General features: G+C 43.2%; 3 protein-coding genes across 12 annotated transcripts; 2 read left to right on the top strand and 1 right to left on the bottom strand.

The window, feature by feature from the left end:
* The first annotated feature begins 24,806 nt into the window (after nt 1-24,806).
* Nucleotides 24,807-90,015, top strand: FHL1 (four and a half LIM domains 1). 3 transcript variants are annotated; one of them, XM_048863941.2, is made up of 6 exons: nt 24,807-24,900; nt 81,940-82,121; nt 83,641-83,818; nt 85,398-85,567; nt 86,206-86,392; nt 88,971-90,015. In XM_048863941.2, the coding sequence occupies exons 2-6, from the start codon at nt 81,966-81,968 to the stop codon at nt 89,123-89,125; spliced, it is 846 nt and encodes a 281-aa protein (XP_048719898.1). In that variant the 5' UTR covers nt 24,807-24,900; nt 81,940-81,965; the 3' UTR covers nt 89,126-90,015. The 3 variants fall into 3 exon arrangements, with proteins under 3 accessions (XP_048719898.1, XP_074988673.1, XP_048719897.1); XM_075132572.1 differs by lacking the exon at nt 24,807-24,900 and adding an exon at nt 66,109-66,199; XM_048863940.2 differs by lacking the exon at nt 24,807-24,900 and adding an exon at nt 66,289-66,401.
* A 2,233-nt stretch (nt 90,016-92,248) lies between these two features.
* MAP7D3 (MAP7 domain containing 3) lies at nt 92,249-255,865 on the bottom strand. Of its 8 annotated transcripts, none has more exons than XM_048863928.2 (21): nt 255,844-255,865; nt 136,119-136,220; nt 135,193-135,273; nt 132,946-133,109; nt 128,542-128,656; nt 126,000-126,029; nt 120,531-120,632; nt 116,119-116,217; nt 115,583-115,681; nt 114,327-114,452; nt 112,181-112,326; nt 111,316-111,446; nt 110,874-111,124; nt 103,119-103,254; nt 100,817-100,976; nt 99,389-99,493; nt 99,038-99,091; nt 98,585-98,672; nt 97,832-98,060; nt 96,053-96,348; nt 92,249-93,716 (listed from the first exon to the last, which is right to left on the bottom strand). In XM_048863928.2, the coding sequence occupies exons 1-21, from the start codon at nt 255,845-255,847 to the stop codon at nt 93,709-93,711; spliced, it is 2,526 nt and encodes an 841-aa protein (XP_048719885.2). In that variant the 5' UTR covers nt 255,848-255,865; the 3' UTR covers nt 92,249-93,708. The 8 variants fall into 8 exon arrangements, with proteins under 8 accessions (XP_048719885.2, XP_048719889.2, XP_048719887.2 ...); XM_048863932.2 differs by having other exon boundaries at nt 112,181-112,302; XM_048863930.2 differs by having other exon boundaries at nt 126,009-126,029.
* Nucleotides 155,962-243,147, top strand: LOC125642480 (uncharacterized). Its single transcript, XM_075132571.1, has 10 exons — nt 155,962-156,222; nt 202,786-203,243; nt 206,541-206,644; nt 226,659-226,730; nt 227,632-228,225; nt 231,638-231,732; nt 232,562-232,626; nt 234,184-234,229; nt 235,647-235,672; nt 238,071-243,147. The coding sequence occupies exons 3-10, from the start codon at nt 206,554-206,556 to the stop codon at nt 238,144-238,146; spliced, it is 1,065 nt and encodes a 354-aa protein (XP_074988672.1). The 5' UTR covers nt 155,962-156,222; nt 202,786-203,243; nt 206,541-206,553; the 3' UTR covers nt 238,147-243,147.
* Nucleotides 255,866-259,126: the final 3,261 nt, after the last annotated feature.

Raw genomic sequence — 259,126 nt, 5'->3', positions numbered from 1 at the left:
GCTCACAATATCTGGTGGCATTATATAAGGGACTGGCTTGTTAAGAGTTTTATAATGCGCATAAAATAACTATGTGTCAGAGTATAACAAGTACAGAGTAGGACAGTTACAAGGAAATAACCATATGCATCCTCCCACTGATCTGCTATGGTTGTTAATAATGCTTTCATAATAGAAAACAAGATACTCTGGCTTTCAAAGTGTGCAGTCACATTTTGAGAATTCAAATGTTTAAGTGTAAACCATAAGGAAATAAATTTTAATCCAGGACTCTGACTCACTGTAAAGATTGGTGTTGCTTGCCTTAGAAAGTAGACATGAAAAGAGCATATAAAATAATGAATGGTCTAGAGAAGATAGATCAGGAACTCCTGTTCTACTTGTCTCATAATGCAAACAAGAGGAAACTTGTAATGAAATGTAAATGGTCACAAATTCAAAACCGATAAAAGAATTTTTAACACAATGAAGAATTACCTGTGGAACTCACTGCCACAGGATGTCATTGAGGCCAAAAATGTAACAAGATTCAAAAAGGGATTGATCATTTATACTGATAGCAAGAATATTGAGTTATGATAACACATTCAGGAAGAGATCTTAAATCTCTTAGATCATTTTAGAGTTTAGGAGGAGATGTAAAGGTGGAGGCAGATTATTCCATATCTGTCTGCTGCAGGGTTCTTGCACCTTTCTCTGAAGCATCTGGTGCCGACCGGTGCTGGAGGCTAGACTGACCACAGTGCTGATTCAGTCTGGCAGAAAATATCATATTGCCCGTATATAAATCCACGGTATGCTTACATCTTGAATACTGTGTACAGATGTGGTCAGCCCATCTCAAAAAAGATATAGTGGAATTGGAAAAGGTATAGAAAAGGGCAACAAAAACAATCTGATTTGATGGCTGGAGATACGGGCAGCCCAGTATTCAAGAGAGTTACCAGGAACAGACAAGGAGACACAAAGAGAGAAACAGGAGTAAGCAGTGCATGGTAGTAACCACTGGGTCAGAATTGTGGCTGTGAGACTGCAATCTTCCAGGGCGACATAGATCACGTTGCTTTGCACTTGTGGTTTATGGCACCAGAGTGCTCTGGTAGAATAAAGGCCCCATTCAGGAGCTGAGAGTTAAGAGAGGAGTAACCACCATCAGAGTGTATTGTTCCAGCTACCACTCCAATACCTTGTTCAGGTATTGAATTCAGTTCAGACTATCCCCTGGTTCTGTGGTTAGTGCACTCTCCTGACAGGTGAAAGACCCTTGTTCAAAATCCCATCCGCCCCTCAGGTAGAGGGGGTGGAGCTGAACCTCGGTTTCCCACCTCCCAAGTACTTCAACCGCTGGGTTCAAAGGGATCCTCCCACACCTGCCTCCCGAGCTGGGCTGTGAGGATATTTGTAAGTACTATGGGAGGCAGGAGCTGCAGAGAAGATTCCTGAATGATATATAGAGAAAGCCAAGCAGGAAGGGGTAAGTGACCCTCAGTTGTACCAACTGGAAACAGTAATAAAGGAACTGCCATAAGAACGGCCAGACGGGTCAGACCAAAGCTCCATCTAGCCCAGTATCCTGTCTTCCGACAGTGGCCAATGCCAGGTGCCCCTGAGGGAATGAACAGAACAGGTAATCATCAAGTGATCCATTCCTTGTCATCCATTCCCAGCTTCTCGTAAACAGAGGCTAGGGACACCATCCCTGCCCATCCTGGCTAATAGCCATTGATGGACCTATCCTTCATGAATTTATCTAGTTCTTTTTTGAACCCTGTTATAGTCTTGGCCTTCACAACATCCTCTGGCAAAGAGTTCCACAGGTTCACTGTGTATTGTGTGAAGAAATACTTATCCTTTTGTTTGTTTTAAACCTGCCACCTATTAACTTCATTTGGTGAAGGAGTAAATAACACTTCCTTATTTACTTTCTCCACACTGGTCATGATTTTATAGACCTCCATCATATCCCCCCTTAGTCACCTCTTTTCCAAGCTGAAAAGTCCTAGTCTACTTAATCATCTTGCACTTCTTGCCATTTCTCTGTCTGGCATCCTTCCTGGGTGCACTAGATGGTGCTCTTGCAGCAGAGACCAACTGCACAGACCTCAATCATCTCCTCCGGCTCCTGGTAGTGTCCTGCATGAGAAGGAAGCTGTGGGGGTGAGAGGTCTTATTTCTAACAGCACGGACGAAAATGTATGTCCCTGCTTTTGTCCCCGAAGCTCAATTCCATTGGCATCCCTGTCACAATGATTATGGCAGCAGCATTCACAAGGCCTTATTCCCTGCCCAGCTAAGGTATTTATTACTTTTACATCAATTAGCAGGTGCTCGTTGCTCCTGGCCTTTACGTTTACGGGAAGTGCTATGCACCACCCCCTGACTGCCACGCCATCTGCCTGTACAGTTTGCCTCTGTGGAGAAGCCTGCATTGAAATCTGCTATATTGTGAGTGAGACATTTCCACGGTGACTGACTTCTTTGCTTTTTGGGGCTGTGGTTACATTGAGTCTTTGGGCATTTTTCTACAGATAACTAAGGAACAGAGGCCAAGGCCTAAGTGCAGCCTGGATCTGGTTATTTCTGAGCTGGGTGCCTGTGTGAGGGGGAGAGTAAGTTTATGGAGGCTGATTTATTTCTCAGCATTCTGCCCTTGTTTGGTGAATCGCACCTTTCCCGTCCCTCATCCTGCTGCTTTTCTCATTGGGACTGGCTTTTTCTTGTAGACAATAGTTTTAAAAAGAAAGAAACCAGCAGTTTGTGAATGGGCAAGGCAAGCTGATGGTGTCACCAATTTTGGCCACTTACAGTGGGATTTTCAGCAGCACTCAGTATTCGCCAAACTCTGCTCCCATTGGCGCTGCTGACCAACACTCAGTGCTGTTGAATTTCCCACCCTTAGTAACAAGTTTCTGTGCCTCAGGCCCCTTCCTAAGCTCTTCCACTCTTCCCTTTGTGGCATCATTCAGGCTTGAAACAATCGCAGCACTTAGGAAGCAACTTCTCTGCTTTAACCCACATTTCCTCTGTCCCCCCAGAAAAGAGCGAAGATTTCAAAGCACTTAACACTCACTAGCAATCTTGCCTTGCAGCATCCCAAACAAACGGCCCTTGTGAGAAGGAGGGGGTTGGTACAAATGATAAACTATTTAAAAATATTCAGCCTTAATACTGTAAGGTATCAGGTCGCAGATTCTTTTGCTCAGCGGTCCACAGTGTGGCCAAAGAAATCATCCTGCACCTCCCATCCACTTGTGACTGCAAAGGATTATGGGATTTGAGGCATGGGATGAGTCTTTGCTGGCTGTTTTTAGAGCATAAGATCATAAGAGCTGCCATACGAGGTCAGACCAATGGTCCATCTAGCCCAGTATCCTGTCTTTGGCGGTGGCCAGTACCAGAGCTTCAGGGAGAGTGTACGGAACTGGGAAATTTTGAAGAGCGACTCCCCTGTTTTCCCCTTCTGACTTCTGGCACTCAGAGGTTTAGGATTGCCCCGAGCATGGGGTTGCATCCCTGACCATCTTGGCTAAGCCACTGAAGGAGAGATCCTCCTAGTTCTTTTCTGAACTCGGTTATACTTTTGGCCTTCACAACATCCCATCGCAATAAGTTCCACAGGTTAACTGTGCATCGTGGAAAAAGGTACTCCTTTTGTTTATATTAAATCTGAAGCCTATTAATTTCATTGGGTGACCACTGGTATTTGTATTGTGAGAACAGGTGCCAAACACTTCTCTATTCACTTTTTCCACGCTATTCATGATTTTACAGACCTTTTTCATATCCCCCCTCAGTTGTCTCTTTTCTAAGATGAAAAGCCCTCATCTTTTTAGTCTCTCCTCCTATGGAAGCCGTCCATACCCTTGATCATCTTTGTTGCTCTTCTGAGAAACTTTTCCAGTTTCACGATCTCCTTTTTGAGATGGAGCGACCAGAACCAGGCACAGTATTCAAGGTGAGAGCGTACCATGGATTTATATAGTGACATTATATTTTCTGTTTTACATTCTATCCTTTTCCTAATAGCGCCTGCTATTGTTAACTCTTTGACTATCTTGGGTGCTTTCAGAGAACTATCCATGGTGACTCCAAGATCCCTTTTTTGAGTGGTAACAGCTAATTTAGAACACATCATTATATATGTGTACTTGAGATTATTTTTTCCAATGTGAAATACATTGCACTTATCAATGTTGAATTTCATCTGCCATTTTGTTGCCCATTACCTAGTTTTGTGAGCTCCCCTCTTCACAGTTAGATTTGGATTTACTATCTTGAATAATTTTGCATCATCTGCAAACTTTTCCACTTCACTTGTCACTCCCTTTTCCAGAATATTATTGAGTATGTTGTACAGCATTGCTCCCAGTACAGATCCCTGGGGGACCCCACTGTTTACCTCTCTCCATTGAGAAAACTGACCATTTATTCCTACCATTTGTTTCCTATTTTTAACCAATTACTGATCCATGAGAGGACCTTCTCTGTTATCCCATGACTGCTTAGTTTATTTAAGAGCCTTTGGTGAAGGACCTTGTTCAAGGCTTTCTGAAAATCCAAGTACCCTATATTGACAGGAATCACCCTTATCCATGTGCTTGTTGGTACCCTCAAAGAACTCTAATAGATTGGTGAGCTATGACTTCCCTTTACAAAAGCCATGTAGACTCTTCCCCAACAAATGGTGTTTATCTGTGTGTCTGATGAGTCTGTTCTTTACCATAGTTTCTATCGACAACAATTTGTCTGGTACTGAAGTCAGGCTTACTGGCCGGTAATTGGCATGATCACCTCTGGAGCCCTTTTTAAAAATTTGCGTTGTATTAGCTACTCTCCAGTCATGTGGTATAGAGGCTGAGTTTAGCAATAGGAGTTCCGTAATTTCATACCTGAGTTCCTTCGGGATTCTTGGGTGAATACCATCTGGTCCTGGCGCCTTATTACTGTTTAATTTATCCATTTGTTCTAAAATCTCCTCTATTAACACCTCAGTGTGGGACAGTGCTTTAGATTTGTCACCCAGAAAGAATAGTGCAGGTGTGAGTATCACCCTCACATCCTCTGCTGTGGAGACTGATGCAAAGAATTCATTTAGCTTCTCTGCAACGGCCTTATGTTCCCTGAGTGTCCTTTACCACCTTGGTTGTCTAGTGGCCCCCCTGCTTGTTGGGCAGGCTTCCTGCTTCAGATGTACTTAAAACATTTCTTACTGTGGGATTTTGCCTCTTTAGCAAGTTGCTTCTCAGATTCTTTCTGGACCTGCCTTATTATACATTTACCCTTAACCAGCCAGAGGTTGTGCTCCTTCCTCTTATCCTCATGAGGATCTGACTTCCAAATTTTAAAAGATGCCTTTTCCCCTCTACCGGCCTCCATTATTCTGCTGTTCAGCCACTGCTTATTGTCCCCTCATTGTCTTTTCTGATTTACATTTCACCTGAGTATCTCTTATGGTGTTTCTAATAGTCCCCAGGCTAACCCTGGTGACAGCTCCTTTTAATCTCCACCTAACGAGTGTCCTCGTTTTTGTGCAATTCCCCTTTTTAAAGTTAAATCTCACCGTGGTGGGGTTTTGGGGGTTTTTTGGTATTATCTCTCCTGTAAGGCTGTTAAATTGAATTCATTATGGTCACTGTTACTAAGCATTTCAGCTACAGTCGGACCAGACCCTGTGCTTCACTTAAGACTAAATCAAGCCTGGCCTCTCCCCTCTCGTGGTTGGAGGGGCTGTGGTGGTTCCGTTTTAAGGTTGCTTCCCCTCTCTCCCCTCAGCTCTTGAGCAAATCAGTGTTTGTCATAGAGGTGGGGAATATTTTGGAGGAAACATCTTGAGAGTGTCTCTCTAACACAGCAGTTAGGGTGCTGAGGGTATCTGTATATATAACCTGCAGGAATGTCTAGCTTCATCTATCTGTAACTAGGAAATAATTGGACCATGAGATGATGGGAGAAAAATGAAGAGAGACTGAATTCTCACAAAGTGTTGTAATGAAATCTGTCAAGCGAGTGAGATAGTGCAGACAAGCTGGGAATATTTGTGTATTCTGTGTGTCCAGTGCTGACATAGCAACAATGCATAGTAACAGGCCTGCATTAGGTTAGACCCAGAAACACCACATTTCCCAGATGTGCAGACTGGCCATTACTTGACAGGATTCCTTCAGCATCCTCTGTGAGCCCTGAACAGCACTGTGGCCACTAGCAAAGCACCTTTCAGCTGAGGATCTCAAAGTGCTTGACAAACATTAAGTAAGTAAAAAATGCATTAAGCTTCCATGCATATCAGGTAGATAAGGACAGACGGCCTGGAGACCAGGGGACTTGCTCAAGGTCATTGAGCAACTTGGTGGCAACATTAGGAATGTTCTGGACTCCCCATCTCCTGTTCTAAGCCGTAAGTGACTCTGCAAGAAAAATTTTCCCATTGACCGTCAACCCTTCTCCATTACAGTGCCCCAATTCTGGTTTGCTTATGGCAAAAAATAAGCAATGCAGCGCTGCTGTGAATTTCTGACCTCTGGAAAGTCCCTCCCGTCCAGAGAAGCCTGATGAGAAATGAGGTAGACTCTCAGCAACCTGGCTGCTTTGGAGAGGTGAAATCCCACAAGTAAGCCTAAACCATGGGATCCTTCAGTGGATTGAGAGAAAACTAGCTGAAGCCCGGGAGACAGAATCAGAGCTTGTCCCTGTTTAAACAGCGCCAGAATAGGATCAAATTTGTTCCCTGGTTCTTTCCAGATCTTGCTCCGAATACCTTCTAATCTAAGAGTTTGGGGAAGTGATTTCACCGTGGGGTAAGTTCTGCCATGGAAATCAGTGGAGGTTCAGGAATGTAACTGAGGACCATGGTACATAATATCTCACATAGTTGACAGGCGTTCATCCTCATGAACGGGGACAATTCAATACTTAAATTTGTCCTGGAGTTTCAGTAAATCTTGGGCATTCAGGGCATGATCCTGTGATATGCTAAATTTCTGCAATTCCCATTAACGTCTCTGGAAGAATCTCTAAGGATGAGGCCCTTTAGAAAGTACAGTCTTTTTAATGCATCATCAGATATTTAGACATTTACACAGGGAATTTTGTGTTTCTTAATCACCCTTTTGTAAGAAATTCCACTAGCCTCTTCTGTTACAAGAGAGGTAGGAAGATACAGCCGACAATCTGGAGTGCCATATATGGTTGTAATCCCCTAACTCTGGGTGTTTCATAGAATAGTATGGTCATTGGTCACATCCACTTTTAAGGTTGTGTGTGAATATTTCTTCCCTTTATGTCTGCATAAGCACTCGGGAATGTAGAACTCTGAATATTAAAATGTATAAATTAAAGTTGTCGTCTTTGTGCATCATGTCAGCTTTATTAATGGCTGTGACTAGGTTCTTTATTCTTTGCTATTACTGTGTATTACATCCAGCTGGAATGGCAGAGCAGTGCTTAGGATGAAAGCTCAGTGTTATGAAGAAGAAACAACCAACCTGCTCTGACTGCTGAATTGGGTAGCACAGAAATGGGGCTCAGTCTTAGACAGTAGAAGACAGTAATAATTGTGGAATTCCCCCGACCAGTACTGTATGAGGCTGACTTTTTGACAGCTCTTAGGTGCATGCCTTGGAGGCCTCTTGAACTGAGTCCTCGCCTCTTGTTGCGTCAGTGCACATCAACCCTGCCATGCAGCACCCCGTGCTGTTCCAGTCTGGGGCCCCTAGCACAGCTCAGTCATGGCCTATCCCACCTGCTGTCCCAGCGAGCCCCAGCCCAGTTCTGCATGTGCATCTCCTTTGCAGCATCCCTGCTTTTCCCATTTTGGGGACACCAGCTGTCCCAAGGCACCTCATGTCTGCCTAGGAGAACTTCTTGCTGCTCCATTTATGGGCCTCCCAACATAGCTCTACAAATGCACTTCCCTCCTAGCCTGCAGGCCCCTCATTCTGTTCAGCATGTTGGGGTGTTTTAATGCAATATGATCATGGATGGCTAGATCAGTTTTTTTTTTTTGTTATAACTTCTAGTTAATACTGGATGAGCTAGAACAGATGAGGGGCATTTCAAATGCAATGTATTGTGTGGGAGAGAGGGTTTCCACCCAGACAATTGCAGGGAGATCATTGACATTTTCAGGACATTTTGTGCAAATCTTCCTATACTTTGTAGGTCCCTCTGCAATCTGCAGTAAGAGAATTGAAAAAACAGCTGGCATGGGCCACTGGAAATCTGTGCAGAAGGTTGCCAGATGTAATGGAAATTTTCCTCTCCTCCCCAGATATTATGGACACTTCTGGAAAACCTGCAAGAATTTTTGTGTGTAAACAAATACCCATGGAAACTCAAATAGAATCATAGAATAGATAAGTTGTGTAGTTAAATTATTTGTATCTTTGAGCAGCTTAACATAACTGTTTCATCACACATATTTGCAGTGGTCTCTGCTGTGAGAGGTGTAGCCAGAATTTCTCCATGACAGAAGTGTGGCTGCTCAGGAGATTTGTGCAGACCGTATGACGAAGAAGCTATGAACTTGCAAGGTGCACACAGATGAAACATTTTAAGTCCGGTGAGACTAGATCAGCGTTTGCAGCACCCCATGAAATGTCCGAGGCTGAACTGCTCACTATGGAAGAGGAATTAATTCCCTGACGACCTTGCTGCTGGGTTGAATCACAGTCCTGCTGTATCACACAGAGTCGTTCACAAACTGGGTTTTTCCAGAATTCGTGCTGGGTGGATCCCACAAAGATGCAGTCAGGAAGCCTTCAGGAAGCCCCGGGCCCTTTAAATTACCTCCTAAGCCCTGCTGCAGGAGCCCTGGGGTAGCGGCGGCAGGGCTCCGGCGGTGATTTAAAGGGCCAGGGGCTCCCAGCTGCGGCTACCACAGCGGAGCCACAGGCCCTTTAAATCTCCACCTGAGCCCTGGGGTAGCGGCAGCAGCCGGGAGCCCCTAGGACTCCCTTCCACTGCGGTAGTGGCAGACAGAGCCCTGGGCCCTTTAAATTGCCCTTGAGGCCCAGGGCTCCCAGCTGCCTCTGCAGGTGGTACCACTGGGGGTGATTTAAAGGGCCCGGGGCTCCTAGCCACCGCTACCACAGCCAGAGCCCCGGGACCTTTAAATCTTGATTTAAAGGGCCCAGGTATTTAAATCTTTAAATCTTGATTTAAAGGGCCCAGGTATTTCTTCCAGTTGAGGCCACGCCCCCTGCTCAGGACTGTGTTGTTCCGGTAAGTCCTTTAAGTTACTTTCTCCTCAACCAGTGGTCAGTCAGTCTTTGGTTGTAGCCTCCCACCCTGCTGCCCTCCCTCTCTGCCTCTAGGCTCCCTTCTCCTGGGAGCTGGGGGGTGGAATGGAGACCAGCCCCAGTGGTCAGCTCTGGTAGTCCAGCTGGCTTGTGTGTGGCTGTGAGAGGGGTTAAGGCTGGCAGAGTCCTCAGCGACCTGCACACCTGCTCCCTTATTTGCAAAAGCGGGGGGCAGGGGCAGAGAAGGGGACCATTTGAGGAGACAAGCACAGCCAAAGTGCAATTCTCATCTCAACAGAGAGGCCTCTGCTACATGCTCTCCACTTCAGCATAGCCTATGTTACACTAGCGGGTGCTCCCACCAGGGCTGTGCCCACTGGCAGTGTAATGGTGGGAGAAGTTAAGAAAACGCGTAGGTCCCGCTTCAAGCCCTACTCTTGCAGTTAGGCAGAATCATCTTATTAGACTCACAGAATCTTTAGGACTGTCCCTCGAGAGGTCTTCTAGTCCAGTCCCCTGCATTCATGTCAGGACTAAGTATTATCTAGACCAGTGGTTCTCAAACTTTTGTACTGGTGACCCCTTTCACACAGCAGGCCTCTGAGTGTGACCCTCCTAATAAATTAAAAATATTTTTTTATATATTTAACACCATTATAAATGCTGGAGGCAAAGCAGGGTTGGGGTGGAGGCTGACTGCTCGCAATCCCCCATGTAATAACCTCACAACCCCCTGAGGGGTCCCGACCCCCAGTTTGAGAACCCCTGATCTAGACCATTCCTGACAGGTGTTTGTCAAACCTGTTCTTAAAAAATCTCCAAGGATGGAGATTCCACAACCTCCCTAGGCAATTTATTCCAGTGCTTAACCATTCTGACAGTTAGGAAGCTTTTCCTAGTGTCCAACCTAAACCGCCCTAGCTGCAATTTAAGCCCATTGCTTCTTGTCCTATCCTCAGAGGTTAATGAGAACAATGTACCTCCCTCCTCCTTGTAACAACCCTGTATGTACTTGAAAACTGTTGTCATCTCTCAGTCTTCTCTTCTCCAGACTAAACAAACTCAATTTTTTCAGTCTTCCCTCATAGGTCATGTTTTCTAGACCTTTAATCATTTTTGTTTCTCTCCTCTGGACTTTCTCTAGTTTGTCCACATCCTTTCTGAAATGTGGTGCCCAGAACTGTACACAATACTCCATTTGAGGCCTAATCAGCACGGAGTAGAGCAGAAGAATTACTTCTTGTGTCTTGCTTACAACACTCCTGCTAATACATCCCAGAATGGTGTTTGCTTTTTTTTGCAACAGTGTTACACTATTGACTCATATTTAGCTTGTGATACACTATGACCCCCAGATCTCCTTCTGCAGTACTCCTTCCTAATTATTCCCAAAATAAGCCTGGTTTAAACCAATGTAAGAATGTCCACTTCGCTTTTTTCTCCAGTTTCATAGAATCATAGAATATCAGGGTTGGAAGGGACCTCAGGAGGTCATCTAGTCCAACCCCTTGCTCAAAGCAGGACCAATCCCCAATTAAATCATCCCAGCCAGGGCTTTGTCAAGCCTGACCTTAAAAACTTCTAAGGAAGGAGTTTAACTAAATCAATTTAAAACTTCATGCCTTAACTTAAAATAGAGCAACTTTCACATGTAGACAAGCTCATACACAAGGTCCTGTATCATGGTAAAAATCCTGTCGGTGAAAGAGGGTTGAACTCCGAGTACCTTCAGAGCCCATTATTACAGCATCAGGAATGCTTTAGCCAGGAAATGGCATTCATAATTTCTGTTGTGCCAAACCATCTGTAGTTTTCCCATGGCTATTTATTTTTTGTATGTGAAATAAAGCCTGTAAAAAGCACAGACAGATTTAGTTTCCGCATAACTATGAAACTAAAATGAATCACACTGTTTAAAGAGACGTGATCAAGTTGATTTGTTTGGAACTAATGTGTGGGTTTTTTAAAAATCCAGTTTCTGATTACGGGCTTCTGTAAATAATTTTTGTTATGTGATTTGGATTATTTACAGGAGGTGCAGTCAGAGCTTTGATTTTTTTTTAAATCCAATCATTCTTTTTTGTAAAATTATATTTTTAATAAGGGCTTTTTGAGCAAGGGAGATGTTGACTCTGTGGGAAAGTGAAAGGACAAGCCACAAAGTGCTGTCAAATGCAAGAAGTAAACAACAAAAAATAAGAATTTTCCCTCACATCTTTTAGCTGTAATCATCTTAGGGGTTACATTGGATACACACAGAAATGTGATTTTTCAAGATGATGATGATGCCCCTTTAGAACCTAGCAATCGCTGATTGTGTCTCTCTTCTCCCAGGTCACCCATAACAATCATGCAGTGATGAAAAGAACCTGAGAAGAGTTACAAAATGTTTTGAATTGTGTAGCTGCTGCAGCCAATGTGACACCATGTCAGTGGAGCCTTTTTCCTCAATGCATGTGTCTCTTAAACTAGCATTCAGAGCCAACCTTGCCACTCAGAGATTAGTGATCTCAGTTAATGCAGGCAGTTACCTTATGTTTGGGTTAGGGCAATTCTGAGGCAGATAGTGTGGACCATGAGGAGTGACAAAAGAGTTGTCCTCATTATTATCATTCTAACGTCAAAGTCTTTGGGGCTGTTACCATAGTTTAGCAAAAGGGAGTATGGTGTAGCGGATAAGACGCTGGCCTGGGAGTCAGGAGGCCTGAGCTGTTTCCTGATTCTGCTACTGATCATAGAATCATAGAATATCAGGGTTGGAAGGGACCTCAGGAGGTCATCTAGTCCAACCCCCTGCTCAAAGCAGGACCAATCCCCAATTAAATCATCCCAGCCAAGGCTTTGTCAAGCCTGACCTTAAAAACTTCTAAGGATCTCCTGTGTGACCCTGAACAAGTCCCTTCACGTAGCTGATTGCGATTAATAGTAAAATGTTGTTTTAAGAAGTTTGAATACTTAGTAAAGTGATTGATTTTGAAATCAGACCTGCTGCTTAGGTACTGTCCTGCTCCTTGCAGGATGAGGGCCTAAGAGCTTCCTACAGTGATGAACATCTGCTTGTGTGAGTTGGGTGTTGCCATCTAGGCTATAAATCTAACACTTTTCCCTACTTGTTGCTATCCATCTGGATGTATAGATTGTTATGTGGTCTCCATTACCATGGTATCTGAGCACCTTGTTTTATTTATCCTCCCAATACATCTGTGAGCTGCATTGTACAGCTGGGAAACTGGGGCACAGCAAAAGTAAATGACTTACCTGTGATAACCCAGGCAGTCCATGGCAGAGTCCAAGCACCCTAACCACTGGATCAGCCTGCTGCTCATTTCAGTTTTCATCCCAGTTGTATTTGTTTTTCCACCATCCTCAGCTTTTTAATTGATTTGACTTTAACTGAAGACTAAACAAAAATACATTTGTCATCTTTTGGAACCTTCTCTGTTCCAATATTTATTATACATAAGTTAGCCCCAGGTGGTACTTTACAGCAATGTTGTCCAAAAACAAAATCTAAAGCAAAAGTTAACAAAATAGTCTGTTTAAATTTAGTTTGATGCCTGGAAGCCCTCTTTTCAAAACTTGATAATGAAGTTTGAGTGGAAATATTGATAGTAATTTATAGGCATGGTGTTAGGGTAAAATCATACCGTTAGGCTAAAAAGCAATGTATGAATAGATTTTTAAATCCCTTATCTGTGTTAACAGTAAAACCGTAGACTAATAAAACTAGTTTTAAAAATCTCATTACCTTATCATCATTAGTACTTTTTTTACTTTAATTCTTTCAGACAGGTGTCCATCCAATAATATATCTTTGCAGACGAGGTTCAAGAAGTGATTGGGTAATCATGGTTCATTATGATTGTCTCATGCTTTGTCTATTTTGCATATTCAAATATTTTATGGAACTTTTTAATTATTCAGATGACTGAGATGTTTGCTGAAACCAAGGGCCCAGTCCTGCAAATACTTAAGCATGGGTCTGATCCAGCGCTTATTGAAGTCAATAGAAAGACTCCCACTGACTTCAACAGACAATGGATCAGGTCCTAGGTGCACAACTTTATTCGTAGGGGTAGTCCTGTGTGTGTAAAAACTGCTCACACGCTTAAGAGTTTGCAGGATCAGGTCCTAAATTAAAGACGTTAATTACACTGGCTGCTCCCCCCCAGTTTAGTTTGTGGGGTTGCTCAAAGCATCACAGGATTGTATAAGTTGTCTTGTTCCAGCAAGCAGTTCAGTTTGGTATACTTGGATACATTTTGTCGCCCTTTAATCATTTGGTGTTAACCCTTTGGCTCCTGTGGGTATCTCCTATCTTAATCTCTCCTTCTAAGCTAGGGGTTCTCAAACTTCATTGCACCACAACCCCATTCTGACAGAAAAATTACTATACGACCCCAGGAGAGGGGACTGAAGCCTGAGCCTGCCCAATCCCTGCCACCCTGGGTTGAGGGGCCAAAGCCCCACTGCCCCGGGTTGGGGGGCAAAGCCAAAGCCCAAGGCCTTCCGCTGCAGGCAGGGGGCCTGTAATCTGAGCCCCACTGCCTGAAGCTGAAGCCCTCAGGCTTCGGCCCCAGACAGTGGGGTTTGGGCTTTGGCTTCAGCCCCTGGCCCCAGCAAGTCTATGGCAGCCCTGGCAACCCCATTAAAATGGGGTCCCGACCCACAGTTTGAGAACTGCTGTTCTAAGCAGTAACTTGTGATAGAAATGCTGGGATTCTAATGACCATATAAGAGAAACCAAAAAGTCAAACCTTTGCAGAAAATCTGTAGAGTTTGAATAAGCCCCTGGAGGCTTGGGAGATGAATAGCTGGGGAGACTGCCAAAAGTCCCTGCAGATTTATATTAACTTGGAGAGCATGGGTAGAAACCTGGGTTTGTGTTGCCCTTTCAAAATGTAGGATAGCTGAAGCAAGAAAGGTACCAGCTGACTAACTCTTTGTTGGGATCTGATGCATCATCATCTTTATAAGTGGAAGACATTTTAGTAATTTTCCATGCCCAGGGAGAGCAGTTTGTACTTGGAGAAACATTTATGGCATATGCCAAAAGGTGACACACACAGGATACTGCTCCTTCCATTAATCTAAAATCTGAGCAATCCCTGCCTGTTGCTTTTTAGGTGTGAACTAGATCCTCTCTTGCTATACAGATGTCCATAATGATGTGATCAGATTAATACCTCAATGTATTATTAACTAACCCCTTTAATCCTTTTAGCTGGTGACTTCCCAAGTGCTCAGAAAACATTTGCCCTGAGTCTGAGGTTTCTCTTCAGTGGATTGTGTAGGTAATGTTACACTACATTTGTATTTTGACATAATGTGGTAGGAAGCTGATTTATTTTATGGGCAGACCATACCTTTACTTTCCATGTATCTTTTTATTTTGCCCAGTAAATACAGGGGAAGTTCATCCTGTGCTAATTATACACTTTAGGCAGAATCCTTTCTTGGCTCCCCACTTTTCACCAGATGTTCCAAAGCAGAGCACTGCAATGAAGTTTCATATTAATTACTAATGTCCCATGCCTGCAATGATCTCTATGTGGACAGATGCCTGGGGCTCTGTGAGGGTTCAGGAGTTCACATGCATGGAGCTTATTGCAGGATTAGGACCTAAGACTGCACCACTGTTCTAGAATATATTAGAGAACTTTCACAGGTGAGGTCTTCCCTGACCTCTTACCCAGGGGTTTTCAGAACGCAAAGCAGTGCCAACTTAACTGTTTCTCTCCAGGTGGTGTCAGGAATAAATCAATGGGAACACAGCACTTCTGTCTGATAAATGATTGATACGAGCAAGTGTGCTCTTATCTAAAACTACTATTTATTAGATATTAAGCACACGCACACACATACGCAATAGGTTTAGGACATCCCAGATATATTTACCCACAGTCTGAGATGGTTTCCAGTGACCACCAGCTGGGCTTCCAGCCGGGTGCTCTTTCTGTCCTGCTGATGGGGAGTTTAGATGTCAATTCCTTGCCCGAAGAAAAGCTCCCTCTGACTGCTTCGAGGTATTTACTTTCACCTAATCTTTTATAGCTAACTCTGACAAAGCACATAACCTATAGTGACTCCTAATGGGTCAACATAATAACCTCCGCCGGGTCACCAATTTTCCTAATTTCAACAAACTACTCATTTTCTCAAAACATTTCTAGTATTTCCAGCTATAACAACAATATGTCAGGGACACCTAAAACCAAGGTTGCTATTCACTCACTCTTTCATAACTTTCTTCCCCATCCTCCCATTCTGATTAACAAACTGCAAGTATGCAACCATCTGACCTTGTCTCACAAAGGCCTAAGATTATTCCTAGCTATGTTATGTTTGGTTTTCAGCTGGCAGTGGCTAAACATACAAAATGGCTGACTGCAGTACTGTCAAGTTCTGAGGTACATGCAAGAATGTCAAGTTCTGAGGTAATAGACCCACAGTGATTAAAATGATCGGGGAGGGGGAACCTTTGGTGATGTGAAACCCTTATTTTTATAATTGTTGTTTGCTCGCTTAAGGTTAAATCCTACTTTCATTTGCAGCCTGTTACACCCTACTGAAGAGAACAGAATTGAATGGAATGTGGGCAAGAGATGATTTTGGCTCTGTCTAATTCACAAACGTAATCTGTGGTGCATCATGCACGCATTATTGCAAACTAGTAAGGTTCTGCCAGTATCATGGTAACTTCTATTAGAAACTTAAATGTGACAAGATTCCTTAGCTGACTATATGTGTGTCGGGAGTGGAACCTTGCTTCTCTTACCTATGCTAAAATTCAGGGTCCAAAGCAGCTCACATTGAAATCCATGTGTGTTTAGCCATTGACTTAAATGAGAGCAGGATATGGCTCTCTGGTCTCTGCTTTGTACTATCCCCAGGAAAGATGTTACAGATTGCCTTTGTTTTACAGGGCTCTATATGTCATTAAATCATAGAGAGGTCATCTGGGTATTTCTCAGGGTGAATCTATATCTCTAAAATAGGCTGAATAGTCATGACTGAACATTGTCTTGGTAATGACATCATATAATCTTTATGATAGTAGTTCTCTGCACTTAGGCAATTTAACCCCTCTCATTTGAGGATCAAAACATCCCAGTAATACATGATTTACAAACTGTGATGCACTAGCTTAGAACAAATTGGAAACCGGTGTACTTATGTGTTTAAGCTCCATGGAAAAAGTGTAACATCACTGATGCTTTAACCACATTGTCATAAAAACAAACAACCCCACCCTTGGTCCCTGTGAGAAATGACTCTGAAATTTTCCTTTCAGCTTTTCCAGCAAATTGCCTGCTTGGTAAATGTTGCTAATAACCTGAAAGCTTATTAGTTTGTCTCCTAGGAGTTTTGTATATGTATTTCCATGGCAGTGTAACTTAGTCCGCAAATGTCATGTTGGCTACCCTCCGCTTTCTGCAATAACGAAAATGGCAGGGTACTTCAGTGGTTCACAAGTTTTATTCTGATTTTCCCTTGAGCCTGGTAGGTGTTTGATACCGACCTTGCCAAAGGGAAGGTAGCACTGTGTTCTTGTCCTGTGCAGGTTTGGTATTATAGGTAGGGCGACCAGACAGCAAGTGTGAAAAATCGAGTCACTTTTGGGGGAGGGGTATGGGAGGGAGTTAAGTGCCTATATAATAAGACAAAGTCGCTAATATTGGGATGGTCCCGATAATATCAGGACGTCTGGTCACACTAGTTATAGGAGGTCTGAGAAATAAGGGTGAAATTCCTGAAGAAGTGCAAAGACAAAGGGAAGTTCAGGCTGTTTCTCTGAGATCTCAGGAGACCAACCTTCAAATGTGTTTGTCTCCTACTTCCAGCCTTTCTGGAATGAGGACCAATGATAGCATGTGGATTCTTGTTTTCACTGATGGCAAATAAATATGATAATGCTCTACTTCGTATTAAAATACTTAAATCAAGAGACTTCCCTATCAGTGATGTTAGAATTCTTATGGGCTGTGCTACCTTGTAGCATGACAGCATCAAGCCAAGCAGAATTGGCCTGGGCCAGTACTTGGAGCGGGAGACTTCTATGAAATCCCTACATGCTACAAGAGGGTGCTTTGGTGATTCAGCACGTGGTGCTCTGAGTTAGCACTGAACCAGTGCATTAGTATGGTATTAGGAGGTGCTGTGTTCCAGACTAATTTCAAATAGGGTCCTGTCTTCTTAGTCCATGGTATTTTTTCCCTAAGAATAGGAGCGTTAGCCTTGGTGCCCAACTTGTGTAATTGACTCCCCTTGAGTGTTAACTAAAAAAGCCATTCCTCACTAAAATATTGTGTAGTATGGCTGTGTACCACTGAAACAGCTCCTGTGTTTCACCCAAGAAGTGGCTGCAATTCAATGACAGAAAAACATCCCTGTGTATAATATGTACAGACTTGCAAAGCACAGTGGGGTCCTTTTGAAATGAAAGAGGTCATATACATCGAAGATCATTCTCATGTTAAATCAGACACCCTTGTGATGACTTCTTGTCATTTCCGATAGGTGCTCCTCTGATGCTAAGAACTGTAGAAACTTAGATCCAGATCTTGCGACCACTTACATGCAGGTGTAACCCTAATTATATGAGTAATCCTACTGAAGTCAATGGAACTACCCATGTGAGTAAAGTTGCATGTGACCGTAAATGTTTACAGGAATAGGGGCTGTGATGAGTCCTCCCAGAGCCTGAGTGTGATGAGTCATCAGAGGCAATTACCTGTAGGTCTCGTCATAGGCCCCACTCCATTCAACCGGGGTTCAGTCAATCCACAGGTGAGGACCCACCCAGTGGATCCCAAGGCAGGTATATAGGCTCCTAAGCGGAGCAGAGTCTCTCCAATCTGCTCAGTGTCACTACTTGCCTGAGAGCATTCCCGTTGCCTGCTAGTTCTGACAGACTGCTCTAGACTGTGCCTGTTTCCTCACTAGCCAGCCCCTGCCCCAACCTGCATCTGCCCCGGCAGTTCTGACAGGGCCTTAATGAAGTATAGGAGTACTTGTGGCACCTTAGAGACTAACCAATTTATTTGAGCATAAGCTTTCGTGAGCTACAGCTCACTTCATCGGATGCATACTGTGGAAACTGCAGAAGATCTTTTTAGTGATCACTTTAGATAAGCTATTACCAGCAGGAGAGTGGGGTGGGGGGAAAGAAAACCTTTTGTAGTGGTAAACACCCATTTTTTCATGGTTTGTGTGTATAAAAAGATCTTCTGTACTTTCCACAGTATGCATTCGATGAAGTGAGCTGTAGCTCACGAAAGCTTATGCTCAAATAAATTGGTTAGTCTCTAAGGTGCCACTCCTTTTCTTTTTGCGAATACAGACTAACACGGCTGTTACTCTGAAACCTGTCATTAATGAAGTATGTATGCATGGGGCTGGGCTATATTTCCCCCCCTATTCTTTGTGATTTTTCACACCTCAGCTTTAAAATCCCTTTACCGGAATGGATAAAATATTCTCCCTGACAGTGTCGCAAACCTCATTAATGAGCCTCTGGGTGACACATGCTGTTACTTGGGGTTCTGTGTAGCACTTTGTAGAAAAGCAACCCTCTTTGCCATCTTTCCAAGCTCCAGGATTTCCAAATAAAGTGTTCTCCTGCAGTTAGCTTCTCAATGACTCAAACAATTGAATCGGCGTCAAGTCACCGTGCCCATAGCTCATTCTTGTTTGGCTAACAAGTCAAGGATTCATTTGTCTCCATTTTTATTATGTTTGCCAAAAATCAGTAAACACAACGAATGATTATTTTTCGGCAAGCAAGCGCCATAGCACCAGAGTGACTCAGAGCTGTCTTAGTACATCTGAAATTTACTGTGCAATTTTTACTATTTATTCCTGTCGAGTATAATTCACTTACAGAGGTTTCTCTGGCATCCTAGTGTGTGTGAAACTGTAATAGGAAAATATTTCCTATTTAAAATTAAAAGATAATTCACCTACATGCCTTTTCTTTATTTTAGCTGTTTGCTGACCCTCGCTAAATCAATTCATGTCTTTGCAAGAAGCAAATTAAGATCACAGTAATAGATGAATTTATAGTATGAGTATTTAAATATTTCTTCTTGTCAGATCTATTAGCTATTTCAACTTACAGATTTAGGGTCAGATCCTGCAGACCTTCACTTACAATCACGAATTGTCCAACTCAGACTAGTGAGTGGGGCTACTTGCAGTTGTACTATGCACCTAGGTGGTTCCAGGACTGGATTCGTAGACCTTGCAATTGCTTCAGTGTGGGTGGGCCCTCATGCCAGAGATGCTGTCCAATTAAATCAATGGGAGTGGATGTGAGCATCAGGGTCCACCCATGTGCATCTGATTTCAGGATTGGGGCCTTAAACATAAACCTGTGAAGAGCAATGAATAAATCAAAAGTAACATTTCAATCGGATGTAATCACCGGTAAGCTGTGATATTAACATCTAGTGTGTTATGTAGATCCACTAAATAGCTATCTGTTATCCCAGTACTCTAGTAAATATGATTCTAAGTTAAACAGCTGTGAGTGCAGGAAACAGTTCTGCTCTGATTACGGATTTAAAGACAGGATTTTTCTCCCCTAAAGCTACAAATCTGATGTATAATACTCTGAATAAAGCAAAGAGCCCATCAACAGGCTAGCTATGCGCCTCACATTCACAGAGGTAACTCTACATATGTTGCAAGCATATTGAAGATATCTGCTGAGCAGACACATTGTGTTATGAATAGAATCGTCTACAGCTTAGCATTTACAATTTAAGATTACCATCCAGAGATTATGGAGGCAAGGGAGCAGGGAAGGATATAATGAACTGAGACACGTTGTTCTGTTTTATATAGGTTTTTATGCCACACTCATTTCCAGTCGTGCATTGAGCAAAATGATTAATATCTGTTTCTTATTATTTGTTCTCTCATACTTTCCCCAGAATGAGAAGAGTGTGAAGTGGAATGTCTTGTTTTTGTGGGTGTTTTTTTTTTTAATGTACATGCGGCAATGTATTTATGATAGGGAAGACAAAGTCAAAGCAATCTGCCTTGAACTTGGAGTGGAAGGTTGTGAGGTTTGTGATGGTCCTTCATTTCTCGGGGAGTTCATTCCATAATCTTGGACTGGCCCTCGAGAAAGTTTTGTTTCCCACACAGACAAGCTTTACCCTTACAGTGGAGAATTCCATGGTGCCAGAGGACGGGAATTGTTCACCAGAATTTTCATACCAGAGATCATTCAGATAGCTTTGGCCCAGGTCATTGAGCAACTTGAAGATAAGGACCAAGACCTGAACTTGATTGGATATTCTATGGGAAGCCAGCATAAAGAGAGGAGGACAGGTTTGATGTGCTCATGGTAGCCTGTGTTGCTGAGGAGATGTACTGCAGGGTTCTATTCTAGTTGGAGTTTCCTAAGTGATGTAGGCTTCATGCCCAGGTATATCGCATTGCTGTAGTCCACCTGAGAAGTGACAAAGGCGTCAATAAATTAGGCCAGGTCACTATCTGCCAGCATGGAATGGTGTCTCCTAGCCAACTGGAGTTGGTAGAAAGTATTACTACTGAATGCTGCTATGTGAGAGCTTAGTGTCAGTAAAGAATCCAGGAGCACTCCTAAACTGTGGACTAAATTGCCCAACTGTGCGTGCATCCTCAACCAAAGGGGACTGCAACATGGCTGCAAGACTCTTCAAAATGCTTTCCTTTGTCCACCAGCAACACTTCTGTCTGGCTGGGGTTCAACTATCTGAAGCTGAACCCGAGCTTCATCCACAAGCTGATCTCATCCAAGCACTGGGACATCTTGGTGGTATTGATCTAGTCATACGTGGTGAAGGATAAGTAGAGTTCTGTGTCATCGGCATATTGCTGGCTCTGGAGTCCGTGGTGTCTGAACTGTTCAGCTAACGGCTGTACATAGATGTTGGAAAGGGTGCGAGAGAGAATTGAGTCTTGTCGGATTCCATAAGTGAGGGGTCTGGTTGTGGACGTATAGTTTCTCAGCAATACTCACTGGGTGCGTCCTCTCAGCTTCCCACATGTTAACACTGGATCTAGACAAGCCCACAGTCAGGATTCTATGTTATCAGTAGAGCAGGTTCAAATATCTTCAATGAAGTTTTGATTAAATGTGTTGGTTTTGACAAGATTTAGAGCAAGCCTACCAGTGAGTGACTCCATAGCACAGTGATTAGGGCACTGCCCTAGGATGTGGAAGACCCAGGTTCAAGTTTCTGCCTGATCTAGAGTGATTTGGGATGGGAAAAACTCTGCTCTGATTCAAACATGAACTTGCATCAGGCTAGTACCCTAGCCATGAGGCTGGGCTCTTGTCTGACATGACCTGAACCCGGAAAACCTCCCTGAATCGAAAAACTCAGGGTTCAGTCTGAAAACAGATATTCTGTCACAATTTCATTTTTGTGAAAATGTTGGAAAGGTTTTTGTTTTCGTTCCACATTGGAATGCAAAACAAATTTTGAAACCTTGAAAATTGCTGCTGAACGGGATTGTCTTGCTGATGCTGCTGGTTACTGAGTAATTTTCATGTACAGCATCTCGTTTAGATAATCTTTTGGTGTAAGTATGAAAAAGCTAAGTCAGTAGGGGAGTTTCCTGTACGTAAGCCCTGCAAGAGTTCCAGACTGGGTCTTAGTCTGCTTATTGACCTCTCCAGCTGGGACATGCCTTCTCCAAGGGGATCGCATCTCTTTCCAAATCCATTAACCAAAGGATAACAAAGCATGGCCTCCCGTTTCAATGAAGGGTCTGGCCCCGCACGCCTTCTGCACCCAAAATGTTCAGTGACTTCGAAAGGAATTCTGGGTGCACTAGGAATGCAGTATCACCTCCGAAATAAGAAAAGGAGGACTTGTGGCACCTTAGAGACTAACCAATTTATTTGAGCATGAGCTTTCGTGAGCTACAACTCACCTCACCTCCGAAATGTTTCATAGCTTTGTGACTCAAGCAGGGCTGGACTCCGGGAAACAAGGCGTGAACCTCAGCTCAGTTTGTGCAGATGTCCATGGGGCAGGATTATAAACTGGCTGCTTGGGAGACACAGTGATTGCTGTATTGGATCAGACCAGGGGTCAGTATTGTCCACTGATGATGGCCGGTGCCACCTGTTCAGAGGAAGAAATGCTGTTGGCAGTGGAGGCAGTAATGGGATAAACCACCCATGGAGAAAGAACAGAAGACCACAAAAACAGCCACACTGGGTCAGACCAATGGTCCATCCAGCCCAGTGTCCTGTCTTCCGACAGTGGCCAATACCAGGTGCTTCAGAGGGAATAAACAGAAGAGATATAACCCTGGATGTTCCTGTTGTCCATTTAGATGTCGAATCCTCCTTTAAAATCCACCAAGGGTCTTGGCTGCAGTGATATATTGTGACAGTGAGTTCCACAGGTTAATTGTCCATTGTGTGAAAAAGCAATTCCTTGTAGTAGTTTTGAGTGTGTCAGCTGCTAGTTTAATTTAATTTTCCCCTTCTTCTTGAATTGTCAGGAAACGTTCCCCATCTACCAGAGAGATAATGGAGGGTATCTGTGCAAAGGCAGCCTTGGTTATAAGACTGGCATCATGCCCCAGGCAAGGGGAGTTTTCTGTTCATCATCTTGTTTTATTTTGACCTCTCATCAGCCAGTAATCCTTGAGAAAAGCCCATTGCTGACTACATATGTCTTTCATTCCTGCTGAGTTATTCCACTGTCTTACAAGTTAAAATACACATTTTTGACCCTACAGAAGGTTAAATTTCAACTAATCTATGGTATGAAAAACGTTGGTATTTCAAACACTCGTATTTTATGTGTGTGTGGCAAATGCTTTTCTCAGCAATGATAATTTGGGCCTTGAACCATCAATCATCACAACTAATGCATGTTCTCTAACATGCTAGGAGGAACTCTGTTAAATCTTGACTGTGTGGGTTAGTAGACTATGCAAAAGTCCCCTGCTTTTTTGGAGAATAATAGTAAAATGAAAAGGGCTTGGAAAATGGAAATGCTACTCTGAGGAGTGTGTTTTGACAATATGGCAATGTTTCAGTTTCCTTTTACTAGATGAACAAACATCCCTCCAGGGACACGTAGGCCCTGATCCTTCAATGGTCCCCTGAGTCCCAGCCCTAGCAACAGGCCCCTCTGCCATCCTTTTGATTGTCAGAAGGCCCATGACTCTGTGGCACTGAAAAAGCTTTTTCAAAAGACAAATGAAACACTAAGTTCCCTGCACCCTGCCACCCAGCAAAATGAGATCCACAAAGGAAAGCTTTCACAAAAGTGAATGTGACAAATGTATTTTTGTAGCCCAACTTGGGTGAAAGTAGAAAACAAGCAGAATAAATAGCAAAAAGCAAATGTCGATGTTTTCTGATTTAATGATCAAAGGTGGTGTCAGTAACATGGGTAAGGAGATTTGTTTAAACAGACACAATCTTTTTTAACCTGATACTGTTCCTTTTAATGAGCTAAGTATACCATTTGAAATAATATCTCTTCTTCTCAGAGTTTTGTTTATGCTGTGCTCTCTTGAGTCTGGATTTGTTCATTCCCTACAGGCTTCTTATTTAAACAACACATATTTCTCTGTACTGGAAACTCTGAATACAAATCCAAGGATGAAACATAATGCAACTGAACCATCAGTAAAAGCTTTAGTGTATGTTTGGATGGGCAGCGGAGGCTGATGGCTGAGTCAGGTGAATTCCCCTCAGAGAGGGAATATGCTGTTTGTTTGCACTGCATCTTCTTGCAAAACGGGGCTAGGAAAATAAGAACTTGGGAATAGCAGAAAATTAATGTATTCCAGTTCTAGTGGGACCGACGGGTTTGACTCCTACTGTAACTGAATTAGCTAAATGGTCCCCAGCGTTACGGACAATGTGCCTGGGCTACGTTGCTGAATAACCAACCTAGAATCACGCAGCCTGGGCACAGATGGCGAGACGGTGTCTGTTAAATACATGGAAGCTGTTTAATGATATTTAATGCCTGTTGCAGCATCCCTGGGTACAGTCTAAAACACCAGCACGGCCCGTGCCTATTCTGTGGCAAGCAGGTACCCAGCAGCGCCCAGAGAGCGGGAAGGGCTTCAAGGCTGGCTAACGCCCCTGATCTGGCAGGGTGAGGGGTCGGCCAGGCCCGACTGCCCCTTTACTTGTCTTGGGGTAGCATCTAGGCCCCCTAGGCAAGGAGCAGGGCCCCGCTGTGTCAGGTGCTGTACAGACGAAGACCTAGCTTGCTTTCCTGGTGCCACTGCTCCTGGACGCTGCTCTGGCTACCCCCAGTTTAAGCCTGGGAGGAGGCCCCTGCTCCGCGCACCCAGCAGCCTGGGCCCTCTCTCTAGGGGGTGCCCTCCTTGCTCCCGGGGCCCTGCCCCCCCCCCTTGCAGCCTGGGCTCCCCTCCGCGGCCAGGGGCAGCCTGCTCAGAGCAGCCCCCTCCTTAGCCCGGAGAGTCACCGGGATGCCCCGCGCCCATTGCAAGCCCCGGGGCCCCCTGCACGCGCGCGCGGCCCCCGCCCGCCCCCTGCACGCGCGCGCGCGCGCGCCCCACCCCGCGGCTCTCCCCGGGCGCCCGGCTCCCGGCTCGCGCTCACTCCAGCCGCGCCCTCCTGCAGCCGCGCCGCTCCCGAGCCCCGCCGCCGGCCCGCAAGAAGGTGCGCGAGTCTCTCGCTCTCTAGCATCGCTGCGGGGCTGCGGGAGCTGGGCAGGGGGCTGCCCGCAGCATCCCTGCTGGGCAGAACGGGTCCTGGGGGCTGGGCGAGGGCGCCCTGGTTGCGAGCGGGGGGCTCGCTGGGGGGCTCGCTGGGGAGGGGGGAGTTTCTCTGCCCGGGCTGGCTTGTGTCAAGCGCACCGGGCGAGCAACTCCGCTCCAGCGGGAATCGCCGGGGAGAGCGGCGCCGCGAGTCTTTGTGCCGGCTGGGTTTCGGCAGCCGAGCGTCCAGGCGTTTGCTTCTCTTCTGCCTCCTCTTTGTCTACTAGCTCGGGGCAGCCTCTTGCCAGGCGGCGGCTTTGCGAGCCAAGATCACGGGTTTTCGGGTGTCGGTGGAGCCTGTTCTTTATTTGACAGTAAATTGCGGGTTTAGCAAGTATTTCACCTGCTGCTGTGCAGCAATGCTTTGCATCTAGGGCTGGCTTCCTTCGTTCCTGTAGGAAAGCGGCAAAAGGGTGGTTGACTTGCCTGAAACGTCTGATAATAGGTGTGTGGGGGGAACCCCAAACCCACTGTTTTTTCAGGGATCATATGATTATTAGGTTTCAGGGTAGCAGCCGTGTTAGTCTGTATTCTCAAAAAGAACAGGAGGACTTGTGGCACCTTAGAGACTAACCAATTTATTTGAGCATAAGCTGTAGCTCACGAAAGCTCATGCTCAAATAAATTGGTTAGTCTCTAAGGTGCCACAAGTCCTCCTTTTCTTTTTATGATTATTAGGTTTCAGAGTAGCAGCCGTGTTAGTCTGTATCCACAAAAAGAAAAGGAGGACTTGTGGCATCTTAGAGACTAACACATTTATTTGAGATACAGCCCACTTCATCGGATGCATAGAATGGAACATAGAGTTAGAAGATATATATATATATATATATATACACACATCTACCTTTTCATGTTCTCTGTATGTATATACATATCTTCTTACTCTGTGTTCCATTCTATGCACCCGATGAAGTGAGCTGTAGCCCACGAAAGCTTATTCTCAAATAAATGTGTTAGTCTCTAAGGTGCCACAAGTCCTCCTCTTCTTTTTATGATTATTAGGTTTTTTTAAATACGGGGTAATGCAGCCCAGTGAAACCTGGAAGTAAGCTGTGAAAACTAGACCTGGTTATATATGACTATATAATTGCAATGCTAATGCAGGTAATAATTTTAAAAAGTCAGTCAATGTCTGTTGTACCCCCCTTCCTGCTCCCCACATTATGGCATTAGATACTTACACAGTCCTGCTAATTCGAAACATGTTCATGGCTTTGATCCTGCAAACACACTTGAGAATAACTTTACACCTAGGCAGTGTAGTCCTAGTTGTATTGGTCCCCGGATATTAGAGAGACAAGGTTTGTCATCTTGACTTCAAAGGGATTACTCACATGAGTAAAATTATTCACAGATGTATTTGCAGGATTGGGACCTCTATTTCCAGTCTTTAGTAAGCAGGCAAAAGGTGTGTTAATGAATATGATTTCTGTCTTGTTCACATTTTATGGCTGCAGCATCATGTTTTGCTTAGGAGTGCAAGTATGAGTTTGTTTGCCATCTAGAAATTGATCTTGCGGTCATGTGAATATATAACCAACTTAATTTTAATTAATTAAACTGTAGACTGTAACAAGAATATTCACAAATCAGACTAAAACGGTTTGTTCGCCGATCTATTTTTTTATCTTCATTCTGAAAAGTCCTTACGAAGAGATGGATCTGTACTCTACAGCAGAGGAAATTGATTAAATTGTTAAACCGTGATATGTGCAAACCACCTCAGAGTAAATAGATGATACATGTAACCAAATATGGCTTCGGAATTTATAACTTCTACCTTGTTTTTTTAAAGAAGTGAGACAACAGCCTTTTCCCCCCAAGTGCTGCATTCTTGAATGCAGCCCAATTTCTAATTTCTGCTCAAGAACTTTGGTCAATAAAAATTCAATCTTGTGTGATAACTGCTAGAAAAATGCAGGAAGGCATTTCTACACTAACATCATACATGCAAAAATAAAAAGCCAGAGGAACCAAAGAATGACTTGCTCAGTTCTTAGCATGAATCTGTGTAGGCTTATGTGCCAACTCTGGGCTTGACGGTGCAGTCCATTTCTTAGCCACACTACCAATGTCTTCCCTGGGAGATTTGGCTGAACAAGGACTATTGGATTGGGCTCTTTACGTGTTTCTTAACAGAAGTGCTACTTTTGCAGTGAATTATGGCAATCTTCCATATATGCTGGTGCAAATCTGCCTCTGTGTGTAAATATTGGCAATTGTCCAAAAAAGGGATGATGTGTGAGGTTTTCAAGCTCTTGAAAATAAACACACGAAAGCTTATGCTCAAATAAATGTGTTAGTCTCTAAGGTGCCACAAGTACTCCTTTTCTTTTTGCGAATACAGACTAACACGGCTGCTACTCTAAAACACTAAAATCTGTCACTTCTTTTGGAAACTGTGTCTTAATTAAACCATACCCACCTATATTATCCAGCTGTATGGCATGAACAAGCTCAGTAGACATGTCATTAGGGGTAGCACTGAACAGCTGGATACTATAGTAATAGACCTGCCTGGGACTAATGCTGATCTGAATTTTAGGACAGTACTTTATAAATTGTCATGTATCTGTTTTGAGGTAGTGCTGACCCTCCAAGCCACATCGCACTAGGGACTGTACAAAGCTATAACAAATGTACACTTTTTAAAAACTCCCTCTCTCACCAAGAAACTAATGTTTCAGGCTCCGAATGCTTACATTACAAGGGGCTTATTCCATTTTAGGGTGTACAGCTCCCATCACTGTTTCTGTGTTACATGTGAATTGCCGAGAAACTTGTGTCCTATAGAAAGGACTTCAGGGTTCTGAAGGCTGTGGACACCCTTCCCCTGAAGTAACTCAGAAACAATCATTACAGGTACTGCTAATGTGCTGTGTTTGTATTGTGCCGACTGACTTGGGGTGCTGATCTGGGACTGTGGATTCTAGACTGTACTGTGATACAGATCTCTAATGCTGCAGGCTGGATATGGTATTGGAGCCTAGATTATACCCTCCCATCAGCAATAACTTAGGCTACTGATGCACTTTTAGGCTGGGATTTTCAAAGGTGTTTCCATGGGATTTAGGCACTTCATTCCCCTTAAATTCCTTTGAAAATTCCAGCCTTAATCACTTGGGTTATATTCCTTTGCTGAAGTTTTAATATTCTGGGTGGTAAATTATTCTCTCAGCACTTTCCACTAGAGCCCTGCAACAGAACTAGGATTCCACGGGTCCCACAGGACCCACTGCCATAATAGCAGAAGAGGATAAAATGTACTTTATTGCGGTTGGGATTGAGTGGGGAAAAAACCAACAGACTGGCAATTTGCAAGAAAACACTAAATCTCTTGTCAGTTTGTCATAAATAGAATTGCAGCAACGTAAATCAAGTTTTTCTTTTTTTTTAAATAAAGTTTTTAATACTTAAATTTAAGCGAGGAATACAAAGAGATTTGATGTCTATTGTAGCAGGACTTAAAGTATTTTTTACATGGTTTAAGCAAGATTTGTTTTATTCTTTTAGTGGTAAAAATTGTGTCTGAATTTTGTAAATGTGTGCATATAAACCAACTTTTTTTAAAAAATAGCATAGGGGAATCTGTCTCTCTTGTGGGATTTGTGGGATCTAAGGTTTTTACAGGTGGAAGTGAGATAAAAACGCAAGGAACAATGCAGGCGCAGGTGGGAGTGGGTATTGTGGAGTGGAATTAAAAAAATAGTCCTGCAAACGGCTCTACTTTCCACTCTCATAGTGATGGACACACACTGAGCTTCCAACACAGGTGCATATTACCATGCACATTTTATATGTGGGGAAACTGAGGCATAGACCACATAGTGAGTCCATTTCAGAGCTGGCATTAAATGAGACCATGTTGCCTCTTACAGCAAGTTGAGCCTAACTGAACTGACTAGACAGTATGTAGCTGGAATCAGGGTGGATCCACGGCTCTGGACCCTATGTGCCACAGGAGTTCTAGGGAACAGCATTTGTATCATGCCAGGATATTGAAAAGTTACCATGTGGCATCCTGCTGAGGTGCAAACATTGCAGCATCGTCCCCTGTCCTTGTTTAAGGTGACCTGTAGTTAGTGCGTTGGCGTCTTTGAAAACATACCTCTGATCCCCCCGTACTCCTAGCCCATAGTGTTCTCTAGAGCTACTGTACTTGTGTATAGCACTTAAAAGCAGTGATGTTTTGTGTAACTATGCTGTATTTATGTAACTTTTGGATACATGGCAGCATTTTTGTTTGCAAAGGTAATGGAAGTACTTTTGTTATTGTAAACCTTACCAAATTAGGGCTTGTGATTTTGCAAAAGGAGACATTTTACGCTTTACAAACAAAACCGTTGAGTTCATGTTATTGATGTGTTACGTCTAGTTATAAAAGAAGGGGCTGGAGAAACCACAACAGAAATGCCCAAGTTCAGTCGCTCCCGTTCTGATTTTGGCAGAGTGACTGTGGGAGGAAGAAACACCGCATGTTTCATTTAGATTACTTTGATTTGGAAAGGAATTTTAACCAGATGTCTCTTGAGATACCAGGATTCTGAAGGATTAAATGTTCAGATAAAATGCATGTTTCCATTTTCACCGCATACTTCTGGAGGGCGGTGCCATATTTTAGCCTTGATCCAGCTGTCCCTGCTTCCCCAGCATTTCATCTGAAGCCAGTAGATACTTTGCACAAATAAGGGCTGTTACACCTCTACCCACATATATACCGAAATCACGTCATTTCTGGACCAATAAAAGCATGATATGATTTCACCTGGAGTCAGATCTCTCAAAAGTCGCCTTGCAATTGGGGGTGTGATTTTGTGGGAGGAAAGATTTCCTAGTGGTTAGAGTGCTGCTCTAGGGCTTGGGAGACCTGAGTACAAGTTCCTGTTCCACCAAAGACTTTCTGAGAGACTTTGGGCAAGGCATGTATCTTCTTGGGCCCTCAGCCCCCGATAATAGCACTTCCCTACCTCACAGGGTAGTGGTGAGCATAAATTAAAGATTGTGAGGTGTTCAGGTGCTGTGGGGATAAGGGCCAGATAAGTACCTAAGATAGGTAGGTTCTGCAAAGCTTTGAATGCCCCCAACTGCTGTTGCCTTTGAAGAAACATAGAGGTGCCCGGCAGGTTTGGACTGCAGATTCCCTAAGGCCCTGAGCCTGCAAAGACTTATGCATGTACTTAACTTTACACCCAGTGTGTTGTCTCATTAAGCAGGTGCTTAAGACTTGCATGATTGGGGCCTAAACTTGCCAGGCTAGTGAGAATAAGCTGTTCACCAGAGAACTTTGGGGGGAAAGACCCTCTAGATTCTCACTTGGCAAAGCTCACCAACTTCCTGGCACTCACCCATAAGGTTCAGTGTGAAAAGCAAACCTGGAAGCTGCCAATGTTTATGGACTAATGTTTGGCGAGTAAGATACTTTTTTGAGGACAGCCAAGTGTTTACTTTCCTTTACCTTGGAAGTTTATCCCATGAGCTAATTGAAGTTACAGGACTTTTCCTATTGATAGAAATTCATTTTCACATCCAGGGCCCTGTTCTGCAACCCCTGCATGTGGAGAGCTCCTGTTGAATTTAACTATTTGAGGGATCAGGCCCTAGTTGGGAAGTGAATGACACAATTGTGCTTTCCAATTATTTTCTCCTCCCATGGGCTATTTTGAAGCACTGAATGATTTTGCTACATTGCACTTTCCCATAATGTAAATCAATCCATCTATATTCCTTAAAGAGAAATCAAGCCCACCCCAACTGCTTCACATTAAAATCAACTTCCTGACCCAGTCTCCTTCGTCCTCCACATACACCCCCAGTTGTGTATATGCTGCTTTGTTATTGTAGGGTTGCTGATTGTTTTGAGGCAGTGGGCATTGATTAAAAAAACAATACAGCAAGACGTTAAATGACCCCAGAACAACGCAAACATAAAGAATGAAGGGCCCAGTCCTGGGCACTGCAAATGCCATTGCAGTCAATTTCTTCAAAAGGAGTTGCGGGGGCTCAGTACCACTTTGGGGGTGTGCAGCCCCTTGCTGATTTAGCGCTTTAATGGCCTTTTGCAGATCCATAAGATAAAGCTATGAGAAATATTGGCCCTAACTAGCTGGATTGCTAAGATGGTGAAAAAGGGTTTACATGAGAAGAGAGGCTGTGTGCAAAGCTCCTCATCTGCAGCTTGTTTTTGCTTCCCACTTAGTGAATGTTTTTCCCCTTCTGCAGACTCCACTTGTCTAGCTCATTGGCCTTTGAAGCTATATCTGACCCAGTGTTTAATTTGTAATGAAAGAAGTGCCAGGGCTCAAGCAGGTTTTTTTTTTACTTTCTAACTGATGTGGCAAGCCCAGAGGTGCTGGGCTATGGACTGCCAAGCGCCAGAGGTGCCAGGGCTATGAGCTGCCTTGAGGTGCTGGGGCTCAGCCCTGGCAAAAATTGAATGGATCTGACTGCAGCCCTCCCCTTGCAGTGGAAAGCATGCTGCAAACGCAAAACAAGCCATTGGCTTGGAAGTGGGGAAGCAGACATGCAAGTAACATTCATGGGAGGTTGTGAAAGGCAGCAGTAAATAAGGGCTGGTGACAAGGTTTGATAGAAACAAGGTATGGAATATAGTAGGGATTTGAAACAAAGCGTGAGGTGGAAACAATGGAATCATAGAAGATCAGGGTTGGAAGAGACCTCAGGAGGTCACCTAGTCCAATCCGCTGCTCAAAGCAAGACCAATACCAACTAAATCATCCCAGCCAGGGCTTTGTCAAGCCAGGCCTTAAAAACCTCTAAGGATGGAGATTCCACCACCTCCCTAGGTAACCCATTCCAGTGCTTCACCACCCTCCTAGTGAAGTAGTGTTTCCTAATATCCAACCTAGACCTCCACCACTGCAACTTGAGACCATTACTCCTTGTTCTGTCATCTGCCACCACTGAGAACAGCCTAGCTCCATCCTCTTTGGAACCCCCTTCAGGTAGTTGAAGGCTGCTATCAAATCCCCCCTCACTCTTCTCTTCGGCAGACTAAATAACCCTGGTTCCCTCAGCCTCTCCTCGTAAGTCATGTGCCCCAGCCCCCTAATCATCCGAAATCAAAAGGTGGGAAAAAGGAATCAAGGAGCAGGGAAAACCAACAAACAAGAAAGACAGACTGTGAGAGTGAACAAAGGCTACAAGTGAAACTGGTAGTAGGAGCCATGTTTAATCACAGCATGTGTGGCTAACACAGCTTCAGCATGAGACGATCATGGTGTAAGGGCACAGCTTTGCTACTACTTGGCAGTGCCTTTATCAGCTGGTTATGGCTGACTCTACACGTGGTACATCCACAGGTGGCTAGGCAATGACGAGCTGGTTAGAAATGGTGCCGAACTGGTAGTGAAGGCTTTAACCTGACTGTCTTGAGCTGATTGGGGTCCTAGAGATGCAACCTCCCTAAAGAATCTCTAGCACAGCTTTATAGCATAACTCTCCCCTGGGGGGAGGGGAGGGGAGAGATGGAAAGAGTATAATTGTCCATGCTGGTGAGGGAAAGCGTGCCAGACAAAATGAAGGGTAAAAGAAAATCCTTGGCGTTCAACAGGACTAGAGAAAGAGGGTTAGATGGAGCATTTGCCTTTTAAGATGACCAGTCACTTTTCTAAAGCATCATCTCCACTCATGTTTAGGGAAGTCCCTCCACCCCCACCGTCTGAGTACCAGTTCAGCCCTCCGGGTTAGAAGACATGGTGGCAAAAACACCTGAGTCCTGTCTACACTACGCCCCCAACAGTGGAGCTGCATTAGGGATCGTGCACTGGGGAGCTGGGGGAGAGGACTTCCTAAAAATGCTAGCAGTTGCAGTCCTAGGGACCTAGGCTCATCTCTGGCTCTTGTCACAGAGTTGGGAGTGCTCTGCTAGTCTGGTCGAGTGTCTGTCCCCATTGCAAAGCCGCATAGGGTATGTTTGCATTGCAGCTGGGAGAGGTGATTCCCAGCACGGGCACACTGACTCAGGCTAGCTCTGCGCAAGCTAGTGTGCTAAAAATTACAGTGTGGTTATTGCTACTCAGGCTAGCTGCTCGAGTCCAAACCCCTTCTCCCCCGCAACTGCAGTGTAGACATGCCCATATATTTTGGTATTGTAAGCACCCGTAGCCCTGCTCATGCTGCCCTCTAAAAAATAGAAGGCGTGGAAATTTCAGCCCCTCGGTTCAAAGCCTGTCTTGGGTGTATCGTTTCTTATGGGAAACTTTATCAGCTGGCAAGTGCTCAAAGGACGGATGTTTCAAGCTTCTTGTTGAAGTAGGTCACAAATGATCGTTTGAAGCACCGAAGAAAAAGACCCAAGCAATATCAGAGATGCGTGAGTGTGCATTGCTGGGTGTGTTCAGAGACAATAGAGCCAATTCTGCAATACCAGGGCAGGGGGTGTGGATGTGGTGGGGATGGGGAGAAGAGATGGGACTGTTTGTTTAGTTTCTTATCAGTGATATTTATGTTGCCACCTTCCTTAGACACGTCCTGTCAGCGCTTAACAGTTCTCACCAGAAGTTTGGTTTGTTTCACTTCTAAAAATATCTTCAAAGACTTTGTTTTGCATTGCTGCTGCACTATTAAAGCAAAAAGCCACAGCTAGATGCATTCTCTTGGGGTCAGGGCTACCCATTGATTCCAAAGGGAGTGTGCTAGACAGAGTGGATTTGATTTAAATCACTAGTCAGGAAGACTCAATTTAATCATGGTTTTCTACATAAAAATGCATTCTTGTTGGTTGTTATAACCTTAATACATATTCTTCACAACTCAGAGATGGATGTAGGTTTCATTTTTAGAAGGTACACACTATACATTTTTAAACAGTGATTTATTTTGAAAACTCTTCAGATTAGTTTTACAGCTATATCAGAAAATGAATGATTGTTTGGTTATTTCATTTACCGAAGGTAATTGAAGCAGATATTTATGAAGTCATTGGGAGGTGAACTGTCTCCAATTCAACAGGTTAATCATTAGTATTTGGAGGATTTTCTTACCATGCTGTATTAGGAGAACATCACCAGACAGACATTTACATTGTTTTATTTAACTAAAACAACAACGTTAAGTATTCTGGATTTTTTTTCTTCCACAGCAAACATATAATATTTTAACAAAAAAGCAAATGTCCCTCGCTTCTCACATTTATCTCCAGACTTCTTCTCCTTGTTCAGATCTATTCCGCTCCCAACAATCTTCTATTCATTGAACTTTTTGAAACTTTGCACTTTTAGAGAGAGGTAAGGGAGTGACTCTGTGTACACAAATTTGCAGAGGGACAATAGGGTTGAGGTTTGTTATTTCTCAACTCTATCTATTATTTATTTATTTTAGAGTACTTGTGGCACCTTAGAGACTAACCAATTTATTTGAGCATAAGCTTTCATGAGCTACAGCTCACTTCATCAGATGCATACTGTGGAAATTATAGAAGATCTTTTTATACACACAAAGCATGAAAAAATGGGTGTTTACCACTACAAAAGGTTTTCTCTTCCCCCACCCCACTCTCCTGCTGGTAATAGCTTATCTAAAGTGATCACTCTCCTTACAATGTGTATGATAATCAAGTTGGGCCACATTGTAAGGAGAGTGATCACTTTAGATAAGCTATTACCAGCAGAAGAGGTGGGGTGGGGGGAGAGAAAACCTTTTGTAGTGGTAAACACCCATTTTGGTGTGTATAAAAAGATCTTCTATACTTTCCACAGTATGCATCCGATGAAGTGAGCTGTAGCATTTATCTGCTGATGGGCAAACAGCCTGTCCTGATGAATTCAAATCCAGTTCAGAAAATCAAAATGTGAGCTCAAATTTAGTGTGGGATTAAAAAACAATCAGATATTGATGCATACCTCTCAGCCTGCCGGGCCCAATGCAGAACACAACATGTGACAAAGATCAAAAACAAGGCTCACCAAAATATTCATGCAGGAAACTTATCATGCTGTGTGCTTCATCCCTTTTTAGGGTGTATAGATCTCTCTTGTCCATGAGTCTTTATTTCTAATGTAAATGGTTTCAACAGTAGAAGCAAGGAGACAGCAAACTGGCATGGAACCTAAGGAAATTTACATAAGAATGGCCATCCTGGGTCAGAGCAAAGGTCCATCTAGCCCAGTATCCTGTCTTCCGATAGTGAATAATGCCAGGTGCCCCAGAGGGAATGGACAGAACAGGTGATCCATTCCCTGTTGCTGATTCCCAGCTTCTGGCAAACAGAGGCTGGGGACCCCATCCCTGCCCATCCTGGCCAATAGCCATTGATGGACCTATCCTCCATGAATTTATCTAGTTCCTTTTTGAACCCTCTTATAGTCTTGGCCTTCACAACATCCTCTGGCAAGGAGTTCCACAGGTTGACTGTGCGTTGTGTGAAGAACTTTGGGACAAAGCAGAGAGGCACTTGAGAGGCATGTGCTGGTGTTTAATGGCACATTTGCACAATAAATACTTTACAAACAGGTTAATTGTGGACAGGGTTAGGGTTAGGGTTAGGGTTAGGGTTAATGAAAAAAACGAATGTAAAAGTTCTGTCTGTGCTGAAATGTTCCCGTGGTCTAGCTGGGGGTGGGGAGGGAGGGAGGAAGAGAGGGAGGGGAGCATTCAGCACAGAAATCTAGATACACTCCATTTTCATGGGAGCTTTGTTGTTTTCCTTAAATAAGAGAAGTGGCTTGGTTGATGCATGGATTTGTTTGCATCACACTGGAGTTTAAATAGCAGAGAATGCTAGCCAGTTGCTGTTAAGTGTTTGTTTTGCAGCACAGTTGTCTGGGCAGAAGCTAGAAACCACTCAACAGACCCCCAACGCCTACCTCAAAAACAGTGTGCTGGCGGTGCCTTGCTGCCCTCCAGAAGGGAGATGTAGCTAGCAGGGCAGTGAAACCCATCCCTGTCCGCCCCGTCCCTCCCCTGCATGGTGCTTGCTGATTGGCTACCAAGCTGGGATCTGGCTTTGGAATCTTCCCCAGTACTCTGATTTGGGAATGATCAATCTTTGGGTGCTTCCAGCAGTCTCAGGCCAACCCCCCACTTCCTACCAGGGGTAGCCATAGAAAGCACCAACACTTAGGGTAGCTTATCCATGGATGAAGGGAGATTGGAGTAGGAGGGAAGAATTAATGAGTTTCCTTTAAAGAAAAGCCCAAAGTTGTGGGAACCATTCAAACTTGGCAGGATTATCAGCAGTCACTATTTGTTTAACTTGGGACTGGCTGTCCCTGTCAACTAGTACACTGTCAGCCGCTTTCTTTATGTTTTTTACATGAAAAATCAGATAAAATTTGATAAGGACAAATGCAAAGTACTCCACTTAGGAAGGAGCAATCAGTGGCACACATACAAAATGGGAAATGACTGTCTAGGAAGGAGTACTACAGAAAGGGATCTGGGGGTCAGAGTAAATCACAAGCTAAATATGAATCAACACTGCAGTGTAACACTGTTGCAAAAAAAGCAAAACATCATTCTGGAGTGTTGTAAGCAAGACACTAGAAATAATTCTTCTTCTCTGCTCTGCACTGATTAGTCCTCAAGTGGAGTATTGTGTCCAGTTCTGGATGCCACATTTCAGGAAGGATGTGGACAAACTGGAGAAAGTCCAGAGGAGAGCAACAAAAATGATTGAAGGTCTAGAAAAGAGGCCCTATGAGGGAAGTTTGAAAAAATTGGGTTTGTTTAGTCTGGAGAAGAGAAGACTGGGGGGGGGGGGGGGGGACGACGACACATGATAACAGTTTTCAAGTACCTAAAAGATTTTTACAAGGAGGAGGGAAAGAAATGTTCGTGTTATCTTCTGAGGATAAGATAAGAAGCCATAGGACAAGGGCTTAAATTGCAGCAAGGGCGGATTAGGTTGAACGTTAGGAAAAACGTCCTGTCAGGGTGGTTAAGCGCTGGAATAAATTGCCTAGGGAGGTTGTGGAATCTCCATCATTGGAGATTTTTAAGAGCAGGTTAGACAAACACCTGCCAGAGATCGTCTAGATCAGGGTTGGGCAAACTTTTTGGCCTGAGGGCCAAATCAGAGTTGCGAAACTGTGTGGAGGGCCGGGTGGGGAAGGCTGTGCCTCCCCAAACACCCTGGGTCCCGCCCCCTATCTGCCCCCTCCCACTTCCCATCCCCTGACTGCCCCCCTCAGAACCTCCGACCCATCCAACCCCCCCTGCTCCTTGTCCCCTGACCGCCCTCTCCCGGGACCCCCCACCCCTAACTCCCCCTGGGACCCCACATCCTATCCAACCCCCCCTGCTCCTTGTCCCCTGACTGCCTTGAATCCTATCCACACCCCAGCCCCCTGACAGGCCCCCTGGGACTCCCCGACCCATCCATCCCTCCCCCACTCCTCCCCTGACTGCCCCCTTCCAGGGCCCCCATCCCTAACTGCCCCCCCAGGACCCCACTCCCATCCAACCCTCCCTGCTCCCTGTCTCCTGACCGTGCCGCCCTGAACCTCCACCCCGTGCAACTGACCCCTGACTGCCCCCCAGGACCTCCTGCCCTCCCCCCCATCCCCTTACTCTTACCAGGCTGCTCAGAGCAGCAGGACTGGCTTATTGGAAAGCCTGGGAGGTGGGCGGGCGCAAGCCACGCTACCCGTGCTGCGGCATAGCTGCGGGAGAGGGGGGACAGCGGGGGAGGGGCCAGGGGCTAGCCTCCCCAGCCAGGCGCTCAGGAGCCGGGCAGGACAGTCTGGCCATAGTTTGCCCACCCCTGGTCTAGATAATACTTCATCCTGCCATGAGTGCAGGGGACTGGACTAGGTGACCTCTTGAGGTCCCTTCCAGTCCTACAATTCTGTGATTCTGTAACCATTAGTGCAAAGACTAAGCATGACTCACTTTTGGGCCTGACCTGGCAGCCTTAGCACTCATTATCTTTCCAGCCTTTTGGCAGCTTGCTATGACTTCTCTTTTGTACCTTCTTTTCTGCATCTTCCTGTTTAAATCTGTTTCATTTTGATCTCTGTTTCTGTCTCTCTCTCCTTTGTGCAGTACTTCAGCTCACTGCTTGTGTTTGCCCTCTCTGTAGCTAGCGTTTTATATGGCATCCTGAAGGTACCTAGAGTGCCTTGCAAACACAACACTGATATATGATTATACACAGCTATCACTTCTTCCCTCACTGAAGTGCAGCCACCTCTGGAGTGGAACACAGTTGCTATGTAGTAGTGTATCCATTTAGGACAGGAAGTGAAGAATATTCCTTGTCTAGCTGGTAGGCGGAATACTGATTGCCTGAGTTGGAATTTGCCAGGTCATCAGTGTAATATCACCCTCAACTCATGAAAAGTGTTAGGATCTTTAATAATCCCAAAGTGATCTCTTGAGGACAGGAACTGTATCTTGCTTTTGTACAGTGCCTAGAACACAGGGCTCTGGCCTCTAGGTGCTATCATCAAACAAATAACTAAAATTGTTTCTATTTACTATATGATCCCTGAGCCAGTGTTGGGGCATTAGTTCAGTACTGACTCAGAAGAAAGAATGATAGCTACTGGTTCACCAATACCACTTATACATCCCTTAGTTGTCTCCTATTCAAGCACTGCCTGGATCCAGACTTGTTGACGGTAGCTTATGAGATATAAATCAATAGCATAAGCTGTTTGTTGTGTTTGAGTCCTAGATCAGATTATTTATGTATATACATGGGCCAACTACCTTCTGTGTGTTTAGAGAGACAAGGTGGTTGAGGTAATATCTTTTATTGCACCAACTTCTGTGTTCGGAAGGATTTAACATTTCCTTTTGGCTGTCGGACACAAAGGTTACCCTGTAATCTTGTTCAGATAAAGGGAATGCAATGTAATTAATTGAATTGAATATAGGTTATTTGCTACTGTATATACGAGATTATGGCAGGGTTATGTTGCCCCCCCCTGCCCCCCAATGGTCCTTTTGAGGTGAAACTACACGGCAACTTTATTAACAGGAAGAACGGCCTGTTGTTTATAATATCAAGAAACATCAGCAGATGTAGCTCTGTCAGTTCAGGTATCTTATGTGTTCTGTTTTTACTCTTTGCTTTTTGCTGGAGCTGTGGACGGGGCCCCGAGTTCATGGTTCTGCATGTGTGTAGCAGAGCCCGCTAGTCAGTAGTCTGTCTTGATTTGTAGGTTTGTATTTAATAATTTAACTTGGAGCAAGTCATCCTGGAAAAGCTCAGCTCAGCTTAATGGTCACCACTGAAGGTTGTCATATAGTGTTTCATCACCTACAGGCAGATACCTCCTCTAATTCCACCAGTCAGTACTGGTAGGGTCCAGTGAAATATTTTATTTGCAGAGATCTAGTCTTTTACTCCTAGTGTATTGAGACCTCTGCGCAATCATCATCTCCTGTTTCAAGTCTGCTGATTTGTTCCGAATTGCGGAATATCAGTACAGTTCCTTTGTTTGCTAGATTTTCCACCCCCTTCATATCTATATTTTAAACAAGTACATAAACATATAAATAATTGTAACAATCTTGGACGTTTCCTAGGAGGTTTTATATATCAAAGCTGACACTGTGAAATAATTCAACTCTCCTTACTCAGATCATGCCAAGCTCATAGGTGGCCAAACAGATCACAGAGAGCTAAACCAGCACCATCACATTCCTGTGTCCACCTTCGCTCACATCCAAGGCCCTGGGTCCTTGGGAGAAGGTTGGACCTAACTTCTGTGGCATTTGGAGCAGCAGAATGGAAATCCTGCGGCAGCTTCATTTACTTTAAAAAAAAAAAAAAAAGGAAAAAGTTGCAGTGAAAATGAACAGCTGTCAGTGCAGCAGCCCCTTGTGCTAGTTATTTGGGTGTTTTTGAATCTCCCACACATTTTCAGTGCTCAGTGTCTGCAGATCTTTGTACTGACAATGCATGATTGTGTTGTGTAGATGTTGCCAAGGGTGAAGCGATAGGTTTGGCAGCTCAGTAGCACACAGTTAGAGTTTTTGGGACTTGGGGAGGCATGAGAAGCAGTTTGCGGTTGTTCCCATTAGCTGTATATTCCTGCTGAAGTTAAGTGTTGACATTTCTATTGTAATCTTTAGGTTTTAGAGTTAACACCATGTTGAGATGAATGAGGCCGTTCATGGTTCTTATTGATAATGATTCTGATTCAGGAAAACATCACTGCATTGGTTTACCTTTGCTTCTGGTTTCAAGGTTACTGAACAACTATTGTCTATTGCTTTGCCTAGTATTGTGGGAGGCTCTTGAGCCTGCTTCTCCTTACCTTTGCACCAGTTTAAATAATGAGTAACTCCATAGCGGTCACTGGGGTTACACCAATATAAAACCAGTGTAGGTGGCAGGTCTGGAAATTAGAATTCAGGTCTCTTGACTTTTAGGTCTGGCCCCAATTCAGCCAAGTATTTAAGCACATCAGTGGCACTTAAGCACATGCCTAAGTGCTTTGCTGAATAAGTGTTTTTTTGAATACCTTACCCCGGGGCCGGAGGTAAAGGAAACAACACCTTTTCTTCAATTTCAAAAGAAAAGAATGGTCTCTCAGTTTAAAAATGCACATTGGAGTGATTCATTTGGCAGGATCTTTTAGAACTTTAGACTTCCAGATAGAGCTGGTCAGAAAATATTTTTCTGTCCTGCAAATATTTTGATGGGAAAAAAATAATTTTTATTAGAAATTCTCTATAAAACTTTTCAGGTTTTGGTTTGAAAACTGAATGCTTTTGTGGATCCTGAAAGCCTAAAAGCTCGGGCAAGTTGGGTAAAATGATTTGGTTTTACTGAAGATGTTTATCTGACCAGCCAAAGATTTTTAGTTTGCCGAAAACTGATTTATTTATTTTTTGTGGTGGAAAAACCTGATTTTTTTTTTTAATTGAAAATGGACATTTCCCACAGAAATTTCCTTTTGATGGAAAAGCCATTTTTGTTGAAAAAATATTTTGAATTAGAAATTCATCCCGTTCTACTTCTGGGACAGGGCAAAATGGACACATTTCTTTTGACTCTTTTTTGAATGCCACGCGTTGGAGACTATAATATGCTAAATACACTGGAGTAAGTCAATTGATTCCCCTCCCCCACTCCCCAGTGGTGTTACTGCTGATGTATTTTTGGAGAAGTCATGCAACTGATCTGTGCCATAATTTCTCCACCTGTAAAATGGGTATGATATTTATTTCCTACTTTGTGGGGCATTAGGGTCTGTAAAGAGTTTTGAGATCCCTGAGTAAAAAGTGCTTTATAGTGCTTATTAAAATATCATGAAACTTACTAGAGGAGGATTCTATCCCTTCCAGTTCTGTTTATCTGGGATGAGGCAGCGTAGCAGTATGGATTTCATGGCGTATATGAACTAAAGCCATGTCTTGCACCTGCTTTTCGGCTGCTGCATATCACAGATGGTGTTGTGCCACATCCTTGAACTCATGGTTGCCTTAGATCTGCAATACCAATATGTTCCATCGCCATAGAAATTACTGTAAACACGGTCTTAGGCTGTGCAATTTATTAGGCTAGGTCAGTGCTATAATGTGGTGAAACGTTCTGTGTATTTTTCTACCCGTTAAGACAAACAACTAATATATCTATTACAAACCGGGAGTCATTTGTTTTGGTAACCGGGTTGATTGAAACCTGAAATAGGCGATGAACTCATCTCTCTAACAATTACAGTGTGCTTGAGACAGTGCGGCCAGACAACAAGAAAGCCGGTCCCTTGCCAGCAGTAACGCACTACGATAACCAGACATTCGGAGAGCTATGCAGGCCATGGTGCTACCTCACTTTGGCGTAGCAGTTAGAACTGCAGAACAGAGCAAGAGTTGTTGCCCAGTGCCTGCCCCAAGGAGTTAGCATTATCAGTGGCAAATGGGAATAGTTGTGGTTCCGCAAGTGACTTTGCTTGGCTCAGAATTTTTTCAGTATTGAGAGAAACCAGAGATTCACAGGATGAAGACCCTCTTAGTTCACAGTCTGACTCATGGAAATGCAAAAGTGGTGAATTGCACTCGGCCGAGTATTGTTCCCCCTAGTCCGGTGCCTGGGGACAGCCCCCAGCCTGGCCCTGCCACTGTTGCCGGTGCGGCTCCTGCTTGGTCAGGGCCAGTGCTGCCCCCCAGCAGCTTCACTCGAAACAAGCAATTATCCAAGCAAAGGCTGGGAGGGAAGGAGGGAGGTGCCCTGCTTCCACTGGCTGGACAAAGCCCAGCTAAAATGGGTTTGAGCTGATGTTAGGTGCGTGTCTTGTAACGGTCAACTAGCTTTTTTCCCTTCTCCCTTCCCTGCCAGCTTTCTATCTTCCCCTCTCTCCACATACCTGTGCCAGACTGCCTTGCCTTTGCTGCCCCTTTCCATCCTTCCCACCCCCTGGTGTTTATACAGTTCATTATGGGGGGAGCGGGACAGCCGGCTGCATGGAGCCCATGTTCATGAGAGTGTCTGAAGGCTGTGTGTGTGTGGTGGTGGGGGACGGGGAAGGGATGAGGAGTGCTTCCACATGGTCTCCCATCCCCCTGGCATTGTCAGCTCCTGCTAGTCACTCCCACACCCCTTGGTGGGTGGGACACAGAGGGGAATATTTGGTTCAAAGCTAGCATTAGCCCGTGATTCTTGCTTTCTCCCCAGGTGACCTCTCAAGTCTGAGGCTTGGTCTACACTACACACTTTTGCCGGTGTAAATCCACACCCTTGAACAACCTAGTTATAGTGTATAGCGACAGCGCTGTGTCGGCAGGAGGGCATCTCCCCTCGACATTGCTTCTGCCTCTCGGGGAGGTGGAGGACCTGTGCTCACGGGAGAAGCTCTCCCGTTGGCGGAGAGAGCGGCTTCACTAAGCACTACCGCTGCCCTGCTGCAGCACTGTGAGTGCAGACCAGCCCCTCTCTCTGAACTCTGACCCCCATCCCCAGTCCCGCTAGAGCATAGCGCCTACCCCTGAGACGCACCCGCCGGCAGACTCCGCCTCGCTAGGTGTGGATTTCAGGCAGAAGTATGTTTGCAGGCTTACTCGAACAGTAAACTTATCCGAACTGGCACATGCCGGTAGAAACAGGACCAGGCCAATGAGCAGCAGGGGAAAATGGGAATTTAAATAGCTATAGATGGTTAGCACACATCTTCGTCGGGAGCAGCACAACAGCAGGGCGTGGGGAGGGGAAGGCATCTGCCCTTCATCGAACCATCCAGCATCTACAGTGAAGGACCGAGGAGCCATTTTAAAAATGCCCTTAACTGGGTGCATGTGCAGACGGAATCCTTCCTGCACTGTCAGAGATCACTTACAGGATGGATGAGGTTCTGCCATCCCTGTCAGGCCTGGGCCTGGCCAGTGTCTCGCCTCAAATTCTGACCTAGAGCTGCGGTTTCCAAAGTCACGATCATCCTGCTCACTGGAATACGTTGTCCTAGGAGGTAGTCATTGCCTTCGCATGTTGCTTGCACAATAAGCAATGCACAAAATATGAACAGATTTAAAAGTCTTCTTCAGGCATAGCTGAGCCCCTTGGCAGCCACCTAGAGCAAGGAAGCAGCATGAAGCGAGCAAAAGGTTGCAGGGCAGGGCATTGATGAGGGCAGATACCAGTTCACAAGGGATAGCTCCTGTGAATAGAAAAGGAGGACTTGTGGCACCTTAGAGACTAACAAATTTATTTGAGCCTAAGCTTTCCTGAGCTACAGCTCACTTCATCGCATGCATTCAGTGAATAGACCTGCAGGGAACACTAGGTGTCACTAACAGCTACAGTAGTGAGGGGAAGGAGAAAACTCTGCTTGAGTTCACTTGTGCTGAGAAACCCAGAGCCCTGCCTTCTGCTCTGCCTACCAGAGCCAGTTCTGCAGGAAACTGTCCCAGTTCTGCAGGAAAGCTGCTTTCATTGGGGTGCCACTTGCTCAGCCTGAGCTCAAGAAGAGCAAAGCGGACAGACTTAGAGGGTCCCTCTGCGGGGAAGGGAGTGAGGTGCTGCTCATCCCTCCCCGTTGGGCTGATGTGGGGAGAAAGATGTAAGGGGCTCAGGTTTTCTCAGAGGTGATGTTGGGGAGGGGGAGAAAGAGAAGCTGCTGGAGGAGTGGTCCGTGCCTTTGTTGCCCTCCCCACTGGGTTTTGGCACCCCACTCCCATGTGTGCTGCTATTGTGTGCTCTGTTGTAAAGAGCACTGCAATGCATCACAATACATGACTTCACTGGCAGTTGTCCCAGTGAATTAGACCACAGGACATTTGTCAGAGGGCTCATTAATGCATTCCACCGAACTCCTGGAAACAGAGTTACCCAGTGATATAAAACACGCAGCAATGATCATTGGTGCAACTGTGGACAAAATCTGGACACTTAAAACAGACGTCAAGGAATGTACACTCTGTCTATAAATAAAATGAATTATTTGGATAAACTGCCTACCTCCTGCAAACTCTCTCAGCAATACCAGGGGGGCAAAGATGGTTTCTATAGAAAGTGTGTCATTTCTGTTGTGCTTTTGGAAGTGCCGGTCTTTTATTACAGTTCATAAACATAATGCTCATACCTTGGAATTCCTCCAGCTGGCTGTCTTCTACGATGAACCATTTGGCAAAATGAGCAACATAATCCAGTACAATAACCCACTGGTTAACGAACTCCATGATGGAGTTCTGTACCCAAAGACCTAAACAGTGATTGTCCAATGCACAGTAAAAGTTATGTGAAATGAACATAAGCTTGAAGTCTGTCAATATCGTGTATTATAAAACATGTTTAGGTTAGCAAATTATTTTCATGCAAGGATTATAATTAATGATATGATCGTCAACAAAAATGTTTGCTAGCCTGTGCGTATCACCCTTTTATATCTGATGAGCTGGGATGAAGTTTTGGAAGATATTTTCTTTAAAAGGCATAATAAAATAACAGCTCGTTCTGTGTCTTTTCATGAGTTCCTGAAGCATCCTGGTGAATAACACACATTGGGGATTGTCTGAAATCTCACTCTTCTTTCCTGTTGTTCTGTGGATGCCTTCCAGAGCTAGATCTTCTGAGCTCTCCTTCAGTAGGGTTGGAGTGTCTTTTTTATTGTTTTAAGTTAGGTTATTTATTTCACGTCTGTTTTAACTTTTTGCCTGTTTCCTTTGGCTCTTGCCTGGAGGTAGCAGGGCTGTTTTGTCACACCCAGCTGACTCTTAACAGATTGATTTGGACAGTAGTTTGAGAGCTTGCTGCAGTTGTGTTTAATGAGTTTGTGTTGTTTCCCTAATGTCCCTCTCCGGTCTGTGCCTGCTCTTTGTCCCTGAATTTACTACCCTGCTGCTCTCCATTCCAGTGACTTTTTTGTCATGTTACCATTTTAGGCCTGTCCCAGCCCTGCAGAACGGGTTTAACGCAGTCTCATTGACCTGAGTGGGATCACTCACATGCATAAAGTCAAGTATGTTCTCCAGTGCTTTGGTAGCTCAGGGATCATGTGTAAGTAATTGCTACCATTCCTGCCTGGCCTTTTCTCCAGAAGCCTCTCCACACCCTGTGGTTGTCCTGTGTCTTGTCTCTGCGTGGTTTGTGAAAGCGCCGGGGGGATTGCTGGCAGTGAGTAATGAGAATAATGTGTGTGAATGAGATGCTCTGTCCAAAACATATGTTGACTGGTGACAGCAGAGGCTGCTTAAGACAATCTGCTTCCATAGGCCTAACCTCGGTGGGCCGCCCCCTCCTATCCAGGAGGCAGGGACAGCTGGGGTGTGGGGTAGGATTTGCGGAAGAAAGAGGAGCAGAAAGACAAGAGCAAGGGGCAGATGGCGGGCAGGGGGTGCCACTTCTGTGGTCGCCAGCCACCCCAGGGGACCCTTGTCCTCAGGCTTGTCCAGGGAGAGGCCGTTGGTCGCTAGGTTGTGGGCTGGGACTCCCACTGGGCCAGGACCTCCAGAGTGCGCCCTGCACATATGAACAGTTCCGTCATGTAGGCGCTGGGTTTGTAACATTTTTGGTGGGGCCTAGGGGTCAGAGGCTGAAAGGAGCCCCTAAAGTATGATCCCCACTGACTGGCTCAAGCTGTGGCGCTAAACCTGGCTACAGCCCTGGTCTGGGTGGATAAGTGACCCCCCCTGCCTCTCAGCATCTGGTATAAAGATGGATAGGACCCAAGTGACTCTTTTAAATCAGCACCCATATTTCAATGGAACACCTCAGGTAGACAAGAGAGACGCCCTGTGGCTTCCTTCTCTCCTCCCCCGGGCCAGTTCCCTCTTTGGGGTGACGGAGGGGCAAATACAGCAGTGTGATCCTCCATTAACAGGCTTCCCTGGAAGGACTCCCCTGAGCAGCATGTGCTTGGACTTGCAGCATGGGGCTCCCTCTGCTCCCCTAGCTGGGCTTTGCCCTCCTCATCCCAAGCAAACCCCTCTGGGTGTCAATCTTAGAGGCTGGGTGGGAGATCCCTAATATGAGGCTAGGAGAAGGGGGCATACTGTATATGGTTGGAACAGTGGGGGGATTATATAGAGGACTGGAAATTGGACACCAGGTGGGGATGGGGAGAGACCAGGACACAAGGGACGGATGGGGTAGGGTTCAAGACACGTGGGGGGGACAAATAGGGTGGGAGGACTAAGACATGGGGGGGCTAGGAAAACAGGGGGAAGATGGGACAGGACACTAGAGAGGGAAGCTGTGGCACTGAGGGAGGCAGGACCCCAGGGCAGATAGGGTAGCAAGCAGGACACGGTCGGGTAGGAGGACTGGGGAAGAGACAGACCTGGGGCAGATGAGGTGGGAGATAGATGGGGGGTAGGACCACATGTGGCAGACGGGCTAGGACATAGGAGGGAAATGGGGGTAGGAACCCAGGGGGCAGGGTCAGCTGGGGTGGGGTAGGATTTGGGGAAGAAAGAGGAGCAGGAAGACTAGGGCAAGGGGCAGATGGCGGGCAGGGGGTGCCACTTCCGTGGTCGCCAGCCATCCCAGGGGACCCTTGTCCTCACACTTGTCCAGGGAGAGGCCACTAGTGGCTAGGCTGTGGGCTCCCACTGGGCCGGGACCTCCAGCTGCATGGTCCATGCTGAGGCCTCTGCAGGAGTGTTAATGCACACGAGAGTATGCACTGTGCACACCTGAAGGAACGGCTAATGCACGCGGGGTACACATGGACAATTAGTGCGCGCCGTGGCAGGCTACCACGGGGTACATCACACTCCACGAATCGTACCAACCGAGACAGCTGCCTGGCTTGCATATGCCTAGAGCGGCCTCTGGATGACTGGCTAGTTCGCTATTTTAGCTCTTCTGAATGGAGGAGTCCATGGCCCTTGAGAGCTCAGAGCTGAGCACTGGCTTCGCTATTTGAAGGAGACAATCCTGTTATGTGCTTCTCCTCTGGAAACTGAGCCCCACACACAGGGTGAAGACAGAAGAACTGGGTCCCTGGGATGGATGGTAGGTGTGCTTCACCCAGTGCACATAAAAGGTCAGATTTTTCTTCACTGTTTGCCCAAGTGTTATTCTCCTCTGACTTGACGGAAGAGATTTGCATTTTGGGGGCTGGGAGGGGAGGGCTGGAGCCAAGGGAGTTGCAAACTTTGCTTCATCTCCTTCCAAGAAAATGCTGACAGTCTCACTACGGCTGTAGGAACATCAGTGGGTTTCCTGGGCCTCGCAGTTTTAATGTGGTGGGCAGGGATGTCGCCCGTAGTTTTTGGGTGGCAGCTGGAGGGGTTTTTAATAGAAAGATGAAGAATGAAATGTTCTGAAAAAAATGCTCTAAAATAAAATTTGAGCTAAAATTATTACTCGGGGTCAGAGTGTAGCAAAGGCACGTTTCAGCACCTGGAGTCAAACGTGTGAAACGTTGGTTTGTTGTGTTAACATTTTCAGCTACAAAGAAGGGAAAATAATTCTCTCATTTTGTAATCCAGATTAGGGTAATGCTTTAATCTTATGGGGCAAATTAAATATAGCAACGTGAAAAACTCTGGCCCTCTATGGAGCCGTTGCCATCTATGCCATGGTTTATCTAACACAGATCTAGGTACAATTTCCAAAACCGCTTAACTGCTGCAGCAATTTAAATCCTCATTTCAAAAGTGATTAAGTGTTTAGGAGCCTAAATCTTACTGAAAGATGGGCTCCTAAGAATGTAAGTCTGTTTCGAAAATGGCTCCTAAATCACTTGGACACTTTTGAAAGTGTAACCCCTTTTTTCTACTAAAAGTTCAGATGCATTTTTAACACCATTATTGGAAATTTAAACTTCAGCTTTTCCCTCACTTGACATTGTCCTGTACCCTTGGGCAAACCATACACAAGATGTCTCATTAGATCGCTTCAGAAAGCATGAATCAAGCCAAGATATTTTCCTGACCTTACATGTACATTTAGCTTCACTTACCTAACTTTATTATTTTGCTTCTGCATTTGCTTTTACCACATGTAAGGAAAGGGCAAATATGTTTTTACATGCTAGAGAAATAGTAACACAAATACACATGCCAACTGGATAGGGTGACCAGATAGCAAGTGTAAAAAATTGGGACGGGGTGGGAGGTAATAGGGACAGGTATAAGACAAAGCCCCAAATATGGGGACTGTCCCTATAAAATTGAGACATCTGCTTACCATACAACTGGGTAAAGTGTGGGACACAACCTTTGGGAAGGTTACAGTAGCAAGGGTCTGAATGTAAAAGAACAACTATAGGTCTGGGGCTCTTCATCATTAGCTAACAATTGCCAAGTGTCACACAATTGTGAAGATTGTGTTTCTGATTCAAGTTTACATGTCCTATTCATCTAAGCACTCATGTGCATATGTTATATGTTTAGATGTTTGTTTTTTAACTAATAAGCACAGGGGTCTAAAAGCAGGTGAGCATACACTTAAACTACCATAAAAGGGAAAAGTTGTCGAGGGTATCTGAACTGGTGTGAGATGATAGGAAGCCATGATCATCACTAGGAAAAAAAGGTATGTAGCTGGACTATGAGACCTTTCTAAAGGTCTCAGCCCCTGGCAAGCAGCCCGGCTGTGCAGCCCATGGCTACTGCAAGCATGCTTCATAAAATATGAAGTGATTTATGGCAGGCTTTTGCGATAATATGGTCTCCTCTGTGATTGTGCATGAAAACTTTTCAAAGCAGCCGTACTTATTGTCCTGCAACCAGAAGACAAACAAAAGCTGGTTATTTTTAAAAATCTGTTCCTCTTCTGAACTATCTGAGCCAGGAAATGAGTCTGCATCACGGTGCATTTGGCTTTTAACCCACAAGATGTCTTGCCATCTCTGCCTTTGTCCAAGTGATAATCCATAAGGGGAATAATAGGCAATTACCCTCCAGCAGTTGGAGGATTGGGAACTCTTACAGGAACTCCACCCCCTACTCCCATCCAGGATAGAGAAATTAAATACAAATGATGCTTTCTGAATTGCTCGCTGTTTGTTCTGCACCCTCTCCCCCTTGAAGTGAGGCTGTATTTCCCTTCAAGCTCTTCTTGAACCCCTGTGGGGCCTCCCATTTTGGCTCATTCTCAATCCCTGTTGGGCCAGTTGTTCTCCTGGTAAATGGGTCTGGACCTGGCTCCCTTCAGAGCCTCTCCTCGCCATCACTGAGTCTGCTGGATGGATCAGTAAGGAGTGTGGAAAGGCCCTTCGTCCTCCTGTACTCGCTCCAGAACTCTGCATAGGTGCCAACTTTTACTTTTCCCTGGCGGGGGGGCTTCATCCCTGCTCTTCCCAAGGCCCTGCCCGTACTCTGCTTCTTCCCGCTCCCACTCCACCCCTTCCCCGAGGCCCCCGGCTGCCCACCGCTCACGGCTCTCCACCCTCCCCCAGCCCTGGAGCACCCACGGTGTTGGCACCTCTGATCCCAGCTGCCATTGGACTGGCCTGAGAGACCCGGGCTGCAGACCCAGCCTGGCAACGTGTGGTGCTCCTGCTAACCCCACAGAGCTGTGACAAGGCACTGGCAACTTAGTTTGTTAGGTAATTTTCTGCGGGTATTAATAGAGTGATCGGGAAATAAAAAAAATTCTGTTAAGGAAAGGAGAATTTACCGGCAGCATTGCCTCCCCGGCGTACATCCCCCCCATGGAGCCAGCCAATGCTATCAGTAGCGTTTTTCCGAGGCTGTTCTCATAGGTGGACCACATCTTGTAAGGGAGTGCGTGACTCATAGGCCACCTCTCTGCCCTCTCAGGACAACACGGACCAGCTCTTCCCCGGTGGCAGTCCAGTAACACCCCCATGGCACCTACAGTACTTGCTGACGTGGTGGAGTGATGCCAAAGAAATATTCACGTACATTTAGCTTCCTTAATGGCAACTTGGAAGGAGCCAACAGCAGGTGATCAGTACTCTGTGACGCCAGGCCACAGCTTGAGGAGCACTGGCTCAGACAATACCAGCCAAAAGGAAGTGTCTCCAGGCTGTATGAATGATTTATTGATTTGTATTCCTGTAACGCCTAGGAGCCCGCTCATAGGCCAGGCCCTCATTGTCCTAGGCACTGTACAAACCCAGAACAAGAAGATGGGCCCTGCCTCAAGGAGCATACGATATCAGTATACGATGAGACAAGAGATGCATACAGACAGATGAAGGAAACAATATTGGTCAGCATAATAGACAGTGGTCTCAGTACACCAGTGGCCTACCTGTTGTCAAGTTTTTTTGAAGGCATCATGGCTTATTTTTCCTGGTACAGGAATCGTTGCACAGTTCTGTTGTAGAAAATCACGTTTTGTTGACTGGAGATAAGCTTTTGTGGCTCACTCACATACAGCTGTTAAATAATACAGTTGTTATCACTTCCAAGTCGGTAACAAAAGAGTGAATTATCTCAGCTAAACCACTTAACAAGCGCCTTTGATTAGCATTAAAGTGCGAGTGTAGCCTGGAGAATTATTTCAGTTAGTAATGAAGAGTTATTCATGAAAATGAAATACACGCCACAGTAGGATGCTGTAACGCGGGTAGAAATAAACTCTGGTATTTCTGTTTAATTACTCTGGACAGCAACAAGTCAGGTGGGAACTGATATTTGATCTTGTTTTGTGTGTACTAGTTACCATCATAACACCATGGAAATTAAGCCCCTGCGCTGGCTGTGTGACAAAGGGATTAGTGCCCTTCTTCAAGTTGTTACTAAATATTAGCCTGTCCTTTATAGTGAAAAAAGGAGACCGCCTAGTTCATTTCAAAACAGACTTCTCTAAAGTTAGAATTAAAAGCAGCCATACCCATCCAGGGAGTGACCTTTGTGTCTAATCCACCCGACTGGGTCCCACGAAGGTGGACTTTGCAGTTATGTTTTTCCTTGTAAAGAATGCAGGACATACATGCTGACAATTATTTAGGGCAACCAAAAATACACTGTCAATCCTGCAGGCTGATCCCTTTTGACTGTCAGAGCAAAGATAGGCCCAGGGATACGTATGGTGAGGCTTTGGGGCTGGTTATTTTTAATGTGGACACATAACTTTCAGTCATCTCTGCCACCTAACAACTGAAAATATAGTTATCAGAGTGCGAGCTGCCTTCGTCTTGCTGCTTGTTCCATTGGGCCAGTTCCAGGCTGGCCGTACTCAAGTGCTGCTCCACTAAAGACTGGAGTGGGGCCTACTTATGCCAGGTCTGAATAACAATGATTTATTTTTTGTATGGTGGTAGCAGCCCTGATCATAGACCAGCCACAGTGTGCTAGACACTAGATAAACACAGAACATAAAGATGGTCCCTGCCTATTGATTATTCACATAAGCCATCAGGATTCGGCCCCTTACGTGATAAAATAATTTTGTAAATTGTAACTGTACGGTGATAGGTATAATGAAGTACAAAGGGGTGTGTCTGGGGGGGGATGTGCCAAAAGCAGGGGGAGGCAGATGCTGTACTTAACAGATGCACCAGGCATATGATACGGTGTTGAAATCAATGTAGATATATGAGACAAGAATGATGGAGAATTCTGTCGTGAGATTGTGGTGCCTTTTCCAGCTTGGGGCTCTAAGGTCAGTGCTATGACTCAGAGCAGTGCAATAGATCTGTGACATGCATCAGATAAATGCTACCAGCAAAACAGCATACAAGTGCTCTTGCTCAGTTTATATTACAATTACAGAGAACAAACTGCATGAAAAGAACACTGTTTAGGTTGCAATGTCAAGCCCTCAAAAATGAGCAAATGCCAGAATTAAGGTTACCTGTGCAATCCTAATTCCGACCTCTTGTGTATATGCATGTTCACAGTCATCTTTAATTACATGAGCACATGCTGTCTTTTCCACAGGACTCCACCCTCATTCAGGATGGATGGTGCTCAGGGTATGAATCAGGGTTGTATGGTTAATGAGGCTGCTATCTCTAGGTGCCCTGCTAATCCCAGTCTCCCCCACAAACCACCTTGGCTCCTCATCCCAGGCCCAGTCCACAGCCCCCCTCGGTGTCTTACCCCATTGTCATCTGCCGCCCCTAGGTTGAGATCTTCATCCCTCTAAGCTCCAGTGTGGCTGCCTCCTCCTTCTATTCCTCCTTGCCTGGGTGCCAGCAGGGGGCACTGTGCTTAGGACAGATGGCATCTTTAGCAAATGTAACTGAAAAGCTCTAACAACCTTTTATTGAGCATGTGTTTGTTGAAATTTTTAGAGGCTCATAAATTGGCGAGATTTGGGCGTTTCTTCACAGGGACAGCAAGAGGCATATCCTGGACACTGTGGAATCTGCTGCCAAATTTCAAGCCTCTGCTCCAAAGCCTGGGGACACTAGAGCTTCTCAGTGAAATGGTTGGAAAACAATTTAACATTGGGAAAAACAGTGTATTTTCCACTATCCTCAATCTGAGAAATGACTAGACTGTGTTTGCTGACATTTTCCAAAAATTACTCAGCCTGATGGAGACACCCTTGGAAAATTACAGCTCAAACTGTTAAAATCTGGCAAAATTATATAAGCAACTCAAAATAGGGTTTTATAAATAGAAATGCCAGGCAACCTTAACTATAGGTAGTGCAGCCTGCTGCACCTGCAATAACCGACCCTCTGCTGAACTCTGTTGGTCCCAGACTGATAAAACCATCACGGATTTTAGAAACCTAGAAGTGGTTGTGTCCTTCACTTTGTAGAGGCCAAGGATTGAATGGGCATGGAGACTTCTCATCCCTAGAGCAGGTCTCTCCATGTCAGAGGTGAAGCAGAGTGGGGGAAACTTGGATGGTTCGCAATTCTTCTATGGAGAGAGTAAGTGCGTCTTCAGAGCTCAGTTTAACCAGAAACCCCCTAAGCCAAAGTTTTATCCTACTCATGCAGGAAATATATGGGCATAACCAACATCAGCAATTTGACTGCTGCGACCTTCATATGGTCACACAATGGCTGGCTGGTGTAGTACAGGAGCAGCATTGTGTACTGACACATGGGTTTGTGAGGTTAGGAGAAGATGCTAATTCCTGAATCTTGTTGCACTGGTGTCTGTTTCCAAGGAAATGGACTTGCCCAGCTTTCTGTTTGAATATAAATTCATATCCAAACTTCTTCCTTCATTGACCCTTTCAGTGAATTGTATAAATCCACCCAAGGGAAAGCCTTATACAGCTTGCAAACATGCTGGGAGGCATTCTAGATTATTTCAGTAACAGTTTCACTAATAACATGTGTGGTAGGAGCACACGAGTGGTCACTGAGTGTTCTGTGGCTACACATCAAACCTGCTTCTCCTGTAGGAGATTCCCCTAGGGGTTGTCCTGCCAGGATCTGTGTGTTACTGGATTGACAGGGAGTCATTCCACTTTTGCTCAACCCAGAAGTTTTAATTTCCAAAGGTAAGTGGAGCTGGTGGCCGGGTCCCGGGGGGACATGTAACTGATTAGTCCCTCAGCCCATAGCTGGGCTTAATGAGCCTTCCACTTGTTACTGCAGCTAAAACTCAATCAAGGATCCTTGTAATCTACCGCATTAGCTCTGCTAGGTGAGTCAGACTGGAGCCTTGTCCTGGTCAAGCCGCAGGGAGCTCTGGTGCGCTTGCCTCTGCAGGAAGATATCTTATGTAACCCTTCTGCCTGTCAGAGTTGGCAGCAACAAGGGCCGGGTTCAGTATCTAGGGGTTCCATTCCAATAACAAAATGCAAAACTGGCTCGAGCCCCCACCCAGTGACCTGGGACAAATATATACCACCCCCGCTGGGCGCCTCCAAGAGGCAGTACTTCCCCTCTCGCAAGCACATAGTCCGAGAGTAGCAAAAAGACTTTTAATAACAGAGAGAAACAATGTGGCATTATGTTGGGGAAACACCACCAACGGGATTTGTAACACAACCCATGAGCAAAACCCACCCCAAGCAAATTGGGGCATGTCCTTTCCCTTTGGTTCGAAGTCCCAAAAGTCCAATGACCCAAAAGTCTCTGTCCTTAGTCACGGCGGCCCCAGAGTTCAAAAGTTTATCTCAGAGTTTTACCTCCCAACCTGAGTGGAGATTGAGGGGGGGTGTAAGGGGCACCTTACACGGTCCAACATTGATGGCCCCACCTCTCCATGGGGCTCCGCTCCGCTCGCCGTCCCGCAAACTGCTCTGCTCCACCAGCCGCTCTGCTCGCCGTCCCGCAAACTGCTCTACCATACAGCTTCAGGCTCCCCCACTACTTAACACAACACTCAGTGATTTCAGCTCTTGGCAATTCCAGCTCTTTTGTGATTTCAGATTGTAGTAGGGGAACCTCAGTGCTGGTGCACCATTAGCCCAAAGTGAATTCAGTAGCCTGTAACTAGACTCCTAATGGAGTCAAAATTAGCTCTGATATTCCACAGTGGAGAGAGGAGGAAGTGCAATTAGCATGTAAGGCCCTCACATAGCTAGCTTTCAACTACCTGAAAGGGGGTTCCAAAGAGGATGGCTCTAGACTGTTCTCAATGGTAGCAGATGACAGAACGAGGAGTAATGGTCTCAAGTTGCAGTGGGGGAGGTTTAGATTGGATATTAGGAAAAACTTTTTCACTAAGAGGGTGGTGAAACACTGGAATGCGTTACCTACGGAGGTGGTAGAATCTCCTTCCTTAGAAGTTTTTAAGGTCAGGCTTGACAAAGCCCTGGCTGGGATGATTGAACTGGGATTTGGTCCTGCTTCGAGCAGGGGGTTGGACTAGATGACCTTCTGGGGTCCCTTCCAACCCTTATATTCTATGATTCTATGATTCACCAGGGACCCCATACCACCAAGTATTAAAACCTGTTCCCAGCCCCCCCCCCTCTATTCACAGAGTTTTGGAACCCATGACCCTTGCCTAGCGAGTGCTACTTAGTTGATGGCAAGTCCCTCCATCATAACAAAAGGCCAAGTGCAGTTCCACTGTCCTTGATTCCCATAATCAGTGTAATGACAATTTATTCTTCCTGCCCCAATAACAGAGACACTGGGGATCCCACAGCAGCCAAAGTGACTATTTGGGCAGCTATGGCCTCTTTCTAGGCGGGGTGGGTGTGCCTATGCAAATGAGATCAGCCCCTGAAGTTCTTTTCCACAACTTGCCACACCTCACCACCAGATGTCAGGGTGGAGCTCATCCTGACTCTGCTTACACTTACAATGAAGAGCATGGCCTGCAGGCACCCAGCTGTGCTGTGGTCAGATCTAAGCAGAGTGGAGTTGGTTTAGTCACGGAATGGGATAGTTCTTAGGGACACAGTGCGGGTGATACAGAAATTGGCTCTCTTCTCTCTGAGTCGTTACAAAGCTGCTGAATTTTTTTGGGTGAGATATAAAGTTCCAGTCCTGAGTATTGTGGTAGTCAAATATCCCCTGGCACTTCTCTCAAGCAGAAAGTGTTACATCCAATGTCTTGGTCAAACAGAAACTTAGGTACAGTAATTGTATCATTGGGGATCCCAAGTTGCTAAATGACTGTCGTTCAGATTTGCTCAGGTTACTAGTGAAAACATGACTTTTGGAACCCTGTGATCTGAAAGTCAAGCTGGGTTTTCTCTGCCTGGCCCATCATCCCCAGTAACAGACCTTCTGCAGGCCAGCCTCTGCCCTCAGCTGCTTTGAACGAATCCAGAGCGTATTACTGTTTGCTGCAGGGTTTGTTGGTGCCCTTGGGTGGCATGCAGACACCCTGCCTGTCTGGGCTGCTGGAAGGCAATGTGTGTCAGGGGAGGCACAACTTCTCCTGCGGCTCCCCAAAGCTCAGTTGGAGCATGCAACTACAGCCCTGGCAAGGGTTCAGCCTGCTGTCCCCTGTGAGCCCAGCCAGCTCCATGGTGTAGTGCAGAAGGAGGTGGAGTTGTAGTCCTGCCCTATAGGGCTGTAGCCACTGTGGAACAGGAAGCCTGAGAAAGGAGGACTCCTTTTACCCTGCCCTCCAATCCCTCGGTCGGTGCCGGGGCACATTCTGGGCTCTGGTTGTCATTGGAGCAGGCTATCCTGGGCCTGCATGTTGTCCGGCGTGTCTGGCAGCGCGCAGTGTTACCCATGCCCACGATTTGATTGCACTCTGTGATGGCGTGCCAGGAGTCGAGAGCTGACCCAGCACTCTGCTCCTTAGGGGACCAGCTATCTCCCTGGAGTGGACTTCACTGGGAGATGGGTGCTCAATGGCTTAATTAGTCTGGAGGCTGCTGAGCTAATGAGAATGATCTGCCCATCAGCAGGACACAGGTAAAGGCAAGGAAAGAAGTGCAAGAGAAGAAGGCTGGCAGGGGATACAGGATTAGGAGAACTTTCTCCTTCCTCCCTGGAGAGTGGGCTATGGGGGAAGTTTATGTCCACTTGTATGTTGTTGTACAAGGCTGTCCTGATGGAGGGGACCTAATAAATAACATGCTGGTGATTATCAACATGGAAGGTGTCCAGCCTGTTTGTGGTCATCCAAAGGCAGAGAGTGGAGCCCTGTCACACGCTCTCATGTCACGCCATGTTTTCTTAAAAGCCCTGTCTCCTGAAGGCATTGGATTAGGCAAGAATCGTGGCTTTCTTCTGAAAAAAGTAAGTTTCCAGGCCTCACGGTTGCAGAGAAAAGTTTGAAACGGGGGCCTGCGTTGAAGCTAGAGGCTCAGAAGCCGGAAGGCAAATGGAAAGAACACCACATTTATTTATTTATTTTAAAATCTCGTTATTTTTTTAGGGTGGTGGTTTTTGGTGATTTTCAATGCTTGGGATTGGCAGTGCTGTGTCTGCTGTACCCGAGCCCTGCAGGTCAACCCTCCTCATGCACCATCCTGCAGACTTACATCCCGAAGTTGAAAGGCTGCCCAGAGGCACAGCTATTCCTGAATCTGTTCCGGACACAGTATCTAGGCCAGCACTTCGCAGAGTTCCATTCTCGTGCTCCAGAACTGTGCACTGAGGCGCATTAACTAACGATGCACTTTAAGCAATAAAAATAAACTATTTTAAAGCGTGTATCATATAGAGCTGAGAATATTTTCAGCAGACTCGTCCTAACCACACAGACCATGAGCTGTACCAAGTGGCTCTGCTGCAAGATGAACACTACTATTTGTTCTTTTTCAGTCTTTATAAAGAAGCCATTGGAAAGACAGAGTGGACTGGAAATCGAGAGAACTTGACTCTCTTGGTTCCACTGCTGACTTGGGGCCTGATGCAAAGAATTACATCAATAGGTGTTGGATCCAGTCTTGCAGTTTGACTCTGGGTAGGTCACTTAAATCAGAGGCTTGCCTCTTGTTGCCTCAGTGTCCAGCTCTGAACAATAAGGGTGAAAATATGGCCCTTCATCATGGGAGCATGTTCACAATTCAAGCAGTTCAGTTCGAGATCCTTGAGTGGAAGGAAACAATGACAAAAATATCAAGATGATCAACTAAAAGGAAAATCTTAATGCTCTTTCTGGGCTTTGTCTTATGTAGGCCTAGAGCAGTGGGGTGGGTTGTGTGTGGTCACAGGGATGGACAGTCCACCTGCTACCATGAGGAGAATTCTTAGGGGAGAAAAGTAACTGTAATACAAATTAACAGGTGTCAAATACACTGTCTTACATGAGTGTTCTCAGTAACTAGAAATCTCTTGATTTAGGGTGGGTTTGCAGGGTAGTGCTTCCCTCTGCCCCACACATAGAATCATACAATAGAATCTTAGAATATCAGGGTTGGAAGGGACCTCAGGGGGTCATCTAGTCTAACCCCCTGCTCAAGGCAGGACTGATCCCCAATTAAATCATCCCAGCCAGGGCTTTGTCAAGCCTGACCTTAAAAACTTCTAAGGAAGGAGATTCCACCATCTCCCTAGGTAATGCATTCCAGTGTTTCACCACCCTCCTAGTGAAAAAGTTTTTCCTAATATCCAACTTAAATCTCCCCCACTGCAACTTGAGACCATTACTCCTTGTTCTGTCATCTGCTACCACTGAGAACAGTCTAGAGCCATCCTCTTTGGAACCCCCTTTCAGGTAGTTGAAAGCAGCTATCAAATCCCCCCTCATTCTTCTCTTCCGCAGACTAAACATCCCCAGTTCCCTCAGCCTCTCCTCATAAGTCATGTGTTCTAGTCCCCTAATCATTTTTGTTGCCCTCCGCTGGACTCTTTCCAATTTTTCCACATCCTTCTTGTAGTGTGGGGCCCAAAACAGGACACAGTACTCCAGATGAGGCCTCGCCAGTGTCGAATAGAGGGGAACGATCACATCCCTCGATCTGCTGGCAATGCCCCTACTTATACATCCCAAAATGCCATTGGCCTTCTTGGCAACAAGGGCACACTTTTGACTCATATCCAGCTTCTCGTCCACTGTCACCCCTAGGTCCTTTTCTGCAGAACTGCTGCCCAGCCATTCGGTCCCTAGTCTGTAGCGGCGCATTGGATTCTTCCGTCCTAAGTGCAGGACTCTGCACTTGTCCTTGTTGAACCTCATCAGATTTCTTTTGGCCCAATCCTCCAATTTGTCTAGGTCCCTCTGTATCCTATCCCTCCCCTCCAGCGTATCTACCTCTCCTCCCAGTTTAGTGTCATCTGCAAACTTGCTGAGGGTGCAATCCACACCATCCTCCAGATCATTTATGAAGATATTGAACAAAACCGGCCCCAGGACCGACCCTTGGGGCACTCCACTTGATACTGGCTGCCAACTAGACATGGAGCCATTGATCACTACCCGTTGAGCCCAACAATCTAGCCAGCTTTCTATCCACCTTATAGTCCATTCATCCAGCCCATACTTCTTTACTTGCTGGCAAGAATACTGTGGGAGACCATGTCAAAAGCTTTGTTAAAGTCAAGGAACAACACATCCACTGCTTTCCCTTCATCTACATGCTCTGCTTTATTTGGCAGGAAGCTTTCCTGGCTTTGGTTCTCTTATCCAAGCCCGAAATAGAAAAGAGGGATTGAACAAAAACTTGGATGCACAAAGCAGCATCTGATTTATAGCCCCCACTCAAATCTCCATGTCAGTTGGCTATCAGCAACCAGTCAAAGGTTTGCAATGTCCACAACAGGTGGAATGAAAGTGTGCTTGGAAGGGGTTTGGGAGCAGAGCAGGTGGTGGCATGGAAGTAAAATGGGACTATCTCCGCTGGCTGGGGGCAGAGTCCTGACAATATTCCCGTGGAGTAAAACAGATGGATAGGCGCTTACACGTCCCCCTCTTCCATCTCTGCTATTTTTCCACTTTTCACCCTCTTTACTTCCAGTGTCCCGCTGGCCCATTCCATCCTTAATTCTAGTCACTTCCCATCCCTGTTCGGCTTCCCTCCCTTTTCCTTTGTTCTTATGTTTTTATTCTCCCTCGCCCCAGGGCTTCAAGTGGTCTGAAAAAAGTAGAAAGGAGGTCTACCATAATCTGGAAGTAGCAGATTGTTGGTGAAACAGTTCTTAAAGTGCATCCCTCAGCAGTCTGGCTCAACTTTTACTTACTTATTTATTTTGCTGGCTCCTTGCAGCCCCTCCCACACTATCCCCTTTAAGCACTGAGTCTCCCACATTCATATCTAGGTTCTTAGATGGCATCTGACCATATAGTGTCTTCGCGCCGTATATACATTAATGAACTTATTCCCAGTCTTCCTGTACCTCCCGCATATCTGGTTCTAAAAGCATCCCATGTATCTGTCTTGGGTGCCTTCTGACTCTCTTCACACAGTCGGCCACACTCTGGATCTAGTGCTCGGGGTGGGATTGGAGGTCAGGGAAGTGTCATGGGCTGATCATTGCCTTCTGCGATGGGAGGTGGAGCACACCTGTCCTGCAGATGTGAAGGAGCTGTAGTGTAGGGAGGCCCTCCCTAGCTGGCTGGAGCCTGAGGAATTCCAGATGGCTCAGAGGAAGAATGTAGTCTAACCCACAGACTGCTATTTGTGGTTTACTACAGCTGTACAAACATCTGTACAGCGACTGGCTTTGCTCCCATGTGTCACCATGGCTTATGTATGGCTTTCTACAGATGAACGCAGATGGCTGGGGTGCCCTGGGGTGGATAGCTAGGATTGAATCGGATTGAGTGCAGCATTTATAAGTTTTATAGTGCACTGTGGCTGTGGAGGAGGCAAAGAAATGCAGTTTTGCCTTTGCTGTATCATCCACAAGGTCTCCTGCAGCAGGACTTGGCCTGGGTGGTTTTGGCCTGGTGAGTCTGCACTGCCTCTGGTCTGTTACGGAGTCCAGTCCTCATTCTCGGGAAGAGTTTTCATGATGCTTTGTGGCTAACACCACTCAGAGCTGGATTGATCTGGCTTCTTCCATGGAGACACTACCATTGTGTGTCCACGACAGGACAAGCCTAGTTCTTGTGCTTGAGCCTCTGTCAGTCTGTTCACTGAGGCTCCAGAAGTGCTAGGGGTGTTTTGTGCCACACCCTTTGGAGTTGGGTACATGTTCTCCTGGCTGGGGAAGGCCAGCGGGGAGGTGCTGGCTTTTCTTTTGGTGGGTTTGCTCATGGCTTCCTCCTGGGATTGGGCTGTGTGCCCACTGGCTGTGGAGTACCTCTTGTACGACTCCGGTTAAGGAACCACCACTTGACACTGTCTGTTTTACCCATTACTGAGCTGCCTCACTCATGTCGTTTTTGGGGAAGGTCATTGAGAAGGTGGTGGTAGGTCACCACTGACAGTTTCCGAGTCATCCTGGTTATGTGGGTTCAGACTGCGGTTGGGGGTAGGCACCGCATTGGCTGCTGGGGTTGATGATCTCCTAGCACTGGATAAGAACAGGGAAGGCGTCACTGCTGATTCTGTGGGATTGGTCAGCCTCCTTTGAATCTGCTGACCATGAGGTTTTGTTGGGATGCTTGCAGTTCCTGGTAGGGCTGGGTAAATTACTCTTGAGTGGTTCTGTTCAGCCCTTTCTGGGAGTGACCAAAAGGAAGTTTGGGGCAATTTTTCCTCCACTCTGGAAGTCCGTGCAGGGCACAGCAGAGCTTGGTTTTGTCCCTTCTCCCCCTGCTCAAGGCCATAGGGAGAGTCAGTCAGGACCCCTGGCTAGCAGTGAGCTCAACATACTGATGGAAGTCAGTGTTTCCATCACATCGAAACTGGCTGGGGCCGTGGAAGGAATCACCCAGCATTTGATGGCCTTGCAGAATGGGCGAGGGTGGGCTGGCTGTGAGAACTGTGCTGCTCCCGTCACCTTTTGGGTGGAGTTCAAGGGGCCTATCTTATACATCCTAGACTGGTTTGGGGCCCAGTGACTGGAGGTACCCCACTGATGCAGCTGAGATTAGCAGAGATGCCCTAGCTGGAGCTTCTTCCATTCAAGTGAGGGGAAGCTGCTGGCAGAGCGATTCCCATGAGGGCTCCATGACCCTGAAAACCCTTCCCTCTTCTGGAACCCGGTCCCTTCACCTTCCAGGCATGCTGCAACGTTCATCTTTCACTGCAGCTGTAAAAGGGATGTGAGGGGAGGACTGAAAACTGAAGGGATGTTTCCCATGAGATCTTTGGCTGAAAGGTGTGTTTTCTCTTGTGGGCGAGAATAAATTGGCCTTTGTGGCATTGGCAATTTGAATAAAAACACTGCATCGAAACATTTTTTGTTTCAATTCTGTGAGTACATTTTGGGAGCCACCAAGCCCTGTGCAAACTCTCTCTTAAATGTTCACTGCCTGGAATGACAACCCTCAGGCACCTTTACTGCACCTGCCCTCTGCTGTCACAGATGATTCCAAATCAGGGGGCAGAATTCCAAAACCTAGCTGGAGGGAAGTGAAACGATTATGGGGCAGTATGCGATGGGAGGAGGCTGAATTTGTCCAGGAGTCCAAGTCATCGGTGTATCCTTCTTTGTTTATCAATCACTTCACAGTACTGTGTATAGCGCAGTCAACATACATGGAGCTTTAAAGTAAAATGTTACTTGAAATGTAGGCATGATGTCCTGCCACCTCTCTATATTTATTGCTGCTCAGTTGTCTCTCATGATGGTGACTAATAGTTCATCAATGCCTGGCTATCTCCTATTTAAGTGACTGTTTCTGTCTTGTCGAGTGACAGATGGACATGTGAGAAGCCTGAAGCTGCTCGGGCCTTTTCTGGCAGGATGATTCAGGTCAAGAAAATACTCTGGAAAACACAATGTTGAATCACTCTTTATTCAGGTACATGACACGATCCCTTCATCATGCTGCCTGCTCAACAGCCACCGTGCTGATAAAATGTTCACTTTGGGGGACTGTCTCTTTGTGTAACTCCTGTATTAGCTGAAAAAATAAAGAAATCGAGGACTAAACTACCAATGTTAAAAATGGTAGCGCAGCTCAAATCCTCATCCTCAGTCCTCATCCTGGCCAGCAGACTAGTGCCTAATGCAACAGGTTTCAACACTTCCTGAATTCAGCAAGACAGGATCAATACACAGAAGTAGAAAGAAGTGCCTGGGGCTGGAGGTGAACTCAGAACTCCTGTACCGTGAATTCCGGCTCCTGATTGCTTTGGGACGTAAAAACCTGCGTCCACTGCCCTTCGAAATTCTGCTGGTACTTGATTCTCCTGGCAGAATTGATAGGGAACTCAGGTTGGGCTGGCTGCTCCACTTTCAGTGTAAACTGCGGTGTCTCCCTGGAGCTTAGCACAATGTGGCCTTCTGGGCTCGGTGACGATCTACATAACAACAACAGTACTGCTGTTACTACCAGACAGTGCCCGAATAGCAGTACATGAGGTGGGAAGGGGTCTCGGTGATCACTGGGGCGAAACACTGCTCTGGAGTGAAGTGTGAAGTTGCCTAAGGCCATAGAATCATAGAGTTGGAAGAGACCTCAGGGATCATCTGCTCTAACCCCCTGCTAAGACGCAGGATTGACTGTGTCTAAACCACCCAAGACAGGGGGCTCTCCAGCCTCCTTTTGGAAACCTCCAGTAAAGGAGCTTCCACAATCTCCTGAGGCGTCTGTTCCATTGTCCTGCTGTTCTTACAGTTTGGAAGTTTTTCCTGAGATTTAATCTGTATCTGCTATGCTGTCATTTGAACCCTTGTCCTGCCCTCTGTGGTAAGAGAGAACAACTTTTCTCCATCTTTTTTTATGGCAGCCTTTCAAGTATTTGAAAATCGCAATCATTTTCCCCCTCAACCTCCTCTTTTCCAGCTAACCATATCCAGTTCCTTCAGCCGTTGCTCGTATGGCTTGCAGTCCATCCCTTTGATCATCTTTGTCAGTCGCCTCTGGCCCGTGTCTCCACATCCTTTCTATACGTTGGTGACCAAAATGAGACACAGCACTCCAGGTTAGGCCTGACCAGCACCGAATAGAGCACTACTGTCACCTCCCTGCGATTTGCATGCTCTGCCTCTGTGCAGGCAACCTAAAATTGCATTTGCTTTTTTTTGCAACAGCATCGCATTGCTGACCCATGTTGAGTGATCCCACACAACAGCTCCTTCTCAGCAGTGCTGCTGCCGAGCCAGTTCTCCCCCACTCTGTATTTGGTTTTTCTTCCCTCAGTGTAGCACCTGACATTTGTCTTTGTTGAATTTCATTTTGTTGTCTATTGCCCAGTTATGCTAGGACTACCAACCAGGAAACCAGCTGGGCCACCACCTCTGGAGTGAGGGAGCTGTGCTCCAGACCATGTTATCCTATATTGTGCCACAGAAGAGGCGGCATATCCGGGGAGGGGGTCATGTGGGGTCACATATCCACCCCCCCCCCCAAGATTTGGTGCTTGGCTTGTATTGAGCATGCTCCCCACCCCCGGATCGGTAGGCATGGGTCGTCTCTGTGCCACATGGTGATAACTTGAAATTTATGGGCTTACTATTATACACTGTGTTGAAAACTACACTCCTGGGATGAAGAAAAGGAGTACTTGTGGCACCTTAGAGACTAACCAATTTATTTGAGCATGAGCTTTCGTGAGCTCACGAAAGCTCATGCTCAAATAAATTGGTTAGTCTCTAAGGTGCCACAAGTACTCCTTTTCTTTTTGCGAATACAGACTAACACGGCTGTTACTCTGACTCCTGGGATGAAATCCTATGGCCTGCTGAAGTGAATGGCAAAACTCCTATCGACTTCAGTGGGGCCAGGATTCCACCCATTCTGTTCTCCGAACCTCTGCCTGTCCCTTTCTCCCTATTTGTCCTCTTCTCCCTCTCCATTGTGTGTGTCTGGGTGCAAAATACACTCTCACACCCTCACAGTCTCTCTAGTATACCTACAGAACGCTTACATGTGTACGTAATGCTTGTCCCTTCCCATTCATGAATCTCTTCACTCCCATTGAAATGCAGCCATCTCTGGGGTGGAACGTGATAGCTGTTTAAACATTGCACAAGAATGTTACACAGCTCTTTAGGCCAGGAAATGAAGAATACCAAATCTGTTTGAAATTACAGAGGATATTTTAGGGAGGCTGTAATTACTCAAGCTGGAATGTGGCGAGAACCACCAGCACTCACATACCCTAGGGGGAGTGGTATGCCAGAGAGTTACTGAAACAGTAACAAGAATGGTTATCCATGTGAACACCACAGACCTTGCCAAAACGATCCGCTATGTATACTGTTTATATAAAAGGAGACTGGCTCAGTTAAAAATGCCAGTTCTGATTCCTGCGGCCTTGTGAACCACGATAACAGTTTGTTAGAGTTTGATATGTTGCGTGGGAGAATTTTCTTAGCCAGAGCATTTTAGTTTCTTCTGAACAATCTGCTGGATCAACAATAAGTGGATTGGCTGTTTTTGCCATTCTGGAAATTAATGTTTTCAAAAATGGTCGTTTCAAGGCATCTTACACAACTTTTAGATGTAAATGACAGTTGTGAAGGAGGCTGGTTATGATACTGTATCTTTGCAGTGTGGAAGCTCCCGGGCAGAGGAGAGCTGACTGGTGTGACTATTATATGCATTGTTGTGGTACTTGGCCAACCTTCCTGTAGTTAAAATAGGTGACTTTCCAGATGTTTGCAGCACACCTAACATCAATACCGACACTGATCCTTAGAACTTTCTATTCCAATTGCTGTGCAAAGTGCAGGGGCCACAGAGATGGGCCTTGTTGAAAAGAATTGCAACATTAGCTCCCTGATACTCACAACTTCCTCTGAGTAGGTGAGAGCGGAAAGTTGAGCTCGAGAGGTTAACAGACTTTCCCACGGCCCCGCAGTCAGTCAGTGTCGTAAACAGGATTAGAATTCAGGAGTTCCTGGCTTCCAGCCCTGAGCTCAGACCACCGATGACCCTGTCTGTCTGCCATGCCTGGAAACAAACAGCTGTTCCTGTGGTGTTAGGGAAGCTGCTAACATACCTTCCTGCCACTTCACACTGTAAACTAGTGGATAATACTTGAGAAACGGGGCTTATTATAAAGACAGTAGAAGGCCAGCCTCAGCTGTGATTGTGAAAACTAATTGCATTAAGTTATGCAGGATTTTAAATACCAGAAGTAAATCCTCAGTGCATGTGAATTCCCCCTATTTATGCCCTACTCACTGTTAAGGGGCCTTGGGTTCTGGCATGCCGAACTGTGGTTTTCCCCTTGACCTAGCAGAGCTGATGGGGGTCTAAGAATGGCATTTTTAACTCATTCCGTTTTTTTAGCTGGACCCTAAATATTTTGCAGTCAGCCCTTTTTTTTTTAAATAAAGAACAGCTCAGAATTAGTATAACTGAGACAGCACTGTCCCAAACCATCTGGGTCTATACATGAGGTTAACATGTTGTAACAGTTGTAAGCTAGTTTTCAAGCCAAGGCCAAACTGTACTTTAGCAGAGAGGTCAAGTTCCTATGGTGCTTCTCTGCCTTTAAAACTAATTTGGATGCTGAACTAGTTGTGCAGGTATTTATATGTTGTTTATGGTACTTTCACCAGATCCTATTCTTCTCCCTTGGATCACCTAAAATGGTAAGAATTTTTGACTGGGATTAATCTGTGATCTCTGGGGAGGGGACAACTGCGGGTGGGTCTTTCTGTATTAATAGCCTCCCCTTAAATGTATGTTATCAAACGAGACACATTCTTATCAGCCGAGAAACTCTGAACTGAGTTGTCTAAGGGCCTGCCTGTGAATTTGTTCCCGTAATAATGGCTTACCACAGACATTCAGGTAAAATGGAAATATCATAGACTATTTAATAAGTGCCAGTCTTGTGTTTAAAATACCTTTATATTGTGCAACTTGCTTTGATAGCAGGATATTGTATCATAGAAGCGATTCTTTATTTAGTACATTCTTAGTGGTTTGAACGATTGGCAAGCTGTAATTAATGATAACCATTTGGGATTGTAACAATAGAAGTTATTACACTGTGTAGCCAAAGATATTGTTGATTAAGCTCTTTTGAAATGGTTTTAAATAGTAAATGCTTTGTTATACAGTGCAGTGGGAAGCCTGTGGTTCGACTGTGATTTTAGTAAAGCTATCAAATGATCCTCAGATTTGGGACGGGAGGGTGGGGAATGGCTTGTGGATATTTACTATGGAATGTGCTGGCTTTGTCATTATCATTGGTAGTAGGGGAAATGTACAGTAGCGGAGAAAGGAGGGAGGTAGAAAATATAACCATAGATGGGTTGCTACACTTCAGGGGAAGGATTGTGGTTACTATGCATTTCTTCTCTGTGTTCGTGGTAGCCTCCTTGATCAAACAGAGAGACCGTCTGCATTAGCAAGAAAGAGTAGGGTTCTCTCTCCCATGTACATTGATGGGAGTTAAGCAAGCATGTTTAGTGTGTACCCCTTAGCATACACCTATTTCATGGCTTATGGTCTGATGTGAGGAGGTCACTGAAAATGCCCTACATAAACCGACTGTTTGGGATTTTGATGGATGTTAGACATTTTAATAATTCGGTCAATTTCCTCAAGTTAACTGATTTTTTTTTAACAGTCCAATGCCTTGTTACCTCCACAGCCTAAAGATGACAACTGCTTTTACCGTTCTGACTCTCATCGCAAGTTGCTCTGCTCTGAGAATATGTTGTATTCTCAGTTTGTAGCCCAGGTCCTGCTGACACCAATCTGAACTGCACACATGGAACAAGTGGAGTTCACAGCCCTTGAGGGTTAATTTGATGAGAATAAAAGATCCTTATTAGAGGGGAAAGGTATGGAATGTAGCCCTGTCCATGCCCAGATTCTCAGGTGTCTTTTGTGTAATATGTGTACAATATTCCTACAGAACGGAGTATTGGTCCTTCTAATCTTTTTTCATTACAGTAAAAATTAATGTAGGTGGTGTCACTTGAAGCACCTCTGAGTTAATAGAGCCACACATTTCATTTAGATCTTAGCAAGACGTTCATATTTTGTTAACTAGCAATTTATTATTAAAACACACCCTCAATAGTGAATACGGCTCCAAGAATGCCAAGTGTTACCATACGGTAGGTTCTTCTTACTGGTCTTGTGGACAAGAGACACTGGTGTGGGACTCAAGAGATCTGGCTTCAGTTTTCTGCTCTGCCACAGATTCCCTGCGTGACTGTGAGCAAGCAGCTTAGACCCTAATCCTGTAAGTGCTTGTGCATCTCAGGAGCCCCATTAACTTCAGTGGGGCTTCTCACATGTCGAGAGTTAAGAGTTTGCAGGATTATGGCCTCAAATCACTCTGCCTCAGATCCCCATCTGTAAACCTGGGTTACTAGCACTTCCCTACCCCAGAGATGTTTCAGAGTAACAGCCGTGTTAGTCTGTATTCGCAAAAAGAAAAGGAGTACTTGTGGCACCTTAGAGACTAACCAATTTATTTGAGCATAAGCTTTCGTGAGCTACAGCTCACTTCATCGGATGCATACTGTGGAAAGTGTAGAAGATCTTTTTATACACACAAAGCATGAAAAAATACCTCCCCCCACCCCACTCTCCTGCTGGTAATAGCTTTTCTAAAGTGATCAGTCTCCTTACAATGTGTATGATAATCAAGTTGGGCCATTTCTAGCACAAATCCCCCCCACCCACCCCCCAGAAGTTCTTGTTAAACCCTGGATTTGTGCTGGAAATGGCCCACCTTGATTATCATACACATTGTAAGGAGAGTGGTCACTTTAAATAAGCTGTTACCAGCAGGAGAGTGGGTTTGTGTGTGTGTGTGTGGGGTGTGTGAGAAAACCTGGATTTGTGTTGGAAATGGCCCAACTTGATTATCATACACATCGTAAGGAGAGTGATCACTTTAGATAAGCTATTACCAGCAGGAGAGTGGGGTGGGGGGAGGTATCTTGTCATGCTTTGTGTGTATAAAAAGATCTTCTACACTTTCCACAGGATGCATCCGATGAAGTGAGCTGTAGCTCACGAAAGCTTATGCTCAAATAAATTGGTTAGTCTCTAAGGTGCCACAATTACTCCTTTTCTTTCTACCCCAGAGAGGTGCTGTGAGGGTCCATTGTTATACCTGTGAGGTGCTCAGATGCTGTGGTGATGGGGCTGCATAGATACTGCAAAATGCGTCAGGAACTTGCAGTAGCCCATGTCTTAATAAAAGCACCTCTCATATATCAACATAGTAGCTTGTAGATTGTGCTGGGTGAGAGCACACACACTAAAGCTTTGCAATGGAAGAACGTTGCTCTTGGCTAATCTCCTTGCACAAATGAACCTTAACCTTTTCTCTCTCTTTCCGGTTTGCCAGGGGTACGCACCACCAGCCTGCAATCCTCTTTTACAAAAGGTGCTATTAACTTCATGCCTCATGACTGACGAAGGGAAGGGTCCTTCTTTTTAAGTGTAGTCATTTGGCACCTTTGCAGTTTAGAGCAGACCAGATGGCATTGCATGAAGGGATTCAGAGTACAGTGACTGAGATCCCACACCTGGGGCCAGATCCTCAGCTGCCATACCTCAGCCTCGCTCCATTGCGGCCACTGAAGCTGCACTTATTTACACTAGCATCGGAAGAAAACACCCTCCTCTACCTGAGAATACTGTTTGCAGTGTTGTTATAGCTGTGTTGGCCCCAGGATATTAGAGACACACGGCAGGTGAGGTAATAGCCTTTGTTGGACCAACTGCTGTTGGTGGAAGCTTTTGAGTTTCACAGAGCTCTTCTTCAGCCTCCTTTGAGAGCCTCAAGTTATAACAGGAGTTCAAGATATCCAGTGACACCTGTAATCCCCTTTTTGTTACGCTTCCAAGAGCTCAGTCTTCACTGGGAGCAGCAGCGCCGATTTTCCTAAAGCAGCTCCAGAAACAAGCTCCCTCTCGAGCTAGGGATTCAGTTCCCAGCAGCTCTGGTCGTGCTCCCTGGTGAGCTTGGCTACTGTTCCAACGAGCTCTGTGAAGCTTGAAAGCTTGTCTCTTCCATCAACAGAAGCTGGCAGTAAAAGAACTGAGACTATGTCTGTAATGTATCAACGTACTAATAGAAGGTTAGTAGGTTAAGGTCTCGTCTTCCTTCCTAAGTGGCAAACAGGTTAATAAAGTTTAAGCACAGTTTCCCTATTCACTTTTACAGTCCAGCCTTTGAGTTCCTGTATAAAGCTTTATCGCATTTGTACATGCTCCCTGGAGACATTAACACACAGCCTATGCGAAGTGCTCTGCTTATCGGTTATGCTTAAGTTTCATTTGTTAAATATGTTCTGCAAATCATTGCTATGATGTGTTGCTTTATATAGCCTCACTGAATTCCAGGTAATCAAGCTGGAGGCCACAAAAGTCAGGAAAACGAGTTTTCTTACGTTTGGGGGGAGAGGGAGGGCTTCCCAGATGTGTTTAGAAATTAATGTTCACAGAGAGAAGTTCATAGAATCATAGAATATATAAGGGTTGGAAGGGACCCCAGAAGGTCATCTAGTCCAACCCCCTGCTCGAAGCAGGACCAATTCCCAGTTAAATCATCAATTCCCAGTTAAATCATCAAGTTGATTATTCAGTCCTGGATATTGTGTATTGCTCGCAGATAGAGCTGGATCAAGCGTGTCATTCTAAGCAGTGTTTATTTGCATGAATGAAATTGTCCTTGCATCCAATTTCAAGCGACGTTGTAAGTAGTGCTTTTTGGCTTTGTGTCCTTTGGAGAGAACATACTAAGAAATATAGAGTTGTTTACCAGATTGTAGAATTATTACTGACCATAAAGCCAAACAGAAAGCTCACCCTGGAAGTTGAGGCATGCTTAGCACAGTGCCTAAGCCCTTGTCTACACTAGGACTTTAGGTCGAATTTAGCAGCGTTAAATCGATGTAAAGCTGCACCCGTCCACACGATGAAGCCCTTTATTTCGACTTAAAGGGCTCTTAAAATCGATTTCCTTACTCCACCCCTGACAAGTGGATTAGCGCTTAAATCGGCCTTGCTGGATCGAATTTGGGGTACTGTGGACACAATTCGATGGTATTGGCCTCTGGGAGCTATCCCAGAGTGCTCCATTGTGACTGCTCTGGACAGCACTCTCAACTCAGATGCACGATTGTTTGCCATTGCTCTGATGCAGGGAGGGGCGACTGACGACACGGCTTACAGGGTTGGCTTACAGGGAGCTAAAATCAACAAAGGGGGTGGCTTTACATCAAGGAGTATTTCAGGCAGGACTTCACGGAGGGTTCCGATAAGAAATGGTGCACATAAGTTATTGTTCTTATTGGAACAAGGAGGTTAGCCTGGCCTCTGATTGATACATGGCTAGATTTACCTTGCTGCACCTTCTCTGTGAGTGACTGCAGTGTGACCTAGAGGAATGAATCCCCTAGACAGGGGGCGGGGGGCGGAGTTTTCAAATGAGTACAAAACAAATCTGGTCTATTTCTTGTTTTGATACACTCCATCTATCTTTTACATCTTTGGCTGGCAGCAGACGGTGCAGAAGGACTGCATGCCATCCACATCTCATGGCTGCTCAGCAGAAGATGGTACAATAACTGCTAGCCATCCTCATCTCTTGCCTGCCTGGCAGAAGATGATGCAATAGGACTGCTAGCAATCCATATCACCTGCCTGCTCACCATAAGATGGTTCAATAGGACTGACTGCAGGAATAAAGAGAATGACCTGGTCAAGTCACTCCAAATTTAGTCCCTGCGCCCATGTCTGCCCAGGCGCTCCTGATCGACCTCACACAGGCGACCAGGAGCACCTCGGACGTGACGATGACGGCTACCAGTCCTATTGCACCGTCTGCTGCCACAAGGCAATGGGTTGCTGCTGCTGTGTAGCAATGCAGTACCACGTCTGCCAGCACCCAGGAGACATACGGTGACAGTGAGCTGAGCGGGCTCCATGCTTGCTGTGGTATGGCGTCTGCACTGGTAACTCAAGAAAAAAGGCGCGAAACGATTGTCTGCCCTTGCTTTCACGGAGGGAGGGAGGGAGGGAAGGAGGGGCCTGACGATATGTACCCAGAACCACCCGCGACAATGTTTTAGCCCCATCAGGCATTGGGATCTCAACCCAGAAGTCCAATGGGCAGCGGAGACTGCGGGAACTGTGGGATAGCTACCCACAGTGCAACGCTCCGGAAGTCGACTCTAGCCTCGGTACTGTGGAAGCGCTCCGCCGAGTTAATGCACTTAATGCACTTAGAGCATTTTCTGTGAGGACACACACACTCGAATATATAAAACCGATTTCTAAAAAACCGACTTCTATAAATTCGACCTTATTTCGTAGTGTAGACATACCCTAAGACATTCTAGAGGGTGAAAAGGATTGGTGTGTGTGAAATGAGGGATGGCTTTGGAAAAGGAGCAGAAGCTCTTTTTGCATAATCAGCTAATTGACACCTTTTTGGTCAGAGAGATTTACAGCTGAATTGTAACTTGTTTTCACATAAGTTTGCTGACATGGGATAAGGTCATTGGTGTGGCCTGCTGCCCTGCAGCGGTAGCCCAGCTCACCAGGGAGTGAGGTCAAGGCATTGCATTGCCATAGCTGCTGGGAACTCAATCCCTTGTTTAAGATGGAGTTTGTTTCTGGAGCTGCTTTAGGAAAATCGGTGCTGCTGCTCCCAGTGAAGTCTGAGCTCTTGGAAGAGTAACAAAAAGAGGATTACAAGTGTCATGGGATATCTTGGACTCTTGTTATTACTTGAGGCTCTCAAGGGAGTTTGAGGAGTTGGCACGTAATGCAGTAAATCCTCCTCTGGCAGTTCACACGCCCAACACCTACACTTAGCTTATCCCGCACCTCATGGAGATCAGCCCAGGCGGGAAAGTCATTCCAGTCTGGTTGTTGCTTGTGCCTGTTTCTTCAGAGTTTCCCAATCAGTATTTTCTTCCCTCAGTGACTGGTTTATATGTAAAGCTGAAGGAAAATATGGATCACAGTATATTCTGATGATGCATGTGTGATACTTTTGAAGTTAAACAATGCTGCTCAAACTCCCTTCATCTAGACACCATGGTCAGGGAAAAATTAGCTTGTAGAACAGTTACATCCAAAGAAGACACGTTCAGGGTTATTTCAAGCTCGAACACATGCACCACACTGTCTTGCTCTTGAAGGACGTGCTGCACCTGTAACATTACTGTATCCCTTGGTTAGTGCTTGCTTTGACGTGTGGAGAGCTGCTTTGCATTGCTGTAGAATGCAGGTTGCCCTGGCATTGGTCCATACTGTACACTGGAGAGCTGCTGAGCAACTTGTGTAATGCAACTGTGTAAAGCTGCACGCTGAAATAAAGCCAGGTGAAGGAAGACAGAGCCCAGGAGAGAGGGGGAATCCTGATATTTCCATATATCCATGTTGGGTTTGCGATCGATGACATGGGATTACTTTCCAGACAACAGGGCCATGTCAGGGTTGAAGTACCTGGAAGTTTGGGCAAGTTCAGTGTTAGGGATTGTAATAGGGGCAAGTGACCAAGGGGCTGCAAATCTCTCTTCTCCAGAATAATGAACTGCTGCGGCTGCTGCCGAGTCTCCAGTTGAGTAAGGGGCGGGGTAGAGGTGGGGTGTCAGGTCGTCCATGCTGTGGCACTGTGCCTCCTCCCTGAGCCCACCAGCTCTGTGACAGCCTTGGAGCTATGCTGTTGGGGACTCCCTTGGCCCACGCTGGCCCCTAGGGAGCTGGGGACTCCATGGAAAAGGTCATACGGCCTCGGGATTGGCCCAGTTCCACACAGAGAGGGGGGATGGCTGGCTCCATGGCAGCACCCCCTCTCCTGCTGAACCCTGCCGTCGCCTTCCCTTCGCAGGAATAGCAGGTGGACAGTGTATTTTCCCTTCTGGGCCCCTCTAGCTGTCACTCCATCCCCTTGGAGTGTACTTGGCCTCCACGGCAAGGTCTGTGAGGGGTTTGGGAGGGGAAGGGATGGCTCTGCAGAAGTGGCTGGGCTTCTGTGTGTGCATGCGTGTGTGTGCACAGGGGATGTGCTCCATATGCAGACTGGGAATGCTCCAGGCCATAATCAGTCCCTCTATTTACAAAAAATTGAACCCTCTGGTAGCTAGAATCTGGCAGGAGTTGTGTGCTGGCTCCTTTGCTTTTGGTGCTGTGTTTATCTTTTGCAGACACTCAAGCCGGGACGGTAGCGTTGTTGTCTGTTGTTTGCACGTGATGCATTCAGGTGCAGCGACGCGGTTGCAAGGAAGGGCCATAGGTTTGTAGTGATGTCGTCTTGCTCAAGGGGATCATAAAACTAAGATGAAGAAATGTTCCAATGCTGCCTGCTCTGGACTGTGCTTAATTCAATTTCTTTCAAATAAATCCTGTTCGGCTGACAAAGCTGTACATATTTGGCCATTGTCCACATGGTTCCCATATTTCTCATCAGTTTGCATGTTTCAGAAATGATACACATGTGGCTCTTGGCTCAGTTCCAGGATGTGCATGGGCTCGAAGCTGCATTGTCAACAAGAAAGCGTTGTCCCTCTGACCTTGGCAAGGCAGTGTTTCCAGACAGGAAAACTGGCCTGGGTCCCAAAAGAAATCTGTTCGCCCAGCTGCTTGGGCTTTATTTTATTAAAATGGAAAGAGAACAGAGACAGTGGACGCTGTCTTCTAGTCTCTGCCACTGACTCACTGTGCCACGCCCATCTCTCACTGGGCGCCTGCTCACCTCCCCTCTCGAACACAGGAGGGGCTGTCTGATGGGAATACGCGGAGCGCACGCCTGGGTCATGTGTGTTCTAGATTGGTCAGTGGGGTTGCACAGGTGTGACTGGGAGCAGCATGTTACCCAAAGCTGGAGGAGCCCAGAAACCAAACAGGAGACAAAAAGGAGGTTTCTTCCTCTTGAAAACCGAGGCAGCACCAGTGGGTGCAAGTCCCCACTCCTTTCCCCTTCCATGTTAATAACATCAGAAGAAACTGAATCCAGCGTGACCCGATGGTCACCTACACAAACGTCCGGCTCATGGCAAGTCACTGAGCCCAAGCAGGGAGCATCAGGTGAGGATGGAAGGAAACAGCAGGAAGGAAACAGCAGGTTCACCTCCACAGAGCCCCTCCGGAGCTTGGCAGCCAACGAGCGTTCCTTTCAACTCTGCTTTGTCTCCTTTGGTGAGGAAAGTAATTTTTGCTGCCAACTGGTTCGTAGTTAATGAGACACAACAGAGTGGGGAGCGGTAGCTCAGTGGTTTGAGCATTGGCCTGCTAAACCCAGGGTTGTGAGTTCAATCCTTGTAGGGAGCCATTTAGGGATCTGGGGCAAAAATTGGGGATTGGTCCTGCTTTGAGCAGGGGGTTGGACTAGATGGCCTCCTGAGGTCCCTTCCAACCCTGATCTTCTATGATTCTATGAAATCAACCTGCTGGTGTTAACTTGATGTTGATGGCTAGGGCCTGCTCCTGCTCCCACTGAAACCAAAGGCAATGCCCCCATTGACCTCAGTAGACCAGGATTCAGGCCCTTAGCTTGTAATTTCTGATAGTGCTGTTAGTGGAAACTTACCAGTCGCTTGGGACTGGCGAGTGGCTAAAGAGAAAGGAGCAGAAAACAAGTCCTCTAGCTGTCGAAGCACTGTCGTCTGCTGCCATCAGAGCACTTCAGAAATAAATAGCCAGGGTCAAAGGGACTCCTGCTGCCTGATTGCCATGGAAACTCCACCGCCTTGAAGGCTTGCACCAATCTGAGAAGTTTGCCTACCTCTTCTGCACCTACCTAGCCCTGTGGGCCCAGTCTGTGACCCAGAATAGGAGCAAAGAAGCCATAAGGGAAGCCGAGTCTGTCCCAGTTCCTGCACATGGCATTGAATTTCGTGAGACAAAGGGTTAAGGCAGGCTGTGCAACCAAAAACATCAATCAAAAGCCCAATCGCTGTTTTTCAAAGGGTAACTCAGGCTAGGAAGGTCTGATGCTTCACTGCGGTAATAGAAGGCTGCAGAGCTCACCACAGTAATAGCAGCCAATGCATTTGCCTGGCACTGTTGCCATTTCTTTGAATTTATGCACATTATGTAACCCTATCCCACTGGAATTGGTTCAGTAGATGAGCTGTGGCAGAATTGGCACTGGGAGCGCGAATGTAAACTTCTAGTATCGGGTGCCTTTTTCTTCAAAGAGGTAATTTCAGAGAATGGTAAATTAGCAGGATCAAAGCTTGAATCTCTTAAGGGTTACTAGGGTGCCCATCACCATCGTATGTAAGGGCTTCCTGGGCAAAGTAGAGCTGCATAGTGGGGTCCCTAAGGGTCTGTCTACACTGCATATGGGAGCCAGCCTCCCAGCCCAGGTTCAGGGACGTGTGCTAGCAGAGGTCATGCTAGTGTGCTGTAGATGTTGCCTTGACATTGTGGCTTGGGCTGAGCTCGGGCTGTCAAGCCCCCCACCCAGACCTGAGAGCCCAAGCTCCACCCCAGCCGTAGCATCTGCTGAGTGATTTTTAGTGTGCGAGGGTGAGTCCTGCTAGCACCAGTCTGAGGACCCGGCCTGGGAGGCTTGCTCCTAGCTGCGGTGTAGACATTCTCTAATGGACTTCATGGAGTCTCTCTTCCCTGGTAAGAACTTAGGAACACCCAGGCTGGATCAGACCTGGGGGCCATCTAATCCAGTCTCCTGTCTCCAGCAGGGCCCAAGTGCTCAGAGGAAGGTGCCAGACACTCTGCCTCCCAGGTTAGGGCTCAGTTTAGGTCTTTAATTTAGGCTCTGACCAGGGCATATTTACAAGGAGGTGCCACTTGGAATATACATCCATCATTTCCCTTTTCCCTCTGCTGTCTTTCTGAGGGATGGTGGGAGAGCTTTCTCAAAGAAGGGGATTTCGCCACATGCCCTAAACCTGCTCAGATTCTGAATCAGTCCAACTTCCTCTGTCCTCCCACCACCAAGAACACTGTGTCTGGCCCGCACGTGTCTCCTGGGACCTTTGAAAGAGGCACTGTCCCCGTGGGCATGGATAGCGCTGCAATGACGGATGTCCTGCCTGTGATGCCTGAGAAAGTGCTTTGACCTGACAAACCCAAGCAGGATGGGAACCACCACCAGAGGGGTTGCAGCACAAGTGTAATATGCTCCTGGTGGCTTTTCCCATGGAGGAGGCAAGCAGCCACATTTTACACTAGCTGGAGCCTGGGCGTTGCATCCACATTCAGCTCCCAGGTGGCGTGAGCCCTGGACGTGATGAACATGTGCCCCGCAGTGGCCAGGTTCTTGCCTGGCAGGAAGGGGCAGTTTCCAAGGAAGCTGGAGATGGAAGACCATTTGTGCACCGTATACACTACCTCGCCTTCACGGTTTAGGGTTCAGTCCTGCAGATGCTGAGCACCGTAGCCCTGATCCAGCAGAGCCCTTGCCTTAACCTCGGGTGTAGCATGTGCCAGAACGCTTTGCTGAATCGGGGCCAGAGTGAGCAGCACGCTGCAGGATCAAGTCCCCAGCCAAGAACTGAGCAGGCCCCACAAGGGCAATGAGTGGCAGCTGCCTTTGTTGGAAGTGGGGGAGAAAATGATGCAGCGTCCCAGCTCGTTCCTTGAAGTGTTCCCTCTTGCAGCTAGATCACAGGGGGCTTGTTTGGGTTTCATTTGAGCCACGTGCTCTTCACCCAGAGGCTGGGCTCTGGCAGGCATCACGACATCCTTGTGATGTTCGGTGGCAACTGTGGAAGGGCAAGATAGAGCTGGGTGTAGCTGGCACATTGTTGGCAGTGGAGCCCAGGCAGCTGGCTGTCTGTGTGGACTGGTGGATAGTAGCGTGGGAATAAGACAGTCCCTTGAGACTCAGCAGAAGGCGCCTTTCTTTGGGGGAAAGGCACAGAAACCCATTGCCCTTTGCTGGGCTGTGTTGCAGAGGGATGATGCTCCCTCTTCTGCCCCAGTGAGGGTGTTGATCTCTATACTATATAGAGGTCCGAACTGAGGTCAGGGCCCCATTGTCCTAGGTACCGTATAAACAAATAGCAAGTCCCTACCCCAAAGAGCTTCCGGTCTATACAGACAAATGACGGGAAGGGACACAGGCACAGAGAGGTGAAGTGACTTGCTTGATATCACACAGCAAATCATTGTCAGAGCCAGGCACAGAACACAGGTCTCCTGAGCACCAGCCCGGTGCCCTGTCCATTGGTCCATGCCAGAAGTACCACGACTGTGTGGAACTCTGCAGCAAGCTCAAGCAGTGTGAGCAGCCCATGCCTCCATCCATTGCCCAGAGAAGGGCGTTGCGTAGTACCGCTAGGGCTGGCCCCAGGCCGTGCATGTTCGCAAGCATCCCTGTTCCATGGGGGAGCGAGGCTGCCGCAGTGGCTGTACCTGGGAGTGGCAGGTTAGAGACAGGTGTTTTGCGGAGAGGTTCTTTGCCCCCGTGGCTGCTGCTCTTTGAGAAGAGGCGGGCTGCTGGACTTTGGAAGGTTTGTTTCTCTGACAGAGGCGCTGACAGCTGTTCTTCACTAGCTGTCATCACCCACAAGGGGCACAGCTCTGGTTGGCCGGTGATGGCTAGAACGTCCCTTGTGCACTCGCTCAGGTACTGGTGCGGCCCCCACTTCCATACTGTGTAAGCACTTCACAACCTCTGGTCTGTTTGTCCTGTGAGGTGGGGCAGTGCTATGCGTCCCTTGGTACAGATGGGGAACCAAAGCACTGCGAGACGGGAACTTCCCCGAGGGCAAGCAGGGAAGCTGTGGTTGAGCTGGGCATTGCACCAGAGTCCCAGGCTAGTGACCTAGCCCCTGGGCCACCCTTACCCCCAAAGGGCTTCTGGAGCCCCATCCCGAGTAATGTGGCTGAACTCTGCGGCGGGGGGGTTAGTGCCAAGGGCTTGGGTGCAGTGTTTTTTTCTCTCTCTCTGCGTATTTCCCCCCTGTGACATGCTCTTCATGGCCCCTGGAAAGCCAGCATGTGGGGAGCTGAAGAGGCAGAGAGAACAGACTTCAGTCAACAGCAAAAACAGGAAGCAAGTACCATTTACCATGTTGAATCTAATTCTGTTTCCCTGCTGTCCCCTGCTTTAGGGCTATCAAGAGCCAATAATTGAATTTCCTCTTGGCGTTTTCTGTTGACAGGACTCAGCCTCATCTCTCTGTCCAGCTATTGCCAAGAAGGAAAATTCTTGTTTACTTTCATTACAGTAAACTGAAAAAATGAGCTGAGTGTAACTGAGGGAAGCAGTCCGTCAGGATAAATTAGCAAAGACTGTTTTACATCCCCACGGCCAGAAGACCAATTGTTTTGGGAGGAATTTTCACATACACCCCTGCTGACCCTGGACACATGACTACAGGGAATTGTGTCTCAGTGCAGATGCTTATATGCCATGGTGACAGGAACCTTCCCTGGCTCCTATCTGTGGATAAGTATAGGGAACGGGAACAGAAGTTGTCCTTGGGGTACCGAGCAGGGACCCTGCCAGGCAGGGTTGGATGTCCATGGTGGGTGATCCCTGACTTCCAGCCAAGGTGTAGCTCAGCTGGCAAACGTTACTTCCGGTGGAAAAGTCTACAGAGTTATGAGAGCATCACATCTGCCTCCTGAAAGGCTGGGGCCAGGTTCAAAATGTAAGCTAGCAGCCAGATTTCTATTGCTGAACCCCTGAAAAGACAGAGAGGAAGCAGTCACATGTTAGCAGAGCCATGTTGGCAGGAAGTTTCCTTTAGTTTAGGGCAATTTCTCTCTCATTTTTTTCTTCATGTTAAACCTAAGACCAATGCAGGGTGCAGTTGGAAACATACTCAGGTACCCAGCACAGAAGTCCCTGACAGCACAGATGCAGGCCGTAATCATATGAAAGCGTCAAATTCTCTGTTTTGCTTGGATTTTGATTAGCTAGAGGGAGGTCCCTCTATGTCACCTTCCATCCAAGGGTGCTTTGCAACCAGGAATTAATTCAGCCGGTAAGGTGATTAAGTCTAATTACCCCATCTTGAGATGAAACTATACTTGCTCATGTGAAAAAAAAAAAAATCTACTCGCCCTCCTTTTATCATGATGATAAGGGAAAAACTGATGTTGGACTCATCAAAGAATTGCTTTCCCTGAGAAATGGCGTGCGGAGACTTTTGCCAGTCTGTATTAGTCTCATTTTACAGATGGACAAACTGAGGTGTAGCGACACAAAGGTTTCCATTTGTGTCTGGACTCAGGCCTGGCTGCTGTCCCCATTTGTGGGCCCAAGTTTTGTGCTCTTGTATTATTGATGCAAGTGCAAATATTGATGCTGTCTCTGCATTGCAATTACAGGATTTCCAGCCTCTGTACATGCACCCCTTGCTCAAGTCCTCATTGAAATAATGACAGAGCCAGGAGTTAACTCAGCTCTCCTCACGCCCGCTCCTGTGTCTTAATACCAGGCCATCCTACCTCTCACACATCCCATCCAACTCTTGGAGAGTGATCTAAAATGTAAGAGGGGACTGATCAAAGTGCTCACTTTTCATTGTTAAATTGTGAAGAACTCCTTTAATTCTTAAATTACCAGATACAATCTGTAGGACTCAATATGTGTAAATTCAGGTTACCGTGACTGACGTACTCTTGTGTGCAAGGACTGCTGGGCAGGCAAAGCTGGCGCTGACCTTTCTTTTATTGGCTTAAACTTAGTCCAGCCCCTGCCCCTCTCCCCCAGCTCAAATATAAATCTGAAGTTTAAACACAGTTTGGGGATTCTGCTGCCACTGACAAAAATTCAGATTTTGGAGCAGATGCAAACACTGGCAGATTAGCCACAGGGTGGTGCACAGGGGCCCCAGCCAGCTGGGGTGGGGGGAGGCCTGGTTTCTGCTGCCGGGCCGGTGCGGGCCGGGGAAGCCCCCAAGCCCCCTGACCCCGTCCCTGGCAGAAGCCAGGGGATAGGGGAAGCCCCCACAGAGCACCCCCCTGACCCCGGTGCCCTGCAAATGTGCGGGGGTTGCAGGGGCAGCCCCAGCACCCGGACCCCTGCTGTGGCCTAGGACTGGAGGAGCTCTCACTCCCTGCTGCAACCTGGGGCTGTGATGCAGGGACAGAGCGTTTCCAGTCGTGGGGGCTGCAGTGGGTGGGCGGAGTGTAGAAAGGCGCAAAGGGGTTGTGGGGTGGGCAGAATGGGGGAGAACCCTGCATAGAACAGGGACCAGGCCCCGGTGAAGGGGCAGAAAAGGGTGGAGCTGTGGGTGGGGGCCACAGGTGGCAGGGGCGGAACGGGAGGGGGGGGGGAACCGCAGGTGGAAGGAGCCCCCACTTGCTCTGGCCCAGTGCCCCAGGAAATCTTAATCCGCCCCATGTGCAAGCCCATCATTAACAATACGGGGGGGGGGGTCAGTAGCTCCTTGACACAGTAGGGCACACTGGCCTGCTTGTGAGGGTATCACACATCTCATAGGCATGGTATGAGATGCCCTCTGGTGGCAACAGAGGGTAAGTGTGCCAATGTGCCCTCAAGAACACTGTAACTGGGATAGGACTAAAGATTGCCTGAGGTGAGGTGAGGGGCGTATGTGTGAAAGAGACAGATGTTCCTGGGGCTCAAGACCTTACCATGACCGCATAAAGACACGGGCACACCCCTACACAATTTTAAAACCTGCCACCGCCAGGGAGGCCGCTGATGTCATGGCTGTGGCCCAAAGGGCCAGGCAAGGGAAAAGCAGTGAAGAGCTAGCGGCACCTCGGAGTATGCAACGGCCTGCATCTGTGAAGGGGGCGCGGGCAGCCTTGGCAGCAATCACTGCTGTTAGAAACCCTGTTTAGAACAGAACCAACATTTTCTTTTCCACACGACGTCTGTGGCTGCCTGTGTGCGCTGTGTTGCTGCTGGCTGGGCGGCGCTCGGAAGCGTTTGCTCGTGATGATGGGTGCGTAAGAAATATTTGGGTGTGGTTTAAGTAACTGTTGAGTATAAGGCACTAGGCGCCGTGCAATCCTGACGGCCCATTGCCTGTCAAACGCTGAGGAGGGCAGTTGTGGGAAGAGGCTGTGAGCCAGGCACGAGGACCTGCCATGCTTGCCATGAGCCAGCTGCTTGGCGATGCCCAACCATGAACCACTGCTGATGGACGACGCTCCCAAGGTATGGGTAGACCTGGCTCTTTTGTGCTGTCTAGGTCAGCGTTCACTCAGGGCAGCTGGCCCCCGACCTGTACAGCTCTGCCCCACCTGCCCTTGAAGAGCTTTGCCTGTGGTGCAATTGCTGTCATTTCACACTTAGCCCTGCTGGCATGCGTGCCCCCGGCACCGCACGCCCTGCTCTCACACGATGGGTGGTCGCGTAGCGGTGGGCAGCCACAGGCCAGCGCTATGGCAGAGCGCGTCTTGGAACGGCTCTTTGAGTACAGTTCACCCTCCTGTCCCCCTGCAGGGCCCAGCAGTTACACCGTGGGCACCATGTCGGAGCGCTTTGATTGTCACTACTGCCGCGACCCGCTGCACGGGAAGAAGTACGTGCAGAAGGAGGGCCGCCACTGCTGCGTGAAGTGCTTTGAAAAATTCTGTGCCAACACCTGCATCGAGTGCAAGAAGCCCATTGGCGCCGACTCCAAGGTACAGTGGGCTGCTGCCCACAGGATCCCTATGGCAGTACGGTCTCAAAGTAGTGGCCAGTGGCTTCCCACTGGATTGTGGTATGAGGCGGTCACTGTCCTGGGGACAGCTGGTAGGCAGTTTGATTGCCCCCCCTTTGACTTCTTTTCACTCTTTCTGACCTGTTAAAATAAAGTGGGGGAGGGCGGTTGGCAGCCCAGGCTTGGAAGGGGGTCAGTGCTAATGGCAGGAGGAACGGGGCTGGCAGTGCAGACATCGCGGTGTGGCACAGGAATGCCGTCAGAGGATTAGTACCAGAGTGATGGAAAGCACTTGGAGAACAATACCTGGGAGGCTGTTTCCAGCGCAAGGGGTGATTTGAAATGACGGGACCAGCCTGGGAGTGGGCAAAGGGCACAGCATGGGGAGGAGGGAGGCGAGTTGGTGGAGCAGGCTTGTTACATCCTTTTGGACAGAGTGGGGAAGAGAGGCTAGGTACAAGGCATGTAACGTGAGTGGACCTGGAGAAAGAGGCTCAGGCTTCTGGAGGGACAGCGTAGGTGGCGATAGATGACCAAGGGCTAGAAGATCTGTTAACATCAGGCTGAAAGTCCATTCCCCACACACAGCTTTCAGCTGTAGTTTCCTGAAACTTTTATTTGAAAAGCTGTTATGGGCCATGTGTTCAGCTTGTGTCAATCAGCTCTGGCTTTCTGCTGCCATTTGGGGAAGCTTTCTGGGAACTCCAAGGTTCTAGTAAGATGGGCATGGGCTAAATGTAACTGTTTCTTCGGCAAGTGTGTGCGGTGAAAAAGGGCAAAACGGCACAGCAGACACTTTCCCCATATTTAGCCCCGGCAAAATGTCACCATTTGCCCAACAACAACTGTTTCTGGGGTTTGCACAGAATAACCTTGTGTTAGCAAGGAAGCTGAGCTGCCCACATTTCTTTTTAAGGCAGTGCCAGTAAATCAAATGCTTTTTTGTGATTTAGGCCTTGTTTAGAATTTTACTGGGAGTGGAAGTCCAGCTCCCCTCCGACTGCATTCTGACTGCAGGGAGCCTGGCGATGGCAAAGGCCCGAGGAACCCAAGACCACGCACTCTCAAAGGGGTGTATATTGCGCTGGGTTTGAAACACCTTCCCTCACTGGAACCTAGCTTCAAAGTGTGCCAGGCCCAACTCAGTGCTTCAGAGAGAAATAGATTAAGTACCGTGCAGTCTACCCCCTGTGGACCTTTCAAATGAGATCTTAAAAACCAAGTGCCTATATATTATGATTGCCATTAAAGAATCCAATATTATCCTGGTGTCCATGACCAATATTTCCCGTTCTTCCACTGGTGTGCTGTTTGGTCCTCCACCCAAGCTGGCTGCACTGAGTCCTGCTAGACACGTGCGTGTGCTGGTAGATAACGCGGGGACGTATTTGGAGTGAAAAGGTGCTACAGTATTGTGAAATCTTGTCCTTCGGGCTTTCGGAGATGCGGGGGGTTTATGGCACTGTACAACGATGCATTTTTGTTCCTGTCGTTCCTAGGAGCTGCATTTCAAAAACCGTTACTGGCACGATAACTGCTTCCGCTGTTTTAAGTGCTACGCGTCTCTGGTTAACGAGCCCTTCATGCTGAAGGAAAACAACAAAGTTTGGTGCAGCAGCTGCAGTGCCACGGAGGGTGCAAACAAATGCAAAGGCTGCTTCAAAGCTATTGTTGCAGGTACCCAGCTCGGTGCATAGTCCAAACCTAGGGTAAACGGATGTCCTGATCCTCGTAGGGACAGTCCTGATCCTCGTAGGGACAGTCCTGATCGTTGGGACTTGGTCTTATACGGGCACCTATTACCCCCACCTCCTATCCCAATTTTGACACTTGTTAGCTGGTTCCCTTAGCTAACTCTGACTGCTGACTTGGGGTCCTAGCCAGCACAAACTGCCAGGGTCTTGCCAAACCATGGTAGGCTGCAGCTAATGGCCGTGCACCAGGCTGACCTGCTCAGGAAGATGGACCTGCTCCTGAAAACACCTAGAACCCCACCGTGGCCGTGTAGCCAGGTGGAGGGAACGGGGGAGCGATAAAAAAAAGTGCCACCGGGTGAGTAAAAGCGCCCCAGCGGGTGGTGCCTTTTTTTCGGATCGCTCCCCCTGTCCCCCCAGCTATGCCACTGCCCCACAGTCAGGAGCTAGGCAAGACAGTGCTCAAGGGGCAGGGTGACTGGCACTTGCCTAGCTAGTTCCAGCTTTACACGGTCTCATTAAAAATAAGCCCTTGCCTTTTTCTGTCTGTGATTTAGCCTTGTGCTTATACTGTACCCTCGCACTTGGTTTTTGACCCTGGTCCCTGAAAAACAAAAACGGCTCCCTGGAGGAGAGCACTAGAGCCAGGATTTTGGCACGTGCTCAGCTTCCATTTAGGCAGCAGAACCAGAATCCACAGTTTCAAGAGCTCAGCCTGGTCGATGCCGAACTTTGCTGGCCATGTGTGTCTCAATCCGCATTGTGGCGGCCCGCCCCCGCCGCTTCCTGCACCTCCCATTGGCTGGGAACGGCAAACTGCGGCCACTGGGAGCCGTGCCTGCAGACAGTCAATGTAAACAAAATGTCCTGCGGCCCGCCAGCGGATTACCCTGATGGGCCACGTGACGAAAGTTGCCAACCCCTGCTTTAGAGCATGGTTTTGCATCCCTGCCCATCCTGGCTAATAGCCACTGATGGATCTATCCTCCATGAGTTTATCTAGTTCTTTTTTTGAACCCTGTTATAGTCTTGGCTTTCACATCCTCTGGCATTGTGTGAAGAAATATTTCCCTTTGTTTGTTTTAAACCTGCTGCCTACTAATTTCATTTGGTGACCCCTAGTTCTTGTGTTATGAGTAAATACCACTTCCTTATTTACTTCCTCCACACCAGTCATGATTTTATAGACCTTTACTGTATTGCCCCTTAGTCATCTCTTGTCCAAGCTGAAAAATCCCAGTCTTATTAATCTCCCCTCATATGCAAGCTGTTCCATGCCCCTAATAATTTTTGTTCTCCTTTGGTGAACCTTTTCCAATTCCAATGTATCTTTTTTGAGATGGGGCAACCACATCTGCAGGCAGTATTCAAGATGTGGGCGTACCATGGATAAGAATAGAGGCAATATGATATTTTCTGTCTTATCTATTCCTTTCTTAATGATTCCCAACATTCTGTTAGCTGCGTGAGTGTTCATGCAGCAATGGCCCTGAAAGCATTAATAGTGACCCATATGGGCTGCACAAATTCCTATACCAGCAACCTGTTGCTTTCTGTTGCAGGAGACCAAAATGTTGAATACAAGAAGTCATTCTGGCACAAGGAATGCTTCACCTGCAGCCAGTGCAAGCAAGTGATAGGAACAGGCAACTTCTTCCCCAAAGGAGAGGATATCTACTGTGTCTCTTGCCATGAACATAAGTTTGCCAAGCTGTGTGTTAAGTGCAAGAAGGTAAGTCACCATGCAGTTCTTGGGTTGGGAAGGGGCCCTTTGCCTATGGGAGCATTGAGTTGAGCAGAGGAGCAGGAGAACAAGCTGGACTAATCTTAACCTTTTTTTTAAATTGAGAAAATCATCAGATTGAGCAAAGATTTCACAGTAGTTGTCATAGTTTTTCCAGACACCAGTATTTAACCAAAGGAATTTGGGCTTAGTCTCTTTACCCCTTCATCAAAAGGAAAGCTTCCCTGCATAACGAATAAAGTAAAGCAAACAACATCCTCACTTCCACTGCTAAAAAGCTGACAGCTGTTGCTTGCTGATAATACTGGAATCATTAGTGCAAAACTGGTACTGTAAACAACCAGTGCTGTACAATATCTGTAACACTAACGGCTGAGAAATTTTCCTGAAAGTTCCTGGCCCATCAGAGTTCAGCACAGAGAAACTCAGCCAGCTTTGTGCTGGTGTCTTTTAGGCAAAAACCTCTCAAAAGAAGGGAAATCCTTCTGTCGCTGTTTGAAGACGGGAACCCAAACCCACCGTAGCAAGCTCCTTCACCCCAGTTCTGAAACCCAGTTGTCTTACCTGTAAGGATTTGCAGTGATGGTTACAGCATAACGCTTTCCTTATGTTCATTTCTGCCCTAGGCCATCACTTCTGGAGGACTCACTTACCAGGAGCAGCCTTGGCATTCAGAGTGCTTCATCTGTACTGGCTGCTCAAAGCAGATTGGTGGGAAACACTTCACTGCTGTGGAGGATCAGTTCTACTGTGTTGAGTGCTACAAGACAAAAGTTGCCAAGAAGTGTGCTGGCTGCAAGAACCCCATTACAGGTAAGTTGGTCAATTAGTGCATACTGAGACTCAGCAAAGGCAGCGTTGTTTTATCCAGCCCTTCCTCCCTCTTACGGATTTGTCCAAGCACTTTCTCACCCCTTCACTCTGACCACCTCCAGAGCAGTCTCCTGAAGAATAGGCTTAAAATAGACAGAAGGAGGTGGCCTTCATTTGGGCTAAAAGAGGTGTAATACATTATAGTAAGAAACCAGAAGGCAGGTACGTGGATACAGTTTGGTTTCTTGGTGATGTTCTACATCACACACATTGTAACACCTGTTTTAAGTAACAACTAGTGACCTACACCTGCAGAACTGGAACATGATGCTAGTTTGCTTCCTTCTGCGTAATTGGATATAGGAATGAAGTGGAAAGCAGGGGATGATTTCCATTAACTCCAAAAACCCTCACAGAAACATTGTATAGACATGATTCTAAAACCCATTCATGATTCTAAGACATGAATGGCTTTTGGAGCATTCTTACAGCAGGCATAGGATTTGCTAGTTCATAGATCTAAAAAAATCCATAGAAAGGAATAGAACTTAGTAGAAAATAACTATTTCCCTAAAGCCACCACCTTATCCTCCAAATCCCTCTTCATCTCCCCTCTCCCACAGGGCATGTACAAAACCGCAGCCTGAGAATGGCAACCCAGGGAGCAAGCCATGTACATTTTTAGCCAGGCAGTAGCTATGATCCCATCCTGTTATGGTTTTACCATCTCCCTCACTGCACCTGCTTGTTTGCCTTATCCACTTGCAAACTCTGGGGCAGGGAATGTCTTGAATACATTGTACAGCACCTAGCATGATGGAGGCCTTAAGACTTGTTCATAAGCAGGACATACGTCAGAGTATTAGAACTGTGTAAATTAAGCTGCAATTCTATTGTCTGAGCTCCCAGCAGCCTCAATTAGCAGGATAATTGAAGCCTGAGTTTGGGAAGGTGCGTTAAATACTAAGTCAGCTGAGGGGGATCACAGTTAAGGTCTCCAAATTCCTTAAGTTTAAATTAAGCAAGGGTCAGTATGTATGCACATTACTCCTGGGGGAATTCTGCATCACTGTGCACGTCATTGCACTTGCACAGATTTCTTTGCTTCCCCGCAGAAAAATGACTTCTGACAGGGAAATCGCAAGAGCAGTCATGTGCCCACTCACTGGCAGTAAAGGGAGGTTGGGTTGAGCACCCAGAGCAGCCGGTAGAAATGTAAATTACCAGCGGGGGCAGGGCTGGGCAGTCATGCATGCAAGACAGACACTCTGTCCCTCTTGCTTGCTAGCGTGGCATGCTTGGTGTGGAAGGGCAGGGCTTTGTGGTGTTTCTGAAGACATAGGTGTGGGGCAGGCTCTGTTCCCTCAGGCAGAGCAGAGTGTAGCAGCCTGCCTGTTTAGTGAATTCCCCCAGACATATAAAACAGTTGTAAAAATGTTAAGGCTCCTTTACATTGCCAGAGTGGTGTAAAGGAGCCTTATTGTAAAAGGACAGTGTGGCCTTATAAATGCTTATTGGTGCTTCAGTGATTAGAACTGGTCTAAATTTTTGGACTGAAAAAATTTCCTATGAAAATGTTCTCCATGAACTATTTGCTACTGACCTTTTTGGAGATGGTCAGTAGCCATTATAAATTGTGAGTTTAAGACCCCAGCCATCACTTGCTTTTCAGTTGCCTATAATATAACACTGAGCATATGGCTACATATATTTGTTGACTAATAACTAGAAGTAGAGGGTCAATGCTAGCTACATTACTATTAGACAAAGGGGGGCTGGTGATTTCCTCCAGTGCTCCCCACTCCCATTCTCCATCCATTATATTATAGTTTAAATAAATTACCAAAATAATTGAAACCAGCTTGATTATATTACATTTTGACAAAAAATATGCAGAATTTAAAAATACTGTGTGTAGAATTTTTATTTTTTTTGTGAAGAATTCCTGCAGGAGTAGCACACGTATTAAAAGCTGTTTTACAGGGAGATTGGAAAGAGCTGGAGGAAGGCTGGGTTTAGAGGGCAGGACCCACAGAAGAAAAGGCTTTTCACTGCAGGATTGGCAAAACTGTGGACAGGAGACAGGACTAAGCCACTTGAAGCAAGATCAGAATCAGACCCTAAGTGCATTCCTACGAGGCTCTAAGTGGTCTGGGAAACCCCTCTGGGAGAAAATGATTTTTTTTTTTTTAGTTTTGAAACAAACCAGGTTTAAAAATGGAAGTTGTCAAGACAATGTGGGCAGAGAGGTGCTGCTGAAACTTAAAGGGGCCTGATTGCACCAAAAGAGCTGCATTCCAACTGCTGGGGTTTTCACCAGTCCTTTACCAGCAGAGTTTGAAATGGTTTGCTGTGGTAGACAAGACAGAGCAGAGCAGGGCATCTGGGACCAAGATCAGCTCTTGATAGGTCTGGTGGATTTTATACAGGTGCGGGAACATTGTTCTTTCTAGGAAAGCAACCAACTACTCTATCCTTTCTATAAGTCAATAGACATTAACAAAGAACAAGTTACTTTCTGTTGAAAGGAATGTTATTAATTACCGTCTGTGATAACTCCTTCTATCTTTCTAAATAGGATTTGGAAAAGGATCCACTGTGGTCAGCCATGAAGGCCAATCCTGGCATGATTATTGTTTCAAGTGTACCAAGTGTTCCCGTCCTTTGGCTAACAGGCGCTTTGTCTATCATAATGAGAAAATTTACTGCGCTGACTGTCCCCATAGACTGTAAGGAGCAGCCTCTGCCTTTGCTGTAAAATGGATTGGAGCCTTGCTCTTGTATCTGAGCTGCTTCAGAAGGGCCTATTAAAGGAGCTTGCACATTAAAGCCTATCTTCTTCCATTTTACAGAATGGTTCAGACCTCCTGCCCCAGCATATTTCAGCTTGTTTGATTTTAGATTTTAAGGTTCTGCAGTAACAAAACTTACTCAACTGCAAAACTAACTTTGCTTTCATGACAATTAACACAAAAGCTTGAGGTGCCAGAATTTTAGGTCCTTAAATATCACCTCTTCTGCATGATGATTAGTACAAAGTAAAACAAACACTGATTTTGTAACTTAAGTTGAAGTTTTGACACTTAATGAAGTGGTTTTTGACAAGGAACATACAAATCTTTGCACCCACTGAAACCCCCCAAAAAAACCCATTGGTAAGAAGATGCAAAGACCACACCCAGGATCATAGATATGGTGCTTCGCAATTATACATTCATGAGTACTTTATATGCAGACATGCAGTTAGTAGCAACTAAACATTAATGCCTTTGCTTATACTACCATATAAAGCAAGTTACAGCAAGTATATGTTATGGCTTTGTTTATGTTTTGCTACTGTGGTTTAGCTAGGGAGAATGCTAAAAGAGATTTATGGCAATTTTAACTTAAGGTTTAATCCTGATTTTAAATTGGCTTGTCAGAGGGTTTTGCTTACCAGCTTTTTTACTTTAATTATGCTGTCTACACCTGGTTTACTAATTCACCACCTTCATGAAGTTATTCTTTGACGCATAACATACAAAGAATGTATATGCATTTTTAAAACATTGTAGGATAGCTCTCCTACCATGACAACACGTTATTTTAAGATCTAATAAAAATTGGATTAATGCTTGTTTGGATTCATGAAGTCTGGACGATTGTGTCTCTTCACTAGTTTCTGTAGGAAACAAATATCAAGATGTGTCAAAGTAACTAAGACCCTCCCCCTTTACACTGCACAACTGTACTTGTTTTGAGGACCCCTCCTTCCCCCATTGCAGTTAACACTGAGTGCCAACCCCTACACTGCCAAGAGCATATTTAAATGTGCCTGTGGCCAACATACTGTAGAGTTACGGGAAAATTAACCTAAAATTGGTGTCTGTTCCTCTGAAATCCCTCTTCCAGATGTAATCTATTTTAAAATAAAACAGCGCAGCCTGAGCAACATTAAGCCATCTCAACTCCCTGAGTCCCCCTTGTGATTCAGGGCAGGGACAGGGGGATAGAAGGAGGTCATACAACACACACAAGGTTTTGAGGATGACCGCTATAGTGGGGACATGGGAGGCAGCTGAGCAGTACCTCAGACACACAGGGATGGGGTATGATGATTCCCTGCTCTGCTAGAGTCCAAAAGGATACTTTGTTATTCTCTATGCTCTTCTACAGGACATTACTCAAAGCTCAAACCATTGTCTTTATTGAACAAAATGAAAGACCTATGGCCCTGAAATACTCAATTTCTTGAAACTTTTTTCAATTTCACAGCAGCGATAATGCTGACTGAACTTTGTCTTTCATAGAGTAGACCTCAGAATTTAACAGTCTAATAAAAAGAAAATATAAGCTGTGTTGTACTACAAAGTGATTCTAAACAATATTGAAGATTGTTTTTTGTGACAGGGTTTATATTTGGAGAAAGGAAAGAGTGTCAAGTTTAACAGTAACAAGGTACTAACTTATCTTCTCCAAATCCTGTCCTTTGGCACTTCATTAAAAGGAAATAATTTATCCTCTTGGTAATTAAACTGGTGTTAATTTGTAACATGCCACTAATGATCAATGGACCTCAAAAACAATGAGGTGTCCTTGTTACATCTTAGAGACTAACATTTATTTGGGCATAAGCTTTCGTGGGCTAGAACCCACTTCATCACTAGTAATAGTTTAGGGCAAGTTTCAGAGGAACAGCCGTGTTAGTCTGTATTCGCAAAAAGAAAAGGAGTACTTGTGGCACCTTAGAGACTAACCAATTTATTTGAGCATGAGCTTTCGTGAGCTACAGCTCACTTCATCAGATGTATACCGTGGAAACTGCAGCAGACTTTATATACACACAGAGAATATGAAACAATACCTCCTCCCACCCCACTGTCCTGCTGGTAATAGCCTATCTAAAGTGATCAACAGGTGGGCCATTTCCAGCACAAATCCAGGTTTTCTCACCCTCCACCCCCCCACACAAATTCACTCTCCTGCTGGGCAAGGGAGTTGCTGATAATCACTTACCTATGAGACTTCTAGTCTGTCAATGTTGGTTTCTACTTAAAATGGCAGAAAAACTTAATTGCAGGACTATCCCTTTGTATATTTTAATTCTACATTGCGTAAGAATAGCTCCAGCCACCAATACTGGAAGTCACAAGAACCACGAAATATTCAGTTCCAATAACTGCTTTTCCCTATTAATTCGTGTGAAAAAACATGCTTGAGCCAAGTGCATTAACAGGAAGCATGTGAAAGTATAATTAGCATTAGGGCCTCACATCTTCCAACCCTCTTACAAACTAAAAATTCTTATAGACTGTTGAAGAAACTACAATGCTGATTGAAACCGTCCCTTTTGCAAGTTCTTTGCTTCTTCCTTCTGGCAGTGGTTCCCAAACTTTACCTGGCAACCCCTTCACCTCCACCCACCCCCGGAGACAGGGCCAGGAGCAGGGGATCAAGGCTGGGACCACAGCTACAGGAGGGACCGGGAGCAGAGCTGAGGCCAGGCCCAGGGGTGGAGCTGGGTGGTGCTCCCTCCCTGGCCCCTGTGCGGGCTGGCCTAGGCCCTAGCCTTACCCCGCCTCACACACACTTTCGGGACACCAACTATAACTAATATACTAAAAAGGTATCAGGATTAGAAGTGTATTTTAGATCAGGGAGCATAACAAGATGAAGACACTAAGACTACCATGATACAAGTAAGTCGAACCATTCGAATTTTATTTGAATAGCAAAAATTAGTTTATGGAGTCTGTACTGTGTATTCGAGTGGTTGTTCTGGTCAACATTTGACTGCATCTCCAGGCAAAGCAGCTGGGGAAACGTTTTGAGAGCTCTAGTAACCTAATGTTCAGAACTGCAAAAACCAACCCACTGTTCAACTGCAAAGTTTATTTAACAGCGCACACATATTTACAAACAGCTGTAACAGAGCATTCAACAAATAACATCTGCACAGAAAAAAATATCAGCATCTTGTTTGTTAGAATGATTGTCTCTGCCAGAAACAGCTATTATACAAAAATACATTTTTTTCTTTTTTACCTAAGGCACTGCTCTAAGTCTAAAACAGTTCTACTATAATTGGAATAGCAACGGATTGAGAAAGGAGGAAGAATGAGGGTTTCCTGTTTTAACTGTGGTGTCGAGAAAGGAACACATTTAGTTCCAGCAAGAACATTTGCATTTTAACACTGAAAACACAGCTGCCATTCAGATGATTAATTGGTACTGAAGTGTCAGCTAAGATTTAGGCAGGGTTTGAGAAAGCAATTCTTTAAAGAAATCATTATCCTGTATCTCTTACAAAGGCATAAGAACGGGACTGCACTTACACTTTTTGTAGCAGCCATTTGCAAAAAATAGTTAATCTCTTCATGCTGTAAAAAGCAAGTAACTAATGCAGCCTTTAGGAAAGGGAATACATATGCTATTTGCAGTCATTGTTATAAAGCTAGCACAGGAACATGTAGAATAATTAACATGAACAAAAAACAGGACTTGAATAGCCTAATACTGTTATGTACACAACATAATACTTACATGAGTGTAGATAAATATGTAATTCAAATGAAAACATTTTAAAAAGCATGACAAATGTTAAACTGCACTATAACAAACACGTTTAGGTACTCAACATTTCCGCAGTATATTAGTGCATATATACTCGTGTATATTGTAAAATTTTAGGACGTTCCAGTAACATTAAAATGTATTAATGATTGTACAATTCTGTATTTTGAAGCTACTAATATTTTCATATTAGAAATAATCCAAAACAGTTTAACCCAGTGTTGGATCAAAGAGATAACTGACCAATTTAGCTTTTCTTAAATATCCTATTAGTATCACCAACTGTACAGAGATGTTACGTGGAAAATAAAACAAATGGGATTTGGTTTTTATATGCACAGAATGCATAATTTTTATTTTAAATTTGCAAACTGCCACTTCAGAAACATGCAAAAATATTTGTCAGTGGCCAGCTGGTAAATTTCCAATGGCACACTGGGATGGTACATCACACTAATATGAAAATAAAAGGACCTGGAGACAGGTTAGTGGAGATTTTGTAAAAGGAGAACAAGTGATATTTAACAAGGAAAGCCTGTCGAACAGTCCACTAAACAAATGGAAAAGGAACAACAGCAAGGAAGTCTCCCTGAAAGTTTTCAAGGTGCAAATTTAGAAGTTTATTATCCCTTCCCTGCTGGTCTTTTTTGCAAGCTTGAAGACAGGTAAAGGTTAACAAGCAGCTTTTCAAAACAAGGCCTTCGGTACTTGATAAAACACTGGATTACTGAAGTGCAATCAGGTTATTTCCAGGACTCTAGTGTTCACAGTTCTGTCCAAAGAGCAAAGAAGAGGTGGTTAGTGTTCTCATGCTGTGCAGTATGGACTGTATACAAGACACCAAGTACATCTGCTATCTGTGTCAGGGGCCATGTCTAACATAACCAGCAGCAGATCTGCAGCTTACCTATTTCATTAACTGTCAGAACAGTGGTTTCTGTCTTGGGATAACAGCTGGTTAGTCCACACTGGCACATGCATAATCAAATATAACAAATGCAGTAATTTTTTCCTGATATAAGTGTGTAAATATATTAGTTTGTAAAATTATGTACATACCTGCTACATACACTACCTCAAAACATATCTAGCTGAACAAGGCCCAAAGCCCAGCCTAGAGACTATGGTTTCTCTAATTAAATACATTAGTCTTCTGCTTAACTGCATTAGTTATTAGCAGGCTCAAAATACTGTCATTCTATTTAGATTAACTTTCAAAATGCAGTAAGAATCTGGGGTGAACATTTCAAACCTCACTGGTGTTTATGGAAGGAGGTGTGAAAGCACCCAAACCTGAAGTTCTCCAAGTACCCACAGAAGCAATACAGCACTGGTACTGTGTACCTAGCTACTGTATCTGAACTCCAATCTGGAGGGACCACAGCAGGAGCAAGCCCTTCGCTCCATTTCCATGGCCCAGTCACAATCTTTGGCCTCTCACCTAAGTGGTAACAAGGGTGCATACTGCAATGGAATATATGTGACAAGTACATGAAACACACAAACATGGACATCTATCCTCTGGGAACTGGACAGAGAAGACAGCTGTCAGGAGTTTGGAAATGTTAAATGCTCTAATTTTGGTGTGTCATGTCTGAAGAGATGACTCGGGTGGTGTAACCATTCCATTTCCACTAAATAGCTTTTCCATTTAGGACACCTATCCACATGAGTCCTTGTCAAGTGGATGGAGATCTCTTGTTATGAGCATGTTTTTGAACTGGTGTGGTGGAGATCCTAACTTCCAATGAAAAGAAAAAAAAAAAAAAAAAGTCCAGTCCTATACCAGCTAGTTTCACTCAAATCTCTGACCCACCACCCTAATGATCAGTCATGGACATGGATAACTACAAATGATTTGATAAGACAACAACTTTTGGAGGATTCCCACTATTAGACTGCTAATTCTTCTCTCCTCCACACTTCACACTCAGGCCTATCAGCTTGAGGTCTGTAGACTCGTTTGCTTTTTATAAACCTGTTTGTGCAATTCAGATTTTATTTCCATAACCTCAGAAGTTTTGCTTGGGATGCAACACAGGTTTGATATACTGTTTTCTGCATTACAGATCTCTAACAAACAGCTTTTAAAAATTAATGCATTCTGTACTGAGTTTACCAGAAAGAAATCACAGTTCCTTTCCAGCAAAGTGTAACACAGTTAACACTTCCTCCCTACTGCTTATTGTCTAGTGTTTAGAGGGGAGGACTGGTAGTCAGGACTCTTGGGTTCTTTTCCCACCTCTATCACTAATTCACAGTGTGGCCACGGGCAAGTCTCAACTTCTGTCGACTCATCTGTAAAATCAGCACATCTACCTCAGAGGTGTATGAGGCTATTCCTAAATGAAATGCATCAAGTGCACAATATTAATTAAATAATCATTTGCTCTAGAAACAAACACCTGTTATTCATTTTATCCCCATATTAATGGAACATCTTTCATTCAGCACTAGCACCAAGAGTATGCCTGTTGTCATGTCTAGTCAAGCTCACACAACATGAAGAATTAATATTACTTTACAGTAAAAAAAAACAGGTGTTGCAGAACAATCTTCCTGTTGACAAGTGCTGAGTAACTAAAAGCCCTACAGACTTTGAAGTGGTAATTTTAAGACTCAAAACATCTCAGCCCCAGCAAAGTACAAGAATATACTTAAGTGGAAGGGCTTAAGTCAGAGAGGTCTAGCTCATGAAGGGTTTTAATAGTAACCAGCAGCACTTCAAAAATTAACATTTTTAAAAAATCACAGTAACCATGTAAGAGATTTAAGAACAACAAAAAATAAAAAAAATTTTAAAAAGTTTTAGTCCTAGGGAGAGGTACAGAAGCTTCATTGTGATTGAGCTGTTCTTTTGGAAGAGCTCTCAGCGGGTGTGTTATCTAGCTGTAATAGTTAAGTCCCTTCAAAAGTCATCAACTAGTTACTCCTCTGACAAAAGGAAAATAATAAGCACAACAGTAAGAGCCTGTTGCTAGTTTAGAGAATACAAGAGATTCCCAAAAAAAAAAGAAAAAAAGAAAGCACAAATATACAGTAAATATTTAACAAAGCTACCTTAATTTAGTGGGAGCAGGCGGTAGAAGGGAAGTCAGCATACATTACCTGATGCAGTCTCTATAGGTTTGGTCAAGGAATTCACCATGCCATTGTCCTCAAATGCTAATTTCGGACTAGAGGGAACTGTAGCAGCATCATTCAAGTTTTCATTACAGTTATCAGCAGTGATGCTGTCTGAACTCAGTTTGGTTGACTTGGAATGTACTCCAAGATCAATAATTTCTTCAAAAGTCCATGCATTAGATTTTCCATTGAGATTCTGTATAAGTCCAATCGTATGATCAGTTTCATTAACGTGCAATATTTCTGAATTCTGGATAACCATTTCTTTTGCTGAAGGACTGGAGAAAGAACAAAACACATTTGTTAAGAGTGCTGGACACCTGACCCTTATTTACCAACAGAAAAGGGGGTCAGCCAATTAGAAACCCCTATATTCTCCTCAATGAATATTTTTCAGGATAAACTGCCCTGCCTGCCATGTGATTGTTATAGGAGTCAGATCAGAAGGAACAACTGCAGCAACATCCAGTCAGTCACTTCTGCACCAATAACCATCAGATAAGAGCACAACTCCACAGAACTGGTATAAAAAAAAGTCACAGGATCCATGTCCCTGCTTTAATAGTCTGTGTTTCTGCTTTGTTTTCAGATTCATTTTTGATAAACACATGCATTTACTGATTCACAAACTACTCTGTAAAAGTGTTATATTCAAACCATCAGTTTCAATTAATTTTTGAAGAAGTCATGAAACATTTACACTTTATATTCCGTCACTAGACACATGTGGCAAGAACAGAAAATTTTTAATTTAATATCAGAGTATTTTCAGTGCAAATTCTAAAGCATCATTAGGATTTGGACAAGCAAACAGAATTGCCCATGAATCTAGAGATTTTTCCAAGGACTGGATGGAAATTCTCTCTCTGAAAATGAGAAATGTATTATTAAAAACTAATACTAAAATTCCCACCAAGTGAGGTTTTTAACATTGTTTTAGCTAAGTTGAAGGTGTCTCAGAGAATCCTGTAGATACTCTCCCTTCTCTCTACTCTCTTGTTTGGAGATTTAGTAACAAACTGTCATCCAGCCCCAGGGAAAACTGTTCAGGTTGTTGCCTTTGTTTACAAGTAAGTTAGACATGTTTCTGTTTGTTTGGCAACATCTCAATCCACTTACCACCACCACCACTGTTATTGACATGGCACTATCAAAAACAAGCAGCTTATGCATTAAATAGCAAACTGACAGTTTGATCATGTAATACACTTGAGGCAGTGGGCACTGCTTCATAATAGAAAGTTTTAAACTATATTTTTCTTGATCAAGATACCGATGCTTTAGTAAGTTCTGAAGCAAACTAACAAAATCTCTGGATTTAGTTTCTGCACATTAAATCAATTGATCAGATGTGGACCTGTTCAATTTCACACCAGATTTACACTGAGGTATATCTCCACTGACTTCACTACTGTTACTCCAGACTCACATTAGATTGAGAGGAATCACGATCAGCTCCAAAATACAACAATGTATAATTATACAAGAAGGAATAATAATTTATATTTTATTTTATAATTTAATGTTACATTGTTTTATATATTTAAAGTGGCAAATATTTTAAAAATACTAACTTGAAGTTTTACCTAGAGTAAATCAGGTGTTTCCTGACAACTACAACAAAACTCGACAGTCTCAAACTAAATTTTTGGCAACCTATGATCAGTACTAAACAAACTATATGAAGTGTATTTAAAGATTTCTTGCGTAAATTACAATCAGATGCAACCTTTACATTAGGACACCATCACACAGGCTCACCTATAACCCTTTAGCTGCGTAACATGCAAAGACCTTTCATTAGTCTCCTTCTGATAAATGTCTTGCTCATCTCCATTCATAAGTACTTCATCAGCCTCCATTTTTGACATATCTTGCATTGAAGATTCCATAGAAGTCAAACCACATGCAAACTCAGAACTACATTGTGTCTGCACCTTGATTTCTTGAGACAGATCAACACCATTTATCTTTTCTGAAAGACAGAGAGCTGCAATATATTAGGGTTGCGATTCCAAATTAACAACACACCAATAAATGCCTAACTGGTCTCTCCCCTAGCTGGAATGTTCTGAACATACAGTCTCATAAAACGAACATCTCTAATGGGAAATTGGCTATAATGATATTGAATAATACATGTATTTTTACAGTGCCAAAACAAATCTAAAACATTATTATTGTACAGTCATTCTCAAATCATACATTTTTAGTTAACAATTTTGCCTGTCTTCCACACTATGGAATAAATAATCTATTCTCATTTTTATACAGACCGCTTCCACGGCAATTGTGGAAATGGTGTACTTAAATTATCATACATCAGCATGAAAATTAACTTACAGTAAATATTGTCAATTGCTGAAAATCGAGTAAGGCCTTTCAGAGGATAAGTGAAGAAACAAAATTATTCGTTTATTAGGGAGTCCAGATCCCATTGAGACAATGACTACCCCACTTTAGAATATAAGCGATTTTAACCATTTTGGTCCTCATTTACCAAACACTGTTTACCTGGTTGATATGTTTTTTCAAGGCCCAACTCTCCCTCCTCTTCTGCATCCTCTTCCTCTTCCCCCTCATTAGCAGACTTCTCTTCATTCTGTAACAGAAATCTGTATTACTGCTAACTTAAACTGTTCTAAGTAACACAACAACACACAATATTGCGAACCATCCACATATTATCACACAGGCCATGATTCAATACATTTTAAAGGATGTACATCCAGCTTTCATGCTGCAGAGACCCTCAGGAGTATTTAAGAATCGCCTTGAGTATACTGAGAGTTACTATCGGTCATTGCACAGGATCCTTGTGCTATGACTGGAAGCCATTTCATTTCAGTCGAACAGAACATAAAGATGCTTGTTATTCTTCTGAAAGTGAAGCATTTAATGGAAAGATTCTGAAAGTAAAACATGAGAACTCCTTGAATCTATACAATGTCACAAACAAACAAGTACCTTGGCTTCATTCTGATCTGACTTCCGAGTTCTTTTCATTATTTCTTCAATTCTCTGTTAAAGCAAACAGTGAATTTGTCACAACATGGAAAAGGCTGAACTTTGATCATTTGGCTTCTTTTATCAACTTTTGTATTTAAAGGATTTAAAAATTCTTTACTCTATTTACCATTATAAATTTTCATTTTTTAGAACAGAAACCAAAATATACCTTTAAAAATGCAATCTGATTTATTCACATACATATGCAGATGGTTTGTTTAACTTTATTCACCAAATTGCTTTAACGTAAGAGTCTCAACACTCTCTTTTAAATGCTCACTTAAAGGCTTGAAAGTAAGAACTATGCACCTTTTTCCTTTCAAGTCTCTCCTGCATATTTTGCTGCATAATTCTCTCTCGCTCCTGCCGTTGTCTTTCAGCTTCTTCTTGGGCTTTTGCTTCAGCTTCCTCTCTCTAAAATTAAGGCAGAGAATATGGGATGCAATACATAATTCAATTTTAAGGTGTCAAAAGAGCTATTTTATCATTAGTTATTTTGTAGATGTGAGAAATGGTTCATACCACCACTTAAGCATCCGGTGTGCAGTACATGTAAATACCTATTATCCTAATCCTGAAAATCTGAATTACAGATTTGCCACCTGATTCTGAAATTCACAGAAAAAATATTTAGTTAAATGATTATCCCAGTTCTTTAGATGTCCCCAGAGCTATCTGAATAGTTAAACCTGTACTTTAGAATGAAGGTCCATTTAAGGAAAATACTTTAGAAACCATGAGGAAAGCAGTTGAATTGCAAATATAGCAACATTAATTTACAACCTTTGCAGTCAGATATTTGTATTTAAGATAACTGGCACTGAATATCTTAGTGCTCCCACTATAACGGAATCTGTTGTTCACTATGATTGCAAGCCTTGATGGGGAGATAAGAGCATTCTTAACACTAGCTTATTTTTATAACAATTGTACAGAACAGTAAAGTATGATAGAGACTGAGAATGAAAAGTTTATACGACAGTTATAGAGACAATATATACCAGAGATACAAATGGCTGTTAGAAATTCATCATACATTGAACAAGGTTCATATAGCCTGAAAAATATAATTTCATTCATTCATTCGGAAGGATTCCTTTTCCAGGTTATACAGACATTAATTAGCCATGAAAGGCTATATCTAGGGATTAGTAGTATTTTCATTCATAGTAAGTGGGGGGCCATGGATCAGCATTCATGTCACACTGTGCGCCAGCACCCAGCCCGGGCAAGCTAATGATCCAACCAGTGGACCAAATTCGGTGATGAATCCTGGTCATGTGCCACCTGAGGCACATTGCACATATGCTAAGAAGTATTTTAATATCTGCTGTAACATTACCTTTTATAGAGAAGTTAGATCGCACAAGGTGCCCCAGACTCCTCTCTGATCTTTTAAAACGGGAAGCTCTGTAAGTGGCCCCAATAAAGATTATGAAGAAGCGCTATTATACTTTGGCTTTTACAGAGTTCCTTGCATTTACCTACCAAGCAGCTTTCGGCCACCAGTGCACTGAACATAACTAAAATGGTTATGAAATATCTGCTTCTTTCCCAGACCCAAAAGCCACACAATTTAGGAAGATTTCAATAGTTTTATCTATGGTATCCTATGTCCCTTTATGATTGGTCATTTTCCAACATGAACTGATCCAGGATCTAAAAAGGATGACTTAACAGCTTTTCCAAGGAACAGAGTCATGTTCTACATCTAGCAAGTAAACCTGTTAAACCTACTAGCTTTTCCTGCTCCTCCTGTTCTTTGCGAACTCTCTCTTCAGCTTGTCTTTGCTGTTCTTCATCATCAAGTCTTTTTTCTTCCTCCAGTCTCTGGAGCGCCTCCTCTCTTTGTACTTTATCTTCAATCATTTTCTTTACCATTTCTTCTTCTCTGCTCCTAGTATTTCCAAGAAATGGATTACAGACTGGATATTATTTAAAGTGGGAGAAAGAAAGTTTAAAGCCTGTGAAAGATGCCAAAGGGTAGGTCTACACTACAGCTGGGAGCATGCTATTCATAGCAGCGTGGACGTTGCCACAGGGCTAGTCACACAAGCTTGGACCCAGGCGGGCTTGCTCTTGGGCAGCTAGCAGAGCCAGAACATCCATGCTGCTATTTTTAGCACACTACTTTTGAGTGGAGCTAGAGCATGTCTGTCTACCTGGGTTGGGAGGCACGCTCCCAGCTGCAGTGTACACATACCCAAACTCACAGTTCTGAAGACCAAAGTCAGCTATAGTTGATTACACTTATTACCAACCACCAAGGAGTTGCCAGCAAAAAAGTTGCCAATAAGCTGAAGGCAGGTTTGTGGGGCTGCAGCTAGGGAAGGAAATACTGGGACGCATCTTGCCAACCTGGTTGTGAGCAGAGCAGCAGCCAGGAGGGGGGTGGCAGCCCAAAAGCCAGGGCTTTACATGGGGAGGGGAAGCTGTGGGCAGGGCAGCAGCGGGAGAGGTACCATGAAGCTCCATGGACCCCCAACACCGCTGCTCCCCATGGAAAGCCCTGGCATCCAGGCCACAGCCCCCTCCCAGCAAACAGAACTGGGACTCCAGCAGAGGTTACCCTGTTGGATGGAGATACAGAGGCCCCAGCCTCTTATCTCCTGTGTGGTCCAGGGTTGCACATAGGTTTGTGGGACCGTAGCCAAGGAAGGAAGAGCTGGGACGGGCTGAGGTCCAGCTGCAGGCAGGTTTTCAGGGCTACAGGCAGGGAAGGCATGTCCCAGTGCTTCCTTGCTGGCAGCCAGGGCCTTTCTTCCAAAAAAAGTTTTCAGTAAGTGGCATGCTGTTGCCAATATCTGAATCTCATTAACGTTAAAGTCAACAGGACAGGATTGGTTCCCGGCAAAATGTTGCTATTAACCAGAAGTTGTTAATATCAGGGTTGTTATTAAGGGCATCCACTGTGTCTAGCCATAGAACAGATAAACAAAGCAGCAAACAGTAAAAGTTTACGAACACCGCCATTCCATCAGTGTCTCTTTCAACTGGGAGTTGGAGGAACAGAAAGGATCTGTGTACAGAAAGGTAATTCATCCTTCCTGGACAGTTAATTCTTTGGACACTACCGATAACAGATAATACTTGTAGTCCAGCTCTCTGTACTGAGGCAGGACGACATGACCTATCTAATAGTCCTACAATTCTATGATACTGTCAAGAAGGGTGCCAGTTGTTCTGGTGATATGGACACTTGTCCACTGAGAACTGGACTAATAAGAGAAATGTATTGCATGTACGCTACCTGCCATCCATCACGTGGCATCTCTGTCATCATCAACCCAGGATGAATTTAAACTTGGAACCTAGAAGTCAACAGGTCTCCCAAGTTTGCCAAAGTAGAGTTTAAGAGGAATACATCAGACCACAAGAGTTACGAACTGACCGGTCAACCACACCCTCATTTGAAAGCGGAAGTACACAATCAAGCAGCAGAGACCCAAAAAAGCAAATACAGTACAGGACAGTACTGTGTTAAAGGTAAACTACTAAAAAATAAAGGGAAAGTTTAAAAAAGGTTTGACAAGTTAAGGAAACTAGCTGTGCTTGTTTCATTTAAATTAAGCTGATTAAAAGCAGCATTTTTCTTCTGAAGAGTGAAGTTTCAAAGCTGTATTAAGTCAATATTCAGCTATAAACTTTTGAAAGAACAACCATAACGTTTTGTTCAGAGTTACGAACAACCTCCATTCCTGAGGTGTTTGTAACGGAGGTTCTCCCGTAGTTTGAAGAGGATTTTAATATCTTATAAAGAAAATTAAATGTAACTGGAATAAGAAGCATATCCTATAATTTAAGTAGCAGAATCACTGGAGACTTGAAAGAAAGGGAAGCAGTCTGCCTAGAAAGTGACATCCCAATTTCACACAGACTTCTGACATTCACAAGGATATGTATTTCCAGCAAACTCTGCCATATGTACCTGCCTCTCTGCAGATTCTCGCATGTGTAGCTAAAATACATGTCAGTCAGGTTTACATGCCAATCAAATTTGCACCACAGAAAATATTGTTTTCCAGTATTTACAAGTTACCTTTCCTCCTCTTCTCTCTGAACTCTTTCCTGGTCTTCACGCTCTCTTTGCTCCCGGGCAAGACGTCGTTTCTCTGCTAAGATTTTAGCAGCTTCTTCGGCTGTTGTGGTTCCTGGAATAGTTTTGCTACTAAATTCTGTAATTTGAAAGAAGGTGCTGTTATATAGTATCATCCACTTCAAAACATGTCTTCACCACTGTGATCTGAGAGGCAAGTAACACCGCTTTGTCCAACTGCCCTACCATTATTAACGTAAGTACTCAACCAGTTATTCAAAGCACCCTGTATTCAACACATAGGGAGACCGGAAGAAAGTCCTAAACAGTTGAAAGAAAGCAACAATAGGATCCCAGTACCTTATTTACGCTGGAGACATACTACACTAACTCATTCCAGCAATACACCTTTGGTTGTTTTCAGATGTTACTACTGAAAGTGCATTGTGGTATTCCAATAATTTGAAGACCACTCAGGTTTAAATGCAAACAAGAACAAACTTTATTCCTGGGGTCTTACTGGCACCCCGCTAGGTTTCTCTTCCTCATGATCCCCACTGCGGTGTCTTCTCTTTCGCCTCCTGGTTTCTTAAGGGAGCCACACCTCATAAGCAACCATTCCCAAATACTACATGCATCTCTGCTACAAATAATGCTGTAATAATCATAACAATGAAAACAGAATATTTCCAAAAACAAATAATTGTGTAACCTGCAAAGACTGTTCTATTAGCGCTTTTTAAAAAATCTGGAGAAATATTATTGTACGAGCAATAAGCTTGTTAGTCTTCCTTATAATAAACAGGACAAACATATTCTGGACCAAAAGAGGAAGCATCAATTTTAAAAATCCATTTTACAAAATTTAGCAATATTTTTAGAACAACAACTATGCCTTTGTTTTATCAGTAAAATTCAGCTAGAGGAAAACAAACTACGATCTTAAATCATATCCACATAGTGACATTGCTACATTCTCATTTTACATGCAGATCACAACATCTCTAACTGCCCTTTTTATATAATATCCAAACATAATATATTACAAGGGCACAACCAAACTCTCTTTTATACATGCCCCCCACACACCCACACTGCCCTGGGGTCTGAGTACAAGAAACATGTTCATAAAAATATTCTGAAAAGCCACTTGACTAATTTATACTGTAAACAAACCCCTTGTTTTTATGAAGTATCCCCATCTTCTTGAAGTTTAACTGGTTTTAATGTAACTGATGCCTGATCTTTAGAACATTTAGGGCCTGATTTTCTGTTGCTGTAAATCAGCGTAGTTCCACTGAAAGCAATATGCCTATGCCAATTAATACTAGCTGAGATTCTTCCCTTAAAAAAAAAAAAATAACATCCTTACAGATGGGTAGATAACTGCTGGTGTAACACTGATAAATCCTACAAGTCCAAATGATTAATATTTGGAAAATTCTTCAAATGAAAAAAAAATTTGACATTTCAATAAGCAGCAAAATCAACGCACTGACAAAAGTATTTTGCTTCTAGCCTGAAAAAAAAATTACTTCAATATAATGTGCTAATTTATGTGAAATTCAGACACTATTTATAAGTTTAAGACAGCACAGTGGGAGAGATTTCTCAAGAGTTGGGTATGGACTGTGAAGTCATTGTCCACTAACTGTAGAGTGAAAGCATCAACTGCACGTATACAGTTGTGGAGTCAAGACAAAGTTTTGTGCACACAAATTGTGCTTGCAAAACTGAGGGAGTGTAAGTGTGTACACAGGATTTCAATTTCCTAACTAGCACTGCTGGAGAGTTTTTTTCTATGTATTTAAGATTTATACAATCTCCGGGGCCTCTCCAGGGCTTTTACCATCTTTGACTTAAGAAATGCAATCATACTAGTACAAGCAAGAATAAAACTGTATCATCGCCAAACCCAGAAACAAGCCAGTCCAAAGAATACTGAAATACCCAACCTCCCCAAGCAACACCAAACCACACAGACCATCCCTCTGCACATACCTACCTCCCAAATTGCACAGGAGAGCAGTCAGGACAGGTGCAAAGACTGGTTCTGGTACCAATCATCTACCTCCTCAAATAAAAGCTTTGTATGCATAGCAGGAAGATTGACTCCATTAAAAACAATACTAAGGGAAAGTCTTTTCCTTCAAACATTCTTAAGCTATTTGTTGTATGAAAATTTGGGAAAGAAAAAACTTAAGTTGATAATACACAGAGCACAGCATGTATGTGCAAAGAGTTAGCTTACTAAACCTCAGAGAAGCTATTGCTTGCATCAGACATTGACCTGGGGAGGCAAACATACAGAGGGAGGGGGTTGTTCACTTCTGGTCATGAAGTCTGGCTGCTACTGTGGGCTAATGTATAGGACACTGGACTGGGAGTCAAGACAGGTGCTGATCGCAGCTCTATCACTAGCTTGCTGTGTGACATCAGGCAAGTCATTTCAACTCTGTGCCTGTTCCCCTGCCACCCTTGATCTGCCTCAGCTGTAGAATTTATAAGCTGTCTGGGGAAGGTACTGTCTCTTACTACAAGTCTGTACAGCAACGAGCACAACTGGCCCTGATCTAGGCACTACTATAATATAAACAATAGCAGAAGCTATTGCTAAGCCAACAGGATTCTTACACCTGCTCTGTTTATACACATAGCCAAAGCCAAGTCAATAAAACAGTGATGCCATCAATAATCAATCACTAAACTTGGGCAAACTTATCGCAAAACTGAGCCTGACTATATATTCCCATGAAGAATGCAGGCCCTCAGTGTAAAATCTCTACCTGAGGCAATACCATTTTAAGATTACAAGCTGTACGCCACCACATAAAATACAGTCTGAGTATGCAATATAAAAAAAGGAAGAAAACCAGTCACAGTAATGTTTGAAACAACAGATTACTGGGACAGGTCAGGATGGGGGAAGAAATAGGAAGAAGATGGGAAGCCAGCAGGGTGGGAGAGGCAATTTGCGGAAGATGCATATTTTCCCTCTTGAAGGTGGATCATAGTTTTCCATAAGGATTTCAGCACAGACTAACTCTGTGCACTCAAGATTAGGAGCACAAATTTCTGGACATGTAGTAGTGAGTGTACAAGCTTTGGAATATCCAAAGTCTCAGATATGCATGTACCAACATCATTTGGTGCACAAGTAAAGTATGCAGACATGTGGGTACCTGAATTGTATGTGGTCAGTTTTGGGTCACAAATTTAAGTCTTCCATGATCTTTGTCTTACTCAATTCCTCCATCTGCGCTACTTGGAGCTCCTTGCATCTGTAGAGCAAAAGAGGTCATCTTCCAACTCAGGAAAGTGCTTCTTCAGAGGGCCTGTATAATCCTCCTCTATCTTTGCATCAGTGGAGATGGAAGATGATGCACTTTTTATGCTCCTATATCACATAATCCATCTACCCAAAGCCAGAATTTCAGACAGATTTAGTCGTTACAGAACAGGCCCCCCAGTACGAACACATGCATTAGCGATGTTCTCCCATTGTAGCTTTGTGCGCTACAGTGATATTCCTGATGATTTTTCATTTCTCAGTATTGTCTCATTCCTTTTCTGTACTTTTTAAAACAAGCTGCTCATGATTTAAAAGTAACCCAACAGGACTGCTGTTCAGTTGTTGGTGTTTGGTGTCACGCACTGTCAGCTTGTGGATTATGAGACGCACTCCTTGAAAGGAAAGCAGAAATTGTGACACTTCCAGCCCCATTATGTGTGTAGAATTCCTTCAACCAACTCCTTCTCTGAGCACTGTCAGCACTACTTGATGTGTCTGGGTTAAGGGGGTGGAAGGAGTGTGTTAAGTAGGCCTGTGGAACTGTTGCCTTTTGAAGAATTGATGATGGTTTACCCTCCTCCCTAGGTCTAGTGAAGCTACAGTTTCCTGTATGATGGATTGAAGAATGTTCCACATTACAGGTATCTAAGGAGGAGCCTGCCATCTCCTCACTGCAATGTGGTTTTTTACTTAGCCACTAAGATAATGTATACCTGTGTTGAAACAGTGTGATGTGTGGCATTAGACAGAAAGTTATCACCCATACCTCAGTGTGGGCTATTTGTTTTATCCTTATACCCTCTGACTCCTCAACAACCCAGACATATAATTATCACATTCAAGTTTATTACCCATCATAACACACAAGTTGACAACTCATATGAATGAGCACATATGTTTTTAAGTTGAAACAAGCCTTTTAACTCATGAAGAGAAGCTGTGTAAGACTGCTCAAAGTCACTGAAAAATAAGATGTGTTTTATTGCATAATAGCATATTTTAACTACCTACCAATGTAGACACAAAAGGAAAACAAGACAAGATGTGTTGACAGGCAATCAAGTCCATCATAGGGGGAAAAGCGACATGGAGATCCAAGTGTGACCAACTGGGAGATACCTGCATTATTGTAATGACTATTATATGTTTCCCTGTTCACTTTTGGATGGCTGTCTACTTGAACTCCAAAGCTTAAGCCCAACTGGAGCTGGGAGTTGGCTGAGGCAGGAAACAAAACAAGGACTAAGAACTAAGACAGCCCCTCAGGTACACACCTTCAAGCCAAGTTAAGTGTTCAATGGAGGCTTTTACTGGGAGATGCCACTTCCAGGTGCCATCAAAGTTAACAGGACTTGTTTTGCCAAGGCGATCATAAAGATCAAAAGTTTTAAAAGGTTCCACTGGCAGAAAGGGAGAGAGAAAGTGATCAGCAGGCCACGGGGCTGACACAAACTGGGAGAGAGATAGGAGCTAAAGGGTAGGAAGTCTCACCTTAAGCAGGACCTAAACATCTGAGCCAGGAGCAGCTAAAAGGCTAGATACGGTCCATTTGGTGAGGTCTCCTTTTTTGTTATTTTTATTGCATGTCTCTGAATGTTCTGTTGTACAGTTATGTTAAACAATACTGTTTGAGAAGCTTGTGTGGTCCCTGTGTAACTGCTAGTCACAGCTGCTGGAGAGAAGTCAATACCAGCGTCTAAACCTCAGTTGGACCCGCTGAAGTAGTCACAACTGGTAACTAAGGGGCTGTAATCCAGGTCCTAGTCTAAAAGCGGGTGAATTGCAGAACTCTACCCCAGCGGAGATAAAGGCTTGAGGTCTGACATTTGTGAGAGGTACACTCAGTGAGACCCCCCTCAAGAAGGGACAATGGTGCAGCTAGCCCAGACACCATGACACTAAGTACACTTAAAGCTACCCTGAAATTAAGACTGAGCCCAGGACTTGATAGAAACTCAGCTGTCGCGGGACGACTCAGTGGTAAAAGCCAGTGTCTTTGGGTGGAAGCCTCAGGAGCTGGTTGGGGTATGGTACGGTGCCAAAGCAGTGAGGTAGCCTGGCTAGATGGTCACTCACTGCCCTCAGTTTTTGCCCTCTGATGTCAACTCCACAGCACATGATTTTGAAAATGTGAAACAACTTTTACAGAACAGAGGGATCTGCCTCCATGTTCACAGGTAGGGCATGTAGGGGAATATCTGGCCAGGAGTGGACACCGCATACTCATAGGGAAAAGTTAAATTAACACTTCTGTGTTGATCCACTTCCATACTGCCTCCTTGCCTTATAAATGCCACAGAGAGTTAGGTAGAGAACTACTCCCAGCTTCCTACTGTCAACTACAAAGAAAGTGATCATCTGGTTAGCAGCAGAGCAAGATGGAAGGAGATGTAAATACAGGTCTAGAAGTTAGCCTGGGGAAGAGAGAGAGAGAGAAGAGACACATAAGTAACGAGCAGAAGTGGCAACATGGGATACGGGGCTGGGTTCCAAACACAGTTTAGAAGAGGCAGCAGTGAAGGCAGGTCGAAGTCCTGGCAATGAGAAGGTAAAGCTTCAGAAGATGAGAGGCCCAGAGGTAGATAAGGATGTAGCAGGTGGGTTTGTGAAGGACAAGGATGATTCTGTAAAGGAAGACATGCATGACTGAAGTCAAAAAGTAACTGGTAGATACCTGTGAATAGGACAGACAGCAGGGATCAAATATCAGTGATGTGGATTACTGATCTATTTCTCATGTTCTAGACAGGTCTAAGAGACACACTTATTACAATCAGGAGCAAGGAACACTGTTTTAAGATTGATGTACAACTCCATACGACACTGACCATTAGACTACGGCATTTAGCTATCTTTCCACAAGAATGTATGTGGGCAAAGCACAGTATAACACATGAGATCCCAAAGAATTTTTGGCAATATTTCACACCCAGTTTAAAGTGTTAACACAGGGAAATTTTCAGACATTCCCTCAAGCTTACACACATTCAGGAATACACATAAGTATCTTTACATGCAGTGACATGCATCAGGCATATGATCCCACTTACCCATGGTATTTGAAGGATTTTCACCCTCAGTATCGCCACCAGTTGCCTGTTCAAACTCCTTTTTCTGTTAAGTTTCCCCTATGACCTTCTCCACAGAGAAGGGCATGTGATACCTCATCAGAAGTCTTTCCCAGATTCTTTTCTGGAGATTGTAGAGGGTGTTCTTCCTGGTTGGAAGGGTAGAGGATGTGCTCATGTGGCACAATGAATGGGGTCAGGAGATTTATTTCCAACCTGGGAGAAGCATGTCTCTTTCGTTCTCCTGTGCGTGGCAGTGTTGCGCATTGTCTCCTGATGCTGTGGCGACTGCACATACATTGGGATCAAAATTTCGGCAGGCCTCTAACCATTTGGAAGCTAGGTCTCACGTATGCTACGATGAATGAGCAGTTGATTTTTCCTCCAGGCTAAGGCATATGCATGCAGTTTTTAAAGTGATAGCTGGATCAATTTCATAGGTATCTAGTTTACAGAACAAGGTTTCAAAGGTGTGTGCTTTAATTTGTATGCATTTCCTGCTATTTGAAACCACTTTGCACGTGTGTCTTGGATTTGAGAATCTAATCCAGTATTTCTAATGTACGAAGTGGAATAGGATTTGGTTTAGAAGTTACATTGTAAACAAGACTAAAAGTCAATACCTTTAGCTCTCTAGTCAAACGAACTGACTACTACATATGGTATAACCCAGCAATTTATAAAGCTACTGTATAATTAACAATTTGCAAACATCATCTTGTAACCTGAAGCATCCCCAAATCCCCGACACAATTGTTTTACAAACTACAGTATAAAGGGATTGTTTCACTCATCACTGAAATGCTGTCAATTCTTGGGTAGAATGCACCACCATTCAGTTATATTCAGTGAAACTACAGGAACTGAATATTAATACTTTTCACTTCTATAGTGCCTTCCCTCCAAGAAGTTCTAAATATTTTACAAATATTCATGAATCTCCATTTTACACATGTAAAAGTCAAGGCACAGAGAAGTTCCAGATAGAAAGGCATAAAGCAAGATCACACAAGAATTTGGTGGAAAGATCAGAAATAGAATCAGATATCCTGACTCCAAGGGCTATTATTCAACCATAAAGATATCCCTTCCTCACTTTGAAAAATACTGTATCAAACCAGAGACGCAGGGGAAATTTAGGAAGGAGACAGAACTTGGCTAGGACTTTTTCAGGAATTGTCAAGTCATCTTTCGTGTCTACGAGCAGTCTGGAACATAATTTGTGTCCATTAAGAAAGATTTAAGTTTCTTCTGGATTGCTTTAAAATTTTTTGCATACTTACAAAGCTCTCACTCTCTAACACTATTTATAGGTAATTACCACCATTAAACTTCAAACTGTAGTGGACCACCATAAAGATAAATGGAATAGACAAGTGGATCACTTAAGGCACCCACCTTCTTTGGTCTTTGCAGCAATTGTGACAGTTTCCCTCTCAGAGGTTGGAGAAGTGCCATGCTCTTGTCCTGCTCCTTCTTCACACTTGTCCTTTGGTTTGCACTCCATTTCAGGTTTCTTTTTGGTAATATTCATAACACTTGGTGTGAGAGGCAGGCGTTGAATAGGTGCTGGTTTGGAGACTGTAGTGGGGGATGATGGTCTTTGTTTCAATACACTAGGTGAAGGTGGACGGGCTTTTTGATTTTGTCTGCAGAGAAAGGAACACCTATGAAGGCTTCACTGAAAGCCTGGAGAATGTAACTGATTTTATACACATAGCAATAATATGCACCTTCTACATTCATATTGGACAGTATCAGGACACCAAACCTGTGGCACAGGAAGTAGTGCTCATTTTGTTCTGAACGTGGTTTAGGATGAACACAGGTTTAAACATACCTAGCTGTAGAGGGAGATGAAGGACGTTTTGCCAAATTAGCAGGGGATGGAGATCTTCTACGAGCTGATATAGATGGCGATGGAGGGCGCCTCCCAGCAGGACTTGGGGACTGCTTTTCTGTCTCTGATTTCTGATCAGATACACAAACAGTGGTAATGTACACCTTCCAGAATATGCTGAAGACATCAGAGAAATGCAGAAGTGATGCCATCACAATATTCATTAGTCACATTAAGATACCATTGGATTTTCCTTTATCTTCCTGAACATGGCTCTAGTTATGTTATATTAATGAGGCTTTAGGATTTATAATCAACAGCATCCCCTGAAAATAAAGAAGAGCTCATTCCACAAAATTCATATCCAGATTTCAAACATCCCAAAGTCTCAGGATGTTTGAATCTGGGGATTTGGATAAATAGATTATAAAGATAAATGCACAGTCTAGATCCAGGCTGATTTAGGTTTGGCTTTAAACACCCTGAAATTCTGGTGTGTTTGAAATTTTGGTTTGGAGACACTCTAAAATAAAGCTCTCTTTTTTAAGAAAAGAAGTGACTCTTCAGTATACCTATTTTTCCATTTGGAATTATTTTTACTAACTTGCGTAATTAGTAACCAAAGATTATTAAAACTTTAAAAAGAATCATCAACTTGTTCTTCTCATTACAATAGTATTTTGTGACATTATCCAACAATGCTTATTTACAATGTAAAATAAAGAATTTTCACTAACATTTAATTGTTCTGATGCAATAAAGAGTGCAGCTGACTTGGATTGCAAACAGTTATAACACGCCCCTAACCTGACCCGTCCAAAAAAAGAAAAACCAAGCCTTTCGTAAAAGGAACTTTTCAACAGACCTGTGCAGATTCTGGAGACCTGGTGTCAGACGAAGATACAGTGGTCTTCAATCTGTCAATGCTACGGCTGCGCACAGGCACTTTAGGAGTTTGGATTGGAGAACTGATGGAACTGGCTGAAGCTGAACGAGGACAGAGGTGAGATTCTATAAAGTTAGGAATTTGACAAGACAAAACAGAGAACCAAGTGCACAGCATCAGAACAGGAAAAAAGGACAGAGAGAGAGCGAGAGAAAGAGAAAGAAAGAAAGATTGTGTGTGTTAGAACCCATACAGAGAAAACAACACTGGAAGTGCACATTGCAACAGGTCATGGACGCAAGACACCATCACCTCACGATTAGGAGTATGGAAGCTACAGCACCAAGAATGAAACCATTCCGAAAGCAGCAGTCAAGTGTAGATAAAAAAATAAAGTGCTTTTCCAAACAATGTCTACATTAAACTTTCAATACCTAAATGTAGTTTCCAATTTAGTCAAACTGTATCTTGTCATGATTACTTCTAGACTGACCATCAGAGTTCTGCTAAACCCTTGCATAGGGCAAAGAGGCATATCTCAGAAATGTATCACAATGCGTAGATAATGCCGTGTTAGTTATAAAATGTTTTGTTTCATCCAGCCCACATGGAATGATTTTTCATAAAACGTGTGACAAACTGCAGTTACCATATTAATTATTTTAATCTTGTTTTATGCATTTCCTTATTCTATCTGCTGCCATTTAACAGTACTGCATATTTTTACTTTTCTCCCCAAACCACACACTTTATCCACATTAACAAAACAAGATTTAAGTATGTAAAGAAACTAGAAATGTAAAGGGTTAATAATCAATTGTAATTACTTTACCACCTCCAAAACTGTCAGCCTCTTCACATATATTAAGATGTGATGAGAAAATATGATCACTGTATTGGATCGCACACTAAACACAGTAGTGCATATATAATATACAACTCATCTATGAAGTGTATATAATAATGTAAATTGAGATATTTGCAAACAGATTAAAAACTAGCATATCTAAGATTTTAGAATATCTAGGGATACAAAAATCTAATGACAGATGCCAGCTCCTAATCACTGTACTCTTATGGATAAAACATTTTATTTTAGTATCTACAGCATTCTTGTAGAGAGAACTGCACTGTTATGACCAATAATTTGATTTAGAATAGAGCAAAGAAATTATTACTGAAATTAAGTGTTAACACTATTGAAAGTACCATAAACTTGCTGACAGTTGAAGCAAAAGTCCTGAACCTTTGCTTGAATAACACTGAGTCAGAGCCACATCCTGGCTATCAGTACAAGATAAGATTTCCCTCATACGAAGCGAAGTAAAACATTTTGTGGAAAAATAAAATGCACACAAATAGCTGTGCAAAAACATGAACATAAATTATGGATCAGCAAAGGCAAGGACTGATTACAGACAGGTCAGCAGTGTAGAAGTTTCATCACTGTTAGTGAGGACTGTTAATTGGCTTAAATTATACTAAAAAAATAAAGATGGAGGAATGCATTTGAAAGGGAAAAAAAGACAAAAAAATGTTGATTGCACATTGAAAGATTAAAAAAAACAGGGGGAATGAACTCCAACTTGGTGTGCATTACATTGACTTTACATTGAACATAGTACTTTCACTGGAACTTTCTTAGATTCAATAAAAGTCAAAGGTAACCTAGTCGTCTTGTTCCAGCAACTTTTGAGCTGAAAAATTTGCTCTCCCTCAGATAAGTCAATTTGTGCCCCATGGTTATTAGTCTCTTAGGCCTCCTTTGAAATGTTATTAGGGTTTCCAGTTCATCCTCCTAAGCCGTCACTTAAATTCAAATGCAGATCTCAGACAGCTCAGTGCAAAAATAAATACCAGTATACAATTCTCTGCAGAATGAACCAACTGGTATTGTAGCTTAAAAGCCAATACTATTCTATGAAACTGCAAAATAAACATGCAACATAAAATATGGATTGCATTTATTTTACCAAAGTAAACGTTAGTGAAGTATTTTATATAGTGATGCGTTAACTAAATGTTTGAATTGTGCTGAAAGGTAACATAGTTAGCAACTGTCATATCAACGCTTGCTTTGAAAGCAACTGCTATCACTTTCAGGCTTTTACTGCACTCCTGTTACCTGAAGGATCTTGTCCATCAGCCGATAATGTAGCAGCACTTTTACTCCTAGCTAAGGAGGCCTGTGTGGGGGCGAGGAGGCGACTGATTACATTACTCTCCAGAGGACTGATCTGGGAGCGACGAGCTGAATGATGGGAACAAATCAAAAAGGATTCAACATGAAGTAATATAATGAAGAAAGTAAGCATCAAAGAGAAAAGGAGCTTTGGGAGTACTGTTGCAAATCATAACATTTTCAGAAGAAACTATTAAAGTAATGAAGAGGGAAATACATAATAATAGTATAGCAGGATTAAACATTGCAATCAAATAGGATTGCATTTGTTGTCCTTGACTTACTACTAATTGTTATGTGCAGAGAATGATATGTAAACAAACATAAAACACAGATGGAGTGCTGAAATTAAGTCAAAACATGGACAGCTCTTGATTCAGCTTTGCAGAGGTTATCTTCATTGGAAGTTAGGATGCAACAGAGGATATTACAACAGACTGGTGGCACAAACCAGAGAAAAACCTTGCAAATTATTGCCAACAGTTGTTAGCTATTGTTAAGTCTTATTTGCACACACAAGCTCACATATATAGTAATCATTGTCAACTCAATATGAAAAGGGGTTCCAAGCATTCTACCGTAGTTTTTTACCAGGGAAAGAGCTGCTAAAAAGGAAAATTTCAAATGTGCTAATTGAAAGGGAGATGTTTGTTAAAGAAGCTTGCATCCATTAGTTATCAGAAAGAACTTCTTAATAAGGAGGTGTCTTGTACTTTAAGGATGGATGTAAAGAAAAGCAGAGACACAAATGAGAACAGATTTCCCCCTTAACTTGTGGGCACATAGTCCAGCCGCAGGAACAAAGAAGTTGCTTGTAAACTGAAAAACTAACAGAGCTTTTAAAGCCAAACAGAATAAGATACAGGAAAAAATATTAACGTTTAAAGTGAAATTATTTCTTTATCTTAAATTTATAAAGATTATCTTTCCAAGTCTTAGCTCTTTGACTTGTATATATTGTCGTTTTGCTCACCTACTTCTAGCATGATTAAGTATAATTCACAAAAACCCTGACAGGATTTTTTGTCAGAGACAAAAAAAGAGTTTAATCTTTACTACTAAATAATTAGAATTCTCACTAAGTTTCCAGATATAGAGTAACCAGAAGAAACTACTCAAGTCACATAATCCTATCCAATTTTACTGTGCATTGCTTTAAATAGCAAGATTAGGATTTAGTTTTATAAATAGTTAACCACCTGGTCTTTCTTCCTTTTTCACTTTCTCTAGTTCAGGAGAAGAATGAGGTTTACTACTTATTCTATTCAAAGACGTGCTCCTCTTCTTTTCTGTTCCTCCTAGAGAACAAGCGCAAAGGAATATTATTTTTAACAAGAGATTTGCATAATTGATTTTCTGAATTGCCCACTCCCTTTCTTTAAAAAAAATATTTTGCCAAGAATACCTATAAACCAGAATTGTTAATCATTATGCAATACTTTGGTCACACAAGTTGTACGTATTGGTTTACTTCTCACCCACCCCAAGTACAGCTTCAGAGAAAACCCACTTGCATATAGAAACAGCAGAATTCTGGATACAACGTTTGATATTGCTAGAATGTGCGTAACGATACCAAAGTCCAAATGGTCATATTATATGCACAATAGTCTACACCGTTCAGAGTGGAAGTATTTCTAAACAAAGTTTGGACATTTCAGTTTAAACACAATTTAAATTTAAGAAATATTCAATTTGTTATCTCCTATTTAAAAAAAAAAAATGTTTCCTGCACCTTTCTGTTCCACCTGTGAACCTTTTGGTGGTGGCTGCTCAGACTGCAGAGAAACTTTGTTACTCAGCCTGTTTAATGAAGCACTTCTCTTTGTGGTACCTGTAAATGAAAGTGCAAATTACATGATTACATTTTATATAGAATCCTAAAGCGTCCCTTTAACCATCTACCTCTCTTTTCTATATACAGCATAAGCCATAGCAGTGTAATCAAATCTGATTGATTTATGAACCCTACAGAGCCACCTTGTGGCAAGAAATAAAAAGTGCATCCTCAAATAATTTGAGAGCACAAATCATTCTGAATTCTTAAATTTCTAATCTATACACCAAATTTCTGTTAACAAGAGAGAAAGAGGGAAAAAAAGAGAGACACGAATCAATCAAGATTAAATAAAGAAGTGTATGATAAGGCTCTAGATGAACTGAAGAAAAATGTTTGATTAACTTGTTTTTAAATCAGTTCAGTTTAAGAGTATAAAAATATCTATCTGGCCAGTATTATCAGGAATATAAAGAGTGCTTAAAACAGAAGTTCTACATAAAGATATATAGGTCTTAAAGGCATAAAACAAGATTAATCTGAATTATACTATTACATAGAACAAAACTGCTTTGAAGCACATCCCAGTGTGCAAAATGGTTGTTATATTTTGACAGCTGGGTTCTAGTGGTGGGAGGAACTTGAAATTTCATATTCTCCCTACATAAGTACAGTTCATGTGGCTAATAAAGAAAAAAATGTTTGATCAGATTAAACTTTTTAAAAAAACAAAACAAAACAGCATCTCAGATGACAATGTGTCAGGCTAGACCCAGCACACAAATTACAACCATACCAGCTGGGCACCTCTATGAAGCTGTAATGGGACACAGAAGAGCTGCTGCAGAACCTGAAGAGTTGTGCACATTCCATGCATCATTCACCTAAAGACTAGCTGCTCTCTGGAAGCCAGATCAAGAGTGTATAATTGCTCTGACCTGTTGGGCTGGTATGAGCAAAATCTTGGAGTCTTGATCTAAATCTTTGTTGTTAGAGAAAATAAAGGTGAGCACTGGACATTTTCCCCAAAGAGTCTGAATATTCACATTGTTTCATGGCAATTGAACCTCTATTCCTACTCTGTGCTCCACCAAGGACACTCACTTAGGATTTCCAGTTCTCAGCCTTCATCTCTTTTCGGCAGAGACCCGCTACACAGTTCCTTGCCTTACACTGTGACATCCCCAGCTTGCCAGACTCCCTAAAAGGCCAGCATCTGTGCTTTCCTTTTCTCTCAGATGGCTATTATCTTATAATTGCCTGCAATACATTGGTAACACACAGCTCCTTCTAGGAAAGCACATTTATTCTTAAGGTAAAAGCATTACAGAGAAAACAATAAAAAACCTTCATGCATGTAAAAAAACTTTAACAGAGGTCACCCCCAACTACAACCTAGGGCTTTGGTAGGTTTTAGTCCTTCAAAACCCACAACTGGGTTTTCCCTGTGGTTACAAGTTTATCCATCTTAGATCCAGAACCAAAAAGAAGGCCCCGAATCAGTTCAAGCACCGGCTATTTATCTAAAAGTCCTATCTTTGTCTGGTGACATTGGGAGAATCCTGTCTGAACCAGACTATGCAAGCCTCCATAGGACATGATACCTCTCTGGAAGTGTTATAACCTGAGTGATTTGCCATAATTATCCCGTACTGTTTTCACTTTCCGGAACAGCTGTGGTACTTCATTTGGGAAGGAAAAAATCAAATGCACAACTACAAAATAGGGAATAACTGTCTAGATGATAGTACTGCTGCAAAGTATCTGGGGGTTATAGTGGACTACAAACTGAATAGGAGTCATTAATGTGATGCAGCTGCAGAAAAAGGCAAATATGGTTCTGGGGTGTATTAACAGGAGTGTTGTCAGACAGACAGAGGAGGTAATCATCCCACTCTACTCAGCACTCTACCCCAGCTGGAGTACTGTGTCCAATTCTGAGCACCAGAGTTTAGGAAAGATGTGTACAAATTGGAAAGAGTTCAGAGAACAGCAACAAAAATAATGAAAGGTTTAGAAAACCTGATCTATAAGGAAAGATTGAAAAAAACTGGGCATGTTTAGTCTTGAGAAAAGAAGACCAAGGGACGACCTTATAAAAGTCTTCCCGTATGTTAAGGATGGTTATAAAGAGGATGGTGATCAATTGTTCTCCATGTGCACTGTAGGTAGGACAAGAAGTAATGGGCTTCGTCTGCAGCAAAGGAGATTTAGGTTAGATACTAGGAAGAACTTTCCAACTCTCAGGGTAGTTAAGCTCTGGAATAGGCCTCCAAAGGAGGTTGTGGAGTCCCCATCACTGGAGGTTTTTAAGAACAGGTTAGACAAACACCTGTCAGAGATGGCCTAGGCTTACTTGGTCCTGCCACACGGCTGGAATTGAGGACTTCCAGCCCATTTCTAGGATTGTATGATTTCTTGCATTTCTCTTAAGCCACCTAATATAATAGGGTTTCCCAAAAATACTGGAGAAAGTTGCTCTGTCACAGTTTCTGTTATAGAACAGCAATAGGTTTAGTAGCAATCCCTTTTGGCTGATAATTTATTAAATATTTTTTCCTGTGCGCGCTAGTGTGCATATAAACCATAATTTTATATACCTTTTTGTTTCTGGTTTGTAGCTAGAGCCTAATCCTGCAAACACAGATATATATAAATAATTCTAATTACGAGTAGACCCAGACTTCAACAGGGATAATCACACATGTAAAGTTACCCACATGTATACCTGTTTGCAGGATTGGACCCTTAATCTGTCTCCATGTTAGGCTTCAGAAAAAAAAAGTTATCCTTTCTCCTCAATTTATGCATGATTTTTGTAACAATAAGGGATAGTAATTTCTGGAAGGAGGGAAGCAGTCCACCACGACTGCCCTCTAAACGAGTTAGCATAGCATTCCAGAGGGTTCAGAGAGATCTCTCTTAGCCTTGAGATCATCAAAGAAAAAGGAAGTTATTTGTGGTGGTGGAATTCATTTTTAAGTTTCTCCTCTAAAAGCAGATTAGCCACCTTCCTAGTCTTACTATCAACTTTTCGGTCTGGAAAAGGCATTAGGACATGTACTTCATAAGAGGAACTGCAGTGAGACATAGAACTATAGCATTACTGGTAATGTTTACTGGGGCTTGTTCAGTTTTTTGTTTTTTTAAATAAATCACTTCTGTCTGAAAACATACTTAATGCTACATGTAACACTTATGTTCCCTGTAATGAAAAAAGGAGAAAAATAATTCAGTTTCCCCAACTTGTTCACTTTATGCATTTGATAGTATTTCCCCTATTAGTATGATGTTACACAACAGGAGAAAACTTCTAAAAATATAAAATACAACTCGCAAAACCACAAAAATTGACAGGGAGACACTGGAGTAAGTGTTATATCAGCAACTCATTTTTAAAAACTGACTGGATTTCAGGTTGATTACGTCCTTCAGCAGTAGTAGACTCAGCAGTGTTTACCCCAGTGTTTTGGAGAGAACAGAGATAACCAAGAAAACAAACAATGCTCCATTCTGGGAAAAAAAACAACTTATGTACATCATTATAGAGTTTGTAAGGTGCAACAGTTTAATACAGTGGTTTTCAACCTGTGGTCTGCAGATCCCTGGCGGACCGCGGACTATGTCTAAGATTTCCAAAGGGGTCCACACCTTCATTCAAAAATTTTTAGGGGTCTCCAAATGAAAAAAAGATTGAAAACCACTGGTTTAATACATTGGAACTAATGGTATAGGCATTCTGCATGGCTAATATGAAGATACATCCCATGAAACCACAATGCCCAAAGTCAATGTGAAAAAAGGAACAGCAGAATTTTCACATTTTTTTTGCCCATGTTATGGTACAATTCTTCATCTTATAAGGAATCAGGGCGCTTCAATATGTAGAGCATAAATTCAGGGCCATGCTACAGATTTTTAATGCCAAGATGAACATTTATTTCTGTTGTGAATATGCAACCGAAGATCTGAATCTATTTCATTCAGGAAAATAATTGTCATCTGTGCAATTTACCAAAAAAAAAAAATCCCCAAAAACCCAATTACTATGTTTAGTATTATCTAAAATTAAGTCTGTGATTTAAACCCTTAGAGTTGGTGTGAAATGGTTAATTCATAAATTGTTCACCAAGATTTGGCTTTAATAAAACTATCCTAGAAATATGAAAAGTGATCTTTACCATTACTCTTCTGCTCTAACACAGAGATCACAACCAAGGATTGGGTCAAAGACCTGCAGTCTGCTGGATTAAGAAATGGGGTAAAATGCATTTGAGATCACATGAGACACGAATTAACAAGTAGGTTGGAGGAACAGTAAACTCATCTACTTGCCAAGAAACTCCCTCCAAAAGACCCAAAACACTTACTCCGATCAGGAGAGTTTAGAAGCGCTGCAGAAGACGACAAACGTTTGTTGATGACAGCTTCTGTTTGTTTGAGGTTTGCTGTGGATGTGGAACGTTTGTTGGCTGCAGAAAGAAATGTTTATTTTAGCATTTATCAGTCAGAAAGTGTCCTTTAACATATTTCTCTGGGGATAAATTTGGAAGTGTAAGTATTACTTCCCAAAAGCCATTTCCAGTTCTGCTCTGATTCTTTTACACAGTACTTCCCACTCAAGGATCTCAAAGCACTTTACAAACAATTCATAAATCACAAATCCCTTTGAGATAGGTAAGTATTTCCTGGTAGTGCATGCTAAAAGTAGCACAAACCAGCATGGTAAAACCATAAAATTCTGCACATTATGTTGCATGCATATCAAATGTTAATGGCAAAGCTGGTTAACTTATTAGCAAATAAATCCATACTAAAGGGAAAATAGGGTTACTGTGGAAGAAGCTTCTTTTCCCTTTTCAAAAGGCTCCCCAACATGCTATGGCAGTTTCCTCTAGAAGCAGCCAATATGAGAATTTGACTGGATTGGCCTGCATGTATGTATGTGAATGAGCGTACAAACCCCGGAATTGCTACCCTCCCTGATACCACAAGAAACTGTTTTAAGGAGGCGTGAAAGGACAGCAAAGTAAGAGCAGACTGAGAAAGAAGAGAAGCTTCCTTTTTTAGGGCATTCCACTCCCACAGCATGATTTGAAAGATCTATTGTACAGCACCTGAATAGTAAATGCCAGAAAAGAAGATTTAAGTTTGGGACACTTTTTCTAAGGCAAACACAAAGGTTATTTTATAAGGGAAGATGCAAGAGAACTGAGATAGCTGCGACAGATTTTGGAGTTTTTAGATGAACTTCAGGAATTTTCTAAGGGAAACTACATCCACTAATAGTTATTTTCCATCACTTCCTTGCTATTTCCCTTTCCTTGTTTATTTATTTATTTATTTTACTATAGGATATGCACTAGGGGTGGGATTTTCAAAAACATGTAGCAATAGCCTGACTATTCACATGAACTTCAGCGATCAAAAAGTCAACTGACTCCAAGTATGAGTGGTATATAACATTGTAAAACTAAACCTTATTAGAAACAAGAGATATGTACGTGGTACTTGCATTTCCATTTGCAAGAAAGCTTTGGAATCCTAAACGGTGGATGTAACTTAATGAACTCTAATTAACCTGTCTGGCCAACACAATTTTAATAACTTGATAAGATGGCTTCAATTATTCCTTTAGTCTGGCCATTAGCAGGAAGAATGGTTTCTGAAGTCCTAGGGAATTATCTGACAAAAATTTTCATTGCATCAAATCAATGGTTTCTTAATTATTGGTGACTTCGTTCTGTGTTTGTAGGATTTTTTTTGGAAAAAGAAAGTTATAAATCATTTATGTATAAAAAATTGCAAGAATTGGAGCAAGCATGCAACATAATGCTAGGGTAATTTTTCAATGTGCATACACTGTCTACATGGGTACTGGAGTGTGGTGTTAAACTTCGTGTCTGATGACCATCATATTCTCTAATGGCATGCACCTTTGTCTCTCAGGCACTTCATCATCTGGTTTTGTGATAGGGAACTTTCCGCAATTGCTGGGATTTTGCTGTCAAGGACTATGTATTTTTATTATGCAATGTTGCCATTTCTCCCAGGCTTCTTAACAGAATCTAACTGCATTTGTTAGCATGAACCACTTCTCTCTTAATACCATGGTACAGTAAAAGCTGTTTTATCCGGCACTTCACCAAGTGGAAAAGCTCTATAAACCGGCATTTCTGATCTTCATTGTAATTCCTGTTTATAGTCCGGTTGGCACAAGGCCGGTGGGGGGTTGGGGTGCAGGAGGGGGTTTGGGAAGGGGTATGGGGTGCCGGATCTGGGGGCCACTCACCTCAGGCGGCTCCCCGCAAGCAGCAACCTGTCCTAGCTGGTCCTAGATAGAGGCACTGCAGGCAGCTCTGTGTGCCGCCTCTGCCTACAGGCTCCACCCCCGCAGCTCCCATTGGCTGTGGTTCCTGGTCAATGGGAGCTATGGAGCCAGCATCCAGGGCAGGGTGCGGGTACCTTGCAGAGCTGCCTGCCGCACCTGTGCCTGGGAGCACCCAGGACAGGTTGCTTCTTGTGAGAAGCTGCCCGAGGTGATTGGGCCCCTGGATCCGGCACCACGAGTCCCCACCCGCACCCAAACTCCCTCCCTCTTAGTAAACCACCATTTTTCACTTACCGGCACCCTGCATTCCCTGAACATGCCGGATAAAACAACTTTAACTGTAAAATGCTCGACTGTGGGTTTTTATTTTTTATTAATTCCTAACCATCAATGGGGAGTAATCCTGAATCATGCGCATTATATCGATGTACAATATTTTCCCCGTATATAGGGTTTGATCTTCCGGATGTTCTTGAAATGTCCAATTATGTATGGTTTACTTTTCAGTACATTTTTGAATCTACTGCTATCTCAGCCAGATATTTACCTTGCTTGGTCAAGAGTTCTAAATATTTATATTCACATGAAACTGGTTCTGATCATGACAGAATGTGCCTGGAAAGGAAGATTGTTGGGGCTACATTTTCTTGGATCATGAATTACTAAACATGGAAGACTTTTCTGCAGTATCTGGAATAGCTTTGGTCTCCCAGCATATTTAAAAGCTGACCAACCTATCTCTGAATATGCCACAAGAACAGACAGTCAGAAGACAATATTGCAAATATTCTGTAACTCTCTTCTAATGATGATGTTAGAGAAACTGAAACATTATTAATCAATAATGTGATAATGCTATAGCAACCACAACGTTAGGCATTTTTCAGACACCGGAAAAGGGATGGTCCCCATCCCCATGTATTCTAAGGGCTGAAGGTACACAGATGTTAGAGAAAGGGGAACAAAAAGATTTTTATACAAATCAATTTTGTGTATAGTGTAGGTAGCAGAGTAAAGGGGGGGCATTGTTTATACTAGCTAGCTATATTACAGCCTGAAGTTAGAGGCTATTGGCAACCTTTGAGATAGGGGAAAAAAGGAGGAAATTGATTCCAGGGTTGATTTTATACACTATTGCTTGGGTGAGGTGGCTGTACATCTGAAAACAATCTAAAGATTAGTTTATGGATACAAAAACGTGTGATTGCACACCATTCTGGATAAGCATTCATTATCTATTTCTCTCTACATCTAAATGTTGAGTTCTGATGTGAAGGTTACTATTAACCGATTTCAGCATAGTAGAAGCAGGGAAAACCTACACTTTTCTCGCTCACTAGGCACAGGAAGACCCACAAAATATTGAACATGACAAGGGTGCAGTAATTTGTTTCAATTTCTCAAGAGATCTTAAAAATTAATCCAACACAGAATTTTAACTTCACAGAGTTAAAACTAGATAGAATCATAGAATATCAGGGTTGGAAGGGACCTCAGGAGGTCATCTAGTCCAATCCTCTGCTCAAAGCAGGACCAACACCAACTAAATCATCCCAGCCAGGGCTTTGATAGCAGATATGTGACTGCTCGACTCTGTGTCTCAGTGTAAACTGAATGTTCCAGTGCCAGGGCCTGTAATGTCTGCTTTACCTTTACCTCTTGCTGTTTCTTGGACAAGACTAGATATTTTAATCAAAACAAAAGCAACCAACCAAAAAAATCCCAAAAAATGAGATGAGAGATTTCAGATTAAGATTGTTTAGACTGATGAACAGACAAAACAGACCTTATGCAAAACCCATAAGGGTGAACTGCAAAACAAAGAAGGGGCATGTGCCCCTTATTGCTAATTGATAATGTATATACATATCAAGTCTTGTTGTTTTACATCAGAAATAGGAGGCCTGACATTTTTGTTGGAAGACTCTGGTAATTTTTGATGGACCTGGATATTGACATCAAGAACGAGAGGAGAAATACATTCAAGACTTATGTCCTTCAGGAACAAGATGGAAGTAAAGGCTTATTATTAGTGGCTGTCTTTAACGATGAGCAATAAAGAGCACATTTTGTTTTTGCTGTCATTTAGAAATGGGGAAAACAAAAAAGAGCAGAGACAAATATGACTTTCAGAAATAGGATAAAACTTGATACTCTAATTTGGCTTTCAAGAGAAATTAGACTGGATAGTGGAAAACAACTGGAATTAATACATGTATCTCAGGATCACATGTTTAATAGAGGCGAACTGATCCAGTCAAACTGGTTAATTTTTGGAGAAAAATGCCAGTCCATGCTGAGGGGAGCAGAAGAAAAGGGGAAAATGTGCTATGGCTGCCAGAATAAGATCGGGCAGTTACATCATGCTCAGTTACACTTTTACTGAGTTTTCAAGCCTCATATTGTCAGTATTATGAGACAACTGGACTAGATTAGTGCAGCTACAAGCATGCACAGATTTTTTCAGTGCTCATAGACTTAGCTGGGTCTCACATGAGGGGGCTGTCATTTTAGCCCTCAGTTACAAAAATTAAATGTCCTTGATTACGCATAGGCCAGATCTACATCACAAGCCTTTGCCAGCGTAGCTATGTCACTCAGGGGCGTGAAGATGCATAATCCCTGACGGATGTGGCTGTGCCGGCAAGAGTGTCTAGTGTAGATGCAGTTCTACCAGGCAATTATTTTGCTGGAATAAATTTTTCCAGCAAAAAAGTTTGGCTGGTATAAATGGTGTCCACACTGAAAGTGCTTTTGCCAGTATAATATACCACCAAAGCCCTTCAAGTGTAGACTTGGCCTTAGAAACCATTTGAATTGTTTATAAATTAATTAGTCTATGAGTGTGTCTCAACCTCTTCCATGGAAGGTGCTAGAAAGTCAATGGAAAATGAATTTTAAAAGTTTGGAATCACAGTCACTCATTGGAATAACTGTCACTCATTGTTTTTGCAATCTCCTTCCACAGAAATTAAACATAGTTAAAGGAAAAGGCTCCCCTACATATCTGTTTGTACTAGATCATGAAAATGTACCATTTGTAAAATGTACCAAATTTGTGCACAGGGGAGTTTCTCCAGCTATTGTTTAAACTGTTTGCAAAGTACCAAATCATTGTTTACAAAATTCTGGTTTACAGAGTACCATATTAATATACATTCAGCATATACCCAGAACCAGAAAGATCTCCCATTTTTCCCCAGGCTTTATATCCTCATCCTTGAGGCACTAAACTGCAGATAATACCCTGTCTCAGACTCCCTTATGATCTCACCAATGGAAAGGCCCACCTAAATTGGCTGGGAGGGATTGTTAAAGATACAGGGCATGCTCTACACAGAGGACCAAGTGTGCTGCTTCTGTAGTGCTCTGAGCCCTGCTGGCCCAGCTCCAGCTATGCAAAAGTAACTCCCCTTAACTCCAATCAGTGAAAGTGAGAATTCCAGTTCAAAAGGTTAGCGGTTAGTATAAAGTAATAGCAGAAGGCCATTTTAGAAATTAATACTACCAGCTCCACCTTCATCTGCAGTCTGTGGCTCTGTAGAAGAACAAGATTTGTAAGATAAATCACAAGGCTGGATAGCACTTAATAGAACAACAGAGAAATGGGGAAAGTGGAAATAATACTTATAATTGCTGTAATTATTATTTCAACACACACTTTTTAGGCCTTAAGCTCGAGACACAGCCTGACAGTCAACACCACAATTAATTCCACCTTGAGTATTTTTGAAACAATTCCAACACTAGAGCAGAAAACAAAAGTGAGCTCAGGTATGTTTTTTTATTTCTGCAGTTACTTTTAAAATTCCCATGGACTTGCATGTATCACTGTCCTTACAACCTCCCTCTCTTCAACTGGAAATTGAGAAGTTATTATTAATAGTTCACTATACCAAGTTTGATTTTCCCTTAAAATATTTTTATTGCTCAGGAAAGTGAGTGCCTGATCATGTTTAGTGCCATGCATTGTGAAGCCCTCCTTTCAGTTCCCATTATTTTCATTTCATTTCAGTCATAGATTCCAAGGCCAGAAGGGACCACTGTGATCATTTAGTCTGACATCCTCCGTAACACTCACCATAGACTGCCCCAAAAGAATTCCTAGAGCAGCTCTTTCAGACAAACATGCAATCCTGAGTGTTTTTAATTCAGTGATGGAGAACTGACCACAACCTTTCGTAAATTATTTCCGTGGTTAACCATCCTCACTGTAAAATGTATGCCTTATTTTCAGTCTGAATTCGTCTCGTTTTAACTTCCAGCCATTGAATCGTGTTACACCTTGCTCAGTCAGATTGACGAGCCCATTATTAAATATTTGATTCCCACGTGGAACTTAGACCAATCAAGTCAACCTTTAGCCTCTCTTTATTAATCAAAACAGACCAAGCTTCTTGAGCCTGTCGCTATAAAGCTTGTTTTCTAGTCCTTGAATCATTCTCGTGCATCCTCTCTGAACCCTCTTCAATTTATCAATATCCTTCTTGAATTGTGGGCACCAGAATTGGACACAGTATTCCAGCAACAGTCGTCAAATACAGAGGTTCAATAACCTCTCTACACCTACTTGAGGTTCCTGTTTACGCATCCCAGGATCGCATTAGCTCTTTAGCACACATCATACTAGGAGCTCTTGTTCAGCTGATTATCCACCATGACCCCCAAATCTTTTTCAGAGTCATTGTTTGCTAGCTTCCCTATCCCACAGGAATTGCCTATATTCTTTGTTTCTAAATGTATACATTTAGCCATATTAAAACATGTATTGTTTGCTTACATCTAACTTACCAAGCAATTCAGATTCCTCTGAATCAGTGACCTGTCCTCTTCATTATTTATCACTCCCCCAAGTATAGAACAGAAATATTTATTGAACACTTCTGCCTTTTCTGCAATATTATTGATAAGTTTACCAGTTCCTTTGTCAGGATTCTTTTTGTTCCTAATATACTTAAACAACTCCTTATTATCCTTAACTCTGCTGGACATAGATTTCTCTGTGTCCCTCTGCTCCCCTTATCAATTTTCTACAATTCCTAGCTTCTGATTTATATGCACTACTATCAATCTCACCTTTCTTCCATTTGTTAAATATTATTATTTTAATTTTTTTTAATAGCTGTCTTCATTTCCCTTCTAAAGCGGATTGGTTAACCAGCACAGCCATCTTCCTCAATTATGGGATTGTGAGGTTTTGTGTTCTTAAATGATTCCCCGTTATCATTCACAGTTTCTAGATCAAAGTCTTCCTCCCAGCTGATCTGGCTCATAATTATTTTCAAGCTTTGTGAAACTTGCCCTAATAAGGGACCAAGTATACATAGTACTGGTCTGGACTTAATTTTGCTTGTACATTATAAATGTGATCTAATCATGAACACTTGTACCTAAACTGCCATTAATATTTAGTTCTATGATCAGTTCATCTCTATCTGCTAGGACAAGGTCTAAAAGAATTCCCAATGTGTTGGCCACAACACTTTTTGAGTTAGGAAATCTTCATCTATAATGTTTAGAAATTCCAAGGATGTTTTAGTACTGCCAGCATGAGACCTTCAGCATATGTCATTCAGACTCAAGTCCCCCATGATCATGCAGTTTTTTCCTATAAATTATAGATAAGTGATTAAGGAGGCAGGTCATCCTGTTCTACTATTCTAATTTTGGGCTTCTGATAAGCAAAAATTGCTTATTACATCAAAATACATGATGGTTTAATAAGAACCTGTTTGAGACCAAGTATATTTAAAATGTGTAACCTCAGATGGGATTCAACACGGACTCCAGAGCTGAAAAGCTTGAGCATTAACCCCTGTACCATCTTACCCATTTAACCTCTATTTAAAACACAGAGCATCATCAATTAGTATTCAAAGCAAGTCTATTAAAGGATGCATATTCATTATATTAAACAATAACAGTATTAAACAGAAATCTTTAAAACAGCATTATAAATACTACTTTTGAATTAGTCTTCAAGGTATCTGAATTATAAATGCAACAACACTATAAATCAACATAATGCACTCAATTTCAGCAACCCTTACCAGTCTTGCTGTCTGAATTTGAAGTTACAGACCCTCCCCATGACCACCTCTTCTGTCGTGTTTCCAGACGTTGGCTCCGCTCCAAGGTACGATGCACAACTGCTTCATATCGCTCCTATTACCAAATAATATCTCTATATAAGGCTATGTAAACCATTATTAAGCACAACTATGCTCAACACAAAATAATCTTTCTTCTCTGAAGAGCGTGAAATCAAAAACATCTGTTTTACCTTCACCATGTGACCATAACTAATTCTAAAACAAATGTGACGTGCTAAAAGACTGAAGACACCAATCATTTTAATATAATGCACAAATATTCCTCTAATATTTCACAAAGAGATGTACTACATTGAAGTGAAATTAGACTTTTAGGGTTAACGCATTCAAAGTGCATTTGATCAAGAATCTGCTGTAGCGACTATGTATCAGTTCAGATATATTATACAGAACAACTCTTATCTACAGATGTCTTGATTATCAGAGACTTATAAATAAATATAAAGTGGGAGGAAGGATTATAAAATCTCAAGTGTTTAAACTGTCAATTCTAGTTTTCTAACCAAGCAGCCATTAGGATATGAAACTCCAGAATTCTCCTGAAATAGATTATACATTTTTTCAAGTGTTCCTATATTAAACAATCTTAAAACTATTTGAAGGAAACGAGCAGAGATCTTTCTCTGTGAAAGAAGACCTTTAATTAACATCCCACTGGGCTTTAAAAAAAAACTTAGAATGTTGGCTAGAAGATTTTTTTTTTTTTAAAAAGAAAAATAATTCTCTTGTAAGAAGAGAACTCATGAACTCCAAAGCACAGCTGTTGACAGAAAATACTGTTGCTTAATGAAATACCTAAATAAAGTACATTCTTTAAAAAAAACTGTTTAATATTAACAAATATTAAGGACACTATCTTTCCAAAGTACTATACAAACATCAGCTCATCTCTCTAAACATGAAGGAATTTTGACATCAACTTCAATGGAAGCAGGATGGGACCCAAAAGAAGGTAAAACTTAAAAGGAAATTTTATGACAAGCTGAAAGTCTGTTTTTACTTGTAAACTCTGGACTTCAGCAATAATTGCTGACACGACTAACATCTGGAACAGCACTGGAGTACAGCTCTCCCCCCATCTCAGGTGTTCATATCAATTGCTGGAGAAGGAAAACAAACCCCAGAACACTGAACTCTAGTCTTATCATATAAAAAGGGTTACACAGTTCACTTTTTAACAGACCTTCTCTTCACCATCCTCAAGGTTTAAAAGCATATGGCACTGCCTGGCTATGCAGATAAACAACAGGGTCATATCCTGGAATAGCAATGATTGAGAACTCCTTAGTCAGTATTTATCACCAACACGCTACAAGATACCAAGGGACCAGTTATCCAAACAATTTTCTCTCCTGGGGACAGAAGGCTTCTATTCTCCCTTAACATGAATTTCATAACAACACAGACTAAAAAGTCTTTGCATCACTTTGGGGTTTCTTCAGTGACAAAAAACTTGGAAGGAAAGGCTAAAAATCCCCCAAGCTCTGAAGAAACAGGAGGTATTGTTTGCCATGCAAAGCTTCCCAGAAAAATATTCTTTGGACAGCAGTTTATCTACCTCTAAAGAAAGACAAGACACCAACTCCAATCTGGTTTATTTTACTGACTTTAGGTACAGTCTTGGACTCTTATCCTGTAAGCACATCCATGTGGACAGAACTCTAAGGTATTAATGACCAAAGTATCTAGACAAGGATCTATAGAACACACTGCTACTGGGATTCTTTTAATTATTTTTATTGCAGCAGAATTTAAAAGTTCCAATCAGGGCCCTACTGCACCAACATAATGACAATATCTCAAAAAGATTACAATCTAAGTATTGTTGCACACACGACCTATATATTTTGCATAGCTAGTAACAATGCACTTGAGTCTTAATTATTGTCATTAAACAAAACAATGTTTTTTAATCTTAGTAATGAGGCTTTCATGATTAGTCTCAGGCAGGTGGCAACTAATTCTTCTACCTGTTTTCACTATGGTGATTGCTTTTTTAAGTTACCTTTGGGAGGTGACTAACCAGAAATGATTTGACTGAAACATGAAACAAAGAATGAAAAAATATGGTTTGCTATGTCCTTTACCATCCATTGTGCTTTGTAAATCTTGGCGTGAAGGAAGACATCTTAAATGATTTTTGTCAAACGATCTGGAAAAAGGGGTAAACCGTGAGGTGGCAAAATTTGTGGATGATCTAAAACTACTCAAGATAGTTAAGTGCCAGGCAGACCGCAAAGAGCTACAAAAGGGTCTCTCAAAACAGGGTGACTGGGCAACAAAATGGCAGATGAAATTTAGTGTTGATAAATGCTAAGGAATGCACACCGGAAAACATAATCCCACCGACACATATAAAATGATGGGATCTAAATTAGCTGTTATCACTCACGAAAAAGATCGCTGAGTCATTGCGGATAGTTCTCTGAAAACATCCATTCAATGTGCAGCGGCAGCCAAAAAAGAGAACAGAATGTTGGGAATCATTAAAAAAGGGATAGCTAATAAGACAGAAAATATCATATTGCCTCTATATAAATCCATGGTACGCCCACATCTTGAATACTGCCTGCAGATGTGATCGCCCCATCTCAAAAAAGATATATTGGAATTGGAAAAGGTTCAGAAAAGGGCAACAAAAATTATTACGGGTCTGGAACGGCTGCCATGTGAGGCGAGATTAATAAAAATGGGTCTTTTCAGATTGGAAAAGACACGACTAAGGGGGGATATGATAGAGGTCTATAAAATCATGACTGGTGTGGAGAAAGTAAATAAGGAAGTGTTATTTACTCCTCATAACACAAAAACTAGGGGTCACCAAATGAAATTAATAGGCAGCAGATTTCAAAACAAACAAAAGGAAGTATTTCTTCACACAATGCACAGTCAACCTGTGCAACTCCTTGTCAGATGATGTTGTGAAGACCAAGACTATAACAGAGTTCAAAAAAGAACTAGATAAGTTCATGGAGGATATTAGCCAGGATGGACAGGGATGGTGTCCCTAGCCTTTGTTTGCCAGAACCTGGGAATGGGCGACAGGGGATGGATTACTTGATGATTACCTGTTCTGTTCATTCCATTCCCTCTGGGGCACCTGGCATTGGCCACTGTCGGAAGACAGGATACTGGGCTAGATGGACCTTTGGTCTGACCCAGTATGGCTGTTCTTATAGGTAAATATCGAACAGTTTATTTTAAAGTAAAGTATTTTCTGGTCATATTTCTCATTATCCAGCACCTGCCTTCACTTCCTGGTTGAACACAGTTTGTATGGGTTAGACTCTCATTAGGCAAAACTAGAAGATACTCTTTGAGGTGCTAGGTTCTGTGTGTGTAGATGTCTGCGTCTGATCCTCTTCTAAGGAGAGAATCTGGTAAAGCTCAGCTTAATATCAGTCAGCGACTGATTTGTCAGGGATTGTTTCCCTGATAATCAAATAAATGGTTTCAATTGGTTTTAATGGTTTCTCTGGAGAAAATCTGAAGCTAAAAACAGTCCTTTTGTGTTCCAAGAGATGTAGTTCCATTAGACTGCAATTCCATCCTGAATCATCAACAGAACAGGACAAACATTTTTGCTTGTTTTTCATCAACGTAAATTATTTCTTTAGCTGCTAAATTGAAACACCTGGGACTTAATTATCTCAAACAACATGAGCATAACAGCATTCTAGTGAAAGAGTTGCACACAAAACATGCACAAGAGGAACATCGGGCAACTGAAAATGGCACAAAATGTAAGCGCAACCAGTGTAGGATGATGCGTCTAAGAGTGCAAAATGCCCATATTAGGGCAAAGGGAGGACAAAGTGACAGTCATAAAAGGATGGCCAAAACAGAGTTCAAAGTAGCAAAGTATAACTAGATAAGGCAGAAAGAGTAGTCTGTGATCAGCAGCATAAAAGGCACCATGAGTAGTAACATAGGAGAACTGAGGCAGTGGGAGCCAGCCAGAACCCAGTGGAATACATATCAAGTTAGGAAACCATATTAGTTTACTAGAAACACAGCAAAACTTGTCTACAAAATGAAAGTTAAAATGTCAGGGATATTTTCACACTCTATGTTAAAAATTATTAAGACCAAATTAAGATAACTAGCTAATGTTCCCTTTGGTACAGGGAGAGCTAGAACTGACTGGAATTAACTGAGAGTCTAAATAATGGACCACCATTGCAAAAAGTAACACGTGTGCTTTGAATACTAGAGTACGAATTGCAACTACTTTTAAAAGAACTGATCAATGTACTTATACTATCCTTAACTAATCTATTTCATAATAAGGATATAATTTAGACATTTTTCACAATGTTACGTAATAGCCATGAACAGTACCTTTTCCGCCTCTATTTTTTGTTTTCTTTTTTCTTCTACTGCAGCTCTTCTTTGTTCTTCTTTCTGTTTCTGTTCTTTCAATTTTCTCTGCTTTTCTTCCATCTGTTTTTCATACTGGAGTTTTGCTTTTTTTTCCTTTTCAAATATCTGTGTTTCTTTGGCAGCTATACATGTTAAAAAAATTTAAATAAGTAAACTTAAATCAAACTTTAAAAAGTACTCACAAACACTACAATTGACAAAGGTGAAAAGCTTACTAGTCCACCTCTACAACATAACACTCTAGCCGATCTAATTTTGATGTATAGTTAATCTTACATCTTAATCAAATAATGTTACATGTGACCTAACCTTCTATTCCATTTTGTTCCCAGCTTTGGGAACAGACTGGAACTTTTTCTGAAGTTTTACACTTTATGATCTGTATGTAAGTTCACAGAGAACATGCCTTATGCTATGTATGCATCTGCGGTGCTGTCATAATGAAATTCAGTGTTGATAAATGCAAAGTAATGCACATCGGAAAACATAATCCCACCGACACACATAAAATGATGGGGTCTAAATTAGCTGTTACCACTCAAGAAAAAGATCACTGAGTCATTGTGAATAGTTCTCTGAAAACATCCACTCAATGTGCAGCGGCAGTCAAAAAAGCGAACAGAATGTTGGGACTCATTAAGAAAGGGATAGATAATAGGACAGAAAATATTATATTGCCTCTATATAAATCCATGGTATGCCCACATCTTGAGTACTGCGTGTAGATGTGGTCGCCCCATCTCAAAAAAAAAAAAAAATATTGGAATGGGAAAAGGTTCAGAAAAGGGCAACAAAAATTACTACGGGTATGGAACAGCTTCCGTCTGAGTAGAGATTAATAACATTGAGACTTTTCAGATTGGAAAAGGCACGACTAAGGGGGGATATTATAGAGGTCTATAAAATCATGACTGGTGTGGAGAAAGTAAATAAGGAAGTGTTATTTACTCTCTCAAAACACAAGAACTAGGGGTCACCAGATAAAATTAATAGGCAGCAGGTTTAAAACAAACAAAAGAAAGTATTTCTTCAAACAACGCACAGTCAACCTGTGGATCTCTGCCAGAGGACATTATGAAGGCCAAGACTATAAACAGGGTTTATAAAAGAACTAGATAAATTCATGGAGAATAGGTTCATCAATAGCTATTAGCCAGGATGGGCAGGGATGGTGTCCCTAGCCTCTGTTTGCCAGAAGCTGGGAATGAGCAACAGGGAATGGATCACCTGTTCTGTTCATTCCCTCTGGGGCACCTGGCATTATTCACTATTGGAATACAGGATACTGGGCTAGATGGACCTTTGGTCTGACCCAGTATGGCTGTTCTTAGTATTAAAGCCTCACTAGGAAGCTGGACATCAGAGAGGAAAACTTAACATGGACTTCTGTGTCACATTTAACACCCATTTATATGCAATAAAAAAAACCCCCTGAATCACTGAATGAGAAAACATGGAAGTTAACACATCAGAGCTCAGACTACAAGTACTTTCTCAAAAGTTCAGAATCTTCCACAACGTACTTCTGGAAATTACTGAACAGTTTAAGGGCAAGCCCACAAATAATAAAATAAATGAACCTGAAATTGAACACAATGGCAGAGAAGCCTGAGGCCAGCAGGAAGATGTTAACTAAATGGGTAAGTCACTGTACTAGTACGCAGACCGTCTCTGAGCTTTACCACACATGTAGATGCATGGCCCACATTTATACAATTTTTCCTGGATGAGATCATGGATTCATATCTAAAATGAAGTACAATATAAATTTATTTGATAAGGACTCAATCCAGGAGTCTTTTATTCTTTCTAGAATCTTAAAAAAGAGATAATGTTGAAGGCAATCAAGCAGTTCAGATGGCTAAACATTTTTGGATTATTAATAATATTGTCTGAATGGTATTCTATACACAATATAAACACAGAAATCTGTCAAGGGTCTTTTGTCTATCCGGATACTTTTCTCAAAATTTCACACTTACCAATACTGCAGCATTGCTGGACTGGATGCTTCCAAAGATTGGCCACTAACATTTTACCACTATGTAATCTACCCCACAAAAGCTGGAAGTGGAAGTTTAAGAAGAGTGCCAGGTTCACAAACCCAAGAAGACTTTGGGAAAGAAATAATTTGTGGCATCGTATGTAACTTATACCACAAGCATTAATACATATTATTTTAAATATGGTTAAACGTGAATATACCATTTTGCTTTTCCCGCTCTTCTCTTCGCTCCCGGGCTAGTCTTTGTCTTTCTTCTGTTCTCAGAGTGGAGCCATCTATCACTGTCAAAAAAAAGGAATGGTCATTGTCAGTCATTTAGAACACAGATTTAAAAAGAAACAAGCTGTTTTAAATATAGACTATTGAAATGATTATTGAACCCATTCTGAGAAAGGCACCTATTCACCATGGTATCATGTACTTCACACAGGTTAGAAGAGTACTAGCAAGCTTGTCCTCCAGTACAGGAAGAATGTACTCTGGAACTCTTCCTCCCCCCCCAATAACCAATCCAACAATCTTAAGAGGACCAGCAAATACCAGACATAAGATTAAATGGCTCAAGCCATAAAATTAATAGAAAGCCTAAACAAAGGAGGTGGGCCCTGCATTATGCTCTAACCACAGCCCATATTTCTGGCAGGTGTAAATTCCAGAGGTGAGAGGCTGTGACCAAGAATGACATGTCTCTAGCTCCCACAAAGATTACCACAGATACAATTAGCTGAAGTGCTACAGTTATAAAAACACATGTTGTGAAGAGCCAAAGGGAGAACGGTATTACAGTTAAGTGGAGCCCAGACCACCTGGGTCTTTATAGACAGTACCAAAACCCTTAATTGCACCTGGAAGTGAATTGGCAACAAGAGCAGGGTATAGAGCAGACAAATTCATTTGTCTTCACTGTTCTGCCCTATTCAGGGTGGGCAAGCTGCACTAACTGAATCCTGGGAAGAGCAAGAGTGGAAGCCTGAGTGATGTCCTAAAGTTATGAGGCCAGCTACCCAACTCTGAGTTCTCTAAAAGGAGAAAGCAAAGGCACTTCAGAACAGTTCTATCCAACCCTGTCAACTCCCACTGGCAAATCAGCGGAACTTTCAAGATCAATAATAGTCAGAGATTACACCTGGTTTTGTGGCTGTCTTTATGTTTATTGCAGTTTGGACTGGAACAGGGCTAATACCACTTTGGTTTCTTCGTTCTTCTGCTATTGCTTGGGCTGCAGCAACTGTAAAAAACAGTTTAAAGAGACAATTACTACCAATAAGATTGTCATCAACAGGGCTCATTTATTTATTTTATTCCTGAAATGTCTGGTCAGGTTTCCCTTCTCATCATTTTGCATGGATTTCCTGTTAACTATGGTGCCATCTTACACTTAAACTAGTCACCCTCCTCTTCCCGCTAGAATGAAGCAACTGTGAATGGGAAAGTAAATACAAGGGGAGAAATATTCAAGGTTAAGAACAAAACAACCTATCCCCATATCTCTGCACACAATTAAGACGGAGAGACCCCTTTCATGAGTGATGTGCACAATACTCCCAATCTTCCCTCCATGTAAACCCCTGTAGCCAATGTAATGAACATAGAGCTAGAAGACCATTTGGATTCTTTTAGGAATCAACAGAAGACAATCTCAAGAACCACCACCAAGAAACCAGACACAAACATAAGACTTTATATTACTAAAATATTAAAAAATCTAGACCTATCTGTAGCAAAAGTTATCCTAGTCAAATGATTTAAAGTTTATAGTTGAGGATGGATAATTATTAAATTTGGTATTTTTCCTGAAAGAAACAGCATTGTCAATGGTCTTCCTTTAATTGGGTAGTATAAAATGTGAAGGAAGGAAGAACATTTCTCTTCTTCATGACAACTAGTTCTGTCATGATAATAATCCTTCCTAAGGCTGTGCCCAGGAACATTCACCTCAAAGTGTGTAATCCCGTGTGATATCAATGATAAATGCTAAGTACACCACTTATTCAGCAACTCTAAATTGTCACCCGCAGCTGTTGCCAGGTCTTGAATACCTCACTGCAGCACCTAACAAAAGCCTTCTTCAATCCTACCTATGTACACCTCTACCCCGATATAATGTGGTCCTCAGGAGCCAAAAAATCTTACCGTGTTATAGGTGAAACTGTGTTATATCGAGCTTGCTTTGGCCTCAAGCATTTCCGTTATTAATAGTCACTTCCCACCCCCTGACTGACCCCTCAGAATCCCCGACCCATCCAACCCGCCCCGCCCCCTGGCCCGACTGCCCCGCCCCCTATCCACACCTCTGCCCCCTGACAGGCCCCCTGGGACTCCCACTCCCTATCCATTGCCCTAGTTCCCCGTCCCCTGACCGCCCCACCCCCAGAACCTCCGAACCATCCAACCCCCCCGCTCCCTGTCCCCTGACCGCCCCCTGAGACCCTCTGCCCCTTATCTAACCCCTTGGCTCCGGCCTGGCACCCTTAACACGCCGCTCAGAGCGGCATGTCAGAGCCAGACACGCTGATCCGCCGGAGCGTGCAGCCCCGCCCCTCAGAGAGCTGCTTTACTGTGTTATATCTGAATTCGTGTTATAGCGGGTTGCGTTATATCGAGGTAGAGGTGTATTCTATTACATCTTTGAGGGTCTTTTCAAATAAATAAGAGATATCACATATTGGAATATGATATTCTGACCATTTGGCAAAGTATAAAAATGGGTACATTGCAATTTTACTAAGTACACGAAAGATTTAAAAATCAAAAAGCACATTTTGTACATTGTGTTCTCTGTTCACTGCTTTGAGTTGGATTAATATTATCTGCATGACAAATGCCACAATTTTTCCAACCACACAAGGGCAAACATGAGAAACAGGCATAACACAGTACAGGATACAGCAGGCATATCTGAATACAGGCAGAGATGCAGCACTTACTGCACTGGTGAAAATGATCAAAAAAGCCTTCAATGAATAGAAGACTAGAATATGACCAATCTTACAACACAAATGAAGAATAAAATTGAAAAGCCTTTTGATAATGATACCAAGCTATATATCCTCATCTCTCACAGAGACAAAGACGAGGGGGTATGATGATTTGTAAGAGGCAGATCAAGAGAATTCAAACTAGTACAGGTGGGAAATGAACACTGCAGACCAAATTCAACCCTGGAACAAACAGGTTAAACATCCTATGACTTCAATCTCGCCAGATTACTTACACCAAGACTGACATTTTTACCTCAACACTCCAAAACATATTTTAAACAATCATTCTGCTGTGTTTTGTAACATAATGCTTCTTGCATTAAGCGAGCTGTAATATAAACTGGAATAAAATGTTTAGGATGGAATTACCTATATGCAAATACTGCAGTACTTTTAGTACTTGTTGATTTACTATGCAAATGAAATTAAGTCATGACTTTAACTGTTGCCTCTGGTTTCAAAACCTCATTAAAGATACTTAACATTAAAACATTTAAGATGTATTTTCCATAAAATCTATTCATATACTCAATTTAACTTTTATGAAGCTGAAATTAACATGTGAGAAAAGCTTGTAAAAATAGGACTACATAAGTATCACAAAGTCATTAGTTCTACCTTCTATAACATATTTGCATTTTTAACGTGAACTGTGTCAAAAATCTCTTGAGATGGTATTTGTGTATCTCTCCACATGACACAAGAAAAACTGTTTTAACTTTTAAAGAGGAATATTTGGGTCCTAGCCACAGTAATACCACATTCATAAGTTTCCAATGTGCACATTTAAGATCCTATCCACTTTACCAATTTATTTGCATGGGCTGGGGGGCCGGCACGGGACGATGTGAGGAAACGTGGTTATTGATCACTGGTATTTTTGTGCATTTTCTTTCAGATTAATTTCTTCTAGTTAGTTAACACTAGTTAAGTGGCCGGAGCCAGGCTGCTACATTTGGGAGACAGCTTGGCATGTATTTCTAGGCATGTTTGACTAGGGCACACAGAACACAGGATAAGCACTTTTATTCTTATATAAAAATCCAATTAAATGTATTCCCTACATGATCATTTTTAAATAAACACTTAATTGTTTAATTTTACATTTATTATCCTATTATTTTTCCATGGCACCTATCACCAGTATTCTAAGCATATTTTAGCCATGGCAAACTACTACCCAAGATTATCCTCCCCCCCCACATATGAAAGGCATTTCAGGACAAAACTCCCTAATAATGAAGGAACTAGAGACAATTTTCTCACTGTGGCACCGAAGCAGTGAGACTGGAGTTGTGATGTGAGGCTGGGGAATAGTTTGGATGCCTAAAGTCAGAACAGTAGCTGCCTCTGTGGTGTTGTGGACATGACTAATTCTCTTTGTACAAGACAATAGCTTCCATAAACCAGTCACCACACTCGAAGCATAAGGAACTGGTTTATTTCTGAGGTAAGTCCTTTACAGTGACTCCACAAATTGATTCACCAATGGTATTCCCAACTGTTCTGTTACACACACAGCTCTTTTCAACTGGATTGTCCTATTTATTTCCTTATCTTGTGCTGACATGTATCTGAGATAGTACATGGAAAAATAGTTGGTGTCTTCTCCAGAAGCCCCTTTCTTCAGCATGTCTAATGTGGGTGGCTGCACTGATGAGGTATAGAAATGGGCTAAAATCAGCCTTAATTTAGCTCCTCTTCACCCAAAGGACTGTCACATTCTATTCCCACCTTCTGTGTTCCACTCTTAAGGCTGTAATTGCAAATGCATTAGTCTGAAGGAGAGCATGAACATAATAAGATGATCGACCTCTGTATGCTAGTGGCAAGTAGGCACTTTGAGAGTTAAAATTCTTGTTTTGGGGAATTTGAGAGAGAGAGAGAGACTATGCGATTCCGCTTCAGTTACATGATATGCATTGATAGTGGAATGGGTTACCTAGGTTTTTAAGGTCAGGATTGACAAAGCCCTGGCTGGGATGATTTAGTTGGGGATTGGTCCTGCTTTGAGCAGGGAGTTGGACTAGATGACCTCCTGAGGTTCCTTCCAACCCTGATATTCTATTCTATGATTAATTCTTCTCTCTCACAAGTACAAATTCCTCTTAAGGACAGTCAACAAGTTTTCCTTAGTACTAAATAAACAAGTAGCTCCAAAACTCAACACTCCCAAAGTATTTCTAAAATGTCAACTTTTTAAGTCACATGCTTTTAGAAACATGTATTTTAATTTAGTGCTGGTGAAGGTACCTGGGGAATAAAGCCCTCTATTCCACACAAATTTCCTTACTCTACCCCACCAATAGGAAAGGAGTACTTGTGGCACCTTAGAGACTAACCAATTTATTTGAGCATGAGCTTTCGTGAGCTACAGCTCACGAAAGCTCATGCTCAAATAAATTGGTTAGTCTCTAAGGTGCCACAAGTACTCCTTTTCTTTTTGCGAATACAGACTAACACGGCTGTTCCTCTGATACCCCACCAATGTGTCTCCCAATCATGATCTGGAGCCATCACTTCATACCCATTCAGCTTCGAACCATCTCAGCAAAGTTGTCAACCATGTTGCCATTTAGTATCAGTGGAGTGGTAGCGAGTCTCTGTGCAAAAAGGCTGCTTTTCCCATTGGGAAGTGTGCAATAATCTAAACTTAATCTGAGATAACAGCAAGAATCGATGTATCAAGGTTTGCATCTGAACGAAACCGTGGCAAAAACGTCATCCTGGTCAATGCTGCTATGATTGTCTACCACAGGGGTTCTCAAACTGGGGGTTGCAATGTTATTATGTGGGGGGCCACAAGCTGTCAGTCTCCACGCCCAAACCTTGCTTCACCTCCAGCATTTATAATAGCGTTAAATATTTTTTTTAAAAAGTGTCTTTAATTTATAATGGGGGAGTCGCACTCAAAGGCTTGCTTTGTGAAAGGGATTACCAATACAAAAAAGTTTGAGAACTACTGGTCTAACAGAAGCTGTGGATTCAACATCACTTCCAGGTTGGACATTAGTTACAAATGGTAGAAAAACATTCTCAATTAAAGGAGCATATATAATCCTTGCCCAGTCTTCTAATTCCCTCCTCCATCCTACCAGCAGAACTTCGGTTTTACTCAAATTACGCATCAGCTAGCCCTCAGGCATACTTCCCTCTCTACCAAACAATAAGTAAACCATTTCCCAGCACTGGCTGGGCCAAGACAGAGAGAGGGGTAGGTGCCACCAAATCTGCTGCAATTACCAGAATTCCATGCTTCCTTACTAACTCACTTAGGAACCCCATATAAACACTGAACAATGAGGCAACAAGCTAGAACCCACGAGGGTAATTGACCAAGCTATATTTGGGGAAACTCTCCAAAATATGAATATGAAGCCACTCAAGGGCACTCTGTCTACACTAACTATGGTTCTCAGGCAAATTGTTGCAACCATCTGCATAAAGTCGAATTGCAGAAGACACTTTTCCAGTTGTTCCCAATTTCCTTCTCACCTCTGCTTCAGCCCATCCAGTTTCTCTACTGCTGCCTCATCTACCCTACCCCCTTTCCCAAATTTAGCACTGAGGCTTTGCCTCCAATACTGCATTTGAAACGTATTTCAGTTTTTCTATATTCTGACATTAGTCCAAGTGTCAGAATCAGATTTGATTTAGAAAGCACTGGGGTTTTCTAAGGTATTTTGGTATGATAATGTATATAATAAATAAAATATACAATAAAGCATTTTGAAGAGGGCGTCTTTCTCTCCAAATCCACACATACATATTCCCCAATCCTTTATAAGATTTAAAATAAGTCATTAATTCCCCCCCCCCCCACTTTGGCCATTTTTATTAAGTTGTTTATTGCATTCTGTTTACAAACATATTTATTTATGCACCAGCCTTCTGCCATAATTGAAGTATTGCCCACAAAAGAATACTCTGTTCAACTCGATCTGTTGTGTAGGTGTCAAGGTGGATTTCTGGATGTTTATTTGGAGGCCTAGGCTGAGAAAGAGGAAGATGGCGAAATGGGTAGCTTGAAGTGTCTCGCCATAAGAGTGGCCCTTGATGAGGCAATCGTCCGAGTAGGGGAAAAGCGCGATCCCATGTTTGTGGAGGTGAGCCACGACCATGGCTAGAGTTTTGGAAAAGATTCTCGGCACTCTGGAGAGGCTGAAAGGAAGAACTCTGAACTGAAAATGGTTATGACCGATTGTGAGCTGGATGAATTGATATATGAAAATAAGTGTCCTGTAGGTCGAGGGCTGTGAACCAGTCCCCTTGATCCAGTGCAGGACTTATTGTGCCCAGTGTGACCATCTTGAATTTTTGTATCCTCACAGATTTGTTCAGTCGGCGTAGATCTAGTATAGGCCTACATCCCCTGGTCTTTTTCTGGGTCAGGAAGTAATGGGAGTAGAACCCTTTCCCTTGATGTTGCGTCAGCACAGGTTCCAATGCACCTAGCTGGAGAAGGTGAGCCACTTCTACGCGAAGTAGGTGCTTGTGAGAGGGGTCCCTGAAGAGGGACGGGGAAGGGGGAAGGGTAGAAGGATAAGATATGAATAGGATAGAGTAACTGGACTGAACTATTTCGAGGACCCAGTGGTCCTGTGTAATACGCTGCAAGGCATGTTGGAAACTCTGGAGGTGGTGGCCAAATGGGCACATAGGCTGTGGAATCAAGGGGTGGTAGCGCAGACCCTCGATCAACGTTTCAAAATTGTTGTTTATTCCCAGATGGGTGGGAGGTGGTTGCTTGAGCTTGACTTTGTCTGCGCTTAGGGGGTTTAGCATGATTCCTATTTATGTCGTATGGCTTGGGTTGAGGCCAATAATATTGCTGTGCGCACGCTCTTTGGTAGGGTTGGTATCGTCTCCTGGGAAGAGATGGGTGAATGCCCAGGGTGCGCAGTGTCGTTCTAGAATCTTTCATGGTGTGAAGTAGTTCATCAGGTTTTTTTTTGGAAAACATTGTATGTTTTCCAAAGGGGAGGTCCTCCACTTTGGTCTGCAGATCTTTAGGATGCCAGATGCAGAAAGCCATGAAGATCTGTGCATAACCACGGAAGTTGCAGTAGTACAGGCTGCTGTGTCCGCCATGTCTAAAGAGGCTTGTTCTGGAAATCAATTGGCCCTCGCTCAGAATTGATTTAAAGTCCGCTCTCCTATCCTCTGGAATGTTGAAGGCAAATTCAAAAAGTTTACTGTAGTTATCAAAGTCGTAGCTGGTGAGGAGTGCAGAGTAGTTTGCAATCATGAATTGTAGAGTAGAGGACGTGTAAACCTTGCGACCCAACACGTCAAGGCGTTTAAGGTCCTTGTCTTGCAGGGTGGGCTGATATTGTGGCTGTTTCGTCCTTTGTGCGACTGCATCCATGACGAGAGAGTTCGGCTGTGGGTGAGAAAATAGGAAGTCAGCATCCTTAGCAGGAACATAGTATTTACTTTCAGCCTTTCTGCAGGTTGGTAATAAAGAAGCTGGAGTTTGCCAGAGTGTGTCAGCTGGTTCCAGAGTACTTCATTTATAGGGAGCGCGATCTTTGAGGGTGCAGAGGGTTGAAGGATTCTGAGGAGTTTGTGTTGTGTCTCCTGAACCTCTTCTAGGGGGATGTCTCGACTGAGTGCTACCCTCTTGAAAAGCTCTTGAAATTGTTTACAGTCATCCACGTTCTGTGGGGGCGGGGAGAGGGCTCCGTCTGGAGCAGATGGAGAATTAGGGTACGGTGAGTCAGGATATGGTTCATAGCTCATGTTCTCAGGAGGGGGTTCAGGTACTCTAGAAGTGGACGAAGCTGGAGATCAAGGCACAGAAGCAGGTAGTGGTTTCGTGGAAGAGGTCCGAGGATGAGTGGTAGGAAGATGTGGCCAAAGGTACCACTGAGGCCAAGGCATAGGGTAGGAGAACCCAGGTGCCGTCCACAGGGGGGGCAAAGTTGGGAAACTGAGGCTGGTGGCTGTGGACCGTAGCCTGAGATGGAAGAGGTTCGGGTGGAGAGGCAGGTGGGGAGAACTCCGCCTGCTGCTGTATATTGGGTTCGCTGTCAGTGAAGGTAGCCAGTTCAGTTGGTGAGAGTGGCTGTTCGAAGAGTGAGCCCTTTGTATCAGGAGCGAAGAGTTAGGCTCAGGTGGCACTGAGAGGTCACACTGAGTGAGGAACTGTTGCTCCTGCTCCCTGGTCTGTGCTCTAGCGCATTAGCAAGTGAAAGTGTCAGTGGTGCCAAGGGTCTGTGGGAAGTGCCCTGAAGGGGTCCGCTGCTGGTGCCGGGGCAGGAGGCAGGCTTGGTGCCAATATTCTTCCTGGCACCGGGGCATAGCGCACAGCCGGCACCGCGGCTATTTTTAGCGCTGAGGCGCTCGGTGCCGTGGAAACCTTCCCTGTACGGGAAGTCGGGTTCCTGTCTCCACGGTCTGCGGGAGCTGCGGCTGAGGCTTTAGAAAGAGCTGAGGCGCTTGCCTGTGGTGCTGTCAGCATAGAGGGTAAGGATCTCGCGGGAGACCCTTTACCCTTGTCGGAGCCTCTCCTGTGAGACTGCTGTGCTTCTTGCCTCTGCTCCAGAGAGGGTGAAGCAATGCTCCCAACTTGTTCGGATCTGGCTGGGGAGCGTGTAGGAGCAGATTTAACTTTCCCTGTCTCCGAAAGCAGCTACAGGGATTTTTCCATCAGAAGCATTTTAAGCCGCAGGTCCCTGTTGCGCCAAGCCCTTGACTTGAGGCTCATACAGTGGAGACACTTTGCAGAGATGTGAGTTTCCCTGAAGCACTTCATGCAATGTGAGTGCCCATCTGACCGTGACATGGAGTCCTGACAGGAAACACACTTTTTGAATCCTGAAGCCCCTGGCATTGTGAATTAGAAAGGGCAGGGGAGAGTGTCTCAGCGAGAGACAAGCCTGAAGCGAAAAGGTTTTGTGTTTTTGTTTTTTTAACTAAGTAACTAACTATAGGAAGGGAAACAACTAGGATGTAACTAATAACTATTTCTATATTCTTTATTACTTTTTTCCTACAGAGACTAGCAAAGAGAAGCAGCACTGCCCCGAGTCCCGTCTTCAGCTGGGGACAGCTGAGAAGGAACTGAGGGGGTGCGGGACGCAGGCACTCAGGAAGATTCCAACGAGACGGGAGATATCAACTGAGCACCTGCGTCCCGACCAGGCACTGCTACTGAAAATCTCTGATCAACGGTGGTGGGACGCACCGACACCTAGAGTGGAGCACCCACAGGGACAGCACTCAAAGAAGTTGAAATTGTTCATTATGCTTCTTTGTGAAAGAGTGATTCACCAAGAAACATTTGTACTCTACATGAGATTCTTCACTAGAACATACCAAAAAAACACTTGATCCAAAGAGGATGCTGTCCCACACAGTGTCCATGGGCGAAAAACCACAGAAGCCTCTTGCCAGCTAGAAAGCTCCCACCAAAAGCCACTTCCACCTCCCTCTAAAATAAACAAACCAAATAGTCACCTTACATATGTTTAAAACATGTCTTTTTAAAACAAGATATCAGATTCCAACAGTATTATCCTTGCACAACAAAGTTAAATTCAGTTGGGATACATCTTGATTTCAACTATTTATGTCATTTACATACAAAAATAGGCACACTCTAAAATGCCCTAGTTCATCAATTAGCGTGAAAACAGTTTATCCACTAAAATCACAGATGTTATTACACTATTTCAAATTGCTTTAAAAATAAAAGATGAGAAGTTATACCTTACAGTGCAATAACTTTAAGGGCAATGTACCCACAGAAGTGGATCAGACCCCTCAATACTTTGACACTGCAGGACACCAATTTAACAAGTGGAAGGAGGAGCAGAAAGTTAAACTGCAGAGGTTTAAACCTCAACTCTGAGTTGTGGAATTATTTTTAATATTTTTGGGTGTTGTGTATGCACTCAGATTCACTTATTACGATAGATGTTTCAGGCTCCTAATTCTATTCTCTTTTCAACACTATTTCTTTTGCGTATATCTCATAGTATGAGCTTGTCTTCAGCGCAGCATTAGCTCAAGTTATTTACACTCAAATTAACTTGAGTTAAGCCAAGCGAGAGCAGTCACAGTGCAAAACAACACCCGAGCCACACAGAATGATTGGATTAGCAGCAAAGAGTAGCCTGAATCCCAACTGCATTACTAGCGCAAGTGTCAGCAGCACTCAACCCACCCCCCAAAAAGTCAGCTAGCTCCAGTTTAAAGCACCACTTAACTCATGCACGAGATTTACATACAGCTGCAAGTCAGACCGGGGAAACACTCAAGTTATACCCAGAGCTAACAGTGCAGTGAAGACAACCCCCATGACAACCTCCCTTTCATATCTACTTTTCCTTTGTAACATCCATTTACATTTTTCTCCCCCATAGCATTATCTTCAGCACTGGGAAATGGGTTAGCTTCCCACCTTTTCCCTTTCCATCATGTCTAGTTTCTCCTCTCTTGTTCTGAGCACCCCCTCTAAATGTTTGTCCTCATTTGCATGCTAGCTATTGTTTAATACATCAGAACTCAAACAAGCAGCCATCTGTACAACAGAGCCTAGGACCGCAAATCACAAGTGAGTCCAGTCAAATTCTGTGAAAGCCCAACTTTGAGCTCTCTTTAAAGAGAAAATAATGGCTCCACTATGTGATATAAGTGAAAACTACTGCTAGTGCATTTTTAACCTTTATCCCTTCTTCTCCTTCCTTATTAGAGTAACTACACTACTTGTTAAAGTTATTTCTGCTTCTCAGCAAGAAAGCATGAGGTGCTACACAAGCAGTGCATCAGAGATGTACAGGAAGAGGCCAGATGCCAACATTGATCTCCATGCATGCAGTACCCACGGGCTCAAACCCAGTCATGCATCAGTACATCTTCAGTGCTGATCTGTTACCTTCTTATAGTTTAGATTGTCCTTTTACAACACCAGAATAAAACATTTGCTTTTCATTGCCTTCTGCAGGTATGAAATTTAAAGAATTAAACTCCAACTTTTATTAAAACTGAAAATCACTGCACCCTAAAATCTTTGTTAAGGTTCAGTTTACAGACCCCAAACATGTAATAAAGACATGGTCTCCACCCCAGAGAGTTTATAATCTGAATGTGTGAAAAGACGACAGGAAAATGAAAATTAACAAGCAGAGTAAAGGCAGGAGAAGAGGTCAAGGTAACACTTAAAAAGAGTACGTTTTGCATAATAAATCAAAGTCTCAGTTCACCTTGCCTAGCCATTGTCAAATGGAAGAGGTGAGTCTTGAGGAGGAAAACTGGTGATGTCCACCAGTTTGGTCAGAGGACTGATGAGCAAGGCCTATCAAATCTAGAATGTAATACGGATCAATAATCTGTTATTTAAGTCACAGCATTACATTTCTTTCAAACAAGCTAATGAAAGCTGAAAACTTTCAACTATAACAGGAAATCTGTTTAATTCCTGGTAGTCTACAGATATACATCTCTGTAGATTCCTACTCTTGGGTGTGATTCCAGTGCAAAATAAGTTAGGGGCTCACACTGTTTTAGATTGCAGAGCCTCTGAGGCACCTTAGTTAGAGAATGTAGTTCTATGGCTACTTCAATACCTATGCCATCCCCCTGAATTCCCAGTGCAGCTCATTTCAATAGCATAGTGTGGTACGCTCACATTAAAGCCCAGTAAAAAGTACTAGGAGAAAAATATTTTCAAAATTCTCCCCAAACTATGAAGGAAGAAAGGTGGAGGAGCTGTAAATTGGAGATGAGGCATCTTCTAGTGGTAAACTATTTGCAAAGGTAACTCTCTGTGGATCCCTCTCTTGGATACTAACAGCTCAAAGAATATTTGAAAAATAAAATTAAGTAGAAAAGTAGATGCCATACAAATAGAAAGCTAACTTGCTTTAAACAGAAAAACAACAAATGTATTGTATATCATAAATTACACACATATATACCACATTGACATTTATCGTGGATAACGAGGGCATTATTACAGGTACTGTATTTCCAATGCCAACTAAATTACTACAACTTTCAAATAAAAATACACCAAGTGATAACTATGATTTTCCTTTTCTTTATGTATAATTGGCTGCCTGTGCTCAGACTCAACACTACTGTTCTCACTTGTAGACCTGATATTACTACAAAGGTCTGTGTTATTGGATGGTCATGTGTGCACCCACCAAAAGCTAATCACAAACTAAGAAGTTATCTCTGGTATCCGGTTTGAAGTATTACTGAACCTTAAATTTTAGTTGTGGTAAACTGGGAAACTGAAATGTATGCATCTACTTTATGTTTAGACTTCCTGAAGAATGTAGTAAAAACAACCCAAATGAAACATGCCATCATATTCTAAAAACTTTTTTTTTATACTTCACATTTGAACTGTACTATGAAGACATAAAAGGGACTTCTTTACAATTTAATTTATGGTTTCTGAAAGTCTGACAGGGTATTAGTATTTACTCATTTTAGATAATGACTTCAGGAAAACAAGATCTCACTATTGCACTTCACAAACGCAACCGCCTGGCAATGTACAATACAAACACTAGTTTACTTACATGGGTATCATTAGCTACTGCATAAATATTGATGCTACAAGTAAACAGGTTAAAAAACAATAGCTGTGTGATAACTATGGCATCTTCTGACCATTATGTAAACATCATAAATAACTGGTTACAAAAATTATAAAGTTCTAATTAAATGTTTACAATAAAAACATTAACAAAGTGAACACATCAGAGTCCAGGACGTACTGAGAACAACCTGGCAACTAACCTTCACATGAGGTTTTGAAGTGTGTAAAACTATTGACTCAAAAGACAACTTGAACAGTGCTTCACTACCACTTCCTCTTAACTTTAAATTAGACGTAGATAGGCAGTTAAATTCCATGATTTTGTTTAGTAAACGGTAGCACCCCAACAGATTTGCAATTGGAATAAAACCAGATATATTTTTAAATGGTATCCAGAACAGCTTTCTATGGTATTTTTCCTCACAACTGCAGCAGCTTTTAAATTCTTAAACAGAAATGCAATAAACTGGGAGGATAAAATGCCTCCCAAATGTTGTTAGGTTTTTAGTTAGTAAATGATAGGCATGAGAAGCAGATGAAAACACTGGAACACACAACCAATTTAGGTCTTATTTACTCTAGACTATTTTGGATCCACAATTCCCAGTACCAACAGAGGCAGAGATCCAATAATGACAGCACCACCAGAATGTATAGTTTAGACAAGATGAGACCAGAGTCTCTTCTACACTACTGCTTCATCTAGTACTATCACCAAGAGAGCCACTGGAAATTATGGATCTGAAAATTCTAGTACAGATGAAGCCTTAATGTGAAGGCGGAGTGATTTTGAGAAGATCAGTTAAAGAAAAACAAAATTAAGATTTAAACATTGTTAATATTTTCACTTGTCACTGAAGAGCTATTTTAAGCCTTTATTTTTATTTATAGTCAGCTGTGGTAGAATGTTATGAATTCTGTCACTTTGAAACTATTTTTCGGTCAGGCAAAATAAACAGCCTCTCATAATTTCGAGCAATTGAGGGAAAAACTTTCTATTTGCTATTTAAATAAGCCCTATTTAAAAGATAGGTAAGTGATCTAAGCTCTGGGTAGACATTGATAAATTCTACTCTGTGCATTTCTGAAGCTTGTACTCAATTAAGCAATTGATGGGCTTACAGCAATCCGTGCACAGTTTGCAAGCTGTTGGTGTTTTCCCTACATCCAAGAAGTACAGATCTCCAAATCAGCAATCTACTAATACTCTTACAAAAGTGGGTGAAGTATGGCCTGTAAAGTGCAGATTTAGCTAGACAAGTTAATTCTGCATGCAGCTCCTACTGAAATCAATGGCAGAAGCTGGCCATCAATAGATACTGTGGTGACAGATGTGCTAAATTATAGAAAAACCTGAAATCGATTAAATTTACTCAAAGTTTTTCAAGTCTTTTTGGACCTAATTCTGAGGGCATACTTTAAAAAATTTGACCTAGATGGAACAATCTGTATTTGAACTGCATTCTCAGTAATTTATCCAACAAGATTTGTGCCACATGTGTTTTAAATGCCTTTCTGGTTAATCAAATACACTTTTAAAAAAATTAAGCAATCAGGGATATCACTTTAATATTGACTGCAAAGGGATATTACTATACAATATATATCCTAGAACTTATCATCCAAGTTCTCAGATCCCATTCATGAACATTTGCTCTCAACACTCTGTTGTAGGTATTATAATTTGTATTTCAAAGATGGGTGCGCTAAGAAAGAGGATAAGTGACCTACCTAAAGTCACATTACCGGAGAAGTAAGAATAGGACACACGGGTAGTAATTTCCAGTCCTGTGCTTTTACCACATGACATGCAAGACTAGTGGTCTAAAAATCTAACACAGTGGTCTATAGATGTTACCTTTTTAATCAGAGATGGATCAAATCTTGATCCCATAGTTTCCATTTTATGTAACTTTCAGAGGACACAAGATGCAGAGACAGGCACTGGAGTTAGTCAGAGGAAGGCCACCCCCAAAAAATGGAGGCTTGAGTATCACCAGCAGGAAACTGACAGAGGGGTATGCTAGAGGAGATCTGGGAGAGGGGCACAGAGAAAGTTTTGGAGACTGCTCCTTACTGCTTTGCAGAAGCCAGCAGGCTCTGGACAATACAAAACAGAAATAGCTCCTTCCCTCTTCAAGTCGCAGCAAACTATGTGGAGATTAATTTATCACACGCCTAATAGCCAGAGATTGATCCATAAAATAGAGCCCAGAGCCTAACACAGAACCCAGGTACAAATCCCATCATCCCTCCATTTTTCATTTGCAGTACTTGAACAGCTCACCAGAACACTGCCCTTGGAATTCACCAGTACCTCTTTCTCTTTTGTATATACCTCTGACTTGTTTCCACGCAAGTAAATTTTTCAAACCCAACTGGAAATAATAAATAAGATATGAGAATTGGAGTCAAAATAATGAATTTGGTAGCCTTGTGTGTTCTGGACTACCTATCTGAGCACTGCAGTTTTAAGACTAGTTATACATCCTTCAGACAGTGCAAATCACAGTTATAATTATCTGCACTATAACTACTGAAGAAGTTACTAGGATATTTGTTCTGAGGTAGACAGACAAAACCGGTCACATGGTAGACACAAAACCATCATTCTGTGCTTCTGAAGTACAGTTCTACTATGAAAAAGGATTATGTGAAAGTAACATTGTGAAGCTAAATATTTATGTCAGTGATTCCTAAGCAAATTTGTTCAAAGCATTTTTTTTTTAAACTAGCCATACTGCAAACTAAACCTAAGATCAAAGTCAAGATGGGGTCTCTGTCTTTCTCACACATCTGCAATAGTACCAAAAATGTGCTGGTTAAGTGGAGCTGCAAAGGTATAACTAATTCCCTTCAGTGGGGCTGGACAGATAATTTGACCTTGCAATTTGAACACAGGCCCCAAGCCTGTAAATTGTTCCATGCTGGTATACCTCTTCCTTCACCCACATAGAATTCCACTGACTTCTATAGAGGATCCATTCAGGTAGAACAACCTGCAGGATCAGGACCCTGGTTAGCAATTCTATTGATAGATGAGAAGCAACAGAAGCCAGCTCATTCTCCTCCTGTGCTGATTCTGCAGTGGTAATTGGAGAGGGAAAAATAAACAAACTTTATTTTTGTGTCACTAACAAAGAGATAACTGAATACACAAATGGAGCATATCTGTTAAGTAATATGCTATTTTTATTCAGTCACTTTTCTGATTAGAACATCACATTTTATTAGAGATCCACATGGAGCAAATTTATGGGTTACATATTGAATGAATTTACTAATTTTTTTAATGGATATAAGCTCTGACCATATAGGTCTTGACTAGCCAAGAGATAGAAACTATGCCCACAGCAGATCTGTCAAAATATATTCACAGGAAGGAGGCACCATGCTGCTGTCCTAACTCAAATTTGCAAATATTTCCAACTTGAGCATACACATCTCTGAAAAAAGTAGGATTTGGCACTTAAAAAACAACAACAACAACTTAATACCCATTCACACAATGATCCGATATACATCACGGAGCGATATCTCCCAATGAAACAGAAGTGAATGGCGCTAAGTTCCTGCAACGTAACAGCCAGTTGCCAACAAGATCACAACAGACAAGATAAAGCGTTTCGTGACTCTAATAGACTAAAAAGGCAAAAGCAGCCTATTCTAACTTAAAATAATTTCAAATATTAATATCTGATTATATTACTCAAGAAGTAAATGCCTTCTAACTGAGCAAACCACAGAAAGCAACAGTCTAACACCCTCTCTCAAATCTGTATGGGCTCAACAGCGTTTACAGAATTGAAATATGAGTAAACCCCCTTTTGTCCCCATAAGAGAATATAATTTTGATCTGATCTCTGGATATTTTCAATGGAGTTAGATGGTGCCTTTTATATGTAGCTGTTTATCATATTTTAGATCAAGGTTTAATACATTTCCTAAGCATGCATCATTCACGGAAGTGTTAACCAAATTCTATTTGCAGGACCAAATTCTGCTCTCATGCTGTCTGGCTGAAGGCAATAAGGTTGGACAGATGAAAGAACTTGAACACAATGGAATTGCAGAACTGCCATTAATGGCATGATTTGGCCTGCATAACCTCTTTATTACAGGTGATGCATGAAGAAAAAGCACACTTTCCCTCAGATTGAGTAGGCACGGTTGAGAATGCAGAAAAACCCATCTCTTTACTTTAAAGTTAGCAAATGTGAAAAGGAAGCTATTGAGAAATAAGAAGAGCAGAACCCCACAATGCCAATTTTCAGAGCTTGAAACAGTGACCAGACTTCTCCCAGCCAGAAGACTAAACCTACATCCAGAGGTTGCTATGAAAGACTGGAGGCATGGAAGAGGAAGCCAGAAAGATCCAGTGTAAATGTTCTGCAAAAAAACCCAGACTCCATCCCAGCTACTAGGAAAGAGGAGGGTCTTTGGTTTCTTGGCAGGATGCTGTCCATACTGCATATTAGCATCTGGCTACCAGGTATTTGATAAGTCTGTAGCTCCCCTCACCCTTTGTCTATTGGAAGGCAGAAAGTTACATTCCTGCACACACACACACCCAAAATCGACAAGCCTCTTGAGGTCCTCTTTGTTGCTGTACAAATGCTGGCACTGGCAATGGGGGTAGGGTAAAAGGGTTTTCATTACTCTATTGCTCCTACAGCCTCCTAGTTTCCTTTTTTTCAGTCCTCATCTGCAAATAGCTTGTGTGTGTGACTTGGCTGCCACTCACAACTTTGCTAAACAGCAGAAATAAAAAGTGCCATGATTCTTGTCAATTTCACTGCTTCCCACAGGGTCCTGGATATAGGCTCTGGAACTGACCCTCCCCAGTATCACTCTCTGGCCACTTGGAAAAAACCATATTGGAATTGTCTGTTTGCAGACTCAAAAACACAGCACTACATTAATTCATGTTAGTTATCTCTGTAGCCAAAGTAATAAAATAGGTTTTCGTTAAAGTTCAGATTCTGCTCCATCAATTTTCACTTCCTATGGGGAAAGAAAGGAAGAGGATTTTTCAAGCCCTGTCATTTTTAGTGTCACTTTTTATTTTAATTTTGTTTTTTAAAAGAAGATCTTCACTTTAGAAAGGGAGGTGGGGCTGGATGGCTCTAGGAACCCTTCCCTTCTGGTTACCTGCATCTAGTCCAAAACAGCTGTTAACAAGAGTGGATGCCATCTGCTTGGTGGTCTCTGGAAGGATTTGATAGTCTCCAGTCTAGTTTCCATCAGATAGGCATCCATCTCACAAAACACGATACAAATTAGTAATTTCAGCAGAGAGAACAAGAACAAAGTGGGCTCATAAAATAAATGACCCTTTCACTCTTAGTTACAGTCCCTTCAGGTCAGGACTGAGTTATGCTGGTGAAGCTGTGTTGCTATTACCTGTGCTCTCTCTAGTCTGTGGACAACAGATCTTGAGTCTGATGTCCTGGGTCAAATAATTATCTTTCACAAGCCACTAAATTAATCTTAAAAAAACTGGAAAGGGGAATCAACACACAGAGTCTATATCGGACTTCTGTATCAAAGGAGGAAGAAAGACTTCCAGATCTGAGCTGAAGACTCAAGACCTTAAGACCAATTTGTAAGAGTCACCAGAACTCTTACATCAGTAATTGCATTGGTACATAAAGAAATCACAGCCACAGAAACAGACTGATAACTTTAAACACTGACAAAGTAAGTTTGCACACAGTCTAGGTTAGTTAATTTTACATCAAACCAGAGATCATAACCCTTTCTTTCTTTAGTCCGTTCATTACGCTTAGTCTGGAATAATCAAAATGTTTTCATCTGCACTGACTCACCCACAAATCTATTGTGTGCACACATGCACCATGACAAGCATAACACTCACTCTACACAGAACACAAAATGGATTAACAAGGACCTCAATATACATAACACAGTCTCAAACAGGAAAGAATCAAAGCAGTTTCTAACAAACTAAATTTAAATATATTTTGCCTTTACTTGTATCTTAATTCCAAAAAAGTGTTAAAGCCTCATTAAGAGTTTGATAGGGAAACAACATTTCAGAATTCAGACTGTCACGTACATCATCCTTTGCAAGATATTGCAGCAGACACTGGGCATGACAACTGATGAGTGGTCTGCAAAAATCTAGAAAATTGAGACAAGACTCATTAAAGAAATATAACAGTTTGGACTTTCAAGGGATCACAAAAGGCAGACAATTCATTTTAAGATGAAGTCCTCAAGTGGCACTCATTCCTGTCTATGTATTGTGGACATCTCAAATCAGCAGCTCAAGTCTTGGAAGAAAATTACGTGCTGCAGTTTTATAGGCAAATCAGGGTTAGTGTAGGATTTTTTTTATGTAAATCAGACCCTGCATATTAATCCAACATCTATGCATTGGAGGGAAGAGGGGAGGTGAAGAAACCTGTGTTTCATATTCCACTCAGGAAATATTTTGAAGTTAAAACCCAGACGTAGGAAGGCCTGGGATTTTAAAGCTGTGAGAGACTCCGCAGAATCCCTTTTCCATTGCAAAGCCAGCTCTGCAGCACAGAGTAAGGAGGAGGGCAGGGGGAGATCAGAGGCAGGGTGGGGGGCAGCACAGACAAATGGGGGGGCGTGGGGAAGACACAAGAGGATCACGTGGGAGAAAGGGAGTTGGGCTGAGACAGGGCGCAGGGCTCAGGCCATTGAGCGGAAGACTGGGGGCACTCACGATCTCCCCGAGGCCCAGGAGCCCGCCTGAGGGCCGCGTCCCTGGCCTGCTCTCAGGGCAGCCCCACAGCATCAGAGGGGACTTCCTCTCCTCCCCGCGGCGCCGGCTGCACAGGGGGCCCGGGGCCCCGCTCCCCTCTCCCCAGCTACAGCCAGAGCCCCGGGGCGCGAGGCGCCCTGCCAGCTCTCACCCATCTGCTCCCGCAGCCCCTTCAGCGACGAGCCGCCACCCTCCGCCATCTTCAGCCTAGTGAAGGAGCCGCTGCCGGCACAGCCTCGGAAGAGCGGGAGGCGCAGTGCGCAGGCGCCGCGCCACTCGCGCCCGGCAGCGCTGCCGCGAGGGAGGGAATAGCGCCCGCAGCCGGCTCCTCCGCTCCGCTCCGCTCCTCAGCGCCCCGCCCCGCCCCGCCCCCTCCCGGCCACAGCGCCTCTCAGCCCCGCCCCCTCAGCCCCACCACAGCGCCTCTCAGCCCCGCCCCCTCAGCCCCACCACAGCGCCTCTCAGCTCCGCAGCCCCCTTCCCGCGAGCTCCCGCCACGGCCCCGCCTCAGAGCCCCTCAGCCCCGCCCTCTCCCGGCCACAGCGCCTCTCAGCCCCGCCCCGCAGCCCCCTCCCGCCGAACTCTCGCTACGGCCCCGCCCACCCAGCTCCCGCCCCTCCTCCTCGCCTCAGAGCCCCTCTCCGTCCTTCGCTCTCCCACCCCTCCCCCATCCTTCCCGCCACTCCCGTAGCCCCCTCATCCTGCCCCTTCCCCGTTCCTCTCCCTTTCCTCCCCCCCCTTCGCTCGCCCTCGCCCCCTCGCCGTTTTCTCCCACCCCCCTTCCGCCCTGCCCCCGTCTCGAGAGCCAGAGGAGACCCCTTCCCCCCAGCTGCAGGGCGGGCCCCGTTCCCGCCACGCGGTTAGGGATCCTTTCAGGAAAGCTTCGGCCTTGCTGTACGTTCACCTCCAGAGCAACCGCTGAGCTGCGAGGACAGTAGGTGCCATTCTCCCCTGCGGACCGTGTAGTAACGGCAAAACCGTGACACTGGGGGCCCTACATCACAAGATGGGCTAAAAATAATAAACGTTTTTTAATGAAAGCTGAGATCCCCATGCGATCTCTTGATTCCAGCAGTTGGGGCTTTAGGAGAGGCACCAGCTGTCCGGAGGCTTGTGATAAAATCATGAGAGCTGGCGCCACTTCACATGGCAAAGTTATACACTAGCACTGAGCTTCACTGGAGGGTGGGGTGAGCCTTTGGGGAGAAGGCTAGTCCATAGCACATAGCTATTTATTGGCTTTAATAATAAGGAATAAAACAAGAATATTAACTTTGAAAAACCAGTTGTGTTATTATGGGCCTGATCCTGAAAGGTGCTTAGTGTCCCCATGTCCCAGTAAAATCACCACTCAGGTTCAGTCCCTCTATAGGCACCTGTGGTTATAGGGCCCATATAGGCAGAATTCATGCACCATTCAATGGCATCAGTGAACTGTAAGTCTAAATATAGGCAGCCATGTTGGTTAGTTTCTGCTTCCCTAAGAATACAGGGGGGAAATTAACATCAAATGAAGAAGTAAACGGTAAAAAATAAAAACCCTATTAAAAAGAGATGATACCTTTGCGAATGTTACACAGGTTTATCCATACTAAGGAACAACCCACAACAAAAGCTTTTTGCAAATCAGCTATGTCAGCCATCAGTACATGACAAGCATCAAGGTTTTGAATAGCTTAATTAACAAATTCAAAGAGCTGTAGATGTACCCCTATTAGGCCTAAAACTTAATTTTTCATTAATGAAGAGTTTATTTGAATTATGAAGTCCTTGCATGTGACCCACTCTTTTAAGCATTTGTATCAAAGATGATAATTTATGGCAACTGGATTATACTAATTATTAATTGTGATAAATATGTCACACAATTTTAGAAGCCAATAATCTATACAACTAGACATCCACCTACTCTGGACAATTCATCTATTAAACTTGTTTTCCACAAATCTACCTTTCCATCAATGAGACTAAATGAAAGCAAACATGATTGGTCCTGCTTTGAGCAGGGGGTTGGACTAGATGACCTCCTGAGGTCCCTTCTAACCCTGATATTCTATGATTCTATGATTCTATGAAACAGGATAATTTTTAGACAATGGGCCAAATTCACTCAATTTACATAGGTGTAAATCTGTAGAAACTCAATAGAGTTACACTGGTATATCTAAGAGCAGAATTAGCTCAAGATTATAAAATACTTAGCCAACTGGAAGAGCTAGTATGAATTTGTAGCTGTTGGCACTTAGGGTACCTGTGGCGTAGTTAAGCACTGGGTATTTCTTACTGCCAGAAACAGGGTACTGGACTTGATTGACCAGTGGTCTAAAATTTACGTATCTCTGATTTGATCAAGCATTCTGCATTACTGAAATGTAGGCTGATTGGAAGGTAACTCTGTGAACTGAAAAATCAACAGCCACAGATGTGTTCAGTATTTAGAAACATTAAAATACCCAGAAGTAGTTTACAATATATAGTGGGGAATGAGCACAAATGTCATAGGTGGGTTAGTATGAGTTCTCCAAATTTACCAGTCCAGCTTCAGAGTATAAATCCTACTAGCAGAATGATGTGGAAAAAGCAAAGCATCACTTTCTCTGTCAAAGATGCTGGCAGGCAGACCCTGCTCATTCACAACATTTTACTGTCTTTTAGGATAGTCTAGGTCAGGCTGGGCATCAGATCTCTGCCCATCCAGGGACTGAGAGCCTGGTACTGACAGCTGAATCATGATCCTGTGGCAGCATAGACTACCACCACCATACTACCTAATAACAGCTTTATGGTTCTTGTGGGTTCCCTAAGCAAGAACATGGGCTAAAGCTGCTGGAAGCAAATATCAAACCATGGGTTGCTGCTCAGTCAGGTAATTTTGCAGGAGGGGATGGATCTGGTGGATGGTGTTGCTGCCAGTGTCTGCTCATGAGTTCCATTATTTCCATTGGATAATGGGCCAACAAAATAGGGAAGCCACAAGTGACTGATTGCTTCGGGATTAAAACTCTATCCTACCAAGCTGGTCAATGTTTTTTAAACAGAAGATCTCATAATCTGAAAATGACACTGCACTCAGTAGAAGAGTTGTCTGCTCATGGATTTGACTGTGCAACCCATACTCACTTTGGTGGGCACCTTACTCTCTCAGTTAGTACCATAGCTCCATTGACCTCAGTGAGACTACTCATGTGAATAAGTGCTCACCAACATGAGTAAGGGTTGTACAATCTTGTCCCATATATTTAGCATTGCTGTTTGTACACCGTTCCAAATGAAGAACTAGGTATGAGTGAGGAAGTGAAGCCATTCTGGTGAATATTACTCAGGGCAGGTCTACAATTAAAACGCTGCATCAGCACAGTTGCACAGATGCAGCTGTGCTGCTTTAGCACTTAAGTGAATAGGCTCCTATGCCAACAGAAGAGCTTCTCCCATCTGTGTAGTTAATTCACTTCCCTGAGAAGCGGTAGCTATATCGATTGGAGAAGATCTCCCATCAACATAGCACTGTCTACACGGGGGGTTAGGTCGGTATATCTATGTTGCTCAGGGGTGTTTTTCACACTCCAAAGTGACATAGTTATACCGATATAGGTCTGTATTGTAGACCTGGCCTCAATAGCTTGGCTTAGTAGAATTGGCTTAGTCCCCTAATAATATTGCCATTCTACAATAGGTCAGGATTATTTGTCACCTGTTTGTTGTTTTGCTGTCTCCTTGCATATTTATTTCTCTGCTGGCATAATTTCTGCACAACTTGCATCTGGGTTGTTATTACTTGGGAAGAGCATAAGGACTGTATTGTAGCAGTGCCCACACTAAACAGTAGATCCTGAAGTTCTGGTAGAAAATCTGCCTCCGAAATCAGCAAAGCTTGAAACCAGTGGGAGATTGGCCTGCCTGAGAGCTACTGGTTTGGCCATAAATGGGAGGAGTGGAGAGGAAGCAGTAATTAAATAATGCAGCATTTCAGAGGTGACTGCAAATAGAATGCTTAGAACTATTTTACAGATAGGCTCCATCTTAGCCTGAGGATTCTGAGTACAGATTTGCCTTTGTGTTGTTCTTTGTTATTGTTGCTTTCCCCTCTCTTATTGTCTGTGCACGTAAAATTACACTCTTTTGTTTTCTTTGCCTCACTTGGTTCCTCTTGATTTTATACAATGCCATCTAGTATTTGTTTTCTTTTAAATAAAATGGGCAATTTAAAAGTGGGAGAGAACAGAAGATTACTGAATTCCCAAAGATATTTTGATGTTTAGAATACGTAATAATAATACTTTGAATTTATATATTGCTTGCAATTGAAGATCTGAGAGTGCTTTACAAACATTAAGGAATTACTGTAAATCTCACAACACCACTGTGAGATAAACAATTGCAAGTGCATTGTCTTCATCTTCTACAAAGGAGGAAACTCACAGAGAGATTCAAGTCTCTACTTGACAAAGTCACCCACAAAACAGCATAGTGACAAACAGAACCCCAGTACCCTGACTTCCTGTTCGGGGTTCTTCTATTTTTTCCTTCTTTCCTTTCCTCATAGCTATTGTAGAAGATTTCCAAAATGTTGCTATGAGAGTTTTATAAAATATCACAATGGGGAACTACAGTGGTGGGACTATATATGTGATTTAATCTAAATGTCTTCATGTCTTTGCAAGTCCCCTGAGTAGTATGCTATTGTGAGGATGTGCTTTTCATATGTCTAGTGAATGTTCACAGTGTATATTCACTGTGCATTTGAAATCATAGAATCATAGGACTGGAAGGGACCTCGAGAGGTCATCTAGTCCAGTCCCCTGCACTCATGGCAGGACTAAGTATTATCTAGAGGCCAAATGCTACTGTCCTCTGCGTGGTGGAAATTCTTGTAAGGCATTATGTAATAAAAGGGAGAAAATGTCACTATATCCATTTTTGTCTTCAAGGAAAATATCCCAGGAAGAACAATTCTGCTGTAAGAAACTCTTGCAAATTAGGGAACATGGGAGAGGCACACAGAAAGTTTTCATACGAGATGGCATCTTATGCTATTCTCCATTCAATAGGCTTAACACATCTGGGGCGCATCCCCGCTTTTAAAATAGTGCCTGCAATTTTTCACATCTAATTTTTTGCACACAGAAATGTCAGATTTGAAGGTGCAAATTGGATGTATCGGTATAAACTGGGGAATTACATCAAACCCAGTTTGCACATACAGATCTGAATTTTTGCATACACAAAAACTTAGATGTGAAATATTGTGGGCACAGTTTGAGAGCTTGATTTTACTTTTAGGTACCACAATCCATTTTTTATGAAAAAGGGAAAATATCAGATGAAACCCACAGTTGCAAGTGTTGGATACATTTCCACATGCGAACAACTTCACTCCTATCCCATACTGTCTGTTATTCACGGAATTCCAATTCCAATTAACTAGGACATCACCTTATATTCCTCCTCAGAGCCTAATTCTTACACAATGTCCATATTTTAATTATAAGGGGGGGGCAAAAAGGGGGACAAAAGTCTGTATCCTCATGTGTGCTTTTTCCAGTGCATACTGTCTTCTTCTGTATCTTTCTTTTAGACTGTAAGCAATCTGAGGCAATGATTGCGTTTTTGATCGTGCATCTTGTACACAAAGCAAATTGTTGGTGCTAAATAAACAACAGTAGTTGAGGTGACATGGCCAAATCTGCAAAACTGGCTGCCTAAACTTCATATGTAAAGTCAGCATCTGTTCATGCAAACTGGGAATTTCATGCATAAGTGCCCCTTGGCACATGCAAATTTCTATTCATATTGGATTGCAAATTCTTAATATTATTTATTATTATTTGCATTTCCATAGTGCCCAGGCATCCCAGTCATGGACCAGAATCCCTTGTGCTAGGCACTGTACATACACAGAACAAAAAGATGTTCCTTTCCCAAAGAGTTTACAATGAGTAATTGTAGAAGACATGAGTCATAGGGGGATTTGTAGTTTAGGTGGCTAGTTTTGAAAAATGTCTCTCCATGTCTGTTCCTGTGATTTGGAGCAGTACATTCCTCAGGTAAATGATTCATTTGAGCAGAGGGTTGGACTAGATGACCTCCTGAGGTCCCTTCCAACCCTTATAGTCTATGATTCTATAAATGTGAGGAGACTTAATTGTCTGAAGGTGCAAATTTCATCACCCTGAATGATTCTGGAAGTACTACATTTGAATGCCTGCTTTCCATCGTCAAGCTCATTCTGGCATTTCTGTTTGCCCTGCAATGCAGTTCTACTATTTTTTTTATCATTGCTAAATTATCCATAATTTCTATGTGATAGTGTGTCGATGCATTGAGTGATAAGAGTTTGACAATGTAAACTGTGATATGGTAATCTTATCAACCTTAACTCCAGCCATTTTAATGTTATCATCATGTTCTGATGAGATAATATATTCCAGCAGTTGTATTTTATGAATGTTATATTACTTCACCTGGTATTATGAGAAGATACCATTATGCAGAGCTATAGGGTTATGTTAGCAATGCTATGGCTCTGACTGAGAGGGCATTTGCATTTGAAGACTCCATTTTCATTAGCTTATAAGTTTCCTCAGATCTGCCTAATGGGTTGAAAATGCTTGTTCTCAGTCCAGAAGCGATTACTTTATGGGAATTTTGATAATGCAAAGTAATTTTTCAGTTACCTGAGCATGAAAATAATGTTTCTTCTATCAAAGATTGTTTTTTCCTCCTGGGAATAACTCAAAGATGGCTTCATTTTAAGGGTCAGGTTCCAAAGGGGCCTCCTAACTTGAACAAGAACAGGCAATTGTGCAAATCAGTGCCTGTTTGCATGCACAAATGCACGCTTTTGTATCTACAAATCTCATGGTTGCAGTTAAGGAGATTTCCCAGTAGCCATGTAACTCTGCCTTGTTGTTACTATTGGAAAAGTGGCAAAAAGACAGAACTTAATGGCCAGATGTAGGTGGGCCTGGAGAAGGCACAGAGTTTGAGCCCTTGTTCAGAAACTGAAGCTGTGGCTGGTACCTGTGTCCTCCTGAGTTTGTTGAGGAGAGTGGCTTGGAAACCTCTGACAGAGACTCCAAAAATGGACTTGTCAGGCACAATTCCTAATTGCCAAGATCCATGGAAGCTCTTTGCCTCACACAGCCACCTGCTTCCCCTGGCTCTCCCCGGACTTCTTGGCAGTGCTGGGCTTAATAACCTTGTTGCATTATCTTCATTCTCTGTGTGCAATTTCAATATATTCAGTGTGAAGCCTTGTGTCTGGGAGTTCCCATGCCAAAAGGAAGGTGGACTCCAGCCAAAGAGAAAGGCATTTCTCTTTTCAATGAGCATCATAATAACTTGTTCACAGGAATACTAACTATTTCTGCAAAGGCAGGAGTTATTTTAATCCCTGTTTCAACTCTCCTAAATGTTTTGGGAGTTGCTTACCTGAGCAACTCTCTCTCCATGCTGTATTACTCCCGTTGCGATCAGTGGAGCTGCTCAGGTACAAGCCCATTGCTATAAATATCAGGGTATTTGGGGGGATCTTCCCTTAACTTTGCAACTTGTTCCCTCTCTTGGTTTGCCAAAGCCCAGGCAAACCTGTAGAGGTTAGCTTTTCTTGCAAGCTGATGCCTGGGCAGATGAATTCTTTGTAGGAGGCAGTTGATAAGCCTGTTCAATGATGATGTTTCTGGTTAGAATGTACAGTACTGAGCGGAACTGTAAAATGTTGTTAGTGTGAGTTTAACACTATTATAGCTGCACAAGTACATAAAGAATGGTACTGGCATAGATGGGTACCTACTATACTTAGAATGGGACAAATTAACGAGTAATGTCAGCAGGGTACATCTCCATTACTTTCCGTAATGGAGTTGCAATCTGCTTACTTTCATGATGAACTTGATCTTCTCCATTCAATTAGCCCAGCCCCATTGGATTCAGTAGAAATGGAGTTTGGGGATGAAATATAAATCTTGGCCAGGATGTACTGGGACATATCCTAGCTGTTTTGTGGGTTTTTTTACTATTTTTCAGATGACTGATTTTATTTCATACCAATATAAACAATACCTTGGCAAATAAAGCAGGTCCTATTTGTAAGAAATATATTTAGAGCAAAGGCCTCAGCATTACAGTTGCTACTTTAACATACAATCCTCCTTCCTGTTTTGGCTTGGAGGTCACTGCTTTGGCAATTCCCTTCTGGCTTCTTATGTGGTTTTGAGAAACCCTAATTTTACAGGCTGCTCTCCCATAGACCCTACCTTGTCCTCGCATGAAATGGGCCCTCTACTCCTGAGCAGCTGAGGCAGATTGGAGGGGGATCCTGCAGATGAACTCAGCACGGACAAAGTGGAGCCCTCTCCAGTATTTTACACTGAAATACTGTGATGGTCCTGTGTTCCAGTATAAAAAGACAGCAAGTAGATAAATGACTCCAGTGTTTGTTCATTTTGCTTAAAGAAGCTTCCTTTTGTTAGCCTGTTCCACACAATTATCCTTCTTTCAGTGGCAAATGGATCCCTTGTTTCTGAATTTAAATCCCAATACATTGTTATTTGTTCAAAAGATTAAAAATACTTTAGAGGCATTATCTAAAAGCTTTTACAACTTCAATCAAATATTTCTTCCAGCTCCCTGCACCCACATACATTCACATAGGAATGATAAATATAGGGCCTGATTCTGATCTGACACGCACCAGTTTTACAGTGGAATTACTCCTGTTTTAGACAGATGCACTTAAACTCAGATTCAGGCCCTTCAGCTAATCCTCAGAACACTATAGCTCAGGAAAGAGTATTGTAAGAGAACAAGGCTGTGTTATCCGTCCAACCAGCTCCTTAAATTATTAAAGATATTATAGGCAACTAGACGTGAAATTGTGGCAGAGCCTTAAAAAAACAAGCTTCAGTAGATTTGTGGCTGATTTTCCTGCCTGTTGGGCTTATTTTCAGAATTCAGTGCTACAGAATCACAGAGTGATATTTTCTCTTTTAACTTTGCACTGCATTGCAGGGAAATTGTTAGCATTTGCTATAAATGAGTCTCATTCATACCTCGATCTGATACATGTACGGTATCAACCTGGATTTCACTTTTCTTTAAACCTTGAATGGTGGTGCAGAGTAGGAAGAGAAAGGCTAGGTGTTTCTTCTTGAGTATTACTAAACATCTTGCTCTCTTTTTCTCCGATACACATAAGTCCCATGATTCTTTTGATTTCACATCTTTTTTTAAATTTCAATTTTGGGCATGGGCATAGTTTGGGGGATCTTGGGCAGGTGCAGAATTTGCCGCCCCACGCATGGCCCCGTTGGCCTGACAAGAGCTGCCCCCCAAATACAGAAGTCAAATTATGCCTATGATTTTGGGTAGTCTTCAAGGTCAAAACATTAAAGGAAATACTCTGCAGCTTCTAACTGTAATAGCAGGCAGCTCTTTGCTCTAGTGAACGGCTACAGAATGTAATATTCACTTAGGAGCATGCACACAGTTCCCTTTGTAATCAAAGGGATGTTTTTCCCTAACACTACATGTTCTCCAAATACATTTGTAAGCTGGCACAGAATCACAAATCCTGTGCTAGGCTTTCAACCACACAGAGAAGATGCATAGTTCATTTATGAACCAGGGAATTTGTCAGTGACATTTTTTTTTAAATAAAGCCCTAAACAATAACCAATTGCAATTAATATTATATAATTATCAACATCTAACATGTACAAAATACTGCACCCATGAGTAGTTTGCCTGCGGGAAATATTTGTGAGTACTGTCTGCAGGCCATAAAGCTTTCTATAAAAGTAATAAAGATAATGCAGATGCTAAAAGGTTTCAGAGTAGCAGCCGTGTTAGTCTGTATTCGCAAAAAGAAAAGGAGTACTTGTGGCACCTTAGAGACTAACACATTTATTTGAGCATAAGCTTTCATGAGCTACAGCTCACTTCATCGGATGCATAAAGTGGAAAATGCAGTGAAGATGTTTTATACACACAGACCATGACAAAATGGGTGTTTATCACTTGAAAAGGTTCCCCCCCCCCACTCTCCTGCTGGTAATAGCTTATCTAAAGTGATCACTCTCCTTACAATGTGTATGATAATCAAGATGGGCCACCTCCAGCACAAATCCAGGATTTAACGAGAACGTTTGAGGAACAGCGGGGGGGAGGTGAGGAAAGGAGGAAAAAACAAGGGGAAACAGGTTACCCTGCATAATGACTCAACCACTCCCAGTCTCCATTCAAGCCCAAGTCAACTGTATCCAATTTGCAAATGAACTCCAATTCAGCAGTCTCTCGCTGGAGTCTGGTTTTGAAGTTTTTCTGTTGTAATATCGCAACTTTCATGTCTGTAATCGCGTAACCAGAGAGACAGAAGTGCTCCCCGACTGGTCCATGAATGCTACAATTCTTGACATCTGATTTGTGCCCATCCATTCCTCTACATAGAGACGGTCCAGTCTGACCAATGCACATGGCATAGGGGCATCACCTGCACACGATGGCACACATCACATTGGCAGATGCTAAAAGTATTACAGTACCTACCTTTTTGTGTGCACAATAAATTAATCATTCTATCTTAAACAATTAACTTACCATCAGACATAACCAACCACACGCTTTGCAGACAGGCATCTTGCTTACATGGTTGCAGTAAGAACTTATGAAGTCTGTTGTTTTGACGGATGAGTGTTTAGCTAGTATTGACTTTAGTTCTGGGTTTATTTGTTTTTATGGCTTCTCACATAGGAAGCGAGTCCAATCCTGTATTTGCAAATACGGTTGCATGTCTTGCAAGTGTAATTGTTCTGGAGGGGAGGGTTTGAGGCGTTGGCCTTACAACGTGCTCTCTTCTCCTTTAAAGACCTCACACACCACTCCTTAAAAGTGGACATGGCCACATGGCACAGACCTCACCATCTGGGTCTGTCCTGTGCAATGAGTTCCCAGGTTTTAATGTCTATCTTGCATGCTTTGAGGTTGGCCTTCAAGGTGTCTTTGTACTTGAGGATGGGTCAACCCTCAGAGCAGGTTCCCGTGCTCAGTTGGCTTTAGAATACCACTTTCGATATACGGAAAACCTCCAGGCAGACTGCATAATGTCTGAATTCCAGTGGATAAGCATATCAATCAGATTTCAGGTGGTATAAGATGCTTGTGAGCAGCCTCACAGCCACAGTAGGTGGCTAGCCACAGTACTGCATTTCTAAAACAGAGGTCACAAGGAGCTTTGGGGACTCGTATCTCCTGAGAGCAGTACCATTTGTTAGTTTTGCCTGACCTCCAAATGTCACCTGCCGTTATTTTCCCACTCAATGCAAACAAAGGGCCATATCATGCCATCAGATTTTAGGTGGTACCATTGGTTTCAAGGGGAGTTTTGCTTAAAAATTTATGGCACAGTATAGCCCGTATTAAAATGCACTGCATACTATAGCAGTGTACAATCCATCAGCATGTGGGATGTCTGGTCTTAATATATAGTACAAAAGAAATCTTTGTTGTTTCTTCAGTCTGGAATATATCTCTGTCATGCTTTGGTAGAACAAGTTAAAGCCTGAATTATGAATATTGTTATGCTGGAGGTGTTAATGGCTGCCATCAATCACAGACCCTGTTAAAGCTGATGGGAATGCTAATGACCTTTCTTTCAGGCTAAATGGAAAGAGCAATTAAGCCCCTTTATGTAGTGATAGCTGGGAAATAATAGGAGGCTACAGCCCAAGGCAATGAGCTGCCTGGAAAAGCCTGAGCAGAGTTTAGCTGTGTGTTCTGAGAAGTTTACCAATCACTAGCTGCAAATGCAGGGGTTAGGGGTTTAGGACAAGCTCTATGTGTGTCAAAGGCAGAAAACCAGGAGAAAGAAAGCCAGAGGGAATGGAAGAGAAGCAGCTGTGAGAGTGGCCCTGACACAAAACAGAGACAGAGCTCTTTTGGGCACAGGACTGGCTAGAAAGGCAGGCTTGGAAATAGTTAGCAAGGAAGCTGCCTCCTGTTTGTTCCTACTGGGTTCTGGGAAACAGGACTTTGTGTGCATGCTATGTAAATAAATAGGATTGCACCAAATAATATACTTGGGTCTTATCATCAGTTTCTCCTCCTAACAGAAACCAGCCGGAAAGGCCCCAAATATTGGCTAACTAAAAGAGAAACAATGTATATGCTTTTAAATCAAGTACATTTCCTCCCATGAAATAAATAAATTACGGATACTGTGTGGTTAAATGTGAACTTCTACAATTAGAAATAGGCTCAAGTGCAAAATTTGGATTTAGATACAGTTTCTGAAATCCCAGACACTAGAAGTGTGAGGATCTGGGAGGTATGGGTTGGCCCATTGCAAAGATTAAGGTAGGGTGACCAGATATCCTGATTTTATAGGGGCAGTCCCTATATTTGGGGCTTATATAGGCACCCCCAGCCCCTGTCCTGATTTTTCACACTTGCTATCTTGTCACCCTAGATAAAGTACGTTTTGCAAAATTCAGATCTGGATTTGGATTTCAAACACCTTCTTAGTCTGGAAGTTTTAGGATATAGTTTTGGCTCAGGACCATTTATATCTAGAATAGTAAGAGTTGAAGGTCATGCTGCATGGTATGTCACTGGAAAAATAATTTCCCTTATATTTAAAGTCTCAGATTAGACTAATGACCTCACTATCACAATAATGTTGGGATTCTGCATGCACAAAGGCTGGACTTTAAATATCATTATTTGTAAATTGTGCCATATGTCTTTTGAAAGGGCATTTTCCCCGGGTTTGCAGTAAACTCTCAGAATTGAACTATGTTCTCCATATCAGGATTTAGCCCCGATCCTGGACATGGATCCACATTGGCTCAGAAGTCATGCATGAATCCATTTACAGGACTCATCTCTGATTGTAAATTCTCTGGGGCACAGACTATGTATTATGTGTACAGTACCAAGCACAATGAGGCACTGATGCAAACTGGGGTCTTTGGATGAAGATAAAGTTGATGGTGATAATACAAATAACCGGTATTCTTCATATGCCTTTTTTTCAAGCTGGTATCTGTACTAGTAAACACCTGATTCATTATGTACATAATAATAATCTTAGATAACTAATTAAAGAGCTAAACCAATACACATAAAAAGATTGCATAGAAAAATCAATGTTTTCTTGGTGCAAAGATTAAAACCTGCCAAAACCAGCCACTCCTCAAAGCCCTGCTTTATTGTTTCAGATAGTTTGCTATGTCAGAATTATTTCAGAAATATTTCAAAACATATGGTTCTCCCAAGTATGTTAAAGATGTTCTCAAGCTATTCAAAACTTCATGCACGTTTACAGATAGCTGCCTCTGCACATCTACTTTCTTTATCTTGGCCCAAGTTTAAACTATACTTATATAACAGAAAAATTGAATGCCTTTAAGAACAAGGCCTCAGAGTGACTTTAGTGTGGTGGTATTGATTTTATGGACACAAACACTGAGACCCAGATTCTATTTTTAACTGTCTCTCTTGGTTAAAAAGGAAAAATATCAGGACATTTAGAAAATGTGAAGAGGAAGTAATGTAGTGCAAACTCCGGGGACTGTTAAAAGAAAGGAAATGAGTCAGTGAGTCGCTAAGTAAGGGAAGTTGTCTGTTTACACAGGAGTTAAAAGAGTTAAAGAGCCTGTTTATTAAATTTAAAATCTGATTTTCAGACCAAAGCAGATAGGATATTAGGATGTGTTTGGGATAAGCATGTCCAGACCCCTGAACCTTCTGAGGTTTGTCCATTGCTAGTACAGATACAAAATGATCAGCCACAGACATGGGCAAAAGTCAGAAGCCACCACAAGACAAACCCCTTTCCTGACTGTTAACAAACAAGAGCAAACAAACAAATAGGTCATGAAACCATTTTTTTTCCTTTGCAGATCATCTTTAACCCTGACCCAGGGTGACTACCTACAGGAGTGATGGGATAATTTCTGATCAGCTGTAAGCAGATACAGAGGAATTGTATCCACTTACATGAGGTCTGAATATGGTCCTGTTGGTCAGTTTTCTCATAAGTTTGCTTAATTGATTTGGTCTATGGCTAGTTAAAATGTTACTACAGCTTTAAGGCACTCCTTACATGCCTTAGTTTCAAACATGAAAAAGCAGCAAGGCTTCTTCTGCTGACATGGATTGAATTCAGACTTTGGAAAAAATCTTGGGAATGGCAAATGTCTATTTGTGATCCAGTCCTCTGTACTTTCATAGCGGAATAGCTAACATAGTTTAGTCAGCAGCCCTGATTTCCCAATTGGAAACAACAGCTAGTGAAGAAATCCTTCCCATTAGTCTGAGAGAGTTGCTGCAACAGTTGTATGCTGCTGTCTTTCTCAGATCCACAGTCAGATGTTAATCTGAATACTGCAGAACGGAGAAATGAAAGTGGCCTTGTCCTAATGGTTTGTTTTTCAGGTCTTTAGCTGGCTCTATTCATAAATATATATTTTGAAATGTCTAACACAGCAGTAGGCATAATGATTAATACCAGATCTGGTTTGCTGTCAGAACATGAGAGCATCTGTTATTTTTGACCAGCAACACCTTGGCCACAGCAGAAATCCTGCCATTAGTGCAAATATAGTTTGTGGTCCCTATTAGTGCAAATCACAAAACTAAAACACACTTCAACCTAATTCAGCAACTCGACTTGAGGAAACCATGGCCTGGGTGGCAGGAATGGAGGCACTTTGGCAGAAGTGGCAGGAAGTTTACACATCACTAGTACAGTCAGCAGTGCAGTCCATGACCACAAATCCGGACAGGATTTAGGGAATCCTACGTGGTGATGCTAGAACCACAGTGTTATAGTGTGCACTCACCACCAGAGTGCCCCCTGGGAAGATCAGAATCTTCCTCTCTAGCACCCCCTTGTGTCCTGGTTCCACAATGGTCTGCCACCTCTGTGGCCTACTCCTCCACCCATGTAAGCTTTCAGTCCAGTCCCCTTCCAGTGTTAACAGCAAACAAATTAAATCTTAACTCAAAATAGCCACCTGGGCATTAAATACCAGTCCTTCGTAGAGATCCAAGGTTAAGCCCTTGACTAGGCCAGGTCCCTTGGATTAGGGCAGGGACAGCAAACCTTCCCTGTCCTGGCTTAATCCAGAATGGGCCCATAGTAAAAGCAGATAGAAAAGGAGTACTTGTGGCACCTTAGAGATGAACAAATTTATTTGAGCATAAGCTTTCGTGAGCTACAGCTCACTTCATCGGATGCATGTAGTGGAAAATAGTGTCCTATCTCGGGGCCTCTCCTTCTGCCCCTCCACCCCCACGAACATGATACAGTTCTGTGGTGACCTAGAATCCTATTTTTGATGTCTCCGACTCAAGGAATATTTCCAACACACCTCTGAACAGCATACTAACCCATAGAGACCTTCCTACCAAGACTACAAAAAGAAGGATTCTGGGTGGACTCCTCCTGAAGATTGAAACAACAGACTGGACTTCTACATAGAGTGCTTCCGCCGATGTGCAAGGTCTGAAAAAGTGGAAAAGCAGCATCACTTGCCCCATAACCTCAGTCGTGCAGAACACAATGCCATCCAGAGCCTCAGAAACAACTCTGACATCATAATAAAAAAGGCTGACAAAGAAGGTGCTGTCGTCATCATGAATAGGTTGGAATATGAATAAGAGGCTGCTAGGCAGCTCTCCAACACCACTTTCTACAAGCCATTACCCTCTGAACCCACTGAGGGTTACCAAAAGAAACTACAGCATTTGCTCAAGAAACTCCCTGAAAAAGCACAAGAACAAATCCGCACAGACACACCCCTAGAACCCTGACCAGGGGTATTCTATCTGCTACCCAAGATCCATAAACTTGGAAATCCTGGATGCCCCATCATCTCAGGCATTGGCACCCTGACAGCAGGATTTTCTGGCTATGTAGAATCCCTCCCTAGGCTGTAAGCTACCAGCACTCCCAGCTATCTTTGAGACACCACTGACTTCCTAAGGAAACTACGATCCATCGGTGATCTTCCTGAAAACATCATCCTGGCCACTATGGATGCAGAACCCCTCTACACCAACATTCCACACAAAGATGGACTACAAGCCGTCAGGAACAGTATCCCTGATAATGTCTCAGCAAACCTGGTGGCTGAACTTTTTGACTTTGTCCTCACCCATGCCTTTTTCACATTTGGGGACAAAATATACTTTCAAATCAATGGCACTGCTATGGGTACCTGCATCGCCCCACAGTATTCCAACATTTTTATGGCTGACTTAGAACAACGCTTCCTCAGCTCTCGTCCCCTAATGCCCCTACTCTACTTGTGCTACATTGATGATATCTTCATCATCTGGACCCATGGAAAAGAAGCCCTTGAGGAATTCCACCATGATTTCAACAATTTCCATCCCACCATCAACCTCAGCCTGGACCAGTCCACACAAGAGATCCACTTCCTGGATGCTACGGTGCTAATAAGCGATGGTCACATAAACACCACCCTATACCGGAAGCCTGCTGACCGCTATGCCTACCTACGTGCCTCCAGCTTTCATCCAGATCACACCACCCGATCCATTGTCTACAGCCAAGTTCTACGATACAACTGCATTTGCTCCAACCCCTCAGACAGAGACAAACACCTACAAGATCTCTATCAAGCATTCTTACAACTACAATACCCACCTTCTGAAGTGAAGAAACAGATTGACAGAGCCAGAAGAGTACCCAGAAGTCACCTACTTCAGGACAGGCCCAACAAAGAAAATAACAGAACGCCACCTTCAGCCTTCAGCCCTTCACCTTCAGCCCCCAACTAAAACCTCTCCAACGCATCATCAAGTATCTACAATCTATCCTGAAGGACGACCCATTACTCTCACAGATCTTGGGAGACAGGCCAGTCCTTGCTTACAGACAGCAAGGCTTGAATAAAGACTGGGAGTGGATGTGTCATTACACAAAGTAAAACTATTTCCCCATTTTTATTCCCCCCCCACACACATACACACTGTTCCTCACACGCTCTTGTCAACTGCTGGAAATCGCCTAACTTGATTTTCACTACAAAAGGTCCCCCCAGCCCCCCCTCTCCTGCTGGTAATAGCTCACCTTACCTGATCACTCTTGTTACAGTGTGTATGGTATCACGCATTGTTTCATGTTCTCTGTGTATATAAATCTCCCCACTGTATTTTCCACTGAATGTATCCGATGAAGTGAGCTGTAGCTCACGAAAGCTTATGCTCAAATAAATTTGTTCGTCTCTAAGGTGCCACAAGTACTCCTTTTCTTTTTGCGGATACAGACTAACACGGCTGCTACTCTGAAACCTAAAAGCAGATAGTCGTTTATATATGGCCTGGTGATCTCTGACTGATCTCTGTCTGTTCCTGGCCCTGCTGGATACATAAGGACCAACTCTCAGTGGTTTTCTCTGCATCTGATCATGGGATGGTAACCTTAGGTAACCCCTGGAGACCTGAACTCCTAGCCATGCACCCAGAGCCGTTCCTTGGGTAGGGTGAATGAGGGTGACCGCTCCGGGTCCCGTGCTTTGGAGGGCCCTGTGGGCCAGTGCGTTGGCCAGCGCGGTCGCTCCCAGAAGAGACAAATCTGTCACTTCTGCCCTGGAACCTGCACCCCCCTAGGGATAGCCCTGCAGGCATCTTCATAGGGTGGTGGGTGCCAAGGCAATGGTGCATCTGATAAGGGTAGCAAATTCCTAGTACACCTGATCACATATAGGCTTTGGAATTATGGCACCAAAGAGAAGGACAAGGTCTCAGCAGTCTAAACTAAGATCCCCTTTTATTGTGGAAGTCCTGTCTCTCCTAACCCCTGCTAGAACACTACTATACTGTATCTGCACTTGCTCTGTTTGAGGGCTGTTGCTCCATCATTTTCACAAACACTAAACCTACCCCTATGTTTTTACACAAATGTGTGAGTGGGTGGGGTTTTAAAGAGTGAAGAAACTAAGAGTAAAGACATTGGGCCAAATCCCTGGTGTAACTCCACTGGTTTGTAATTTCTGTGGGATTATATTAATTGATGAATCTGCCCTGTTGGCACAAATGATTCTGAAAATAGCTTTAAAAATTAACATTGTAGGTCAGTTTATAGCAACATTTGCTGCTATTCTTCAAGAGGGTGCTGGTGAGTTATGGGGAGTGATGGTAGAAATTGTTGACCCTGATTGGTTGGGAAGACAAGAGGGCTACTGTTGTTGGTTTATCTTCTTACATGTTGTGTTTGATTTTTACTGTTCTTACACCTAGAGCCTGGGATAGGGACAGCTTAAAAATGAAATAAATCCTGTCTAGGTGATGAGATGGATTGTATTGATGCGACACAGATAACAGCGGGGTTGCAGACAGTCTCATTTTGTTGATGAATCATATGACGAACTGCTAGTTACGCTTGAGTGACCTTTTCTTTGTGTTGGGCTTAAGTAGTAACACCTACCTGAGAGAGCTGTGTTATGTGATCTGTCTCTAGTACATGTCACTTGACAAATACTATGTTTCATAGGGTGGTGAGAGAGTCGTGTGGCCAGATTCTGATTTCATGCGGGTGTAAACCTGGAGGAACTCAAATGAAGTGACTCTGAATTTGCCTCCAGAGCAGAATTCACCCCTCATTCTATGAAAACTAACTTCCTAACAACCTCTTTTTTCTTGACTTGCTCTCATTTTTTTAATAAACAGTTTATTTCTTTGGCTTTTATTCTTTCTTCCATTTCAGCACTTCCCTGGCAAAAACCACCTACTGGGCACTTAATAAAAGTTCTTTCAGCTATAATTGTGTGGGGTAACAGTGACACCCAGTGGGTACTAAGATTAGTGTCAGGTTTCGGAGTTGCAGCCATGTTAGTCTGTATCTGCAAAAAGAGAAGGAGGACTTGTGGTACCTTAGAGACTAACAAATTTATTTGAGCATAAGCTTTCGTGAGCTACAGCTCACTTCATCGGATGCATTCAGTGGAAAATACAGAGGGGAGATTTATATACACAGAGAACATGAAACAATGGGTGTTACCATACACACTGTAAGGAGAGTGATCAGGTAAGGTGAGCTGTTACCAGCAGGAGAGCGGGTGGGGGTTGGGGGGGGAAACCTTTTATAGTGATAATCAAGGTGGGCCATTTCCAGCAGTTGAGAAGCATGTCTGAGGAACAGCAGGGGGAGGGGAATAAACGTGGGGAAATAGTTTAACTTTGTGTAATGACACATCCACTCCCAGTCTTTATTCAAGCCTAAGTTAATTGTATCCAGTTTGCAAATTAATTCCAATTCAGCAGTCTCTCATTGGAGTCTGTTTTTGAAGTTTTTTTGTTGAAGAATTGCCACTTTTAGGTTTGCAATCGAGTGACCAGAGAGATTGAAGTGTTCTCTGACTGGTTTTTGAATGTTATAATTCTTGACATCTGATTTGTGTCCATTTATTCTTTTACGTACAGACTGTCCAGTTTGGCCAATGTACATGGCAGAGGGGCATTGCTGGCACATGATGGCATCTATCACATTGGTAGATGTGCAGGTGAACGAGCCTCTGATAGTGTGGCTGATGTGATTAGGCCCTATGATGGTGTCCCCTGAATAGATATGTGGACACAGTTGGCAACGGGCTTTGTTGCAACGATAGGTTCCTGGGTTAGTAGTTCTGTTGTGTGGTGTGGTTGCTGGTGAGTATTTGCTTCAGGTTGGGGGGCTGTCTGTAAGCAAGGACTGGCCTGTCTCCCAAGATCTGTGAGAGTGATGGGTCGTCCTTCAGGGTAGGTTGTAGATCATTGATGATGCGTTGGAGAGGTTTTAGTTGGGGGCTGAAGGTGATGGCTAGTGGTGTTCTGTTATTTTCTTTGTTGGGCCTGTCCTGTAGTAGGTACTCTTCTGGCTCTGTCAATCTGTTTCTTCACTTCAGAAGGTGGGTATTGTAGTTGTAAGAATGCTTGATAGAGATCCTGTAGGTGTTTGTCTCTGTCTGAGGGGTTGGAGCAAATGCGGTTGTATCGTAGAACTTGGCTGTAGACAATGGATCGGGTGGTGTGATCTGGATGAAAGCTGGAGGCATGTAGGTAGGCATAGCGGTCAGTAGACTTCCGGTACAGGGTGGTGTTTATGTGACCATCGCTTATTAGCACCGTAGCGTCCAGGAAGTGGATCTCTTGTGTGGACTGATCCAGGCTGAGGTTGATGGTGGGATGGAAATTGTTGAAATCATGGTGGAATTCCTCAAGGGCTTCTTTTCCATGGGTCCAGATGATGAAGATGTCATCAATATAGCGCAAGTAGAGTAGGGGCATTAGGGAATGAGAGCTGAGGAAGCGTTGTTCTAAGTCAGCCATAAAAATTTTGGCATACTGTGGGGTGATGCGGGTACCCATAGCAGTGCCATTTATTTGAAAGTATACTTTGTCCCCAAATGTGAAAAAGGCATGGGTGAGGACAAAGTCAAAAAGTTCAGCCACCAGGTTTGCTGAGACATTATCAGGGATACTGTTCCTGACGGCTTGTAGTCCATCTTTGTGTGGAATGTTGGTGTAGCGGGGTTCTACATCCATAGTGGCCAGGATGGTGTTTTCAGGAAGATCACCAATGGATTGTAGTTTTCTCAGGAAGTCAGTGTGTCTCGAAGGTAGCTGGGAGTGCTGGTAGCGTAGGGCCTGAGGAGGGGGTCTACATAGCCAGAAAATCCTGCTGTCAGGGTGCCAATGCCTGAGATGATGGGGCGTCCAGGATTTCCAGGTTTATGGATCTTGGGTAGCAGATAGAATACCCCAGGTCAGGTTTCCAAGGGTGTGTCTGTGCGGATTTGTTTCAACAATTTACATCCCAAAAGGTCCCCCCCCCCGCTCTCCTGCTGGTAATAGCTCACCTTACCTGATCACTCTTGTTACAGTGTATATGGTAACACCCATTGTTCCATGATCTCTGTGTATATAAATCTCCCCACTGTATTTTCCACTGAATGTATCCGATGAAGTGAGCTGTAGCTCACGAAAGCTTATGCTTAAATAAATTTGTTAGTCTCTAAGGTGCCACAAGTCCTCCTTTTCTTTTTAAGATTAGTGTATAATTCATAAACATAAACATCCCCAGGCTATGGTCTAATTTCCCATTTTCCCATGCTGCGTGTTGGACAGAGTAACTATTATCTTGGCACATTTCGTGCCAGGTTATAATGGATAGCTCCAGCTCTAACAATGCAAGGATTAGCATCCTTTCAGAATAAAATCAAAATGAAACCCCACTCAGTAATATTTTTCTTTGCATACATAAATGCATTGTAAGAAAAAGCCATTACTCATATTTGACACAGTTATATTAAAAAGAATAAACAAATTGCTGCTTTGGTAGCTTATATACACAATGCTATACAAATATACTGCCATCATCCGATAAGGGGATCTTGTTAAGATGGAAACCCTTGTACTGCATATTCTGGTCTCAAGATAAGTGTCAGGCCCGGAGTGCTGTATCTAAAGTCTGCCTCACAGTGCACTTAATTAAGTCACTTGTACAGTAAGAAGAGTCAACACTTTTTCCTAAAAGCCCTAACTGGGCTGGTCCCTAGCATCATGGCCACCTCTCATTCAATGCCTCTTCATGGCAGCGCTCAGTGGATGGAGCTGGGGTTCAAACCCCTTGGTAAGGGCCCTGAGATCCTGCGCTTACGCCCGTAGCAGCGTAGCTGTGGCAGTGGCATGGGCTAAGTTCCTGAGTACAACACCTCCCCCACACCCCAGGACTCTCAGGCAGCTAAGATGTGCCGCAACTCATGCTGCTGCGGCTACATCGCTATTTTTACTTGAGCTAGCTTTGATCTAGCTGATCGAAGCTAGCTCGGATATATTTACAGGAGCTGCAGTTACACCTCCTGATCACGTTGAAGCATGCCCCTAGTGCCACACCGCAGAGTGGAAGGTGGTAGCCAGCATACTCTTTGGGAATTGGGCCAGCTGGTGTATATCAGAGTAGTTCAATGGAGCTATACTGATTTATACAAGGCCTCTTATCTAGGCTGCTTGCATCCCTGCTTTGGAACATTTCCTCCATTTAAACAAAGTCTAAAGCTAGTGCCCATCAATCTCATCCCTAACACAAATCCCTACAAAATACATTTATGAATATACAATGGAGAGATGTCTCTACTCTGCCTTTAGCATAATGCTCTTCAAGAGGTCCAGGAAACCCTCTGGAAGGGAATCTGTGTGCAGAGCACAACTGCAAAGACAACAGAGCCCTTGCCGTATCTGTGGGCAGTGCAGCTGGGAGACCTGATTCCCACTGACATACATGTGCTCGCTCTGTTATCTGTGTTGCATCAATACACTAGCGCAGTAGAAACAGCCGTGTGGCCGCAGCAGCGCAGAGGGCAGCTCGGGCCCGTCTGGCGCCCTCGGTGCGTACCCGGGCAGCAAGCCCGAGCTCGTTGCCTGTGCTTCCGCCGCCACACACTGCTATTTTTAGGCACTAGCTCAAGCACAGCTAGAATGTGTATGTCTACCCAAGCGGGGACTCACATCTCCAGCTGCACTGTAGCCTTGCCCGGGATTTCCCCAAGAGGGTTGAAGATCCTGGAGTCCTTTGTGGAGTTAATCCCATATTCTTCCCTTTGCTATTTATCTCAGGGACTTTATATGCAAAAAGCTCAGTTCTCTCAACCCCTCCTGGATTATTCATTATTAGTATTTTGCACTTTGAGCACCTTTAATCCAAGGCTCTCAATATGCTTTATAAACATTAATTAATAAGGCCTCCCACAGATGGAGAAATGGAAGCTAAGTGACTTACTCAATGTCACACAGTGAAGCAGTGCTCAAGAACAGAGTCTAGTAGTCCTAACTCCCAGTCCTTGGCTTCAGCCACAAATTATATATTGCAACAGGATTTCTTTGGGAGATGGGATGTGATAAAATGAAGCATTACTATGCATCACAGTGTAACCACAGATGGCCAGCTTGACTGTGGGGGAAAAGAAAGCAAAAAAGAAAGACCCTCTTAAAGTATGTCTACACTTGAGCTGGAGATATAATTTCTAGTGTAATTTTCATGCCTGTGCCGGCTCTGATTGAGTTAGTTTGCTAAAAATAGAAGTGTAGCTGCAGCACCATGAGTAGTGGGAGGGGCTAGTCACTGGAGTACATTCCTAGGGTCTCAGATAGGATCATACTTGGGTTGACTAGCCCATCCTAGTGCTTGTGCCACTGTAGCTACACTTCTGTACTTTCCACTTTATGCATCCGATGAAGTGAGCTGTAGCTCACGAAAGCTTATGCTCAGATAAATTGGTTAGTCTCTAAGGTGCCACAAGTACTCCTTTTCTTTTTACTTCTATATTTAGCACAGGAGCTTGATCAGAGTTGACACAGTTATGGAAATTACACCTTCCAGCTACAATAGAGACACACCTTAGGTTGGTGTGTATTGTAGTGGGCATGGGTTGTGTGTTGAATGCCCTATATCTAATAAAGATTTAAGCATGTGCCTAATTTTATTCACTGTGAGTAGCTCCCCTGACTTTCAGTGTGGGGGCCTCAGATTAATGGGAGTGTCAGATGTCCCTCTCAGGCTAGTTAGTGGGCCATACAGCACAGATTTCTAGAATAAATGACATTTATTTATTCATTTTATTTGCAAATCACTTTTCTCATCAAGAAGCCATGCCTCTTAGGTTTGTAATGACTAAAATAACTCTAATCATGGGAATCTCAGTGTCTGTATCCTTATCTCCCAGCTGCTTTATCTACTGTTGAAAAAAAATAAAAGGAGTACTTGTGGCACCTTAGAGACTAACCAATTTATTTGAGCATAAGCTTTCGTGAGCTACAGCTCACTTCATCGGACGCATACTGTGGAAACTGCAGAAGACATTATATACACAGAGACCATGAAACAATACCTCCTCCCAACCGACTCTCCTGCTGGTAATAGCTTATCTAAAGTGATCACTCTCCTTAAAATGTGTATGATAATCAAGTTGGGCCATTTCCAGCACAAATCCAGGTTTTCTCAACCTCCGCCCTCCCCCCCCCCCACAAACTCACTCTCCTGCTGGTAATAGCCCATCCAAAGTGACCACTCTCTTTACAATGTAACCCCTCCAACGCATTATTAAGGATCTACAACCTATCCTGAAGGATGACCCAACACTCTCACAAATCTTGGGAGACAGGCCAGTCCTTGCCTACAGACAGCCCCCCAACTTGAAGCAAATACTCACCAGCAACCACATACCACACAACAGAACCACTAACCCAGGAACCTATCCTTGCAACAAAGCCCGTTGCCAACTGTGCCCACATATCTATTCAGGGGACACCATCACAGGGCCTAATAACATCAGCCACACTATCAGAGGCTCGTTCACCTGCACATCCACCAATGTGGTATATGCCATCATGTGCCAGCAATGCCCCTCTGCCATGTACATTGCATTGGCATTGTACATTACCCCCCCCCCCCCCCCAAAGACATTCTGGTTAAACTTGGATTTATGCTGGAAATGGCCCACCTTGATTATCATACATATTGTAAGGAGAGTGGTCAGTTTGGATGAACTGTTACCAGCAGGAGAGTGAGTTTATGTGTGGGGGGGTGGAGGGTGAAAAAACCTGGATTTGTGCTGGAAATGGCCCAACTTGATGATCACTTTAGATAAGCTATTACCAGCAGGACAGTGAGGTGGAAGGAGGTATTGTTTCATGATCTCTGTGTGTATATAAAGTCTGCTGCAGTTTCCACGGTATGCATCCGATGAAGTGAGCTGTAGCTCACGAAAGCTTATGCTCAAATAAATTGGTTAGTCTCTAAGGTGCCACAAGTACTCCTTTTCTTTTTGCGAATACAGACTAACACGGCTGTTACTCTGAAACCTGTTGAGAAAAACAAGCTGTAATGTGATGAGATCATTTGCCATTGCCCTGAATTGAATGGATTCTGCCTTAGGCCTCAATCAATAGGCTGTTCATATCAAGCAAAGAGTGTTTAATAGCTTTTTGAGCAACAAATATTTGTTAATATTTCTTTTTTAAAATCAGCTTTTCTCCCCTTTTTTATACCCAAGTACCAGTCAAAAAGCAATCCTGCAAAAGATTCTTGTGATGTGATGCCTGCTCGTTTTCAGAGAACTGCATGGTAGAGAGCTTTAGTAGGGTTCTTGAAGTGTAATAATTCTGAAAGTGGTCTAATGAAAAATACAGAAAAGTGAAAATAAATATTGCTAAAACCAGGGCTCCAGGGATGGTAATAAGTTATGGGTTGTGAGCTAGTGGAGGCTCCATCCAGCTCCACACAAAAACTACACAACTGGAGAGCCCAAAAGTTACCCATCTGGGAGCTTGTGGATTTAAGAAAGGCAGTTCCAAAATAAAACTACATATACCTACAAAAGGAGCGTTCCCTATAGACTTGGCTACTCCAAAGGGTCCCTCTCCTCTCCCAGACTTTAGTTCTCTCTGTCAGGGGCTTGTAGGGTCCCTCTCCTCTCCCAGAACCTGGTTCTTTCTGTCAGGGGTTCGCAGGGTCCCTCTCATCTCCCAGACCCTTGTTCTCTCTGTCAGAGGACTCATGGGGTTCCTCTCCTCCCCCAAAGCCTGGTTCTCTCTGTCAGAGGGCTGTTTCATCCCCAATCATCAGCATCTCAGTGAATCAGCCGTAACTAATCTGCAGCTGCCAGTTGGATTCCAACATCTGCTAGTTGAATGGGCAATAGGAGAATAGGTCCCCTGGCTAGTGGCTTGTCTTTGACCCAGTTCAGATGTGAATGGCAGAGTTTATCACCAAAAAGAAAAGGAGTACTAGTGGCACCTTAGAGACTAACCAATTTGTTTGAACATAAGCTTTCGTGAGCTACAGCTCACTTTATCGGATACATCCAATGAAGTGAGCTGTAGCTCACAAAAGCTTATGCTCAAATAAATTGGTTAGTCTCTAAGGTTCCACTAGTACTCCTTTTCTTTTTGCGAATACAGACTAACACGGCTGCTACTCTGAAATTTATCACCAAAGTAATTTTTTGGTCAGTTCTGCTCCTTTCTGGTCAATACCTACGTTACAAAACCATCATCACAGCCAGCTCTAACTGGCTCCTTGGATTGCAGTCTCAGCAGACAGAACAAGAACTGAATGGGCCCCCCTGCCTTTACACTCCCAGAGATTGCTCTTCCTATCAAAGTCATAGTTCACTGAAGGGTTGATGCAGTGACTGCTTGCACTATTGCTGTTCCGCAGGTGGTATCTACTGTCTGGGCAAATAAAGGAATTCAACTTGCTGTTAACTTTCATCTGCTCTAAAACATGTGGGAAGGAGAGTCACAATGTTGAGTAATTTAAAGGTATCAGACATTATTAAATGCAGATATTTATCCACCTGAACTCCAGTAAGGATCACTGAAGGCCTGGCCAGTGACTGTATAAGTCAACTGTACATGTAAAACTAGTTTTAAACAGATAATTTGATATTACACTTCTGTATTTCACTTAACTCTCATTACTCACTTATAACCCTCTCCGCCCAGCTCACCACCATCTCTCCCTCCTCCACCTCTGCTTTCCCTCTCTTTCCTTGTTGTCACTATTACATATAAATCTCACCCAAGATTAATCTATTTGCTTCCAGGGCAGTAAATGTCCATTCCAAGGTCTCATCACATCAAGTTCTTTCCAAGGCAACACTGTATTCAATGTTCCCAGAAGTTACCTACTACAGGACAGGCCTAACAAAGAAAATAACAGAACGCCACTAGCGGTCACCTTCAGCCCCCAACTAAAACCCCTCCAACGCATTATTAAGGATCTACAACCTATCCTAAAGGATGACCCAACACTCTCACAAGTCTTGGGAGACAGGCCAGTCCTTGCCTACAGACAGCCCCGCAACCTGAAGCAAATACTCACCAACAACCACATACCACACAACAGAACCACTAACCCAGGAACTTATCCTTGCAACAAAGCCCGTTGCCAATTGTGCCCACATATCTATTCAGGGGACACCATCACAGGGCCTAATCACATCAGCCACACTATCAGAGGCTCGTTCACCTGCACATCCACCAATGTGATATATGCCATCATGTGCCAGCAATGCCCCTCTGCCATGTACATTGGTCAAACTGGACAGTCTCTACGTAAAAGAATAAATGGACACAAATCAGATGTCAAGAATTATAACATTCATAAACCAGTCGGAGAACACTTCAATCTCTCTGGTCACGCAATCACAGACATGAAGGTCGCTATCTTAAAACAAAACAAAAATTATCAAGTGATCCATCCTCTGTTGTCCAGTCCTAGCATCTGACAGACAGAGGCTAGGGACACCCAGAGCATGGGCTTGCATTCCTGACCATTTTAGCTAATAGCATGGACCTATCCTCCATGAACTAATATAATTCTTTTTTGGACCCAGTTATAGTTTTGGTCTTCACAACATCCCATGGCAATGAGTTCCACAGGTTGACTGTACATTGTGTGAAGAAATACTTCTTTTTGTTTCTTTTAAACTTGCTGCCTGTTAATTTCATTGGATGAGCCCTGGGTCTTGTGTTAAGTGAAGGGGTAAATAACACTTCCTTATCCACTTTGTTCCCACCAGTCATGATTTTACAGACTTCTAACATATCCCCCCTTCGTTGTCTGTGTTCTTAGCTGAACAGCCCCAGCCTTTTTAATCTCTCTTCATCTGGAAGCTGTTCCATGCCCCTCATCGTTTTTGTTGCCCTTTTTCCATTTCTAATATATATTTTTTCAGATATGGCAACCAGAACTGCATGCTGTATTCAATGTGTTGCAGTATAATGGATTTACGTAGGGGCATTATGATATTTACTGTCTTATTATCTATCCCTTTCCTAATGGTTCCTAACATTCTGTTGGCTTTTTTGACTGCTGCACTTTGAGCGGATGTTTTCAGAGACCTATCCACAGTGACTCCAAAATCTCTTCCTTGAGTGGTAACAGCTCATTTAGATCCCATGCTTTTGTATATATAGTAGGGATTATGTTTTCCTATATGTATTCCTTTGCATTTATCAACACTCAGTTTCATCTGCCATTTTGTTGTGCAGTTTTGTGAGATACCTTTATAACTCTTTGCAGTCAGCTTTGTACTTAACTATCTTGAGTAATTTTATATCATTTGCAAACTTTGCCATGTCACTGTTTACCCCAGTGGTAGGCAACCTGTGGCCCGTCAGGGTAACCCACTGGCAGGCCGCCAGACAGTTTGTTTACATTTGCATGGCTGCCCGCAGCTCCCAGTGGCCACGGTTTGCCATTCCCGGTCAATGGGAGCTGTGGGAAGCGGCGGCCAGCACGTCCCTGTGGCCCGCACTGCTTTCCACAGCTCCCATTGACCGGAAACGGCAAACTGTGGCCACTGGGAACTGCGGGCAGCCGTGCAAATGTAAACAAACTGTTTGGTGGCCCGCTAGTGGATTACCCTGACGGGCCACAGATTGCCCACCACTGGTTTACCCCTTTTTCCAGATAATTTATGAATATGTGAACAGCACTGGTCCCAGTACAGCTCCCTAGGGGACAATGCTATTTACCTCTCTCCATTCTGAAAACTGACCATTTATTCCTATCTTTTGCTTCCTGTCTTTTAACCAATTACTGATACATGAGAGGACCTTCCCTTTTATCCCATGACGGCTTAGTTTGCTTAAGAGCTTTTGGTGTGGGACCTTGTCAAAGGCTTTCTGAAAGTCCAAGTATACTATATTCACTGGATCATTCTTGTGCACGTTTGTTGACCCCCTCAAAGAATTCTAATAGATTGCTGAGGCATGATTTCCCTTTACAAAAGCTCTGTTGACTCTTCCCCAAAAAATCATATTCATCTGCGTGTCTGATAATTCTGTTCTTTACTATAGTTTCAAACAATTTGCCTGATACTGAAGTTAGTCTTATCGGCCTATAATTGCAAGGATCACCCCTGGAGTCTTTTTCAAAAATTGGCACCACATTAGCTATCCTCGAGTCATCTGGTACAGAGGCTGATTTAAGTGATAGGTTACATACCACCCTTAGTAATTCTCCAATTTCATATTTGAATTCCTTCAGACCTCTTGGGTGAATGCCGTCTGGTCCTGGAGACTTATTACTGTTTAATTTATCAGTTTGATCCAAAACTTTCTCTATTGACACATCAATCTGGGACAGTTCCTCAGATTTGTCACTTAAAAAGAATGGCTCAGGTGTGGGAACCTCCCTCACATCCTCTGCAGTGAAAATCGATGCAAAGAATTCATTTAGATTCTCCGGAATGGCCTTGTCATCTTTGAGTGCTCCTTTAGCACCTTGATCGTCTAGTCGACCCACTGATTGTTTGGCGGGCTTTATGCTTCTGATGTACTTAAAAAAATGTGTTGTTAGTTTCTGAATCCGTTGCTAATTATTCTTCCAATGCTTTTTTGTCCTGACTAATTATACATTTACACATATCTTGACAGAGTTTATGCTCCTTTCGATTTATCTCATTAGGATCTGACTTCCAATTTTTAAAGGATATCTTTTTGCCTCTAACCGCCTATTTTACTCTGATGTTTAGCCACAGTGGCATTTTTTTTGTCTTCTTACTATTCTTTTAAATTTGGCATATACATTTAATCTGAGCCTCTGTTATGGTGTTTTTAAAAAGTTTCCATGTAGCTTGGAGTCATTTTACTCTTGTGACTATTCCTTGTAATTTCCATTTAACTAGTTTCCTCATTTTTGTGTAGTTTCCCTTTCTGAACTTAAATGCTAGCGTGGTGGGCTTCTTTGGTATCCCCCCCCCCCAAAAAATGTTAAATTTAATTATATTATGGTCACGATTACTGAGCAGTTCAGCTATATTAATCTCTTGGACCAGATTCTTTGTTCCATTTAGGACTAAATCAAGAAATGCCTCTCCCGTTGTGGGTCCCAGCACTAGCTGCTCCAAGAAGCAGTCATTAATGGTGTCTAGAAACTTTATCTCAGCATCCCATCCTGAGATGGCATGTACCCAGTCAGTATGGGGATAGTTGAAATCCTTCATGATTATTGAGTTTTCTATTTTTGTATTCTCTTTAATCTCCCTGAGCATTTCACAGTCACAATCACCATCCTGGTCAGGTGTTCGGTACTATATTCCTACTGCTATACTCTTATTATTCAAGCATGGAATTTCTAGCCACAGAGATTCTATGGTACAGTTTGATTCATTTAAGATTTTTACGATATTTGACTCTTATGCTTTCTTTCTCATATAGTGCCACTCCTACCAGCATGACCTACTTTGTCATTCCTCTATATTTTGTACCCTGGTATTACCATGTCCCATTGATTGTCATCATTACACCCAGTGTCTGTGATGCCTATTATATCAATATCCTCATTTAATACTAAGCACTCAAGTTCACTCATCTTAGTATTTAGACTTCTAGCATTTGACACTTTCATCACATATACACCAAATACACTGGAAAATATTGTAATTTTAGACTGACATTGTTCCTTCCTAGCTCTATAGGACATGCTACCACAAGAGGGATGCAGCCCTGAGGCTCAAAACTTGGATATTTACACCTGGGATAAGCAGGGACAATAAGTGTTATGCAGGCAGAGTGCTCAGCCCCTAACCCTGGGACCAGAGGTCACCCATGCCCATCTGACATGAGTCCTGTAGTTCAGAGTTGCAGCTGTTTATGGACTATCTAATATGTTTAGTACATTCATGGGGTTCTTAGCTCTCTTGATTCCCCTGCTTCAATTGGTCTCGGAATGTGGAATTTGGGGAATTGAAGAGACATACATGCTGTTGCACTTCTGAACTCTACAATGAATTTTAAGGCTCTGGTTTAGCTGGTCATACATGCTTTTTTAGGTCCACGTGAGGCCACTGATGCATTATGAAGTGTGCATGGCTAGCTGTCCATGCCATCATTTTAAATGATCAACATAAATCAGCACGGTTGGTGTATACAATGTTCAGTATGAGTGGATGGTATAGAAAACTTCAGTTAATGGGATGTGAAACCTTCAATGCCAGTTAATCTCACCCAAGAATAACTGATAACCATGCGTTATAATCAGGGTTATCCATAACTGATAATATTGATGTGAAACCTTCAATGTCAGTTAATTTCACCCAGGAATAACTGACAACCATGGGTAATAATCTGGGTTATCCATAACTGATAATATTTTTAATCAAATTAGAGGATTCATTCATTTTTCCTTGGACCTTTAGTATGCATAGAGTGACCTGCTAAAATCAAGCTGTATTAACATGAAAGGGACCCCAAAAATCTGAATTTTTTGTCACATTTGAAAGCAAATAATTCTTAAAGAGCTGTAACAATAAAATGATTTGGTTGATTCCCTAAAAATTTCCAAAATAATCTACTCTGGTTCAAAGGTCCACAAATGGTGAAAAGATTTTCTCTGTCCAAAGTTATAAGGTGAGTGAAAATTTCAGTCTTACAATTGAAACCTATCTATGACATTAACATCTTGTATGGAGCAGCTCCCAAATGGTGGCACGATATATTATTATTTATAGCTTCAAGAATTTTGAAGGAATTTTCCTTCATAAAAGCATTCATCTTTTCCCGTTGCTCCTATTTTATTTTTTTAGTAAACTAATTTAATCTTTTACAATATAGCTCAGTAGATGGGTTACGTTTTATGATCTAATATGTTACTTGTAATCTATTCTTTTGCAGTCATTAAGCACTCTGAAGGTTAGTGATCAGAGGTCGCTCTGAAGTTCCATCCAGCCTGTTAGTTCTGCATATGGGCCCTAATTCAGCAAGGTGCTTAAGCACATAGAATCATAGAATATAAGGGTTGGAAGGGACCCCAGAAGGTCATCTAGTCCAACCCCCTGCTCGAAGCAGGACCAATTCCCAGTTAAATCATCCCAGCCAGGGCTTTGTCAAGCCTGACCTTAAAAACCTCTAAGGAAGGAGATTCTACCACCTCCCTAGGTAACGCATTCCAGTGTTTCACCACCCTCTTAGTGAAAAAGTTTTTCCTAATATCCAATCTAAACCTCCCCCACTGCAGCTTGAGACCATTACTCCTCGTTCTGTCATCTGATACCATTGAGAACAGTCTAGAGCCATCCTCTTTGGAACCCCCTTTCAGGTAGTTGAAAGCAGCTATCAAATCCCCCCTCATTCTTCTCTTCTGCAGGCTAAACAATCCCAGCTCCCTCAGCCTCTCCTCATAACTCATGTGTTCCAGACCCCTAATCATTTTTGTTGCCCTTCGCTGGACTCTCTCCAATTTATCCACATCCTTCTTGAAGTGTGGGGCCCAAAACTGGACACAGTACTCCAGATGAGGCCTCACCAATGTCGAATAGAGGGGAACGATCACGTCCCTCGATCTGCTCGCTATGCCCCTACTTATATATCCCAAAATGCCATTGGCCTTCTTGGCAACAAGGGCACACTGCTGACTCATATCCAGCTTCTCGTCCACTGTCACCCCTAGGTCCTTTTCCGCAGAACTGCTGCCTAGCCATTCGGTCCCTAGTCTGTAGCTGTGCATTGGGTTCTTCCGTCCTAAGTGCAGGACCCTGCACTTATCCTTATTGAACCTCATCAGATTTCTTTTGGCCCAATCCTCCGATTTGTCTAGGTCCTTCTGTATCCTATCCCTCCCCTCCAGCGTATCTACCACTCCTCCCAGTTTAGTATCATCCGCAAATTTGCTGAGAGTGCAATCCACACCATCCTCCAGATCATTTATGAAGATATTGAACAAAACCGGCCCCAGGACCGACCCTTGGGGCACTCCACTTGATACCGGCTGCCAACTAGACATGGAGCCATTGATAACTACCCGTTGAGCCCGACAATCTAGCCAGCTTTCTACCCACCTTGTAGTGCATTCATCCAGCCCATACTTCCTTAACTTGCTGACAAGAATACTGTGGGAGACCGTGTCAAAAGCTTTGCTAAAGTCAAGAAACAATACATCCACTACTTTCCCTTCATCCACAGAACCAGTAATCTCATCATAGAAGGCGATTAGATTAGTCAGGCATGACCTTCCCTTGGTGAATCCATGCTGGCTGTTCCTGATCACTTTCCTCTCATGCAAGTGCTTCAGGATTGATTCTTTAAGGACCTGCTCCATGATTTTTCCAGGGACTGAAGTGAGGCTGACTGGCCTGTAGTTCCCAGGATCCTCCTTCTTCCCTTTTTTAAAGATTGGCACTACATTAGCCTTTTTCCAGTCATCCGGGACTTCCCCGGTTCGCCACGAGTTTTCAAAGATAATGGCCAATGGCTCTGCAATCACAGCCGCCAGTTCCTTCAGCACTCTCGGATGCAACTCGTCCGGCCCCATGGACTTGTGCACGTCCAGCTTTTCTAAATAGTCCCTAACCACCTCTATCTCCACAGAGGGCTGGCCATCTCTTCCCCATTTTGTGATGCCCAGCGTAGCAGTCTGGGAGCTGACCTTGTTAGTGAAAACAGAGGCAAAAAAAGCATTGAGTACATTAGCTTTTTCCACATCCTCTGTCACTAGTTTGCCTCCCTCATTCAGTAAGGGGCCCACACATTCCTTGGCTTTCTTCTTGTTGCCAACATACCTGAAGAAACCCTTCTTGTTACTCTTGACATCTCTGGCTAGCTGCAGCTCCAGGTGCGATTTGGCCCTCCTGATAACATTCCTACATGCCCGAGCAATATTTTTATATTCTTCCCTGGTCATATGTCCAACCTTCCACTTCTTGTAAGCTTCTTTTTTATGTTTAAGATCCGCTAAGATTTCACCATTAAGCCAAGCTGGTCGCCTGCCATATTTACTATTCTTTATGTTTATCTTTAAGCACATGAGCAGTCCCCTTGACTTCAATCACTGCAAACTTGAGCTAAGATTTTTGCCATCTTCTTAGTGACATCAGAGAAGAAATACACAACTCAGAATTGGTCCTCTGGGGGCATGAGTAGCAGTGGTTATTAAATCTGTCTCTGTAATATTGCTCTGCTCCTACATGAGAGCTTTGTTCTGCTCTTCATTATGAGCCAATGATGTGAGCGGACTGCAGATATTCAAAGTACATTCAAAACCAACAGCAGCATTAGGTCAATCTTTTCTCAATTCTGTAAATATTCTCTTAGGGAGATGTGGCAGACACTCATTTGATTGGCATGGCCCTTTTTTGAATATTTAGATTTTTTTTATCCTTTTTCTCATTTTATTTAGATTATTGGCATTCCACAGTGCAAAACCACAATTTACCTTAATTATTACTTCTACCGTAATTACTGGCTCTCCAAATATTACAGAAACATGGTAGTAACATCAGCATTTGAACTTGTAGGACAGTTTCCATTAGAAATGATATTTTGAACCTCCCTCTCTAATCTTCTGCCTGAAGTTTAGTTTTAAGACATATGAGAATTGTGGGAAAAGATGGATGTTATTGGGATAAGACATTTTTGTCTAACTTTTCTATTTGTAAAAGTATGTATCAAATATCGTGCTCTATAAACTTGTATGCAGTGTAGTTGTAGCTGTGTCGGTCCCAGGATATTAGAGAGACAAGGTGGGTGAGGTAATGTCCTTTATTGGACCAACTTCTGTTGGTAAGAGAGACAAGCTTTCAAATTACACATTTCAGAATAGCAGCCGTGTTAGTCTGTATTCGCAAAAAGAAAAGGAGGACTTGTGGCACCTTAGAGACTAACCAATTTATTTGAACATAATGCATCCGATGAAGTGACCTGTAGCTCACGAAAGCTTATGCTCAAATAAATTGGTTAGTCTCTAAGGTGCCACTAGTACTCCTTTTCTTTTTTCAAATTACACAGCTCTTCGTCAGATCTGGGTAAGGAACTCCCAGCATTACAGCAAAACGCAAGGTGGAATACAGTGTTTAGCATAAGTAGTTAGCACATATTGTAAGGGACCATTCAAGAGAGAATGGCTCATTAACACCTCTGAAGTCATAGGACAAAAAGAGGCGGTTAGTGAGTTACAGATTATTGTAAAAAACCATAAATCCATGGGTTTTGATATCTAGCAGAGTAATGAATTTAAGTTTCCTGGCTCATCTTTTTAAAGAGTAGTGCAGGTTTCCTTTGAGGATGAAGACTGATAGGTCAGATACAGAGTGATCACTTTGTGAAAAGAGTTCACCCACAGGTGATAGTTTATTTTTGTCTTTTATCATTTTCCTGTGTGAGTTCATTTGAGAGCATAGTGACTGTCTAGTTTCACCCATATAATTATTACTGGGCCATTTAGTGCACCGGAGGAGGTACACCACATGTTGTAATAGGCATGTGTGGAGCCAGGGACGTGCACAGGAATAAAAATTTGGCCACTTTTCAAGGGGCACTTTCTGTGCCCCCTGCAGCTGGAAGAGCTCACTCTCCCTGGCCCTGGAGTTCTGTGCCGGCCCCTGCTCCCCCGGCCCCCCGCCCGCGCACACCTCTGGGGTGGGAGCCATGGGTCTTGAAAGGTGTTTTGTGGGGAGTGTTGTAGCAGATACTGTAGCAATGGAGATATGTCTGCAGGTTTTGCATCTGTTGTTATGGCAGGGTCTGGTGCTGCTTTGAGTTGGTGTGTCCTTATCTTTGTGGAGCTTGCTTCTGATGATGAGCATGGAGAGATTGTGGAGGGGAGGGCTGAAGGCCAGAAGTGGGGGGTTCAGGAAAGATTTCTTTCAGGATGGGATCCCCACTGAGTATGGATTGTATTTGTTTGATGATACCCCACATGGGTTCCAGTGTGGGGTGGTAGGTGACAACTAAGGATGTGCTGTCAGAGGGAATTTGTTTCTGTACTGAAGCAGGCTCTCTCGGGGTACTTGGGTGGCCCATTCCATGATGCAATCTACTTGTCTGGTCCTTGTTTGGTGAAGGTGGTTTAAAGTGTGTTAAGGTGTGTATCCCAGACTGTCTCCTCAGAGCATATTCTGTGGTATCCGAGTATCTGGCTGTAAATACAGATTTCTTGGTGTTTTTGGGGTGGTTACTGGATCTGCGAAGATAGGTGTGGTGATCTGTGGGTTTCTGATATATGGTTGTCTGTAGGGTTCCACTATTGAAGCTGATTGTGATGTCCAGGAAGTTGATGCTAGTGTGGGAGTATTTCAGAGGGAGTTTAATGGACAGATGGCGGTTGTTGAAGTTGTGGTGGAAATCTATAAGGGAGTTTAAGCCATTTGTCCAGAGGATGAAAATATCTTCGATGTATATCAGGTATATACTTGTTTTTTTGGTGCCATTTGCCCAGAAATTCTTCTTTAAGGTGGCCCATGAAGATGTTGGCTTATTGGGGAGCCATCCTAGTACCCATGGCTGTTTGGACAAAGTGTTTGTTGTTAAATGTATAATTGTTACGGGTGAGGATGAAATGGATGAGTTTGGCGATGTGTTTGGGGTGGATATCTGAGGGCTGTCCATTGTCTTGTAAATATCTGAGGCAGGCAGCTATGCAGTCATTGTGAGTGATGTTGGTATACAGAGATGTGACATCCACGGTGACGAGGATGATGTTCTAAGGGAGGTTGTAAATATTGCAAAGTTTGTAGTGGAAGTCAGTTGTGTCCTGGAGGAGCTGGCCCTTTGTGTGGTGAGTGGTTTGAGGATGGTATGAGTCCTGATATTCCTTCAGATATGGCCAGATATGATAGATCTGCCCAGTAGTGCAAGTAGGGTGGTACCTTCCAGTACACAGTACTGGCAAGAGATTTTTAGCAGGTACGGGGTACTGGAAAGACTTGGGGCTAGCCATCCTCCCCTCTGTGGGGGTGTGTGAAAGTGGGGCTGTGCTCTGGAGCAGAACACAGTTAGGGAGGGCATTTATTCTTTATATGGCTTTAACAGCACAATATATGTGCTAACAAACTTAAACAAAGCCTTTGTTTAAGATTGCTAGCACATGTATTATGCTATTAAATTGGTCAGGAGAGGAGGGGTGGGGAGACGGAAGGTGTTTAAAAAATGTTTTTGATTCTGTATTAGGGTGACCAGATGTCCCGTTTTTATAGGGACAGTCCCGATTTTTGGGTCTTTTTCTTATATAGACTCCCATTACTCCCACCCCCGTCCCAATTTTTCACATTTTCTGTCTGGCCACCCTATTCTGTCTCTCCCCACTGGTCTGAATTATCCATGACATTCATACTGCATCGCATCAAGTCCAAATCATTAGAGGAATGCCTCTGCTTGCACTGACCAGAGGATGTTTGGATTCTGGTGTCAGCCCAGTTCTGCAGCCTGACAGGAATCAGGTGTTGTCCCCAATGTACGTATAATTCTTCTTTGCAGCCAAACTAGTCTAACATGTATTTTGTTAACTACAACTGGAGCAGCAAAACAACGAAAACTAATGCCTCATTTTCCAGCTTTGTGGGTGAGAGAACTATAAGTGAAGATTATAATGCTGGACACTGACAGCCTTAAACCAGCTGCCTCAGGAATCTGCCAAGAACTTTGCTGAAAATATGTTCCTAATCTTAGCAACGGAGCTAAGACTTATCACACATCTGCCCACCTTTATTCAAATGAAGCTCCTTCTGATCTGACAGCTCAGGCATTGTCAGTTCCATCCAGAAAAATTTACAAACTTGGAAACTAATCCTGTAAACCAGGGGTCAGCAACCTTTTAGAAGTGGTGTGCCGAGTCTTCATTTATTCACTTTAATTTAAGGTTTTGTGTGCCAATAATACATTTTAACATTTTTTAGAAGGTCTCTCACTATAAGTCTATATATTATAAAACTAAACTATTGTATGTAAACAAGGTTTTCAAAATGTTTAAGAAGCTTCATTTAAAATTAAATTAAAATGCTGATCTTACACCACCGGCCCACTCAGCCCACTGCCAGCCTGGGGTTCCATTCACCTAGGCTGGCAGTGGGCTGAGTGGGGCCTGCAGCCGGGACCCTGGCTGGCAAGGGGCTGGCAGCCAGAACTCCAGACTGGCAGCGGGCTGAGCGGGGCCGGTGGCTGGGGCCCCAGACCCAAGCTACAAGTCTGCTGCTGCTCAGCCTGCTGCCGGTCTGGGGGTCCATCCGCCGGCTCCTGCCAGCCAAGGTCCTGGCTGCCAGCCCCGCTCAGCCCCGCTGCCGGTCTGGGGTCCCGGCCCTGTCCACATAGAGTGGGTACCTACCTTCTCCCTGGTTCTAGCCATTCTTTTCCACTCTCTGCACTGAGATGAGGGTGGGAGTGTGCTGAGTACAGGGCTGGGGGTGAAGGAGCAGACTGGGGGTTGGGTTGCAGGGTCTGGCCAGGAGCTAGAATGAGGGAGGGGGCTCAGGATTGGGGCAGGAGGTTTGAGTGTGGAGCGCTTACCTGGGCAGCTCCCATTTGGTGCAAGGGGTGCAGGTGGGAATGTGGGTGTGTGTGCGTGCAGGAGCTCCCATTTGGTGCGAGGGGTGGGGGTGGGGATGTGGGGGGTGCAAGAATCAGGGCACGGGGTGGGGGGGGCTGGGTATGTGGGGGCTGCAGGAGTCAGGGCAGGGGGCTGGGGGTGTGTGAGTAGGGTGCAGGAGTCAGGGCTGGGGGAGCTGGGTATTTGTGGGGGGTCCTGGAGTCAGGGCTGGGGTTGTGGGGGGGTGCAGGGGTCAGGGCATGGGGCTAGGGTGTGTGAGGGGTGCAGGAGTCAGGGCAGAGGGCTGGGTGTGTGTGAGGGGGGTTCGGGGTGAGGGCAGAGGGCTGAGGGTGTGTGAGGGGGGTGCAGGGGTCAGGGCTGGGGGTGTGGGCTGGAGTTGTAGGGGTGCTCCCAGCCCCCTGCCCTGAGTGGCTCACTGCAGGGGGCTGGAGGGGATAAGCCAATTCCACCCACTTCCTCAAGGTCCCCGGAGCAGAGAGCGCGAGCGCGCTGCAGCTCCACTTTTCCCTCTCCCCCTCTGTAGCAAGGGCCATCAGCTGATCGGCTGCAGGGAGGGAGAGAAGGAGGAGCAGGAACCCAGCACCCCGGGGGAAGAGGCAGGGGGAAGCGGGAAGCTTGCCTGCCCTGCAAGGAGAGAGCGGTGGGCGGGGGGCGGAGAAGAGCAGGCTGGGCCGGGCAGGATTTTTAGTGGCACGCTGCTGTTTGCTGGGGTCCCCAGCAGACAGAAGCGTGCCATTAAAATTGGTTTGCGTGCCGTCTTTAGCACGCATGCCATAGGTTGCCGACCCCTTCTGTAAGCCCTTAATCATTTGATCAATCCCATTGAAGACAATGACAGGTTTCAGAGTAGCAGCCATGTTAGTCTGTATTCGCAAAAAGAAAAGGAGGACTTGTGGCACCTTAGAGACTAACCAATTTATTTGAGCATAAGCTTATGCTCAAATAAATTGATTGAAGACAATGGGACTATTTGCATGACTGTAGACCAATTTTGTGGTACGAGTTTCAAGGGGCTGTTCTGTTCCTATAAAGGAAGTTGAATCTCCCTCTGAAATGCAGTGTTTGGGTACAATACCATACAGCAGTTTAGGATACAGTTCTACTTAAAATTTGTCTTTTAATAAGTCATAGATATGCTGAAATGGCTCCTTACCCAACTCCCATATTCCATATTAACAGACTGAAATACTACATATTTGGAAGGAAAGTGAGTAGTTAAGCATGTTGATATTTGTATATTCAAACACCCATTTCATCACTGTACTGGAAAATATAGTTGAACTTAATTTTCTATGGAATTTGAAGAAAGTTTAACAGCCCCAATTGTTTCCAGTGTTAATCAGTGTGTACCTGAAAAAATGACATGCCTTCTAAGAGAAAAGAATCAGTCCACACTTACTGAAAAAAAAAATTCCTTCCAGTTGGTGTTCAGAAGAGTGCTACAAGCCACATACATAACCTCATGAGCAGAGGGCAGAGAGGATACCCTCTCACATTATGACCAACAAAAAATACATAAATAATAATCATAAAATCTCAAAGAGGCAGAGGTCCACAGATTTGCAAACCTAAAAACCTGTGTTATGCTTCAAACCACCTCAGCACCTACCAGGTTTATGAACAATAAAAAGTTAACTGCAAAGGAACACTGAAGCCCATAGCCTGAATGTGTGCCAGCCAGTCTGCCCTCACTGACTAAAGATGCAGTCACACCTGAACAGCTAAAGATTAACTTTGCCCTTTTGGGCTAAACAGAATCATGTCACTGGGTCCATCTCTGTTATTACATAACAGATAACAAAACTCTAGTGGGGAATGGTGCTGGCACATAGGGTCTCAGGTACGTGGTGTGATTTTTCAGAATCTCTTTTGGGAATACTCAGGTATGTGAAATAGCTGGTACTTATGATTATGCTATTTCTATGCATGTATATTCATCTTGGTATCTGAAATTATGACTATTAGTTATGTTTACTACATGTTTGCTCCTGTGGTAATGCCCACAAGGTATTTAGCCAGCACATGAAGGGACAAGTCAAGTTGAATGGCCCATTAAGGAACACTTAGCTCACAATGGACCCTGGAAAACGTCTGTCTACACTTAATGGACTTTTTGTGAATGGTCTAACTAGAATATGGGTGGGGGTGATGGACATGTAACTTGCCCATGTGACTCCAAACACCATCTTTCACAGTGAGAACAGAATTCCCTTTACTTGGCACTTGGCAGAAGCTAAAAGGCCCTGGCTTGGAAACATCTCCATTTTGCCTCTTTCCTGCTCCAACCTCTTTCCTGCTCCAGCCTCTGGATTATGAATATATACTAATGGGAGCATTCTAACCAAGGGACTGAGGACTTTAAGGTAATCTGAAGCCTTCATATTTCCTTGATCCTTTGCAGATGGACTTATGAGTTGGATATGGTACAGAGACTGTTCTAGCCTCATTGATTGCTGATTTCTCCCTTGCAATGGACAAAGATCAGATGTCTGCTGACTTCCTTACTAGTCAGCAGACTTTGATATCTGTGGTATAAGCAACATAGCAGTTGCTTGAGTGGTTTTGTTCTTTCCTCTCCAAATGTCAAATCCTGTTCCCATTGAACTCAATAGCAAAACTCCTTTTGATTTCAATGGGAACAGTACATTGCTCCAAGAGATCAGAGAATGTGATTTTGATCAATTGCTTATTTGTCCAGAGCGAGTTCTCATGAATGTTCTGCCAGGCTGATTTTGATTGCCCCTCCTGTATGTCATCCTGAGGAAAATAATAAAACAATTTGGGCTGTAGTTCTATCAAGATGTACATGGCACACACAGTTCTATGCCTCTTTTCCATCAAACCCAGATGGTGCAGCATCTTTGCTTTTCTAGTGCCTGGCGGAGAGCAATACTTAGATAAAAGCAAGCTGGCAGAAGCTTAGTTTGGACATAAGGGAGGCACTTATGATAGCGTGTTAAGAGAAAGTGGGGTGCTTTCATTTAAGAAGTTTTCAATTTGGGGTGTTGCTGGATTCTCAATGACACCTGGAAGTACAGGTGGCACCAGGGGCCCAAAGCATCATTTTACAACTGCATCTGTTTAACAGATGCAGTTGTAAAATTTTAGACAGGTAAGGGGGGTATCGGAGGGGATGGGGAGAGAGTTGGGGCCCTAGGCAAGGGGCGGGGTGGGGAGGAGTCACATGGAGGGTCACGTGGGGAGGTCACATGCCCCCCTTTGTGTCCCTCCCATGAGTGCAGTACCAGCAAGAAATGACTTCTACTTGCACCACTGGTTCTGCCTGGGTTTCCTTGTTTTATATCTTGGGAAGCATGTAGACAGTCCCTCGGGTGGGTTCATAGGAGATGAGTTTGTAGACTTCTCTTGGAGTGGTTTATAAACTTTACGTTTATTTTACACATTTGTGCTTAATAAGAATTAATGTATTAATAAGGAGGGTGAAACATTTTGGAGTTATTAGATGCAAATCTGAGTCTCTGGAAGTTGTTTAAATGTTTGTGTAAGCATTATAAAGTGCTTGAGCCGTGGTGTAGAATTTATAAGCAACAGAAGAGAGTCTGGAGAACGTGCAAGTTCCATGGGACATAGAGTATAAGAGTGAAGAGTTTCCATTGTAAGCCCATTTTTATACCCTCTGCCGCACACTTGGACCATAGTGGGACAGTAGGCTGTGAAAGGTTCAAGTTTCTTGCATATATTTATCAAAGTTAAAAAATAAGATGTTAGTATATCTGACCCATAACAAGTATGTAGAGTGGAGGAGGTTTGGGGTAGTGGTTGTTATATGGTGGTTCTCAAATCAGTATATAATTGTGGGAGGGGATAGGCCTGATCCAAAGTCCACTGAAGTCAAGGGAGACATTCTGTTGATTGCAATGGGCATTGGATTAGGCCTATAGTGAGGGATTTTAACTCTTATTGGAAATGTACTGTAGGTGGGTATAAGCAAGCTTCTGGTCTAGAAGTGGAGGGTGATTATGGATATAGGCTCAGTAAGCTTTCTGGGGAAGGACTGGTGTCTTTGTTTGTATATGTCTGTGTAACGTATAGCACAATGAGGCCTCTTGGAGCTACTGTACCATAAATATAAAATAAAACAATAATATTAATAAAGATTAAGGCAAATGTTAATAAAGATTGTTGAAACTTAATGCCTCACTTCTAAACATTTAATGATATCAATATTTCCGATTACAACTGTCATAAATATAAAGGAAAGGGTAACCACCTTTCTGTATACAGTGCTATAAAATCCCTCCTGGCCAGAGGCAAAATCCTTTCACCTGTAAAGGGTTAAGAAGCTAAGGTAATCCCGCTGGCACCGGACTCAAAATGGCCAATGAGGGGACAAGATTCTTTCAAATCTGGAGGAGGGGGAAACAAAGGGTTTGGTCTGTCTGTGTGATGCTTTTGCCGGGAACAGATCAGGAATGCAAGCCTTACAGCTCCTGTAAAGTTAGTAAGTAAACTAGCTAGAAAATGCGTTAGCTTTTCTTTTGTTAGTGGCTTGTAAAATAAGATGTGCTGGAGGGAATGCGTATTCCTGTTTTTGTGTAACTTAAGGTTTTGCCTAGAAGGATTCTCTATGTTTTGAATCTGATTACCCTGTAAGGTATTTACCATCCTGATTTTACAGAGGTGATTCTTTTATCTTTTCTTTAATTAAAATTCTTCTTTTAAGAACCTGATTGATTTTTCATTGTTCTTAACATCCAAGGGTTTGGGTCTGTGTTCACCTGTACCAATTGGTGAGGATTATTATCAAGCCTTCCCCAGAAAAGGGGGTGTAGGGCTTGGGGGGATATTTTGGGGGAAGACGTCTCCAAGTGGTCTCTTTCCCTGTTCTTTATTTAAAACACTTGGTGGTGGCAGCATATTGTTTGTACCTAAAAGCTTGTACCTTGGGGAAGTTTTTAACATAAGCTGGTAAGAATAAGCTTAGGAGGGGTCTTTCATGCAAGTCCCCACATCTGTACCCTAGAGTTCAGAGTGGGGAAGGAACCTTGACAACAACAATCTGAGTTTTTTTTGGCTTAAAAGATATATACTTGCATTTTGTCCAGGGATACACATATAGCTACAGTAGATCTATCTACTAGAAAATATGGAGACTCTAACAAGAAAGCTGTTTGTATACATCCATGCTTTTAACATTCAATCAGTTGTGATAGAATTAAATAACAAAAGTGAATAAATGTGATAGCAACTCTCCCATAATTACACATAGTTTAGTTTGGGGATCAAATATAAATGTCCAGCTGTATAAAGGAAGCTCAGGCCAACTGGGAAATGAATGTTCTCCAAACACCATTAACTGATGCATAATGCAGAGTTGAGGTATTCTGAAAAGGGCACACCCATTTACTTAGACAATGATTCATGGAGTTATTTGGGAAGGAGGACAGCCATTCTGTGCTGAAAGGTCTAACAGAAACAGAAAGCAGCTATTAAGGCTCGGGGCATATGAATCTTTTCATTTCAATAAAATGGTCGGTGGCAAGATATGCTAGTGAACCAGACACCTGCATTCCTCATTCTGACAATCAGACTCCCAGCAGACAGGCTTTCGACATAATTATAGTACACTGAAGTTTGGAAGATTTTAAAAATCTCCATAGCAACCTCCATGGCAAAAATCTTTGCATATCCAAAGAGGAGCAAAAACACCCTAAGAAGGATAGTGCAACTGAACATTCTATTTGGGTCTGAACAGCCAAACGTGGTCTTTGTGGCGGAGCCATTTTGTACAAGCTTCATTTCATTACATTTAATTCATATGGAGATTTTTTAGCTTTTTGTGTCACGTCTTCCTCTAATCTTCCCAAAGAGATTTTTCACTCGAGGACCTGGGGCTGTTGGCTATTACACCAAACCTCTGATGTAACTTGTCAGAATGACGGGTAATTGATATTAACAAAGCCTATCCCAGCATGGTTCTCCAGGCTCTCTCAATCACCTCTAGTAAATACAAAAAACCCATTATTTAAAGCACAGTAAAAATGTCAATGTGATTAAACCTACCTCTGAACTAAACACCAGAAAAACAAATAGAGGGGTATGGCAAGGGGGAGAAAGGGAAGTTCTGTGTGCTGTTCTGTGTGCTTTGTGTAACAGCACATAGAAATCACAATAAAAACACTTGCACCTCTAGGGATGCAAAGTAGCCATAAAGTCTTAACTGGTACAACCTGTAGGTGGTTTTTAAAAGCCTTGCGCAGGGCTACATTTGGAGAGTACCTGAACACAGTTGCCAAGTGTTGTGCAGCTCCATGAGGGATAGTTCACGCAAATTATTTCAAAATAGGCAATTTAGCTTATTAAATATTTTGTATATCTGCAGTATAGCGTTTTAAATAATTTGCATATCCATAAATTTGTATGGCCATAAACTTCAACATAAGGTCAACAACCCTGCCCAAGCAGGGGTGGGAGCAGGACATGGCACTGCACAGGGCTTGGCAGCTGTGGCAGGTGGATGAGACCTGAAGGGTGTCTGGAGAGTAGGGGGTGTTGGAGGGCAGCAGTCAGGGAGGCAGTGGGTTTGTGAGGGTATCCAGGGGGAAGCCAAAGTAGCTGGGAACTGGGTGTAGTTAGGTTTGTGGAGCTGTCCAGGGGAGAGCTCAAGGGAGAAGCTGGAGACAGCGGGGCTTGTGGGAGGTGTCTGTGGAAGAAATGGGGGTACCTAAGGAAGGAGGCTTTGTGGGAACTAGGGTGGGATGCCTGGGGAAAGATAGAGGCAGATGGGTAGCGTGGCTGAGGATTGGATGGAAGCTGGAGGCAGCTGGGGCCTGTTTAGGCCTCTTGCTGAATGGGGGACCCAGTAATGGGTCCCCTTCACCTGCCTGGCTGCTCCTTCCCTGCTCAGGTCCAGCAATGGGAGCTAACTAGAGTGTGAAGTTTGGGAGCAAGAGGCAAGGCATTCTGGGCGGGATACTATCCACTCAAAAGGAGACACGAATGAGCTCCATCCAGACTCCTTTCAGGGCTCTGTTCAAACCTCACTTTTTCTCCAAAGCCCACGAACAATAACAGCAGTTGGAAGATGGAGATGCCAAGTGGAGAGGAAGAGGTAAAGAAATGCCAAGCTCTAAGATGGCAAGAACCTGTCCATCTTGAATTAAAATGTTATATCAATCTTCATACTGTATCAGATACCTAGATACCATGGAGAGAGAGTAAAATAACCTGATGGTACTCTTTTGAGAGACTGTCAGCCTCTGATCCATAGAGTCTTTCCTGGCAGCTGGCAGAATTAAATGGTTTTAGAACCAAGTAGTGGGGAGAATGAAGTATTGGAAGGGCAGATGGGCCCAGGAGAGGATCTTTGCTAAGAAGTAATGCACAGAGAGAAGAGGGTGGAGAACCATTCTGGGGAAATTGAAGCCACTACTCAGACCTCTGTCACTTTCTAAACAGAACCAAGCAGAAGATGCCTTAGCACATCTTTTTCAATTCCACTTGACATTTGACAATGTTGTAAACTCTGGACTTCGCTCTTCAACGCATATAAAATTTTATCCCCCATGGATATGCCTATGATGTCGTATAGGCTGCAGAGAAGGACAAAATGATTTGTCAGTGAAATGGTATGGCAGGAGTCAACAAATCACAGGTAGGGTAATAAAGGAGAAGGCAGGCAGACAGGTTTGTTGTTACAGCAGATTTTTTAATAACTCTAAGGGGTGAGAACTCAAAATGGAGATGGTCTGCTATTCACTAGCTGATCCACTTAAAGCTTTAAAGCATCCCATCGGATTTCCTCTTTGTGCCAATAATGCACTTTGTTGTTTGAAAGGGTGACATGTGTGCGGTGTTTGGCAAAAATCTACCTTGATTTTCATTTGCTGCCTCCCTACCAGGTGAGTTTTTGAAAAATATCTTGTAATGGCTATAAAGTTTTTATATATAAATGGAGTAAATGTATAAGAACAACTGCTTGTGTCAGACACTAAATAGAAAGTTGAACAATTTTTTTCTAATTGCTACATTTTATAAAATCTTTTAAACTAGTTTCACAAGTGCAGCAATCTGCTTTTTTCACTGTAAAACTGTGCAGATATCTATTATTAGCTCAGTTGCTTTATTAAACTAAATTTATGTTTAGTTAATCTGGCTACAGAGGGACCAATTCCATTTTCACAGTGCTCAGACTGTAATGACTATTTGCACAGAATGCAAGGCAATGTCTTCAGCTGGCATAAATCTGCACATTCCCTTGAAATCACTGATTTTATTGGAGCTATGACAATTTTCATTTGCTGAGGATCTGACCCCAAAGTTTACAAGTTAAATACAACATTGTTAATTACGGGCTCAATCCTGCAGAGCTCGCACTTGAGTCCCACTGAAGTGAATGTGGGAAATGCTGACAACTCACAGGAGTGTTCAGCACCTTCCTGAACTTCCAAGAGACAAAGCTAGCAGCTAGAGGCTTTTCTAGACACAGAATAGCACAGCTTTAACTAAGGTATTTTAAACTGACTTAGTCAAACTGGTGCGAAGCTCTGTGTAGACCCACTTATTTCAGTTTAAATCAGGCTTGCTTTGGTTTAGCTTAAATTTATTGAGAACAGGTTTAAGCTGAACAGAACTATAAGCCTCTTTTAAACGAAAATAATAGTGGCATCAGATTTACTAAATTGGTGAAAGTTTGTGTGCATACAAGGCCTAAAAATGAGAAAAGCTGATTTTGTTTGACTTAGTTCTTTCCCATATATTCTGTGCTAAATTAAAACATTGACTTTTCTTCCTCTCCTTCTTAAATTTAAAAAAAAAAAAAAAAGTAGGGCCTAGTCCTCAGCTGGTGTTCCTAACAGGCTCCCCTACCCCACTTTAAATTGTTTGTGCAGCTCAGTAGTGAAGAATTATTTGTTCAATCTAATCAAATCATGATGTTTACAAATACAGTATAGACACAGGTCCTGATGCTAAAAACACTTAAGCACATCAGTAACTGTCCTTACATGTTATCTCCATTGAAGCCCATTGGGTGGAAACATTATGGTAGTTTAAAGAATCGTTTTTGAATGAATGTAATGCTCCTGTGAGCTGCCCAGCTGTCAGCCTGGGACACTGAAGCTGAGATTTGCAAAAGTAGAGACCTATGTTGTTAGGCTCAAAGATCCACATTTAGGTAACTTACGTAATTATCTGGTCTGATTTTCAAAGGTGCTGAGCGTGCTGTAACTTCCATGACGTCAGTGAGAGTTTTGCCAATGACTTCAGTAGGAGCAGAAGCAAGTTCATGACGCCCAACGACATCACTGCATAAAGGGCCTGATCAGCCCACGAGTGCCGGTTGTGCTGGTTCAGAAGTTGCAATGTACCGTGTGCGTCTCCTACACTAGAGAAGAATGAATCTGCTACTTGCACCGAAGCAAGATCTTTAGTGCCATGATGGAGGCCTGCAGAGATGGATTCATAAGGTGGACTTAGTCACCTAAATCCAACATTAAGGCACCACTTGTTTCAACCAATGCTCAGCTCACCTAACCCTGTAGGTACCTGAATTCCACAGAACCGTCCTCTAGATGCCTACATTTCTGGTGGAGGGCATGCACACAGTCACCTCAGCCCTGACACTGTCAAGCAGCTCAGCTCCTCTAACTCACAGCAGGATTCACAAGGTAGGTTCTCCCCCACCTATCTCGCCTGCAAGGCCTGATCTGGCTGATGCCCTTGAAGGCAGCTTCTGAGCACATCAACTGGATTGGGCCCTCCACAACACACAGAGGTTGGTGGTGCAGGGAGTGCATCTCCCAAATCCTCGCATCTCCCAAATCCTCACTGAGTGCCCTAATCTCTGTGCTCTAGAGTCAATTGCTCTTGTTTGCTCTCTGTCTCTCTGGCCTAGTGAATTAATTTTGTAGTACAGAGGGGAATAACTTCAACAGGAGAGTCAGAGAGCCACACCTCAGAATACCCCACAGCCCAGTGGTGAGGCCACTTACTTGGAAGGTGGGAGACCTGGGGTCAAGACCCCTGCTCCACATCAGGCAGAATGGTATCCCACATGCTTGGTGAGTGCTCTAACCACTGGGCTAGAAGGGAGATATGATCTTCACAGTCTCTTCCTCCTTGGTTTTTCTCGAGAAAGGACTGACCTGGTTTGTGCACCTAACTCCCAGAGAGGGTTCACAGCTGTGAATCCTGGGTGGACAGAGGCACCTCCCTCCCGCCAAGGCTCAGGCCTCTAATTCCCTTTGAGGAGTGGGGTTTGGCCCCCACCCCTCTCCTCAGCATTTCCTGTTGGCTAGCTTAGGCAGCTCCCCACTCAGCGTGTGGGCTTCTGTGAATCCTTTTAAAGTTCCTAGCTACCCTCATGCAGTATATGGGGAGCCTGGGTGCCCTAATTCAGGGTTGTGAATTCCATTTGGCAGAAGGGTAACTAAAAGTTAGGTGCTGCAATGCTTAGCCAAAGTCCCCTTTGGGAATCTAGCCCCAGAGACGTTTTGGGAAGATGAAAGAGCAGCATTCTAGTCCCGACTTCCCAGGAATCTGTGTGATATATCCAGTAATGTTGATAGAGTTAGCCAATAATTTCGTCTGCAGTGTGTTCATGTGTTATAACAACTGTCTGTTAGGAAACGGATAGAGGTTACCAGTTCACTTTTCAGCTGCTTTGAAGAGTCTTGGGTATATGCAACACAAGGAACAGACTACAAGTAACATCTTTTTAGTATCAAATTATTTGCTAATAATATTTAAATATTGCAAGGTCCAGGACTTTGACCTAAATGAAAAAAATATATTTGAATAGGAACAAGAAACTTCTAAACTTGATTCTAGTTGTCTCCTGGGCACATACCATTTTTAATACACAGCGTTATCTATGTCCTTGAGTTAAGACATTAGGGCTAAGAGGTTCAAATGAACCTAGAGAGCACTGAAATTCAATGGGATTTGGGTACCTAAATCTCTTAGGCTCCTTTGAAAATACCAACCTAGACTTACACAGTTAACACGAATTTTGCTAACAAGAGTTAAATTTCAGTCATGTTAGGGGATCACAGAATCTCCAAAATATGGTCTAAATTGGAAGCAAGCAAGGTTGTTACTGAAAATATAAAAACTAGGGCTGTCAAGCGATTAAAAAAATTAATTGCGATTAATTGCACTGTTAAACAATAATAGAATACCATTTATTTAAATATTTTTGGATGTTTTCTACATTTTCAAATATTGATTTAACTTACAACATAGAATACAAAGTGTACAGCGATCACTTTATATTTATTTTTGATTACATGTATATGCACTTTAAAAAAAAAGAAATAGTATTTTTCAATTCAACTAACACAAGTACTGTAGTGCAATCTCTTTATCATGAAAGTTGAACTTACAAATGTAGAATTATGTACAAAAATAACTGCATTCAAAAATAAAACAATGTAAAACTTTAGAGCCTGCAAGACCACTCAGTCCTATTTCTTGTTCAGCCAATCGCTCAGACAAACAATGTCACCTGAAAGTGAGAACAGGCGTTCGCGTGGCACTGTTATAGCCAGTGTCGCAAGATATTTATGTGCCAGATGTACTAAAGATTCATGTGTCCCTTCATGCTTCAACCACCATTCAAGGGGACATGCATCCATGCTGATGACAGGTTCAGCTCAATAACAATCCAAAGCAGTGCGGACTGACCCATGTTCATTTTCATTATCTCAGTCAGATGCCACCAGCAGAAGATTGATTTTCTTTTCTGGTCGTTTGGGTTCTGTAGTTTCCACATCGGAGTGTTGCTCTTTTAAGACTTCTGAAAGCATGCTCCACACCTTGTCCTTCTCAGATTTTAGAAGGCACTTCAGATTATTAAACCTTGGGTCGAGTGTTGTAGCTATCTTTAGAAATCTCACATTGGTACCTTCTTTGCATTTTGTGAAGTCTGCAGCGAAAGTGTTCTTAAAATGAACAACATGTGTTGGGTCATCATCCGAGACTGCTATAATATGTAATATATGGCAGAATGAAGGTAAAACAGAGCAGGGGACATACAATTCTCCCCCAAGGAGTTCAGTCACAAATTTAATTAACACATTTTTTTAATGAGTGTCATCATCATGGAAGCATGTCCTCTGGAGTGGTGGCCAAAGCATGTAGGGGCATACGAATGTTTAGCATATCTGGCAAGTAAATACCATGCTATGCTGGCTACAAAAGTGCCATGCAAATGCCTGTTCTCACTTTCTGGTGACACTGTAAATAAGAAGAGGGCAGCATTATCTCCTGTAAATGTAAACAAACTTGTTTGTTTTAGTGATTGGTTGAACAAGAAGTAGCACCGAGTGGACTTGTAGGCTCTGAAGTTTTATATTGTTTTGTTTTTGAGTGCAGTTACGGTAACAAAAAAATCTACATTTGTAAGTTGCAGTTTCACAACAAAGAGATTGCACTACAGTACTTGTATGAGGTGAATTGAAAAATACTAATTTTTTGTTTATCATTTTTACAGTGCAAATATTTGTAATAAAAATAATATAAAGTAAGAACTGTACACTTTGTATTCTGTTGTAATTGAAATTAATATATTTGAAAATTTAGAAAAACATCAAAATATTTAATAAATTTCAATTGGTATTCTATTGTTTAACAGTGCGATTAAAACTGCAATTAATTGCGATTAATTTTTTTTAGTTAATCGCATGAGTTAACTGTGATTTTTTTTAGTCATGAGTTAACTGGGATGTCTTGCTTTATAAGAAGGCAGCAAGTCTAGAGGTTAGGGCAGGGGACTGGAAGTCAGGACACCTGGGTTGTTTTTTTTATGATTGCCACTGACTCTCTTCGTGATCCTGAGCAAGTCATTCACCTGTCTATGCCTCACTTTTCCCATCTGTGATATGAGGATTATACTGTTTAGTCATCTGTGTAAAGGGTTTTGAATTCCTAAAGTGCAATGAATAAAGTGTTACCATCTCTTTCAGAATATGTCTAGAAATGAAGACACCTGTGTGGAGTCCTGTACACCACTTTCCTGACAAGTTTCTTTGTGGCCTGATTGTCACAGCCAGTCTTTTCCTTCTCTCAGGTATAGTTATTTCTTATCTGTAAACCCTTGACTCTGAGCTGAAGCCCCCTGGCTGGTCCACAAGGACTTGGGAGGAGGGTGTGAAGAACCTCTACTACTAGCACCCAGGGGGAGAGAGGTACTTGGCCAGTCACCCTGCCCCAGCTGGCTGCTGGCATATGCTGCAGTCAACAGCAAGTGCTAGTCAGCAGCTGGACAAGGCATGTTTTGCACCTGCCGTAAGGAGCAGGAAATTGAGTTCAGCAGCACTTCCTGCCCTCAGGGATCCTGCCTGGTACCAGCTGGATGTATCTGCCAGTGTCCTGGTTCTTATTTGCTATGTTGGCTGCTTCCACCTAGGGCAGGATCTAGCCTCTGCTGCCAAGTGCTGTGCAAACACTGCAGCTGCAAAGCTGTTTCTCACCATGAAGCAAGAGCTTCTCACATGGATATAGCTGCTGCCTCTCGTGGAGGCAGGAGTTATGAAGCCTGAGGAAGAGCTTTCTCCCATCGGTGTAGAGTGTCTCCACCACAAGCAGTGCAGCTGTGCCACTGTCTAAGTGCTGTAGTGTAGATGTAGCCTCAGTTGCTGCTGAGCTGTGTTCTTCACAGCAAGGAAGAGATGGATTTACACTACCTTCACTCACACTCCTGCCCCAGGCTCAGAACTGGCCAAAGGTCAAATTAACTCCTGATGCAGTTTAGAGCAGCTTGAGGGCTGATGTAAGTTATGGTTATGGCTGCAGTGGCTCCTAAGGGATTGCTCTATGATCTGGAGATTGCTGGAGCATAGTAGTGCCCTGGCCACCCACGAAGGAAGGATGCAGAGGTCAGATTAGATTATCATGATGGTTCCTTCTGAGCTTAAAGCCTAAGAGTTCTGCCAACCTAATGCCACCTGGGGGTTACCCTAGACTGGGGGAATTCCAGGTAGCTGGATTCAGAGCCTTTTTATAACTATGCAAAGGATGACCAAGATCTGTGCTGTGTTCTCTTGCGCTTTTGAGAACTGAATCTACTCTACTTGGGCTGAAAATGATGATCTCCCTCTGTCTGTCCCCTTCTATGACTCCATTATAGACCTTATTCTGCAGTCCTGACAGGCAAAATGTCCACTGACTTCATGCCCAGAAGTATGTTCATGGGGATTCCCAATGCTGGGTTGGGCTCTATGTTGTAAACCAACCAATTTAGATATAAGGGCCCAGATTTTCCTGTGCCTTGAGCCTTATTTACTCATTTACACCTCAGCCCAGTGGGTGTAAAATGCTGTCTTTCTGATTTCAACTCCCATACACCCTTACTCACAGGTGTCAATGGTGACACCATATGCAAGCCAACAGGCCTGATTCTAATCTGGACTGGTGTAGGTCAGGAGTAACTCAATTTAAACCAATAGAGCTGCACTGGTATAAATGAGATCAGGACCAGCATACTAGAACATGAGGTTGGTACAATGACCTGAGCTTTGGAATTCAGGGACTCTCTCACACATTAGATACCAGGCCAGACTGTGATTATGTATCACAGCAATACTTTATTGACACCGTGGGAGAAAGAGGCTTTGGTAGAAAAGCAACGCTTCAGTTTTAATTGGCCACAGAGAGTTAGACCATAATTCAATCAGTGCTTCTGATTTGAAGCATATGTAGCAGAAATTGGGGAAGTGTCTCCTGGTTTCACAAGTTCATGACGTGTGTAACCTTTATTCAAAGTGCAAACAATCACTTCAGCTTTACAGGTCTGGTTTGACTCAGGGGATTTACAATGCTTGCTGTGTATGGCTAGCAATCAGGGTTTGGTGTAAATGATGTCATTAGAGAAAGAGATTGGAAAAAGCATTGAGATATGGTAATAAAGCCTTCAGCCCCCATGTCAGTTGTCTCCTAAAAGGAATAAATAAATAACATGTAAACATGTTAGGACGATAGTAAGGCAAACTTGTAAATCATCACTCCACAGACAGTCTGACTTATACTTTGGATCTAAATAGGCCTCATTGTCCCTATGCTTTGCTACATACAAGGGTCCAAATTATCTGCTGGTGTCAATGGGCCAAATGGAGCAGTGATTATTTACACCAGTAGAGAATTTGGCTCATGGCCTCTCTCAGGTGAGGACAGAAAACTGAATGCTTTTATATGAATAGATGTCATGTACTGGTGTTCTATGTTCTGTGGGGCTTTGTATAGAATAAAGAGTTCAGTTTTGCAGCTTAACTTAATTCTCTGATGGCAGCAGCCACCTTAACTCTGGGCTTTTGGAAGGGAAACAGAGTTTTATTGCTGGATTGCAGCTGATGTGTTCTTTTTCCATTAGCGCTTATTTAGGTTCTAAACAGATCATAAAGACAAAAGAAGCAACAAAATATTCCGACCCTTCTTCCTAACCAACTTCATAATATTTAATGACTACAGTCAGGTGCTGGGAACAGCTAGCAGCAGCAAGCACCCACACTGAGTAATGACTTCATCTTTGGGAGTGTAGCTCTAGGAAGCCATGGCAGGGTACGAGTGCCTCTTGTTTCTAGCATAGCTGAAGAGAGGTTCTCTGCATTGGGCTGGCAGCCAGGGCTTCTCTGATGCAAACAGCTGGAAGGGAAGTACCCAGGCTTGCACCTATGACTGAACTGCAGCAAACATTACAGGCTTTCCTAATTTTGTGTAGGACTGGGGATTTTAATTTATACACATTTGGGAAAGGTTATGGCAAGGTGATGACTCCAATGGGACTATTTGTTTACTACTCAGTCTGATTAAAGGTTGCAAAATCAGGAACTTTCTGACCCAGGGTTGGGCAGGTGGATTGTTGCAGACAAGCTGACAATACTGCAACACAAGGGCTAAGGAGATAAGGGCAGCAAGAGCTAACAAGTGTAAAAAAAAAAAGAAGAAAACTATCCCAACTTTTCTGAATACTCCCAAAGGGCCCAATCCTGTTATTGTCACTTGCATAAATGTGCCCATAGAAGTCAAGGATATAAGACCCTCAGCATAGGCACCAACTTACCCGCTTTCCCCTAGGTGCTCCACCCCCGCCCCCACTCCACCCCTTCCATGCGGCCCTGCCCCTTCCAACCCCTTCCCCAAAGTCCCCGCCCCAACTCTGCCCCCTCCCTACCCCTATTCCAACTCCTTCCCCAAATCCCCGCCCTGGCCCCGTCTCTTCCCACTCACTCCCAGCATGCCACCAAACAGCTGTTTGGCGGAAGCCGGGCAGGAAACGCTGAGAGGTAGGTGGAGGAGCGGGGATGCAGCGTGCTCAGGGGGGGAGGAGGAGGAGGAGGTGGTGAGGCGGGGGGTGAGGGGAACTTGGCTGCCAGTGGGTGCATAGCACCCACTAATTTTTCCCCGTGGGTGCTCCAGCCCCGGAGCACCCACAGAGTCAGCACCTATGACCCTCAGTTCTCCATTCTGCTATGGCTCCTTTGCACCTCTCTGATGGTGCAAAGGGACTGGGAGCGATGAGGACGTGGCCAGCCATTCGTTCCCACAGTATAGGGGGGGACCTCCTATAGTACATAACTGGCTTGGCAGGGCAAAAGGGCCAGTGCAGAACAGAGAATGAGGCCCATGTGGCCAAATTCTGCCCTAACATGCACCCATGGGATCTCACTGAAATTTGTGTGTGATCTGAATTCCAAACCCAGATCCAAATTCTGCCAATAGCTCCTATATTCAGAGTGGGCTGAAGCAAGACCTCTGATCCAAATACCTGCACTCAAGTGTTGGGGCATTTGAAATCCAGAGCTGAATTTTGTGCCCATTTCAATTTAACAGACTTGAAATCCCTGGCTTTTCTTTGTTTAATCAGACCCACTTAGGCTCTCTTTGTCAGTGGTGTAGGAGGCCTCAGCTCTGCATTTCAAAGAGAGAAGGAGCCAGAAATAGAATAACCCTTTAATTTTTTGATCATCTTGTGATATTGCTAAAGAGAGTGATTTGGAAAACGGCTGTCATGGGATGTGCACAATCCATTTACATGCAGCAATTATCCTAATAGAAAAGTACCTGAATGAGGTCATGTTGCATTTTTCTCTCTGAAAAGTGAGATTTGTTCTTCTTCTTTTTCACACACCCCTCCCACATTTTTACAGAAACAAATTTCCTGAAAGGAAAAAAACTGGATTTATTTGGAAAGAATGATAAGTATGTATCCTTGGCCAACAACAGCATCCCCCCACTATGCCAATTCACTGTGTTCATTGATCTAAACAGAACCACAAATGTCAGTTCTTGGACAGCATTTTCATACCATAAAAACAACAGCAACTCCACTGACATAAATGGTCTCGAGCTCGGACTCAGCAGTGAAAACAAACATCTAAGGCTGTATCTTTCTGGCACAAAGATAGACATTGAGCTTGCTTTAACTCTTTTTATATGGCACAGTGTGTGCTGCCTATGGGATGGTAATAAGAGACTGCTGCAAGTCTACCACAATGGCAACCTATTGTCTGATAAAGTGATGAACGGAACCATGTGCCTGGAACCCGACGGGAGCTAGGTGCTAGGACATTTGCACAAAATCCAGAATGGCTACATCATTCGGGGCAGCAGCAGCTTCATTGGCAGCTTGTACTACTTTCAACTGTGGGACAGAATAAGAGAGCTGAGTGAGTTAAAGAAGTGTTCCCCAGGAAATATCAGCTGGAGGGAGGATTATTGGCACTTTGACAACATAGTTCCAACAACTGACCTTCATCTACGCTGCGGTGAGTAGTGAGCAATCATTTTTTCTCCTTGAGGATATAGGTAGTGATAAAAACAAGGCATATGTAGCATGAAACATAGAAATCTTCTGGAAATGACATTTTGCCATAGCACAGCAATATATAATGACAAAGAAAAGTAAAATCTACAAGCTTCACAGCTTTCACCTGTTACACTGTCTGAGGCCAAGAATGTTAAAGTGCTGTACAGAGACACTTTGAAAATAACTGAATTTAGTTACACTATAAATTGTAATTCCTTCAGAGCTTAACGTTGGACCTAGCATGACCACTAGACAAACGTTGTTGGCTTTTTCACTTGCATTTACAAATAACAACTCCTATGTAACATACAGATGCTAACTTTCATGGCTATCCAGGTTCAGAAAACCAGACCAAACCACAGAAACAACCTGGGCCAGATTCTGACCTCCATTAGGGACCATCAACACCAAACTGCTGCTGGTGCAGAGCAACTTGAGTGCTGGCATAACTGGCCGCAGGAGGATCACCCCAGCATACAAACATCCTCCAGTGGCACAGAGCTGCTGTAGAGGCTCCTATACCAACCTCCCTCCCTGAGGGTGGCCTAAGGGGTGTGGATGGGGGAAAATTGGTGTAGCCAGGCTCTTCCTGCACCCTGACTTTTCCTAGCTGGTATAACAGCTCCTCCGGGGTTACTGGCAGTTGGCACAACTTAGAGCAACCCCTCAGGCTGCTGTAAATTGTGCTGAGGGATTGACCTGGCATACAGCTGGCCCAGCACTGAGGGAGGTAAAAGGAGTTCAAAGACACTTCTGGATCTTCGCTGTCTGAGTTGCGCTGAGTACCTCTAGGCCACAGCTCAGGATCTGAGCCCTTGTAATGATACAGTCAAAAGTGACTGACAAATTCCCAGGCAACTTAACCCCTTTGACTTGAACAGAGTTAGGCCAGCAGTGAAGGTGACCTATCATGTCCCAACAGGTCCAGTGACATGCTCCCACATGACATGGGGCACCCCAAAACACTTTCCCTTTTAGCCTGTGATAAATGCTATATACTAGGAGTGTGTGTGTTAGCAAAAGGGGAGGGGCGAGGAGTGGGGACTACACCCAATCTATACAGTATTGCAGACTATTGATTTATATTGTCTTGTTGGCACTACATATTACAATTCCTCGAGATATTTTAAAATGCTTTCTTCTAACCAGATGGGAAGGCAACATCATAACTGGAATGTTAAAACAAATGGTTATAACTCATTTAAATGATCATGGGGGCCTTCAATTTGAGTGACATACTGGAGGGTCTCATGCTGCCAGTACGAAAACATCTTTTAAATTTCTAAACATGATAGATGACAATTTCCTAACTCAAAAAGTGTTGCAGCCATCCTGGTCCTAGCAGATAGAGGAACTGATCAGAGAACTAAAATTAATGTTTGCTAAAGTACAAGTGATCATACTTGATCACACTTATAATGTGCAAGCAGAATAAAGTCCAGACTGGTAATACATGTTCTTGGTGTTTTAAGATAGCCAATTTCACAAAGCTGAAAACAACTGAGCCAAGTCAGCTGGAAGGAATGATTTAATCAGAAAAATGTGAAAGATAATTGGCAGTCTTTTAAGAACACCTAATTAAATGCTGAAAAATCCACAACCGAGGAAGACGTTACCAGTTAAAAAAATCATACTGGTGTAGAGGGGAAGTGAAGGCAGCTATAAAGACAAATGGAAGAAAGAGGAAATTGGTAGTAATGAATATAAATCAGAAATTAGAGATTGTAAAAAACTGATAAGGAAAGCAGAGGGACACAAGGAGAAATCTCTGGTCAGCAGAGTTAAGGAAAAGAAGAGATTTTTTAAATATATCAGGGGAAAAAAGCATCCTAAAATGGTATTGGTCCATTACTGGTGGAAATGGTAGAATTATCAATAATAATACAGAAAAGGCAGAACTGTACTTATTTCTGTTCTGTATTTATGGAAAAAAAGATGATAATGTCATATGGTGATGAGACATTCTTTCCATTCCATTTGTATCTCAGGAGGACATTAAACAGAAGCTACTAAAGTTAGACATTTTTAAATCATCAGGTCCAGATAACTTACATCCAGGAGTTTTAAAAGAGCTGGCGTAGGAACTCACTGGACCATAAAAGTTGATTTTTAGTAAGCCTTGAAGAACTGGGGAGTTCCAGAAGACTGGAAGAGAGCTAATAATCTGACTTCAGTGGCAGCTGAGAGTGCTCAGCCCTTCTGCAAATCAGACCCCAGGATATCAAGATGGCACCCCAAAAATGAGGAACACACAATTAACAGCCCTCTGTGACAGGTTTGGTTTAAGTGACTTTCCCAGCATCATATAAGAACTCTGGGCAAGGAGGCTATCTCTGCAGAGAGGCAGGGATGGACTCCACTTCTCCAGGGCAACATTCAACTGCATTAACATTGAGAACATCCTCTCTTCCACCAGTCCTCTGCCTCCTTCACTACACACCTTCCAGCTTCTGCAACAAATGAAGCAGGATGTCTATAGACAACAGCCTCCTTTACTACACAACCCTAATTCACCCCAGAGCAAGTCCGTCCTGTGCACTCAGTGAGGCAGGGGTCCTATGGGAAAAATAGTATGTGATCTTCTTATAAGACTCTACCATAATGCTCAGGCACAAGGGAGCCAAATTAAGGCAACTTTAATCTTAGCATTTCCTAACTTTTGAATGCTTGACTTTGCATCTTTATTAATGTTATTTTAACAGTTTGATTTGGAGGGAGGGTATATTTTCCAGGTTTTTTTTAAAAAAAAGCAAACTGAAAAATTATAAACAGCAATTCCATCATGTGGCATCATCCTGACACCCACAAGTCATCAGCAGGGCTGGAACCTCTAGATCCACCACACAGACCTGTCACTTGAACTAACAGAGTAACTTATAGCAGTAGTAGGTTGTCATCCTCTATGTGGACCAGCACTAGAGGGAGATGAGATACACACTTTGCCAGTGGGATACCTGGATATCTGCTAGCAACTGAGAAATGGTGAGTTTCATTCCAGACTCTGGCGGGAAGTGTTCTGTAGCGGGCACAGACTTTTCTTCCCATTTCCCCAAAGCTTGACCCCTTCTGCCCCATTTCCTCCAGGCTGTTCTTGTCCCAGTCCTCAGGCTTCTCATCCCAGTACCAGTTGCCAATCCTAGTTTCCCACTCTGGGCTCACTGTCCAAATCCAAATCTCCTCCCGGGCTCCTACTTTCTCCCCCAACGCCACATCCAGTCCCAGGCTCCCTTCTCAGCCAGTCCCAGTTGCCCCCTCCTGGCTCCTTGACCAATCTGTCTCTCCCTCCCCCACCTTCCCCCCACTGACTATCATTCCCAGTCTCCCTCCCTGGCTCTTCATCCAATCTCAATCTCCCCCCATCCTCTCTTTGGCTCCTTGCCCCAGTCTCTGCCTAGGCAGTCCCAGTTCTCCCCCTCCCACATACCTAGCTCCTTATCAAATCTCTCTCTTCTAACCCCCCCCCCCAACACACACCTAGTCCCAGTCTCTTTGTCCAGCCCTCCTCTACTCTGCCTGGGTGACAGCTGCACAGTCATTGAGAGCACATGAGAGAAAGGGGCTCAGTTCTGGTATCTGGCCCCACTTGTCCCATAGCAGCTGGCCGCAGCAACTACAGGGAAAGTTATTCTGAGTTTCCCTAGTTCTGGGCTGGAGCATGTTCAGCACTCTGTGGGATCAGTGCATGTGTCATCTGTTCAGCACTAGGGCTGTGAGGGGATGGAGCATGCTCACCGAGGACAAAATGTTCAGGGGATTTAGCGGCAAAAATCTAAGTTTCCGCTAAGCATCTGCAAACTGTGATTTTTCAAAGGTTTTCAAACTTGGCCATATTTGGGCAGATTTTCACAAGGAGGGGAAAAGGCACATTCCTGATACCAGGGTGACTCCTCTACCTAATTTCAAGCCCCTGCTCTAAAGTATGGGGGTGCTAGATTTATTCCAAGAACAGGTCATCAGAATTTTCTAACATGGGTAAAACATGGTACTTTTCTCCAGCCTTCTTCTTAGAAATGGCAGAACTGTTTTTGGCTGAAATTTTCTAATAAAATTCAGCCGGAGGCAGACAGCTGGTGTGGAAGATTTCAGATCAAACATTTAAAGTCTGGCAAAGTTATAAGCAACTGAAACCAGAGTTTTATGATGGGCAGTGCTACAAGCCCCACCTGTAATGTTAGGATGTTCAGAAAACTGGGTAGATGTTCAGTTAGAATAAAAAGAAAAGGAGGACTTGTGGCACCTTAGAGACTAACCAATTTATTTGAGCATAAGCTTTCATGAGCTACAGCTCACTTCATCGGATGCATACTGTGGAAAGTGTAGAAGATCTTTTTATACACACAAAGCGATGAAAAAATACCTCCCCCCACCCCACTCTCCTGCTGGTAATCACTTATCTAAAGTGATCACTCTCCTTACAATGTGTATGATAATCAAGGTGGGCCATTTCCAGCACAAATCCAGGATTTAACAAGAACGTCTGGGGGGGGGGGGGGGAGGAAAAAACAAGGGGAAATAGGTTACCTTGCATAATGACTTAGCCACTCCCAGTCTCTATTCAAGCCTAAGTTAACTGTATCTAATTTGCAAATGAATTCCAATTCAACAGTCTCTCGCTGGAGTCTAGTTTTGAAGTTTTTTTGTTGTAATATCGCAACTTTCATGTCTGTAATTGCGTGACCAGAGAGATTGAAGTGTTCTCCGACCGGTTTATGAATGTTATAATTCTTGACATCTGATTTGTGTCCATTTATTCTTTTACGTAGAGACTGTCCAGTTTGACCAATGTACATGTCCATTTGTGCTGGAAATGGCCCACCTTGATTATCATACACATTGTAAGGATAGTGATCACTTTAGATAAGCTATTACCAACAGGAGAGTGGGTTTGTGGGTGAGGGGGAGGGGGGGAGAAAACCTGGATTTGTGCTGGAAATGGCCCAACTTGATGATCATACACATTGTGAGGAGAGTGATCACTTTAGATAAGCTATTACCAGCAGGAGAGTGGGGTGGGGGGAGGTATTTTTTCATGCTTTGTGTGTATAAAAAGATCTTCTACACTTTCCACAGTATGCATCCGATGAAGTGAGCTGTAGCTCACGAAAGCTTATGCTCAAATAAATTGGTTAGTCTGTAAGGTGCCACAAGTACTCCTTTTCTTTTTGCGAATACAGACTAACACGGCTGTTACTCTGAAACCAGTTAGAATAAAGGCTATGGAATACTGTTTTGCTCAAAGACTAAGACTATAGTTTTGTAAACCTACTTACAAGAGGGCTGTAAAGTTTAATTATGTTTGAGAGTCTTGTGTCAAATCTTGGATATATTTTATAGGAACATTTGCATACCATATATATTTCTTCCTTTGCTTTTATTACTACTTTAACAACTGAAATTTCTGAGCAATCTCTTGTACACTAAATAGAAACAAATAAACAAAAAGGCTCACTTGGGATAGTTATGGGTGTTACAAATATATGTGTTGCGATTTATGTGCCATTTGTCAGAATTACAAGGTTTCCATGAGCACTAATTTTTATGCATTGTTTATAGCGGACTAAAGCACAGAGGCTCTGTGAGAATGTTTGTAGCATTGGTATCACTGGACTTTAGAGGACAGAAGTCAGAAATAACTGTGCTTAGTAGATGCTATGTAATGAAATGCCATGTCACAGTGCTATTTAAATGCAAGTGACAGTCCTTGAATGGGAGTTTTGCTTGTGCATATACTATAGAATTTATGCTCTGAAAAAACTCATTACTGGTGACTGCACTGCAATTTGTTCCCATTTACAGGTGTTTGATAGCAGGACATCACTTCAGTTTACCGTGTTCAGTTAAACATAAAACTAGATAGCAAACATGGAGTTTTACAGGGGAACTGTGTAACTAGCTGTTCTGGATATTCTGCTTGAATACTGAAAAACTAGTGGTCCTGTCACACAAAGCCTTTCTGGGGAAAGTCAATGAAATTAACTCACATGAGTAAAGCAGGCCTGAGTCCTAAGGAAGTGCCTTTACTCTATATTGAGTGAGACAGACATCACAGAAATACTCTTCACTTAATTTACTCAGGTTTTGCCTTATGATGGTCAGTAAGAACGTTATTTGCCCTTAGCATGTCTTTCACCCAAAGAGCTCTCAGCACTTTACAGATGTTAATTACTTAGAAGGTGGTATTTTTAGCACTATTTTACAGATGGGGCAGCTGACTCACAGAGAGGAAAGCTGGGATTTTCAAAGGTCCTAAGGGAGGTAGGTGGTTAACTCTATTGATAGTCAATTGGAGTCAGTGCCTGTCTCCCTTGAGCCCCTTTAAAAATCCTAGCCCAGCTGACTTATTCACAGTCACACAATGAGAGAGCTGAAAGAGCAAGGAAAAGAATCCTGGAACCTCAGCTCCTTATCCCATGCTTCACTAGATCATAACTCCTCCGTCTGGGACTCGTCTACTGCAGCTATTTGAATATTGGGGACAAGGGACCACCATCTTAAGTGGCCTTACTGTGAGTCTTAAAAGAACTGTTTGCAGGACTGACTCCACTATGTTAGCCAGTCCCAATTCTCTGACATGGTTGCCCCACTCCTGGAAGTAGCCCTTCCAATAAGATATGCAGGACATATGCACCAGGGACAAATTAAGGTTGAAGAAGAAACCATAATTCTGGAATTTCCTAACTTCTGAAGACCTGACTTTGCAACCTTAATATGTTCTTTTAACATAGGAAATTGCACACAAAATCTAGGTCTTTAAAAAACTGAACTGAGAAAAACAGAAATCCCATCATGTGGCATTATACTGGTACCTAACATGGTTGATCAGTAAGCCGAAACCTTAAGATCTAGCACACAGACCTGCCACTTGAGCTACCACAATAACCAGTAGCAGGTTGTCATCCTCTATGTGGACCAGCACTAAAGGTGGTTGGGGACTCTTTGCTAGTGGGTTTCACAGATAGTTGCTGACAGCGGAAGAATGGGTGACACTCGGGAATCTTGGGTTCCATTTCAGACTCGGGGGGGAAGGGTCCTCTAGTGGACACAGACTCTTCTGCCCTGTTCCCTCCAACCTGTCCCTGACTCAATCCTCTCTCTTCCCTACCCTTGACTCCTTGACCTAGTCCCACTCTCCTCATGCACTCGGTCCCAGCCTCCACTTTTCAGGCCTCTCATCCCAGTCCCAGTCTCCTTGCCCAGTAGATGCTGGTCTCACCCTTGCAGACTCCCCATCCCAGTCCCTTGACCAGCCAGTCCCAGTCTTTTCCTACCCCAACTTCCAGTGTCAGTTCTCCTCTCCCCCCTACCAGCCGCCAGTCCCAGTTTCCACCCACCCGCCCTTTTTGGTCTATCTTTTGTCCCCACTCCATTTAACTCAGGCAGCTCCTCCTCCGTGTTGCCTGGACCCAGCTTGGGGGTGGGATACTGAGGAGAGAGAGCCTCAATACTCTCAATTCAGGTACCCAGACCCAACATGGCCTACAGCAGCCCAGAGCTGCAATTGGAGGGAAGGTCCTGCTCATCCCCAGGCTTGAGCATGCCCAAAGTGAACAAAATCATGGGGGAACTTAGCTGCTAAAATCTCTACTGAAGATGGATGAACTACAATTTTCCCAAGGTTTATAACTTGGTTAAAATTTGTATGGAGTTTCACAGGGAGGGCAAAATGCACATTCCTGACACCAGGGTGATCCTGCTGCTAAATTTCAAGTCCCTGCTCTAAAGTACGGGGATGGCCTTTCTGTCAGGGAAAAGAAGAGGTTACCAGATTTTTTTTTAAAAAAACATGGGCCAAACAACATTTTTCTCTAACCTTATTCTTGGAAACAGCTGAACCATTCTGGCTGAAATTTTCCAAAAATAAAGAAAAGTCAGCCTGAGGCAGATACCCAGCATGGAAAAAGTCAGCCCAAACAGTTAAAGTCTGGCAAAGTTATAAGCAACAGAAAACAAGTGCCTAACAATCTTAATAACAAGCAATAGTACCAGCCCCACTGATAATGACAGAGGACCTCACTTTCCAAAACTCAGTTAATCTTTCACAATTAAAAACGTGGGTCCTGATTCTGTTACCAAGTCAATGGAAAAACTCTCACTGCTTTCAATCAGAGCAAGAGCAGAGCCTTTAATATTAATTTAAAAGAATCTCATGGTAATGACCATGGACTGTGATACATAAAGCATACTGGATATTACAATTCACATGCTCACCTATTTGCTGGTCTAATTTGTACAGCTCTTTTATTGGAATTATGCATGTTTTGGAGAATGCCAAAGAGAATGCCATTTGCTAAAGCACTAAATTCAAACTCCATGATTTGGATATTATAATTTCAGTAGAATGGTATTTTTCTAGCTGCAGATCACATCTGTCATCTCTCCTCAACCCTCATTTTATGAGCAGAATTTAGTGCAGGTTAATCAAAACAAGTGATGTTATGGGATGCAGGTGTCTAGCCCTACATCTGTGAAACAGTAACGATCGCTGACATGTATGATAAACACAGATTTTCTTTTTCAGGTGATAATGAGGGAGAGGGATTTGAATATGTTATATCGTAATTATACTTGATTTGTCATTATTTAAATGAAAAATGCATCATGAGATACGTCTCTAATTAGAGTGGGTTTGATTTTTGTTTAGCAATTTATGTCTCTTTAGTCCCCACCCCCAGACTTTGCTGGATCATTATACCTAACCCCCATTGACCTTGTACATAGCCCCAAGGCAACACTGTTTGAAACATGACACCATTAACACTAGAAACCCGAATGTAATCTACAGCAATTAAGTTCTGGTCATAAACTTCCATTATTTGGAGAAGAATCAGCAGCATATGTCACAGCTATAAAGACAAATTAAAACCTAGACTTTGTGCAAAGCACAATCAATTTAGTTTAGTGCTTGATAAATCTTATTCAAACAGCACTTTTGTATTTCTACAAACTAGTTGGGGAAAGAACTAAAATGAAAAAATAAAAATTTATTCTAAGAAGAGGGCCTGGTAAGGTGACATTTCACTTTTATGGTTTCTCATTACTTTCCCTAGATCACTGTAAGAAGCGGGAGTGGATTAAGGCTAAGTGAGACCAAGGTCACGATACCTTATTAATAGATTCCAAAGCCAGAAGGGACCATTGTGATGATCTAGTCTCCTGTATAACACAGGCCATAGAACTACACCAAAATACTTCCAAGAGCAGATCTTTTAGAAAAACATACAGTCTTGATTTAAAAATGGTCAGTGATGGAGAATTCACCATGACCCTTGGTAAATTGTTCTAATGGTTGATTACTCTCTGTTATAAAATTACGCCTTATTTCCAGTGTGCTTTGTCTAGCTTCAACCTCCAACCACTGGATCTTGTTATAGCTTTCTCTTCTCGAAGAGCCCATTATTAAATATTTGTTCCCCATGTAAGTCACCCCTTAACCTTCTCTTTGTTAAGCTAAACAGATTGAGCTCCTTGAGTCTATCACTATAAGGCATGTTTCCTAATCCTTTAATCATTCTCATGGCTCTTTGAATCCTCTCCAATTTAACAACATCCTTATTGAATTGTGGGCACCAGAATTGGACACAATATTCCAGTAGTGGTTGTGTCAGTACCAAATTCAGAGGTAAAATAACCCCTTTACTGCTACATAATGTTCCCACTTTATGCACCCAACGATCGTATTTGTCTTTTTGGTCACAGCATCCCATTGGAGCTTATGTTCAGCTGATTATCCACCATGACCCCAATTTTTTTTTTTGGTCAGTGCTTCCCAGGATAGAATCCCCAGTTGTGTAAGTATGGCCTATATTCTTTGTTCCTAGACACATACATTTAGGCATATTAAAATGCATAGTTTGTTTGCACCCAGCTTACCTTCTTCTGTTCCTTCTCTCTCAGAGAGAACGTTGTCCTCCTTGCCCTGACAGGCACAGGTACAGTTACTGGGGGCAGATGATGGGGGTCTGGTCCTCCTCACCTTATTAGCCTATAGATATGACTGCAGGACTCATGCATTTTCACTCCTGGTTCCCTCTGCCACTTTATGCACATGGTTGCACCTCTATAGACAGAATCATCCTCCTTGCTTTGGGTGGATGACTTGATATGGCCCTCCTAGGGCTTGAACCTGCACCACTCATGCAGGATCCATCTTTTGTTTATTCCATGATTCATTGCTGTGTCAGGCCCTCTGAGAGTATTAAGCCAAGCTCCCATGGACTTGGAGCATAAGTTAAGGGGCGGGGGGGAAGCTTTGGGAACCCCCTTGTGAAATCTCAATGTAAGGCTCTTCAGTCTGCCAGCTGCTGTTTAGAGCATGGACCCAGACTCACAAATCTCTGAAATATTAAAAAGAAAACCCTTGGTGAATGTGGATTCTGTTTTGTAGAGCAAAAAGCTTTTCCTATGAGATGTCATTCTTATTGTATGTGCCTCCTGGAGTTACTGTGTTGAATAGTGTCTCTGGCAGGAACCATTTGACTCATCCTGTGTATATTTTATAGGCCACAGGATTATAAGGGAGACATATAGTTAGACAAAATTTTTCTTCCATTGCTGCAGTCAACATGAAACCAGAGATAGAGGTTTGAATTAGTGAGATGTGGATTTCAGAGAGCTCAGGTTTATTTTAGGATTACAATATAGCTAAGAACATCTAGATTTCACATTCCCCTGTGGTACTGGGGGATGTGTTCTCCACTGCCTTGTTTTGCCTTGTCACTGTAGAGAAAAAAAGCACAGCACTTTCCTTTAGGGTTCCTCTACTTGTGTTATTTTTCTGGCTTCTTCTCGTCCATATACTGTGTGTGTTAAACAGCATTTATGGAAAGGGTTAATCATGCCCTCTGGTTGAAGGCCTGTATACCGAGCTTCTGGGTTTGGGTTTGTCTTGTAGTTGGTTGATTTGAGACTGACGAGTGAGGACATGACAATTTGTTCCACATAGCGGAGCAGCAAATAATTATTTGGTCAGCTCAAGTTACTGTCCTACTGCAGTCTGCTGGAAGAAAGTACCTTGGAGTCTAGAGGAAGGGAGAAAATGGAGGTAGAGCAAATGAGACCTTTCCTTCCAGAAGTTCAGTGGCCCCTCTGGAGTAAGAGGTCTGAATAAACAAAAGCAACCCCCAAAGCATATGCTTCACTATACCACAGTATCATGATCCATCAAGTACTGTGTGAAAAGGTGTCTGGTTTTTTTATTGCATCCTAGTACAGGTTGGGAGCAGCAACAAGAAGTCAGTCTCTTGATTAAGGGTTGGGTTACAAGAGCAATATTCTACAAAAGGACAGCTGACTTCCCTGGCATCTGACAATGTCACAAACAAGGGTGTGAACTGACTGCTGGACTATGCTGTAATACTTGCTCTGGAGTGGCCTGTACACCATTATGTCTTTCCAACCATCCACCACTCTGTCTGGTGGACTGAAATAAGGAGACCCAGTTCTTTGCCAATTCTGAGTGAAGTGGCTCCACTGTTATTACAGATATCTCATTCCTAAAAGTACTGTTTCCCACTTGCAGCAATTCTTGGAATTGCACTGAAAACATGGACACACACCCAAGAGGAGTGGACCTTACACTGGACAAGAGCAGGAAGGGGTTAATGGACTGACTCTTGAAGCTGGCCTGTAACACCTTCTACTGCTATCAAGGCTGGAGGATATGAAAAAGGAGAAAGGAGACCCCAGAATAGGATTCCTGAAAGAGGGATTTTGAGTCTGAGGCAGTGAGGACCCAAGAAATGGCTTAACAGCTTGGAGCATGGAACTCTAGGAGCAACCGAGCTAGGGGAGAAAACTGGAGTCTGGACTTCATGCTGTCTGAGGCTATGTCTATCTGTAGAGTCTGGACTTCATGTTGTCTGTAGGCTATGTCTATCTTACAATGCTATAGCAGCACAGCTTCAGTGGAGACACTCACTACAGCGATGGGAGGGATTTTCCTGTCACTGAAGTTAATCCACCTCCCTGGGGAGGTCTGTCTACACTTAAAATACTACCGCGGCACAGCCAGAGTGCTCCAGTGTAGACACAACCTACGCCAACAGGAGAGCTTCTTCCATCGGCATAGGTAATCTGCCTTCCCGAGAGGTGGTAGCTAGGTTGCTGAAAGAATTCTTCCATTGACCTAGCACTGTCTACACTGAGGGTTAGGTCAGCATTGATACATCTCTCTGGGGTGTGGTACCGATGTAAGTTCCCAGTGTTGACCAGCCCTTATTGTTCATTTTATTTGTTAATAAAGTCAGACCTCATAAAGAGATGAATTTTGCCTCTACACAGAGTGCATGGCCAATGCAGTAGAGAAAATGGGGGGAGGGGGCGGGAGTAAGTTTATAAGATTTCACAAAATACCAGCTCTAGGGAAGAAACAATTACTGAAGCAGAGCCATTCAATCAACATGCATCAAATTCAGTACTCACGGGCTCCAGCCTAAGTCTGAACATCAATACTCCAGTTTATAGCCCTGCAGCCCAGCTGTGAATGTTTTATTGCAATGTAGACATACCCCACATTACTCTTACTCAGGGCAAGAATGCCAGTCTCTGAATTTCCTCTGAGTTGAAAGAGGCATCAGAAAGTTCAAGCAGAGCAGCGCAATTGCACCAGGAAGGCAAAGTGTTGTGAGTGTGCTATTTTTTTTTTTTTAATAATCAATACCACCATGCAATGCATCTACAGTGATTCAGTTCATTGCTGTTTTCTGTTGAACATATGAGTTTGTATCATCCATTTTGCTCTTGTCTGGCTGACGATGAGGCAGGTTGCATATGAAATATAAAGACCTATCTGGTTTGACAAGGTGAGTCATTTTAAGGATAATTAGCTGACTAATTCTCAGCTCTCTCCATTTGGAAAATAACAGGAAAGATGCCCAAGCGTCTATGATGGGAATCCTTTATGACATGTTATCATTAAACATTCAGAGGCCATGCATTTCACATTCTCTACTGCATGTTAGCCAGTCACCTCTTTGTATTCAGAAAAGTTTCCTCCTGGAAGCTGACATTTCAGTTTAGCCAAGTCAGAAGCAAACACAGATTTCAGTCTGCATTCTAATTGGAATGCAATATTCTCCAAACTTCTCTAGCATTTTCCTGATGAACGGCTCCATGCTACCTTTCACCAAACTGGGCAGAGGTGGAGGGGGTTATAGAAGACAGAATTATCTGTGCTATATAACACCCTGCTCCCTGAGAAGTCCCAGAAGCCCTTCTACAGCCACTCCATAGGATTGCACATCTATTAATGTTATATATGCCATCATGTGCCAGCAATGCCCTCTGCCATGTACATTGGCCAAACTGGACAGTCCCTACTTAAAAGAATAAATGGACACAAATCGGACATCAGGAATAGTAACATACAAAAGCCAGTAGGAGAACATTTCAATCTTCCTGGACATTCTATAACAGATTTGAAAGTAGCTATACTTGAACAAAAAAACCTTCAGAAACAGACTTCAAAGAGAAAGAGCAGAACTAAAATTCATTTGCAAATTTAACACCATTAATTTGGGCCTGAATAGGGACTGGGAGTGGCTGGCTTATTACAAAAGCAGCTTTGCCTCTCCTGGAATTGACACCTCCTCATCTATTATTTGGAGTGGACTACATCCACCCTGATCGAATTGGCCCTGTTAACACTGGTTCTCCACTTGTGAGGTAGCTCCCTTCTCTTCATGTGTCAGTATATTTATGTCTGCATCCGTAATTTTCACTCCATGCATCTGAAGAAGTGGGGTTTTTACCCACGAAAGCTTACGCTCAAAGAAATCTGTTAGTCTTTAAGGTGCCACCAGACTCGTTGTTTTTGTGGATACAGACTAACACGGCTACCCCCTGATACTTGTCTCCATAGGATTAGGCTTCCGTTGCTGTGGGGGTGGGAAGCAGCATCTCTCCAGCAGGTATTCTGTCAGATATCCATGTCGGGCTTAATGCTGCTTCTCACTCCTAGTCACACTCAGGAATGGGAACCAATGTCAGCATAACTCCTAAAGGAGTCTTTGTCAAGAGGAAGGGGTGAATGGGCAGCACCATGGACAGACAGACGCACGCCAAAGGCATTCCTTCCTCTGGATATCCTGGGATGTGTAGGGTTTGGAGACCTCCCTAATGAGCCAGGAGAAAAGAAGGCTGAGGGGAACCTGAGAACAGTCTATAAGTATCTCAAGGGCTGTTATGAAGAGGCTGGTGATCAATTGTTCCCCATGTCCACTGAAAGTAGGACAAGTAATGGGCTTCATCTGCAGCAAGGGAAATTTAGGTTAGATATTAGGAAAAATGTATTACTAATAGGGTAGTTAAGCTCTGGAATAGGCTTCCAAGAAAGGTTGTGGAATCCCCATCACTGGAGGTTTTAAAGAAGAGATTGACAAATGCCCATCAGGAATGGTCTCGGTTTACTTGGTCCTACCTCAGCACAGGGGACTGGACTTGATGATCTTTCAAGATCCCTTCCAGCCTGACATTTCTGTAAAATGCCTCCCTATCTCAAGTTAGAAGGGGATATCAGAGGTGAAGTGTAAATATATATTTATTTCTGGATCTCTTATTTCATCTCCTCATAGGAATATAGGTTTAAAAGAAAACACTTAACAGCTTAGTGGCCAGAATGGAGGGAGAAACTCATAATGTACGTGATAATTTATACTAAGAACATGTTATAATGATCAAGTTTTATTGTTCTTTAAGATAAATACTGACTTTGGATTTGTTTCTGTCAACAGTCTCTTTTTGGGTCAATAAATCATAGGACTGGAAGGGACCTTGAGAGGTCATCTAGTCCAGTCCCCTGCACTCATGGAAGGACTAAGTATTATCTAGACCATTCCTGACAGGCGTTTGTCTAACCTGCTCTTAAAAATCTCCAATGATGGAGATTCCACAATCTCCCTCGGCAATTTATTCCAGTGCTTAACCACCCTGACAGTTAGGAAATTTTTCCTCATGTCCAACCTAAACCTCCTTTGCTGCAATTTAAGCCCATTACTTCTTGTTGTATCCTCAGAGGTTAAGAAGAACAATTCTTCTCCCTCCTCCTTGTAACAACAAATCTTCTAGTTCACTTCAAAGGAAGTCCGTATCTGCTTATTATCCTGCACCACCTGAGCACAAGTATATTCCTTGGTGTGGGGGTTCTGCAGAAGTCCCTGTAGTAAGAACAGTTCTCTGTTGTACTGGTCACTGCTGAAGTTTAGTCTCTTTTACAGTAGCTTTTCTCTTGCATATTCATTTTGCCTCTATCGATTTTTACATCTTTTATTTATCTTCTCAACAGGCTCAGAGGAAGCATCGTCAACAGCTGCTACTCCATTATCTCCACCCACATCTACTAATGGTAGCACTCCAAGTATGTGCCTTTCTTGAAGCAAGGGCTGTAAATGTTAAAGTGATCATCATTGATAAGTACCTGATTCACGTTACATCCATAGTAACACAGACTTTTAAAAATGTCCATTTATTATTGTTTCATCTAAAAATACGTATGATTCTAGATAGTGTGTAATGCAAAGTGAAAGATGGCCCTGATGTGTTCACTGGTGTGAAATTAGAGTGAAACAGTGGTAAGTTGGGCCATATATCTAATATCTATAAATATTACACAAGCTCAGCAGAAAGAGAGACCCTGTTTAACACACAGTGCCAAATCCTCAGCTGCTGTAAGTCAGTGTAGCTCCATTGGTCCCTCTGTCTTCTGAGGTCAGAAGTCTGGTTCAGCACTGGATTACTCTAATTTTATGCCAGTCTCATTCTATTTAAATCAGTGGAGTGACACAAGCATAGAACTGGATCAGCACAGTACTGAACCAGGCCCCAGAAGAGCAAGGAGGACACAACTTATGATAGAAAACTTAAGCAAATTAGTCTGATATTCCATAGCGCCATTACATGTACGTGATGCAATCTGTGTTTGGTTACAACATATTGGTATATATGAAAAGTTACCCTGAAATCTTCAATTCATGTTGGCCTTAAAAAGTAATTCCTAGGTGTTCATTATTCACCTGTAATGACATGAGTTGCTTTTCTCCAAGTTATTTTTCCCTAACAAGATTTGTTAGTACAAATGGGCTGATCCTGCAAGGTGCTGGTCAGCTTCAGGAGTTGATTTCAGCTGGGGTTGAAGATGCCCAGCACCTCACAAGATCAAGCCTAAAATGGAGGACTCCTGGTAGCAGCCAAAATGTGTCTGTATTTGAAGGTTATTATATTTGGATTAAGATGCATTTCAAAATGTTTTGCTTTCATAGCTTCCACTGGAGATGCAACAACTGAAGATATGACCATAACTGTTCCTGGATATACTACTGTACATTATACAACCATACCTGTCCCTGAGCCAACAGAGATGACAAGAGCTGAATCCTCTACTACTGCTGCTGCAATACCTCAAACACCCAAGACCACATCAACGGTTAACCCTGATGGGACCACACATAAACTCACATCTTCTTCCATAACATCAATGCCCAGTACCACAGTTACCGTGCCCGGGACTACGCATCCATTGATATCTGCTGGGACCACAGCTTCACCCACATCCTCTTCCATAACATCAACGCCCAGTACCTCAGTTACTGTGCCCGGGACTACCCACCAATTGATATCTGCTTGGACCACTGCTTCACCCAAACCTAACGAGACTGTTCCTACCTCCAAACCTGGTGAGGCTACATCACAACCTATTGTAACTACATCTACCACTAAACCTGCTAGTATTTTGCCTGTTTCCAGATCAACAGTGACAACCTTATCTACAGATACCAAAACCACATCCAAACCCTCCGAGTCCACATCTGTAGCTACACCTGATCTGTCCACTACAGTAAAATCAGATAAAAAAGGTATGGAATTTGCATAATTTTCTGTGGGTAAAGAGTAGTGGACTATACAGAATGCCAGATTTAGTCTAAGCTTCTACATTAAACCATGAAGAGAAATACCCCTTCTAATGATCCAGCCCTAGTAGCAAGGAAATGAGATGAGAACTCTGATAGTTCTTAGGCACTGTTTAGCCAGCTAAGAGCATCACATTTAATCCATAGTATACAATATCTTTCTTAAAATGAATGGAAACATGACAACCTGTTTGAGTTTCTCTTTTTTGCAGGCTCTCACATTGTTGTCCCTGCAGATTCATTGTGGGCACAAATTAGCAAGTCATGATTGTTTGGGTTTGTTCGTCGTTAGCTGCCTAGCTACCTGTTTAACTCAGATAGAAGTGATGCTTCCAGCTGCAGTTCATTGCTGATTAAACAAATACAGCTGCAGTTGTCTCCATATGATTATCTGGCTGTTAATCCCTGCCAAATACATCTATACATTTTGACTACATATAGTATGCCTAATTTGTTGAGATTAACTATTTTTCTTAGAAAAGCAATTTAAGCAGCTCCCTGATGTAAAGTAGGCAGAAACCCTCACAGCTGCTATATATCTAAGAGCTAGATTGTGCCTTTAAGATCAAATATATAGAAGTGAAAAGGTAAATTGCGTATCTTCCAACGGTCACAAAAGCAGAGCAATCTATCATTTGTGAAGACTTTTTTAGGTCTCTTATTGTGCATCTTCCCTACAATGTAAATCTAAATGAAAAGTACTATTATTTTTTATTAGAGAGAGAAGCTAAGTGAGGTAATAATCTTTTATTGAACCAACTTCTGTTGGTCAGAGAGACAAGCTTTCAAACTACATAGAGCTCTTTCAGGCCTGGAAAAGGTACTCAGAAGGCATGTCTACACAGGGATTAAAAAACCCATGGTTGGCCCCGTCAGCTGACTCAGGCTCATGGGACTTGGGCTCCAGAGCTAAAAAACTGTTGTGTAGACATTTGGGCTCAGGCTGATGCCTGAGTTGTGGGACCCTGCCAGGACTGAAAGTCTCAGATCTTGGGCTCCAGCGTGAGCCCGAATGTCTACACAGCAGTTTTTAGCCCCGCTGCCTGAACCCCCTGAGCCTAAGTCAGCTGACCTGGCCAGGCCATAGGTGTCACAGCTAAATTCAAGGTGGAACAGATTGTTTAGCATAAGTAAACACATATGAAGTAAACATCGTAAACATCTGATGAAGTGAGCTGTAGCTCACGAAAGCTCATGCTCAAATAAATTGGTTAGTCTCTAAGGTGCCACAAGTACTCCTTTTCTTTTTGCGAATACAGACTAACACGGCTGTTCCTCTGAAACACATATTTCAAGGGACCATTCAATGTGAAGTGGCCTGTTAACACCTCTCCAGTCATAGGGGAGAAAGGGGGGGGGAAAAGCTGTGGGTAGGGTAAATGGTTATAGGTTTATGGTTCATTACACCAATCTAGTATCTATTCGGTCCATGATGTCTAGCAGAGTTATGAATGTAAGCTCCCCTGCTTGTCTTTTGAAGGTGTTGTGCAGATTTCCTTTGAGGATGAGGACCAGCAGCTCAAACACTAGATGGGGATGGCTGAGTTACTGCAGAGAATTCTTTCCCATGGGTCTGGCTGGTGGGTCTTGCCGCATGCTCAGGGTCTAAGTGATTGCCATATTTGGGGTTGGGAAGGGATTTTTCCCCAGGTCAGATTGGTGGAGACTCTGTGGGGGGTTTCAACGTCCTCTGCGCATAGATCACTTGCAGGTTTGGTGTAAATGGTGGGTTCTCTGTAACATGAAGTCTTTAAATCATGATTTGAGGACTTTAGTAACTCAGCCAGAGGTTAGGGAGTCTATTACAGGAGTGGGTGGGTGAGACTCTGTGGCCTGCAATGTAGATAGTGATGGTCCCTTCTGGTCTTAATGTCTATGAGTCATTTTGTAAAAGGTAAGGACAGGTGACAGTGTTTGTCTTATTTTTTTCCTCTGTGAGTTCATTCAAGAGGGTAGTGATTATGTGGCTGAAACAAGACAGTTATTGAGGCATTTAGTGTGCTGGAAGAGATACAGTAGAAGTTAGAACCTCAGAGTTACAAACACCTGAGGTATGAACGGACACAACCTGATTTGGAACTGGAAGTATACAAGCAGGCAGCAGCAGCCACACAAAACCCCCAAAACCAAATACAGTACACTACTGTGTTAAACGCAAACTACTAAAAAAAATGGGGAAAGTGTTTTTTTTTTTTAAAGGTTTGACAAGGTAAGGAAACTTTGTGCTTGTTTCATTTAAATTAACATTGTTAAAAGTAGCATTTTTCTTCTGCGTAGTGAAGTTTAAAAAGCTGTATTAAGTCTATGTTCAGCTGTAAACTTTTGAAAGAACAACCATAACGTTTAGTTCAGAGTTAAACCTTTCAGAGTTATGACTACCCTCCATTTCTGAGGTGTTTATAACTCAGAGGTTCTGTTGTACACCACATGCTTTGCTAGGCATGTGTAACACCCATGGATCTTAAAAGGTGTGGTGTGTGGGCTGTTGATCATCATAGCAGTGGAATTATGTCTACAGGTTTTGCAGCTATTGTTCTGGCAGGGTCTGGTGTTGCTTTGAGTTGGTATGTCCTGGTTTGTGGAGAATTTGCTTCTAATGATGAGCTTGGAAAGGTTTGGGGGAAGATATGTGTTTGAAGGTCAGAAGTGGGGGTTTAGGAAAGATTTCTTTCAGGATGTGGTCCCATGGAATATGGGTTGTAGGTTGATGATCCTCTGTATCAGTTCAACCTTGGGATGTAGGTGACAATTTGGGGGTGGGCGGTCAGAGGGGGGTTTTATTTCTGTACTGAAGCAGGTTCTCTCAGTGTACTTGTAGGTTGCCTCATGGAACGGGCCACCCTTCTCTGTCAGGGTGTACAGACCAGACTACATATATTAACATTTATTATTTGTATTTCAGTAATAGCCAGGGGCTCCTCTTAGGGATCAAGTGTGGCAGATGCAGTACAAACATGGAGTAAAATTACAAGCCCTGCTTCAAAGAGCTTATAGTTAAAGGCCCAGATCCTACAATGAGCGGTTTCTGGGCAGACCTTCGCGAAGGAGTTGGTGGGTGAGATTCCGTAGCCTGCGTTGTGCAGGACGTCAGACTAGATGATCATAATGGTCCCTTCCGACCTTAAAGTCTATGATTCTATGAAGTCAGTGGGGATCTATGCACCCATAGGAGACTGACCACTCAGAGCTCATTGCAGGATCAGGCTCTGAGTCATAGGGGGAGTTAGGTACCCAACTTCTGTTGACTCCAGGAGTGCCCAACAGTTGACAGACAGACACAGATGGGAGGAGACAAAGATACTAACATATTTTTATGCCAACTACAAAATACAGCTCTCCTTATTTCCCATTACGACAGTTACCTTCTATGACATCAAAATGAAGTTTTCTGTCTTCTACAAAACTCAGAGTACTCCTGATTATGATGATGCAAACAACTTTGCTAAAAACTGGGTAAGTAGATTCCCCCCAATTAAATTGTGGATAAGTATCAGGAGACAAGGGCATCTGAAAGAACAATATGAACTCCCAGGGCACAGCACAGAGAATTGTTCAGTTAACAAAAGAAACAACATTATGGAGTTTCATAACCATGTTATCTGACAGACTTGTCATAAAGAAACACAGTGGGAGAGGTAATATCTTTAATTGGACCAACTTCTGGTAGTGAAAGGGACAAGCTTTTGAGCTATCTAGAGCTCTTCTTCAGGTCTGGGAAAGGTAATCCTAGCATCACTACTAAATGGAAGGTAGAGCAGATTATTTAGCATAAGTAAATATTGTAAGGGACCATTCAAGGTAGAGTGGCCTGTCAAGACTTCTGCAGTCATAGGACAAAAAGAGGGGGTTAGTGGGTCACAGATTATTGAAATAAGACATAAACCTAGTGTTTCAGTTCAGTCTACGATCTGTAGTGTCTGGCAAAGTTACAAATTTAAGCTCCCAGGCTTATCTTTTGAAAGCATTGTGCAGGTTTCCTTTGAGGATGAGGACTGACTGATCAAGCTATATCTGACCTCTCTGTGAAGAATGTTCAGAGGTTAGAATTAGAGTGGGTCAAAAACAGGATGAATTTTGACATTATTGCTTACATTTTTGCAAAAATGTTTACCCATTTTTCAAAAAACATTGGAACTATGAATTTACAAGCACCTCTAGTTAAAATATTGACCGATGAAGTGAGCTGTTGCTCACGAAAGCTTATGCTCAGATAAATTTGTTAGTCTCTAAGGTGCCACAAGTCCTCCTTTTCTTTTTAATGAGAAACTTGTTTCTTTTACAGTTTAATGCCAGATTTTCTGAAGGTGAATTTGTTGTGACAAATTATTATGTAAAAACTGCAGGCATGTAAGTACTTGACCATAGTGTGTTTATTTACTCCACAACCTAACCTAAACTTTGGGAGAGTTTGTAATCAAGACCCTACTGACATTTCACAAAGGACCTTTCTGCATAATGGGATCCAACCGTGACCTGTAGGAGACTCCAAACTTTGTATTTTGGACATACTTCACCTGTGTCCTGCACAAGGCAGGCAGAAAGAACATTTTGAGCCAAATTGTGAACTCATTTGCACCCATGTAACTGGAGTCACAGGAACAAGTTCTGGTTTAAGATGGTGAAAGTGTTCATTGCATCTGGGGTTGTATGGATGTAAGTGAGGTTGGTCAGGATTTTGACCTATGAAAATTCAGAACCAGAGTGTGAGGTCACAGATCACCCACCATAGGCCAAATCTAATGTATCTAACTAGGTACTTATAGGGCTCATCACTGCAGTATTTGAGGCCCAGACCACGAAAGATATATAGGCCTAACTCCCATTGAAATAAATGGAAGTTAGGCACCAAATACCTTTGAGGATATAGGTCTGAGTGCCTGAAGTCTGCTGCAGGATTTACAGGCTCAAAACTCTATTAAAAACCATAATATTTCTGCACCAAACTCCCACATTGATCTTTAGAGCCAAACCCATGTATGTTTATATTTAATCTGTAGGCAGGTGAGAGAAGTGGGGTTGTTTAGCATTTGCTAGATTGATGGAAGTGTCACTTGTACAGACTTTGATGTATAGTTTTACCATTATGCACATTTTGACTTTCTACTTTCTCCTCCCTCATCACTTGAATGATGGAGGTTGTGGATGGCAACAATAAAATAAGACATTGCATGGTTTACATGAAGCATGTCAGATTCTGAAAATCTTAAGGGGAAAAATAGAAACTGTGAAATAGAGACAGGGAAAGGGGGATTAAAAATGACAACTACTGGATCTGCTGTAACCATATGCAAAATGCATTAGTTAAATGGCTCTTAGGAATTAAGGGGTTAAAATTTTTTAAAGTGGGAGCGAAGGGCTTCTAGACTATAGGATGAGAAACTGGCAGCTTATATTGTACCCTTAGTCGTCTTTCCTTCTGAGCTAATTAGCCCTAAAAAGCAAGACACTGATAGGAAAAATGACATGGCTAGAATGAACAACTGTACAGGATTTAAAATTGGTTTGGGACTTGGGAGGACACTATTGTAAGGAACTGGCTCAAGTGTGCAACTTCTGAATCATGCCATGAGCCCAATGCTATTAATAGGTTCTTAACAACTCCAGTTGTAAGGGCAGGACCATGTGAAGTCCATTGCTGATGTAACCCTGAGAGGCAACTGGGAGCAGTGTGGTGACATCAGTGATTATTCATGGTGGACCACAGATTTGTTACAGTATGAAATATTCCTGAAGATAGAATGGGGCTGATTTTGTACCAAGGAAGTCAATGGTGAAGTTCCTACTGACTTCAGTGGCCCAAGGTCAGGCTCATTATCAGCTATGGGACAATTTCTTTAGCAGATTTTTTAAAATATCTATATCTAATCTATATGCTAAGAAAACACTTATTCTGATCTGTTTTAGATACAGGAATAATTCTCCAGGAGGAAGTGTCCAGAGGAGAGCCGATGTACGTATTATAAGACACAAACTCTACCTGTGTTGAGTTCTTCTCCTAGGATAACCAAGAAATCATTTTTCCTCTTACCTTTTGCTTATACAATATTTTAGTTGCATTCTGAAAGGTAGAAACACAGACACTGTACATTAAAATGTAGTGTGACTACTCCGCGTAGGGATGGTAGAACCTCTAAAGATCAGCTCCAACCATTTTGCAAAATACCTGCTAGCCTTCTGGGGAAAGCCCGGCAGGCTACAGTGTGATTTTACACTCTAGGTATCCCTGCCTGATTTCCATATCAAGGCCAGGGGTTCAAGTGCCCATGGAGGGAGTTAGAAGTGAGACAAGCAAGCTGAGTTTGGGACTTGTTAGTGATATTTGACTGTAAACACAGCATGTGATTGCACCTCACACATTCCAGAGTAACAGCCGCGTTAGTCTGTATTCACAAAAAGAAAAGGAGTACTGGTGGCACCTTAGAGACTAACCAATTTATTTGAGCATATGCTTTCGTGAGCTACAGCTCACTTCACAGTATGCATCCGATGAAGTGAGCTGTAGCTCACGAAAGCTTATGCTCAAATAAATTGGTTAGTCTCTAAGGTGCCAAAAGTACCCTTTTTTTTAACCTCACACATTGTTATTTTGTGGTTAGTAACCATGACAACAACAGTATTTTGCTCCAGCAGGGGCTTAGGCTGGCACAGCACTGTCCTCCTGCATCTGGTTCAACAAACTGTTTTTCCTGCTGCATTGATAGGACTCCTACCCACGCTTGGGTCCAGTCCTTCCACCTATCTTTGCAGTAAGACATCCCAGAGTGCATTGACCCATGAGTTGTTGGTGCTGCTATCCAGCATGTCTTCCCTCTGCTGAAGTCCTATCGGATGGCTGCTCAGATTTTCCCAGAATGCACTGGTGCGAAGAGGAGTAGGCAGAGTGGGAGGGCTTGACCTGAGGACATGGATGTGGTTTGTGTGCGCACACAAACAAAACCATGTGACTTGTGACCAGGACTCTAAACAGTAACAGTTCTCGTTGGAGCAGGCATGAGGTTTTATTCACAGTGTGTTGTTTTTCAAAAGCCCCTTTTCCTCCTCTCTCTTTCTGGCTGGTTGCAAGGTGCCATTCCTACTCTGACTCCGATCCATAGCTGAGCCAGTCTTCTGTCCCCGTTTGCAGCCTCACATCAGCAGCAACTAGCTGCCATGCCTTATTTTTATTGTAATCTTAATATAATGCACCATTAAAACTACTGCAAAATGCAAACTTGTACTGTACATGAATAGTCAAATATGGACATTTAAAGCATTGAGCGTGTTAGTAGCTACTGTTCACTTTCATTGAAAACCATTATAGTTACATTAAAGCCAGTTGCATTATTCTAACCTTATTCTTGTTTTGTTCTGTATTTTGTGAACTGAAGATGGAGGAAAAGCAGAATTCACAAAGGTAGGATATGTGTTTACAAATTGTATTGGTAGAATTTAGATTTAAGCACATAATGAAATCAATTCCCTCCTTCACTTTTACACAGTATATTGGTGCTGATTCAATAATAGGATGATCAAGGTACTTACTAATTATAGGGGGTTAAGTTCCTTAAAATATTACTTTTGTAACGAAGTAGAGCAAGACATTTCAGAATGATGAGGATACTTAACATAAGACAGTGGAACCTATACAAGAAACCATCCTTAAGACACACCCCAAAGAATCTCCTGACATACTGAGAATAGTTCTGCTCCCTGTGTAGAAAAAACAAGGAGTGATTGCTCAAGAGATGTTTCAATGCTGTACCATGCTTTGTACACTACTGGGCCTGTACAAGAAGAGACTGCAGTCAATACTCTCCCAGCTGAGGCTGTAATAGCCAGGTTTGGTCTGAGTAATGCTCTTATTCTCCACTCAGCATGTTTGGTGGCAATACTCCCTCACATGGTATGACTAGGCCCTCTGCTAAAGAGGCCACAGGAGGCTTAACTTTGGCAGAGTAACGAAGGCCTTAGAGACAAGTAGGTCTTGCTGGGGAAATGCTCACTCCATTTGAAACATACACAAACCAGTGGAGGAAGAATTGTACAATTCTTGAACTTTTGAGGGAAACACACACACAAAAACTCTTTGGTTTGTGGGTTTTTTTGGGGGGGAATGGAAGATGGTTACTTTGGTGTTTAATTTTCTAAAAATATGAGCACCTGTGATGTCACACCCCATCTAGACTTAATTCTGGAAAGCTTAATTGAGGGCCTGAGGTACCTCACTCAAATCCCCAGCTTTAGAAATTTCTCCTTCTCTGTAGAGGATTAGGAGGAGAGATGCTCTCAGGAGAGGTTAAGACTTTATGTTGCCCCTTTAAGATAAGGCAGTGAGCAATACCCTTTGCCAGCCCCTGGGCCAACCCCTGAGGGAAAGGGAGAGGGGCCCTCTGAGGGGGAGAGCACATTAGCAGGAGATTGAAAGGATAGTCTTCAGGAAAAGAGTAGCTAATTCTTGACCTCTTGTGGGACCCAGACACTGGAAGAGGAAAAGCATCCGAAACACTTCAGCCCATGGTCCCTGCTGTAAGGTCAGGGCTGAGTGGGGACTGAGCACACAAGTCGGTGACCCAGAGCCACTGCAGCTAAATGGCTCATTGGGAGAAAGAGGTCACAAGAGCTGGCACCCTTTGTGGCAGCTGAGGCCTTGCAAGTAAGAGCTTGTGAGAGAGAAGGTTGGTTTGCAGCTTTCTCAGCCATCTTAGCATAGACCTCTCCAGTGGGTTGGTTCAGAGCAGGAACTGCTTCTTCCAGGTTGCTACAAGATCCCACTCCTGTCTTTCCTGGAGATTCAGGAAGCTCCTGCAAAATTTTCCTGCTTGTTCTGCAAACCATGGAGATGGGGTGGTAGGCACTGTCACTGGCCTGGTCTCAGTGAAGGATCTGCTCAACTGTCTCAGCATAGATCCCACCCACTCAGCACTCAGTAGTCAGGTTTCAGTATGGGCTATTTGATTCTCTCAGCATGGACCTCTTCCACACACTGACTGGGAGCTGGGTCCTGCAGCCGCTCTGTCTGCCCTTTCTGAGGGGTGAGGGAAGGAGAGGTGCTGTCCTGTAAACTATCCTCAGAAAGCCACAAGAATGGTATTGTTTTATTTATTGAGTTTAGCTGTTTTGAGGAGAAAACACTCTAAAGGGAGCAATGGAACCAGCTACATGTGCTGCTTGGAGGCAGAGAATTCTGGGCAGTGCTTTGAGGGCTGGTCCTATGCCCAGCCTCAGAGCTAAATTCTGGTCTGGCTCTAGGTGCCAGGGAAATTGGGAATGCCTGGGGTGAAGCAGCATATCCTGGCAGCACACATCATATCCAGGCTTTACAGTTTTGTTCAATGGCTTTTGGCACACCCCCGCCCCCATACAAATCATTTCAACGCCACAGGGAATGCCCCACTCTGAAGGCTGACAATGTAAAGTTCTATGGATTCTACTTACAGTTAGACTTTAGAGTAATTACATGGTTAGCTTATTCCATATTCTGAACAACTGCTCAAACATTGCCTGGTTGGGATGTAGCAAAGAAGAGTGTACGATAAAGTTAGAGACTCATGCTCACAGTTTCACAAGAAACTGAAACTTGGGGCCAGATTCTCATGCCACAAGGAGTACCTCACGCCAGAATCAGGCCCTTGTTTCAATGGTAAGCTACTACTCAGCATAAAGTACTAGTATCAGTATCTGGTCATTACTGTAGCATTGTAAACACAGTAGGCAATGAAATTATGCAGTTCAATATAATGTTGAGTGTTAATGATTGTTACAGGATAGCCTGATGGTAAAAATGTATCATTGTTTGTGTGTTCTATTTGTAGCTATGCCTTCAAAGCCATCATAAAAGCCACATCCACTCAGTCACAAGAATGCTTGATTATTATGATAAAACAGTAGCAGGTGAAGTATGAAGCGGGGCCCTTGTCCGTATCCGTGGAACCTGAAGATGTGATTGTCAGTGCAATTGGTAATATTTTATATATTAAGTTCTAATATTTGTTGCCAGACTTAAAAAACATGAGTTTCATGAAGGCTGGCCCAAACTCAAAATTGGTATAGAGTCAGATTCCAAGGACAGAAGCGACTTATGATCAAACCTGACGTCATGCATGAATCAGGCCATAGAATTTTACCTAATGATTCTTGCATCAAGACCAATAACTTACAGCTTAACTAGAAGATTTCTCTCAAAGATATCCAGGCTTGATGTAAAGACTCCAGGGGATGGAAAATTTATCACTCACAGCCCTTAGTAATCTGTTCCAATGGTTACTTACAGAAAATGAGGTATACATGGCTTCGACATCACTTAAGTCACCTGCTTACCCTGTGTCTGAATCTGGCCTGTTATATTTTACTATGCACTCTACTTCTGGACAAGTGGAGACAGACCTAAACTAGAGTCCTGGGTCTGGACATTTCTGAAATGCAGGAAAAGTGCATATGTGGTATGGCTCCAAGCATGGCAGCTCAGATCCTTTGCTAGAAACAAATCTCCTGATTGCTGGAGCTAGTGCTGATGCAAAAAATCAAGTCCCAAAACACACCACAGAAGGCAAAGCCCTTAGCATCACTAAGAGAAGGTTCCCCGTCTCCCCAGTTCCATTCTGCATCTCATGAAAATACACTGTTTAGAGGTGGAAAGAACTGGAGGTTGTACCACAACATGATTCAATACTAAAAATCCTGGTTTGTGGATTTCATTTGAGTTCTCCATGATGTGCTTAACTCTTGCTGTATAGTGACTGAATGACCATATCTAATGTAGTGGGATTTTTGGGGTTTTTTTTTGTTTGCTTTTAAAGAAGAGAGGAATGGTGATAGCACAGCACTGGGAACCAGGATCCCCGACTGTTACTATCTGGGTGACCTTGAGCAAGACACCGATTCTTTGTGATAAATTTACCTGTACCTCTTTGCCGGCTATTACACCATGTATCTTAAGGAAGCTTATAAAAATAAATGAATTCACTCATTGTCAGCTATAACTGCCCTCTTTATAAATCACCTCCTGCATACATGTTGTTCTAGGTCACAGTTTTTATGATGATTGCCAAACTTATCTGTAGATAAGTTTAAAGCAGAAAATAATATTTGATCCCCAGAGATCTGATCCAAAGCCATTGAAGCCAGTGACAGACCATGGGTCTCTACTGATGTCTCTATTGATGGTACTGGAACAGGCCCACATTTATTTGATTTGTTTTATTGACTTGGATATACTCCCTGTCAACCTTTAAAAAAAATACAGAAGTAGGCAAGAGATAAGCAAGGAACATAATGTACTGTATTTAAAAAAACACACATTTGACACCATTCATAAACAAGACTAATACACAAGAGGAGTTACAGGGAAAGCAGTCCTTGTGGAAAAGGCACTGATTAGGTAATGAACAGCCACCTACTTTGGTAAAAAATTATGGGTCAGGTAAGGGAAAAGTAATGAGCAAAGTAACCCTATTATTGATTCCTGTGGTAACTTCACCCTCCACATGGCAGAGGGCACATTGAAAGGGGAAGTAAATAAGGAAGTGTTATTTACTCTCTCATAAACACAAGAACTAGGGGTCACCAAATGAAATTAATAAGCAGCAGATTTAAAAAAAACACAAACAAAAGGAAATATTTCTTCACACAATGCACAGTCAACCTGTGGAACTCTTTGCCAGAGGATGTTGTGAAGACAAAGACTAACAGGGTTAAAACACACACAAACCCTGAACTAGATAAATTCATGGAGGACAGTTCCATTAATGGCTATTAAACAGGAAGGGCAGGGATGGTGCCTGTGTTTGCCAGAAACTGGGAATGGGCATCTGAGATCACTTGATTACCTGTTCTGTTCATTCCTTCAGGGGCACCTGGCATTAGCCATTGTCGGAAGACAGGATACTGGGCTAGATGGACCTTTGGTCTGACCCAGTATGGCCATTCTTATGTTTTTAACCCAGCACCTGCCCTGAGAAAAAAGTCTCAGGGGAAACAGAAGGCAAACGAAAATTTAGGCAGAACTTTCTTATATCAAGACAACAGGAGAGGCAAACGTTATAGCTTTGTTCCAGCGAGAAAATATCCAGATTTTTAATGGGTCCTAGTTAAGCTGGAAGCCAGTGAAGACTCCCTTTTACCTCCAAAGCTGGAGCCGTCGAAGTCCCCGCAACCACTTCGTTGCGTGAAGACGAGGAATAGAAGAATTGGAGGTGGACCCACTTCACTGCCTTCAGCCCCCCCCGGCCCCGGGGTCCCTTGGCATGCAGTACTCGGTCTGTGGAACCGGCACCGATGAAGAATTCTGCATCGCAGTCGGTGCCGGGACAGATAAAACCGGTGGGACCAAGACTGTCGAGGTCGGTAGGGACGGAGCTGAGGCTTCCGCCGGTGCCGGGGTTGGCTGAGGCTTTGGTGCCGAAACCATGTGAGTGGACGGGGCCACTCTGGTCGAGGGCGGTGCCGTCATCGGTGGTGCCGGCGCTGACTGTGGCACAAATGATGCCGAGGACACAGACGCCATTCTGGAGCGTGGACCACGGACTTGACCCTGGCTCTGATGGTACACCCAGGGTGTGCAGAAGGGCCATGAAGCAGGTGGTTGCCACTGTTGTTGCCACAGTGCTGGGTATGGTTGGTGACTGCACCGGGACTGGGATTGTCTGCTGTGCGATCTGCTAGATCGAGCCGAGTCTACCTCTGACTCCGAGCTCTCCGAATAAGACGACCAAGGAGGAGCAGTCCCCTGGGTTGCCAGTGAACTACGACTCGACTCCGGGGAGCGGCACGCTTCCTGCGTCTGTGTGGGCGGTGCCGGAGATGGAGACAGACGAGCCATCATGGTTGGCTTGCCCCTGGAGTGAAACAGAGGCCGTGCGGTCACCCGAGATTCTTCCCTCCCTTGAGGGGAGGACGGCACCGGGAGACGCATCAGGTCCGTTGCCACCTCAAATGCCTCTGGCGTTGATGGTGGTTGTATGTCCACCAGATGGGGACTGAGGAGGGTTCGGACTTGACTGGACCCGAGCTGGGGCAGGAGTCGACGAGACCCTGGGTGGAAGCGAGGTGGATGCAGTCTGTGCCGAGCCACTTGCGGACAGCACCAGCCCCTAAGGCTTCGGGGGGGGGGGGTGACTGGTCCCTCGCCAGCCTCTTCTTTACTGGCACCAGAGATGGAGAATGGTGCCAAACTGATGCCGACGCCCTATGAATAGCGGCGGTGCCGGTGGGCTTTTGAGTCCTTAGTCTGGCCCATTTTGCACACCGTTGGCGCCGGAGCACTGCGCACCGAAGAGGACGTGCTCAGTGCTGGGTCGCTGGGTCCCGTGTTGGATTGCAGTCTCAGAGCCGCCTCCATGAGCGGGAGTTTCAGTCTCTGCTCTCTGTCCTTAAGGGTTCTTGGGCGGAAACCCTTGCAAATGCAGCACTTGTCCTTTTGGTGAGTCTCATCAAGGCACCACAGGCAGGACAAGTGAGGATCACACTTGGGCATAAACTTGCCACAGGACACTCAGAGTTTAACCCCCGGAGACCTGGGCATACCCCCGGAGGGGAAACTAACTATCTACCAAACACTGCTAACTATGTGATAAGTACAACTATAGAGAAAAAACTATTTACAGTAAGAGCAAAGACACTGCTAAGGCGCTTGCTGCAAGAGCGAGCAAAGTTCCAGCTAGCCGTCACGGGCGGTAAGAAGGAACTGAAGGGATTGGGGGGGGGTGTCAGTGGAGCCCGATATTGGACGCCCAGCCCGACCCTACCGACACTGCTTGGGGAAAAATCTTCCGGCTGGCGTGCATGTGGCATGCACACACCTGCTTGGAATGGACATGAACAATCACTTGAAGAAGAACTGCATTTCTCTCTCCTGGAAACACAACCTGAGATTCGCAGACTTTGCGCTAAAGGAGTGAGTTTGTTGACACCTGATATATTTCTCTTTTTAAAAGCACTAATTTCACACTAGGCTGGAAGCACTATGTGCATTAATGAGAGAAGAACAAACCTCAGCTCCCAAGGTTCAAAGTCTCCATGGTACAGGCAGACTCATCCTGTATGTCATTCATAAAGCATGAACTCAACCTAGCTCCATATGGGTCTCGAAGGCCTCCAGCTCAGTAAACCATCATAGCTGGGCACCATGTTACCCTGGGGCATAGGGGGATGAGGACTAAGCAACTTTGAATGGAGCAGAGGAGGGCTCCATACCAGCTCCCCATTGATCAGCACAGGGGTGGGGGTTGGGGGCATAGCCAGTGGGTTCATGATTACACACAAAATGGCTACAAACCAAGTTGTCATAAATATGAAGGGAAGGGTAAACACCTTTAAATTCCTCCTGGCCAGAGGAAAAACCCTTTCACCTGTAAAGGGTTAAGAAGCTAAGATAACCTCGCTGGCACCTGACCAAAATGACCAATGAGGAGACAAGATACTTTCAAAAGCTGGGGGAAGGGAAAAACAAAGCCTCTCTCTCTCTCTGTCTGGGTGATGCTTTTGCCAGGGACAGAACAGGAATGGAATCTTAGAACAGGAATGGAGTCTTAGAACTTAGTAAATAATCTAGCTAGATATGCGTTAGATTCTGATTCCTTTAAATGGCTGAGAAAATTAAGCTGTGCTGAATGGAATGTAGATTCCTGTTTGTGTCTTTTTGTAACTTAAGGTTTTGCCTAGAGGGATTCTCTATGTTTTGAATCTGATTACCCTGTAAGGTATTTACCATCCTGATTTTACAGAGGTGATTCTTTTTACTTTTTCTTCTATTAAAATTCTTTAAGAATCTGATTGCTTTTTTCATTGTTCTTAAGATCCAAGGGTTTGCGTCTGTGTTCACCTATGCAAATTGGTGAGGATTTTTATCAAGCCTTCCCCAGGAAAGGGGGTGCAGTGCTTGGGGGGATATTTTGGGTGGGGGAGACGTTTCCAAGTGGGCACTTCCCCTGTTCTTTGTGTAACACTTCGGTGGTGGCAGCTTTTAACCTAAGCTGGTAAGAATAAGCTTAGGGAGTCTTTCATGCAGGTCCCCACATCTGTACCCTAGAGTTCAGGGTGGGGGAGGAACCTTGACACAAGTGGGGTGGCTCCTATTCTACTGAGGAAGCCTGTTCCTGTGACTGGAAGAGCAGTTGTGGAGGAGCTGCCTTGTGTCAGGTCCACTGACTGGGGTGGGGGGTTCTGTGCCCTTCAGCCCCTTGCGTACTTCCCCCATGCACCAGTATCTTTTTGTGGGGAGGTAGGTAAGATCTGTGTGTACAGGACCTGCCAGAGTAGCATTTTCCATAGGGGTTAAATAAGAGGAGGTGGGGGGAGAAAAGGGAAGAGAGCACAAAACCCAGGGGATATAGTTTTCCATTGCACAGAGCTAAAAAACTCAGAAGTGTGTTTGATCTTTCACCTTAAGCATTAAATGAGTGGCATCGATTTAAATGAAGAACAGGTTCCACAAGACACTAATGAAAAAGATGAAAGATGGCAGAAGTGAGTTTTAGCACTGGACTAGTAATCGGGATTTTCCAGTGTTAATCAATACAAATGCAGTTAGAAAGGATCAAATGCAATAAGAAACAAAGCACAGATAGCTTGAGGTTTATGTGCTGGCCAACATGCATGCAGTTTAGTTCGCAAGTGTATCTGAAGTTAGAGCTGCTTGCACTCTAGTAACAATGGACTGAGAGTGAAACTATTTTATTTGCACTAGGATTACTACATAAATTAACAGTTTCTGGAGCACATCTAGTGATTGCATCTTTTAACTAGAATTGTGAAAAAAGTGTGTGTTATGGACCTGGGGCCAGATCAATGCACATTTACACCATCTATAACAGTCTTTTCAGCTACCGAATCAGTTTAACAAGCTGAGCATCTCTTAAGACCAGATAAGCACTTCAGCTCTGCTATATTGCAAAACATTAAGTCACCTCTATGTTTTTTAATCTATTCCAGAAAAATGCAGAGGATGTTGCAGAACACCTTTTAAATCTGATGATAAACTTTGCAGCATTGGATAAGGTAGAAACTGAGGTTATTGTAAACAAAGTCTCTGCTACTTTGAAGTGTGATGAGATAAGCAGGCCACTTGCTGTGACTACGTTAAAAATACTGAACTCTATTTTGTGGAAAGAAAAGAATACACAGGGCTTGCAAACAGTGACCAATAGGTAAGTAAAGTATCTACTAAATCACTTGTACAGAAGTTAAAGAAATCACTAAGGAATAGCTTCTTTAAACAATGGGTTTCAGAGTAGCAGCCGTGTCAGTCTGTATCTGCAAAAAGAAGAGTACTTGTGGCACCTTAGAGACTAACATTTATTTGAGCATAAGCTTTCGTGAGCTACAGCTCACTTCAACAGATGCATCTCACGAAAGCTTATGCTCAAATAAATTTGTTAGGCACTTAAGTCCTATTGTAGGCACCACTGTGATCTACAACCCCCCTGCGCAGCTGCCAATTAACTTACTTAGTGCCTAGATATTTGCTGTAAGAGTTCCCCAAATGCCTATGTTTCTGCCTCTGGTCATGTGCCCTGCATTCTTGGTGTCCAGACACATCTCCTGCCTAAGCCCCAGTGAGAGCCATAACCTGGGGGAAGATAGATGGAGGTGCATCTATTTTTCCTGGTAGGCCCAATCCAGTAGGGGTGCTCAGAACCACCTACCATTCAAGATCTGGCCAGAGGAGGCAGTGATGTGGTTGCTGACCACTTTATGTCTTTTAGCCCAGTGGTTGGCATACTCCCCTGGGAGGTGGGACACCCAGGTTCAATTCCCCCCTCTGCCTAAGGGGCTGAAAGGATTTGAACAGACACCTCCCAGGAGGGTACTCTAACCCCTGAACCGTGGGATACTCAGATGTGGGTCTCCCTCAGTCTCTGCATTTGAAGCTGTTCCACTGTGTATAACTACTGATCGGGGGCAGAGAGAGACAGACGGATGGACACTCTCCCACTTGGGGGCAAAGAGAACCACTCCTGCCATCTCTACTATATTATTGTGACTAAGATTTTCATACATAAGTGCCTTATGTTAGGTTCCCAACTCTGTATTTAGGCTCCTAAATAAGTGGTGGGATTTTCAAGAGTGCTGGGCAGGCAGCAGCTCCCCCCACTGAAGTCCACGTCGCTCAGTACTTTTGAAAAAAATAACTTTTCTTAACTGAGACCTGAAATGTGGGGCTGGGGGAACCTAACTTCAGACACTTATTTTGGAAGTGTTTGCCTGTGTCAATTGAAAGTGCCCCTTGCCAAGGCTGGTAAATGATCATGTCAGTCATCAGCACTAGATACAGTTACTTAAAAAGTTCTCTCTCCAGCTCTGACTTTGCAGACTGCCATAGTTTGCAAGTTTCTCAGTTTCACATGATGTTTTGCTTTCATCAACATTTTTGAAAGAGTTTCCAAGCAAAATGAAGCTTTCAATTTAAAGTCAGTCCATATGTCTGTCTCTTGGAGGAAGTGTATAAAATTGCCTACTGCAAAGAGCTGGGCAAGCGTGTGTGTGGTCTTTCTAAACAGGCAAAAAATATGCCAAAAATAGTTTAAATAATATGCCAGATGACACTTCTCAGTGTCATCATGAGCCTCTTGGCAATATTCTCTCACAAGAGAGTCTCTCGCTGCAGTGTGGGCGGTATGCCTGCTGGCAGTACAGAACCACCCCCGCTTTTTAAAAATGTGTTTCTCAATTACAAAAAAAGAGAAATACTGGTGAAAACTTTGTACTGAACTCCTCGGTAGAGTGTGAGCTTGTCGGGGCAGGGACCGTTGTCTGTTACAGGTGTTCCCTGGGGCCCTGATCCTGACTGGGGAGTCTAGGTGCCACCACACTACCAAGCAGAGATAATAATTTAGAAGTTATCTAGGGGGCAGAACCTCCCTCCCCCCAATCTGTTATTTTAGAACTATTTGAGTTTTGAAGAATTTAAGAAGTTACAACCTTGTTATTTAAAGAACATAGAGAGTCCATAGCAGGGACACATTGATCCTTCTGGCTTTAAGGAGAGGATTATTGTGATAAATCCTCAGAAGCACCTGCTTCTAAGGGGATCTATAAGAATCTGTATTACGTTAACAGATACAGATTATAAAGCCAGGTAGGACCATTGTGATAATCTAGTTTGACCTCCTATATAACAGGCCACAGGAATTAATTCAGGGAAGTCCTATTCAGAGTAGCTTTGAGCATTTCTTTTTCAAAGGTTAGTTACCCTAATGGTTTAAAAAAACCCAATCCAACCTTATTTCTAAGCAGAACTTGTGTAGCTTCAACTTCCAGACATTGGATCTCATTATGCCTTTGTCTGCTAGATTGAAGAGCTCATTATAAGTACCTACATGGGGAACAAAACTTTAAGACTGACCAAATCACCCTGTAACCCAGAGATGGCCCTGGACTGAAATCTTGGCTTGAGATGTTTTGGTGAAGTTCAAAGGCTTCACAGCTCTGGGCAGTCTATAATCTGAAGGAATCCTATTGTGGATCCTCATTCACTTGTCCTGACAAAGTATACATCAAGCAGCTTCTCATCCAATGGCAACTTGGAAATCAGGGCCAGATCAAGAAGTCTTATTAAGGTTTCCATCCACAACCATTGCAGTCTTAGCATACATTTTCCCACTCTACAGCCTCCTACTGGTTGACAAATCTCTACCAAGGCTAGGAAGATAAATGACATGTACTTTGACCTCAGGTCTTCCAAATGAGAAATGGAGTTGGCTTTATTTTCTTTAATAACCATAAACATTGCCAATACAATGCTATAATAGGGTGATGCTGTGGATAGTAGGTCTGAGCCTACAATCCTTATTCAGGCAAAGCTACCACTGGATTTCAATGGGAATTTTGCCTGAATGGAAACAGCAGGTTTTGGTCCTGTTTTCCATTGAACGTTCATGCCTGCCACACAGTCATCCAGGGGACAGAACAGAGTGTTTAGTCAATACTTCTGATAATCAGAAATATCATGGTAATAGAAACCTTTCAAGATGTCTTTTTCTTGTTACACTTTATAAAGAAAGTTAAGGACTACTGAAGAGAGAGGTTTCAAGATGCCTTATACTGGGAGAAATGAATCAATAGTATTGGCTGTACTGGCTTTGGCTCTGATATGTCCAGATCCCAGTGGTTTCCAAGGAGCAGCCTTTGGTGTTACCTCATATGAGAAAGGCATTGATCCCACGGTGAGATGAAAGCTTTAGCTCATGACCTTGCATGATGGAATGAAGAGACATGAATAAACCTACCTGCAATCAGACACCAATCCTCAACTAGGAATTTGGCTTAATTATTTAAATCAACACATACTGAGGCTCTAGCCCATATTTCTGTGAATTGACCAAAGAAAGTGCTGGTTTAGAGTTCTTGCCACAATCCCATTCTCTCCACCATCCCCCTCAAACCTCTTTTCCTTAATATGATGTAATGGCTAGAGAAATAGTTCAGTTTTATCTACTATATCTATTACAGCTGAATATCCAGTCTGATCCCTTTTCAGTTCAAATTCGAAGTCTGCCCTTTGGCTTTGGTCCTAGGATGGTTCTGTACTGGGAGAGTTGGGTTTAACGGTTCCAGTCGAGATAGGTCAGAACTTCTACAAGAACAATATTTCCACAGTTCAAAGTTGCAGGGATCTTATTTAATCAGTTGATCATGACATTTGTGTCCTTTTGGAGGGCAGTGGGAAGACAAAAAACGTACCACAAAAATGCCTTTCAAGATTTCAATACCAAAGAATCCAAACACAAAACCAGCCCTGGCTCTACATGAACCCTAAACTACAGCCTAAACTGAATCCATATTCACATCCAAACACCTCCCATTGTCCCGCCTAATTTTTTAATTATCTCTTAAAAAATAATTTTTTCCTCCTTTGTGTTTTGTTTCCAGTCCATGACAGTGATGGGCAAATTGGCCTGGGGAAAAATAATAAACAGTGCCTAGCTCTTGTACTGTATAGCACTTTTCATCTTTAGATCTCAAGCACTAACTGCCCCACCCTAAAACCTTATGTGCATCAGAATCTTCACTCTTTGTAGAATCATACTCACAAAATTTGAGGTTCTGAAGTGCCTGGAAAAGTTACTTCACTTACAGTCAGAGACAGAACCAGAAATGCCAGAAATTGTGTTAGAAAAGTGGAGCAAAGAGGATAGTTCAGATAAGCCTTATATGTACTCAAACCATAAACCCTTTGAGATCTATCATTAACTGCCTGTAAGGAAGCACGTGACAAGGTAAAAGTGCTATTACAGCCTGTAAAGAGTTAAGAGGCTCCCAGCTGGTCACAGCTGTTTGGTGCAGAGTATAAGAGGAAGGGAAACCAAGGAGAAGGGTGTATACTTCCATGGCTGGCTGGAGCAGGGAACACTTCTGACGATTAATGCTGAGTGATTTTCAGTTAGCTTGCTTTTGTTTTGTGGATAATAAAACAAGCCCCCAATGAAGAGGTCTTATCAGAACTAATGCTTGGAGTTCCTTCCTGGCTGGTGAAACCACCCATCATTTTACAGAGTGACAGACTGATCTTGAGCCACATGTTCCTGCATAGCACTGGTGACCTATTTTGCCTGGAACTGCTGCATTTGTGCTCCCTGCTCCTGCATAGTTAAGAGTATATGGTTGTTGAAGTGTTCGCTCACCACAGGCATGCCCCCCTCTTGGCACAGCAGAATCTCCATCTTTACCACCCACTGCTGGTGGTCACTCCAGACCTGTGTTGTTCCACCTCTTCTCACAACTCAGCCAGGTCATGCTTTCATTCCAAACATTTCAGGGTAACAAAGTAAGTCCAACAAATAATTCCAGGACCTTGTGTCAAGTGGACCCATTGGTTCTTCCAACCCTCTCTCTGGACTCTGAATTATCTTTTTATCCTCCTTCCATTGAGAGGCTTCACACCACCTTCCCAGTAAGTGGCAGGGGAACACAGGCCCATCCTCTACACTGGGTTACAGTCCAGGGACCTTGGACAAACAACCAAAGTCTGTCTCATCAGACTTCCTGCTGTTGCCTCTCTGGACTCCTTCCCACCAAGTGTCTTTCCTCAGGCCTTTCCCCCAGCCCCTTCCTGGGCTCTTTGTAACAAGCAACACCTTCCAAGGTTGCTCCCAAGAGGTCGAGCTCCTGCCCTTGTGAAAGGGTCAACCCCAGGAGCTTGACCCACTCCCACATCTTCCACAAAATGCCATTTTCTCATGCCCATGGAATACCTACAGAGCTCTTCTCGATTGCCCCTCATATTTCAGTCCAAACAACCTTTGGCATCACTGCTTTCAGGAAAACTTATGTCTGGCCCAAGCCTCCGTTCTAGCTTTGGACCCTCCAGTTCTAGTTTCTTGTTTCTTTCAGCCTTTAACCTACAAGACAGCCAGCTACCTGTCTCCTGGGTCTTGCCCTTGTCCTACTGCCCTATGCTCCTTCCTTTATGAAGACCCAGCTGGGTTTGATCAATTACGCCTATCACCCCTCCAGGTACCAGCCAGCAGCCTAATTAGGCTCAGGATTCTGTTAATCCGGGATAACCAATGGGAGGTTTAAATACCCCATCATGATGGCCCTGTATTTGTAAAACATTCCCATCTTATGTCTGTTATTGACCCAATCCCACTATTGGGTGGGGTACAGGAAGGAAACAGCCATTCACCTTTATCTTTGATTGCAGGGACACTTTTTTCCAGACGGAATAAAACATTCACAAAGAAAACAAATTGAAAGGGAAATTCCGCCCCAAGGAGCTAGTGCCTAGGAATTAGGCCTGAGGCAGACATATCTCTGAGCATTTTATCTCTTTCATACAGATTGATATACGTGAAGAACCTTTTAAAAAGGCCTGGGCTGCTGTGTTTTTGCCAAGATTACGGAGGAGCTACTTGGGGATCCAATCTTTAGATCCAGAATATCATTCAAAGATTCAGTTTAATTTTTTTGGAAAACGTCGCTCTTTGTGGTAAATATTGTCATTAGCGAACACTAGCCTAATAGTATTTAGATAAACTGCTTCTCCTAAACTGTGCAGGGAAAGGATCCTGGCAGAGTTATCTATTAGCTAGAGGAAGCTGCATTGCTGGGCACAATTAAAACTAGAGTGGACCATGTAATAATAAATGTGGGGTAAGGTACAACCTTGCATCTGTGGGGAGCATACTGGATGGCCCAACTGGCCTTCTGTGTTTCTAGGCTTCTCTGATCATTGTCTACAGAGATTTGAGTAATTTTCATCTTGCCTATTTGGCGTTATCCCAACTCTTTTATTTCACAAAATAATCAGAACACAACCTAATCTCTCTCCTTCAGTATAAATTTACTGTTTCTTACAGAACATGCATAATACCTGTCAAATTATCCTTAAAAATAACAGCAACAATGATATGCAGTCTTGCAGACTGTTCTGTTACTTTTTGGAATTTTGTTGCACTCCAGATACTATAAAGATGGGCACACTAGAAAGCCTGGATATTATTTCAATTTATATTATGGTAGCACTCAGTGTACAAAGTGTTGCTTCTGCACATACAAGAAGGCATTGTCTCTGGCTTGAAGGGTTCTCAATCTTTTGGGCTTCATGTCTAACATTTTAAGTGATATGCCACAGACTACCTTGTTGTAGGGAAATGGTTGTGAAACTCTTCTGGTCCAGTCAATATGGTTGCAGCTATGTTTCACTTTAGCTAATTAGAAGAGAGTTTGTCTCTGAATTTCCCACTAACTACATTTCCTAAATAAATAGCGGGAATCTGAATTAAATCAGGTATTCCCAGGTGTCCTCTCATTGATTCTAATAAACACAGTTTTCAAACAAATCAGACAGCAAACAGTTGGAATCCTAGTAGCCTGAATAACCTGAACTCTTATTTTCTGTACATTTCCATTACAGGATAGCAGTCGCAGGAATGAAGTGTTGAACACCGATGTTGTGAGTGCCAGCATTGAAAATGTATCAATTCACAACCTCAGTGAGCCAGTGAATATTCTTCTACAGCATATAAAACCAAATAAAGTATAGCTTTTTTATTTAATCACAAGCCTTTTCAATTAAATTCAATTTAATCTCTGTTCATCCTTAAAATAGGATTTCCTGTCTTGTTGTCCACTTGAAACATTCCTCCTACTGAACTAATCTTTGCATGCTGCAGGGCAACAGCAAGATGAACAGTTCAAATGGATTTCAGGCGGTCTGTCTAATTCACACAAGTTACCTAAGCATGCATTCCCTTACCAAATCTCTAGCTGGCAGTAAGGGGCACTCACTCTTTTCCCTTGATCTCAGGGAAACCAACACAAGTTGATTTCTCCCCCCGCCTATTAATTAAGATTAAGAAACTATAATTCAGCACTTAGTGCAAAGAGACAGCAACATAAACACAAAAATGCTACACCCAGTCTGGGTGATGGCATGCAGAAATATGACTTGATCTGCAGAAGTGGCCCACGGTATACTGACTGCACTTTTCAATCAGTAGGCCCTTGGCTAAAATTTAGTTGTGTCCTTTTGTTACAAAGAGTACATGAAAACATACAGAGTTTCAGAGAGGAGCCTGCTTTTTATTGCAGATCGTATTAATCAGAAACAACTTTTTGGAGTACTGTAAGGGCAGAAAGGCAGAGGAAAGCACTTTGTTTCTTCTTACAGCCTTCAGGTGCTACCTAGAAATACTGCATATTAACATTTAGGGTGAAATTCACCCCCTCCTCCTGCACAAAGCTTTGGTAATATTATGTAATACTTATATTGCGCTTTCCATTCATACCTCTCCATGGACTTCCCTAGGGTGGGTGGGTATCATCCTCCTCACTTGACAGATGGGAAGCTGAGACACAGAATAGCTAGGTGACTTGCCTAAAAGGTTTCACAGCAAATGTGTGACCAAGATGGTCTACTGGTCCAGGTGCTGTTGTGCCGCTGTAAGGTCCATAGTGTAGACATAGCCCAACTCTTACGGAATAAGATAAACATACTGATGGGAGGTTGGGATGATCTAGGAAAGTGGTAATGGGAAAACCACTGATCTCTAGGATGCCCCTTCTAATCTAGCCCAGGTAGGCAGTAAAAGTTGTTACCACCTGAGAGCTTTTTGATGGCACATGTGAGATTGCTGATATTCTTAAGTCCAGCTCTCAGTGGACAGGAGTGCACATCCCAAAAACCAGCAGCACATTTGGGAACCTTGCTTATGGTCTCAGCAGAGACCCAGGTGTGAATGAGAACAGACTGAACTCCACTTTTATTTCTAGATGGGCTACTTAGGTCAGACTTGAGACACATTGAGAGGGCAACATGGCGGAAGCTTGTTCTCCAACTGGCCATGTAGCTGTTTTTGAACCAAACAACCTCTGCAGAAGTCTTTGCCAAACCCAGTTTTTGCCCCTTAGAGTGGAAAACAAATTAGGATTGATCACTTCTCATATAGTCAGAGTTAAAGAGCAAACATTAAAGGGAGTGTGCAGCAATGTCACAGCACTCACTTTCCTTTCTTTCAGAACAATGCTACAATGCACTGTGTGTTTTGGGACTTTACAAAGAACAGTAAGTACTATTTACAAGGTTGCCATATTTTAGCCATCACCATCCTGATGATGCCCTTGGCTACCTAATGTGCCGTTACAAACACTGATGTCTGTAGTTCAGGTCAAGTGCATCCAGGATAGGTGCTTCTTACTGAAGTCTACACCATTGTGCACATGCCATCCCAAGTCTCCCCCGCACGGCCTGGGGTGGCCCACAGGCACCCTGCCTCAATTTCTCTGAGTGCCCCAAGAATAATTCAGTCACAGCCAAGCTCTTTGAAACAATAGTTCCTCCTCTTCTAGGGTCTAACTTATTTAGTATAATTTAGCATCCACAAACATTCATTTCTGCTCACCCCTCAGGGTGAGGGTTGCACAGTCCACCTTCCTGGGACTGTGGCTTTATGTTCGGGGCCTCCCCAATCCATAACTCACCACTCAAATCTAGGATGTCACAGTCCTTCTTCCTGGGACTGTGGCTCATAGACTTCTTTTCCCCAGCAGTTTCTTTCAGTAACTCCCTTCCCTAGGGACTGTGACAGGCATCTGCCTTTTCTGGACTCTTTTTATTCAATCCTCTCCTTTATCAGTTACCAATTTTCTGCACCTGGGGAGGCAGGTTATGCTTGTCACAGATGGGCTGGGTTCCATCTTCCCTCAAAGGGCCAGCCATTCTATGACAACCAATATAGTCAGTGTTATTTCTGAGGGATGGTCATATAGCAGTACTTGTAATGAGGCATCAACACAAATGGTGAAGAGTAAAACTAAGCTAAAAGCAGAGTAAAAGTAAATCTAAAACTGAATTTACTTAAGAGTAACACTGATTTGATTAATTTAAGTTTCAACTGTTTAATAAGTAGGTTTGATTAGCAGATATGAATAATAAACCCCCTATGGGCAGGCTAGGCACAAGATTGGGAGTCAGGATATAGATATGATAGTAATCACTGTATTATAAATGCATAAGACCAACAGACCTGGGTTTTCTGTTCCTGATTCTGACACTCATCCACTTGTAAATGGAGATAACAATTTCCTCCCTCACAGTGGTGTTGTGAGACAGTATTTATTAATGGTTGTTAAGGAGCAATAAGATATTCGGCTAGAAAGTGCTTTAGACACACAGAGTATTATTATAATCATCTTCACCTGGACATGCAACTGAACAGGACTAATTCAGTGGAGTATGGTTAGCATAAGGAGGTGCTGTTCATATCTCTAGCTCATTAACAGGAATGGGGTTGGACAAGTTATCCTTATTGAAAATGCTACCTGAAGGTTGCTGAGTATGCAGGTTGGGGCTAATTCTGCACTCGTTTACACTGGTGCAAATCAGGAGTAACTCCATTGACTGCAACGTAGCTACACAGGTATAGTACTAGGGTCAGTGGAGAATCAGAGCTGGGGTGGGCTCAAATTCGGATTGGGATTCTGAATTTGCAGGAGTGTCTGGATCCAAGGTTTTGGTTTGGCCCATTATAAATAAAGGGGCCAGTCATTGAATTTGGATCCGGATTCAAATCTGAAAGTTCTCAGAATTTATGGGTGACAGGATCCAGGAATTGGGGTTGGCCCATCTCATTTGTGTTCTGCTTTTAATGTGGACTAGCAGAATAACTAACACTTTCTGGTAAGATAAAACAGTTCCCAGTAACAAAAGTACTTCCCTCCCCAAAACAATGAAATGCTCACAGGAAGGGCTAGCTGATCTCCTGGTTAGAAATGGCAGAAAATCACTGTCAATGCTCTTAAATCTACTGAGTGTGTAGGATGGATTTAACAAAAAATTAGAGTTAGGCTATGTCTAGGGTGACCAGCTGTCCCATTTTTAAAGAGACAGTTCCATTTTTGCAGACTTTCTTATATAAGCACCTTTTACCCCCCCCCACCCCTGTCCCGTTTTTTCACAGTTGCTATCTGGTCACCCTAGGTACGTCAACACTACGGACCTGTGCCACTGTAAGGTCTCTTACGTAGCTGGCTATGCCGGCAGGAGAGAGCTTTCCTCCCAACGAGTGGCTGTAGGTGCTCTCCCTCCGTTGTTCACACTGGCCCTTTTGTCAGTGAATATTTTGTCAGTCAGGGGGTGGGTTTTTTTCACACCCCTGACCAACAAAAGTTACCAACAAAAGTGCTAGTGTAGATATAACGTTGGACTACAAACAATACTAAAAGAGCTCCAAAACGCTTCAGAACGCTTTATGTCAGTCTCCAGTGAGCCCCTTTAGCCATTCATCTCTATCTGGAAGGGTAGGCTGGTCCAAAATAAAGCCTTTGAAAGGGGGGGGGGGCAAATAAAGCGGAAATTGGGAGTTCCTGGGAGATCACTTCTTTCTCCCTAAAATACATGATTCAAGCTTTACATATCATGGTTTTGCAATGAAAGATTAACATTCTTCTCAGAGTTACTCCATTAAGTTAATGGTGTCATTCTAGTGTAGCTGAGCGTGGAATTTGGCCCACACTTTCTGCAGATTCAGGAAGACAACAGTGTACTAATTTACAATCAGCTCACGTTTGGAAGGTTTTCTGTGCTCTCACCAATGACAGAAATTTCTTCTTCTTTTAACTGAGAGTTTAGATTCTGCAGAATCTGAATATGTGATACCAGCCACATAAATAGGTTATAAATAAGTCACACCAGGAGAGATCTGGTCTCCAAGCAGAATGTTTGACTCCCCTGACCTAAACTGTTCCTCCCCACCTTTCAAATATTTACCATGTCCCCACCTCCTTAGATGTAATCTAGCCAACCTCTCTCTCTCTATATATATAAATATGTAGTACTAGAAATATTTCTTCATTCCCCAAGTTTCATCTGTACAAGTTTAGAGATTCTAATCTCTGACAGTAATTCAAAACGTGTTCTTGTGTGAAATCTCACCCATGTGAGCTGTTAGCTGACCCTGCTATCTGTACTACCTTGAGCTCATAATCACACCTCTTTCATTTTTCAGAGCTATAAATTACTGGATATGACTAACTGGTTAAAAATTCCTTTCTGTATTGTACAGATGGACTCGGTGGTTGGAATACATCAGGGTGTGAAGTGAAACACAGAGATATGAATTACACAATCTGTTATTGTAACCATCTTACCCATTTTGGAGTGTTGCTGGTAAGTACTCCATGAATCATCTCCAGAAGACATTGACAGCACTACACCAAGTCATCACTGGACTTGTGGGAGACCTCTTAGTTCCAAATTAGCTTTTAGAGAGCAAATTGTATTTTGCTGGAAGTCATACTAATAAAGAAAGCAAATAAAAGTAAGTTTTAAGTTAAAAAAGAAACTGAAGTCCAACTGCACACTCAGTACAAATTCATTTTACAGCAATTGTCATTGCCTCTTAGCTTTCATTGCATCTTTACAATTCTCCCTAATGAATATTACTGCATTAGCTGTTGTATTGGGTTGTATGGTAATGTTAGTTACCTGCCAACAGCAACTAATGTTGTTCAGTTTCCCTGAAAGTGTCACTAATTAAACTCTCTTAATCTAAAAATGTACCAGCATTATCATCTATTATTTACATAACACCAAAAGTGTGTTAAGTACTTTAACAAAGTTCCTGGCCCAAAAACCTTTATCAAAACAGACAGTGTACAAATGAAGGATTGAAAATGGTTGCAACAAAAAGCAAAGTGATTGGGGAATTCTGAATAAACTATGTAGCAGACACTAGCAGAATTTCCTCACCCTGCCATAGGAGAACCTGCCTGGGGGAAACACGTGGTCCATTTCCCTTTGGTATGTGCAATATAAACACAAATACACACCTGTGATTAAACTAACTGGTCCCTAGAGGTCATCATTACTCACCTCAAATATAGATGCAAGAGCCCTCTCTGGTAGTAAAAATGTTACTTCTATAAGAAGGAAATTTGGATGTTGTAGATTTCATGCAGCTTGTCCTATTTCTAAATAAAACAAGTCAGACTGAACCAAATTGTAAACTCACTATTCTCCATTGCCATTCCGGTTACATACACTGTAGGAACTGTTTTGACTGCATGATGTCTACAATTCTCAGTACAAAAGGAAACAAATTACTCTTGCTTGGTTCAAAAGTCACATATAAAGCATATAGCAGCAGGTTATGGCAGGCAACAAGATTCATGTCATGAACGTCATTGGGAAGGAATCTATGGGAGTGAGGCCCATTTCACGGAGTGTTTTTCACAGCCTGGCTCTTGAAAGTACTTTTGACTTGGTGAATCCTCCCACACTTTGAAGCATCTGGCATGTGTCTCCATCCCCCACTTTCAGCAACTCCCATTTTAACAAATGAGAGTTTCTTCTACAAAATGAATGTCCATTCAATATTTTTGCTGTATTACTTTAAAAGCCGCATGGAAGTCTGAAGTGCAATGAGAATGATGCTTTTGCAACTTCTTGGCAATTAAATACTGGATATTTTCACTGTCTCTGGTATTTCACTACATTCTAAAATGAGTGGTTTGTAAAAATAATACAAACATTTAGAAAAAAAAAAGGACTAGAAACTGCTCTTTCCCTAATGTGAAAATGTAGGAAGCAATTGGATTTTTTCTGCATGACGTAGGCCAGTTATGAGTAATGACCAGAATTCTTTATATTTTGACCTAGGACTTAACCCGGACAGTGATAGATGGTGTGACTCATCGCATATTAACTCTGATAACCTATGCAGGATGTGGTGCCTCTGCCCTTTGCTTGGGGGTAGTGCTGGTGATGCACCTAACTCTTGAGTAAGTTGAATCCTTTCTTTTATTTTTTCCCCCATGCAAAAGCAATAAATGACCCCTGCAGTCACTGCAGGAGTTTTCAGTAACATTGATGCTAGATCAGACACAAGATGATGATGGAAGGATGATCTGAATATAATACAGTGGAATAGTGGTGATATAACACTTCATGCTTCAGGGCATAAGACAACCTCCAACTAATGGAGATTAGGAAGTGATTTCCCCTGTGAACATGTTATTCCAAAACTGCCTACTGCAGTGTTTCTTTCACCTTGCTCTGGAACATTTGGTACTGGCCACTCTTGGAGATATGGTATGGGCTGTATTCAACCACTGGTTTGAACCAGTTTGGCAGCTCTTGTGTTCCTGATATGGTGTCATGGCAAGAGGATGGAATATCCTGTACGTTCAATGGTTTGGGTCCCAATCTCTATATGCAGTGTTAAAGGAGGCAGAAAATAAAAGATTGTTCCTATTAAACACAGCCTTGAAATGTAGATCTCCTCTGGAAAGTGACAGGAAAAATGGCACCTGTTACTTAGAGTCATATCTTCTTACTTGAGTGACAAAACATAAGTTTTTCCTACTTGTAACCCTTGTTTGCACTGTAACGCTAATACAAATAAAAGAGAGTAAGTGGGTTGTTCTTCACTTTGTGAAATATCCACAGAATTGTTTGCTAAATTCTAGTCACGGGTGACTCTACCAATTTTGCTGCCCCAAGCAGTTGCCGCCGAATTGCTGCTGGGGGACATGGACTGCTGCCCCATTCTGAATGTTGCCCCAAGCACCTGCTTGCAAAGCTGGTGCCTGGAGCTGGCCCTGATTCCAGTGAGTTGCTCAGATTTTACAGATGGCATAATCTGAAGACAACAGGGTTGCATAGATTAACCAAGGATTTAATTTGGCCTGCTGGTTATGGTGCATGACATGGAAAAAATATAGCATTTGCCAGAATCCAGAAGAGTTTGCAGGGCTTGCAGCTAGAAAAGCCTCTTTTTTTATTTTTAAACTAAACACATATCCAGTATTTGGAAATCACTGAGATACAATCATCATGGAATCCTACAACGATATTTTTAGAGACACTTTTCAGAGTAGAAGCTCACATTTACTCCCAAGTAAGATAGAAATCCACTTCTTTTTGTAGTAAGCACCTACAGCCCGACATAGGCACTGACAAATCTGAATAAAAGAAATAATTTTGCTTGATCAATATGGATTTTTAAATGTATGGGAAAAGTCTCCAATAAGATTGGGCCTTATGTTATCCTGAAAAAGTGGTAAGCACAGATTATGAGAACATAAGAATGGCTATACTGGGTCAGACAATGGCCCATTTAGCACTGTATCTGGTCTTCTGACAGTGGCCAGTGCCAGATGCTTCAAAAGGAATTAACAAAACAGGGCAATCATCAAGTGATCCATCCGCTGTCATCCAATCCCAGCATCTGGCAGTCAGAGGCCTAAGGAAATCCAGAGCATGGGGTTGCATGCCTGATCATCTTGGTAATAGCCACTGATGAACCTATCCTCCATGAGGTGTCTGAGAGATTTACTATGAGACCTTATTCTCAAAGGGCAATATAAAAGGCTCTCAGTGTAAATGTGCATCAGGTCTACCAGGAAGGTGGATCACTCTGCCATTGATGTG

The sequence above is a fragment of the Caretta caretta genome, chromosome 9, assembly GCF_965140235.1.
Source record: "Caretta caretta isolate rCarCar2 chromosome 9, rCarCar1.hap1, whole genome shotgun sequence".
Taxonomy (NCBI): domain Eukaryota; kingdom Metazoa; phylum Chordata; order Testudines; family Cheloniidae; genus Caretta; species Caretta caretta.
Note: the sequence above shows the minus strand (reverse complement) of the source record. Positions and strands in the feature narration are given on the sequence as shown.

Excerpts from the sequence above, each read along its gene's own strand:
- FHL1 (XM_048863940.2), top strand. The coding sequence starts at position 66,380 with ATGGCTTACCACAGACATTCAG. Across the intron at positions 82,122-83,640 it reads CCATTGGCGCCGACTCCAAG|GAGCTGCATTTCAAAAACCG; the intron begins GTACAGTGGGCT and ends TGTCGTTCCTAG. Across the intron at positions 86,393-88,970 it reads CTGCAAGAACCCCATTACAG|GATTTGGAAAAGGATCCACT; the intron begins GTAAGTTGGTCA and ends CTTTCTAAATAG.
- MAP7D3 (XM_048863929.2), bottom strand. The coding sequence starts at position 155,488 with ATGGCGGAGGGTGGCGGCTCGTCGCTGAAGGGGCTGCGGGAGCAGATG. Across the intron at positions 126,030-128,541 it reads AAATTCAGACAGCAAGACTG|AGCCACAGACTGCAGATGAA; the intron begins GTAAGGGTTGCT and ends GTTCTTCTACAG. Across the intron at positions 116,218-120,530 it reads TCTAAACTCTCCTGATCGGA|GTACCACAAAGAGAAGTGCT; the intron begins GTAAGTGTTTTG and ends TTTCATTTACAG.
- LOC125642480 (XM_075132571.1), top strand. The coding sequence starts at position 206,554 with ATGAAGACACCTGTGTGGAGTCCTGTACACCACTTTCCTGACAAGTTT. Across the intron at positions 232,627-234,183 it reads TATGTAAAAACTGCAGGCAT|ATACAGGAATAATTCTCCAG; the intron begins GTAAGTACTTGA and ends GATCTGTTTTAG. Across the intron at positions 234,230-235,646 it reads GTGTCCAGAGGAGAGCCGAT|ATGGAGGAAAAGCAGAATTC; the intron begins GTACGTATTATA and ends TGTGAACTGAAG.